This window comes from Salvelinus fontinalis, chromosome 20, assembly GCF_029448725.1.
Source record: "Salvelinus fontinalis isolate EN_2023a chromosome 20, ASM2944872v1, whole genome shotgun sequence".
NCBI classification, from domain to species: domain Eukaryota; kingdom Metazoa; phylum Chordata; class Actinopteri; order Salmoniformes; family Salmonidae; genus Salvelinus; species Salvelinus fontinalis.
Window position 1 is genome coordinate 25,369,296 of NC_074684.1, and position 288,358 is coordinate 25,657,653.

At 44.4% G+C, this 288,358-nt stretch overlaps 4 protein-coding genes across 14 annotated transcripts; 2 read left to right on the top strand and 2 right to left on the bottom strand.

Annotated features, from left to right (window-relative positions):
* Positions 1–11,917: 11,917 nt before the first annotated feature.
* LOC129817573 (transcription regulator protein BACH2-like) lies at positions 11,918–127,680 on the top strand. 2 transcript variants are annotated; one of them, XM_055872965.1, is made up of 5 exons: positions 11,918–12,206; positions 84,181–84,435; positions 103,596–105,173; positions 116,970–117,176; positions 121,471–127,680. In XM_055872965.1, the coding sequence occupies exons 2-5, from the start codon at positions 84,193–84,195 to the stop codon at positions 121,954–121,956; spliced, it is 2,514 nt and encodes an 837-aa protein (XP_055728940.1). In that variant the 5' UTR covers positions 11,918–12,206; positions 84,181–84,192; the 3' UTR covers positions 121,957–127,680. The 2 variants fall into 2 exon arrangements, with proteins under 2 accessions (XP_055728940.1, XP_055728941.1); XM_055872966.1 differs by lacking the exon at positions 11,918–12,206 and adding an exon at positions 43,145–46,817.
* Positions 127,681–127,686: 6 nt separating this feature from the next.
* Positions 127,687–156,788, bottom strand: LOC129817572 (gap junction Cx32.7 protein-like). 3 transcript variants are annotated; one of them, XM_055872962.1, is made up of 10 exons: positions 156,369–156,788; positions 155,966–156,055; positions 154,235–154,318; positions 153,985–154,088; positions 153,767–153,841; positions 152,156–152,271; positions 149,342–151,962; positions 144,196–147,295; positions 143,988–144,087; positions 132,125–133,147 (listed from the first exon to the last, which is right to left on the bottom strand). In XM_055872962.1, exons 2-10 carry the CDS (start codon positions 156,018–156,020, stop codon positions 133,085–133,087), a joined length of 6,318 nt encoding a protein of 2,105 aa, XP_055728937.1. In that variant the 5' UTR covers positions 156,021–156,055; positions 156,369–156,788; the 3' UTR covers positions 132,125–133,084. The 3 variants fall into 3 exon arrangements, with proteins under 3 accessions (XP_055728939.1, XP_055728937.1, XP_055728938.1); XM_055872963.1 differs by lacking the exon at positions 132,125–133,147 and adding an exon at positions 133,155–133,335; XM_055872964.1 differs by lacking the exons at positions 143,988–144,087; positions 144,196–147,295; positions 149,342–151,962; ... (4 more) ...; positions 155,966–156,055; positions 156,369–156,788 and adding exons at positions 127,687–129,212; positions 133,717–143,981 and having other exon boundaries at positions 129,326–133,147.
* An 86-nt stretch (positions 156,789–156,874) lies between these two features.
* On the top strand, positions 156,875–218,435 carry LOC129817571 (midasin-like). Of its 3 annotated transcripts, none has more exons than XM_055872959.1 (101): positions 156,875–157,170; positions 157,528–157,754; positions 158,047–158,271; positions 158,478–158,585; positions 158,789–158,981; positions 159,235–159,444; positions 163,025–163,156; positions 163,281–163,384; positions 163,473–163,587; positions 163,879–164,072; positions 165,494–165,575; positions 166,034–166,129; positions 166,485–166,597; positions 167,131–167,279; positions 167,760–167,820; positions 167,938–168,152; positions 170,764–170,867; positions 170,968–171,112; positions 171,309–171,405; positions 171,548–171,661; positions 171,806–171,953; positions 173,049–173,156; positions 173,294–173,445; positions 174,233–174,411; positions 174,543–174,751; positions 174,975–175,121; positions 175,215–175,356; positions 175,553–175,687; positions 178,269–178,407; positions 179,108–179,246; positions 179,711–179,841; positions 180,028–180,166; positions 180,347–180,476; positions 180,729–180,986; positions 181,194–181,391; positions 181,578–181,786; positions 183,315–183,437; positions 183,662–183,859; positions 183,988–184,095; positions 184,539–184,727; positions 184,824–184,913; positions 185,085–185,348; positions 185,502–185,769; positions 186,088–186,247; positions 186,458–186,574; positions 186,663–186,871; positions 187,037–187,185; positions 187,406–187,605; positions 187,758–187,987; positions 190,807–190,920; positions 191,066–191,195; positions 191,377–191,483; positions 191,610–191,743; positions 191,860–192,020; positions 192,283–192,403; positions 193,106–193,319; positions 193,405–193,648; positions 193,943–194,066; positions 194,979–195,146; positions 195,382–195,596; positions 197,333–197,738; positions 197,903–198,015; positions 198,171–198,840; positions 198,966–199,127; positions 199,321–199,603; positions 199,806–200,044; positions 201,259–201,354; positions 201,680–201,774; positions 202,009–202,133; positions 202,301–202,459; positions 202,984–203,167; positions 203,315–203,498; positions 203,731–203,884; positions 204,102–204,248; positions 204,371–204,497; positions 206,824–206,929; positions 207,115–207,230; positions 207,429–207,833; positions 208,384–208,610; positions 209,079–209,216; positions 209,528–209,718; positions 209,973–210,134; positions 210,346–210,480; positions 210,673–210,811; positions 211,054–211,226; positions 211,335–211,469; positions 211,656–211,794; positions 211,952–212,199; positions 213,336–213,488; positions 213,567–213,662; positions 213,807–214,005; positions 214,148–214,315; positions 214,414–214,568; positions 214,683–214,772; positions 214,909–215,024; positions 215,225–215,399; positions 215,615–215,688; positions 215,801–215,915; positions 216,092–216,158; positions 216,642–216,784; positions 217,001–218,435. In XM_055872959.1, exons 1-101 carry the CDS (start codon positions 157,075–157,077, stop codon positions 217,184–217,186), a joined length of 16,575 nt encoding a protein of 5,524 aa, XP_055728934.1. In that variant the 5' UTR covers positions 156,875–157,074; the 3' UTR covers positions 217,187–218,435. The 3 variants fall into 3 exon arrangements, with proteins under 3 accessions (XP_055728934.1, XP_055728935.1, XP_055728936.1); XM_055872960.1 differs by having other exon boundaries at positions 202,304–202,459; XM_055872961.1 differs by lacking the exons at positions 214,148–214,315; positions 214,414–214,568; positions 214,683–214,772; ... (5 more) ...; positions 216,642–216,784; positions 217,001–218,435 and having other exon boundaries at positions 213,567–213,679; positions 213,807–213,894.
* Positions 218,436–230,357: 11,922 nt separating this feature from the next.
* On the bottom strand, positions 230,358–269,581 carry LOC129817574 (ankyrin repeat domain-containing protein 6-like). Of its 6 annotated transcripts, none has more exons than XM_055872973.1 (16): positions 269,191–269,581; positions 254,190–254,541; positions 240,799–240,897; positions 239,343–239,441; positions 238,662–238,760; positions 238,051–238,149; positions 237,485–237,583; positions 236,867–236,965; positions 236,180–236,257; positions 234,888–234,992; positions 234,671–234,775; positions 234,152–234,313; positions 233,523–233,675; positions 233,025–233,138; positions 232,543–232,837; positions 230,358–232,127 (listed from the first exon to the last, which is right to left on the bottom strand). In XM_055872973.1, exons 2-16 carry the CDS (start codon positions 254,313–254,315, stop codon positions 231,481–231,483), a joined length of 2,379 nt encoding a protein of 792 aa, XP_055728948.1. In that variant the 5' UTR covers positions 254,316–254,541; positions 269,191–269,581; the 3' UTR covers positions 230,358–231,480. The 6 variants fall into 6 exon arrangements, with proteins under 6 accessions (XP_055728948.1, XP_055728946.1, XP_055728945.1 ...); XM_055872971.1 differs by having other exon boundaries at positions 232,543–232,840; XM_055872970.1 differs by lacking the exons at positions 254,190–254,541; positions 269,191–269,581 and adding an exon at positions 240,037–240,420 and having other exon boundaries at positions 232,543–232,840; positions 234,716–234,775; positions 240,799–240,887.
* Positions 269,582–288,358: the final 18,777 nt, after the last annotated feature.

The following is a 288,358-nucleotide window of genomic DNA, read 5'->3' on the forward strand; positions in this document are numbered from 1 at the left end:
TTCCCATGTAAACAGCCCATGAAAGCCAGCTGAGTCTAGACTAAACAGAGATCAGCTCTTTACTGCAATATCCAGTCACACAGTGAGTTCTTCAAAAGCAACTGGCTATAAACTCATCATCAACACAAAAATTGTGGCACTGTTATGGCTATTCCTTTTCCAGCTTATCCTGGTCAGATACTTTTTCCTGGGCGGAACTGGCAGCCACTCAGAAATTCTTGTCTCTGCTCCTCCTCCCCTCACTGGCCAGAACTCACACATCAGTGGCTCAAACTGGCAGTAAACAAAGCTCTGTTATTGTTTGACTGTTTGGGTTTTTCTACACCATGTGGGTGATTGAGGGTTATGCTTATGTGTCAAGGCATTGGTTTGGCATTGTTTTGCACCCTGCAACCCCAGCCTCACCGCCCACACACATACACACACTTGTCCACACTTGACGAACATAAAATAACAACCTGTCAGCTGTGCATATTCTGGCTTTTATCTTTCAATCTAAAAGGTAAAGGGGGAAAATGCAAACTAGTTAAACTGCCAGACAAGTATTGCATGAGGCAGGGATTGACCTGAAGTCATCACAAGTCTTCTAGTCAAACAGTAGTGTTCTGGGAAAAATATACTCAAGAAGTGTAGCTGTAATAGTTTTGGGATGTGTGTGCGTTTTTGTCTGTTTGTTATTGTCTGTGTGTGTGTTTGTTATTGTGTGTGTACTCTATAGTGTGTGTGTGTGTGTGTGTTACCTGTCCTGAAGTTAACCTGAGCCAGGGAAGTTGTTCTGTGGCAGGCTTTGTTATGAATGGCGGTTAGAACGGTCCCTGGGGTGCTGTCAGAGCCACAGTAATTGACGTAATCAAGGTATTTGGCTTTGTGTCTCATGCTGACTGCTGGCTGACAACAAGGCTGCATTTACGTCTTTGTGCCTCTGCCTGGGCTTGCCGAACTCCTTAGCTAGCAAATTCATGGATGTTTTCCGGCTCTGTGTCCTATCGCTCATACCGCAAAACGAAATGAATCACTTTTAAATGAGTCATCCCTCCGTGCTGTGACTCTTTGACCGACTTGTCTCTCTCTCAGTTTGTGCAGGGCTTTTGTTTTTACTCCCAACACTATTGCTATGTGTCACTAATTTCGGCAAATGCAAGATTATACATATGCCGGCTATACTTGCAGTGCAATGTGTTGGTGTATATACCTTAAATATACAGTGTATAAATGAAGTATACACTAAGTATAACACGTTTTAATTAATAAACATCAAAAGCCATTAGATCTGTGTAGACGGCATTTCTAGGTGAAGCTCCCTCAGTGTAGATAGAAAACTCCTGTGTGGTCTGTCTGGATTGCTATGAGGTATCTCTGTTAATCTAAATCAAATCAAAGTTTATTGGTCGCGTACACAGATTAGCAGATGTTATAGCAGGTGCAGCGAAATGCTTATGCTTCTAGCTCCTAACAATGCAGTATAATGTCAAACAAGTACACAAATAATAACCCCCCGATAAAAATGCACAAGAAATTAAGAAATGTTGGAACGAATCCAATGAACAACCCAAATAGCACTGTAACAGTAATCCAAATGAACAACCCAAATAGCACTGTAACAGTAATCCAAATGAACAACCCACATAGCACTGTAGCAGTAATCCAAATGAACAACCCAAATAGCACTGTAACAGTAATCCAAATGCAATCTATACGTACAGTTTATACCCTGGATGAATTTACACTAGATATACTGAGAATGATATGTACAGCAGTAGATATATTAGCGGTGTCAAGACTCCAGCATATAAATGCACAGTATAAACCCCATAGCAAAAATGGATAGAATAGCAGGAAATTAGCTTTCGGACCAGAGTCCAGAATATAAATATATATGTATGTGAATGGTTTGTGTGGACAGTATGGACAGTATGTGAATTGAATGCTGTGTATCTCAGTAGTTATATAGGATGAGTCATGACTAGAATACAGTATATACATATAAAATAGTTTGTAAACATTATTTGAAATCCCAGAAGAGTATTTTTCCAGACATAGCAGCATAGTATCTGGATGTACTTAACTAGCTGTAGTTTGTGGAGATTGTTTCCTTATAATGGAATGCCCTCTCTCTGCTTATTCTTTATGCAACTCAACACAAAAGAATGTTCCTCCCTATTGAGCAATCTGTGCAACTGCCTTGTCCACACAGATTTCCCTCCGCTCTGTTGGTGAGTTGAGTCAGACCTTCTTTTCTGTAGTGCCCCAATGCACTGTGCTGTACCTCCAATGTATTGACTGAATGTCAGACACTGAACATGTTGTTTGTATTAGCGCTAATCAGACTTCCTGACATAAAACCAGTGTTGGTCTGCAGTGTAGGCGGAAATCAAAGGCATCGCCATCCCCATGTAGACTCCTTACCCCCCATCTCACCCCCTCCTCTTCTTCCAAACCCACCCACCTCCTTCCGCCAACCAACCTCAGTTAGCCCTCTAGGAAAAGGCCCTAGGGAGAGGTGTGTGTGTGTGTGTGTGTGTGTGTGTGTGTGTGTGTGTGTGTGTGTGTGTGTGTGTGTGTGTGTGTGTGTGTGTGTGTGTGTGTGTGTGTGTGTGTGTGTGTGTGTGTGTGTGTGTGTGTGTGTGTGTGTGTGTGTGTGCATTCTCCTCGTGCACTTTAAGCATTCTCAGCATATGCAAGATGTTGACTTCAGGAGCACTGTCTGCTGAGACAAAAGAATGAACCATATCTGTCTCTCAGTACTAAGATATGGGACACCCTCCCTCCGGAGGCCACCAGGCGAGCTTTGGTGCTGAACCATTTGGATGGGTATTAAAAGCTTCAGATGTCCTGAAGGTTTTTGAGGATGAATATAAATATGAATTTCTTCACTAATCTGCTGGATAAGTTTGGGATTGTTAAGCGGTGTTTCTCTGGCCTCCCAAAAATCCCGGACCTCCTTGCTTTTCTCCTCACTAAATGTCTCACTTCACACTTGTCCTCTCTTTTTTTTTCTCTAACAATGTTTAGTTCATTGTTGCCCTTTGACATTAAAAGGGTAGTTCTATGTTATCCATGGCTCATCTCAAATGTAAGTTTGAACTTTTGTGTTGGTTACACATTCACTCTAAAATGTAAACAATGCATGTTGCTTTATCCGCAAGGCAGCTAAGAGAAGGATGACCAACCATGACCTGGTGCAGATGTCTCACTGCGGAACTCAAAAACACCCACTTGTCATGTCCGGAGGCAGAAAAGACTGACAGCGTTCGTCCAGGAACGAAGAGGATTGATTAAGTAAGCATGTTGCTTCATATTTAAAAGACACAGTAACAGTAAAGGGGTCATACAGAGAACAACTGCAAATACGTATCTTCCAGATGGTGCAGCGGTCTAAGGCACTGCATCTCAGCGCTAGAGGTGTCACTACAGACCCTGGTTCGATTCCAGGCTGTATCACAACCGGCTGTGATTGGGAGCACAATTGGCTCTGCGTTGTCTGGGTTAGGGTTTGGCCAGGGTAGGCCATCATTGTAAATAAGAATTGGTTCTTAACTGACTTGCTAGTTAAATAAAGGTTAAATAAAATAAATAAAACATGTATGAATCTGTCAATTGCTCAAGAAAACGCCATCCTCTGAGTCTACCATAGTGTACATGAAGTGTAGTACTTAGTCTAAACTAGTCAAAATAATTGCTCTCTATATACAGTAGGCTAACATGCCATTGCAAGTCTGGCAAGAGGCTGCTATGATCCTGTCTACTTGTAATCAATAGTCTATCCGTGGAACTGTGCTGATTGCTGAACTATCCAATAACTAACTATATGCAATCCAGTCGTTTCCAGATAAAAAAACGTTTGTTACTTTTATTTTATCAGGGAGATATCACTTGCAGGGAATGTGTTTTATTGTTTGTGATTCTGTGCAGCTGGAAGTATTGAGAAATAACCCACAGGCCCAGAACATCTATGAAAATCATCATGCATGTATTGTTCGCAGGAATGACCTTCTTGGGTAGGCCTACCACACAGTGTTGAATGGTCATATAGGCGTCTAGATGCATAGTGACATAAGATTCAGTAGAGTTGTGGAATAGAAATATGGACCTGTATATACCAAGTTATCTCAAACTCGGTCCTGCGCCCCTCTCTCCCCAGCCTCAGGACCAAGTTTGGGAAACCCTGGTATACACTATAGGCCCCACATTTCAGGTTTCAAGTCCCAGTGCAATACATCTCAAATAACACTTTTCCATTTTCATGTGTTTTCAGATTTAAAAGTCTTATGTCACTCATGATAATACCTTGTTCCCGTATTTCTCTGCTGTTGCATAAACAAATGCCTGTTGGTGACAGTGTTGTCGTGTCCCTACCGCCAGTAAGACGCCCTTCAGCCGCAGCATGGGGTGTTACAGAACTCTGAATGCCACTCTGTAAAATGTTGAGTGAGTGAACTGAATATATTGGGATGAGAAAGGAAAGCTGTCTGTGGTGGCATGATTATTTATAGTATTAGTATTTAGTAGTTTATTAGGATCCCCATTAGCTACTGTTAAAGCAGTTGCTACTCTTCCTGTGGTCCACATGAAACATAACATATTAAAGAACATTAATAGAAATCACAAGGACAGAACTACATACATTTTAAATAAGTTTAATCAGACCAGATAATCTTGTTTCTCATGGTCTGAGAGTCTTTAGGTGCCTTTTGGCAAACTCCAAGCGGGCTGTCAGCAGCTGTCTGTCCGTCTGGCCACTCTACTATAAAGGCCTGATTGAGTGCTGCAGAGATGGTTGTCCTTCTGGAATGTTCTCCCATCTCCACAGAGGAACTCTAGGGCTCTGTCAGAGTGACCACCGGGTTCTTGGTCACCTCCCTAACCTCCTCCCTGACCAAGGCCCTTCTCTCCCGATTGCTCAGTTTGGCTGGGCAGCCAGCTCTAGGAACAATCTTGGTGGTTCCAAACTTCTTCCATTTAAGAACGATGGAGGCCACTGTGTTCTTGGGGACCTCAAAAGCTACAGAAATGTTTTGGTACCCTTCCCCAGATTTGTGTATCGGAGCTCTACTGACAATAGACAGGTGTGTGCCTTTCCAAATCTTGTCCAATCAATTTAATTTACCGGTGGACTCCAATCAAGTTGTAGAAACATCTCAAGGATGATCAATGGAAACAGGATGCACCTGAGCTCAATTTGGAGTCTCATAGCAAAGGGTCTGAATACTTATGTAAATAAGGTATTTGTTATATATATGTATTTGTATGTATATATATGTGTGTATATATATATATATATATATATATAATATATATATATATGTATAGTTGAAGTCGGAAGTTTACATACACTTAGGTTGGAGTCATTAAAACTCGTTTTTCAACCACTCCACAAATTTCTTGTTAACAAACTATAGTTTTGGCAAGTCGGTTAGGACATCTACTTTGTACATGACACAAGTAATTTTTCCAACAATTTTTTACAGACATTATTTCACTTATTATTCACTGTATCACAATTCCAGTGGGTCAGAGGTTTACATACACTAAGTTTACTGTGCCTTTAAACAGCTTGGAAAATTCCAGAAAATGATGTCATGGCTTTAGAAGCTTCTGATAGGCTAATTGACATCATTTGAGCCAATTGGAGGTGTAGCTGTGGATGTATTTCAAGGCCTACCTTCAAACTCAGTGCCTCTTTGCTGGACATCATGGGAAAATCAAAAGAAATCACCAAAGACCTCAGAAAAAAAATTGTAGACCTCCACAAATCTGGTTCATCCTTGGGATAAATTTCCAAACGACGGAAGGTACCACATTCATCTGTACAAACAATAGTACGCAAGTATAAACACCATGGGACCACGCAGCCGTCATACCGCTCAGGATCGAGACGCGTTCTGTCTCCTAGAGATGAACGTACTTTGGTGCGAAAAGTGCAAATCAATCCCAGAACAACAGCAAAGGACCTTGTGAAGATGCTGGAGGAAACAGATACAAAAGTTTCTATATCCACAGTAAAACGCGTCTTATATCGGCATAACCTGGAAGGCCGCTCAGCAAGGAAGAAGCCACTGCTCCAAAACCGCCATAAAAAAACAGACTACGGTTTGCAACTGCACATGGGGACATAGATCGTACTTTTTTGAGAAATGTCCTCTGGTCTGATGAAACAAAAATAGAACTGTTTGGCCATAATGACCATCGTTATGTTTGGAGGAGAAAGGGCGACGCTTGCAAGCCAAAGAACACCATCCCAACTGTGAAGCACGGGGGTGGCAGCATCATGTTGTGGGGGTGCTTTGCTGCAGGAGGGACTGGTGCACTTCACAAAATAGATGGCATCATGAGGGAGGAAATCTATGTGTATATATTGAAGCAACATCTCAAGACATCAGACAGGAAGTTAAAGCTTGGTCGCAAATGGGTCTTCCAAATGGACAATGACCCCAAGCATACTTCCAACGTTGTGGCAAAATGGCTTCAGTACAACATAGTCAAGGTATTGGAGTGGCCATCACAACGCCCTGATCTCAATCCTATAGAAAATTTGTGGGCAGAACTGAAAAAGTGTGTGCGATCAAGGAGGCCAACAAACCTGACTCAGTTACTCCAGTTCTGTCAAGAGGAATGGGCCAAAATTCACCCAACTTATTGTGGGAAGGTTGTGGAAGGCTACCTGAAACATTTGACCCAAGTTAAATAGGGTGGCAGGGTAGCCAAGTGGTTGGAGCGTTGGACAAGTAACCGAAAGGTTGCTGGATCAAATCCCCGAGCTGACAAGTTAAAAATCTGTCGTTCTGCCCATGAACAAGGAAGTTATTAACCCACTGTTCCTAGGCTGTCATTGAAAAACTGACTTGCCTAGTTAAATATAGGTAAAAATATATATATATATTTAAAGGCAATGCTACCAAATACTAATTGAGTGTATGTAAACGTCTGACCCACTGGGAATGTGATGAATGAAATAAAAGCTGAAATAAATCATTCTCTCTACTATTATTCTGACATTTCACATTCTTAAAATAAAGTGGTGATCCTGACTGACCTAAGACAGGGAATTTTTACTAGGATTAAATATCAGGAATTGTGAAAAACTGAGTTTAAATGTATTTGGCTAAGGTGTATGTAAACTTCCGACTTCAACTGTATATATACTACCGTTCAAAAGTTTGTGGTCACTTAGAAATGTCCTTGTTTTTTAAAGAAAAGCCAATTTTTTGTGCATTAAAATAACATCAAATTGATCAGAAATACAGTGTAGACATTGTTAATGTTGTAAAGGACTATTGTACCTGGAAATGGCAGAAATGACTATCTACATAGGCGTAAAGAGGCCCATTATCAGCAACCATCACTCCTGTGTTCAAATGGCACGTTGTGTTAGCTAATCCAAGTTTATCATTTTAAAAGGCTAATTGATCATTAGAAAACCCTTTTGCAATTATGTTAGCACAGCTGAAAACGGTTGTACTGATTAAAGAAGCAATAAAACTGGCCTTCTTTAGACTAGTTGAGTGTCTGGAGCATCAGCATTTGTGGGTTCGATTACAGGCTAAAAATGGCCAGGAACAAATAACTTTCTTCTGAAACTTGTCAATCTATTCTTGTTCTGGGAAATTAAGGATATTCCATGCGAGAAATTGCCAAGAAACTGAAGATCTCATACAGCGCTGTGTACTACTCCCTTCACAGAACAGCGTAAACTGGCTCTAACCAGAATAGAAAGAGGAGTGGGAGGCCCCGGTGCACAACTGAGCAAGAGGACAAGTACATTAGAGTGTCTAGTTTGAGAAACAGATGCCTCACAAGTCCTCAACTGGCAGCTTCATTAAATAGTACCCGCAAAACACCAGACTCAACGTCAACAGTGACGAGGCGACTCCGGGATGCTGGCCTTCTAGGCAGAGTTCCTCTGTCCAGTGTCTGTGCTCTTTTGCCCATCTTAATATTTTATTTTTATTGGCCAGTCTGAGAAATGGCTTTTCTTTGCAACTCGGATCAGGCACTGGGCTGTTTTTACTTATTATTATTTTTCAATTTTAACGATTTTAACAAATACATAGTACAATGCTCCACAATGTCATATACACTTCACAATATGTCAATACTCCACAATATTGGGATTCCAATATTGGTATTGATTAGCAGTGTTATGGTGCGTTTGTAACCAAGTGGGAAGTGGGAATTTACCACATCTGGGAAAAATCCACTTGAATGGCCCTCCAACTGGTAATTACTAGTTAAATCAGCCATGAATCCCCTTGTGACAGGGGGAATGGAAGCTTGTGGCGTGCAACAGCGAGGGGCAATTGAATGCAAGATTCACACAAAAAAAAAAACTGTTCAAGATTTATTGCCTGTCTATCTATGGGTAACGGGGTTGACGTGTTACACTCGATCCACTCAGCTTTTTTCCGCAAAACATCATAAAATTGCCAAACAAAGTAGAACCAGCTCACCTGTTTTTACACTGTGATTTGACTGTTAGATGTTGAATGGTTCTTTTGAAATAAATATTTAAAAATAATAGTTACACCATATTAAAAGGAGAGTTCATGTGACAGGGTTGACCTTAAAATGAGGGACAGACATAAATTAATCCCTAATCACATTAAATAAATAATAATCTTCAGAAATTACTTTGTCAAAGCAGTGAAATAACTATGGATTTACAATGATGATGAAAACTTTGAGTATTTTTCAGGGTTAGTGGGTTAACATCTTCTGAGAAGTCCAGAGGGTGCATGAATGCTGAATTTGGCACTTTAGCAAGTCTTTATTAATATTGAATATCATATTTATTGAATGCTCCATGAGATCTATATTAAAGGGGTGTTCATTTCATATAACAGGCTTTTAAAATTCAATATTGGTGCATTATTTCTACTTAAAACCTGTACTGCTCTGGCGTTCCGCCAGCGGAACTCCTCCCACATTCCACTGAAAAGGCAGAGCGCGAAATTCAAAATATATATTTTTGAAATTTTTAACTTTCACACATTAACAAGTCCAATACAGCAAATGAAAGGTACACATCTTGTGAATCCATTCAACATGTCCGATTTTTTAAATGTTTTACAGCGAAAACAGCACGTATATTTATGTTAGCTCACCACCAAATACAAAAAAGGACAGCCATTTTTCACAGCACAGGTAGCATGCACAAAGCCAACCTAACTAACCAAGAACCAACCAAACTAACCAACAAACAACTTCATCAGATGACAGTCTTATAACATGTTATTCAATAAATCTATGTTTTGTTCGAAAAATGTGCATATTTCAGGTATAAATCATAGTTTACATTGCAGCTACAATCAGAAATTGCACCGAAAGCAGCCATAATAATTACAGACACCAACGTCAAATACCTAATTACTCATCATAAAACATTTCTGAAAAATACATAGTGTACAGCAAATGAAAGACAGGCATCTTGTGATTCCAGCCAATATTTCCGATTTATTATGTGTTTTACAGCGAAAACACAATATAGCGTTATATTAGCTTACCACAATAGCCAGAAACACAAGCCATTTCCCAGTAGCAAAAGTTAGCGATCGTAACAAACCAGCAAAGGATATATAATTTTTGACTAACCGTGATATGCTTCATCAGATGACAGTCCTATAACATCAGGTTATACATACACTTATGTTTTGTTCGAAAATGTGCATATTTAGAGCTGAAATCAGTGGTTATACATTGTGCTAACGTAGCTACTTTTTCCCACAACGTCCGGATATTTTTCTGACACTTTTTCTGACACACATATTCTGACCAAATAGCTATTCATAAACATAACTAAAAAATACATGTTGTATAGGAAATGATAGATCCATTAGTTCTTAATGAAATCGCTGTGTTAGAATTCTAAAAATAACTTCATTACGACATACAGCTTCGGTATAGCTAGAGAGTACCCAAAAGCTGGGCGCCAATGACTAGTTCACATGTACGACAGATATATGAAATAGCATCATAAAATGTTTCCTACTTTTGCTGATCTTTCATCAGAATGTTGGACAAGGGGTCCTTTGTCAAGAACAATCGTTGTTTGGATTTAGAACGGCCTTTTTCCCTCTCGATTTAGCAAGCACACTAGCCAAGTGGCACGAATCTCTCCATGTCAACAAACGGAAGAGAACGGAACACGGCAAAACTCCCGAAAAAATGTCAATAATCTGATTAAACTATATTGAAAAAACATACTTTACGATGATATGGTCACATGTATCAAATAAAATCAAAGCCGGAGATAGTAGTCGCCTATAACGACAGCTTTTCATAAGGCAATCCCCGGTTCCTTCTCGCGCCTTCCTGAAAACAGGAAATGGGTGACACGTCATTCCAAGAGGATTTATTCCACTTCAGACCAAGATAAACACCTCATTTCTTCTCTCACTGCCTCTTGACATCCAGGGGAAGGTGTATGACGTGCATGTATACTAATACGTATCATGCCCATTTATAGGCAGGACCTAGAACAGAGCCTCGATTTCAGACTTTCCACTTCCTGGTCAGGAAGTTTGTGCCAAATGAGTTCTGTTTTACTCACAGATATAATTCAAACGGTTTTAGAAACTAGAGAGTGTTTTCTATCCAATAGTAATAATAATATGCATATTGTACGAGCAAGAATTGAGTACGAGGCCGTTTAAATTGGGCACGATTTTCCCCCGAAGTGAAAACAGCGCCCTCTGTCCTCAACAGGTTTTAACATATTAAAGAGATGCAAAAGCTATTCATTTTGTGGAGCAACCCAGTACACATTAAGTTCTGCCTGTCGTATGTTGGTTGCAACGCTCTCGTCAAGTTTGTTTATTTGCCACATGAAAGACATTGAGTCACTTCATGACCGACCTTTCTTTGTGATGCTTTCAAATGGCTCCATGGTCTTTGTAGTTGAATCTGTGCTTGAAATGCAATACTTGACTGAGGGACCTTACAGATGTTGTATGTATGGGGGACAGAGGAAGAAGTAGTCATTAAAAACTCATGTCAATTATTATTTCACACAGAGTGAGTCCATATAACTTATTATGTGATTTGTTAAGTCAAATTTTATTTCTGAACTAATTTATGCTTGCCTAAACAAAGGGGGTGAATAGTTATGCAAAGACAATATTTTAGGTATTTATTTTGTATTCATTAGTAAAAATATGTTGAATTTTCTTTTCACTTTTGTGCAACTCAATGACCCCAAGAAAATGTCAAGGGGCCATAGACTTTCTATAGGCACTACATTATGTATCCTATAAAAATTGTCTAATGCATCTAGCCTATTCTTTATTCGTTAAAAGGTATAATTCTAAGTATTGTATTCAATTCAAAGGTTCAAAGGCGGGGGGGGGGGGGGGGGGGGGGGGGGGGGGTTGGTTTTAATATCATCCTTTGTTAAACAATATATATTTATTCCACAGGCCAAGACTGAGAGATGGGCTATAAAAAAGTTGCTTATACCCTATCTATGCAAACTAATCAACAAAAGTTAGTCTCCTAAATGTAGATATTGTGCTGAATTTCCCTTATGATTTCAACTTGAATGTTTCATTTTGTATGTATTGAAATATCCATGTAGGCCTATTTCAGTGTCTTTGACTATGTGGATACCAGTAAAAACGTATATATATATTAGTTGGGACAGTAACTATATGCCCATCATTGCAGCTTTGTGCATGTTCGTTAAATGCCTGGTATATTTGTTTCACTAGTCCAATGTACAACTGCCAACTGCTCGTACAGACAGGGGCTGTTGAACAAATGGATGGAGGGTCGCGCTGTGCGTACTCACCATAGCTATTCACAAACCTCAACTGAGGACATTTTTTTGAGTATGTGGCTACTGCCCGGGGCACCAACGCAATCTGCACGGCGTAATGTTGTGAATGAGGGATAGAATGACGTCAGTGGCCGAATGTCAACAATGTAGCAATTGAGAGTAGGCGGTCCATTCGAGAGTAACAAACAGCGGAGACTGAGCAGCACGCTGCGCAAGATCGTCACACACACTGACATTTGCTGAAGAAGAACAATAACCATTTTTATAACTACAAAACGTAATTTTTATAAAAATAAATAAACGCGTAGTGTCAAGCAAATGTTTTCTCCCTGCAGCCGGGGGCTTTAGGAAACTGCAAGGAAGTCATCATGTGAAAAAAATAATTGTTAAACGGACAAAAGGGCTGGATTACAAGAAAAAAAGCGAAAGTTAAAAGGTGAGCTGCATGCATATGTCAACAAATTTACTGGAATGTGTTATCGAATGTCTTAATTATTTAATTCCTGTGCAGTGCTCGAGTAGACTATAATATGTTTATAACGGCGAATGGAGTTCTTAACTTGTACGGTGAGTCGGCTGTTAATGCTTGGAGTTCGGAGCCATGAAAATGTCTCCCAATTAATACATGCGTTAATCTCTAAAGCTTGGCGGTGTGCCTCAGATGTTTCGTCTGGTTGTAGCTATTTGTTTGGAGTGTGAATACTCCCTGTTTAAGAGTGAAACGTAAGGCTACCACATCCTGTTATGATCTGAGTCAGTATAGTGTGCACTCCCTCCGATTTTAATGTTTTGTAACTGCAAAATGCATTGCTATCCCAGAGGAAGAGGAGGCGCGTCGGTGTGAGGGTCGATGTCAGGCATGGCTCTTGTTTTCTCTGAGAGAAAAGAAGCTGTCACTTGCAAAGGCCTTGACCTATTAAGGGGTCATGGCAAAGACAAAGACCGCCTGTCCGAGTTCCCCCCTTAATTCACTCCATGGCTTTGGCTTTCATCATGATTGAATTCGGACTAGATTCACATTTTTCAATGTAATTAAACTTGAAATGAGCATAACCTACACATTAAATATTACTATAATTATAATTAGGATTATAATAGCCTAATGATTATGATTAGTTGACCTAGTAAGATATTATTATGCTATCTACTAATTATATAATATATTAAGCTACCCCATGTGCTCCTGCGACGAAGCAGATTATTCTTAAAAATTCATTTTTACTCCTCTCAAACTTGAAAAATATTCTCTCACATGCTGCTTTTGAGTAATGAAAGCAATTTGTTCGATTGTGCAATTGACTGAACTGCACCCATGTAAAAACGATTAGCCATTACACTACTCAATCCCCAATTAATCCACAATAAACCTTTGCTGTGTAAGGACTGCGAACGTTATTTGGTTAAGCAACCAAGTCAATTGGCTCGATTGTGCCATTTAAAGAACCAGAGCACATATTCCCATGAAAGCGGGGGAATGTGATTCCCCTCTCCATATTTACATAGTCCGACATAACTCAAGTTAAATTGAGGTTACATGTGTCTACAATAGTCCATATCCTACAGCAATGTGTCTGGAGAAACGATAGCCTACCTGCTGTAAACAAAGGCTGCGCCTTTACGCACAGAAGTCCCCGTGCTTTGTCTTTGTTCACTTTGCATTGGCAACAATGTGGAAGGAATTATTGGCATTATAAGTGTTTCGCCTATTTCCCATAATTTCATGATTCATATTGAGTGTTTTTGTTTAAAATTTATTGACGGGTGGTGAAAAGCGTATTGGTGCAGTGACTTGGCGGCTTTGTCCTCATTTTGAAATCACCGACCGAAAGCGGCTATCATTCGTGCGTTAGGCTACTATAGGCTACACACCTGCTCTGCATAGACTGCGACCACGTTTGCTGCGCGATGCTGTAATGTACTAAGAATGTGTCATCGGAGTGTGTTCTCTCCACGCCGCGAAAGCCTATCTGGGAATGCAATGCGCCATGCTTTGGCTATTTCCAAACTTAAAAGTATGACACAATACAATAGCCTTAAGAAAAACGAAATCATCGAATGATGCTGACATTTTAATGCAGTGATACAGCAGTTTGTATATAGTGCCTAGGATACTGGAATGACAATGCGCACCTAGACATTCCTTTGTCTAGTGATCTAGAACTGCTGATGCCATGGTATCACAACGGTGGCTGAGTGTGCTATGAGTGTGCGCATCGAAGATATTTTGAAGTGATGATTCATGATTTGGACTCACGTATAGCATTCTAAAAACAAATTTTCCATGAAATGTCTCAACGCTTCACTATAACACTATTACAGCATATAGGTGTATCTAATTTAATATATCCTATTCTTGAACCAAGAAACAACAATAGAAAAATAAAACGTTTAAACTATTCCTCTTTCACATAGGTGTCATTGATGCGCATTGTATCAATCAATATAGCAATTTATAGCATGTGCGTAATCATCTGCTGCAGATATGACGCCATTGTTCTATAGGCTCCTGCCTTTATCTTCGGTAGACCTAGGCTACATGTGCATGGTTTCACTTATTTAGTCAGTGTACTGTATGCTTCACTTTCCCGATTAATCTGAATCTATAATTCGAGGCAATGTTGACAGTGAATCTCTTGGTTGGATACAGTAGCATATGATGCAATATCACACCAAAAACCTACAACATCTATAATATAACCAATTTCGATACAGCCGAAGATACATTTGATTTGGTTGGAACATTTCATTTCTGTATAAGGTTGTTTTGGTTTTTGAATCCATTGCATTATTGTATTTTTAGGACATACTTTATGCCAATATTATTTACATTTCACATTTTAGTCATTTAGCAGACGCTCTTATCCAGAGTGACCTACAGATGCAATTGGGGTTATTACATGTAATTAAAACAAACTAAGGAAACATGTTATGGTTCTCTGAGTTAAGCTAAGAGAGCCCTCCAAATTTACTGGTTGTATCCGAATACCCATACTAGCATACTAAATAGTATGCGAAAAAATAAAGTGTTATGTAACACTATGAAAATAGTACTCCGAATGCGCCAGCTAATGCGCCATTGTGTTGACTCACGCATATATCGTTCATTTTGGTACAGCGGGTCAATGTATATGATTATCAGCTGTTGTCAGACACGGAGTCGGAAAATACGAGAGAATTCTGCTAGATCAAACGACGAAATCACTATGCAGTTTAAGTATGTAGTATGCTAGTATGGGTATTCGGGCACGACCATTGATTCATGAAATCGCACTTTTGTCAGGGGGTTATGATTAAGAATAGCACTACTTTTCATGACTATTGTCGAATAATCAATACATCAAAAAACCAATGTTTTGATGTATTACGGCATATATATATTATGTAGATTCATGTACACCTGAAGGAAAGGAACTGTATGTTGGAAAATAAATAGGTCGTTTTTATGAGGTAATAATCAAATGGCAATATAATTAATCTGTCATGAGAAAGTCTTCACACATGCACCTTTGTTTTTGGCATCATTAAGGGATCGTTTGCATCCCTCCAGGCATTTGAGTTACCCTTACCAGCGAAAACTCAACATCTCTAATCACAGCCTTGAGTAGAAAAAAACATGTTCCCATAGTTCTCCCACGTCAGCACAAAGGCATGTTTGACTGGGCCCCAGCCAGTGGGAGCCATAGATGGGACTGCGCTGCTGGGAGAAATCTAAGATCATGCAACTCAGACCTAGGGCTTTTGTTTTTTTCCCTTCCTCTCCACTCTCAGTCATTCTCCCCTCTCTCTTTTCTCTCGCTCTCTTTTCTCTTTCTCTTTTCTCTCTCTCTTTTATCTATATCTCTCTCACTCTATTTTCTCTCTCTTTTATCCCTTTCTCTCTTTTCTCTCTCTCTTTTATCGCTATCTCTTTTCTCTCTCTCTTTTCTTTCTCTCTTTTATCTCTCTCTTTTATCTCTCTTGCTCTCTCTCCTGGGTGTTTCGTTCCTCCTCTCTTTTATTGCTTTCTCTCTCTTTTATCCCTCTCTCATTTATCCCTCTCTCTTTTTTCTCTCTCTCTCTTTTATCCCTCTCTCTCTTTTCTCTCTCTCTTTTACCGCTCTCTCTCTTCTCTCGCTCTCTCTTTTCTCTCTCTCTTTTATCACTCTCTTTATTTTCTCTCCCTCTCTTTTATCTCTCTTTTATCTCTCTCCTGGGTGTTTCATTCCTCCTCTCTTTTATCTCTCTCTCTCTCTCGCTCTCTTTTCTCTCTCTCTCTCTCTCTCTCTCTCTCTCTCTCTCTCTCTCTCTCTCCTGGGTGTTTTGTTCCTCCTCTCCCACTATCCAGAGCAGTGATGCTACTGCCATTATCACTCACCATGTGAAATCAGACTTCATTATCGTGCCAGACCCACCTCCGTCTGCCCTGCCTGCCTCTCACTGTGTTCCCTTCACTTCACTGTGTGAAGAGAGACAGAGTGCCAAAAAGCTATCACACACAAAACGCTACAGGCACGATACTGATTGCTCTGTTTTGGTTGGAGTTTTTATACTGCCTGCGTGAGATTATCAAGACTCCTAAATCACCCCTTGACTGCGTCATCAGACTATCTGTGATCTGCTGTAGTATGCCAGGCTGAGAGTGACTGAGAGTGACCCCACCATGTGGCCTCAGGCCTTGAGGAGGCTGGCCCACGCAGACAGTTAACTCAATGCTCATTGGGAACCCATCCTGTGGTCATTCATTACTTTTGAATTGTTCAAAACGGATTTCAACAAACTAAGTTACTCACATCTCGTCTGAATTGGGTTGAAGTTAAAACAACAGGGAAGGTGTGGGGCCGATAGGAAGTTAGTGAGTTAGTGACTATCTGGGCAGTACCATGTCACCGAAGGAAGCACTAATTGTGTAAACGAGTAGACATCGATTGAAGTGAATCATTGTAGTACAGAGGCCTTTCAGATCACATTGCAGTAATCTCTCTGTTTTACAGCTGTGTGCTTGGCTCGGCTGTGTGCTTGGAGGTGCTGTGTGCTTGGCTCGGCTGTGTGCTTGGAGGTGCTGTGTGCTTGGCTCGGCTGTGTGCTTGGAGGTGCTGTGTGCTTGGCTCGGCTGTGTGCTTGGAAGTGCTGTGTGCTTGGCTCGGCTGTGTGCTTGGAGGTGCTGTGTGCTTGGCTCGGCTGTGTGCTTGGAGGTGCTGTGTGCTTGGCTCGGCTGTGTGCTTGGAGGTGCTGTGTGCTTGGCTCGGCTGTGTGCTTGGAGGTGCTGTGTGCTTGGCTCGGCTGTGTGCTTGGAGGTGCTGTGTGCTTGGCTCGGCTGTGTGCTTGGAGGTGCTGTGTGCTTGGCTCGGCTGTGTGCTTGGATGTGTCCTCCTTATGCTGTTGGATCCTCTGGTTTCCTGTGTGAAGCGTATAGAGCGCTGCAGGACTATGAGACGCGAGCGTGGTAAAGCCAGTGCAGCTGCCGTTTGGACACGGTGAGTCCCTCACATATAATGCGCCAGCACAGGAGTGCTCTCTCTATGTGGTGAGAAAAGACGATGCCAAGGAGTGTGATTTCAGTGCTCTCAGCCTCAAGTGTCACTCTTAAGAGACTCAATGATCAGCTCTTATCTAAGGGCAAATTAATATCATGCCAAATTACTTATTTAAAGTTCCTTTCAGCTCCAACACTCAGTTGTTTTATCTTCACAATTGTTGTTGTTACAATTTATTGGTGATGGGATACCAGTGTGCTTATTAAATGGGAAGTCAATACCTCAATGTAGCATTTCCTGTCCATTTCCATTTAAATAAAACCACTTTTATAGTTCCACTTGTAGATGTGAATCATACCCTCAGACCTGTGTAGTGATAGCATTCATAACCCAGTGTCATATTTTCATCAGCCCTGCCACTGTGTGTGGTCCTCTTCTCTTAAGCATCAGAGGACTTGGGAGACGTATGTAATAAAAGTCATTTTTTTCTATAGTTGACTGGGAAAATTGCGGCATAGGAACCACATCAAAAGCCTCAGCTGTTCCTATATGTCAGACTGTCTCAACAGCAGCACATTTACAGTCCAACATGCACCAGGCAGGCAGGCAGCCGATGGCATTGATTCTTTACCAGAACCCCTACCAGCTAAGGAAGGGCCAAAAAGCAAATTACCCAGTGTGACTTGGGAGTAGTTGTAATTTAGTCAACAAACCCCTGTCTGCATTTTATTTCATTTCCTAAAAGTTCCTTAGAGTTTCTAAGATGCCTTTTCCATATTTAGAGCAAAGCAAAGCACCCAGTTCGGTTCCAGGTGTTGTGTCTACTCTCTGGGGGCCCTGCTCTCATAGTGGTGATGACATGCATGTTACACACCTTATCAAATTAGACCTGTTTTGCAGCAAATTCCAGGTGAAGAAAACTGGATTTTGTCTGGCAGGGTTTACCTGATTGAGAACTAAGTAGATAGTATAAGTAATCTCCTAGTTACAGTTACAGCCATGCCCACCCCGCCTGTCAGCGTTTTCCCTCTGCAGCTGCTGAATCACATGTGGAGAGGAACCGGAGCCCCTCTGACCAATGACCGACCACTCACATATCCAACCCAGTCAACCTCCCGTTACCAAACCCACCCACTTACTGTACTTAATCCTTACTTGACTTAATCCTTACTGTACATAATCCATACTTGACTTAATCCTTACTGTACATAATCCATACTTGATTTAATCCTTACTGTACTTTAACCTTACTTGACTTAATCCCTTCAGCTCCTAGTGGAACAAAGGGCCTCAACAGTCCCTTTTTACAGTATCTAGACATATTCTCTTAGTCACTCATCGGCCTGTCTCTAACTTACTTCATGCATCCTCATTCACTACTTGTTTTACACTGCTCCTACTTTTTTCTTAACTAGTTTGAAAGCATGAGTCTGGCAGCCTACTTACTCTATTTGTAAAGCTTACCCTCTATCTCTGTCTGATTCTGTTAGCCCACTGCCTGACACAATGTCAGACACAAGAATGCTCTTCTGTTGTCTTCCTTTCTAGTCTGACGTCATATCCTCACTCTTATGTCTGTGACAATCTCTTTTGTTCTGTTAGTCTTCAGCATTACAGGTCTTATTGTTGTGCAGCGAAATCTACAGCTTGTCGATGACGGTGTGCCAAAAAGCTCATTTGTGAGCTTTAAGCAGAGTTGAGCTCTATCTCTGCAGTGCCTACACAACCATGCGAGGGAGCGCATGGGAGTCGCATTAGTGTCACTGTGGCTTTGGTCGGCACACATGTGTCACAGGGCTTCTGCATGTCAACATCATGCTATGTCTTAATATAACCTGGATGCACTCTCTGTCTGCATCGATGATCAACACAGAGGTGGAAAACATGACATTTTGAATGGAAAAATTGGAACACAGAAAATTTGACACAGAGACAGATGAATGCTCTGATATTGGTTATTACTCTATAGTAAATGTTAAATGTTAAAAGTGTAAATGTGAAAAATATCAATTTATATATGTAAAATTTAATTTAAGTCATGCAATAAAGCGGACAAAAAAAAAATGGAAAAAAAAAAATATCATCAATATCCACAGATGTCAATATTTACATCATCTTCATTTCACCAGAGATATGGTATTAGGTGTTCAGGTATTCCTTCACTTCCTTCCCCTTGGCAACCCTTTTCATCATCCCATTCCTCACATTTCTGCCAACAACAATTCTTCTGCAAAAATTTGCATAATTTTCCTGTGCGCTTGCGCCCTCTCTCTCTCTCTTTCTCTCTGAGCCTTATTAAATTACAAAGGTTTTGACATTTTTTCGGTCATTTAAAACAATATTGGTTGAAAGCCTGAATGAACTCGAGTTCCAGGCTCGCTAGAGAACCCGACGATTCCTGCCAAGGTCATTTTGTTTTCCCTCTTTTCACATGTTTCTCCTTAGTCAATGGGAAAAAGGAGCAGCAGTCTGTCAATCACTCGAGATTGGAAGGTATTTAAAACAATCAGTGGATTGGTAAGAGGAGTGAGGTCATTGTTTTAGGGCGGGAGAGAGAGAGAGAGGGAGGGAGGAAGGAAAGAAAGAAGGGGTGACCCCTGTGGCAGGAGACGACCCTGTGGTGGGCTGTTGTTGTCTGTCTGCCAGACCCAGGCACAGGGCCAGTCAGCCAGTACCCTGAACTCTAAGGTAACACTGGCTATGGCAAAGGTCACCATTCCTGCTAGATGGATTTATTTGTACTGCTTTGCACATCAGAATTTCCCGCCAAAAACAAAACATTCCCTGTGTGTATGTGAGGGGATGTAAACACAGAGCTCCAACATCTGTATCTAATGATGAACACTGTATTAATCAAATTGAGGCCCTTTCTCCAGAGTCAGGATAAACAAGGCAGGATGTAATAATGATTATCTAGAAATCAACTTTCTGCAACTTTTCTTTATTTGTTTTCATGTGTCGGCTATTTCATTGATTTCCCCCTACAGTTATACAAGCTGCAAGGAAGAATGTACTGTAGAAACATTTCATACTTATGATCATACAGTTACTGTCAGTTATTCAAGAACAGTTTGAAATGTGTATCAATCAAACGGTCATTAATTAAAGTCACAACACAAATTCCAAGAAATTCAGAATAATATTTTCATTAAAGCCATCACTGCCGAAGTTGTGGAGTGTAGACCTACCCAAACACATTGGTAGCGTGGTTTTGGGTATAGCTGTTGATGTAGCTAGTGTTTGTGAGAGTGGGGGGTTGGGGATCTGCATCCTGTGAGACTTGCACAGGTGGTTGGGAGGAGGGAGGGAGGGGTGGAGGAAAAGGTGGGCGTGGAGGAGCAGGGGCGTAGTGCCCACTTCCTGTTGAAATACTGTAAACCAGTTGGCTCACGGCCAGCTCAACAGGATTTGTCTTGGGGTGGCTGCTCTCTCTCCACAACACAATAGGCTGCCATTGGTTGAGAGGCTTTGTGTTATGGCTTAGATCATTGTGTCTTGTACTTGATTTTTTTTAAATAAGTGTTGCAAAGAAAAACACATTCTGAACAAAACATTTAACTCTCCCATCAAGACAAAGATTAAACGACAATGTACTATTACAATTCTGCAAGTTATTACATATGAATATTTACCTCTTGAAATGGTGCATGTTTTTTCAAGAGAGAACAACATTTAATGGTCCAATGCAGCAAAAAAAAAATGTTGTTAACAATTAAGTACCTTACTGTGATTGTTTTCTATTAAAATGGTCAAAAAGAAACAAAATTTGATTCTTAGCGCAGAGCAATTTCTCAAGCAAAAATGATGCAAGGACTGTCGGGGAGTGGTCTAAGTGGGTTATTGGCAGAGAGGTTTGGAACCCTCTTTCTTATTGGTCTATTAACCAATAGATGTCCCCAGGCAGGCCAAAACGCCATCTTACCAAAACAGGCTGGAATTTCAGCTGGTCTTTTCAAACAGCTCCTACACTAAAGGGGCATTATCATTATTTTCACAATTTCACAGTATTATTCCAACCTCATAGGGTGGAAAGATACAGTGAGTGCACAAAACATTAAGAACACCTTCCCAGTGTTGCCGTGTCAATACACCCTGGGGTTCGATCCCAGGCTGTGCCATTACCGGCCGTGACCGGGATTCCCATAGGGTGGCGCACAATTGGCCCAGCATCGTCCGAGTTAGGGGAGAGTTTGGCCGGGGGGGCTTTACTTGGCTCATCGTGCTCTAGCGACTCCATGTGGCGGGCCAGTCGCCTGCAGGCTGACTTCGGTCGTCAGTCGAACGGTGTTTCCTCCAACACATTGGTGCTGCTGGCTTTCGGGTTAAGCGGGCGGGTGTTAAGAAGCGCGGTTTGGCAGGTCATGTTTTGGAGGACGCATGACTCGACCTTCGCCTCTCCCGAGGCCATATGGAGTTGCAGCGATAAGACAAGATCGTAATCACGAATTTGGGGGAAAAAGGGGGTAAAAAGTACTTAATAATAATAAACACCTTCCTAATATTGGGTTGCACCCTCCCCCCAGGGATGCTGGCTCATGTTGACTCCATTGCTTCCCACAGTTGTGTCAAGTTGGCTGGATGTCCTTTGGTGGACCATTTTTAATACACACGGGAAACTGTTGAGTGTGAAAAACCCAGCAGCGTTGCAGTTCTTGAGACAAACCGGTGCACCCAGCACCTACTACCATACCCCATTCAAAAGCACTTACTGTAAATCTTTTGTCTTGCCCATTCACCCTCTGAATGGCACACATAGACAATCCATGTCTAAATTGTCTCATGGCTTAAAAATCTTTCTTTAACCTGTCTCAAACCCTTCATACAGTTGTTTGATTTTAATTGGATTAAAAAAGTGACATTGATAAGGATCATAGATTTTACCTGGATTCACCTGGTCAGCCTATGTCATGGAAAGAATGTTTTGTGTTCTTAATGTTTTGTAAACTCAGTATATATACAAATAAAGTCTTCATTTGTTTTTTCTCCTTTTGAATTTCCTTGAAGTTGACCTTAAATCCCAAGGGGATATACAGGTAACTGCCAAAATAAAGGAAACACTTAAAACTTCTTATGGCTGAGATCCCGTCAACGGGATCGATATGACAACAGCCAGTGAAAGTGCAGGGCGCCAAATTCAAAACAACAGAAATCTCATAATTAAAATTCCTCAGACATACAGACAGTATTTTACAACATTTTAAAGATAAACTTGTTGTTAATCCCACCACAGTGTCCGATTTAAAAAAGACTTTACGACGAAAGCACACCAAACGATTATGTTAGGTCTGCACCTAGTCACAGAAAAACCCAGCCATTTTTCCAGCCAAAGAGAGGAGTCACAAAAAACAGAAATAGAGATAAAATGAATCACTAACCTTTGATGATCTTCATCAGATGACACTCATAGGACTTCATGTTACACAATACATGTATGTTTTGTTCAATAAAGTTCATATTTATATCCAAAAATCTTAGTTTACATTGGCACGTTATGTTCAGTAATGTTTTGCCTCCAAAACATCCGGTGATTTTGCAGAGAGCCACATCAATTTACAGAAATGCTCATAATAAACATTGATAAAAGATACAAGTATTACACATGGAACTTTAGATAAACTTCTCCTTAATGCAACCGCTGTGTCAGATTTCAAAAAAACTTTACGGAAAAAGCACACCATACTATAATCTGAGTACAGGGCTCAGAGCCCAAACAAGCCATAAAGATATCCGCCATGTTGTGGAGTCAACAGATGTCAGAATAGCATTATAAATATTCACTTACCTTTGATGATCTTCATCAGAATGCACTCCCAGGAATCCCAGTTCCACAATAAATGTTTGTTTTGTTCGATATAGTCCATCATTTTTGTCCAAATAACTCCATTTTGTTTGCGCTTTCAGTTCAGTAATCCAAATTCATGACGCACAGGTCAGACGAAAAGTCAAACAATTCCATTACAGTTAGTAGAAGCATGTCAAACGATGTATAGAATCAATCTTCAGGATGTTTTTAACATAAATCTTCAATAATGTTTCAACCGGAGAATTCCTTTGTCTTCAGAAATGCAATGGAAAGCAGGTCGCTCTCACATGAGCGCGCATGTTCAGCTCATGCCAGACACCTGACTCAAAGAGCTCTCCTTCCCTCATTCTTCACAGTAGAAGCATCAAACAATGTTCTAAAGACTGTTGACATCTAGTGGAAGCCGTAAGAAGTGCAATATGACCAATGTATATATACTGTATATTGGATAGGCAAACCTACAAACCTCAGATTTCCCACTTCCTGGTTGGATTTTTTCTCAGGTTTTTGCCTGCCATATGAGTTCTGTTATACTCACAGACATCATTCAAACAGTTTTAGAAACTTCAGAGTGTTTTCTATCCAAATACTAATAATATGCATATCTTAGCCTCTGAGTCTGAGTAGTAGGCAGTTTACTCTGGGCACCTTTTCATCCAAGCTACTCAATACTGCCGCCCAGCCATAAGAAGTTAAGTAAATAAGGGATACAAATTATATTGAAAGCACGTGCTTCCACACAGGTTGGTTCCTGAGTTAATTAAGCAATTAACATCCCATCATGCTTACGGTCATGTATAGAAATGCCCAGTTGCCCTTTATTTTTGGCTACCATGGCTAGAAGAAGAGATCTCAGTGACTTTTAAAGAGGGGTCTCAAAGGAGGATAGGGGGTTTAAAGTGTGTGTGTGTGTGTGTGTTAGTCACCAGATCTCAACCCAATTGAACACTTATGGGAGATTCTGGAATGGTGCCTGAGACAGCATTTTCCACAACCATCAACAAAACATCAAATGATGGAATTTCTTGTGGAAGAATGGTGTCACATCCCTCGCAATAGAGTTCCAGACACTTGTAGAATCAATGCCAAGGCACATTAAAGCTGTTCTGGCAGCTCTTGGTGGCCCAACGCCCTATTAAGACACTTTATGTTGGCATTTCCTTTTTTTGGGCAGTTACGTGTATATGTAGGTTTTATATGATAAAGGTTTTTCCTGGAAGAATGTTGAAGGATGTTACAAAGATGTTACAAAGATCAACATCTAAGCTTTGATATTTACTTTTGACCATCTTTAACTCAATTTTCATTCCGTTATCTAAAGCCATGTCTCTAGAACTTGTTGTTGAACTTGATGTTCTACACTTTGTATTCACGAAATCATGCTTTACACAAATAAATATAGTATTTTGAGTCGTTTAATAGTCACACATTTCTAATCACCTACAACTGCAGTGTGTAATAGCCGTCGCTTTCCTCATCCTCGGATGAGGTGAGGAGAGAAGGATCTTCTGACCAAAATGCGGGTTCAGGGAAATATGCCATCTTTATTGATTAACAATGATGAAGATGGTAAACACGAAACAAAACAAAAACACTTTCAAAACTACAAAATAACAAATGATCGTGAAGCTAAATAACGATGTGCACACACTGGCTACAAACGTTCTGACATAGACAATTACTCACCACCAATGAGAGCCTATGGCTACCCTAAATAAGGCTCCCAATCAGAGACAACCGAAATCAGCTGTCTCTAATTGGGAACTCATTCAGGTAACCATAGACTCTCCTAGACAACTAAACATACATAGACAACGCTAGACACATGTATTCAACACAAACCCATATACTATACCCAACAACCCCTTTACCATAAAAAACACCCAAAACCAACAAAACACAAACATTCCCCATGTCACACCCTGACCTAACTAAAATAATAAAGAAAACAAAGAATACTAAGGCCAGGGCGTGACATAACCCCCCCCTTAAGGTGCGAACTCCGGGCGCACCATTACACAGTCTAGGGGAGGGTCTGGGTGGGCTTCCATCCATGGTGGCGGCTCCGGCTCTGGTCGTGGTCCCCACGTCACCACAGTCCCTAACCGCCTCCTTAGCTTCCTCCAGATGACCCCCCTCCACATTAACCACACTGCATTAAGGGGCAGTTCCGGACTAAGGGGCAGTACCAGGGTAAGGGGCAGTACCAGGGTAAGGGGCAGCACCAGGGTAAGGGGCAGTACCAGGGTAAGGGGCAGTACCAGGGTAAGGGGCAGCACCAGGGTAAGGGGCAGCACCAGGGTAAGGGGCAGCACCAGGGTAAGGGGCAGCACCAGGGTAAGGGGCAGCTCCGGACTGAGGAATGGCAGCTCCGGACTGAGGAATGGCAGCTCCGGACTGAGGGACTGCAGCTCCGGACTGAGGGACGGCCCATGGCTGGCTGACGGATCTGGCTGCTCATGGCTGGCTGACGGATCTGGCTGCTCATGGCTAGCTGACGGATCTGGCTGCTCATGGCTAGCTGACGGATCTGGCTGCTCATGGCTAGCTGACGGATCTGGCTGCTCATGGCTGGCTGACGGATCTGGCTGCTCATGGCTGGCTGACGGATCTGGCTGCTCATGGCTGGCTGACGGATCTGGCTGCTCATGGCTGGCTGACGGATCTGGCTGCTCATGGCTAGCTGACGGATCTGGCTGCTCATGGCTAGCTGACGGATCTGGCTGCTCATGGCTAGCTGACGGATCTGGCTGCTCATGGCTAGCTGACGGATCTGGCTGCTCATGGCTAGCTGACGGATCTGGCTGCTCATGGCTAGCTGACGGATCTGGCTGCTCATGGCTAGCTGACGGATCTGGCTGCTCATGGCTAGCTGACGGATCTGGCTGCTCATGGCTAGCTGACGGATCTGGCTGCTCATGGCTGGCTGACGGATCTGGCTGCTCATGGCTAGCTGGCGACTCTGGCAGATCCTGTCTGGTTGGCGGCTCTGGCAGATCCTGTCTGGTTGGCGGCTCTGGCAGATCCTGTCTGGTTGGCGGCTCTGGCAGATCCTGTCTGGTTGGCGGCTCTGGCAGATCCTGTCTGGTTGGCGGCTCTGGCAGATCCTGTCTGGTTGGCGGCTCTGGCAGATCCTGTCTGGTTGGCGGCTCTGGCAGATCCTGTCTGGTTGGCGGCTCTGGCAGATCCTGTCTGGTTGGCGGCTCTGGCAGATCCTGTCTGGTTGGCGGCTCTGGCAGATCCTGTCTGGTTGGCGGCTCTGGCAGATCCTGTCTGGTTGGCGGCTCTGGCAGATCCTGTCTGGCTGACGGCTCTAGCGGCTCCTGTCTGGCTGACGGCTCTAGCGGCTCCTGTCTGGCGGATGGCTCTGTAGGCTCATGGCAGACGGGCGGCTTTGCAGGCTCATGGCAGACGGGCGGCTTTGCAGGCTCATGGCAGACGGATGGCTCAGATGGCGCTGGGGAGACGGATGGCTCAGATGGCGCTGGGGAGACGGATGGCTCAGATGGCGCTGGGGAGACGGATGGCTCAGATGCCGCTGGGGAGACGGATGGCTCAGATGGCGCTGGGGAGACGGATGGCTCAGATGGCGCTGGGGAGACGGATGGCTCTGGCCGGATACGGCGCACTGTAGACCTGGTGCGTGGTGCCGGAACTGGAGGCACCGGGCTAATGATAAGCACCTTCCTACTAGTGCGTGGAGCAGAGACAGGGCACACTGAACTCTCAAAGCGTACTCTATACCAGGTGCGTGGTACCGGCACTGGTGGCACCTGGCTGAGGGCACGCACCTCAGGACTAGTACGGGGAGAAGTGACAGTGTGTACAGGACTTGGGAGACGCACAGGTGGCTTAGTGCGTGGGGCCGGAACTGGAGGCACCGAACTGGATACACGCACTATAGGGAGAGTGCGTGGAGGAGGAACAGGGCTCTGGAAATGCACTGGTAGCCTAGTGCGTAGTGTAGGCACTGTAGGTACTAGGCTGGGGCGGGGAGGTGGCGCCGGAAATACCGGACCGTGCAGGCGTACTGGCTCTCTTGAGCATTGAGCCTGCCCAACCTTACCTGGTTGAATGCTCCCGGTCGCCCACCCAGTACGGGGAGGTGGAATAACCCGCACCGGGCTGTGTAGGCGAACCGGGGAAACCCTGCGTAAGGCAGGTGCCATGTATGCCGGCCCGAGGAGACGCACTGGAGACCAGACGCGTTGAGCCGGCCTCATGACACCTGGCTCAATGCCCAATCTCGCCCTACCAGTGCGGGGAGGTGGAATAACCCGCACCGGCCTATGCACACGTACAGGAGACACCGTGCGCTCTACTGCGTAACACGGTGTCTGCCCGTACTCCCGCTCTCCACGGTTAGCCTGGGAAGTGGGCGCAGGTCTCCTACCTGCCCTTGGCCCACTACCCTTTAGCCCCCCCCCAAGAAATTTTTGGGAGTTACTCACGGGCTTTTTCGGCTTCCGTGCCAGACGCGTTCCCTCATAGCTCCGGTTCCTCTCTCCGGTAGCCTCCGCTCTCCTCAGTGCCTCCAGCTGTTCCCATGGGAGGCGATCTCTACCAGCTAGGATTTCCTCCCATGTGTAGACACCTTTTCCATTCAATACATCGTCCCATGTCCATTGCTCCTTCTTCTGTCCCTTACTCCGTTTAGCATTCCCATACCGCTTGGTCTCTGTATTTTGGTGGGTGATTCTGTAATAGCCGTCGCTTTCCTCATCCTCGGATGAGGTGAGGAGAGAAGGATCTTCTGACCAAAATGCGGGTTCAGGGAAATATGCCATCTTTATTGATTAACAATGATGAAGATGGTAAACACGAAACAAAACAAAAACACTTTCAAAACTACAAAATAACAAATGATCGTGAAGCTAAATAACGATGTGCACACACTGGCTACAAACGTTCTGACATAGACAATTACTCACCACCAATGAGAGCCTATGGCTACCCTAAATAAAGCTCCCAATCAGAGACAACCGAAATCAGCTGTCTCTAATTGGGAACTCATTCAGGTAACCATAGACTCTCCTAGACAACTAAACATACATAGACAACGCTAGACACATGTATTCAACACAAACCCATATACTATACCCAACAACCCCTTTACCATAAAAAACACCCAAAACCAACAAAACACAAACATTCCCCATGTCACACCCTGACCTAACTAAAATAATAAAGAAAACAAAGAATACTAAGGCCAGGGCGTGACACAGTGCATGTCTTTTATTTAGATAGACGTTAAAAAAAACTACTGTAGCATTATTTTTCTTCTATGGTTGGATAGACAGGTGGCAATATTGCAGAAGTGTGTTGGAATGACGTGTATTTTGTTTATTGAAAAAAATTACAGACCTCTACATGCTTTGTAAGTAGGAAAACCTGTAAAATCGGCAGTGTATCAAATACTTGTTCTCCCCACTGTATGTAGAATCCATGCTTGTCTCTATCTGAGTTCTGCTATTGACTCTATGGAAGAAAGACAATGACAACCAACAAAATACAAAAAGTATTTTTTATACCACAATCATACATTGTAATTTCTAGTGAAAAAACTTAGATTACCATCAAAACAAAATAGAATAATACTGGATAAATTCACTTGATCATTTTGTAGTATGATAAATTGTAAATTGTTTGTATCTATGGCCACGTCAATAGTACTTGTATTTTTTCCTCACTCATTCTCCAGACAATAGCTCCACTTGCCGCAGCTTTTCCATCGCCAAGAGATGAAGTAGCATTTTATTGCTACTTTGACAATAACATCTAGACTATGTTGAATTTACCAGTACCAGTATTGTGCTGTATTCATAAAGTCATATTCATCAGCACATGTTTTTACTTGTTCATATTCTAAATGTGATGTTAAAAACGTACATGACCAGTTGCCTAGCTTATGGACCATATCAGAAGAAACACTGAATTAGACAGGTCTATCTAAACGTAACTCATGGATCTTTGGATCGATAGTATTTGGATCGATAGTATTTGGATCGATAGTATTTGCATGAACGGCTTTAGTAGCTGGCATTTAGATGGATTACTGTAGCGTCATATCCCTTTCATCTCTAACACAGAGACTGTCTCTGGAGGGGAGGAAGCGAATTGGTCCTCATTATGCTTAGCATGCACTTTTAGGTTAGCTTAGCGCTCTCTTATTCAATTCATACTTCTCATTGTCATCTGATTGAACAGGGTAAGTATCATAATGTGTACACTGTGCACATGCTGCACTTTTACTTTACAGGTTCTTTACGTGGGTTTATCCTGACCATAATGTCTTCTGCGTATTTGAATGTGTGCATGGACAATATGTTTTATCTAGAATACAAGTTACTTCACATGAGGATCTGTGTAGCATTGCATAGTTAGTGTGATTCATCAAGAATTTGCTATGAATCCAGTGACGTCTGAGCCCCAGCATACTATGTCATATTGCGTATAAGTTTCCAGTCTTAATCACCTAACTTGGTTCAGTGGTTTGATCATCACGCACAGTCAACAATGTTACAGTTTATAGAGGCAGTTTACACGCTGATTCAAATCTTCTTCAATTTGATTTATATTTGACATTTTGTCATTTTGCCACTTCTCTCCAGAGCGACTTAGTGCATATATTTTTCAATCTCTTTCATGCCTCGTTGGTGGACGTCAACGTTAAAACTGTTAGCAGTTCAGATCTTTTGTTGATATAACGTGATGATGGTACAGCTTTTATCAGATTTTGGTTTGAAGGGGAAATTATGGTGCAACATCACTACGTATGCACATCCGTGCTTTGTGCGTTTGAGTTTGACATGTTTTATTTCAGTTGTGATAAGATGGATGGTTAGATTGACATCATACATATTTGGTGGCAGGTTTTTGTTATTGGTCTGGGCCATACGCCAATGGGAAATTCTACTGTGAGGAACGTGTGTGTGTGTGTGTGTTTGTGAGATACATGAGAGCTTTCCTGTCATTGGGGAAGCCCACACGACAGACCCCTGAGCTGCCAATCAAATGACTGGCATAACACCTTTACATAGCGGTCCGACTGGTGTTGTAGAGAAACTGCTGCTGGTGAATGACTTGTTACTGATCACTATCACCATGGAAGGAAAACCTGTAAGTACCTGACTTGTTAATCACTCTGTGTTTACTTTTGTTGTCAAAGTACCATTTATGTTGTCAAGGAAGATGTTCTTATGTTTTACAGCAAAGCGTTTTTGTGGTCACAGTGTGTGAAGAGTACATGTTATCGATCCTTTGACGATAACGTCTACAGACTATGTTGAATTTACCAGTTATCTAATAGTATTGTGTTCAAAACGTCATATTCATCAGCACGTGTTTTTACTTGTTCATATTCTAAATGTGATGACCTAGCTTATGAACCATATCAGAAGAAACACTGAATAAATTAGACAGGTCTTTCTAAACGTAATTCATAGATCTTTGGTTTACGGTGAAGCTGGGAGGAAAGACCTTGAGCCACAAACCTCTTGTAGTCTCTAGGAATTCCTCCCAATGTTGAACTGTGTTGTGAAGTGTTAGTTGACAGAGTTCAGTGAATACACATGTAAAAGTGAAGACATATACAAAAACAATTTGCAAAGGAAATGAAGCTTGTTTTTGTGACTTTCCTCCCCTGCAGATGCTAGAATTTTGTCTGTAGCCAAATTTATATAGAAACTATTAACAGAAACAAAAATGTATTCATGTGTTTGTGTTTCTCCCCTCCATGCTAATTGTAAATCTTTCTAACGATTCTAAGCTGTTAACAGCACATGCGTCTGCTTTTATAAATCACAGCTTTTTCTACTTTAACCAATTCCCTCCATTTTAATATTTAAATCCTGATATAAGATCCCATTGAACATATGTTTTGAAAAAAGGGGAACTTATGACTTGTTAATGGCAAAGTGTGACTGCTCAATCCCTTTATGAACGGTCTTTAGTGTGCAATGTATGCATATAGAGTCAAGGCTCATATCCCCTCTTTATTATTGGACTATTAGTATACAATGGTTTCCTGTGTCTCGCTACTGTTAGTCTCAGAGTCAAGGTTTGTGGCTTAGAACTAATGCTGTAGCTAATGCCATCATAGTAGGAGTACAACTCATAAGTGTGCTTAGCCCCGGACCACGTGGAGGGCAGGCAGGATGCTATGTAACATGGCTAAGACCTGCTCAGAGTAAATGCTAGTGCCTGGCGAGGCCTGGCTTCTAAACTTGTCAGTCACAGTCTCATCCTGATGAAAAAGTTTAGAAACCGTTGACGTATGTTGTGTTCAAGGACTTAGGCCTATTCCACGATGCCTATCTTGCAAAGCAACCTCTTTTTGAGTAATTTAACCATATAATTCAAGTGCAGATGCCTGTGATTTAAAGTAACATTAGGCCGTCGCTTGGATTCCTTGAATGTCTCAGAAGTATCCATATGCACTGTACAAGCAGCAGTCTGCCTGTCTGGCTCCCATGGTGCACCTCTTCTCATCCAACATGGGGAAGGCAGTGAAAGAGGCCATTGTTCTTATCACTCTGAGGCATGTTGCATGCACTTATGAATCTGAGTGGGAGAAATTATGCCCATTATAAATCTGGAATGTCTTTGAATCAATCAATTGTAGAAGAACAAAATGCATTTCATAACAAACTTCAATTTTAGAAGGACCCATTTTTCTCTAGAAAGTACTTTAAATTAGGTTTTAGTTGTTCATAATAGGCAGGAGTACTTTTAGTTACAATATTGTGTGAAGAAATAATGTAATTTCATAATTGAGAAAAAAAACACTTTTACACAGAAGCTTGAACAGGAAAAATCTGGACATTTCTAAATAAACCCAGAGAAACAATATGGATGGAAACACTAAATTTCCTCTTTAAAACCAAGAGCGTAACAAAATCACTTTTTTCATATTTCCTTGGCGCGCAGAAGAAATGGCTCATACTATAACATGACTCAGTGCTCGTTGGTTACAGGTTGGAGAATAAACTTGAAGGTAGACTACCTTCGGAGTGTGATTCAGACGTCTGGTCTATTGAATCAACTCTTCCTCTAATGCTTTGACAAAACAAATGTCTTTCAGGGCTTCTCTCTCCTTCTGTTTCCCCTTCTTTTCAGAAGGCATTGATTGATGTGCAGTAAACCACACTTGCAAAGTCTTTATCTCTCCCTGGGATTGTTCTGGTATGATGTAATGTTTTGATGATCCTCAACATGGTAAGATGTCATGTGTAGCAGCACTGACATAAAAAAACAAAAAAACAATACCACTATCTGAAAAGACAGAATGCCATGTCTTTTCAGAGGAGTTCTCTACACCTCACAGATCATGTTAGCCCCATTTAGATTGCGGAACACTTTGTAGCAGCGAGACAAAGGTATTTGTGAGAATGTTAGGTTCTTGTTGTTCTCAATGGAAACCGAGCCTCTCATCAGACAGACAGTTTCCAGTTGTTGTTTTCAGCATCTTTTCTGGGGTGCACTCTGTGTATCAGCCGTTCTCCCTAAGCTACATCATATAGTCCCCATCACGAGGGTGTAAACTCACAGCACAGCGTGGAGGTCGTAAAAAATGCCCTTATCCACCAGGGAGAGGACTATTTTTAACATTACCGTATCGCGTATCGCCATTTTGGTCTTTTGTGGTGAGGAGGATATTTTGGGACACTCTCGGGAAGCCTGACCTGTGAGGCAAGATGAGGTGGAATCTCTCCACAACAATACATCTTGTGAGTGTGTGTGTTTATGCGTGCGTGCGTGCTCGAGGTGAAGCCGACGTCTGAGACTGACCTGTTGCAAAGTTGAAAATACAACTTGTTTCACCAGCGCACTAACAGCTGGTACTTCTACCAGCACTTTCACTATCTGTACTAAAAGGTTCCAGATAGGAACCATATAGCAGTCTGGAACAACCGTACAGACCTCATAGAAGCTAAACAAATGGTAAACAGCTACAAAATAATTTCAAGGAGCTCCATGTCGGGCCTTTCCTCATTGCATTAGCGGCACATAACAGTCTCCTGATCGGAACTAGGGCTGCCCGCTACTCCTCACACTTAAAATAGTGGTCTGATAGGCCCTGATTGGGGTGGCTTAAGTTCTCTATCAGAGCCCAGGAAAAGTCTACTGGCCTGTCTGCCGTTCTGTCTGTCTGTCTGTCTGTCTGTCTGTCTGTCTGTCTGCGTGTCTGCGTGTCTGTCTGCCTGCCTGCCTGTTTGGGTTGGATAATGATCATCCTTGTCTAGAGGCTGGCTCTGACTTTACTGCCCTGTTTTGGAGGGGGAATGTGTGTTGGAGGGGAGAGCGGGAGGGTGAGTGAAAGCACAGGAATTCCCGCTCACTTTGGCTCGTCCTGCATTCAGTCTGATCCTCGGCTGCCCCCCACTCCCCTTTCTCTCCCTCCCTCCCTCCCTCCCTCCCTCCCTCCCTCCCTCCCTCCCTCCCTCCCTCCCTCCCTCCCTCCCTCCTCTGTTGGAGAAAGGGGGATGTTTATTGTTGGAATGCGCTCATCATTTTGATCTGTGCCCGGCATTAGAACATGTTTGTTCTGAGCAGAGCGGGTCCTCCCGGAGACCCTGCATGGCGCGGGGGGAAGCTAGGCGGCCAGGCGGCCAGTTATCATGGAGGGACCACTGGGTTCATTCATCAACCTGTCATGGGCCCCGCTTTCTGTTATTTGTAGCCAAATCCATCAAGCATGACAAGCGGGTAATTTGAGCCAAGTCGAGGGCAGAGCTCCAGGTCCCTTCCACAAAGTCATTCTTCCCCTCCCTCCTGGGAAAGGCTCCGGACAGCCCGCTAAAGATCCAGAGTTTTGTTGAGTCATGTGAGAGAAACAACCACACCGACCGAGGTGGGGGGGCTGCTACGGGGAACCGGAGGGGGGGGGGGGACTAAAAGCTGCTCACAGGCTAAGGGAGACAGAGGAATGCACTGGAGCCAGCCTTGTATAAGGTAATGTCTGGTGAACATGCCGGGGTGGGACGTGTGCACAGATTTATTTTAATACACTGCTGGCAGGGCCAGAGGGGAGGGGAGAAGCGTCCAGCTCCCTGCCATCTCGTCCCGGGATCACAGTCACGCATCGGACAAGACAGGACATTGTACTAGGCTGACCACCACAGACGACCAAAACACCCAGAGGCAAGTTTCAGTTGAGAGTTTGGCCTACTAATCTGCATGATCAGATTGGGTTGCTTTATGTTCAACTGTCAGGGCTTGCATTCCTTTTCCATGGGGTTGTTGTGTGTACCTGCTCGTAGAGTGATTCCCATGTTTTGAGTTCACTGCCCTGCAGACAGATATGTTTTTGGCATGTCACTCAGGCATTTAGCGTTGCAGTGATGCATACAGTACGTACGTGTAGCAGCTATATGGTGATTTGATGTAGGGGTAGTTATGTGCCCCAAAGCTGTGTATGGTTATTATCAAAGGCATTTTTGTGTAATATTCATAGTATAACGGCAGCCTTCCTCCTCTTCGTCTGAAGACCGCACAACCTAAACCTATAGGGGAGAGTCTGGGTGGGCATCTGTCCGCGGTGGCAGCTCTGGCGCTGGACGTGGACCCCACTCCACCATTGTCTTTGTCCACCTCCTTAAGTCCTTTGAGTGGCGACCCTCGCCGCCAACCTTGGCCTAGGAACCCTAACAAAGGGCCCCACTGGACTGAGGAGCGCCTCTGGACTGAGGAAACTCTTCCGGACTGAGGGGCAGCTCATGACTGAGAGGTAGCTCATGACTGAGAGGTAGCTCATGACTGAGAAGTAGCTCATGACTGAGAGGTAGCTCATGACTGAGAAGTAGCTCATGACTGAGAGGTAGCTCATGACTGAGAGGTAGCTCATGACCGAGGGGTAGCTCAGGACCGAGGGGTAGCTCAGGACCGAGGGGTAGCTCAGGACCGAGAGGTAGCTCAGGACCGAGAGGTAGCTCAGGACTGAGAGGTAGCTCAGGACTGAGAGGTAGCTCCGGACTAAGGACAGCTCCGGACTGAATGGCAGCTCCGGACTGAATGGCAGCTCCAGACTGAATGGCAGCTCATGACTGGAGGGCAGCTCATGACTGGAGGGCAGCTCATGACTGGAGGGCAGCTCTGGCAGCTCCTGAGTGGCGGGCGGCTCTGGCAGCTCCTGACTGGCGGGCGGCTCTGGCGGCTCCTGACTGGCGGGCGGCTCTGGTGGCTCCTGACTGGCGGGCGGCTCTGGCGGCTCCTGACTGGCGGACGGCTCTGGCGGCTCCTGACTGACGGACGGCTCTAGCGGCTCAGGACAGACGGGCGGCTCAGATGGCGCTGGGCAGACGGGCAGCTCAGACGGCGCTGGGCAGACGGGCAGCGCAGGCGGCGCTGGGCAGACGGCAGACTCTGACCTGCTGAGGCGCACAGTAGGCCTGGTGCGTGGTGCCGGAACTGGTGGTACCGGGCTAAGGACACGCACCTCAAGGCTAGTGCGGGGAGCAGCAACAGGGCGTACAGAGTTCTGGAGACGCACAGGAGGCTTGGTGCATGGTGCTGGAATTGGTGGTACCGGGCTGGAGACACGCACCTCAGGGCGAGTGCGTGGAGGAGGAACAGGGCTCTGAAGACACACAGGAAGCCTGGTGCGTGGTGTTGACACTGGTGGTACTGGGTTGGGGCGAGGAGGTGGCACCGGATATACCGGACCGTGAAGGCGTACTGGAGCTCTTGAGCACCGAGCCTGGCTCCTTACCTGATAGAGCAGCCTCTCTGAACAGGGCAGGCATTGGTTGGTCTGGACTGAGCTGTCCCTCTGACCTCCGTGGACCCTGTGGCTCTGCTCAAACCCGGTCGTGTGTGTGTGTGTGTTTCAAGTTTCACGTTTTATTAGTCATATGTACAGGATCCACGTGGTATACTCTGTCAATCTAAATGCTTACTTGCAGGTTCCTCGACAATCCAACAACAGTAATAAATAAGAAAATATAAGAATAGGAACATAAAGTAAATGGCTCAGTAGAATAGAATAACGATTTTAGCATAAGTATAATACACGAAGACACAAAGTACAGTCCAATATTTACACGGGTTTTGGGGAAGAGGGGATTGTGGGTGTGTGTGGAAGTGTGTGTGTGTGTAGGTTTTTGTTGGGGGATGGGATGACATGTTCCATAAACACATTCCCTGAACAGAGTGCTGTGACCTGGACAGCTTTCTAGTCTCATTACAGTGTGTGTTGTAACACCTGGCATGGTGGCCTCTCTCTGGGTGGAGATGACAAGGTCGGTGCCATCTGCCAGCGCCGGTCAGGAAGGGACACACAGGCGATGGCCTGGGAGGGAACAGTCGGGCGCAGGATGGTTAGGTGCCACAGACACAGCAAGGCCTGGGGAGCTACTGTCCTGTGTGGCTGATTCACTTTCCCCACTGTGACATGACTGGTTGAGGTTGACTCCCAAGTGGCACCCTATTCCCTATACATTATAGTGCACTACTGCCATTCGGGACGCAGCCTGGGAGTGTAGCCTTACTCAGGCTTGCTTGGCTGCTACAGTATCGGTGCATACCATCTGAGATGAATGTACCGTAGTGAGAAGTAGGGCTGCTACTTGGTTGTGGAATCTGTTTCTGTCTCCCTTATTGGTTCCCTGTTGCTTTTATTTGTGATTTTACTGCACCACCCCTTTTTGTCTTATATTGATCGTTCCGGTATAATACTCCATTAGATACCAACACAATGTGGTGAGTGCATTGTTAATGCTCTGCTGGATGTCAATTCAAAACTGCCTGAAGGCCAAAAGATAGGATCTCTTTCTGTTGCTTATTTTATTAAAATGAGCACAGATCTGAACGTGTTGCTTCTAAACCCACAACAGTAGAACTCTTTACTTAGCCTAAAGATCTTGTACAAAAAATTTAAAAAAGAAAACATGCTAAGATTAATAAAAATAAAGTCTCCCTCCCTTTGGGGTTTAGAGTTTTTAGCTCTTGTGTTATCTTAAGGAAGCGTTCTCGTAAGCCGAAGACCTCTATTGATGCATATAAATTCCTTCTGAGTTCTGGAGACTGAGGGCTGAAAGGATACCCTTGGGAAAACATTTCTTGGAACTCTTGGGCTACCGCCACAAATCATGGGAACAGGAGTACAGTGAAAGGAATGGAAAACAGCCGACAAAGGAGGAAGCCTTTTTCTCAGCAAATTGAAATTTGCTTATCTTACGACACTAAATGAAGAACGACAAATGCATTAAAATGTCCCATAATATGGAAGTGGGTGTCACGCCCTGGCCTTAGTATTGTTTGTTTTCTTTATTATTTTAGTTAGGTCAGGGTGTGACATGGGGAATGTTTATGTTTTGTTGGTTTTGGGTGTTGTTTATGGTAAAGGGGTTGTGTATAGTATATGGGTTTGTGTGGAGTACATGTTTCTAGTGTTGTCTATGTATGTTTAGTTGTCTAGGAGAGTCTATGGTTACCTGAATGAGTTCCCAATTAGAGACAGCTGATTTCGGTTGTCTCTGATTGGGAGCCTTATTTAGGGTAGCCATAGGCTCTCATTGGTTGTGGGTAATTGTCTATGTAGAACGTTTGTAGCCTGTATGTATGTGCACAACGTTTGTAGCTTCACGGTCGTTTTGTTGTTTTTTGTTCGTTTTGTTAAAGTGTTTCGTGTCGTGTTTATTTTTCGTCATCTTAAAAAATAAAAGAAGATGGCTTATTTTCCAACTGCTGCATTTTGGTCCGTCAATCCGCCACACGATCGTGACAGAATTACCCACCATAGGACCAAGCGGCATGGAAGGCGGCAACAGGACCTACCTACACAGGATTTCTGGAGATGGGAGGACGAATTGGAAGGAAAGGGACCTTGGGCTCAACCTGGAGAATATCGCCTCCCTCGTGAAGAGCTGGAGGCAGCGAAAGCCGAGAGGAGGCGATATGAGGAGGCAGCACGGAAGCAAGGCTGGAGACCAGTGAGTAATACCCAAAAATTTCTTGGGGAGGGGCTCATGGGGAATGTGGCGAGTCCAGATGGGAGAACTGCGTCAACTTCCCGTGCTTCCCGTGCTTCCTCTAAGAGGGAACCTGAGCCAGTCGGGCTGAGATTGGAGGGGAGCAATGGGAATGATGCAGAGACTGTTAAGGATTTATTGGGGAGGTTGGAAGAGAGTGAAATGAGGGAGCTGCTGTGTTGGTGCGTGAGGCACAAGATCCACCCGACAGAGCGTGTGCGGGATGTGAGGTTACCTGAGTCAGCTCTCCATGCTCGTCCTGATGTGCGTGCTAACCGTCTGGAAAGGACAGTCCCACGAACCAGGCCTCCTGGACGCCTCCCTAGTCCTGCACCTCCTATATTAGCCCTATGTACTAACTCTCCTGTGACGGTTCCCAGCCCAGTACAACCAGTGCCTCCTCCACGCACTAGCCTTATGGTGCGTGTCTCCAGCCCTTTACCACCAGTGCCTAAATTACGCACCAAGCCTCCTGTGTGTACCCAGAGTCCTGTGCGTCCTGTTGCTGCTCCCCGCATTAGCCCTGAGATGCGTGTCCCCAGTCCGGTACCACCAGTTCCGGCCCCACGCACTAGGCCTAATGTGCGTCCCCAGGGTCCAGTATGCCCTGTTCCTGCTCCCCGCACTAGCCCTGAGATGCGTGTCCCCAGCCCGGTACCACCAGTTCCGGCACCACGCACTAGGCCTAATGTGCGCTCCCAGGGTCCAGTATGCCCTGTTCCTTCTCCCCGCACTAGCCCTGAGATGCGTGTCCCCAGCCCGGTGCCACCAGTCCCGGCAGCACGCACCAGGCCTACAGTGCGCCTCAGCCGGCAGGAGTCTGCCGTCTGCACAGCGATGACTGAACTGCCCGTCTCCCCAGCGCCATCTGAGCCATCCGTCTCCCCAGCGCCATCTGAGCCATCCGTCTCCCCAGCGCCATCTGAGCCATCCGTCTCCCCAGCGCCATCTGAGCCATCCGTCTGCCATGAGCCTGCAAAGCCGCCCGTCTGCCATGAGCCTGCAAAGCCGCCCGTCTGCCATGAGCCTACTGAGCCGTCCGCCAGACAGGAGCCGCTAGAGCCGCCAGCCAGACAGGAGCCGCTAGAGCCGTCCGTCAGACAGGATCTGCCAGAGCCGCCAACCAGACAGGATCTGCCAGAGCCGCCAACCAGACAGGATCTGCCAGAGCCGCCAACCAGACAGGATCTGCCAGAGCCGCCAACCAGACAGGAGCAGCCAGATCAGTCAGCCAGCCATGAGCAGCCAGATCCGTCAGCTAGCCATGAGCAGCCAGATCCGTCAGCTAGCCATGAGCAGCCAGATCCGTCAGCTAGCCATGAGCAGCCAGATCCGTCAGCTAGCCATGAGCAGCCAGATCCGTCAGCTAGCCATGAGCAGCCAGATCCGTCAGCCAGCCATGAGCAGCCAGATCCGTCAGCTAGCCATGAGCAGCCAGATCCGTCAGCCAGCCATGAGCAGCCAGATCCGTCAGCTAGCCATGAGCAGCCAGATCCGTCAGCTAGCCATGAGCAGCCAGATCCGTCAGCTAGCCATGAGCAGCCAGATCCGTCAGCTAGCCATGAGCAGCCAGATCCGTTAGCTAGCCATGAGCAGCCAGATCCGTCAGCCAGCCATGGGCCATCCCTCAGTCCGGAGCTGCAGTCCCTCAGTCCGGAGCTGCAGTCCCTCAGTCCGGAGCTGCCATTCTTCAGTCCGGAGCTGCCCCTTATCCTGGTGCTGCCCCTTATCCTGGTGCTGCCCCTTACCCTGGTGCTGCCCCTTACCCTGGTACTGCCCCTTACCCTGGTACTGCCCCTGACCCTGGTACTGCCCCTTACCCTGGTACTGCCCCTTACCCTGGTACTGCCCCTTACCCTGGTACTGCCCCTTAGTCCGGAGCTGCCCCTTAGTCCAGAACTGCCCCTTAATGCAATGGGGTTAATGTGGAGAGGGGTCATTTTGAAAAAATGCACATTTTCTTTTGCTGCAGGATTTGTTTTCTGCTATAGCAAACTGGCTCAAATTAAGATCCTGCATATAGTCTCAGCAGCACTCTCAGCACTTGAAATGTCTCATATAGGCAATTCAATCAAACACTCTTGAAATTATTTACATTTTAAAAGAGAGAGAGGAGAAAAAAAGCAATAATTAATTTCTGCAGGCACCCTAGATAGTGGACCGGTGATGCACACATTTATTGTGCAGGAAAACAACCTTCCTCAAAGATCTGCTAACCCATCTGGTTGAGGTGATTAGCAAAAGCTGAGGCAGATGGCGCCCTGGCCAGATTCTGCATTGCTTCAGGCAGGGTGTATTAATCTGCATAAACTACCGACTGGCTTGTCTGGCTGCCATGATTATTTTGGTGTGGTACAACATTTCTAACCGTGGCTGAATGGGAACATTTTACAAAGAGAAAAAAACACCCTATTTTCCAGTGTTGGGTTTCTGAAGGAATTGTCCACCAGCACAAGGCTCATTTACTGTGGTGAGATGAATGACTGAGGCCCTCAGGATGTTTTTGTTAGGGACAAGGCAGGCGGTAATGTGGCCTTCCTCCCCTCCTCCTCAATGTGCAGTGAACACGCTACACTGAATAAGACCACAGCCACTCCACTGGCAGTCCGTCTGGAAATATTGACACACCAGTGGAGAGCAGAGAGAGAGAGAGCAGCCCCAGAAGCTCCAGGAATCCCCCTGAGAAGAGACTTTGGGCGGGAGGGCGGGAAGGTGAGGTGGAGCATTGGAATTCACTCGAAGCAGGTCACTTCTTTACTAGCTGAACCCAGTGAACCCTGCCTGAGTCAGCGACTTCCCAACCAATCTCTCTCGCCACGGTTGGCGAAGAGTCCACCCCTCCCTCCCTCCACCCCCTCTCTTTCTCTCTCTCTTGCCTTCTCCTTGTTTATCTGTCTCCGTTCCCCACCCCCCTCATTGATCGAGACTCGAGACTGCTGCAAGCCTATTGGCTGGTCTGTTCGCCCTGCTCTCAAAAACAACCCCGTCCATCCCCCTCTCTCCCTTCACCAACACCCCCCACCTGACCCCCTTTACTCGCCCTCGAGTCCCAGTTGAGGTCAAGATGAACATATGTTAGGGATAAGTGATGGAATATCAGTATAGGAATATAGCACTACAAATATAGCACACAAAAAAAACAGTACAAACGATCAGCCACACACTGCCAATTGGAACACATGCTGTTCATCCCCTACTGATAAATGGTCTTTAGTTTGTGGGAGTGAAATTACCCCATCCCCACTATATTCCACCCCTTTTCTAAACAGGATCATCTGCTCCTTGACCTTCACAGCCCCTCATCTTAATGCATATCATAGCTAAATCCTTTGTGGATCCTTATTTGGCACCAGGCTAGAACTGTGTATAATTTGTAATTAGTATACCTCTCAACATTGTAATGTTTTTATAATTTACACTTGAGAAATGTGTCAGTAACGTGTTGGTTCCCATGTCAAATCATATTTCCATACACACACAATGATGCATGAACAAATATGTTCACACTTCAAATATTTTGCAAAAGCTATCACCCTTGATGTAACCTGGCATTCTATTCACAATCAATTGTAGATTCAATCTGATTGTGGTTTCGGTCTTTGTTTGTTTGTGTTACCGCTTTATAGATCTGAGAGAGAAAGAATGGGTGAGAGAGAGAGAAAGGGAACGAGAGAGAGAGAGAGAGAGAGAGAGAGAGAGAGAGAGAGAGAGAGATGAGAGAGAGAGAGAGAGAGAGAGAGAGAGAGAGAGAGAGAGAGAGAGAGAGAGAGAGAGAGAGAGAGAGAGAGAGAGAGAGAGAGAGAGAGAGAGAGAGAGAGGGAGAGAGAGAGAGAGAGAGAGAGAGAGAGAGAGAGAGAGAGAGAGAGAGAGAGAGAGAGAAGAGAGAGAGAGAGAGAGAGAGAATGAGAGAGAGAGAGAGAGGGAGAGAGAGGAGAGAGAATGAGAGGGAGAGAGAGAATTGGAGAGATAGATGTTGTAATTATTAATGACTGCCACCCCCTACTGATCTGATGGAAAACGCTAATCCATGACTGCTGGAATTCTTAGGGACCATTCGAAATTGATTGGGAAGGGTTGTGTGGGGAGGGTTTTCTGTTTTTTTATTGGCCACAGGGGAGGGTAGTGCGTTTTTCTCCCTGGTTTACGTTGGCTCTTTTGCCTCTGCTTGCATGCACCTCCCTACATCAAGGTGTTTTGGTTCTTCCCTTATGCTCTACGCTTTTCCGCACGTTAACTTTTATTATAAACTGGGTGGTTCCAGCCCTGAATGCTGATTGGCTGAAAGCCAACAACTACCTAATACACACACATCTAAGTAAAGGAATAGAATAAGAATATATAAATATAAGCAATTTCCAACAATTGTTTACAGACAGATTATTTCACTTATAGTTCACTGTATCACAATTCCAGTGGCTCAGAAGTTTACACTCGCGTAGCGTGCGCAAGCGTTGCAAAGTAAATGTAGAAATCTATATTATTCAATTATTGCACCCACACTGCTCGCGCACGCCAACGAGCATCTGCGTTGCCAAGGGCTAAAATAGAAGTCAGTTCTAATATTGCACACAAAGGTTTAAAAAATATAAAGGCATTTCAAGTGTTATGTTATCAGCTGTGTACAGTGTTTTAACAATGTGCAAATATTTGAAATACAAATGGTAGAGGAAGATAAATAAGTAGATAAAGGTAGGTTGTCTTTACAATGTAGTTTTTGCTCCACTGGTTGCCCTTTTCTCATGGCAATGGGTCACAAATCATGCTGCTGTGATTGCACACATTTCGCCTAACAGATAACACAAATTCTTTGTGGGTCTGTGTGATCTGTGTGAAATATGTGTCTCTAATATGGTCATACATTTGACAGTAGGTTAGGAAGTGCAGCTCAGTTTACACCTAATTTTATGGTCAGTGGCCATATATCCTGTCTTCTGCGAAGAGCCAGGTGTGCCTATGGCAGCCTCTCTCAATAGCAAGGTTATGCTCACTTACATGCTGACCAGACCGGACACGTCGCGTGCGCGAGCGTCGCAAAATAAATTTTGAAATCCATGTTATTCAATTATTGCACCCACACTGCTCGCGCGCGCCAACGAGCGTCTGCGACACCAAGTGCTAAAAATAGAAGTATTACCTATTTCTGACGCAGATCGCACTGAAAGTCCTGCCTATCCCATCTCCTCATTGGTTTATAGAAGCAGGTACCCACGTGCCATCTCCTCATTGGTTATACCCACGTGGGTGACTGAAAGACGAACAAGGTCAGTGGTGGAAATGCACCTAATTTGTGAAAGTTGCCAATTGCAATAAAAGCCTGGAAGGAGGAGAGATGACTAGAAATTATTTGGTTGACCGTTTTATGTGTGGATTAATTATCGGAGTAGAGGACCTTGTGCATTTCAGGTAAAATAACAACTCAATGTTTATATCCCAGGACAAATTAGCTAGCAACAGCAAGCTAGCTAAATAGGACAAATTAGCTAGCAAGTGCAAGATAGCAAGCTAAATTGCTATAAATGTTTAATGATTTTCGACCTGTCCCCAAATTAATGTAATTGATTCAGAGTTTGTTTTGATATTTTAGCCTGCGTGTCGTGATCGCGTTTGGTGTGGGGGGACAAAATACATTTCTGCACGATGGCACACAATGGTGAGCGCGCGCAGCCGGTTTGTGTTCCGTGTAGTTGACTGTCTTTAAACAGCTTGGGAAATTCCATAAAATGATGTCATGGCTTTAGAAACTTCTGATAGGCTAATTGACATCATTTGAGTCAATTGGAGGTGTACCTGTGGATGTATTTCAAGGCCTACCTTCAAACTCAATGCCTCTTTGTTTGACACCATTGGAAAATCAAAAGAAATCAGCCAAGACCTCAGAAAAAAATGGTAGACCTCCACAAGTCTGGTTCATCCTTGGAAGCAATTTGCAAACGCCTGAATGTACCACGCTCATCTGTACAAACAATAGTACACAAGTATAAACAGCATGGGACGACGCAGCCGTCATACTGCTCAGGAAGGAGACGCGTTCTGTCTCTTAGAGATGAACGTACTTTGGAAATGTCCTCTGGTCTGATGAAGCAAAAATAGAACTGTTTGGCCATAATGACCACCGTTATGTTTGGAGGAAAAAGGGGGAGGCTTGCAAGCCTAAGAACACCATCCCAACTGTGAAGCACGGGGGTGGCAGCATCATGTTGTAGGGGTGCTTTGCTGCAGGAGGGACTGGTGCACTTCACAAAATAGATGGCATCATGAGGAAGGAACATTCTGTGGATATATTGAAGCAACATCTCAAGACATCAGTCAGGAAGTTAAAGCTTGGTCGCAAATGGGTCTTCCAAATGGACAATGACCCCAAGCATACTTCCAAAGTTGTGCAAAATGGCTTAGGGACAACAAAGTCAAGGTATTGGAGTGGCCATCACAAAGCCCTGACCTCATCCTATAGAACATTTGTGGGCAGAACTGAAAAAGTGTGTGCGAGCAAGGAGGCCTACAAACCTGACTCAGTTACACCATCTCTGTCATGAGGAATGGACCAACATTCACTCAACTTATTGTGGGAAGCTTGTGGAAAGCTACCTGAAACGTTTGACCCAAGTTATACAATTTAAAGGCAATGCTACCAAATACTAATTGAGTGTATGTAAACTTCTGACCCACTGGGAATGTGATGAAATAAATCATTCTCTCTACTATTATTCTGACATTTCACATTCTTAAAATAAAGTGGTGATCCTAACTGACCTAAGACAGGGAATCTTTACTAGGATTAAATGTCAGGAATTGGGAAAAACTGAGTTTAAATGTATTTGGCTAAGGTGTATATAAACTTCCGACTTCAACTGTATATGGATGAGCATTGACCGAGCGGCATAGGCAAGATGCAATAGATGGCATAAAATACAGTATATACAATGAGATGAGTAATACAAGATATATAAACATTAATGAAGTGGCATTATTAAAGTGACTACTGATACATTTATTCAAGTGGCCAATTATTTCAAGTCTGTATGTAGGCAGCATCCTCTCTGTGTTAGTGATGGCTGTTTAACAGTCTGATGGCCTTGAGATTGAAGCTATTTTTAAGTCTCTCGGTCCCAGCTTTGATGCACTAAATATTCCATATAAGTCCACAACAACAAATAGGAATAGCTGATAGGCAGCGGAGAGGCCAAGTGTGTCATCACGCATGATAGAACAATGAAGACATGAGACACACGCAGCTAAAAAAGCTCCCCTATTGATCTTGTTTAAGAACAGTACAATTATCCTACCTAGACTAGCCTACAACACCACAATGCAATTAATAATTGTATTATTGTTTAACAATTGTATTATTATTGTTTTGAATGTGTCATTCTATTTGGATTAGTTGTGGGTCTACTCTCGACAGTTTATAAGGTCTAGAAAGGCACCGTAGCAGGCCAGTCTGGCTGTATTTTTACTTCTGATACTGAAGTAAATCTGCTGCAGATTCTCCCAAGTCATCCTGTAATTATGTGGCCATATACAGCACCAGTCAACAGTTTGGACACACCTACTCATGATTCCTACTCAAGGGTTTTTCTTTATTTTTTATATTTTCTACATTATAGAATAATAGTGAAGACATCGAAACTGTGAAATAACACATATGTAATCATGTAGTAACCAAAACAGTGTTAAACAAATCTAAATATATTTTATATTTGAGATTCTTCAAAGTAGCCACCGTTTGCCTTGGTGACAGCTTTGCACACTCTTGGCATTCTCTCAACCAGCTTCATGACGTAGTCACCTGGAATGCATCTCAATTAACAGTTGTGCCTTGTTAAAAGTTAATTTGTGTAATTTCTTTATTCTTAATGCGTAGGTGTGGTATACAGAAGATAGCCCTATTTGGTAAAATACCAAGTCCATATTATGTCATGAACAGCTCAAATAAGCAAAGAGAAATGACAGTCCATCATTACTTTAAGACATGAAGGTCAGTCAATCTGGAAAATGTCAAGAATTTTGAAAGTTTCTTCAAGTGTATTCGAAAAAACATCAAGAGCTATAATGAAGCTGGCTCTCATGAGGAACACTCAGAGTTACCTCTGCTGCAGATGATAAGTTAATTCGAGTTAACTGCACCTCAGATTGCAGCCCAAATTAAATGCTTCAAAGTGTTCAAGTAACCGACACATCTCAACATCATCTGTTCAGAGGAGACTGCGTGAATCAGGCCTTCCATGGTTGAATTGCTGCAAAGAAACCACTACTAAAGGACACCAATAATAAGAAGAGACTTGCTTGGGCCAAGAAACACGGGCAATAGACATTAGACCAGTGGAAATCTGTCCTTTGGTCTGATGAATCCAAATTGGAGATTTTTTGGTTCCAAACGTTACATCTTTGTGAGACGCAGAATAGGTGAACGGATGATCCCCGCACGTGTGGTTCCCACTGTGAAGCATGGAGGAGGAGGTGTGATGGTACTTTGCTGGTGACACTGTCTGTGATTTATTTAGAATTCAAGGCACACTTAACCAGCATGGCTACCAAAGCATTCTGCAGCGATATGCCATCTCATCTGGTTTGTGCTTAGTGGGACTATCATTTGTTTTTCAACAGGACAATGACCCAATACACTTCTAGGCTGTATCAGGGCTATTTGACCAAGAAGGGGAGTGATGGAGTGCTGCATCAGATGACCTGGCCTCCACAATCACCCAACCTCAACCCAATTCGGAGGGTTTTGGATGAGTTGGACCGCAGAGTGAAGGAAAAGCAGCCAACAAGTGCTCAGCATATGTGGTAACTCCTTCAATACTGTTGGAAAAGCATTCCAGGTGAGGCTGGTTGAGAGAATGCCAAGAGTTTGCAAAGCTCTCAAGGCAAATGGGTAGCTAATTTGAAGAATCTCAAATATAAAATATATTTTTATATTTTGACTATTATTCTGCAATGTAGAAAGTAGTAAAAATAAACAAAAAACCTTTGATTGAGTAGGTGTGTCCAAACTTTGACTGGTACTGTATGTTCCCAGCAGGCCCGGTTATTCAGGAAAGCCTATCACACGCTTTGCTCTGCCTCCTCTCTAATACGAGCAGCTGTTCATTGCGCAACTAGAACCTGACAAATCCTGGGTTTGATTTGATTAACGCTGCAATATAGCCTAAATATTGTCATTTAACTTTTTAAATATATTATATTTTATATGTGGCATAAACATAACCAGTCACAATGTTTTAGTCTGATTAGGCTACTTCAAAACTCTCCTGTAGTCATGAGCGTGTTCGTCCAAAATATGATTCCAGCCCATCCTCAAAATATCTTGACATTGAATCCCTAAAGACTGGCAAGTGCGCTAGTCCAGTGTCACTTTGATTATGCTGCACATCATGGTTCACCAGCAGCCCCAAACCTCTAAAAGAGAAGCTGCAGACCAGCCAAAACATGCTTGTAAGAATTGTACTTAAACTTCCCCCTCATACTCATCTGGAAGTCAAGCATTGTAAGCAGCTAGGCTGGTTATCTGTGGAAAAAAAGAGTAGTATTAATTCCACTTGGTCTGGTCCACTGAATTATCACGGACTCAGCCCCCAGATATCTGGGGGCAGATATCCAACTATTCGGTCCCGCTTCAAATGAAGTTGAGCTTATAAAGGCTTCATAAAGCATTCATAATGGCATCCTTAGCATAAATGTGACAAAGCATCTATAACCGTATTTCATGCTTTATAAAGGGTCCATAAATGTTATATAACTGTGTGATATAATTACCAATGGGACATGTGACATAACCCACTATGTCAAAAATGACATAAGCATGTGCTTTATAAAGGGTGACAGGTTGTGCTGCAGGATGACACACGCTCTAAAAAGAAGTCATGTTAGTCACATTTTACACCAGGCAACAGTTACCAGTGATGAAAGTCCCCAACAAAGGACATTTAAAGTGGCTTTCTTCTGAAACCAAGTGACATGTTCCTCAGTACACATACACTCACACAACAATATAACAAGCCATACCGTGAGGTGCTGGTCCCAGCCAGGTGTTTGACACAACAATATAACTAGCCATACCGTGAGGTGCCCAGCCAGGTGTTTGACACAACAATATAACTAGCCATACTGTGAGGTGCTGTGCCCAGCCAGGTGTTTGACACAACAATATAACTAGCCATACCGTGAGGTGCTGTGCCCAGCCAGGTGTTTGACACAACAATATAACTAGCCATACCGTGAGGTGCTGGTCCCAGGTTAAAGAAGGATTTTTAAGCCTTGAGACAATTGAGACATGGAAAAGACAAAATATTGAAGTCCCTTTGAACTGTGTATGGTAGTAGGTGCCAGGCTCACCGGTTTGTGTCAAGGACTGCAAAACTGCTGGGTTTTTCACGCTCAACAGTTTCCTGTGTGTATCAAAAAGGGTCCACCACCCAAAGGACATCCAGCCAACTTGACACAACTGTGGGAAGCATTGGAGTCAACATGGGCCAAACAGAGATTGTCAAGCGAAGCCTTCGATACTGGGTAGGCCTACGAGGTAGGGAGGGATGTATTTTCTGTTTCTCGAGATTGACATAGTCTATTTATTGTGGTGTTGAAAACACAAACCGTGATATTGAAGCGCCTGATGTCGGTATAATTTGTTTCTTGGTTGTGTGGTGCTTTGGCACAGAAACCTGTTGGTGGAACATTTGTTACATATATTTTATATAATTATTAATATAAATATGCCATCAAAATGTATAACATCTGATTTCCCCCAGCTGATCATTGTCTGCAGCTGGCTCTGATTGTAGTGTAAATGAAACAGGCAGGGAGAAGGAGCTCGTCTGTGGTGGTCGGCGATTCTTGCGTGGCATCGACTGTGCCACAAAAGCATGCTGAAGTGGCACAGTCGATATCCACGTTTATTAACACAGGGTTGCTACATGTAGCGCTAGAGTTCCGTGTAGCGCTAGAGTTCCGTGTAGCACTAGAGTTCCATGTACCGCTAGAGTTCCGTGTAGAGCTAGAGTTCCGTGTAGAGCTAGAGTTCCGTGAAGCTATAGAGTTCCGTGTAGAGCTAGAGTTCCGTGTAGCACTAGAGTTCCGTGTAGCGCTAGAGTTCCGTGTAGCACTAGAGTTCCGTGTACCGCTAGAGTTCCGTGTAGAGCTAGAGTTCCATGTAGAGCTAGAGTTCCGTGTAGAGCTAGAGTTCCGTGTAGAGCTAGAGTTCTGTGTAGAGCTAGAGTTCTGTGTAGCGCTAGAGTTCCATGTAGCGCTAGAGTTCCGTGTAGCACTAGAGTTCCACGTACCGCTAGAGTTCTGTGTAGAGCTAGAGTTCCGTGTAGCACTAGAGTTCCGTGTAGAGCTATAGTTCTGTGTAGCTCTAGAGTTCCGTGTAGCGCTAGAGTTACGTTTTGCGCTAGAGTTCCGTGTAGCACTGCACTAATCTATGGTCTAAACTTTTCTAAGAGTTATCTCTTGGTTGTGGCTGTGTTTTCCTTCGTTCCCTGTTAGACCCTGCTGGGTTGTTAACATGCTGTGTGATTTCCAGCTGTGTAATGCACACAATACAGTCCAAACAAATCAACTCAGAGCAGAGCGGAGCCCACCAGTGCAGGGGCTGATGCAGACTGGGGAGGTGACGAACAAACACTCAGGTAGACTTGGCTGTCCAGATCGTAGTCTGAAGAAGGATTCTGATACAGCAACGATAACAAATCGGTACCGGTTTGCTCTGTTATCAAATGGATTTCCCCGCTAACATTCAGAAAATGTATATGTACCTAAAATATGATGAATTGCTCTTAATGTGTCGTTGGGTCCTATGGTGTGTGAAAGACGATGCTCTGGTCTGATGAAAGTGTCTCTTCAGTAGTACTGTAGTTTATAGCAGACCCTTTGTGCGCAGCTGCAGAATGCGAGCCTGTGCATCGTGATAACTGTGGTGGGTGAGGTGTTCTATGTATAGAAAGGCAGACGATGGGGAGCAGTTGGCCTTTGAAGCTGGTGATTAGTTGGAACCCGCATGTTCAATTATCACTGTTGAACCGTTAACTCAGCCACAAAGACTTGTGTTTCTCTGTGCATAATAGAGCCTTAAAGATCAGATTGATGATTGCGGTGTTCATTGACATTGTAGAAACGGGTCCGTTTGAAAAAAGATCAAAGCAAGGATCCCCTTCACGTTTTACTCTGAGGGTGATGTTTATGTATAGCTATTTTTGTGCATTTAATAGATGGATATGATGTGATTGAGGTATTGTACTCAATTCAACCAAGTACAGAAGCACATCAGTTTTACTTCAATGGAATTCAGTGTGTGCTATCTGTGCTTGGGGAGATTCAGAGAAGTTTAGTCTAGGGCTAAACACATGACTGTTGTGCTCCAGCTCTGAACAACAACTCTTCTGACACCCTATTTCCAAAGCAAGCACAGACGGAGGGGTGAATGTGGAATGTGTGGTGTTTCACAAGATACAGACGAAAGTGTGTCACACGCTGACCTAGGTTAAGTATGAGGCAGCAGTTTGCAGGGCGGTTGGCCCCAGAGACAGAGCGAGGCCAGGCTGAGTCTGTCTCCAGGAAGCTTGTTGCAGAGGAGACGTTAAACACTGAGTTCCTGTTTGACATCTGTTTCTACCGAGCCAAGTAGACCAGGCTTTTTGCTGGCAGGTCTCTCTCTCTCTCTCTCTCTCTCTCTCTCTCTCTCTCTCTCTCTCTCTCTCTCTCTCTCTCTCTCTCTCTCTCTCTCTCTCTTCTCTCTCATCTCTCTCTTCTCTCTCTCCTGTGTATCTCTCTCCTCTCTCCTCTGTCTCTCAGTCCTCTCTCTCTCTCTCTCTCTCCTCTCTCTCGTCTCTCTCCTCTCTCTCTCTCTCTCTCTCTCCTCTCTCTCTCTCTCTCTCTCTCCTCTCATCTCTCTCTCTCTCTCTCTCTCTCTCTCTCTCTCTCTCTCTCTATATATATATATATATTATATATATATATATATATATATATATATATACAGCTGGTTCATTATTCACAAGCCTGCGGGTTGACAGTCTAGCAGGTTAGTAGCATGTGTAAGAACCTGTCTTGCCTGATTTTATCTCTCAACGTTTCGTTATTCTGGGCACCGAGTCAACCGATAGGAGCTTCATCCGAATTTCTTTGGTTTCCACAGGGGTGGGGAGGAAGGGGTCACAGAGCAGTTAAACCGCCTCCTTTTCCCTGGCAGAGAGAGCGATAGAGAGAGAAGGAACATAAAAAGCGACATACCAATTACGATCTGGCTCAAACTAACTCAAAAATATCCTTTGCATGCAAAGTAAAACCCCAAATAATACATGCAGAGCGGAATTAGGATTATATCCACTAATTATAAAAAAATCTGAAAATAACTTAAATTCTACAACCATATAAAAGGAACCAATGCCCACACATTCGACCACAAAGTCCTCACCGACAGAAACATTTACCTAGAGACGAGTCCCTTCAGCCACCTGGTTCTGGGGTTCTTTAGACAAACGCAAACAGAACCCACAGAACCCCAGGACAGCAAAACAGAGAGTACACAGTGGCAGAATACCTGACGACTGTGACTGAGCCAACATTAACAAAATCCTTCACCATGTACACACTAACACGGAACCCAAACCGGCTGCGCGCGTGCGCTATCGTGCATACATTTATTTTTCCCCCCCACACCAAACGCGATCACGACACGCAGGTTAAAATATCAAAACAAACTCTGAACCAATGACATTAATTTGGGGACAGGTCGAAAAGCATTAAACATGTATGGCAATTTAGCTAGTTAGCTTGCACTTGCTAACTAACGGTAATCTGTCCTATTTAGCTAGCTTGCTGTTGCTAGCTAATTTGTCCTGGGATATAAACATTGAGTTGTTATTTTACCTGAAATGCACAAGGACCTCTACTCCGACAATTAATCCACACATAAAATGGCGAAACGAATCGTTTCTAGTCATCTCTCCTCCTTCCATCGCATCTAAACTTTCATTGTATTACCACGACAACCGGCAACAAAGTTTGTCTTTCAATCACCCACGTGGGTATAACCAATGAGGAGATGGCACGTGGGTACCTGCTTCTATAAACCAATGAGGAGATGGGAGAGGCAGGACTTTCAGCGCGATCTGCGTCAGAAATAGGTAATACTTCTATTTTTAGCACTTGGCGTCGCAGACGCTCGTTGGCGCGCGCGAGCAGTGTGGGTGCAATAATTGAATAACATGGATTTCAACATTTATTGGGGGGGGGCTAAGAGGTAGTGGGCCGAGGGCAGGTAGGAGACCTGCGCCCACTTCCCAGGCTAACCGTGGAGAGCGGGAGTATGGGCAGACACCGTGTTACGCAGTAGAGCGCACGGTGTCTCCTGTACATGTGCATAGCCCAGTGCGGGTTATTCCACCTCCCCGCACTGGTAGGGCTAGATTGGGCATTGAGCCAAATGTCATGAAGCCGGCCCTACATATCTGGCCACCAGTACGTCTCCTTGGGCCGGATTACATGGCACCAGCCTTACGCATGGTGTCCCCGGTTCGCCTACATAGCCCGGTGCGGGTTATTCCACCTCCCCGCACTGGTCGGGCGACGGGGAGCATTCAACCAGGTAAGGTTGGGCAGGCTCGGTGCTCAAGGGAGCCAGTACGCCTGCACGGTCCGGTATTTCCGGCACTACCTCCTCGCCCCAGCCCAGTACCACCAGTTCCGGCACCACGCACTAAGCCACCTGTGCGTCTCCAGAGCCCTGTTCCTCCTCCACGCACTCTCCCGATGGTGCGTGTCTCCAGCCCAGTGCCTCCAGTTCCGGCACCACGCACTAAGCCATCTGTGCGTCTCCAGAGCCATGTACGCACTGTTCCTTCTCCCCGCACTCGCCCTGAGGTGCGTGCCCTCAGCCCGGTACCTCCAGTTCCGGTACCACGCACCAGGCCTATAGTGCACTTCGAGAGGTCAGTGTGCCCTGTCCCTGCTCCCCGCACTAGCCTTGAAGTGCGTGCCGTCATCCCGGTACCTCCAGTTCCGGCACCACGCACCAGGCCTACTGTGCGCCTCAGCAGGGCAGAGTCGGCCGTCTGCCCAACGCTTTCTGCACTGCCTGTCTGCCCAGCTCCGTCTGAGTCATCTGTCTGCCCAGCGCCGTCTGAGCCATCTGTCTGCCCAGCGCCGTCTGAGCCATCTGTCTGCCCAGCGCCTTCTGAGCCATCCGTCTGCCCAGCGCCTTCTGAGCCATCCGTCTGCCACGAGCCATTAGAGCCGCCCGTCTGTCCCGAGCCATTAGAGCCGTCCGTCAGTCAGGAGCCGCTAGAGCCGTCCGTCAGTCAGGAGCCGCTAGAGCCGTCCGTCAGTCAGGAGCTGCCAGAGCCGTCCGTCAGTCAGGAGCTGCCAGAGCCGCCAGCCAGTCAGGAGCTGCCAGAGCCGCCAGCCAGTCAGGAGCTGCCAGAGCCGCCAGCCAGTCAGGAGCTGCCAGAGCCGCCAGCCAGTCAGGAGCTGCCAGAGCCGCCAGCCAGTCAGGAGCTGCCAGAGCCACCAGCCAGTCAGGAGCTGCCAGAGCCGCCAGCCAGTCAGGAGCTGCCAGAGCCGCCAGCCAGTCAGGAGCTGCCCTACAGTCAGGAGCTGCCCTACAGTCAGGAGCTGCCCTCCAGTCAGGAGCTAACCTACAGTCATGAGCTGCCCTTCAGTCATGAGCTGCCCTTCAGTCATGAGCTGCCCTACAGTCATGAGCTGCCCTACAGTCATGAGCTGCCCTACAGTCATGAGCTGCCCTACAGTCATGAGCTGCCCTACAGTCATGAGCTGCCCTACAGTCATGAGCTGCCCTACAGTCATTGAGTTGTCCCTCTGTCCTAAGCTGTCCCTCTGTCCGGAGCTACCTCTCTGTCCTGAGCTACCTCTCTGTCCTGAGCTACCTCTCTGTCCTGAGCTGTCTCCTCTATGTTGGAGGGGCCTTAGTAAAGGTTCCTGGACCATGGTTGGGGGCGAGGGTCGCCACTCAAAGGACGCTAAGGAGGGGGACAAAGACAGTGGTGGAGTGGTGTCCTCGTCCACCGCCGGAGCCGCCACCGCGGACAGATGCCCACCCAGACCCTCCCCTTGAGTTTTAGGGGTGCGCCCGGAGTTCGCACCTTGAGGGGGGGGTTCTGTCACGTTCCTGACCTGTTTTCTGTTGTTTTGTATGTGTGTGATGGTCAGGGCGTGAGTTTTGGGTGGGCAGTCTATGTTTTCTGTTTCTATGTTGGTTTTGGGTTGCCTGGTATGGCTCTTAATTAGAGGCAGGTGTTTTGCGTTTTCCTCTAATTGAGAGTCATGTTAAGGTAGGTTGTTCTCACTGTTTGTTTGTGGGTGATTGTCGCTGTGTCTGTGTTTATTGCACCACACGGTACTGTCTCGTCTCGTCTCGTTCGTTCGGTCGTTCCTGTTCATGTGTTCTTCTTTTCATGTGAGTTCGTAGTCTAGGTCTGTCTAGTTCGTTTTGTTATTTTGTAAATTAGTCAAGTGTATTTCGTGTCTGTTCTTCGTCTTGCAATAAAGTCATTATGTATTCACAACCCGCTGCGCCTTGGTCTACTAACTCACCGAAAGACAGCCATTACAGTTAATTTCTAATTGTTTATTCCCATTTTCGTTCATATATTATTTCACTTGCCTTGGCAGTGTGAGTGAGTGAGTGAGTGAGTGAGTGAGTGAGTGAGTGAGTGAGTGAGAGAGTGAGAGAGAGAGAGAGAGAGAGAGAGAGAGAGAGAGAGAGAGAGAGAGTGAGAGAGAGAGAGAGAGAGAGAGAGAGAGAGAGAGAGAGAGAGAGAGAGAGAGAGAGAGAGAGAGAGAGAGAGAGAGAGAGAGAGAGAGAGAGAGAGAGAGAGAGAGAGAGAGAGAGAGAGAGAGAGAGAGAGAGAGAGAGAGAGAGAGAGAGAGAATACAACAGGTCTGAAAATGAACACTTCATCTAAGGTGACTGATTCTGTTGCAGGATACCAATTTAGTTATCTCAGAAAATCTCTCACTCAAGTTGAACTGACAAAAAAAGTACAACCTGAAAGTAAGTGTTAGGTACTACTTGAAGGCTGACAGATATTCTACATTGCATAAGAGAAACACAAAGGCTTATTTTTCTGTTCACCAACTCGAAGTGATCACATGAAATTTCACTTAGCGTGATGAGGAAGGAAGAGCAATGTATCGGAAGAACTCTGCTTCCTTGTTTCCACTTATCCAATAATCCACCTACTACACCTTACGTTACATGAAACCCTAGAATGGGCAAAGGAGAGGTACCCATAGAGCGGAGCCACACAGGCCCTTCAGGCACTGATGATGTCAGTGGTGGAGGCTGAAAGAGGACACTGAGGTGGAAAGGGTTACACAGCCTGGGCAGAAGGCCAGACATGCAGGTGTCGCAAATGATCCCACTTGGAATTCAAGTGTTAATAAAGAAACAGGCTGACCAGTTCTAAGAAATCCTATTCCTGTTACTTTACTTGAACTTGTTCTGCTAAATAAAGAAAGCATGAAGAAGATGTTTGTGGTAATATTTGTTTTCAGTTGGATTAGTGTTTTTCAAAATTGCATGGAAAGACTGAAACGTCTCAAAAGTTTGTCTGGGACGTCATCATTAGATCAAATTAATGATGTTGTTGCTTCCACCATTTTTAGAAGAGCTAAATATCTCTACACTAAAATAATGTTTATTATTTTATGATCATATTATAAACTGCAGATTGTTTCTTTGTGTGGAAATGCTGAGGGGTATAGGCACAACCCACATTTCCACTGATTTGTGTCTTTATTAAAAGTGACTGTTTGGTGATTCACACTTTCCACATACTGTATGAGGCAATTGGCGAACGGTGATTTCTTTGTCTGTGAGTCATTTTTTTGCTACATGGTGTGTAACACAATCTTAAATAGTTACTCTACTGTATGCTTAGCTACATCACACATGATGTACGTCGCTTTGGATTAAAGCGTCTGCTAAATGTCTTATATTATTATTAGTAATATATTACATCACACAGAGAGTTGACAACTTGGCTTCAAGGATAATCACCTGGCAGTTTAGATATAAGCGTTATTGAAAGGTAAGGCCATTGCCTCTCTCTTTAGTGGGTAGTTTAGGTTTCGAATCGATCAGATATACAGTGAAATGATACAATGACTATGAGGTTAAAGTGCGGGTTCACTGTATTTCCATTGACTGTACAGTATAGTGAAAGGGAGACATCTGAATCACCCTGCTGAATGCACCTGTCTAGAGGAACATGTTGTCCCTGAGGCAGGGAATTGTATGTGATGCTGACACATAGTCACCTTAGTCTATCCTATTTATTAATAAAACATCCTTATGTGAGGATAACCTTATTCGCTTAAGTGCACCCAGAATTAGAGAGAGATGCAGGCAGAAAAAAAACTGTACGCACACTATCTGTGTGTGTGAGAGAGAGAGAGAGAAAGAATCAGAGAGATAGAGAGAGAAAAAAGAGAGAAAGGAGACAGAGACATGAGGGAGATGCAGGCTGGTATAGCCTGGCCCTGCAGGCTGAGATCAGCCTAATCATTAGAGGAGATAATGTGGGGATGAGTAGTATGACATCAATATTAGGCACTCAGGCCCAGGAGCACCATTGTTGCCTGCCTGCCTGCCTTCCCCCTCTCCCTCTCCCTCTCCCTCTCCCCCTCCCCCCTCTCTCTCTCCCTCTCCCCCTCCTCCCCTCCACCCTGTGCTGAGTAAACAGTGGCTCCCCAGGGAGAAAGCCAGTCATTGATGGCCTGGCAGTCTACTGTGCATTGTTACAAGGCCTGAAGAGAATCCATAGTGACCTCATCCACAGACGGGAGCCCTACCTGTCCCCGGCTGCCATAGAGGGAGTACAGAGGGAGAGAAAAAACAGTGGCGAGATGTATTCAATTGCTAGTAAAATGAAGTAAAACAATGATGTTGGGCGGTTTTGATATTGATGGAGTGTCGTGTGCCTCTAGTGGCTTAGTCTTTTATTCAATCGTAAAAATAAAGCATTTCTGTTGTGTTGGGGAAAATGTAGTGTTCCTCACTGCAGGTACGGTTTCACTGAGTTCTGGTGATGAGCATATTGAGGTGATCATACTCTTTCTCTGACATCAGAGGAAAGACGTGCACATGTTCACTAGAGGATTGCATGTGTGGTATTGGCATGCTGTGTTGCCTCAGAAAATCTGTGGCAGGATTGTAAATTAATCTTTATTAGACAAAGAAGATATTCTGTGTGGGTATTAAAAGGCACAAATAAATTAGTGGTAGTTTTACAGAATTGACTGTATCTGAATAATCTCATCGGGGAAGATTACCACCACTTACTGGAATCATGATCAGTCTATGTCAGAGGTCACCAAGCTTTTTCTGAGTCAAGATCACTTTCACAGTCAAAAAGCAAGTCAAGATCTACCTCTTCGATTTAAAAAAAAACACCTGACTTAAAAATTGCAGCATTAACCTAATAAAACCAGTTCTATAGGAATGAAGTTCATGCAGTAGGCCTAATACATTATCACAGCAAATTGGTTCTTCTGAAAACTCAAGCTTTGAAAACAAAATAGATCAGTTGGTGTAGCACTTGTGAAGCACAGCTGAGCATAAATTGAAATTATTTGCTTTTTATTTATTTATTTACGGGACTGATGGTACCTGCATCTGATGGTCATTGTGCTTTCAAGATAACAGGGAACTAAAAAATAGGTGAAATCATGACGTCAGTGATCTTCAGGTCGGAAAGTCGGAGCTCTAGAAAGCGTTTCCGTCTTGGAATTCCGAGTTGGATGACCGGTCAAAACGCTTTTTCCCAGTCCGATGTCGTTTTTTGAACTGACTAAAGTCGGAAGTCAGAGATTTCAGAGTTCCTAATAATTTTTCCAGAGTTCCCAGTCTCTGGGAGGAAGAGAGCAGCAGAGGGAGAGAGCAGCAGAGGATCTGCCTCTCATGATCCCTGCTCTCTCCTTCCTTTCCTCCGGTAAGACTGACCAGAGAGAGGAGACACCGTCTTCCACCTGATGGTGAAACTCGAGTCGCACTGCATCTGCCTCATGCACAAATTCATGTTGTTCCTATGACCAGAGATAGTTAAATATTCCTCAATATTAAAATAGACATGACGAGCTGCTAATAATAATTAAAATGCATGGCTATCGATACACTTGGTGACTCATTCATTGCTGCGGGAGTGGAAGCAGGGAGAAGTGCATCTTATGTTTTGTAATAGTGTTGAATAAAACAGTGATGATCGTGTTGAATAAAAACTTGAACTCACTCATAAAAACAGCAGCTCTTTGCTTTATTCTTTGACTGTCTCTCTCTGGTCATGGTTTTAAAAGTTATGAAATCTCACGTAGGCTAGTATCAAACTGCAGTGGTCGTGGAAGTTGAAGGCAAGGGGATTTGAGCTATTCGTTGGCCAGCGCTGTAGGCTCTTTCGATTTAGCCACACATCTCCCGGTCTTTTAAGACAAGTGAAATGTGCCAAAATGGGAATACTTTGCCTACCCAGTGTGCATGACTTCTGAATCGAGTGCACCTACTGCCAACAGCGCAACACACACACACACAAAAAGAAGAAACGTAAGCCTTTATCATTAGCTTTTCTACAGAAACGTTTGGTGATCGACTAGGAATGCCTTGGAAATCGATCAGTCAATCGCGATCGACCGGTTGGTGACCACTGGTCTATGTTGATCTTACCAAGATATCAAACACTGGCACGAAAAAAAACTGAAATATGAATTACTATAGTTACCTGTATATGACACCTCAAAAAGACCTAGAAATCTGGCTGGAGTTATATTGCAAGAATGTGCTTTGTGTTTAGTCTGGATTATTCCAAGAATGTCTGCTGCTATGTCATGATGTACAGGTAACTGTCAAAATAAAGGAAACACTTGAGAAAAGGAGGGATACAAATTACACTGTATATTGAAAGCAGCTGCTTCCACACAAGTGTGGTTACTGAGTTAATTAAGCAATTAACATCCCATCATGCTTAGGGTCATGAATAGAAATGCCCAGTTGCCCTTTATTTTGGCTACCATGGCTAGAAAAAGAGATCTCAGTGACTTTGAAAAGAGGGGTCTCAAAGGAGCATAGGGGGTTTAAAGTGTGTGTGTGTGTGTGTGTGTGTGTGTGTGTGTGTGTGTGTGTGTGTGTGTGTGTGTGTGTGTGTGTGTGTGTGTGTGTGTGTGTGTGTGTGTGTGTGTGTGTGTGTGTGTGTGTGTGTGTGTGTGTGTGTGTGTGTCAGTGTCAAATCAAATTGTATTTGTCATATGCACCGAATACAACGGGTGTAGACTTTACAGTGAAAAGTTTGCTTACGAGCCCTTCCCAACGATGCAGAGTTTAAAAATAGTAATACAAGAGGAATAAAATACACAATGGAGCTATACACAGGGAGTACCAGTACCCTGTGCAGGGGTATGAGGTATTTAAGGTAGATACACTACATGGTGTACAAAAGTATGCCGTTTTACCGGTGTGCTCCGGTGGCAATAAATTAGTCAAACTAAAAGCTTACCTTGACTTGGAAGAGTTCCAGTGTTGGATAGTCATAGCCAGCTAGCTAACATAGCACCTCTTTGTTTGAGCCAGTTGTTTGAGTAGGCTGAAGTAACTACCTGCATTTGCTAGCAAAGTAAGTGAAACTGAAAAAAAATTATGAAATATAGTTAATATCTCCCTCTCTCTTGCTTCTCCTTAATTTTTGAGGAAAATTAATTTGTTAAAAACGGTTCAACTATTGTCTTTCTCTTTGAGTCAACTACTGCAGTGCTAGCTAGCTGTAGCTTTCAGTACTAGAGTCATTCTCTGGTCCTCTGTGTAGACAACATGTCAGTTCATGCTGCAAGAGCTCTGGCAGGTTAGAGTACATCCTCCAGAAGTTGTCATAATTATTGTTTAATTCTTTGGAAGGGGGTGAGAACCATGAACCTCCTAGGTTTTGTATTGAAGCCAATGTACCAAGAAGAGGATAGAAGCTAGCTCTCCTCTGGCTACACCTTGGTGCTACCCTACACAGTGCTGTTGAGGCTACTGTAGACCTTCATTGGAAAACAGTGTGTTTTAATCAATTATTTGGTTACATTAGTATATTTAGTATAGTTTTATCTAAAAAGGATAATTTTTAAATGTATCACAATTTTTTTTATAATGAAATTCACTGAGGAGGATGGTCCTCCCATTCCTTCTCTGAGGAGCCCCACTGTTCTATACATACACTACATGACCAAAAGACACCTGGTCGTCGAACATCTTATTCCAAAATCATGGGAATTAATGTTGGTCCCACCTTTGCTGCTATAACAGCCTCCAATCTTCTGGGAAGGCTTTCCACTAGATGTTGGAATGTTGCTGCGAGGACTTGCATCCGTTCAGCCACAAGAACATTAGTGAGGTCGGGCACCGATGTTGGGCGATTAGGCCTGGCTTGCAGTCGGTGTCCCAATTAATCCAAAAGGTGTTCGATGGGGTTGAGGACAGAGCTCTGTGCAGGCCAGTCAAGTTCTTCCACACCAATCTCGACAAACCATTTCTGTATGGACCTCACATTGTGCACGTGGACATTGTCATGCTAAAACAGGAAAGGGCCTTCCCCAAACTGTTGCCACAAAGTTGGAAGCACAGAATCATCTAGAAAGTCTTTGTATGCTGTAGCGTTAAGATTTCCCTTCACTGGAACTAAGGGGCCTAGCCAAACCATGAAAAACATCCCCAGACCATTATTCCTCCTCCACCAAACGTTACAGTTGGCACTATGCATTCGGGCAGGTAGCGTTCTCCTGGCATCCGCCAAACCCAGATTCGTCCGTCGGACTGCCAGATGGTGAAGCGCGATTCATCACTCCAGAGAATGTGTTTCCACTCCTCCAGAGTCCAATGGCGGCGAGCTTTACGCCACTCCAGCTGATGCTTGGCATTGCGAATGGTGATCTTAGGCTTGTGTGCAGCTGCTCGGCCATGGAAACCCATTTCATGAAGCTCCCGACGAACAGTTATTGTGCTGACGTTGTTTCCAGAGGCAGTTTGGCACTTAGAACAGACAATTCTGTGAACTTGTGTGGCCTACCACTTTTTGGCTGAGCCGTTGTTGAACCTAGACATTTCCACTTCACAATAACAGCACTTATAGTTGACAAACTGACTTGTTGGGGAGGGGTATTCCTATTGACGGTGCCACGTTGAAAGTCACTGAGCTCTTCAGTAAGGCCATGTGCTCGATTTTATACACCTGTCAGCAACCGGTGTGGCTGAAATATCCGAATCCACTCATTTGAAGAGGTGTCCACATACTTTTGTATATATGCTATAGTGCAGACATTACAAACATACATATATACATATATATATATATATATATATATATATATATATATATATATATATATAATATAAATATATAAAAATCTCAAATTTGGACTCATCAAACCAAAGAACCGATTTCCACCGGTCTAATGTCTATTGCTTGTGTTTCTTGGCCCAAGCAAGTCTCTTCTTATTATTGGTGTCCTTTAATAGTGGTTTCTTTGCAGCAATTTGACCATGAAGGCCTGATTCACGCAGTCTCCTCTGAACAGTTGATGTTGAGATGTGTCTGTTACTTGAACTCTGTGAAGCATTTATTTGGGTTGCAATTTCTGAGGCTGTTAACTCTAATGAACTTATCCTCTGCAGCAGTGGTGACTCTGGGTCTTCCTTTCCTGTGGCGGTCCTCATGAGAGCCAGTTTCATCATAGCGCTTGATGGTTTTTGCGACTGCACTTGAAGATACTTTTAAAGTTCTTTAAATGTTCCGCATTGACTGACCTTCATGTCTTAAAGTAGTGATGGACTGTTGATTCTCTTTGCTTATTTGAGCTGTTCTTGCCATAATATTGAGTTGGTCTTTTACCAAATATTGCTATCTTCTGTATACCTTGTCACAACACAACTGATTGGCTCAAATGCATTAAGAAGGATAGAAATTCCACAAATGACCTTTTAACAAGGCAAACCTGTTAATTGAAATGCTTTCCAGGTAACTACCTCATGAAGCTGGTTGAGGGAATGCCAAGAGTGTGCAAAGCTGTCATCAAGGCAAAGGGTGGTTACTTTGAAGAAACTCAAATATAAAACATGTTTGGATTTGTTTAACACTTTTTTGGTTACTGCATGATTTGATGTCTTCATTATTATTCTACACTTTAGAAAATACATATATATATATATATATATAAACTACAACAATAAAATGAAAGGTGTGACTGCCAGACTTCTGTAGGACATGCTCTGCAATAGAACCATGGGCACTGTGACTATAACTAGTTTAAGAAGCAGTGATGGTGGGATGGAGAGGTGTTTCCAGGGGTGTGTTTCTCTGTGTCTCAGAGGAGCAGCTGTCTGGAGAAGCCTGAATAAATGAGTCATTAGAGTGGACCCTTCATAGTCACGCCCTCCTAGAGCAGGGGAGACCCGCTCTAATTGGCCAAGCTGTGATGTGATGCACATTCTCTAAACTTCTCAATGCAGCACATACCACTTAACAATACACTTTTCTTTCAACTGCTAAGCCAATTCATTTGTAGCGTGGAATAAAATATCGAAGAGAAAAAGCTAATTTTGAGACTTTGTGATGGCGGTGTGTTACCATATGATATATTTGAAGCTTTGTGTGAATGTTTATTATGATGCGTAGATGGTATGGAAAGCTGTTCATATGACTGATTGTGTCGTGAGATCATTGCATATGCTGTAATATTTCATTCTTAATACAGCGAATAATAACAGAAAGAAAAGGGAGCAATTTCTTGCCTTTTTCTACTATAACTGATTCAACATGATGAAAGAGAACTAGACCCTGAGATTCTGTCACGGCATTCTGAGAATGTACTATTAGACCAGTGGAAACTTCTCTGACTCATTTCTGCCTTCCTCATTGAAATTATGACTTAGGAGGGGAGCGCAAAAAAAACGTTTTAGACATCAGAGCATTCTTGCCGTGTGTGTGTGGGGGGGGTACACATGGTTGTGTGTGTGTGTGTGTGTGTGTGTGTGTGTGTGTATGTGTGTCTGCCTGCGTGTTAAAATGTGGAAGTGAAAGTGTGTGTGATGGAGGTGTGTGTGTTTGTGTATCTGCTTATATGTAAATGTGTGTGTGACTCACCACACCTCCGCCCCTCATTACTCCCTCTCTCTCCCCACCACACCTCACCTCACCCACCTCCATCCCTTATTACTCCCTCTCTCTCTCCCCACCTCACCAAACCTCCACCCCCATTACTCCCACTCTCTCCCCACCTCACCATACCTCCACCCCTCATTACTCCCTCTCTCCCCACCTCACCTCCACCCCTCATTACTCCCTCTCTCAATTCAATTCAATTCAATTCAAGGGGCTTTATTGGCATGGGAAACATGTGTTAACATTGCCAAAGCAAGTGAGGTAGACAATACACAAAAGTGAAACAAACAATACAAATTAACAGTAAACATTACACATACAGAAGTTTCAAAACAATAAAGACATTACAAATGTCATATTATATATATACAGTGTTGTAACAATGTACAAATGGTTAAAGCACAAAAGTTAAAATAAATATGGGTTGTATTTACAATGGTGTTTGTTCTTCACTGGTTGCCCTTTTCTTGTCTCTCTCTCTCTCTCTCTCTCTCTCTCTCTCTCTCTCTCTCTCTCTCTCTCTCTCTCTCTCTCCCTCTCTCTCTCTCTCCCGACCTCATCTCACCTCCACCTCTCATTACTCCCTCTCTCTCCCCACCTCACCTCACCTCCACCTCTCATTACTCCCTCTCTCTCCCCACCTCACCTCACCTCCACCTCTCATTACTCCCTCTCTTTCCCCATCCCATCTCATCTCACCTCACCTCCACCTCTCATTACTCCCTCTCTCTCCCCACCTCACCTCACCTCCACCTCTCATTACTCCCTCTCTCTCCCCACCTCACCTCACCTCCACCTCTCATTACTCCCTCTCTTTCCCCATCCCATCTCATCTCACCTCACCTCCACCCCTCATTACTCCCTCTCTCTCTCCACCCCACCACCACCCTTTATTACTCCCCCCCTCCCTCTCCTCTCCTCTCCTCTCCTCTCCTCTCCTCTCCTCTCCTCTCCTCTCCTCTCCTCTCCTCTCCTCACCTCCACCCCTCATTACTCCCTCTTTCTCCCCATCTCATCTCACCTCACCTCCACCCCCCATTACTCCTCCTCTCCCCACCTTACCTCCGCAGCAATGGGAAAAAGTTATTATATTCTCTCAGGCAAGATGTGAAAGGAGTGGGATGAGCATTACTGAAGGAATCCTAATGGAATGCTACAGTACATTTCCCCCATGCATTTCTCCATTACACACTAGTCATCTAGGCTAACAGCACTCAGGTACTGTTCTGTTCTGAGTCTGCCTCCTTCAGCAGGACCAGGGGAGCTGGCTGGTTTACTTCAGCCAGCCATTCCCTCAGATGACCTTCACTCTGCAGAGAAAGCAGTGATAAATCCTGCCATGACTCACTGCTGGCTAACGCCTTGACAGGTGGAGTCTGGGCTTGGTTTTTTATGAGCTCTCCCAGTAAAAAGCAAGTGTTTTGGTGTGGAGGAGTAAGGTCATGGAGAGGGAGAGACTATTCTGCTTCCCAAATGGCACTGTATTCATCGGCTCTGGTCAAAAGTATTGCACTAAATAGGGAATAGGCACATGTGGGACATAGCCACAGACTCACCCTTTGACATGATAACTCCTCTATTATGTTCCCTCTGATACCAGTCGTGTCCAGGCACGTCGTTCATCAACACTGCCTCATTGTCATGAGTAGTTCACAGTGTGCTTTTTCACAAACCTCAGTCATCTACAGCAGTGTTTCTTAACTCCAGTCCTCCAGTACCCCCAACAGTACACATTTTTGTTGTAGCCCCAGACAAACTCACCTGATTAAACTTGTCAACCTATCATCACGCCCTCAATGAGTTGAAGTTGTCAACCTATCATCACGTCCTCAATGAGTTGAATCAGATTTTGTGTGGAGTGTGTGGAGTTGGGTCGTCACTAGTTACCACAGCCACAAAGTCATAAACCCTGCCTATTTCTACAATTGATCTTCTTAAGATGTGATTTTAAACCTAACCATGCCCTTAACCACACTGCTAACCTTATGCCTGTCACGTCTGCTCCCGCTCTTCCCTCCCTGGTGCTTGAGGGCGCCAGGCTACCTTGCATCACGTACTACTGCCATCTATTACGCACACCTGCCTTCCTTCGTCACGTGCATCAGAGATATTGGACTCACCTGGACTCACTCATCATCTGTTTATTACCTCCCCTATATTTGTCAGTTTCCTTGCTCTGTTCCCCGCTGCTGCATTAATCGTTTTTTCTCTGTATTATTAGTTTGCTGACGCTGTCCCTGTCTCGTTCGTTATTAAATGTTTGACTCCCCGTACCTGCTTCGTCTCTCCAGCGTCAATTCATGTTACAATGCCTAACCCTAATCTTAAATTAAGACAAAAAAGCCTATTTTTGTTTTCATGAATTTTTACAATATAGCAATTTTTGACTATGTGGCTGTGGAAACCCTGGAGTTGGGAACCCCTGATCTAAATCACTGTGTGTTACCGAAAAAGTACAAACTCTTTCAAAGTCAGACTCAGTTTCGAGTTGCAGAGAGTTCATGCAGAGCGTTCATATACTCATTTTGGCACACGTTTACATTGAGAGACTAATACATACATGTAGAGTTTGCTTCTGTTGCTTTAGCCTGGTCTCATTGAAGACCCTCACAGTACTGCACTGTATGCACAGACCTCACACTAAATGAGATTGATAGGCAAAGCCGGCCTGACTCACATGCGTATGCTGCAAGTCATGTAGCATGTTATTGAGCACAAAGGCCTAAACTGCAGGACTGGCCAATGCCTGGCTGGATATTTTGCCTTTCGAGGATATTGAAAATGTGTCTATGGGATGGATGGCTGTTCCATATGGATGGGGATAGCACAGAGGGATCAAAGAGAGGCATAGGTTTTGTGCCCTGAATGCACCCTATGCCCTTTATAGTGAACTAATTTTGACCCTGCTTAGGTCAAAAATAACACACTAGATAGGGAATAGGGTGCAATTTTAGACACAGCTATAGCCTCCCCTCAGTGAGTCAGAGGTCTTCCCTGTAGTTTTCTATGGCCAGGCTCCACAATCCTTGCTCTCACCTGGATATGGGCATTCCTTCATCTGCTCTGCTCTGCTCTCTCCCTCTCTCTCTCTCCCTATCCCTCCCTCCCTCTCACTCTCAGTCTCTCTCCCTCTCCCCCAGCCCTCCCAGGACAGGCTAAAGCTGCCTGCTGGGGTTTCCACCAGACACAGGCTGGAATGTGACCCATTCATCAAATAGAGAGCAAATAAATCACATAGCTACTATCGCTTCATCACAGAGAGCAGGCCCTTATCGGGGTGTGGCGTGTTGAGTTTAGATAGACTGCAGAGTCCAGATCCAAGGCAAATCAGATCTGATGGTTCTATTGTCTGGGACTGTGCCAGGCAGGCTCAAGAGGACAGTGGTAGAGAGTTAGTGTGTTTGTTGGGAGGGAAACGTCTGCTGCTGTGGTACAGATCCAGTTTCAGCACTACTGCATATTTGTTTGTGTTTTTACTACTACTTGTCGTTCCTGGTTGTGCGTGTGTACTGTAGCTTCCTCCCCTGTGATAATTACGCTGTGAGACAGTTTCTTATTGGATTAGACTGACTCCTTAGCAGGCGGGCAGGCTACAGCTCTAAAGGGCATTTTTTGTCCATGGTGGGCTGGTCCGTGTTTCTTTCTACTCATATTAAAGAGATTATTTGGGACTTTTGTATACTTTTTAGCCAGTAGTTCTGAAAATAGCACTCACGAGCCAAAAGTGTTCCCTGAAAATAGCTTACTACATTTGCATTTCGTAATTTGCTCTCTCTCTCTCTTTCTCTCTTAAAAAAATCATTTTTAGTCGCCAAAATAGCGGAGCATCTCTTTAAGAACCGTAATAGGGAGGCTAGAGGCTGAGACTGAGGCCAGTCGGTCAGTCCCAGAGGCCTAGTTTCATGGTGTGAGAAGATTGGATTAGAACAGTTTGTTTCTATTAAAAGCCTATGGAAGAGGGAGCGAGCGATGTCTGACTGTGTGTGGTCATTTTGATCAGGCACTTCAATACAGAGACAGCAGATTAGCAGCAGGCTGTGTACTGTACTGTATGTGTAGGAACCCTATCCCTAGTCTCCACACACCACAGGAGGTTGGTGGCACCTTGATTGGGGAGGACGGGCTCGTGTTAATGGCTGGAGCGGAATCAGTGGAATGGTATCAACTACATCAAACACGTCGTTTCCCTGTGTTTGATTCCATTCCATTCGCTCTGTTCCAGACATTATTATGAGCCGTCCTCCCCTCAGAAGCCTCCACTGCCACACATTGATGATTCATCATACCAATGGTAGTTGTCCCAGAAATGTTTTAATGTTAGATAATGTGTCTGCCACCTGGTATCTAAATAACCTGAACATTTGGTACAGAACACAGATTTCACATTCTCTACCATTTTAAACCTGGGGTATTTTAAGTATTGAGAGATCAGACAAAAAAACCCTGGTGGGTACACTTTGGCATTACTCTTTTTTTATTCATGTTTTTTCATCTGTGAAGTCTCGGCCATTATAAATCCATTGACAGATTAGACTGCTAAAAATAAGGGGGGACTTAGTGTGCAGCCTAAACCATAAACAAACAAACTGTAGTTTCTCCTCTGCCCTGTCTGCCTGGGTTTTAGGGAGTAATTTGTGGTTCGCCAGAGGTTGGCCTCAGTCAGAAAGTGGCGGCGCACCGCGGGACGAAAAAAGGACAGTTTATGTGTGAGTTAGAACAGTGGCCTTCTCGCAGGCAGGCGGGCTGAGGCCAGGCAGGCATGTCCAGTCTGTGCGTGGGTGCTCTGGCTAGCCCACAGACTAGAGCTAAAACGCTTAGGATCATGCTCAGTCAGACACAGCGCATCAATCATTACCTTCCAAGAGCTGTGCTCCCAGGTCGTCACTGGAAAAGCAAATGTCCCTCCTGTCCGCAGACCTCCTCCATTTCAGCCAGCCTCTGGCCCTCATCTGCAAATAGCAACAGCCTGCGTGCACTTTTTCTCCCCGAGATCCCGGTATCCAGAAGGAACACTGCATGGCCTGCTACATCAGTCAATGTTGTATTTTCTCTGCTCTTGACTTCCAACGTGAGTTGAAAAGGAGAGAGTGATGTTTGGGAAACACGCAGTCAGGTGTCAGGGCCAGAGTAAGACTCAGGCCAGCAAGACATCTACATATGTGAGGAGGGACTTCACTTTGAGGCCCAGTCTATTGTCGTATCTTTTTAATTGAAGGATCCAAAGGGATGGATGGCCATGGAAGGCTGCCCTATAAAACACCTCTCTAGCCCTCTATGACTTTCATTCTGACTGACTGACTGCTGGGGGAAATGCTTATTTTTAAGCTGTGATATACGTTAGCACAGTAGGTTTTTCTTTACACCCACTGTCTATCGCCTTGGTTTCATCACACATGAAATAAATCATTTGAATGTGAGTTACATTAATTCCCCTACACTTGGAATGTCCTCCTCATTCACCTCTTTGCATTGACCTACAACAGGAAATGTGTGGCCAGAAAAAGCACATATAAAAAATAGAAGTTGGATAGCTTTAGTTGCTTGAGGTTGTCTTTATACCTCAGATTAAAATAAACATAGAAAATACTCCAGGCCATGATTCTGCAGCTTTTTCTGTATGATTCTGCATCTTTTTGGCATGAAAATCAGACAGAGCTCCTGTTCTTTAACAATGGAAGTAGTTGAAAGTGGCGGTGTGTCTGTGAAGTTATAATTACACTAGGCCTGAATGGGACTTCTCTCTCATCTGTTCATTGAAAATGAGTCATTGAAAATGCCAGACTGTAATAAAATACTTTCACACTGCCATGGAATGAATAACTAGCCATATCTGGTGGAGCTCTATTAATCTGTACAGTATCTCTACAACACACTATGCTCTGAAATGTATAGAAACCATTATTCATTTGCGTTTATTTCGATATTTGTGGGCTGGATAAACCTCTTGAGATGGGACATCTTGTTCTCGAGGGCGTCTTGAGAAGAATAGTTACATCACAAACAGAATCAATATGAAAAAGGAAAAACAACAGCCTGTCGATACGGACCCTTTTGATAGAAACTCTATTGTACTCATTTCAACCAACCATTTTCAACCAGCCTCTTCTGCAATAGATATAGTTCTATAATGGTACAATCTATAATGGTTGACCCTCACAAGACCTTGGCTGCACTCACCTCTCTTTCCTCCCCTCCCTCCCTCCTTGGTCTGGTCTGGAGGACTTAAGATGCAGTGTTTTAATCAAGCAGAAATCAATAGCTCCAGAGATATATATTGATCTCTTAGGCCCAAGAGTGTAAGATTGGCCAGTGGCCCTGTAAACATTTGCCCAGTGGCCCTGTAAACAGATGATCATGTAAACAGTACCTTGGTGGTATTATACATTTTGTATTGTAGATATGTAGTGATGTAATAATGTTATATGATGTACTGTTTTGTCTTTTGTTTTATATTGTAATGTAAGTGCCTTTAATGTGTTTGGACTCCAGGAAGAGTAGCTGCTGCCTTGGGGATCCCTAATAAATACAAATACAAATAATTGAAGAAGGTATGAAGGGTAACATATGTATGTCTGGATTAAGGTGAAGTTCAGATTTGAGCACCATTGATACTAGATAGCATTTGTCACATAGCAGCAATATCTGTCCATAATAAGTAACAACATGTGGTGGAGGAGAGAAAACCACCTACCAAAACAATACTTCAACCAGTACTCATCTCAAAGAGCAATGGTGAGTATTGTTCACATACATAACATTTGCATTGCTCACATACATAACATTTCCACCTCTGGCAGTGATTGAAATGGCATTATTGTAATCACGCTGATCATCACCACAGGTACAGTCAGTGTTTCCTCCCTCAGAATATTTCCAGCGTGTCTCAAGTCTCTCACGTACAACAAGAGTGCATATGCTAATCAGTGGATTTCTCTTCTCAGTTTGAGTCACCTACAGAGTTGTCTTAACCCACACTAACCACAGTATGTGTCACATCTGTGCTTACTTTAACCATAACCTTTCAGTTCGTGCCCTCTCAATGTATTTCAGACACACATGGGTTGTCTTACGTACACCTCCTATCTCCTTCTCTGACTGATCACGTCTGGGTTTGCTCCAACTTGACTGTTCTGTGTCAGTGTTCTTCTCTCATTGACCTTATCATGACTGTCTAAGGCAGTAGTTCCCAACCTTTTTCAGTTGCTGTACCACCAGCTGAATGTTGCTCTGCCCAGAGTACCCCTGAAGTACCCCCTCATGTGCATTTTACCAGTAGACCTATGGTCTCATGAGTCTTCTCAAGTACCCCCAGAGGTCCAAGTACCCCTGATTGGGAGCCACTGGTCTAAGGTATGGGGATTCCATAGGAAGTGGTGTTACTAGTCGAGTCACCACTGTAGGAGGCAAAATCACGCAGATGTTGCATATGAAATAATACATCACTTGACTTGTGTGTACGATGAGTGGTGAGTGGTATAATTTATTATTAGAGGATTTGTTCATGATCTGTATGGCATTAATTTCACAACATTTAATCTAACCTACTATTCTGCTTGTCTTAGTGTGCACATGCAGACTCATTATCCCCAGTCACATACATTCACATGTGTTGCAGCCTCACCTCAGCTCCCAGATTAGCTCTCTTACACTCCTGTCAGTGTTTCTGCCAGCAGGTCATCTGACCTGGTATGGGCACTGGCAGACAGTCACTCTGTGTCTGTGTAATGTGAGCAAGGTCCCCTCAGCTTGGCCAGGACCAGGGTCACTGGTGTGTTGTGTTGGTATGTGTGAACATACTGCAACCCCCTCACCATAGCCAGCCACAGTACACGTCATGAACTGACAGCAGCGGGTGTGCAGGCAGGCAGTGTATCCCTAGACAACCTTAGTGACACACTGCATGACATCCATTTATGTGACCTGTCCAATTACCTTATAGCATAGTAAAGGGAGTGAGGCTATGTGTGAGAAAGTTCTATGGAAACTCTAGACAGATTATCCAGTCCAGTCTGCTGTAGTTGTCTATGGTGGATCTGTCATTCTTTACCATTCAATTAGTATATTAGTATAACCATGTTTCCTTTATTTGTCTTCTTGTCAATTTGATTTTAAGGAACACATTTTGCAGCTGTTGAGTTTAAAGAGGAAATACTGCAGGGTGAATAGCTGACCCTCCCATTCACATTTCAAAACTGAAACTGTGGTTGAAAAGCAATAACTAAAGTCTTCATTAATGAATGTATTAATAAAAAAATTATGAATGAGTGATATCCTTCACATTTTGGAGAAAGGACCATTTGTACAGTATGGCTCTCTTACTTCCTAGTGTATAATCTTGCTTCTTGTAAGAACTGGGGTTAATTGGGCATAACATGACAACTGTAAATAACCATAGAAACAGGAATTATTGTCATGCGAATTTTTTTTCACCATGGTGGAGCTTTTGTCTGTGTCTCAAATTTTACCCTATTCCCCATGTAATGTATACCATAGGGCTCTGGTCAAAAGTAGTGCACTACATGGGGAATAGGGTGCCATTTGAGATGCAATCTTTGTCTGGAGCTCTGATTTCTCAGAGAAACGTATTATTTATTGATGCTCAACGTAGATGAATTACAATCAGTCATCACCCTGAATGAAGCTTTTCATCTCTGCCTTATGGTTTAGCTTGGTAGCGTCTCTCTCTGATCTCTGCTGGGGATCTTGAACATGTCTGTGCTTTATAGTTCACACATCCATGCACACGCTACAACTGAGAGAGAGCACTTGTATCTATTCTTACAACGCTAGATAGCCAGATATCACACCTTCAAGGGTGCTGTGGTGTGTGTGAAAAGCTGCTTTTTCACTTCTATATCAACGGATGAATGCCCTCCAACGCACTCACACATACATGTTCACACCACACACACTGAACAACACCCTCAGCCTTTGAAGGCTTCCCGTGGGTGGTTCCCTGTGTCACCTCCTTCCTGTGAGAAGAGTTTCCATTCGCAGGTTGTTGTTGTTTGTTTTTTTCCATTAGTAGGTGAAGTTTTATTTAATTGCCAAATATCTCATCAACATTTTCATATTATTATTATTTTTGTATCTGGTGGATTTTGTTTTGGTGTTGTTTTGTATAAATCCATCCATCTGGCTCCTCTCCAACACTACCCATAACCCCCTAGTACCCCCCCACCCCCCATCCCCCAGCCAGACAGACCCTTCCATTGGGTCCCGTTCATTAATAATTCAGGGAATAATCCCACTTCGGAAACACTCTTCCCAGCAGCCCCATGGTCTGCCAATCACCAGGCTTAATTAGCACATGCGCCCAGCCGCCCATTCACCATTCACCACACAGCTCTGGCTCTAGTGGCAACGCTCAAATTCCTTGTGGTAACCAGATTAATCTGAAATAACCCCATGTTTTGCTTATTTTGCTTGTTTCAGGCAATGTGATGTGATAGTGAAGGTGTTTTGCTTGTTTCAGACCAAGCTGGTGTGATAGTGAGTTTTTTTTGCTTGTTTCAGACCAAGCTGGTGTGATAGTGAGGGTTTTTTGCTTGTTTCAGACCAAGCTGGTGTGATGGTGAGGGTGTTTTGCTTGTTTCAGACCAAGCTGGTGTGATAGTGAGGGTGTTTTGCTTGTTTCAGACCAAGCTGGTGTGATGGTGAGGGTGTTTTGCTTGTTTCAGACCAAGCTGGTGTGATGGTGAGGGTGTTTTGCTTGCTTCAGGCCAAGCTGGTGTGATAGTGAGGGTGTTTTGCTTGTTTCAGACCAAGCTGGTGTGATGGTGAGGGTGTTTTGCTTGCTTCAGGCCAAGCTGATGTGATAGTGAGGGTGTTTTGCTTGTTTCAGACCAAGCTGGTGTGATGGTGAGGGTATTTTGCTTGTTTCAGGTAATGTGATGTGATGGTGTGGGTGTTTTGCATGTTTCAGGCCAAGCTGATGTGATGGTGTGGGTGTTTTTCTTGTTTCAGGTAATGTGATGTGATGGTGTGGGTGTTTTGCTTGTTTCAGGCAATGTGATGTGATGGTGTGGGTGTTTTGCTTGTTTCAGGCTGATGTGATGTGTGGGTGTTTTGTTTGTTTCAGGTAATGTGATGTGTGGGTGTTTTGTTTGTTTCAGGCTGATGTGATGTGATGGTGTGGGTGTTTTGCTTGTTTCAGACCAAGCTGATGTGATGGTGAGGGTGTTTTGCTTGTTTCAGGCCAAGCTGATGTGATGGTGTGGGTGTTTTGCTTGTTTCAGGTAATGTGATGTGTGGGTGTTTTGTTTGTTTCAGGCTGATGTGATGTGATGGTGTGGGTGTTTTGCTTGTTTCAGACCAAGCTGATGTGATGGTGAGGGTGTTTTGCTTGCTTCAGACCAAGCTGGTGTGATGGTGAGGGTGTTTTGCTTGTTTCAGACCAAGCTGGTGTGATAGTGAGGGTGTTTTGCTTGTTTCAGACCAAGCTGGTGTGATAGTGAGGGTGTTTTGCTTGTTTCAGACCAAGCTGGTGTGATAGTGAGGGTTTTTTGCTTGTTTCAGACCAAGCTGGTGTGATAGTGAGGGTGTTTTGCTTGTTTCAGACCAAGCTGGTGTGATAGTGAGGGTGTTTTGCTTGTTTCAGACCAAGCTGGTGTGATAGTGAGGGTGTTTTGCTTGTTTCAGACCAAGCTGGTGTGATAGTGAGGGTGTTTTGCTTGTTTCAGACCAAGCTGGTGTGATAGTGAGGGTTTTTTGCTTGTTTCAGACCAAGCTGGTGTGATAGTGAGGGTGTTTTGCTTGTTTCAGACCAAGCTGGTGTGATAGTGAGGGTGTTTTGCTTGTTTCAGACCAAGCTGGTGTGATAGTGAGGGTGTTTTGCTTGTTTCAGACCAAGCTGATGTGATGGTAAGGGTGTTTTGCTTGTTTTAGGCAATGTGATGTGATGGAGTGGGTGTTTTGCTCACGTCAGAGTTTTCCTGTGGTTGATATGGCCCAGGTGCCTGTGGTTGTTGAGCTTCAGCAGAAAGGGTTCTGTAATGATTGAACTGATCTCAGGAGGAGGAAGGGCTTTTAAACATCGACACAATGGAGACGTGAGAGGAATTTGCTTGAGGTGCAGAAGTTAAGGTTAGTAGTTTGTGATACTCTCCGAGATTAGGCACACAAAAGAATGTACCCTGCACTTATTACATTTTTACCATGTAAATAACATCAAGTTGCTAGGCAAAATTCCGGTATCTGGATGTAGGGGATTACCGTATTCTTCTTGAAGACAGCCGTTGCCTCATCTACCTTCAAAATATATTTTTGGTTTTAAATTTCCAGCTCAGAAATAAGCAGTTAATAATAATAATAATAATAATAATGTATTACATTTCTATAGCGCTTTTCATGACAAGCTCAAAGCTTTAAAGTCTCTACTGTGTTTCTCTAGACTCTATAGCGTGATCACAGTGTCAATTTGATAGTTGACACAGAATATGATGCAACTGGGAACATTATTTACATTTGTGTCCATGCGGACCAGATAGCCCAGGTCTACAGTTAACTCAGTGTTTCTATCATATGTCACAAGTCTGTTACCATATAAGACAGTGTTATGACTCATCCTACTTTCTGACCTACAATGTGGGAAGTCATGATTCATGCAAGCTGCAGCTTAAGCAGAAAGAGTCCTAAAATACTCTGGTATGCCGTCACACACACACTCACACACACACATAGTGATACACACACAAATACACCGTACACACACACCCACACACTCACATATGCACAGATGTACTCAGTACTCAGCAACAGATAGCGAGACATAATAAAGTTACCCGAGTGAGAAGGAGAGTTACAGAATGACTGGCCCAGTTGAGAAATCCATCTGAGGTAATACGAGCACGTTTGTCTATATTGTGTTTCCAGGCATGAGCTACATAAGGTGCATTTCTGTCAGGAAGTGGTTTTCTGTGTTGTTATTTGTTGGCAAGCCACATAGTTGTTGTCTCAGCACTGTCGTAAAGTAGATTCTGCGATTAAAGCAATTTAATGCTGAGTGATCGATCCAACCTCATTACATCTTGGTCTAAATGAGAGACTGCTTCAAAACATCTTGTTAGTTGTTACTGCTTGCGTTGACATACTAATTTGACTAAAGCCCTGTGCGATGGAATTAATGAGCTCTAATTTGATTCTCCATCATCATTAGAATGAATTTGATACTCTCATGGAGAGTCCTTTTTCTCTGTAGGTAACACCATTAATTATAATCCACATAATAATTTACATTTCCTGTTGCTGCACAATTATTTTCCTGCTGTAGCAAACTGGCTCAAATTAAGATCCTACATCTGCATACAGTACGATGTATGTTTCATTTCAATCAGCAGTTAGTGATGACTGATGAGTGAGGTCTTTGTGATGTGGAGCATATGGAATAACTACTCTGCTAGATACATGTGTAAGGAGCACAACAGCCTGCATGACCACCCTCATGTTTCACAGCAATACGTCAGCATTTTAACCTACTTTAATCTGGATAACCGTTGCCATTGATAGTTTACACAGACTATACTATTGTACTTTTCACTAATTGTTTTTTCTTAGAGGGTGAATCCCTATGGTGTTCTTAGTATTGATTCACGTGCTGAAGGTTATAGCCCTCTGCCTGCCTCTATAAGACATGAACTACCTTAGTTGTTAACACGTTGGATTGTACAGATCTCTTAATGGTGTTACTAAACAAGTCCCCCAAGTCCCCTATGGCAGTGTGCAAAATCAGGAGATCTCCTCCTCCCCTCTCCTTCCTTCTTTCTTCCATCTCCCTCCTCCTCTCTCCCCTCCTTCCCTCTCTCTTCTTTCTTCCCTCCTTCACAACCACCAGAAACAGAGCGGATCCCATTCCTCTTTTCTAACATTAATATTTAAAGTGCTGGCAGCCTACTGGTCGAAAGTTAATAATTTGCTGTTTTTGCTCTTGCTCGGGATCGGAGCGTAGTGACATAATATTGATCTCTATCCGGGTGGACTTTTGTTGATCGAGTTGGGATTTAATGAACACCGGCATAGCCTGACTTGTCTCTGTGTCTGTCTGACACCTCTGCAACCCTTCTCTGTGGCCTGAGGAGACCCAGAGTTAAATACATCAATGCATTGTCTTCTCATAGCCACCCCTTCTTTACCAGTGGCGGTCGATTCCATTTAAGATGAGGGAGGACGCTCATTTTTCTTATGAGCGTTTCCTTTTTTCTATTTCAGCATATTGGATGACTGCCCTTTATATTCCATTCTCCCAGTTCAATGGACCAGCGATATGTTTAGGCTACTACATGATACTTTAATTTACCCATCATGAGGTTTGCTACAACCTAGTCTATGAATTAATGTATACAACGTAGGTGCACACAGGTCGAGAGAAAAATTTGAGGTGCCAGACAGTGACACATGGACACATGGACAGTGACACATTCAATACAGCTTTGCACACTTTTGCCTGCATCTAACTGATCTAGGTGTAATCATCAGTCCAACAGTTGCAAACATGGGTTTCTATTGGACAAATTCAGGTATGCTTATCTGTTTGCTGTTATGTTTCGTTCTGTTTGCTTCCGTTTAAGAAACGTTTTTCAACGGAATCGGCAGAATGAATACACCCCTGATCACGAGTAAACACAGTTCACTTTCATAGCAGCCACATTGTATTCCTTCTGACATCTATGCACTCTCCTACTCTCAACTTTTCCCTTTGCTAGTGGACTTCAATGCACAACACATCAGCTGTCTGTGACCAGCTGAAAAAACCTTTCCAAGCCAAACTTTATCATAACCGCTAACCGCTACACACAGCCTACATTGTTGTCACCATATTAGCGATAGTAACGTCATAGTCAGCATATCTAACAAAACTAACACGTTAGTAAACCCACTAAAATCATGCAGTACAGTGTACAGTCAGTAAGCAGTTTAGCAGTTTTATCGGCATGTTCTGGTGGCAATAAATTAGTAAAACTAAAAGCTGACCTTGACTTGGAAGAGTTCCAGTGTTGGATAGTCATACTGTAGCCAGCTAGCTAACATAGCATCTGTTTGAGCCAGTTGTTTGAGTAGGCTAAAGTAGATAGCTGCATTTGCTAGCTAAGTAAGTGAAACTGGAAACAAATTATGAAATATAGTTATCTCCCTCTCTGTTGCTTTTCCCTCTCTCTTGCTTTTTAATTTGTTAAAAACAGTTCAACTATTGTCTTTCTCTCTCTTTGAGTCAACTACTCACCACATTTTATGCACTTCAGTGCTAGCTAGCTATAGCGTTCAGTACTAGATTAATTCGCTGGTCCACTGATTGTGTAGACAACATGTCAGTTCATGCTGCAAGAGCTCTAACAGGTTGGAGTACATCCTCCAGAAGTTGTCATAATTACTGTTTAAGTCTTTGGAAGGGGGTGAGAACCATGAACCTCCTAGGTTTTGTATTGAAGCCAATGTACTAAGAGGAGGACAGAAGCTAGCTGTACTCCGTCTACACCATGGTGCTACCCTACAGAGTGCTGTTGAGGCTACTGTAGACCTTCATTGGAAAACAGTGTGTTTAATCAATGATTTGGTTACATTAATATATTTAGTATAGTTTTATCTAAAAATGATAATTTTTTTTAGGTTTCACTATTCAAAAAAATGTAATAATTCACTGAGGAGGATGGTCCTCCCATTCCTTCTCTGAGGAGCCCCCAATGTTCTATACATACACTACATGACCAAAAGACACCTGGTCGTCGAACATCTTATTCCAAAATCATGGGCATTAATATGGAGTTGGTCCCACCTTTGCTGCAATAACACCCTTCACTCTTCTGGGAAGGCTTTCCACTAGATGTTGGAATGTTGCTGCGGGAACTTGCTTCCGTTCAGCCAAAAGAACATTAGTGAGGTTGGGCACTGATGTTGGGCGAATAGGCCTGGCTTCCAGTCGGTGTCCCAATTAATCCGAAAGGTTCGATGGGGTTGAGGTCAGGGCTCTGTGCAGGCCAATCAAGTTCTACCACACCGATCTCGACATGTTATGACCTCTATTACTTAATGCATCATAGATTCAGTGTAAACTATCTTGTGTAAATTATCCTACAACATATTTTCACGAGTTAAAAATTATATTAATATTGCTGACTATCAATGACACCTATGTGCTCACTTAAACTACTGTCTGTTATTTATATATCTAATCAAATGTATTTATAAAGCCCTTTTTACATCAGCAGATGTCATAAAGTGCTTATACAGAAACATTGCCTAAAAACCCAAATAGCAAGCAGATGAATACCAATATACCTTTGTATTATTGATTTCTATATTAGGGAAACACATCTGTACAGATACTGTCACCAACTTAACAGCTCTCTGCCCGGCCCTCTCAGGTGTCTGTCTGTCTGCGCCTCTCAATGATTTGGTTTCACTAATCTACTACAATTAACTTACCTAAAGCCCCACACCAAAACCCTTAACAGGCTGAGGAAATAATGACCTTGATGGCCAAGAGAACACGTACTACATGGATTACTACGTCGTCGTTTTCATTCCAATACATGACTTTTGAAACAGTTGAACAATTACACACGGAGCCCTCCAGGTGGTTGAATAAGCAGAATTCTCTAATGTCCTGTGGGAGGGAGAGATCTGCATGAAGAGAAGCATGCAGGAGCCTGAGACCATTGAGATGAGGAAATTGCCACTTAATGGGAATAGTCATCTGGGTTGACTTTCATGTTGAAGTGAGTGGAGGGCTCTGATCCCTCATTTTAGAGAAAGTACAAAGATGAATATAGGCATTTATAGGAACATACAGCAGGCAATGGGGGCCACACATGTTTGTCTTTCCATCTGTTTATCTGTCAGTCATAGGATGGTGCTGGGCGATGTTTATGGTATATCGGCAGGGGTTATCTATTTCCCCCAGGCAGACATTTTTTCAATTAGTGGTTTTATCACCTTTAAAGCCATGTTTGACATTGACTGCCTTAGCTGCCTGTTTGACATTACCTCTCCAAGCACATTTCTTATCGCTAGCTACTTAATTTGGTAATTTACAATTAAAGTCATGCTCATCCTCGGAGTAGTTACAGACATCTGGCATCAGGCCTCCTGTCCTAATGGTACACATTACACAGTAACGCAATGTTCTCTCCCATTACTCGTAGTCTTGCTAGTATTCAATACATACTGCTCAGGAGACTTGGTGTGCGTCCCAAATGGCACCCCATGGGCCCTGGTCAAAAGTGGTCAAAAGTAGTGTACTATAAAGGGAATAGGGTGCCATTTGGGACACACTCCTAATAGTATTACAGCAGCAGACATGGCTTGTTTACTTCCAGCAAATGCCATCATAGAGAGAGAGAGAGTGATTCAGATTTTCTGATTAGAAACTATGTTACAATTAAAGTCATACACATCCTCGGAGTAGTTACAGACATCTGGCATCAGAACAGTCTCTAATTTTCCATTGTGTTGTCTGTTAAGATACCTCACATCATCCCATACTCTGTGAAAATGGCTGTAGAGAGAAAGGCGTGTATGTCTGAGGAGGAGTGCGTTGTCATGGCATCCAGGGTGTACATGTGGGAAGGGGGTTTGGTCCCTGGTAGATGATGCCCTGTTTCTGAGTTATGTGACCTTTCTGCTGTCATGAGTGTGGCGCTTTAGGCTTTGTTTTGTTCCGCATTGAGAGAGAGAGAGAGAGAGAGAGAGAGAGAGAGAGAGAGAGAGAGAGAGAGAGAGAGAGAGAGAGGAGAGTCCTCTCCCCTCTGCTCCCCCTTCTCTTCACGTCAATCCCCTCTCTGCACATGCCTAAGAGACACAGAGAGGAGAGGACACGTCACAGAGCCCATCATGATGCTCTTACTCCCCCTCTCCTACAGGGCCCCCTAAGCCGAAACGCATCATAATGCCATGTCATAGGTGACTGAAACCATCCACTGTTTTGTCTGTGTGTGTGCGTGAGTAACCCCACTAACCCCATTAACCTCACTGAGCCTGTGAGACGGGAGGTGACTGGGTTCTACTGGCTAGGCTATAACCTTTCAGCTAGTGGTCAGGAGTCAGGAGTCAGTCAGTTGAATGGACTGAGGAAAGGCTTTTACAGTCAAGGTGCAGACGGTCCACATACAGACCACGAGTCCATTCATACAGTGCATGCAGGCGACAGCTAACTGCAATCATAAAGGCGTCTGCAGAAAAGGTATTGCAAGTGGCTGGTGGATGGTGACAGTATGGGTCTTTGATGGTAGTAGTTCCTTTGTTTACTGTACAGTATAGACGCATTGTAGTCGCACATTGAACTCAAATAAGCTGTGTGTGTGTGTGTGTGTGTGTGTGTGTGTGTGTGTGTGTGTGTGTGTGTGTGTGTGTGTGTGTGTGTGTGTGTGTGTGTGTGTGTGTGTGTGTGTGTGTGTGTGTGTGTGTGTGTGTGTGTGTGTGTGTGTGCGTACTTTGTGTATGTACGCTTGTATGCATGTCTTTGTTAATATACTGTATAATATTACAGGAATCGCTGGTAAAGTGTAAAGAGCTGAGAACTGACTCCTCTCCAGCCACATTAGTGTTGGTTTTTTTGTGTTTAAAAATAAATAAATTGTACCCCCTTTTTTCTCCCCAATTTCGTGGTATCCAATTGTTAGTACTTACTATCTTGTCTCATCGCTACAACTCCCGTACGGGCTCGGGAGAGACGAAGGTCGAAAGCCTCCGAAACACAACCCAACCAGCCGCACTGCTTCTTAACACAGTCCGCATCAAAACCGGAAGCCAGCCGCACCAAAGTGTCAGAGGAAACACCATGCACCTGGAGACCTTGGTTAGCGCGCACTGCGCCCGGCCCGCCAAAGGAGTTGCTGGTGCGCGATGAGACAAGGATATCCCTACCGGCCAAACCCTCCCTAACCCGGACAACGCTAGGCCAATTGTGCGTTGCCCCATGGACCTCCCGGTCGCGGCCGGCTGCGACAGAGCCTGGGCGCAGCTAGCGCTGCAATGCAGTGCCCTAGACCACTGCCCCACCCGGGAGGCCCTACATTAGTATTAATCAGTGTCGGTGCTTCAGGAGAATAGAGCTGTGCCTAGGCCCAGAGTCAGCTCTGTTGATGGGTTTGTCGGAAACGTATCACCACACTACTGCGCTTTTGATCTGTACAGGAGTGTTAGTCACAAAGCAGGTTAGCTGCATCAGTTAGTGAAAAGAGCTGCGGTAGAAACTAAATTAACTTAAAAAAAGAGCTTTGCATCCCTCAGCAATTCTAATCAGAACGCAACCATAACCAGCTATTTTGTGGTGCGTGCGTGTGTGTTTGTGTGTATCGTCCCTGTATTTTTCCTTCCCCGCTGCAAAACAGACTTCTGAAATGGAAGCAAGGCGAACACACATTCCAGGGTTAGAAATAGCATGTTTGGATTGTTATGAACCTTGCAACCACATCTGGAGACATTATTCTTGGAAGACAGGTCATTATCCTGCCAAGCACACTGAGAAATGTATGGTGGAAATAAAAAAAACTGAACAATAATTGGGACCGACCACTCAGACAACCACTGTAAATGTCTGGACAGTGGTTACAAACCGGCCCCCGCATGGCCGCACCAGCCCTATCATACCACAGCAAAAGATATGAGGGTCTGCAATGATGGCTGGTATAGTAACAGCAGTGAGATCAAATTAGGTTTGTTTTTAAACCTGGAGAGGTAAGGGCCAGAACTCTCTCCCTCATGTAGTTGATGACTACATAGTTTGCACTGTAGTTATTGAGGTGTAAAACCTGAGCACTGTCTGATTCTCATTCCTGGTAGGAAATGGACATAGGTGATATTTCACTACCCTGGCAGAGCAGCAGAGTAGTGTTTTCCGGTCAGTCCACTTCCATTTACAAGACAGGAGTTTCCATTTTCAACAGAGACATTTCCGTTTGCAGGGGGGAAAGAAGCCTCCATTCTCACCAGTAGTGTTGTCGTCCACTGAGGCGAGGCGGTGTGTTAGAGCTATTTTACTGATGTTATATTCAGCTGTCTGAGTGAGAGCCAGGACTGCTCCAAATGTGGCACAGTGTCTGACAGTCAAGGAAAGCATGGCCTGGCCGGTCACTAGGGACTCCTCTTAATGTGACTGATGACTACATGTACACAAAGTTATCTATGTTCTACGTGTAGAACCAGGAATGAAGTAGGGGTTGACGAGTAAGCAAACCCAGGCATAAAAGAGAGTCAGTTATAGAGTGCCTCCGTATGATTTATCTGCAGAAGGATAGCTGAAAGATAGTTGAATTCCTATCTATCGCCAGTGGTTGAGCAGAGGGGAAAATTGGCCTGACACTGACTTCATGGAAATGTGCTGCCGGTTCCAAGAACAGAGCTTCTTATGTGTGTTTTGAAGGAACTATGGAGTCATGCAGCTCTGATTTACTAAGAACAGCAAGCCCTGCGGATGTGAAAACTCATTATATGATGGAAACAAGTCCGGCAGGCTCTATCTGTGTTTATTACTTGGTTTCTATAGCAATATGATCAATTAACAATATTCTTCAGTGGTTTCACGTTTACAGGGATACTTCAGGATTTTAGCAATGAAGCCTCTTATCTACTTCCCCAAAGTCAGATCAACTCGTGGAAACCATTTTTTGTGTCCCTGCCTGCAGTTTGAAAGAAGTTGCTAACTAGCATTAGTGTGATTTCTGACTTTATTGTTACACACATGCTAGTAGATAACATAGAATGCCAGTCATTGGGCAAACACTAGTTAGCATTAGCTCGCAAAACTACCTCTAACTTCCGTCCTACAGGATGCAGACACATAGAAATGGTATCCATGAGTTCATCTGACTCTGGGGAAGTAGATAAAGGGCTTCATTGCCAAAATCCCGAAGTATACCTTTAAGAGTCACTTACTCAATAAAGGCAGAACATTGGTACAAACGTGTTGTTGTCGTAGTGTTGTAAAGCAGTGTTTCCCAACTCTGGTCCTCCAGTGCCCCCAACAGTACACAGGTTTATTGTAGCCCTTGACAAACACACGTCATTCAACTCATTGAGGGCTTGATGATTAGTTAACACGTTGAATCAGGTGTGCTTGTCCAGGGTTACAATAAAAATGTGTTTTGTTGGGGGTACTGGAGGACCAGGGTTGGGAAACACTGTTGTGAAGCATCCTTTTTTGCAGAGAGAACCAGTCCTTTCAATTCTCCCTGCACTGTGTGTATGTGGAGCACTGATAAGATGAAATGCTTTTAAATATACATTATGCTTTTCTTCCTTTAGTACAGCCTAAATGACTGTGGGTGGAAGCGCTTGACTGCAAGGACCAAAGCCAAATATCAGGCTTCTGAGGGATTAAAGCAACATAAACAACTGTATAGACACTGTGTTCCTTTACACAGTTTACACAGTTCTGGCGAGGAGGCTCGAGTGGAGTTTGTATGACTGGTGTTCATTCTTCTCCTGTTTGAGAGTCTTATTATTCTGTGCTGAGTGTGCTTGAGTGGCACTCATATAGTCCCTCCCGACCTTCTTAGATTAGGAGCCTGAGGACTTTCTTCTCTGTCTGTCTCTGTGAAAGGATGACACCTTTTAGACAGGGAGTGTGTGTTCTGTTGTGCTACTGTATCAGTGTCCGTGTGCATAGGGTATGCAAGCTGTTTTTTGTTTGCGGTATGATGTGTGTGTGTGGGGGGGGGCTGTGTGGGCTGTGTACAGGAACATGAGTCTATGTGGAGGTGTGTGTATGTGGGAGGATGTGTGTTATTGCTTGTGTGTTTGCATGCAAGGGCGTGTATGAGTGGGAATGTGTTAGGTACTTGCGGTTTGAGAGTGTGTATATTTCCTGGCTATAAGGGGTGTTTGAGAGAGTAAAGCTGAGCTGAGGCGGTCTGATCTGGTCATGGTGTATGTATTCAATCATGGGGCTGACTGTGTTTGGGGCTGGTGAAGTAGGCTGGGCCGTGGGAGATGAGGAGAGGCCCACTGATGTCAGCCCTGCGGTATGCACTAGCTCACCAACAGGGCTCGCCACATTAATCTGAAAGCTGAACCCCACCCCCCTCTCACCCCATTGTGCTTCTATTTCCAGGGCGTGAGCGGAATGTCCGTGGATGAGAAGCCTGAAGCCCCCATGTACGTGTATGAGTCGACGGTTCATTGTACCAATATCCTCCTGTGCCTGAACGACCAGCGGAAGCAGGATATCCTGTGCGATGTGACTGTCCTGGTGGAGGGCAAGGAGTTCCGCGGCCACCGGGCCGTGCTGGCCGCCTGCTCAGAATACTTCTTGCAGGCTCTGGTGGGACAGGCCGAGAATGACTTGGTCCTCAGCCTACCTGAGGAGGTATGTATCTACTGTATAACAACTGAGCGTAACCTCTATAACACCTACTGTATAACAACTGAGCGTAACCTCTATAACACCTACTGTATAACAACTGAGCGTAACCTCTATAACACCTACTGTATAACAACTGAGCGTAACCTCTATAACACCTACTGTATAACAACTGAGCGTAACCTCTATAACACCTACTGTATAACAACTGAGCGTAACCTCTATAACACCTACTGTATAACAACTGAGCGTAACCTCTATAACACCTACTGTATAACAACTGAGCGTAACCTCTATAACACCTACTGTATAACAACTGAGCGTAACCTCTATAACACCTACTGTATAACAACTGAGCGTAACCTCTATAACACCTACTGTATAACAACTGAGCGTAACCTCTATAACACCTACTGTATAACACCTAGTATTAAGAACAACATCTTAGTTTCCACACCTGGTCAAACACACAGTCAGACATTCACTCCAATCTGGTTCTTTTGACTGTTTCATCATCAGCCTGTTTTTATCACTATTCACTTCATATCTTCTCAGTCCAATATCAACTGTCTCTTTGCCATGAATGGTGTTGAGATGAATGGTGTCAGGGAGGATATAAGACATCCTAACAGTGTTTTAATTTAATCTGTGAGGTCTTATAGCTGACGAGGAGAGAGGGAGATGTGCTACTGTAGCGATGGTGCTAGTGAGACCATGTAGAACCATGATTACCAATTATCACCTCTCCCTCCACTCTCAGCTCTCATCAGCTCCTCAGCTCTCTGTAGCAGGTAGCACTTAACTCTGTGACTGACGCAATCTCCCTCACGCAGCCAACACTTTTCTTCCCCTTCCCAGCACTCCTGTCATTCCAGCCTCACCCCTTCAGAACCCCCCAACCCTCACCACCCATAGATGTGTCATAGTGATAACAATTCTCCTCTGACATATTGATGTCACACACTCACACATCACATACACACACTTGGCCCGCAAAACTGGGGCACACACCACATGTGAAGGAGCTGTGTGGTTCCGAGCTGTGTGGGGTTGGAGCTAGCATGCATTAATAATGTAATGCCTGTCCAAAGACTTTTACTGTTGCCTCGATAGCTAGAAAATAAGTCACCATCCCTCCATCTCTGTGGAAATCTCCCCTGAAAGATCAATCTGTTCCTGTTTTATGTAAAATTAGCAATGTGTGTTTAGTAAGTTACTATGGGTTATTCCTGGGAATGGCTCTGTGACTATTCTCGGTTAAACCAGAACTAAAGTCTTGGGTAATTGGTCAGATGCTCGATTAAGTTCTGGGTCCATATGTGTATAGAGAAGAGATAGAACACGGATCGGAACCAGAATAAAGAGCTCCATCCTCCATCTTTGCAAGTTATAGGAAAGTCTATGGGCCAAATGTCCCCTCCCCTTACGAAATTCTAAAGACGCTAAAACCTGTGAAATTGTGATTTGTACAATTTACCGGAACTAATGCTGCTCGGTATCTCACCCATCCCGTTGTATCATGACAGATCTACGGTACCATTTATGTTTACGTAGTCTGTCCATGAGAGATTACTCTGTCACACACCAAAGCAGGATCCCTTTCATTCACTCTTTCTGCGTTATGCATAATGCATGAGAGGTTGTGTGTTTCAGGTGTGAAAGGGTCATGTTTCAGAAAGAGCCCGTTTCTTTAAAGTAACTGTCCTGTGTTTCCAGGTTTCTATGAAATATGACCTATAAGTCATTTTAGTATGAGTTAAATAGTTTTCCTTCCAACTTTTTTTATGAAGTATCTTAAAAAGCAGCTTTTCTGTGTTGGATTGGTGTGGGCCTTCCCCAACTACAGAATGGTGTGGACAAACAATATTATTTTGGTATGAGTTAACAGAATATGAACTTTTAACATGCTTGTCCCTAAATAAACATTATCTTGAGTAAGTAGGGAAATATATTACATCTACTGTATAAACTGGGTTGTAAAGTGGTTATTAAATAGCTCCGTCTAAGAGACTGGTTGATGATGGTGATGGTGAGTCTGTCCTTTGGTGAGATGATATGAGTATCCCAAATGGCATCCTATTTCCTTTATAGTGCACCCATAGGGCTCTAGTCAAAAGCAAGGGTTGGAACCAACATTTTTTCCAATCGTTTCGTTCTGAACAGAAGCGCACATTTTTTTGTTCTGTTCCACTGTTCTGGTCAGCAAAATACAGTTCTGAACCAGTTCAAACCCGAAAAATAGCGCTCCTTTCTGTTCCTTTTTTAACCTGTCAAATCAGCGTTTTTATACATTTAACTAATTAAATGACTTCACCAATCAGTGTGGATAGAGCAGACAAGCTAGTTGTTTACATGCATGATGGAAAGACAAGTGTAGCCTATGGTGCAAGATGTGACTGAAATTTTGCTGGTGGGGAGAGAGCGCGAGAGGGTTGAGGAGGAGGCTTGAAGTGCTGTGCATCTTGTTATGACATGCATTATCTGAATTAGGTCCACAGAATTATATCCAGGAGGAGTGGCTTCTATGGAGGAACTTTGAATGTCCTTTCAGCTAGCTAGCTAACAAGCTTGAGCTAGCTATCTATGAAAAGCTTATGTGCAGAACGGCAAGAGAATTGGAAACACGTCATACCTTTTTGTAGATAATAAATCCAATGTGAAACGTGATAACTAAGCCTATAGTATCCTTAACTAGCATAGAAAAAATGTATCCATTCTTCTCTAGCTAATTACAAATCTCTCTCCCTAGCTTCTGAATCATGATTGTAATATCAGTACACTAGCCTATGGTAATGTCAGTACAGTAGCCTATGGTAATGTCAGTACAGTAGCCTATGGGAATGTCAGTACAGTAGCCTATGGTAATGTCAGTACACTAGCCTATGGGAATGTCAAGACGGTAGCCTATGGTAATGTCAGTACAGTAGCCTATGGGAATGTCAGTATAGTTGCCTATGGGAATGTCAAGATGGTAGCCTATGGTAATGTCAGTACAGTAGCCTATGGTAATGTCAGTACAGTTGCCTATGGTGGTAATGTCAGTACAGTTGCCTATGGTAATGTCAGTACAGTTGCCTATGATAATGTCAGTACAGTTGCCTATGATAATGTCAGGACAGTAGTCTATGGTAATGTCAGAACAGTTGCCTATGGTAATGTCAGAACAGTTGCCTATGGTAATGTCAGTACAGTTGCCTATGGTAATGTCAGTACAGTAGTACATGGTAATGTCAGAACAGTTGCCTATGGTAATGTCAGTACAGTTGCCTATGGTAATGTCAGTACAGTAGTACATGGTAATGTCAGTACAGTTGCCTATGGTAATGTGAGTAGAGTTGCCTATGGTAATGTCAGTACAGTTACCTATGGTAATGTCAGGACAGTAGTCTATGGTAATGTCAGAACAGTTGCCTATGGTAATGTCAGTACAGTTGCCTATGGTAATGTCAGTACAGTAGTACATGGTAATGTCAGTACAGTTGCCTATGGTGGTAATGTCAGTACAGTTGCCTATGGTAATGTGAGTAGAGTTGCTTATGGTAATGTCAGTACAGTTGCCTATGGTAATGTCAGGACGGTAGCCTATGGTAATGTCAGTACAGTTGCCCATGGTAATGTCAGGGCAGCAGCCTATGGTAATGTCAGTACAGTTGCCTATGGTGGTAATGTCAGTACAGTTGCCTATGGTAATGTCAGTACAGTTGCCTATGGTAATGTCAGGGCAGCAGCCTATGGTAATGTCAGTACAGTTGCCTATGGTAATGTCAAGACAGTAGTCTATGGTAATGTCAGTACAGTAGCCTATGGAAATGTCAAAACGGTAGCCTATGGGAATATCAGTACGGTTGCCTATGGTAATGTCAGTACACTAGCCTATGGGAATGTCAGTACAGTTGCTTATGGTAATGTCAGTACAGTAGCCTATGGTAATGTTAGTACACTAGCCTGTGGGAATGTCAGGACAGTAGCCTATGGTAATGTCAGTACAGTAGCCTATGGTAATGTCAGTACAGTTGCCTATGGTAATGTCAGTACAGTTGCCTACGGGAATGTCAGTACAGTAGCCTATGGTAATGTCAGTACAGCTGCCTATGGTAATGTCAGTACAGTTGCTTATGGTAATGTCAGGACGGTTGCCTATGGTAATGTCAGTACAGTTGCTTATGGTAATGTCAGGACAGTAGCGTATGGTAATGTCAGTACACTAGCCTATGGGAATGTCAAGACGGTAGCCAATGGGAATGTCAGGACAGTAGCCTATGGTAATGTCAGTACACTAGCCTATGGTAATGTCAGTACAGTAGCCTATCAGAATGTTAGGACGGTAGCCTATAGTAATGTCAGAACTGTAGCCAATGTAATGTCAGGATGGTAGCCTATGGTAATGTCAGTACAGTAGCCTATGGTACTGTAATGTCAGTACAGTAGCATATGCTTCAGAGGGAAAGGTTGCCTAAATACGCACACACACTGGCAAAGATTTTCAGCTTGCAGGCAGACAGTGGAATATATTTCTGAGTGACAGTGAGGGCTTTGCGTAGGCGTTTTGTCACTTTTTTTTGTGGAACTAGAAAGAAATGCTAGATAAAATAGAAAAAATAACAGTTCTGTTCCAAAATACTATGAATGACTTTCATTCCCGGTTCCTTGAAAAATGTCATTATTTTCCTGTTTTTGGGCACTGTTGCCTGAACCGGGCCCAACCCCTGGTCAAAGTAGTGCACTATATAGGTAATAGGGTGCCATTTGGGACACCATCACTATTTCTCTGTCCTGTCTAAACGGGTCACTGTCCCATAATGGAGGGAAGGTAATTACATTGCTATCATCTCTTAAGATTTAATGTCCTCTGTACAGTAGGTGACTCACAGGTGCTGACACATTTTTGTCCTATTCAAGGATTTTTCTTTATTTATACTATTTTCTACATTGTAGAATAATAGTGAAGACATCAAAACTATGAAATAACACAAATGGAATCATGTAGTAACAAAAAAAGTGTGAAACAAATCAAAATATATTTTATATTTGAGATTCTTCAAAGTAGCCACCCTTTGTCTTGATGACAGCTTTGCACACTCTTGGCATTCTCTCAACCTGCTTCATGAGGAATACTTTTCCAACAGTCTTGAAGGAGTTCCCACATATGCTGAGCACTTGTTGGCTGCTTTTCCTTCACTCTGTAGTCCAACTCATTCCAAACCATCTCAATTTGGTTGAGGTCGGGCGATTGTGGAGGCCAGGACATCTGATGCAGCACTCCATCACTCCCCTTCTTGGTCAAATAGCCCTTACACAGCCTGGAGGTGTGTTTTGGGTCATTGTCCTGTTGAAAAACAAATGATAGTCCCACTAAGCGCAAACCAGATGGGATAGCGTATCGCTGCAGAATGCTTTGGTAGCCATTCTGGTTAAGTGTGCCTTGAATTCTAGATAAATCACAGACAGTGTCACCAGCAAAGCACCCCCACACCATCACCCCTCCTCCTCCGTGCTTCACGGTGAGAACCACACATGCAGAGATAATCCTTTCACCTACTCTGTGTCTCACGAAGACACAGCGTTTGGAACCAAAAATCTCAGATTTCCACCGGTCTGATGTCCATTGCTCGTGTTTCTTGGCCCAAGCAAGTCTCTTCTTCTTATTGGTGTCCTTTAGTCGTGGTTTCTTTGCAGCAATTTGACCATGAAGTCCTGATTCACAGAGTCTCCTCTTAACATTTGATGTTGAGATGTGTCTGTTACTTGAACTCTGTGAAGCATTTATTTGGGCTGCATTTACTGAGGCTGGTAACAGTAATGAACTTATCCTCTGCATCAGTGGTAACTCCGGGTCTTCCTTTCCTGTGGCAGTCCTCATGAGAGCCAGTTTCATCGTAGCTCTTGATGGTTTTTGCAACAGCACTTGAAGAAACTTGAAAAGTTCTTGAAATGTTCCGGATTGATTGACCTTCATGTCTTAAAGTAGTGATGGACTGTCGTTTCTCTTTGCTTATTTGAGCTGTTCTTGCCATAATATGGACTTTGTATTTTACCAAATAGGGCTATCTTCTGTATACCTGTTACGGCTGTCCTCGCTGACAGAAGGTGTGGACCAAAACGCAGAGTGGTTAGTGTTCATTCTTTTAATGAAAGTGAACAAAACAATACAAAATACAAAAACAACCAACGTGACAAAACCGAAACCGTCCTGTGTGGCCCAAACACTAACACAGGAAACAAACACCCACAAAACCCCAGTGAAACCCTGGCTGCCTTTGTATGACTCTCAATTAGAGACAAACAATACACACCTGTCTCTAATTGAGAATCATACCAGGCCGAACACAAAACCCCACATAGAAATACAAACATAGACAAACCCACCCAACTCACGCCCTGACCAACTAAAATGAATACAAAACAAAGGAAAACAGGTCAGGAACGTGACAGAACCCCCCCCTTAAGGTGCGAACTCCGGGCGCACCAGCACAAAGTCTAGGGGAGGGTCTGGGTGGGCGTCTGTCCACGGTGGCGGCTCTGGCGGTGGACGAGGTCCCCACCCCACCATAATCAATCCCCGCTTCTTTATCCCCCTCCCAATGACCACCCTCCCACTAACCCCACCTAAATGAAGGGGCAGCACCGGGATAAGGGGCAGCACCGGGATAAGGGGCAGCACCGGGATAAGGGGCAGCACCGGGATAAGGGGCAGCACCGGGACAAGGGGCAGCACCGGGACAAGGGGCAGCACCGGGACAAGGGGCAGCACCGGGACAAGGGGCAGCACCGGGACAAGGGGCAGCACCGGGACAAGGGGCAGCACCGGGACAAGGGGCAGCACCGGGACAAGGGGCAGCACCGGGACAAGGGGCAACACCGGGATAAGGGGCGGCAGGTCCTGGCTGAGGGACTCCGGCAGGTCCTGGCTGAGGGACTCCGGCAGGTCCGGGCTGAGTGGCAGCTCCGGACTGTAGGGCAGCTCCGGACTGTAGGGCAGCTCCGGACTGTAGGGCAGCTCCGGACTGTAGGGCAGCTCCTGACTGTAGGGCAGCTCCTGACTGGCGGGCGTCTCTGGCAGCTCCTGACTGGCGGGCGTCTCTGGCAGCTCCTGACTGGCGGGCGTCTCTGGCAGCTCCTGACTGGCGGGCGTCTCTGGCAGCTCCTGACTGGCGGGCGTCTCTGGCAGCTCCTGACTGGCGGGCGTCTCTGGCAGCTCCTGACTGGCGGGCGTCTCTGGCAGCTCCTGACTGGCGGGCGTCTCTGGCAGCTCCTGACTGGCGGGCGTCTCTGGCAGCTCCTGACTGGCGGGCGTCTCTGGCAGCTCCTGACTGACGGACGGCTCTAGCGGCTCCTGACTGACGGACGGCTCTACTGGCTCGGGACAGACGGGCGGCTCTAATGGCTCGTGGCAGACGGCTGACTCAGATGGCGCTGGGCAGACAGATGGCTCAGACGGCGCTGGGCAGACAGATGGCTCAGACGGCGCTGGGCAGACAGATGGCTCAGACGGCGCTGGGCAGACAGATGGCTCAGACGGCGCTGGGCAGACAGATGGCTCAGACGGAGCTGGGCAGACGGGCCGTTCAGGCACCGCTGGGCAGACGGCAGACTCTGGCCGGCTGAGACGCACTATAGGCCTGGTGCGTGGTACCGGAACTGGAGGTACCGGGCTGAGGGCACGCACCTCAGGGCGAGTGCGGGGAACAGGAACAGGGCACACTGGACTCTCGTGGCGCACTCTAGGCCTGGTGCGTGGTACCGGAACTGGAGGTACCGGGCTGAGGGCACGCACCTCAGGGCGAGTGCGGGGAGAAGGAACAGTGCGTCCAGGGCTCTGGAGACGCACAGGAGGCTTGGTGCGTGGTGCCGGAACTGGAGGCACCGGGCTGGAGACACGCACCATAGGGAGAGTACGTGGAAGAGGAACAGGGCTCTGGAGATGCACTGGAAGCCTGGTGCGTGGTGTAGGCACTGGTGGTACTGAGCTGGGGTGGGAAGGTGGCGCCGGATATACCGGACCGTGAAGGAGGACACGTGCTCTTGAGCACCGAGCCTCCCCAACCTTACCAGGTTGAATGGACCCCGTAGCCCTGCCAGTGCGGCGAGGTGGAATAGCCCGCACTGGGCTATGCAGGCGAACCGGGGACACCACCTGTAAGGCTGGTGCCATGTACACCGGCCCGAGGAGACGTACTGGAGACCAGATACGTTGGGCCGGCTTCATGGCACTCGGCTCGATGCCCAACCTAGCCCTCCCAGTGCGGCAAGGTGGAATAGCCCGCACTGGGCTAAGCACGCGTACTGGGGACACCGTGCGCTTTACCGCATAACACGGTGTCTGACCAGTACGACGCCCTCTTACTCCACGGCAAGCCCGGGGAGTTGGCTCAGGTATCCAACCCGGCTTCGCCACACTCCCCTTTAGCCCCCCCCCAAGAAATTTTTGGGTGAGACTCTCGGGTTTCCGTGCTAGCCGCGTACCTTCATAACGCCGGTTCCTCTCTCCGGATGCCTCTGCTCTCCTAACTGCCTCCAGCTGCTCCCATGGGAGGCGATCCCTTCCAGCCAGGATCTCCTCCCATGTGTAGCAACCCTTGCCGTCCAAAACGTCTTCCCATGTCCATTCCTCCTTCTGTCTCTGCTGCTGTCGCTGCCCTTCTCCACTCCGCTTGGTCCTCTTGTGGTGGGTGTTTCTGTTACGGCTGTCCTCGCTGACAGAAGGTGTGGACCAAAACGCAGAGTGGTTAGTGTTCATTCTTTTAATGAAAGTGAACAAAACAATACAAAATACAAAAACAACCAACGTGACAAAACCGAAACCGTCCTGTGTGGCCCAAACACTAACACAGGAAACAAACACCCACAAAACCCCAGTGAAACCCTGGCTGCCTTTGTATGACTCTCAATTAGAGACAAACAATACACACCTGTCTCTAATTGAGAATCATACCAGGCCGAACACAAAACCCCACATAGAAATACAAACATAGACAAACCCACCCAACTCACGCCCTGACCAACTAAAATGAATACAAAACAAAGGAAAACAGGTCAGGAACGTGACAATACCACCCCTACCTTGTCACATCACAACTGATTGGCTCAAATGCATTAAATCAAATGCATTAACAAGCAAAGGAATATCCACAAATTAACTTTTAACAAGGAAAACCTGTTAATTGAAATGCATTCCAGCTGACTACCTAAAAAAAAAAAAAATCATCTGAAAACAAGCTGTTATTGGCAGAGTGGTTTGAAACTATGAAAATCATATTTTTGACTGCCCTGGGCCTTAAACGAAGAAGAGGGAGGAAACAAACACTTGATCCCAGATCCAGACCATAGGAGGGAGGAGGAAGGAGGCCCCTTGCTTGACCGGTAGCCATATTTGACCTCTGGTTTACTCAGGATGCGTCGAGAATGGCAACCTATCCACTATACAGTTCACTGCGTTTGACCAGGGCTCTAGGGAATAGGGTGCCATTAAGGATGCACATGCACTGTGATTCAGCAGAGGGGCAGTTGGTTCAAACCTCAAACCACCTCCTGTTTGTCAGATCCCTCAGTCATGACTCGTCTCAGACAAAAAAATGTAACTCTCTAAGCAGCAAAGAGAGAAAATAAAATACATCCACACCACTTTGATTGCTGTGATTGGACTGTCTGTAAATATAATGTTGAGGCCTGGTGTAGTGAGTGGAGAGAGAGAGTGGCTGCCTCATGAGTCGATGCTGGTGAAACAGGGAAATGTAATGCGCCTTGAGAGGTGTAGTGTTGGTGAGTGACCCCCCCCCCCCCCCCCCCCCCCTCCATCTCCACAGACACTTGTTCAGGTCGGGACATGCAGAAAGAAGCCAGGCTAACTAATCTGAAGGACTCAGGGCAAGGTGGAAGCAGAACAGCAACAGCAGGGCTTGACACAAACAGAGAGCCTAACCAGGATACTATCACACAATTACAGCTCATTAGACAGATGGCGGGAGGCGGGCGCATATCTTCAACTGTCTTCCCCCCCACCAAAGTTGGGGGCAGGGTGCGACAAGAAGGGAGAAGAGAGGAGAGAGAGAAAGAAGATAGAAGAGCAAGTGAGCTAGCGATACCACCTAGTGTGACTGCTGTTGCTAATGCAGGGGGGTCTTCTCTCCGCCAACACAAGGGCACAGTGCTCAGCGCTAATCTGACAGTAAGGATACAGGATCTTTGTCTGCCGTTTGAGCAGGCTACTCTGAGAACCTGCGCATGTACATGTATCTCTCTCTGAGTCAACCAGCCAGCCAGCTAGGGAGACCCAGTGAGAGCCTACAGAATGTTGTCTGTGTGTTTATAGTAGCTGGATTTAACCCTCGAGACCCAAACAATTAACCACTGGCTTCCCTGTATTTTCAATGTCTCATCTCAGGTGCAGGATGTATCAACAAGTGGACAGCAGTAATGTTCTGCCAGTTTGTATAGAAACATAGCAGGATACCATACAGCATTCTGAAGAATAAAGACAGGGACAGCGTGTAAAGTCAGAGCTGAGCATCCTCGTAGTAAAGTGTTAGGGTCATGTCCTCCCCAGTGTCTTGTCATGTACAGTAAACTACTGAAATACAAGAGGATTAGGAAGTACATTATCTTGTTTACTTCACACCATCAGGGGAGGTTTACTCCCCACCGTCAGGGGAGGTTTACTCCCCAACATCAGGGGAAGTTAACTCCCCACCGTCACTCACCAACACACTCACCAACACTGTCAGGGGAGGTTTACTCCACACTGTCAGGGTAGGTTTACTCCAGACCGTCAGGGGAGATTTACTCCACACCGTCAGGGGAGATTTACTCCACACCGTCAGGGGAGATTTACTCCACACCGTCAGGGGAGATTTACTCCACACCGTCAGGGGAGATTTACTCCACACCGTCAGGGGAGATTTACTCCACACCGTCAGGGGAGATTTACTCCACACCGTCAGGGGATGTTTACTCCACACCGTCAGGGGAGGTTTACTCCACACCGTCAGGGTAGATTTACTCCACACCGTCAGGGGAGATTTACTCCACACCGTCAGGGGATGTTTACTCCACACCGTCAGGGGAGATTTACTCCACACCGTCAGGGGATGTTTACTCCACACCGTCAGGGGATGTTTACTCCACACCGTCAGGGGAGATTTACTCCACACCGTCAGGGGAGATTTACTCCACACCGTCAGGGGAGATTTACTCAACACCGTCAGGGGATGTTTACTCCACACCGTCAGGGGAGATTTACTCCACACCGTCAGGGGATGTTTACTCCACACCGTCAGGGGATGTTTACTCCACACCGTCAGGGGATGTTTACTCGCAGAAAACGTCTCATGTGTCCCAGTGTTTACTGGTGTCTTACTGTGGAAAAAACATTTTGTTCCTTTGCCATTCATACACATTAGCTGTCAAATTTACTGTAAATTACTTCTATTTCCCTCGTTTATTTATTGGCATAATTGCCTGGCTTAAAGTGAACACTTGGCTGTACTGCAGCGAGTCATTGTCCCTGTGCTTCTTCCTCCACCTCTCTTTTCTCTCCCACGAGGATAAATGACGATGGCAGCCAACCCTCCATACAGTACCTCTATCCATTAGCGCTGTGCTGTGACTCATCAACATCGAGGCTCCTCATCATGCGCCTTTCAATACAGAGTTTAATGTCAGGTTACTCAGCAGATCTGATATTAAAATGTCTAGCTTGTAGTCTCTCCAGAGGAGATCTCTCTTCTGGCTTGGCAGCGTGCCGTCCGGGGAAGCACTCAAATTAAATGTATTTATATAGCCCTTCTTACATCAGCTGATATCTCAAAGGGCTGTACAGAAACCCAGCCTAAAACCCCAAACAGCAAGCAATGCAGGTGTAGAAGCACCACTCCATTGTCATGCTATGCAATGTCCTTATTAGGATACATGACATTCAGGAATTCACTGAAGTACAGTTGCATGAATTAGCCGTCTCTACTACAGAGTGGAGCGGACAGAGGGAGGCCTCAGAGAGAGAGCTCAGTGAGGGAGACAGAGACTGGAAGACAGAGGGGGATGTCAGAGAGAGCGAGAGAGAGATAGCAATAGAGGGAGAAAGAAGGGGGTGAAAAGTTTTCCACACTGTCTGTTTATGAAAGGATATTGGGCAGACTTCCTATAAACAGGGTTCTGTGATGCACTCTTGCTATAATGTCCTGCTCTGTAATGGTACCGCCTCGTCACCAGTCCATAGAAACATAGCAGGCTTGGCCCACCCGGTCCACAAGCCCATATTAGCATAAAATGCCCCAGTTCTATCACCTTGATTAATTTGTCCCTTTGTGTTAACTCCTACAATAAGTGTTGCTAACATCCTGAAATGCTTCATACAGTATGTCAACGGCTATCCAGTAATGACCAGGAAATGTGCTTTCTATCCACCACCTTCGCTTTTTGTTCTCCCTTTCAAGTGTGGCTTTTTAGGTTGCAAGTGCAACCATCTTTCCCTCTTGCCCTTTTTTTCCTCACACCTCTCTCTCTCTCTCTGTCTCTCTCCCTCTCTTTCTCTCTCTCTCTCTCTCTCTCTTTCTTTCGCTGTCTTTCTCCGGTGTCACGTTCCTGACCTGTTTTCTGTTGTTTTGTATGTGTGTGATGGTCAGGGCGTGAGTTTTGGGTGGGCAGTCTATGTTTTCTGTTTCTATGTTGGTTTTGGGTTGCCTGGTATGGCTCTTAATTAGAGGCAGGTGTTTTGCGTTTTCCTCTAATTGAGAGTCATATTAAGGTAGGTTGTTCTCACTGTTTGTTTGTGGGTGATTGTCGCTGTGTCTGTGTGTTTTGCACCACACGGTACTGTCTCGTCTCGTTCGTTCGGTCGTTCCTGTTTATGTGTTCCTCGTTTCATGTAAGTTCATAGTTTAGGTCTGTCTAGTTCGTTTTGTTATTTTGTAAATCATTCAAGTGTATTTCGTTTCGTGTTTTTCCGTCTTGTCATTAAAACATTATGTATTCATCACCCGCTGCGCCTTGGTCAACTCACTCACCGAAAGAGAGCCTTTACAGAATCACCCACCAAACCCAGATCAAGCAGCGGGTTAACGGACAGCAACGACAGCAGCAGTGGGAAAAGGAGGATTGGACATGGGAAGAGATCCTGGACGGTAAAGGACCCTGGGCAGAGCCAGTGGAGTGTCGCCGCCCCAAAGCGGAGCTGGAGGCAGCGAAAGCGGAGAGGCGACGTTATGAGGAGGCAGCACGGAAGCAAGGCTGGAAGCCCGCAAGTACTACCCAAAAAATTCTTGGGGGGGGAGGGGGCTAAGAGGTAGTGGGCCGAGGGCAGGTAGGAGACCTGCGCCCACTTCCCAGGCTAACCGTGGAGAGCGGGAGTACGGGCAGACACCATGTTACGCAGTAGAGCGCACGGTGTCTCCTGTACGGGTGCATAGCCCAGTGCGGGTTATTCCACCTCCCCGCACTGGTAGGGCTAGATTGGGCATTGAGCCAAGTGTCATAAGGCCGGCCCTACATATCTGGCCACCAGTACGTCTCCTTGGGCCGGCTTACATGGCACCAGCCTTACGCATGGTGTCCCCGGTTCGCCAACACAGCCCAGTGCGGGTTATTCCACCTCCCCGCACTGGACGGGCTACGGGGAGCATGCAACCAGGTAAGGTTGGCCAGGCTCAGTGCTCAAGGGAGCCAGTACGCCTACACGGTCCGGTATTTCCGGCGCTACCTCCTCGCCCCAGCCCAGTACCACCAGTGCCTACACCACGCACCAGGCTTCCAGTGCGTTTTAAGAGCACTGTTCCTCCTCCACGCACTCTCCCTATGGTGCGTGTCTCCAGCCCAGTGCCTCCAGTTCCGGCACCACGCACTAAGCCATCTGTGCGTCTCCAGAGCCCTGTACGCACTGTTCCTTCTCCCCGCACTCGCCCTGAGGTGCGTGCCCTCAGCCCGGTACCTCCAGTTCCGGTACCACGCACCAGGCCTATAGTGCGCTTCGAGAGGTCAGTGTGCCCTGTCCCTGCTCCCCGCACTAGCTTTGAAGTGCGTGCCGTCATCCCGGTACCTCCAGTTCCGGCACCACGCACCAGGCCTACTGTGCGCCTCAGCAGGGCAGAGTAGGCCGTCTGCCCAACGCCTTCTGCACTGCCTGTCTGCCCAGCGCCGTCTGAGCCATCTGTCTGCCCAGCGCCGTCTGAGCCATCTGTCTGCCCAGCGCCGTCTGAGCCATCTGTCTGCCCAGCGCCGTCTGAGCCATCTGTCTGCCCAGCGCCGTCTGAGCCATCTGTCTGCCCAGCGCCTTCTGAGCCATCCGTCTGCCCAGCGCCTTCTGAGCCATCCGTCTGCCACGAGCCATTAGAGCCGCCCGTCTGTCCCGAGCCATTAGAGCCGTCCGTCAGTCAGGAGCCGCTAGAGCCGTCCGTCAGTCAGGAGCCGCTAGAGCCGTCCGTCAGTCAGGAGCTGCCAGAGCCGTCCGTCAGTCAGGAGCTGCCAGAGCCGCCAGCCAGTCAGGAGCTGCCAGAGCCGCCAGCCAGTCAGGAGCTGCCAGAGCCGCCAGCCAGTCAGGAGCTGCCAGAGCCGCCAGCCAGTCAGGAGCTGCCAGAGCCGCCAGCCAGTCAGGAGCTGCCAGAGCCGCCAGCCAGTCAGGAGCTGCCAGAGCCGCCAGCCAGTCAGGAGCTGCCAGAGCCGCCAGCCAGTCAGGAGCTGCCCTACAGTCAGGAGCTGCCCTACAGTCAGGAGCTGTCGTACAGTCATGAGCTGCCCTACAGTCATGAGCTGCCCTACAGTCATGAGCTGCCCTACAGTCATGAGCTGCCCTACAGTCATGAGCTGCCCTACAGTCATGAGCTGCCGTACAGTCATGAGCTGCCGTACAGTCATGAGCTGCCCTACAGTCATGAGCTGCCCTACAGTCATGAGCTGCCCTACAGTCATGAGCTGCCACCCAGTCCGGAGCTGCCACCCAGTCCGGAGCTGCCACCCAGTCCGGAGCTGCCAGAGCCCCTCAGCCCGGACCTGCCAGAGCCCCTCAGCCCGGACCTGCCAGAGTCCCTCAGCCCGGACCTGCCAGAGTCCCTCAGCCCGGACCTGCCAGAGTCCCTCAGCCCGGACCTGCCAGAGTCCCTCAGCCCGGACCTGCCAGAGTCCCTCAGCCCGGACCTGCCAGAGTCCCTCAGCCCGGACCTGCCAGAGTCCCTCACCCCGGACCTGCCAGAGTCCCTCACCCCGGACCTGCCAGAGTCCCTCAGCCAGGACCTGCTGCCCCTTATCCCGGTGCTGCCCCTTATCCCGGTGCTGCCCCTTATCCCGGTGCTGCCCCTTCATTTAGGTGGTTTTAGTTGGAGGGTGGTCATTGGGAGGGGGATACAGAAGCGGGGAGTGACTATGGTGGTGTGGGGACAGCGTCCGGAGCCTGAGCCACCACCGTGGTCAGATGCCCACCCAGACCCTCCCCTGGACTTTGTGCTGGTGCGCCCGGCGTTCGCACCTTGAGGGGGGGGTTCTGTCACGTTCCTGACCTGTTTTCTGTTGTTTTGTATGTGTGTGATGGTCAGGGCGTGAGTTTTGGGTGGGCAGTCTATGTTTTCTGTTTCTATGTTGGTTTTGGGTTGCCTGGTATGGCTCTTAATTAGAGGCAGGTGTTTTGCGTTTTCCTCTAATTGAGAGTCATATTAAGGTAGGTTGTTCTCACTGTTTGTTTGTGGGTGATTGTTGCTGTGTCTGTGTATTTTGCACCACACGGTATTGTCTCGTCTCGTTCGTTCGGTCGTTCCTGTTTATGTGTTCCTCGTTTCATGTAAGTTCATAGTTTAGGTCTGTCTAGTTCGTTTTGTTATTTTGTAAATCATTCAAGTGTATTTCGTTTCGTGTTTTTCCGTCTTGTCATTAAAACATTATGTATTCATCACCCGCTGCGCCTTGGTCAACTCACTCACCGAAAGAGAGCCTTTACATCCGGATCCCTCATGTTTGCCTTCATTATGCGACTGTGCTGGTTGTAACACTGGTGTAATCACATGTGGTCGAGGGCATTGGTGGAAAAACTACCCAATTGTCATACTTGAGTAAAAGTAAAGATACCTTCATAGAAAATGACTCAATTAAAAATGAAAGTTACCCAGTAAAATACTACTTGAGTAAAAGTTTTAAATATACTTAAGTATCAAAAGTAAACATCTATTCAAATTCCTTATGTTAAAAAAACCAAATGGCACTATTTTTTTAAATGTTTTTTTTACAGGTAGCCAGAGGCACACTCCAACACTCAGACATAATTTACTAACTAAGCATTTGTGTTTAGTGAGTCCACCAGATCAGAGGCAGTAGGGATGGCCAGGGATGTTCTCTTGATGCGTGTGTGAATTGGACAGTTTTCCTGTTCTGCTAAGCATTAAAAATGTAACGAGTACTTTTGGATGTCAGGGAAAATGTATGGAGTAAAAAGTACTTTATTTTCTTCAGGAATGTAGTGAAGTAAAAGTAAAAGTTGTCAAAAATATAAATAGTAAATTAAAGATTTACAAGCTGGAAATAGATCAGGGGAACAGTCTAGGGAGTAGCCTAACATTAATATATTTGTTGTGTTATCAGGCAACCACAGAATTACAAAAATACTATCCTTATAGGATTACAATTCATAAATGTTGTGTATTTAAACCACATTTAGAATAATCCCTCCAACAAAATCGACACAACACACATCCCAGTGATTTCACTCCTGCTATGAATAATTCATATTACCTAACATTTTCCCCTCTAGGCCTATATTTGCGTTTCCTCGTAAACACTGTCCGGTTGTTTTTCCAAACGGAAAAATCCACAAAGCAAATTTTTGTGGTTTGTGAGTTTGATTTCTGAGGAGGGAAAATCCTGTTTTACTAGCAGGGTGCCTGGCACCGAGCATGGGAGTGCAGAGCTGCCGACAGCCTCTACTGCTACGGTTCACAGACAGACAGAGAGAGAGAGAGAGAGAGAACCATTACATCTAGAACAGTAGTTAACCTATTATAAACAGATCTGTAGCAATGAGGTTTGTAGTATGCTATATACCCAATGCATTCACGGCATATTGGCTATTATATTTATAATTATATTTAAAAAATGAAGGTATATAATCACACTTGTAATAGATCATTTGTTGTATTAGTTTTGAGGCACAGCTGATTGAGCATAATAATTATCTTTTTATTTTATTTTACTGGACTGATGGCCTGCATCTGATGGTCAGTCTGAGGGGGGGGGGGGGGGTTTAGCAGCGGTGAGGTTGCCTCTCACCTGACTCATCACCCCTCCGCTCCTCCTCCCTCCGTTGAGAAAAGGGAACACAGTCTTCCAGCGGATGGCGAAACTCAAGTCGCACTACATTATTTCTGCCTCTTGCACCAATTCATGTTGTTAATCCGATGTCCAGATAAAGTAAAATATTCCGCGATATAAAAATAAATAATAATAACTGCTAATAATAACAACGCAAGCTTATCCAAACACTTTGCTATAGTCATTCATTACAGCTGCAGCGCTGGTTGTAGCATTTTATGGCTTATAAAAGTGTTGAACAACGTGTTGACAGTGCTGAATAACAACTTAAACATGAACTCACTCATAAAAACAGCAGCGCTTTGCTGTATTTGTTGAGTCTCTCTCTAGTCAAAATCTTACAGCATCAATTTTGCTGTGCACTTAAGGCTTATTTTGACAGTCTATGGCTTCAGGGCACAGTGCAGACACGGTGATCTGAGCTATCTGATTGGCCAGCCGTAGGCCTGTAGGTGCACCTGATTTGCTCTCTGGGCCTGCTGGGTCAGCGGAGTAATAACTTCAGACATGAAATGGTTCAAAATGGGAACACTTTGCCTTCCCTGCACGAGGGCTGCTGAATCAAGTGCACCTACCGCCAACATCACGAAACAAATAAAAAAATAGGAACGCTTCATCGTTGTTTTTTTACCTAAATGTTTGGTGATCGACTAGGAATGCCTCGCGATCGACGGGTTGGTGACCTAATGACCTAATGACCTAGAGTAATTCATCTTGTGTTGTTACTCCCACAAATGGGCAGCAAAACAACCAGTAAACACTGGGCTCTTTCTCCCTGCTCATTAAAAACACACTGTGAGAGCACGTTAAGTCTTGTACCGGGGTCTTTACATCGCTCAGGCAAAGAAAAGGTGCCGGTGGCACACACACAACAATGGCTATCCACCATTCAAAGTGGATAGCCTCGTAATTGCATTGTCAGCACACCTTGCTTTGTGTGTGGTTTGTGATGGTATTCATTGAGCAAGCATCTAACAGGGGAAATTCTTCATCAGAGACTGTTGTCAAACAGTGCTGTGTCCTACTGTTGCCTGAGCAAGGGGTGTGTCTCTCAAAAAAGAGCTTTCCTCTACACACACCAAACATAATGGTATTAAACAGCTAGCTAGCCTGGCTCCTTTCTCTTGTCTCTCACACCCTCTCTCTCTCTCACTCTCTTTCTCCCTCCCTCCCATTTTCTCTCCCTCCCTCCCTCCCTCCCTCCCATTCTCTCTCTCTCTCTCTCTCTCTCTAGCTACAGTAACAACAGTAGAAGAGGGCAGGTTTCCATAATTATCCTGCATTAAGTCTAAATTGAAGGATTCCCTCTCTCTTATCCTAGGTTACGCCACATGGTTGCAATAATGATAAGCCACAGTCTTTCAAACTGTTTGGCTTCACAGGCACTTAAAGAGGGGCTGCAGGGGACTGACACAGAAAGTGAGGCAGCAGCAGTAGCAGCAGGAGCAGCAGGAGGAGCTGCAATCCATATGGTCCTATAGTCTATATGCAGTCTGTGATGACAACAAAGGCTTCCTGTACATCAACACAACACAACACAGGGGTGGGTGGGAGCCGCCGGGGAGGGTGATAGGTCACCGTAGGGCGATAGGTCACCGCAGGGCAGACAGACTGTGGTAGCCCAGTGAAATGTCAGTATGTCAAAAGGGTTTTTGTAATGAAAACGGACTGGACACCCAAGCTGCCGCCTGCCAACCAGCCCAGCACCACTGGGTTTTATTTACTGGCTTTTTACAATGTTCGGTGCTGACCCGATAAAAGATTAACTTAGTACTTTACAGTGTTTGTTTGTGGTCATTAGAGCTGTCGGGTTGTCTCACCACACTCCAAGGGCTCAGAACAATGGCAGTGCTGATGGTAATGCTGGCAATTTCCCTGTTTTTTCGCAGGTCACTGCCAGGGGATTCGCCCCATTGTTGCAGTTTGCCTACACTGCTAAGCTGTTACTCAGCAGAGAAAACATCCAGGAGGTCATCCGCTGTGCCGAATTCCTGCGCGTGCACAACCTGGAGGACTCATGCTTTCGCTTCCTGGAGGCCCAGCTCCGCAGTGAGGAGGATGGCCTGCTGCTGTGCCACAAGGTGGCGCCGGCCGAGGGCAACCACAAGGCCGAGGACGAGAACATGCAGTCTGAGACGACAACAAAGGCAGCCTCCCCCCGGGCACGCCGGCGCTCTGAAGCCCTTTCCTCCTTGCGGCGCGCCCCGGACAAGGACCGGCTACCCGTGGCGGTGCCCAGTGACTTCAGCAACGTACGACTGGACTTCGACAGACACGGAGCATCCGACCTCCCCCGCTGCCCCAAATACAGGAAATACCAGTGGGCCTGCAACAAGCACAATAACGACACCTCCTCACACACCAGTACCTCAGGTTTACCAAGCACATTATTATTAAAGGAGACAAGCGGTGGCATCAGTTGCGGGGCGGTCCGGGGCCAGAGCATGTCGCCGGTGGCAGACATCAAAGTGGAGCCGCGGGCAGAGGAAGAGGCCATCTCGCTGTGCCTGTCAGGGGACGAGCAGGGCGGCCTGGACAAGGAGACAGGCATGGAGATGGACAGTGTCCCAGTGTTGTCCACCTCCTCCGCCAAGAGGAGCAAGTCCCCCACCTGCCTCCGCGCCTTCTTCAAAAAAGGAGCAGACCTGCCGGGTCTGCCCAATGTGTCGCAGCAGCTATTTGCCAACAGACTCGCCAGCGTCTGCCCCCAAGACAAAGGAACCACTCTGGGAGATCACAAAACAAAAGACTTCAGGCCTCTCACTGCTGGGGAGTTGGGCCTGTCTGTTACATCCCTGAAGGAGGTAGACGGCTTCCCTCTGAGGCTCTCGCCGCTGAACTCCACCTCCTGCGACGGCGACTGCAAACAGGAAGTGGAGATGGACCGCCGCAGTGTCATCTTTTCCTCCTCAGGGGCCTGTGACCGTCTGGGCTCCCCGGCGCATTCCTACCCCGGCGGGAGCTCTTTGGAGATGGAGCTCTCGGAGCACACGCCAATGGGCCTGTGGGCTGGTGCCAGCCAGTCCCTTCCCAGCTCCCAGACCTACTCCCCGAGCAGTGCCCCCTCCTTCGCCTCCGCCACCACCGAGCCCCCGCCGGTCCTCTGTCGCCCGCTGCCAAACACCAGCTGCCCAGTGCCAATCAAGGTGTGCTCGCGCTCTCCGCCCTCTGAGACCCGCACACGGACCTCCAGCTCCTGCTCCTCCTACTCCTACGCGGAGGACGGGAGCGGCGGCTCACCCTGCAGCCTGCCCCAGTTTGAGTTCTCCTCCTCGCCGTGCTCCAACGTGGCGCTCCGCCTCGCCGCCGACCAGCAGGAACAGGGCGTGATGGGGGGGGACACCCTCTTCAACCAGGTTCGCCCCAAGATCAAGTGCGAGCAATCGTACGGCACCAACTCCAGTGACGAGTCGGGATCCTTCTCCGAGGGTGACAGCGAGTCGTGCCGAGTCGATCAAGGGCGAGAGGTGAGTGACTTTGACACTATCACACTCTTCTCTCATGAGGTACACAATGCCTCGTACTCTCAGTCTCACCTTGGTGACTAATCATCATTATCTCACACTGACCTACATAGAGATCTTATTAAATTACAACCATACAGTGCATATACATTTTTCTAATTCATTATTTTACACAATATAATATAACAGCACTGGTAAACCATGGTTGACCAACTCGCTGACCAAAATTGCTGACCTTTATCCCATCATAAGAAGGTTCATCTCCATTCTAGTACTCTAATTCTATGGGGACCTAGCTCTCCAGGTCTGCATTAATAGTCATTAGATTAGATCATCATGTAATTGAAGCGGGAGTATTTTCACTAAAAGATTTACAGCACACCATGAACAGAACAGGGGCAAAGATGTGCTTTGATATTATTCATATGTTTTACACGCTGCTGGAGATCTGTGTAATGAGACTGAATAAGAGAGAGAGTCAGAATCAAGCGAACAATCTAGATCAATCTGAGCACACACACCCACACACACACTCCCGAGGAGGTGGTGGTTGTGTCGAGGGCTGTGATTGGTTGATCCTGTGGACGGGGAAGAGCTAGCGTAGTAGGGTTATATGACTGAGATGTAGATGGTCCATGGCGGAGGGGTCAGGACTCTGTCTAAGGATCTGAAGGCTTTCTCCTGGGGCTTTATCTCTGTCTCCCTAGCTGTCAGGGCAGCGCAGGCCAACTAGTTCATATTATCCATCCACAAACCTGGCATCTCTAATTAATTCCAAACAATCTGCGTATGCTAATTCCCAAGACACCTAGCTGTGCCATGACATTTATACTGCATTACCAATTAGATTTACAGGTAACTGCCAAAATAATGGAAACACTTGAGTAAATGAGGGATACAAAGTATATTGAAAGCAAATGTGTCCACACAGGTGTGGTTCCTGAGTAATTAAGCAATTAACATCCCATCATGCTTAGGGGTCATGTATAAAAATGATGGGCAGGCCATTATTTTGTCTACCATGGCTATGCCCCCATATGATAACAATGCCCCCATCCATAGGGTATGAGTGGCCACCGAATGGTTTGATGAGCATGTAAACCATATGACATGGGCATCTCAGTCACTAGATCTCAACCCAATTGAACACTTATGGGAGATTCTGGACAGGCGCATGAGACAGCATTTCCACCACCTAGGAATGGGCGGAATCCAGATTTTCATACCATCATAATGTTTCTGTACCATACCGGGGTACACGGTATAACCGGAGTGCAGCAAAGGGGCGCTATTTCAACAACAAAGAAACATTTAGGCAACAAGGATCTTGATCCAGGAGGGGATTGAATGTCTCTGCTGTAACCAAGAAGCTTGATATCTTGATATCTTGATATCTATCCACTTAGATGTTTTTTTTTTTTTTTTTTTTTTAAACATTTATTTTTTATTTATTCTTTATTTAACTTGGCAAGTCAGTTAAAAAAAAATCTTATTTACAATGATGGCTACTCCGGCCAAACCCGGACGACGCTGGGCCAATTGTGTGCCGCCCTATGGGACTCCCAATCACGGCCGGTTGTGATACAGCCTGGAAATACCCGGTATACGGTATAAATGGTATATAGCCCAAGCCTGGTGTCATTATATCACCCAAAATGGAGTTGCATCCCTCCAATGGAGTTCCAGACACTTGTAGAATCTATGCCAAGGTGCATTGAAGCTATTCTGTCTCATGTTGGCCCAATGCCCTAGTAAGACACTTTATGTTGGTGTTTCCTTTATTTTGGCACTTACCTGTACACCTAGGTGAAGGTAGCCTTTGTTGTTTATACACAAATATGGCTTATAGTGTATGTGACATTTCTAGTGTATAAACAATTAGATATACACCTACACTACTTGAAAGTGAAGGTAGGCTATGTTGTGTTATACACAGATAGAGCATAATAGTCTAAGTTTGAGCAAAAGTCTATGTTTGTGATAGTGATAGGACAATAGCAGTGTAATGAAAGAGAATGTAGCTGTTTAAGTCCTTTGGTGGAGGAAGGTCTGCTCTGTGTTGTGTCATAATAAGACTGCAGCCTGGAGCGCCGGCCGTGCTGCTGACAAGGAAGGATGGCCAATCCCCTAATCATCCCCTAATCCACCTGGCCTGACGACTGACATCCTCCAGACTGACTGCAGAACAGACTGACTGTTGTTGTTTACTTTGAGATCAATGAGGATAGATAGAATATAGACTAGCGAAGTTTATAATTATAATCAGGATGAAAACTGTTTTGTTCCATCAAAAAGAAAATGTAATATACACTACCGGTCAAAAGTTTTAGAACACCTACTCATACCTTGACACAACACAACTGATTGGCTCAAACACATTAAGAAGGAAATACATTCCACAAATTAACTTTTAAGAAGGCACACCTATTAATTGAAATGCATTCCAGGTGACTACCTCATGAAGCTGGTTGAGAGAATGCCAAGAGTGTGCAAAGCTGTAATCAAGGCAAAGGATGGCTATTTGAAGAATCTCAAAATATAAAATTAATTTTGATTTGTTTAACACTTTTTTGGTTACTACATGATTCCATATGTGTTATTTCATAGTGTTGATGTCTTCACTATTATTCTACAATGTAGAAAATAGTAAAAATAAAGAAAAACCCTTGAATAATTAGGTGTTCTAAAATGTTTGACCGGTAGTGTATATATTTTTTTTATTCATACAGAATACCTCTGATGCCTCTTCAATTTCAGCTTGAAATGATTGCATCTGTAGCATTTAGTTTTGTTGTAGGCAGACTTATTTTATCTTTACCTGAAGGAATAAGACTGTCCGCTTCTGAGGCTGACACCGTGAGAAAGAGAGAGAGAGAGAGAGAGAAAGAGAAAGAGAAAGAGAGAGAGAGAGAGAGAGAGAGAGAGAGAGAGAGAGAGAGAGAGAGAGAGAGAGAGAAAAACTGGTATGTTGCCATGGTGATCAGATTCACAGAGCCTAGTCCCCGTTTCACTGGGGTTGGAGCAATTTGGCAGGATTGAGCCTCCGACTGTGGAGGAATCCAGTCTTCTCCTGTGCACAAACAGAGAGCGGCAAGATAAACGGCCCTAGCAGTCATGTGTAATTATTACCTTAGAGGCATGGCACCCACACCCAGTGATTTATGAGCCGTTTGAAGGACTGCTTAATGCCCCGACTGTAAATTATAGACAAAAGATTTACAGCAATACAGCTGTCGAGGAAGGACAAAGCAGCCCCAAAAATTACTCTTCAAACATGTCCAGTTCCCTTTGTCATCTTGTGTGAGTCAATGTATGGATATACACTACACTCCATTGTTGATTAGTGGCTCACAATATCCACTGTCAGATCTCTATTGACCCACATGGACTCATATCTGCTAGCATTCCCCTTTACTGTCGCCTGCTGCTGATAAGATGTATTATGAATGAGACTGGCTGGCTGTGCTGGGTCTCAGATGCTGCTGCTGTGTGTGAGAACCTCTCTCTCAGTACTGTTTGGTTTATGACATGGCCTTATGGGTGGAGGCATAAAAGAGCACTTACATAATGAGCCTCAGTGTGGGGCCAAATGCGACCCTGCTCTGCTCCAGCCTTATCTGGTAACAAAAGTGCTACCTCATGCTTCCTGGGGCGCTGTTTTCTTCTTTCCCCCCAGTGAGTTGGCTGTACAAACAAACAGCTAGCTTCCAGGGAGACAGAAGGCTCTGGCTCTCCCTCTGTGTGTTGAAAGAGCAAATGGCAGCCAGGCCGGGTCCCACTCAGGGAGAGATAGCCGAGCAAGCGCCCGGCGCTGCTGCTGTTAAAAATAGCTGCAGCCCCAGCACTGGAAACAATGAATTCTGACAAGGAAGGAAGTTGTTAAACTGGAGGCTAATCTGACTGAGAGAGGCGATAGTCATTCAAGGTAGTCTGAGTCACTCAAGGTCTCCTGGCCGCTCCCACTTCAACCCGCTACTGAGGTTATGGGGTGACATATAGCAGACACCACACTACTCTGGGGTTACTTTTTAATGGCTACAATTTTACACGTTAACTGTGTTCAACTGTTTCCCATCTGGCACATATGACATATATTGAGTCAGTCAATAGGGTCAGGAGAGGGTATGCCCATATGTAAGCTGAATCAGGGCCTGTAATCATATAGTCTCAAACTAGGAGAGCTGATCATGGATCAGTTTTGCCTTTTCAGATCATAATGAATAAGATTGTGTGGACAGGGGGAGCTGATAATAGAGCAGCACCCTTTTTAAATACGGCTCAGTACTCCACCACCAGTCAATGTTTATGGCAGCAGGTAGCCTAGCGGTTAGAGCGTTGGGACAGTGACTGAAAGGTCACTGGTTCGAATACCCAAGGTGAGAAAATCTGTCCATGTGCCCTTGAGCAAGGCACTTACCTCTCATTTGCTCCAGAGGTGCCGTACTAACTGCACCTATGCGGTGTATGTGAACAATAAAACATCACTTTTTTTTTTTACTATACACCCAACAAAGGAGGAAACAGATATGGATTTCACAGTGATAAAGGAGAATTTAAGAGCTGAGACATCGCAAAACACAGAGGATCTCGGTGGAAGATCTCTGAGCTGTTTCCACAAAACATCAGTCTCTCTCTCTCCCTTGTGTAGGCGTTGAGCTCAATGACACATCGTCTAGTCACAGTACACTGCAAACATTGATCTGAGAGCGAGGTTGGAGTGATAGGGAAGTCGTGTTGATATATTGGCAGCACAATGTTTCCTATCTCACCACCAAACATTAACCCCGTGACTCACACAGGAAGTACTGTACACAGACCTAAATATCACTCCTGTTTTTTTGACAGTCAAAAAGTGCATTTCTCCACTTGAAATGATGCATGTGTGGTTAAAATATTATTTGGCATACAGTGTAAACCACAATATACTGATTTGGTGCAGCCTTTTGCCACAAGCCAACTGTATTTGAAAAAGTCATTAGTATGTTATGGATGGCTCGTTGTGAGAGGAAGGAGTGACACTTTTTATTTGTCTATTGAAGTGACTTTTATTTGTCTATTGAAGTGACTTTTATTTGTCCATTGAAGTGACTAAGCAAGCTGAAATTAGTGATACCAGCTGAGATTCCTATATAACAAAAGTATTGTAGGTTTTGTTGTTTGTCTTGTGTGCAGCAAGAGTATTGTGTCAGGCTGTTGTTGTGATGCCCATTGGGGGAAGGTCGGTTGCTGGGGCTGGCAGCTGAGATCCAACAGGCTCTATGTCAGCCTTAAGGCCACCTGGGACACTGACACGTTGCCATCTCCTGGGACCTGACATCCTGCAGTAGCAGTACACACAGCCCATCTCTTCATCACAGAGCCTCTCTAACTAACTCATCTGCCATAGGGGGTTCCGGCAATAACTCTTGTTTACGGGAGAACAAGATACTATAAGATACTAAAGGGGGCTCTGTAAGAGCATTACCTTCTCCCAGATTTCCATAGGATGCATGATGCTCTCTAATCACGTTATAAACCACATGTGATTTGTTGCAGGGTTAATCGCTGTGGATCTGGGAAAAATTTTGTATGTAAAATTTCAAAAATGTATGCACTCACTACTGGATAAGAGCGTCTGCAATTTTTCCTCTCCTTCCTCCCTCGCTCCCTCCTGGAGGCGTCATTTCACTAAAGTAGGGAATGGAGAAGTGGGGTGTATCAACGAGGTGATTCTGAGAATATTGAACCATTTTGTATCAACAAGGCTGCTCCAAGAATATTGATACTGCAACATAGTAGCCAACGAGGGGGCGGCTCGTGTAATTTTTTCCCTGAGCTAGTCTGCAACATTACTAAAATGTAAATGTAAAATGTTTATAGAGTCAACATAGAAAGACTTTAGTGTTCACATTTATGTTGATCGTACTTACCAGATAAAGTTCTCTTTTTGATGCAGAGATAGAGCCGCAGTCACAATAGCGGCACTCTAGAAATCAGGCAGGAGTAACTAATAGTAGACGGTTAGACCTTAAGAATGAATCAGAGTGGGACGGCCATTTTAGTAAATTGCTTCGACTTTCAAAGGAAATTGCTTGGAAAATTGGGAGTATTTATTTCCCCAGGGCTTGTGTCAATAGATGAGAAGGGACACAGTAGTAGGTGGCGCTGCATGCCTCTCTCCTGCACAGGACGATGTAGTGTTAAACTCCCTCCCAGGGTTCATCGTGGGTCACCAACCCTGCATGTGAACACTGGCAGTCAGGCTGCACAGAACCCACTGTCATTGTCGGGCTGCCCATGCATCTGACTCCCAGGGCTCGGCCCAGGTCTGGACCTGCAGGCAGCCAGCTGCCGAGCCTCTCTCTGTGTGTCTGAGGGGAGAGGAAAGTAGAGTAGAGCGGGACAAGACACACAGTGCTGCCCGGGTAACAGATGAGCCCTACTTTTCACCCAGGAACCATTTGGAGCATAATGACCCAGAGACAGTGAGACGGTAGGAGGGAGGTAGGAAGGAAAAGAGAAGGAAGATTGAAAAGAGGGGGGTGGGGGGTAGTGAGAATCCAGAACATGTTGGGTCTGAATTTATGACTGTCGTCGGAGCTGCACTCTGTCATCCTAGCCTTGTTACTGGACTGGTTCCCCTGGCGGAGCCACTAAATATAGCCTAGATATCCCTCCTGCGCTGCGCTGTGCGCCACTGCCAGGAAGAAAAAAGAAAATAGCCTCACAAGTTTGCTCGCTGTAGAAAGGTGGTTGGCTGTACGTCCCCTCCTCCCTTCCTCGTCACCTCCCTCCCTCCCTTCCTCTTCTAGCCTGTCTCAGTGAAAGAGCCCCCATCATTACACCAGTGTGGTCACTCCGTAGAACTCTATAACTATCGCTCATCATTGCATGGCACTCAGAGGGGTCATAATCACAGATAGAGTCATCTTCTCTTCGTTTAGATCACACGGGGCAGGCAAGATGTGTTCCATCGCCATGTAACCACTGCCATGTCCTGGCTAGTAGTGGGAGGGAGCCTGCAGGGCCCAGTGTGGCATTGATAGGCTTGGTCCATTATTTATTTATTAATGTGTTTACATGCACATGAGAAATGGTCTCAACAAGTCTCAAAGGACTGACTGAGGGCTTCTGATGAGGAAATTCAAGCTTCTCGCTCTCTCTCTCTGGGATAAATTGACATCTAGATTTGCTTTTCAGTGGAGAGTGATTTCAATGAATAGGCACCTTGCTTTGTCCTCTGAAGTGAAGCACTTACCCCAAGTGATGGGACCATCTGGTACAGAAAGAGCAGTGAGACGTTTTTCTTCTCCTTCCTCCCTCACTCCCTCCTGGAGGCGTCATTTCACTAAAGTAGGGAATGGAGAAGTGGGGTGTATCAACGAGGCGGTTCTGAGAATATTGAACCATTTTGTATCAACAAGGCTGCTCCAAGAATATTGATATTGCAACATAGTAGCCAACAAGGGGGCGGCTCGTGTCATTTTTCCCCTGGGCCTGCTTGTCTCTGTCTGATGTTATTGTGTTGCTTACATAGAAGTTGTACGTCTCGGTGCTCATTATATATATTTTTTAAACATCCCTACATCCACACTACAGATAAATAACTTAGCAATATTTAATTATGTTTTGCCAGCAAGATTGATCTGTTAGAATATCAAATTTTTATTGAAGAAGATGGAAAACAAGACTGATAGAGTGAGAGGTTGACATGCACTATACCAGAGGATGATAGGCTACAGGTAGGGGTTGGGGGTGTAGGCAGAGGATGATGATGAAGTAGGCCTACAGCAAGAGGTTCAAAAGTTAGCCCAACTAGGTAATCCTTAATGATTTGCATTATCTCAATTATAATTTTGTCACTGCATGAGAATGCACATTTGTTATAGCCTACAATTCGTATTGCCTAGAAGCCAAAATCAGGACATGGTGAAATGCTCTAAATAGCAAGTTGTTCAGTTGTGTTTTTATAACAATAGGCTACATGATACCAAATTGCACTAGCCTACTGGGCGAATTAATTAAAATATAAATTAGGCCTACAACAATCACAACATATATTTTAATAGCAATAAACAATATTTTTGTTTCGAATAAGCACCAAAAAGGAGGGCTTCCCCACCTCCCAATTCCCAATTCAATTAACCCCTGGCTATCAGATTACAACAAGGCTTATAAGGCCAAGTTCAAATGCAGATATCAAATTCAAAGCAAGCAACACACTGCCTAAGCAGCTGACCGGAAAAACAAACTGGTACTGTCTCTGCTCTCTGATTTCTAAAAGAGAGAGAAAAGGCCTTAACCTGTCTGGCTCTGGCGTTCCGCTAGCGGAACTCCTCCCACATTCCACTGAAAAGGCAGAGCGCGAAATTCAAAATATATTTTTTTGAAATATTTAACTTTCACACATTAACAAGTCCAATACAGAAAATGAAAGATACACATCTTGTGAATCCAGTCAACATGTCCGATTTTTAAAATGTTTTACAGCGAAAACACCACATATATTTATGTTAGCTCACCACCAAATACAAAAAAGGACAGACATTTTTCACAGCACAGGTAGCATGCACAAAGCCAACCTAACTAACCAAGAACCAACCAAACTAACCAAGAACCAACTTCATCAGATGACAGTCTTATAACATGTTATACAATAAATCTATGTTTTGTTCGAAAAATGTGCATATTTGAGGTATAAATCAGTTTTACATTGCAACTACAATCACAGCTACCGTCAGAAATAGAACCGAAGCAGCCAGAGTAATTACAGACACCAACGTCAAATACCTAAATACTCATCATAAAACATTTCTGAAAAATCGATGGTGTACAGCAAATTAAAGACAAACATCTTGTGAATCCAGCCAATATTTCCGTGTTTTACAGCGAAAACACAATATAGCATTATATTAGCTTACTACAATAGCCTACCACACTACCGCATTCATTCATCAAGGCACGTTAGCGATAGCAATAGGCACGTTAGCAATAGCGAATAAACCAGCAAGATATATAATTTTTGACTAACCTTGATAAACTTCATCAGATGACAGTCCTATAACATCAGGTTATACATACACTTATGTTTTGTTCGAAAATGTGCATATTTAGAGCTGAAATCAGTGGTTATACATTGTGCTAACGTAGCATCTTTTTCCCACAACGTCCGGATATTTTTCTGACACTTTTTCTGACACACATATTCTGACCAAATAACTATTCATAAACATAACTAAAAAATACATGTTGTATAGGAAATGATAGATGCCGTGTTAGAATTCTAGATGCCGTGTTAGAATTCTAAAAATAACTTAATTACGACATCCAGCTTAGGTATAGCGAGAGAGTACCCAAACGTTGGGCGCAAACGACTAGTACAACATGTTCGACAGATATATGAAATAGCATCATAAAATGGGTCCTATTTTTGATGATCTTTCATCAGAATGTTGTACAAGGGGTCCTTTGTCGGGAACAATCGTTGTTTGGATTTAGAACGGCCTTTTTCCCTCTCGATTTAGCAAGCACACTTGCCAAGTGGCGCGAATCTCTCCATCGTCAACAAACTCAGAGAACGGAACACGGCAAAACTCCCGAAAAAATGTCAATAATCTGATTAAACTATATTGAAAAAACATACTTTACGATGATATTGTCACATGTATCAAATAAAATCAAAGCCGGAGATATTAGTCATCCATAACGACAGCTTATCAGAAGGCAAATCCAGGTCCCTTCTCGCGCGCTCCAGAAAACAGGAAACTGGTGACACGTCATGCCGAGAGCTATTATTCGACACCAGATCAAGTTACACACTCCATTTCTTCTCTCACAGCCTGTCGACATCTAGTGGAAGACGTATGAAGTGCATCTAAACTTTTAAATATCAAGGACTTTAATAGGCAGGCCCTAGAAAAGTGCATCGATTTCAGATTTTCCACTTCCTGTCAGGAAGTTTGCTGCAAAAGGAGTTCTGTTTTACTCACAGATATAATTCAAACGGTTTTAGAAACTAGAGAGTGTTTTCTATCCAATAGTAATAATAATATGCATATTGTACGAGCAAGAATTGAGTACGAGGCCGTTTAAATTGGGCACGATTTTCCCCCAAAGTGAAAACAGCGCCCTCTGTCCTCAACAGGTTTTAACAGCCATTGTATTTTAATCGGGATTGGAATGCTTTTAGTCAAATTTTTGGGGGTTTACTTAAACATTTTGCTCTTGAGCTAGAGTATGGCCACTAACATACCCAGTTGACACCCCTTTTCCCTCCCGTTTGACTTTATTCCAGAGAGGCAGCCAAGAGGAGAGAGAGCAGAGCGGAGGAGAATGGCAGCTCCTCTCATCTTGCCAAGCTCTCTGGCTGTTTTACTCTGGCTCTTTGTTATTCCTCCTCTCCTATCTTCCTCTCTGCCATATCTCTTCTCCCCCAAGATACTCTGCTACAGTTCTCTGGTGCTATGAGATCTCGCTGGGGTGGATCTGTAGAATCTTAATTTGATCACTCCTTTTTTGCTATGAATTTTCCTGCATGTCCATTAATTATAAACCACATAACAATTTGCATTTCCTGTTGCTGCAGGATTATGTTCTTGCTGTAGCAAACTGGCTCAAATTAAGATCCTATATCTGTATCAAAAGGTTTGCCAGTACCTGAGAGAGCAGAAAAATCTGTCTATTGATGCTCTGTGGGAGAAAAATGATCACATCCTCCAGGATATTGTTAGCGAATCCATGCAACTAATATGGGGGGAAATTGTATTTTTATTTAGCAATTATAAGAATTTTATATTGCAAATTATTTATTTGAGGGGGGGGGGGGCTCAGTTGGGGTCTCAACCTTCTATTGAGAGTTTGAATGGTAGAATTCACAAGGTGCAATTTCGAAATTTTGTTGTGCATCAGCAGTTTTTCTCTTGATATATCAGTCACTGACAGTCACTCAATTAGCCATGTCAGCTAACAATTTTTAGATTGGCAAATTAGTTTAGCCAGCTATCTAAACTTGTAGTAAGGCCGAATACCAGCCAGGCACGCAGGAGACGGGGACCTGACCTCCAGGGGGCCCCCCATTGATTTTGTTAGTCACTTTCACTCAGATATCATTAACATGGCATAAGTGTGTAGAAATGTGTAGAATTTCAGGAAATGTACTTTCTCTTGCCATCAGGGGGGGGGGGGGGGGGGGGCAAATTATCACTTATTGCAGAAGAAAACAAAGCTGCACTCTGCCTTAACGGCCCCCTACGGGCTTGGGCCCCGGGACTTCAGCCCCTGTAAGCCCTTTCATTAATCAGGCCCTCGTTGCACTCTATGTGACTGTAGGTGTCAAAGAAAGCACAGATTTGCATGTTTCTTTTGTTCTGCAGTCCCTGTGGATTATTGCAGGTAGATAGTATAGATGTTACATATCATGCCCTCTAGATATCACCTGACACCAATATGGATGGGGTTGACAAGTCCCTGCTTGTCCCTCCTTGATCTGTCATGCTGGCACCTTTCCAAGCTAGCAGGGACAGATGGAGAGATACTAGTTTCTTAGATCACCTTGTCCCCCTCTGCCTGAGAATAGGTTTCAAGTTCAATATTTGAGGTTGAGAAAGAGAGAGAGTGTTGTAGGCTTACTAAACACGTGTTATGGAGGCACATTCTCTAGCTCTAGTCCTGACAGTGGTGCTCTTATGCCATCTCCTGGTGAAATGTGGAATTCCATGTCTAGTCACCAAACTCCTCTGTTCATTTACTCAATTAAAAAATGTAAGTCAACGCTGTATAAGGTCAGATGTGAAAAGTAATTCTCAATTTCTTTATTGGCAGGTAAAACTTCCTTTCCCTGTTAATCAAATCACAAATCTTCCACGGAACGACTTCCAAATGATGGTAAAAATGCACAAACTGACTTCAGAGCAGCTGGAGTTCATCCATGACATCAGGCGGCGGAGTAAGAACCGCATCGCAGCGCAGCGTTGTCGCAAGAGGAAGCTTGACTGCATCATGAACCTGGAGTGCGAGATCAGAAAACTGGTGAGTGTGTCTATAGATCTGCATGACATGTCATCCTCTCTCAGAGATATCCTGTAAAGGCTACAGTACATAATATATACAGTAGACCTACTGGCATTCCACATACACATATATACATGCACACACTGTCAGACAACTGCCTCCTTCTTCACACATAGGCTATTCTCATTTTCACACATTGCTTTCTTCTTTTTAAATCAACTTTTCGATCATACATTTTTTCCCCCTGTGATGGTTCAGTTCACAGGCAGGCAATAATATTGTAAACAAATAAAGAATCACACTGCTTTCTATAGATCAGGGTTGTCAAACTAATTTTGTCCCGGGGTCCGCATTCGGTCTTCAACAAGGTCCTGATGGTACATTGAGAATGGGTTATATTTCCTTGCGGTAGAAATGTGCAAGAAAATGTCCTCTGTCAATAGTTTTGGGATTTTTCTATGCTCCCTAACTGTCTAGCTTTCATTTTGGTGATTATTTTTATTTTTTTATTTTATTTTTATTTCACCTTTATTTAACCAGGTAGGCTAGTTGAGAACAAGTTCTCATTTGCAACTGCGACCTGGCCAAGATAAAGCATAGCAGTGTGAACAGACAACAACACAGAGTTACACATGGAGTAAACAATAAACAAGTCAATAACATGGTAGAAAAAAAAGAGAATCTATATACAATGTGTGCAAAAGGCATGAGGTAGGCAATAAATCGAATAATTACAATTTAGCAGATTAGCAGATTAACACTGGAGTGATATTATTAGCGAGCTGGACACAGTCAAGAAACTGTATGAATGTAGATCCATTATAATTTCTACACAGTTTCCATTTAGTTTTATTAATTTTAAAGTATATTGAGTTCGTTTCCCCAAACAAGACATTCCCAAATATATATATAGAGTACCAGTCAAAAGTTTGGACAAACCTACTCATTCAAGTTTTATTATACATTGTAGAATTATAGTGAAGACATCACAACTATGAAATAACACATATGGAATCATGTAGTAAACAAAAAAGTGTTCAACAAATCAAAATATATTTTACATTTTTGATTCTTCAAAGTAGCCACCCTTTGCTCTGAGGATAGCTTTCTCTCAACCAGCTTCACCTGGAATGGTTTTCCAACAGTCTTGAAGGAGTTCCCACATATGCTGAGCACTTGTTGGCTGCTTTTCCTTCACTCTGCAGTCCAACTCATCCCAAACCATCTTAATTGCAGCACTCCATTACTCTCCTTCTTGGTCAAATAGCCCTTACACAGCCTGGAGGTGTGTTGGGTCATTGTCCTGTTGAAAACAAATGACAGTTCCACAAAGCGCAAACCAGATGGTATGGTGTATTGCTGCAGAATGTTGTGGTAGCCATGCTGGTTAAGTGTGCCTTGAATTCTAAATAAATTACCAACAGTGTCACCAGCAAAGCACCATCACACCTCCTCCTCCATGCGGAGATCATCCGTTCACCTACTCTGTGTCTCACAAAGACATGGTGGTTGGAACCAAGAATCTCAAATTTGGACTAATGTCCATTGCTCGTGTTTCTTGGCCTAAGCAAGTCTCTTCTTCTAATTCGTGTCCTTTAGTAGTGGTTTCCTTGCAGAAATTCTACCATGAAGGCCTGATTCACACAGTCTCCTCTTAACAGTTGATGTTGAGATGTGTTTTTTACTTGAACTCTGTGAAGCATTTATTTGGGCTGCAATCTGAGGTGCAGTTAACTCTAATGAACTTATCCTCTGCAGCAGAGGTAACTCTGGGACTTCCTTTCCTTTGGCGGTCCTCATGAGAACCAGTTTCATCATAGCGCTTGATGGTCTTTGGGACTGCACTTGAAGAAACTTTCAAAATTCTTGAAATGTTCCGTATTGGCTGACATTTTCAGGTCTTAAAGTAATGATGGACTGTCATTTCTCTTCGCTTATATGAGCTGTTCTCGCCATAATATGGACTTGGTCTTTTACCAAATAGGGATATCTTCTGTATACCACCCCTACCTTGTCACAATACAACTGATAGAAATTCCACAAATTATTTTTTAACAAGGCACACCTGTTAATTGATTTTTTGGGGAGAAAAGTAGGTGTGTCCAAACTTACTACTGTACTGTATATATATTTATATTTTTATTACTCAAACCAGCCGCGGGCCAGATTGGACTCCCGCGGGCGGTATGTTTGACACCCCTGCAAAAGACCGTAGAGTAGTAAAACAATGTAGTGTCTATATACAACAGTTCTCTCCCTGAACATAACTAATGATAACATTTTTGACAGCGCAACAAACATTACCTTGGGATAGAGTGATATTAATTATATCAACACCATTGTGTCAGCACTTTCACGCCAGCTAACTGCCGTCTAGCTGCCACGCTGTCCATGTACAGTCAGGTGTGTGGAGGCTGGTGCAGGGGCCGGAAGGAGACTTCATTATAGAGTAGAGCATCCCCAGTAGAGTCCCGGCTGTATCTCTCCTATCTGTACCTCCTTGCTCCCGCGTTTCCATGGCATGGCGGTCTCTCACAGGCAGCTGCCATGCTTTTTCTGTGAGGGTGGTGGAGCTGCGGCCTCTGATGTGTATGTGTGTCAACCGTCCACACACACACACACACACACACACACACACACACACACACACACACACACACACACACACACACACACACACACACACACACACACACACACACACACACACACACACTAGTGCTATATTCTCCACAGAGGACTGACAGCCTTCCCCTTGATATCCCCCAGCAGCATCTTATATATGAGGACATCATCATCAAACCTCTTTCCACCACCTAGTTCCTTTTTACCTCAGTGCACACAGCACCCTGAAAGTGCTTGCTCATCACAAACTTAATCAACAGTATGCTCACGATTGAAACAAAAGATTTAATATATGCTTAGGGAGCAAATAATATAGGCCATGTGAATACTTTTATGTTGCTATGAAGAAATGAATACCATTCGTTATGTATCTACTGGATAGTTCATACTGCTGCTAGAGGATGTGTGGAGTGTTTACAGAACATTAGCTGCAGTCTCAAAGGGCTTAGCAGTATGTATGTGTCTCTTTGCTCATTGTCAGACCACAGCTCATGACATTAGTCCTCATCATTACAAGTCTCCTTCAGTAGCCTCCAACTGCTCTTAAATACAAGTAAAACTAAATGCATGCTCTTCAACTGATCGCTGCCTACACCTGCCAGCCCGCCCAGCATCACTACTCTGGACGGTTCTGACTTAGAATATGTGGACAACTACAAATACCTAGGTGTCTGGTTAGACTGTAAACTCTCCTTCCAGACTCACATCAAACATCTCCAATCCAAAGTTAAATCTAGAATTAGCTTCCTATTTCACAACAAAACATCCTTCACTCATGCTGCCAAACATACCCTCGTAAAACTGACCATCCTACCGATCCTCGACTTCGGTGATGTCATTTACAAAATAGCCTCCAACACCCTACTCAACAAATTGGATGCAGTCTATCACAGTGCCATCCGTTTTGTCACCAAAGCCCCATATACTACCCACCACTGCGACCTGTACGCTCTCGTTGGCTGGCCCTCGCTTCATACTCGTCGCCAAACCCACTGATTCCAGGTTATCTACAAGACCGTGCTAGGTAAAGTCCCGCCTTATCTCAGCTGGCTGGTCACCATAGCAGCACCCACCCGTAGCACACGCTCCAGCAGGTATATTTCACTGGTCACCCCCAGGGCCAATTCCTCCTTTGGCCGCCTCTCCTTCCAGTTCTCTGCTGCCAATGACTGGAACGAATTACAAAAATCTCTGAAACTGGAAACACATCTCCCTCAGTAGCTTTAATCACCAGCTGTCAGAGCAGCTCACAGATCACTGCACCTGTACATAGCCTATCTATAAATAGCCCAAACAACTACCTCATCCCCTACTGTATTTATTTATTTATTTTGCTCCCTTGCACCCCACTATTTCTACTTTGCACATTCACCTACTGCAAATATACAATTCCAGTGTTTTTAATTGCTATATTGTATTTACTTCGCCACCATTTTATTGCCTTTACCTCCCTTATCTCACCTCATTTGCTCACATTGTATATAGACTTGTTTTTGTACTGTATTATTGGCTGTATGTTTGTTTTACTCCATGTGTAACTCTGTGTTGTTGTATGTGTCGAACTGCTTTGCTTTATCTTGGCCAGGTCGCAGTTGTAAATGAGAACTTGTTCTCAACTTGCCTCCCTGGTTAAACAAATGTAAAATAAATAAATAAAATCATTAATATTAACTTTTGTGTCTATCAGGTGAACGAGAAGGACAAGCTGCTGACGGAGAGGAACCAGCTGAAGGAGTGTATGGGCGAGCTGTGGGAGAACTTCTCCTGTCTGTCCCAGGAGGTCTGCAGGGACAGACAGCTGAGTCCGGAGCAGGTCCAGTCCCTGAACCACCACTGCCCTGTCCTGAAGCCCAGCACCACCAACACCACCACCACTGCCAGCAATGCTGCCTCCAACAGCATTGACCTCATCACCCACTCCAGCTCAGCCACCCCGGAGCCCAGCTTCCTCAAGTCCTCCGGGCCCTCGGAGAGCGAGCCTGATTGGGCCATGGGAAATGGGGCTGATGGGGGGCCAGGTAGCAATGAGGCAGAGGGCCAGGAGCCACGTTTATACATGGAGTCGGGGCTCTCGTTCAATGAACAGTCCAATCAGACGGTGACGGTAGACTTCTGCCAGGAAATGACTGATAAATGTACAACTGACGAACAGCCGAGAAAGGACTGTACTTAGTAAACTGTGGTTTTAATATATGTTTTTTATTATTTAATTTCTAGTTTTTATTTTCTTCTGACAAACCCCTTCCTCTGGGTTGGTGAGATGTTCAGCCTCTACCAGTGTTCTTTAAACAACATGTTTGTTTTTATTTATGTATTTTTGTTGTCTTTTTATAGGTTGACACTACAGTTGTCTTAACAGCAATACTGTTCTCCAGGTATTCTCCTCTCTGTAACCATGACAGAGAGGAGGGACTTCCCACACAAAACTCCGCTCACAATGGTGCTCCACCATGCCCCGTCAGGAAGCAACCTCTACAGTGGACACACTGTTCTCTATCTATACAGTCTACTCACAGGGATGGGCAAAGATCACATCTTCAATTCAAACCTCAATGGACCTAACAGCAGCTCTCTTTGTCTCTTGATCTGCCTAGTTTCTATCTCTCTGTCTCTCTCTTTCTTTGTCTCTCTATTTCTCTCTCTCTCCTACTCTGTCTATTTTCCTATCACTATTTCTACATCTAACACTTCCTCTCTATTTCTCTATCTCACTATCTTTCTAATTCTCTCACTCTCTCTTGTGGCCCTTGTCACAGCAATTCAAACTCAGGAAAATATCTTCTGAATGTTCAACATGATTCATGGAAATAAGTATACAGCTTCTGTATATGAGAGGTTTCTGAAGCAGACTGTAAATGTTCATATGCAAAAATGTCTTTTGTACAGCAAAACGATGTGTACAGACAGTACCTTAACATTCCTTCTTTGCCTTCCTCAGCACTGAAACGCAAGAGAAAACGAATGATTTGGCAGGTGGTTCCCAAATAGCTATGTTCCTACACATCAGCAAAATCATTGTATTTGGATGTTGTAATGGTAACTTTCAAGTGCTTGCTTGGGCAGAACATAATAACGTATAATGCATGGCGCATGGTGACTGTCACAGTAATATTGTACAGGTAGTGGCTTAGACATTTATTTTTCACTGGGGTTATATCAAGTACCTTTTTGCTAAGGGAAAATATTTGCTTAGCTTTTTCCTGATTAAAGGAAAATTCCCCATAAGGGTGGATGTTCTTAAACTCAGGAAATCAGCTTGACACACACATTGTGTGTGTGTATATATATCACACACACACACACACACACACACACACACACACACACACACACACACACACACACACACACACACACACACACACACACACACACACACACACACACACACACACACACACACACACACACACACACACACACACACACACACACACACACAGATGTTGCTGGCGAGGACAGTGTAAAGTATGTTATTAATCCCTGGCTTGAGCAACATCCATTCAAACTTTGACACCTCTTCAAATGTGAAAAATAGTTTAGGCTTGTTGTGTTTTTAAGGAAACTTTCTTTCTTTTTATCAGTATTTAAAGATGCTTTATGTATGATGGTGAACCCTCTCCCAGACACCCATTGAATATCTTCAGTGTTATGTTTCAATGTTGTCGAGAAGTTTGATAGTAGACACCTTTTCAAGCTGAGGGACAGATATTCTGTCTGTAACAAAAAAACATACACAAAATATTTATATTTGACTATGGATACTTTCTCCAATGAATCTGGGCTCAAGATCAGGCACTTTCCTTCCAGCACCAGACACTCCATTGCAACTAGATCCTATAGCACTTCATAGAGGGTCTACGTCAGGTTCAGAACCCTGAAAACACTGATACTGAAGCACTTGAATTGGCACTTAAATTAAAACATCTTATTGATATAAATATATCTATGAAGACATTACATTCAAAAACCTAAAGCAATCAGATGTATTATCAAAAAGGAAGCCAACATAACATTTAGAGAGTGTTCACATCTTATATTTGTATTTCTTTAAGAATTGAATCATTTATTTGGGACTTGAGTTCATGTGAAAGCATGATATAGTAACATGTTTGCCCTGATTGTACATTTGTTGAAAACATAATATTCTGTGATGTGAATGCATGCTGCCTGTATATTTTACCTAGTTATTTTGTCTAGCTTATGTTTGCTTCTAACAATAGTGCTCAGCTAAATTATTTAGTCCATCTTTTGATGAACAATATTTAAGCAATAAGGCACCTCGGAGTTTTGTGATATATGGCCAATATACCAGAGCTAAGGGCTGTTCTAAGGGCTGTTCTTAGGCACCCCCGAGGTGCCTTATTGCTATTATAAACTGGTTCCCAATGTAATTAGAACAGTAAAATGAAATGTTTTGTCATAGCCATGTTATACGGACTGATATACCATGGCTGTCAGCCAATCAGCATTTAGGGCTCGAACCACCCAGTATATAATTACATTTATAACATAAATATACAGAAATAATCTTCGTATCTGTTGAACAGGGATGTGCTTGAAAATACAAAAAATGCGAAATAGAGACAGAAGCTGTCTTTACAGTGAGTGAATTCAATTGGAATAAAAAGCTTTACTCATAGCTTTAACTTCATTCAGGATGAAAAACTATACAGTGTCGGAAAGAGCGATATTATAAACTGAGTGGTTTGAGCCCTGAATGCTGCTTGGCTGACAGCCGTTGTATATCAGACCGTATACCACGCGTATGACAAAACATGTACTTTAACTGTTCTAATTACGTTGGTAACCAGTTTATAATAGCAATAAGGCACCTTGGGGCTTTGAGGTATATTGCCAATATACCACGGCTAAGGGCTGTGTCCAGGTACTCGGCGTTGCGTCGTGCATGAGCCCAGCCCTTAGCCATGATATATCGGCTATATACCCCCCCCCCCCCGTGCCTTATTGCTTAAATATACACTTTGATGACTGTCTGCAAATTCTTCTTGGCGTTACCCTGTTGCACCCTCTTGGACACAGCTGTGTAATACTCTAGTCTTGACTGATATCGAAAGCTGTTGTGATATTAGAGTGTAGCTTTGTAGAGTATGTCTGTGTTTGGCAGTGTGCTAGTCTGATTATTTGACCATTTAGATAAGTTTCCCTAAGATTTTAGTTAGATCCGTATACAGTCATACTTAGACAACTAAAACATGCACCCAAATATTAATACACACAGGATGCATGTCCAATGACGTCTGTTCCCCGGGCGCCGATGACGTGGATGACGATTAAGGCAGCCCCCCGCACCTCTTTGATTCAGAGGGGTTGGGTTAAATGCGGAAGACACATTTCAGTTGAATGATTTCAGTTGTTCACCTGACTAGGTATCCCCCCTTTCCTTATGTAAGGAAGGAGTGTAGAGCAGTTGTAATTGTTGTTTGCGAGGTTCTTCTTCCACTTTGGCTTTTCTCTGATTCATATGCTATCACTGTATTGGAACAATATACATCAGTCTCCATTATCAGGTACAAAACAGGAAACACATTTGTCAAATCATATGCAATTCCTACCCAATAAATGTACCTTTTCTTTCTCGTTTTCGACATAAAAGTGGAAAGCATAATGGTCCACCAGAAAGCACACTCTCATTAGGCTACACTTTGACAATGTGGGGGAAAATGGATTGAAATTCAAAAAGTTTCTATTGTCCTCGGCACATCAAAGCTATATCAACAGATATCTTTCAATATCTGTTGTTAGATGGCCTTATAATGCTATTATGATTAATATCGATGTTATTCTTTGGATAGCAATGAGTGCATAGCCTAATTCTGGTTTGTACTGTACGTACAATAATTCATCATTGTTTATTCTCTACCTAGAGCAACAAGATTGATATACAGTAAAGGTTGGTGGATGCAGATAGAAGCCCACTGGGCACAGACATTATTTCAACGTCTAGTTTTGATATACATTTGGTTGAGTTGTCGACTAAGGTAAATGCAATGTGTAATCAATAAAAAAGTTGACCATGTCATTGGATTTAGGTTAAAAGCTGGGTGAAAAATTTACAAAATTCACTTATGTTGATGACTTTTTGCAAATCCAATCAGTTTTCCACATTGATTCACTGTCATCACATTTAATTGTTGTGTTGTAATTACGTGTAAAGAACATTGATGCAACCAGTTTTTGCCCAGTGGGAGGTGATACAAAGTAATGAGGGGTTTTTAATGTAGCTCCTTACGCCGGTCAATTGCCAGTCCAGACCTCTTAGCTCTCTAGTTCTGAGAGAGCTACTCCATGCTTGCTATGCTGTATGGGGTGTTACTATGGTGACCAATGGTTGAAAGTAGTACATGGTCGGGTCATCTCTACAGTTACCTCAAGCATTACGGGTCAAATAAGCTTGTTGTGTGTCATCATCTCATTCACAGAGATTTGTCTGGTTGACCTAAACCAGGACTAGTCATTGGTCTTGTATATCGTCTCAGGGTGCCAAGCATTTTATTTCTCCATTTCTGAATCTGTAGCAGACTTTTGTATTTTAGCTGGTTTCTGGCTTTGTTTGAGTGTCTGAAAGTTTAGCTCACTTCTAACCTCTGGTCTTATACTCCTGAAGCTAATTTCTACAAATGCGGAATAATAAGCTTTGCACAATACAGATCAAACTCATTAAGAGCTGCAGAGAGAGTACTCAATACATTGGAGTAAACATACATATATATTTGAATTCTGTTTTGGTAGTAAATACAATATTTTGGGGGGATTTCTCTCAAGTTCCTTACCTCTGCAGATTTTTACAAGCCAAAACTCAAAAAACAGTAATGTTATTTGATTTGTTAACTGGCTATGGTAATTAGTTGGTGGATATTTGTTGTAAAGCTAGGTGCATTGAATGCATTATCTTTTTGAGAGGCTTTTGTGCTGTATTCATTTCTCGTTTTGTTTCACTGTTTTGTTTGTTTTAGTTGTTTTTGTGTGCTGCTTTGAAAGAAAAAACACTGTCTCTCCAACTCCAAAGGTTGTTCTTTTGAAAAGATGAACAAAACTTGCCTTTTTCACAAATTGCTCAACTTTATAATACAATATACTGGTATCTTGATTGAATGCACAGGCTGAGATCATTTTAGGAGTAAAAGAAAAGTTTGATATGTTTACAAAACGGTATTACATGTCATGATGTGTTTATTACATTTGCCATGTAAATAGAAATTGCTAGGTTAAAATTGGACTGAAGGTTAGTTTTCTGTTAACAAAAAACAATGTGTTTTCTCAACTTGTCTTTTCATTCAACTGGGGATGTTTCAGAGTTACATGGATACAAGTGCACCTCCAATTTTTGCCTTAGAACTTGCAGAGGCCATAGTTCACATTCAAGTGAAGTGAGTGTATGCAGGGGCCTACGCCCCCCCCATCCCTGAGTCACACCCAGTGCAGACCTTCTCACACTTATCTACCTGTGAAATCCTTCATACCTCTCATTACTGGTCAATGACTGTATCAGCAAACTTCATCAGGTGTTTTTTCTACATGCTTTTTACACAAATTATATGGATTATTGTATTAGTAGATTTTGGTTCATTCTTCTAAATGTAAAGCTCTTAAGCTTGTAGTCACAAAGTAATTTTTCTCTCGTTTTTCTAGAACAGTTTTTTGTTAATATTGTCAATTTGAAATAGCTGTTATTTGTTTATTCTCTATTAAGAGTTCTTACTTTTTTCATTTTGAAATGCTACACGACCCTAATGAATTAAAATGACTTATTAACCATTTTAAACACGGTATTGTGCAAACCCCATTTTCATTCATTTCAAATGCTAGTGTTATATAAATGACATTTTTGTCTAGACACCATTTCTGTTTATGAAATAAAGAAACATATCATGTACATTATTTGGTCATTTTTTATATCTGCAAATCCAAAGACATTTTGTTTCCTTCATCATATATATAAAACTGTAAAACAGTATGTCATTCAATTTTATACAATCATACTCTTACTGTACACTGAGTGCACAAAACATTAAGAAAACCTTCCTAATATTGAGTTGGCTGGATGTCCTTGGGGTGGTGGACCATTCTTGATACACACGGGAAACTGTTGAGCGTGAAAAACCCAGCAACGATATCAAGAAAGATGACAAGTGTTGAAGATAATGTATTTTTGAGAAAAAACATCCATATAATGGTTCATTAATAAATTCACATTTTGTTGATTTTGAAAAATGTTTGCACAGCATATTCAACTAGTAATCTCTCTTCCTGCTGAACCAGTTGTCACAAATCAGTGATTAAGCATGGAGATATCTAGGGCACATAGTAATGTCATATTTTCTCCATGATCTTTTTTCCAATCATTAAAGCACATTATTCATTTGATTCAACATTTTACTGATAGTCATTGTCAATAAATTGAATAATACAATGATTAATTAATGACAATTAAAAGCAGCAACTTGTTAAAAATAAGACACCTATCTCCAACTTTATCATCATTCTGTACAGTAAACGATATCAAAGTGCTTTCAAAAATGTTGTATAGTGGAGGTTATCATATCCCACAGTGTTTTAAGTGTATTAGCGATCACAAGCCATGAGTCTTTTAAAAATGTAAGAATTTCCTTAGAAGGCCAATGTCTCATCATATGAACATGCTCACTTTAAGCCAAATGTCATTTTAATGTGCAAAATGTCATTAAAAGTAGCTTTCACTCATAAATTCCACAAAAATTATATTAAATATGATACCGCAAAGATAGCATGTGACAAATATTTTTTCTTAAATTAGAACTACCCATGCCAACATAATTGTACTAAAGCATTTACTTCTCGTCCACAATAAAGAGAAATAGTAATGGCGTCTTTTTGTAGGAACTAACTCCGACATGGCTCGTTGGCCAAAGCCTTTTGGAAAATGTATGTGTTTTTTTTGTTGAGGCATTTTGGATAAATGCCTGAAAATAAGGTCTGTATTAAACACAAGCTTAGTAGGTCTAAAACATTTTGTTCTATGAGATCATCTTCAACAGCTGTAACTTTTTGTGAATTTCGAAGCATTTATGTAATCAAAACAAGCACATAAAGGGTTCATAATTCAAAAAGGTCATGTTAACTGACTGATATTATCTCATAGAACAAAAACGTAGAAGAGCTACGAAGACCTTATTTTCGGTGTTCATCCTAAAGCCCCATTCTTTCCCTATTCATTTCCCCCATAGGAATGGCTGAACGAAACAGTGGTAACTAATTTTCCAGTTTTTAGGATTACAAACTTGCGAGCTCTATACATATGTTATTATGAATACAATTAGGCAATTAGAAGGAAGTGTCGCTTTGCGATCAGGGTCCCCACCCAGATCCTTCTGGTCCCTCAGCCAGTTCTCACTTTTTCATGATTGAAGACAGTTCCAGAATCATGCTCTGAAAGAGTGAAAACATGCAGTTATTTCATCTGAATCTTTAGAAATACATGATGAGAATCATACAATACATCCTCAATTTTGAAAAGCATGTTGCGTAATGGCTGTAGTTACCATTGACATTCTTCGCCCACTGGCTGGAGGCGGGGTCATAGGTGGGCTCTCTCCTTGGGCGATACGCTTGGCCTCTGTGTCCGCCCCACTCCCGGAGTTAGGGCTATCAGGAGGACTGGCCAGGTTGGTCTGAGAGAGTCCCCGGGACATGAAACTAGCCTTCCTCGCCGTGGGATAGTGGTCACTGTCAGGTGAATCACTCATGTCACTGTAGTCCTGCAGAGCGCTGACCCGGCTCTGTTTGCGCAGCTGGTTCTGCAGGGCTGCTGGTATCTCCATATGGCTGGCCATGAGTGAAGGCGGTGGCTGTGCTCCGTCGTGCCTAGTTTGGCCTGAGCCTTTAGGCCCGTTGGAGTCATCACTGCTGCATGAGTGGTCCCTCTGGTCCAGGGTGTAGCAGCGCTCCACGGCCCCCAGCTGTCTAGGGTACTGCTCTGAACCGTTGGTGCCACCACCATCGTTGTGAGGAGCTACTGAAGGCATGTACAAAGGGACAGCATCCATTGTGCAAGCTGTCTGAGTGAACTGCATCATCTTTTGGGGAGATGAGTTTGTAAGGACACACACCTGCTGGACCATGGAGTTTTTCTTGGACCTGTATACTATGCTGTCATCATCTGCACCTTTATTTCCATACAGACTTTGTTTGACTTTCTTCACTCCCAGGTGGAATATCTCGAGGAGATTCAAGAACAAAGAAACCCCAGCGATGACGAGCATGAAGATCATGAAAATGTTCTTCTCAGTTGGTCTGGACACAAAGCAATCCACACTGTTTGGGCAAGGCAATCTCTCACATTTGTACAAAGGATCCAGCCCAATGCCATAGAGTACATATTGTCCCACTATGAAGCCAACCTCCACCACCGACCTCGTCAAGATATGGAAAACATATGTGCGAAGCAAGGAGCCCCTGAGTGGAGCTTTCCTTACTCTCTTCTGTTCCTCCAGCTTCCTCAGCTCCCTCTCTATCATCCTCTGTCTGTCTTCATGAATGGGCTCAGCGCCCTCTAGCTCTGCTTTCAGGAAAGCTTTTTTTTTGTGTCTCTCTTTTTCAAGGGCTCTTAAACGGTACAGTGCATGTCCCATGTACACCAGAGAGGGAGAGGACACGAAAATGATTTGTAACACCCAGTATCGGATAAGAGAAATGGGGAATGCATCGTCGTAGCACACATTCTTACACCCAGGCTGGTCCGTGTTGCACACAAACTCACTCTGCTCATCGTCCCAAACATCCTCTGCTGCCACGCCAAGTACGAGCATCCGGAATATGAAAAGGATGGTTAGCCAGATTTTTCCCACAATGGTTGAATGAATATGTACCTCTTCTAAGATACTCCCCAACAAGTTCCAATCCCCCATCTTCTGTTTCACATATCCTTATGCTGTAAAAAAAATTACTAAATAACGATTTAACTTCCACTGGGCCATAGTATAACATAAATATCTTACAGTATAAGCAATTATTTCATAAAGGTTTACTGTGTATATTTTTCATGATTGCAAAACAATTGCTTTTTACTAAATTGATTGATCCAATAAGGCAAAATAAAATAAAACATCAAAGGATTTAAGAGTTAGAATTAACTTACATTTCAACTAGGTTGTGTGTTCCACTTGCTTCAGAAAGAACGGATTATTTGGTAGAATTAAACGTTTGTTTCCACCGATTGAAGAGATAGGCAACCCATCTCTGAGCATAGCTACAGTGAGTGTCTCTCCAATCTGTTGCAAGCAGGACTCATAAAATGCGAGGATCGATCCACCAAGCGACTGGACAATGGCCTGGGGCTAGTTTTACCACACAATTGTTGACAGCAGGACACCACACAGACACAGTAGGACATGTTACCAATACTGCCAACCATCTCATGGCCAAGCTCTGGACATCAATACATGTCAAATGCATGCTATTTAAACTTTTCAAATATTTGTACTATAGGTTGTGATTATGTTTGGATATGATATAAATCTGCATGTGTAGTACAACTAATTGTATTCAACTGACCAAGTCAAAGGGACCAATCAATTGGGCCAGACAGAATGATCAATGAGTCATGTCCCAAGTTAACTATTTCAGGTATTGGACTAGTCTCGCCAAGCCTGCTGACCAAGTTCTGTTAATGTAATGAATTCCATGCTTAACAGATGACACAATTTGAACAAATTCACATTGTTGCCATTGATATTTAGGAGGCCATTTAGATTCCTGAAAATTAGTTAACCATTTAATAATTTTCAGTTATTTGAAACAGGAAAATAAATCCTTAGGGAATGTATGAAACACTTCATTTTACATTGCATGGTACTGTGTGGTTGCAATAGCCACCATTAACAATACACCCAAATGGGATTCTAACCTCATGATCCCATTCCATTACCCTGATTTATCATTAAATAGAATGTGTCCTTACAATCACTCTGAAATAAAGTTGAATGAAGTTCGAGGTTATAGCAGTGGTGAGCTAAGGCAAGTAAACCCTTAGGCAGTGACTTCAATTCCCATAATAGTTTCTGGATATGTATATTAGAGCATGTACTACTTTGAAACATTGCCCCCCAGAAGGATTCATTATTAATGACCTCTCCCATGACAGCTAGAACTGTGAGAATAGGTGTGTTGAACTATGACCATTAAGCGTTTCGTTTTAGCCGGAAGATATGCTGCTCTTTTCTATAAAACCTCAGCAGCAGTTGAGAATGTGCCTAAAATATGCTGTATTCATTTGGGTGGTAAGTTAAAGTGAAGTTATTGAATTTATGTGAAATTGAACATTTTCATGAATCAAAACCATGTTAAATAAATAAACTTTATTTCAAAAACAAAATATGTACAATATAGGCTACACAACGTATATTTCTTAACCATGTTGTCACTTATTCACAACCATCCAAAACCAAAATCAACCAACCAAAAATCTAAGCAGTCAAGAAATGTGTACTTGGTAAAATTCTTAATTTCTATAAACGTAAGACCTTGAATCATACCTAAAATGGAACATCTGTGGCTTATTTTTTCATTTAACTGACCATCTTGAAGTCAATGCCATATATAATACAGTAAAATGCACTTTCTGCCACGTGACAGAGTAAAGGTCACTTCAATTGTAGTTCCAATCTTTATTTCCAAACACTCCCAGATTATGTTGAAGTAGAAAAGCATACATAACTTTAGTACAAATTTTGTACAAGCAGCACAATGCTCGATAAAAGCATTAGGTTATTCACCATTCTGTTATTTACAGCTAAAATTGGTTAATTACTTGATTAAATATATGATTGCAGAAGTGTTTAACTCCTCATATGGTATAACCTTGCTAGGGCATATTAAGAGTTGTGAAGTTGAGATGGGATATTGCTCAGGATCAATATGGTAGATTAGATTCAACACAAAAATGGAAGAAAAATAAATCCAGTGCATTGAAATCTGCTAAATCAACAGACGTATCAAAACAGTTTATACAAGTTGTATTCATTTTGGCTGTGGGGCGATAATACATTGTATATTTAAGCCTGTGTGGATTTTACCGCATGGATATTCAGATCCTTATTGACCACAGCACAAAAACACATTTCAGTTGGAGTTCTAGTTGACTGTGTTCATTAGTTCCAAGTCCATTAATTACAGGCATCACATTCAGATTGGCTTCCACTCATTCATCAAAAATGGGCCATTCAAGTCTTGACCTTGAAAAGTCTGAGAGTATAAGGAGCCTAGTAAGTGAAATCTTCATCGAAAAAAAAAAAAATCAGAAGTCAGTTTGCCATCTTCTCCTTCTTCTTAAAAAGCTTCATCAGTTGGGAAAATCGCTTTGCAATCTAAAGATTAAAAATAAACAGAACTGACATCAATGCGCAGCATTAACTACTAGTACCTTATATCAAATACATAAAATGCCATTATCAAAAAGAAACTCCAGTGGCATAATGGCCACGGCCTCCGGTGCACATGTACTGCTGCAGCATGTGTTCGAATCCAGCCCACTGCTATTTCAGCACACTCTTCTCTATCAAATAAACATGCAAAGAGACTTTCAAAATATATTTTTTTAAATAAACTTCAAACACTGTAAAGACAAAAAATGCTCTATGAATATAAAGAATTGGGTTACAATTCAAAAGGGTTCATATAAAAGCTTTTGTAATTACATTAACAGTTATTTAATATTTATAAATGCATTATAAACCATTAATAAATGGGTTATAACAAATTGGTCAAAATAGTGCCATAGCCTATCCGTGTTTGCCAAGTAGTGAGACAATTTACCTAGAGGTATTAACCATTTATAAATGCACTTACAAACGCAGAAAAATATTGAACCCTTATGCATCATCATGCAACCTTATTCTCAAATGGATGCACAGTTAAACAATAGTTATTTTCTCACTTTTTGGTGTGATACATTGTTGTTCTGTCCCAGGAACAGAAATGTTTGGTTTTCACACCAATGGTCAACTCCCATGATGTGTCTTGCCCCACATTTGAAACCATGATGATGCATTGGTACACTTATCTATTCCAGGAATGAAGGCCTCGTCTGAACATCTCAAGCCATATTATTGGTTCGCTGGTTTCGGAGAACTGCCCGATTTTGTGAGATCTGCCCGTCTGTGAAGCACACTTGAAATAAAGACAATCTGGAACATGCCCAGAATGTGTTGATACTGACGTTACAGTGCGTCGTGAAGAATCAGGATAGATGTGGCTATGAGACGTGTGCCCAGACGGAAAAGATTGCGCGAAATAAAACTGTTCACAAGATAAAAATGACGACACAGAGGATAAATTCTCTATGCAATTTGTTTCACTTTTGGATACAGAAGTTCAGCTGCTCAGCTAGCAAAGTAGCTAGCTATCGTGCTAGCTAACTAGGAAATGTTAGCTAGTTAGCATTAGGTAAAACTTTATGCAAGACGATTTAGCACAAGATATTTGGCATAATATAGTTAGCTAGCTAAGTAAGTCACGCTTGCTGGAAAGTTAGCTTCGCTATAGCAGGCAAACTAGCTGCTACCTAGCTAACATCAACAGGGCAGAATTTCCCTGGAATTAGTTTAGCTAGCGTTATTGGATTAACACGGTAGTTAGCGAGTTGTCTCTAGCTAGGTAGATGGTAAATTAGCTAGCTTGCATCCTTTGTCAGCACACGTGACTCTGAATTTTTTGGGAGATTTGGGCGACCCAGGCTGGTCCGTGTTACAAACTCACTCTGCTCATTGTCCCAAACATCCTCTGCTGCCACACCAAGTACGCGCATTCGGAATATGAAAAGGATGGTTAGCCAAAAATACTCCCGAAAAGTTCCAATCCACCATTGAAAGCAGGTCTAAGAGGCAGTAGAGCTGTTTTATGTGAGGTCATTTTATGCTTCCTGTTCTTAAAATTTCATTTTCGCGTCTTTTACTTTCGGTTTTGTACACCAACTTCAAAACAGCTGAAAATATATTTCACAGCGGTTTAGATGGTACAATGATTCTCTACACTATACATACACTGCATGTTTTGTCACAAACTGATATTAGGCAAACTATTAAAATTTGAGCAACTAGGAAATGGCGTTGTGATTTCTGCATATTGCACTTAAGACTAATTTACTATTAGCTAGTGTATTAGCAAAATTTTTGATAACCCCTTTAATCTGGTAGTTAGATATTAGTGTTAGCAAGTAATATTAAACACTAGCTAGCTATTATTATAATAAAAAAAATATATATATACAAATCAGGGGGTAGATCAGCTTTAAAATTACAGATAGATTGTGGCTTCCATCAATATAATAGTGTGCATCATTTCCAATCCCCCATATATGTTTTTGGTAAACATTATTATTACATATTTTTTTAATAGATGTTCCTTTATTATTTTCCCCTAACGCTACCACCCCACCCTTAACTGGAGTAAACTAATGGAAAACACATAGGCTTCTACTTCCAGCTTATATATACATTTCACAAACACAGTTTATTTTACAATAGTTATATTTTGTTTGTTTTTAGTCCCATCCTTCAGCTCCACTGAACCCCTTCCATCGATCAATGAACACCATCCAGTTTTAATTTCTAGTTTCCATATATTTTTTAATTGTGCTGTTTCACAAAAGTTCTGAACCTTTCTATTCTCATAGATTCTACATACTAAAGTATTATTAAATTAATTGACTATGACTTTTTAAAATCACCCAGCAGTGCTATTTGCAGAGTTAATTCCAGGTAGAAGTTGCAATTCTTCAGCGGTTCCTGAAACCACAACCAAAAACAAGATGGCGCCGACAGAGATGATCGCTTCCGAGTCCCTAGGAAACTATGCAGTATTTTGTTATGTATTATTTCTTACATTGTTACCCCAGGAAATCTTAAGTCTTATTACATACAGCCGGGAAGAACTATTGGATATAAGAGCGACGTCAACTTACCAACATTACGAGGAATACGACTTTCTCGAAGCGGATCCTGTGTTTGCACCACCACCCAGGATAATGGATCTAATCCCAGAAGCCGACCCAAAACAATGGCAACGCAGAAGGGGCAGTCTCCTGGTCAGGCTCCGTAGACGTGCACGTCGCTCACCGCTGCCGAGTATACTACTCGCCAATCTCCAGTCTCTTGACAACAAGGTAGATGAAATTCGAGCAAGGGTTGCCTTCCAGAGAGACAGAGATTGTAACATTCTCTGTTTCACAGAAACATGGCTCTCTCAGGATATGTTGTCGAAATTGGTTCAGCCACCGGGCTTCTCCATGCATCGTGCCAACAGAGATAAACTCCTCTCTGGGAGGAGGAAGGGCAGGAGTGTATGCTTCATGATTAATGGCCCATGGTGTAATCATAAAAACATACAGGAACTCAAGTCCTTCTACTCACCCGACCTAGAATTCCTTACATATTACCTCCCAAAGAGAATGCTCATCAGTTATCGTCACAGCTGTGTACATTCCCCCTCAGACACCAAGACGGCCTTTCCTGGAACTTCACTGGACTCTATGTAAACTGGAAACCATATATCCTGAGGCTGCATTTATTGTAGCTGTGGATTTTAACAAAGCAAATTTGAGAACAAGGATACCTAAATTCTATAAGCATATTGATTGCACTACGCGCGGGTGTAATACACTCGATCACTGATACTTTAACTTCCTCAATGCATACAAAGCCCTCCCCCTCCCACCCTCCGGCAAATCCGACCACGACGCTATCTTGCTCCTATAGGCAGAAACTCAAACAGGATGTACCAGTGACTAGAACCATTCAACGCTGGTCTGACCAATCGGAATCCACGCTTCAAGATTGTTTTGACCACGCGGACTGGGATATGTTCCGGTCAGCCTCAGATAACAACATCGATCTATCCGCTGACTCATTGAGTGAGTTTACAAAGAAGTGCATTTGAGATGTTGTACCCACTGACTATTAAAACCTATCCTAACCAGAAACTGTGGATTGATGACGGCATTCGCGCAAAACTGAAAGCGCAAACCACCGCATTTAACCTTGGAAAGAGGTCTGGGAATATGGATGAATATTAACAGTGTAGTTATTCCCTCCGCAAGGCAATCAAACAAGAGAAATGCCAGTACAGGGACAAAGTGGAGTCGGAATTCAACGGCTCAGACACGAGACGAATGTGGCATAGTCTACAGGAAATCACAGACTAAATCAAAAACAGCCACGTCACGGACAACGACGTCACGCTTCCAGACAAACTAAACACCTTCTTTGCCCGCATTGAGGATAATACAGCGCCCCCATCACGCCTCAAACTCAATCTTCAAGTTTGCAAACGACCCAACAGTAGTGGGCATGATTACCAACAACGACGAGACAGCCTACAGGGAGGATGGGAGGACACTCGGAGTGTGGTGTCAGGAAAACAACCTCACTCAACATCAACAAAACAAAGGAAATGATCGAGGACTTCAGGAAACAGAAGAGGGAGCACCCCCCTATCCACATCGAAGGGACAGCAGTGGAGAAGGTGGAAAGCTTTAAATTCCTTGGCGTACACATCACAGACAAAACTGAAATGGTCCACCCACACAGACAGTGTGGTGAAGATGGCGCAACAGCGTCTCTTCAACCTCAGGGGGCTGAAGAAATTGGGCTTGTCACCCAAAACCCTGACAAACTTTTACAGATGCACAATCGAGAGTATACTGTCGGGCTGTATTACAGCCTGGTACCGCAACTGCACCGCCATCAACCGCAAGGCTCTCCAGAAGGTGGTACGGTCTGCACAACACATCACCGGGGGCAAACTACCTGCCCTCCATGACACCTACAGCACTCAATGTCACAGGAAGGCCAACAAGATCATCAAGATCAGACGGCGAGGTTAGTACAGGTGCATCAAAGCTGGGACCTTAGAGACTGAAAAACAGCTTCTCTCTCAAGGCCATCAGACTACTAAACAGCAATCACTAAATCAGAGAGGCTGCTGTCTACATTGAGACCCAATCACCGGCCACTATAATAAATAGATCACTAGTCACTTTAAACAATGCCACTTAAATGTTTACATATCTTCCATTATTCATATCATATGTACAGTTGAAGTCGGAAGTTTACATACACCTTAGCCACATTTAAACTCAGTTTTTCACAATTCCTGACATTTAATACAAGTAAAAATTCCCTGTCTTAGGTCAGTTAGGATCACCACTTTATTTTAAGAATGTGAAATGTCAGAATAATAGTGGAGAGAATTATTTATTTCAGCTTTTATTTCTTTTATCACACTCTCAGTGGGTCGGAAGTTTACATACACTCAATTAGTATTTGGTAGCATTGCCTTTAAATTATTTAACTAGGGTCAAACGTTTTGGGTAGCCTTCCACAAGCTTCCCACAATAAGTTGGGTGAATGTTGGGCCATTCCTCCTGACAGAGCTGGTGTAAGGTTTGTAGGCCACCTTGCTCACAAACACCTTTTTCAGTTCTGCCCACAAATGTTCCATAGGATTGAGGTCAGGGCTTTGTGATGGCCACTCCAATTCCTTGACTTTGCTGTCCTTAAGCAATTTTGCCACAACTTTGGAAGTATGCTTGGGGTCATTGTCCATTTGGAAGACCCATTTGCGACCAAGCTTTAACTTCCTGACTGATGTCTTGAGATGTTGCTTCAATATATCCACATAATTCCCGTTCCTCATGATGCCATCTATTTTGTGAAGTGCACCAGTCCCTTCTGCAGCAAAGCACCCCCACAACATGATGCTGCCATCCCCGTGCTTCACGGTTGGGATGGTGTTCTTCGGCTTGCAAGCCTCCCCCTTTTTCCTTCAAACATAACGATGGTCATAATGGCCAAACAGTTCTATTTTTGTTTCATCAGACCAAAGGACATTTCTCCAAAAAGTACAATCTTTGTCCCCATGTGCAGTTGCAAACCGTAGTCGTAGTTATGGCGGTTTTGGAGCAGTGGCTTCTTCCTTGCTGAGCTGCCTTTCAGGTTATGTTGATATAGGACTTGTTTTACTGTGGATAATAGATACTTTTGTACCTGTTTCCTCCAGCATCTTCACTAGGTCCTTTGCTGTTGTTCTGGGATTGATTTGCACTTTTCGCACCAGAGTACGTTCATCTCTAGGAAACAGAACGCGTCTCCTTCCTGGGCGGTATGACGGCTGCGTGGTCCCATGGTGTTTATACTTGTGTACTATTGTTTGTAGAGATGAACGTGGTACCTTCAGGCATTTGGAAATTGTCCCCAAGGATGAACCAGACTTGGAGGTGGAGATCTACAATTATTTTTCTGAGGTCTTGAGTGATTGCTTTTGATTTTTCCATGATGTCAAGCAAAGTGGCACTGAGTTTGAAGGTAGGCCTTGAAATACATCCACAGGTACACCTCCAATTGACTCAAATTATGTCAATTAGCCTATGAGAAGCTACTAGAACCATGACATCATTTTTGGAATTTTACAAGCCGTTTTAAAGGCACATTTAACTTAGTGTATGGAAACTTCTGACCCACTGGAATTTTGATACAGTGAATTATAAGTGAAATAATCTGTCTTTATACAATTGTTTGAAAAATTACTTGTGTCGTGCACAAAGTAGATGTCCTAACCGACTTGACCAAACTATAGTTTGTTAACGTGAAATTTAGTAGTTAAAAAACGAGTTCATGACTCCAACCTAAGTTTATGTAAACTTCTGATTTCAACTGTATTTTATACCATCTATTACACCTTGCCTATGCCGCTCGACCATCACTCATCCATATATTTATATGTACATATTCTCATTCACCCCTTTAGATGTGTGTATAAGGTAGTTGTTGGGAAATTGTTAGATTACTTGTTAGATATTACTGCACTGTCGGAACTAGAAGCACAAGCATTTCGCTTCACTCGCATTAACATCTGCTAACCATGTGTATGTGACCAATAAAATTTGATTTGAAGCTACATATGGACAGTACCAAAACAAAATGATTTAATGAGTGTCTCTTTGCAACAAAATCTGCAGAGCTGGGATGGTTGTATCCCCCATATAACATTATATTGGTTGTAAGAATTTTGTATAATAATTTAAATAGAAAAACAAAGTTCTGAATCCAGTGTCGTTTTGTGTATTAGTTCATCGAATCAGTACATCGAAAATCTCTTCCCAAATACTTTGCAATCTATATGGCACAGCTGTCAATTTCTTGGTCCTTTCATGAAACTGGTATACTTTATATTCATCACAATTTTCTTTAACCAATTGTGGTCGTTAATGTAGGGCCGACAGACAAGTTCCTTACGTTCTCCCCCTTCCACCTACTTCTTCCATTTTTGCAGTAATTAAACAGACATAAAAATAGCAATATTCTGGAGATGTCATTTTCAAATAACCGAAGTGCGAGGTTGTAATCTGAATAAAGGGAAAAAGGCCATTCTTGAACATGTGGTGAGGCATTCTTACTAATCTGCTAGAGAACCAGTTTGGATTTAAGTATAACATTTGAAGCCTTTAGTGAGAGGTCTAATGCTTTAATATTTAATCATTTCTGCCCTCCGAGTCCGTATTCATTACATAACTAGGTCTGTTTAAATTTTGTCTGGCTTGCCTTTCCAAATAAAATTGAATATTTTTTGCTCAGATAGTAAAAAACAACAAATTGCTAGGTGTAGGCAAGGCCATAAGCAAATAGGTAAACACAAATAGACAGGTATTTTCATTTCCACAGTAGCAAGATCATATCTATTTTTGCTAACTTTAAATTAAAAGGTATGGGAGTGAGATCATTGAATACTGAGTACGCCCACATATTTTCATACTATGTTATACATTTTTTTTACCACCTGTTTCAGGAAGTTACATATATATGACCTTCCACCCCCACCTGGGATATGGAAGCCTGATGAAACGTGAATAAATATCATCTGGAAGCAGGAGCAACAGTGTGCGGCATTTTGCTTTCTATTTTCCATGAGTTTGCCTACAACTCCAGCACCTGTGGAAAGTACCTGGATGTGCCCATGTTCTTCAGCTTTTGTACACTTCACCGTCAGACCATTTTATTGGTAAACTACCCGGTAATGTAAAAGTTGTATTCTTTCGTAATCCAATATGTAATATAGTACATTTATAATCCAGAGAGGTTAGAAAAAGTATCTAGATCCTCTATGAGGCTGTGGAGAGATCCAACTTGTGGATTTAAACGAAAACATGAATCATCAGGGTACAATGACACCTTTGTTTTTAGACCCTTGATATTCTTGTTGGATCTGACTTTAATAGCTAACATTTCGATGGCCATAATAAATAGATATGGCGATAGTGGACAACCTTTATTTAATCCTATTGACAGTTTAATACTTTCTGAGAAGTAGACATTATTTACTATTTTACACCTAGGGTTACCATCCATCCATCCATACACAACCGTTCAAAAGTTTGGGGTCTTTGTTTTTGAAAGAAAAGCAAATTATTTTTCCCATTAAAATAACATAAAATTGATCAAAAAAACAGTGTAGACATTGTTAATGTTGTAAATGACTATTGTAGCTGGAAACGGCAGATTGTTTATGGAATATTTACATAGGCCCATTATCAGCAACCATCACTCCTGTGTTCCAATGGCACGTTGTGTTAGCTAGTCCAAGTTTATAATTATAAAAGGCTAATTGATCATTAGAAATCCCTTTTGCAATTATATTAGCACAGCTGAAAACTGTTGTTCTGATTAAAGAAGCAATAACAAAAACTGTCCTTCTTTAGACTTGTTGAGCATCTGGAGCATCAGCATGTGTGAGTTCGATTACAGGCTCAAAATGGCCAGAAACAAAGACATTTCTTCTGAAACTCATCAATCTATTCTTGTTCTGAGAAATGAAGGCCATTCCATGCGAGAAATTGCCAAGAAACTGAAGATCTCGTACAACGCTGTGTACTACTCCCTTCACACACACACACACACATACCTTTAACCCATTGTAGAAGAGACTCTCCAAAATGTAAATATTCCAGGCATTTATATATAAATGCCAACCGTACTTTTTCAAAAGCCTTTTCAAAGTCAGCTTTGAATTCCAGGCCTGGTCTCCCATATTTTTCATTGTGTTCTATTTTTTCCAGTACTTGTCTTATATTATCTCCAATGTATCGTCCATGTAAAAAAAAACTGTCTGATTAGGATGAAAAATATTCGACAATAGCTTTTTAGTTCTATGTGCTATACATTTTGTTAGAATTTGTGTGTAAGAGGCCTCCAATTTGTTTAATGGACTGGATCTTTATATTTACCACTTGGGTCCTGATTCAGTAATAATGAAATAAGAACCTGTTGAGTATCTGATAATCTACTATTTTTATAGGAATGGTTAAAACATTCTAATAACGGTCATCTGAGTCCATCAAAAAAGGTATGGTATAACTCAACTGGTATGTCATCCAGCCCTGGAGTTTTCCCAGACTTAAAGGCTTTAATTGCATCAAGAAGTTCCTCCTCTGTAATTTGGCCTTCACATGAGTATTTCTGTACAGCTGTTAATTTTACATTATTAATAGGGGAAAAAATCCTTACAATTAACTTCGGTTAGTGGAGATGGAGGAGACAAATGAAAATATATGGTTAAGCTACTTTTCTTCCTCTTTCAAAATATTGTTTGGTGAATCATGGGTGACTCCGTAATTTGTAGCAAGTTTCAGTACATTTCTATGTAGATAATCACAAAATTATTTGGGGCATTTTCCCCCATATGCCATACAGTTCTCTTTATTTGTATAATATATTACACATGATCTTCTTGAATAAGTTCCTCAATTTCTTTTGGTTTTCTTCTATGGTACAGATTTTATTGCCATCTGTACTGTTAGTCCCTCTAGTTCCTTTGTTAATATGAATTATTTTGACCTAAATTGCTTTTGTTTTAAAGCTGAGTATTGAATTGCATGGCCTCTATTATTATTTTCAGCTAGCAGTGGATAACATAACTAGCTAAGCCTAAATGGTATAAATCATGATAATGATAGAGTTGTGTAGCTAGAGTACTAAAATGTCAAAATTCCTCCTCTCCAACACAAATGAACAGATGAAGACACAGAAGGGGACCATGAGACCCTAGGTTGTATTTTAAATAGTTAACTGTTATCAATTTCTATTCTGACTTGTAGTGTTAAAAAGGGGAGAAAAAAAGATATCACCTTTTAATCCGAATTAGCTAGGCTACTCACTATACCAACGATAGGCTACCACCGTCTTGAGTCACTGCAATAATAATTGTTTTCCTCATGTCTCCTTCCATTAAATTACATTTTGTTCTTACTATACTGAACAAGAATATAACATGCAACAATTTCAAAGATTTTGCTGAGTTACAGTTCATATAAGGAAATCAGTCAACTTAAATAAATGTATTAGGCCTTAATCATTTATAGGTGATTTGAGAGTTCACTCAGAACTTAGCCATACTTACAGGCAGTATTGGGTACTCATCACTACATACACGAGAAGATTCAACACTTTGTTAAACATGTTCAGTCAATGAATGGTGGGTATGAAGGCCAAAACACTCAACATTGTGAGGATACCTCCTCCAATGTTCCACAAACCAAAGGTATTACGGTTACCATTTCACACCAGAGCGTTCAACATACTTGGACTATCACAGAGAAGTGGTAAGTGTGTTGATATCATCTGTTAAATGGCAATATGTTAGAAATTATGATTGAATAATGTCCTGGATGTAAATTTGACATGGGCATCTGGGTTTCAAAGGTGGGTCAAGACAATTCATGAAAACCAACCTCTTCTGTTCCTGAGACAGAGCACCAATGCATCACACTCAAAAGTGAGGAAATAACTATTGTTCAACTATGCAACTATTGAAAATAACGTTGCATGATGATGCATAAGGTTTAATCTTATAAGTATTTGTAAGCGCATTTATAAATGGTTAATAGCTGGAGGTAAATATTTGTTCACTAATTGGCAAACACTGACCAGTTAGTTATTGCACTATTTTGACCAATGTGATACTGTTTATTAACTGCTTATAATGCATTTACAAATTATTCAATAATTGTTAATAGCGTGATTATAACCCCTTTACAAAAGGGTTCCATTTGTAAAGGGTTACCCAGAATTGACATCAATGCTCAGCATTAACTACTAGTATACTATATCAAAAACATAGAATGCCATTACTATCTAAAGTAAATTAGTAAAGACATACCTGAGCGGGTGTCTTGTTCAATTTCTCTGAAAGGGCAGAGAAAGTATCTGGAGAGGAACCTTTCATCTTCAGTGTGAGGAGAATATCTCGATCTTCATCCCTTCAAGAAAAACTATTCTTTTAGTGGCAATCATGACACAGAGACTCTCCAACAGCTAACATACAAATGGCACATAACAAAAAGGCATGCATTTAAAGACCAACTCACCTTGTCCACGTCACCATCACTTCACCCTTTTTTACGATGATATTCTTGGCAGACAGGCTGTTGGGTGAAGGGGTAGATTGGGGTGGAGTAATGACTTCACTTCTCTCTCTCTTGGAGCTTCCAGTCCCCTTTCCTTTGGGACTTTTTGAGGACTTCTTTTTATGCATGCTCCTCTCTGGGATCACCTCCTTTTTAACCCGCTTTGCTTTAGTTTCCACATGGTGCTTTGTGCGCTTTTTCCCGGTCTTACCCTTGCTGTGGTCTCTCTCTGGTGTGTCTTCTATGATGGTGAGGCATGGCGAAGATAGCGCAGATGTTGTTTCGGTGATTGTGGAAAGGCTGGAAAGATAGAAAGGAGGACTCGCCTCTGAAAAAGGGGATTTTGAAGGAGTTTTTTCTGGGGGCTGATCTTCGTCTTTTCCATGTTTTTCTTCTCCTGGTGGTGTTTGAGGGCTCTCAGCACCCCCAGGATTGATGTCTGCACTTGTGGGGCTGATGCCTGGGTTGGTAGAAATTACTTCTGGGCTTGTGAAGTTGACACATGGGTAGGCACAGTTATTTTCTGGGTTGGTGGCATTATTTCCTGGGTAGGTAGAGTTGACACTGCCTGGGCTTGAAGAGTTTACTCCTTGGCTTGAGTTGATTCCTAGGTTGGTGGAGTTGACCACTGGGTTGGTGGAGTTGATGTCTGGGCTTAAAGAATTCACTACTAGGCTTGATGAATTAATTCCTAAGCTTGTGGAGTTGACACTGCCTGGGCTTGAGGAGTTATTTCCTTGGTAGGTAGAGTTGACACTGCCTGGGCTTGAGGAGTTATTTCCTTGGTAGGTAGAGTTGGCACTGCCTGGGCTTGAGGAGTTATTTCCTTGGTAGGTAGAGTTGACACTGCCTGGGCTTGAGTGGTTGACCCCCGAGTTGGTGGAGTTGACCCCAGAGTTGGTGGAGTTGACCCCAGAGTTGGTGGAGTTGACCCCAGAGTTGGTGGAGTTGACCCCAGAGTTGGTGGAGTTGACCCCAGAGTTGGTGGAGTTGACCCCAGAGTTGGTGGAGTTGACCCCAGAGTTGGTGGAGTTTGTGTTTGCATGCCGTATCCTCACAATGAAATGATCATTTGACTTCTCCATCACTACTGCCTGCATGGGCAAGTGAGGCTTGAAGTGAAACAAGGGGTTAACAGGAGCCTCCCTGGTCCTGCCACCACCGCTTGATGCACCGCTGGAGTTGTCCGTGTCCAGGGCAAGGTGAATGTCCTGCTCTGTAGCGTCTTCCCCATCCATAAGAGCATCCTCACTGAAGTGTGCACTGATGACACTGTCTGGAGCAGACATGGGCTCCCCGCTGGCTGGGTGCAAAAAGCTGAGGTGATTGTCAGACTTGAGAGGTGAGGGAATTGTGAGAGACTCAGACAGATCTTCTGCCAAGATGGAATATGATCTATGCGAGAACACACTGGACTGTGGTGTCATTCTGCTTTCTGGTAGGCCGGAGGGCACCTCTAACATGCAACTCTCATCCAACAAAGATGGATTTAATGGAATTTGTACTTTTGAATTTGGAGAGGAAAACTTGATAGGTGAAATAGCTGACCATGTGGCAATGAGTTTAGAGGGAGTACCAACTTTACTTGGGGTACCAACGCCTAGGAAACGCTCTCTTTCTTTCAGAGGAGTACCAAGGGACCAGCCATGATTGTCCCCAGCTGAGACACTCGTTTCTAGCAGATCAGACCCTTGTAAGAGACACTTGAAGATCTCTCCCATCTGAGAGTCCGTTACCAGGTTGAACGTTAGGCTGGAGGCTTGCTGTTCTGTGAGGATTTCAAAGTCAGGCTTGTCATGGAGTGAGCCATTTTGAGACAGCCGGCGAACATAGGTTGCTGTTTTCTCAGCAGATGAAGAGCTGTTTGATGGTAAGATCTCTACCACGTGTTGCAAAGGAGGTTGGATAACAGGAGGATCTGAGGTTTGAGGCACCGATTCCATATCCTCTTCGAAGGACATTTTAATATTTTTGCCTCTCCCAAGACCTGTTTTGCAAGGGGGGACAGTCCGAGACCTGGTTCTTTTCATGCTGGTTTCAACACACTCAGTGAATTCCTTTTGCAGTCTTTTTGGTGCAGAAGATCTGGTTATGGTCACTCCCTGCTGCATTTTAAGTTCAGCAGCCACAGATGGCTTGGGGGACTTCACTGGCAGCTTGGGGGACTTCACTGGCAGCTTGGGGGACTTCACTGGCAGCTTGGGTACCCCATTTCCAGAGAGACTCCTGTCTCTTTTTTCTGCTCCTGCCGACTGACTTCCGTTTGAGGATTTGCAAACACTTCTCAGTGCAGTCTGAATCTCCTTGAATAAGAAGTCTAACTGCACATCCACGAATTCCCACAGTTTCAACTTCATATTAAGTGGTTCTTGGTCAAAGATGCGGTTGACAATGCCATTATTTGATAACTTACTCAAAACAGAAATGATGATGTTCTTCAGTTTAACTTTGAGGTAATCTTCTTGGCTGCATAGTTTAGTAAAGCTTACACTATCAACAAAGTCTGTAAAAGAGGGAAAAAAGGACATGTCCATAACACCGCAGAAGGTTTTCTTAGGGAATGTTGAATGAAGCTTCATGTACTTTTTTCTGCACTCATAGCGAATCTTTGCAAGCATGGCCATAACCTCCTCCACGGTAGACAAGGCAGCTTTGGGTAACGGAGGTTGAACAGTTTTGTAGCGGGTTTTGTTTGATGTGGTGCTTCCAAATGGTGAAGTCAAGGTTTTACTTCTGAGTTTAAAATTCTGTTGTGAAACGAAACTATTTTCTTTGGCCGGCTTCTTTGAAAGTCTAGGGGGTGACTTGAGAGTTGGTTGATTTTTATTAGTTCTTGTGGGCTTAACCGTCATGGCTGGAGAACTTGGCATGACTGGAGTTTCTTCCTCTTCACTTTCACTAACAATTTCACCTTCTTCCAGTTCCTCAAGGCTGGAAGGATGGACAGATGTCTCATCCACATCTCGTTGTGCAGCACGTGTGACGGAGCAGCCAGGATTGTTGTTCTCCTGATTCACTTCCAACTTCTTTGAATTGGAATCTCCAGTAGCACTGGGAAACTCTGGTCAAATACAATACATTGATTAGCTAATTAAAAGCATACCATGCCTACACAGTACAGTCAGTTTCATCGAGTTAAAGCAGTTGATTAGCATGTGTATACCTCTTAAACCCACTCAAATCTAAGTTTAGACATGTTTAACATGTACTGCCCTAATTGTTATAAGTGGATATAAAATGAAAGATTAATCTCTCATGTGAAGTTGTGAAGTTCAATCGTATCCACATAGATCAAATGTGGACTTAGGCTTTTGCTCTTGCCAACCAGTACACATCTGATTTAACTAATCATAGACTTCAAATCATGATGTTAAATCAGGTGTGTTATTGCTTGGTTAAAACACAACCCTGCACGGACACCAGCCCTCTGTTAAGAAGCCTCGCAACGAAGACCACAACACACACAATTCAATTAATTATCTGAAAGCCGATTCACATTTGCTGTACTGCTATTCTTGTTAATTAGTTGGACTTGTCTTCCTAAAGCCTATCTGAAGACATTTGAAATGTCCATCTACTGTGTATTAAATAAGGTCCAGGTGGTGGACCAACAAACAGAATTACCTGGATGAATGAATGACAACAATATGACAATACCCCCACCTAAAAGTGCATGAGTAGTCATCTTCTTGTCCCTCATTTGTTTGCATTTTTGTCCACCACTTGTAGGCGTTATCTCTCTGATATCACTCAACCCTGATCTTGTTCTTCTCTCCCTGCATCAACAACTACCTGTCCACTCCAAACATCGTGGAGTATAAAGGTCTCTAATTGTTTGTAATCTTGGTAAAGGCAACATGGTGAACCCATAATATGCATAACTGTAGTTTGTGTGTTTTAATTAACTTAAATCAATCCCCCAAAAATTATAAGAAAATTACTTAAAGTCTTAAAGTAATGATATATACACTGCTCAAAAAAATAAAGGGAACACTTAAACACCACAATGTAACTCCAAGTCAATCACACTTCTGTGAAATCAAACTGTCCACTTAGGAAGCAACACTGATTGACAATAAATTTCACATGCTGTTGTGCAAATGGAATAGACAAAAGGTGGAAATTATAGGCAATTAGCAAGACACCCCCAAAAAAGGAGTGATTCTGCAGGTGGTGATCACAGACCACATCTCAGTTCCTATGCTTCCTGGCTGATGTTTTGGTCACTTTTGAATGCTGTCGGTGCTCTCACTCTAGTGGTAGCATGAGACGGAGTCTACAACCCACACAAGTGGCTCAGGTAGTGCAGCTCATCCAGGATGGCACATCAATGCGAGCTGTGGCAAGAAGGTTTGCTGTGTCTGTCAGCGTAGTGTCCAGAGCATGGAGGCGCTACCAGGAGACAGGCCAGTACATCAGGAGATGTGGAGGAGGCTCTTTTAGGAAGAAATCACTCCCACATTTCTGACTACAAATTAGCTAAAAATGCACTAATAACTCACTGTATAGCAAAGAATATGAACAAATGGGCACACGTGGCCACATGCAGCTGTCGCATGGATCTCAAAATAAGCGCACAATAATTGCGCCCGCTCATGCTGTAAAATAGTCCAGTTCAAAGTGAATCGCACAACACCATATATGGCAATGGTTTATTTGCATATAGGCCTACTGGAGCTCTGATTGGTTATGGAGCAGCGGTCTGTGTAGACTAGAGTATGGGCCTGAGTCGTGCAATAGAATCCTACTCCGATGTGCTCTGCCTAAAACAAAATCTCTTGCATAGTTAGTTTTGCATACTAAGTCTTGCATAGTTTCTGTTTCGGTATGTTGCATTGAAAGTGGCTAATACTGCGCTGATTAGGTCACAATTCCCACAGTAAAAAGAAACATTGATAGTGTTACCTAACGGGGAAAACTCAATAAAAGTTGAGGGAAGTTCAATCTCGTGCTTCTCTGCACGGGCTGATATTTCTTCTGCTCTGCAGTCCCGGGGGAGCTGTGCAGCTTTGAGGGAACATTGCTAACAACGACATACTTTTGCATCTTCTTAACATTTAGTCTAGAACAGAAATTGTTCAACTAAACCAAACCAAGTGATGCTTACCTTTGCAAAGACTCTTGACGTAAGCAGGTTTGCTGTGACATGGCAGCTGCTGGCTATTCGTCTTCAGGCGGACTGGGCTTGTGAGTGGGCTTATGGCATGTGGAATGACTTTTAGATTACTCAGTGTGAGCATCATCGAGTCCTCATCATGGGCCATCGGAATGGAGCTAGAGGGCTCAACATTCTCCTCTTCATTCTCTGTGTAGCTTGGCTCAGAATTGAGGTACTTCTTCGGTGTCCCTGCCAAACCACTGTTGTGCTGTTCAGATGGTGCAACCTCTCCTGTGGTGCTGCTCACCTTAGACACCCCAATACTGCTCAACGGGGAACTTTGTTCCACAAGAGTTCTCTCCTTCTCACACTCCACAGGTATCTCCGTGACATCCGTAATGACCTCAGACATGATGCAGATATCTACCTCCATGCTAATCGTACTGGACACAGCATCCTTGGAAACATCTTGCCCCTCTGTCACATCTTTCTCCAGACTAGAATTAGAAATAATGGAAGCAGGAAGTTGTTGAAGGCCCTCAGGTTGGACAAGGGGTGATAATTGCAGAGATTCTGATTGTTTTCCTGGACTACCTTCAAAAGCAGGATGTCCCACACAGACAGCAGTAGGTGGATCTTGTGTCACAGTTTCAACAGCTTGGCTTTTACAGACCAAAGCACTGGGAGTTTCACTGTTGGACTTGTCAGTAATAATAACCAGTGAATCTCCAGTTGAATGTTCAGGGGGAAGTCCATTAGCAGATAGGCCAGTGTCGGTATTTGAATTGTTTCCACAATTCTCAGTGACAGTAGTAGTAGTCGCAGAGACAGCAGCAGCAGTCAAATCCTTAGATGTGCCAGTTTTGCTTTCTGAGGCACATTTTTCAATTCTGCTCTTCAGTGGAGTTTTCAAAACAATGTCACAGTCTGGAGCTGAAACACAATCCTTCATGAGAGGTTCTGGTGTGGTGGGTTTAGTCCTCTGACCCTCTATGGCCACGGGCAGCTCAGGCCTTCCTTCGGAGCCATCTTGGACAGTACTGTCTTCTACTTCTAACTGGCACTTATGTCGCTCTTTGGCTACTGTGGCTTCAGACAGAGGCTTTTCAGCATCCGGACAAGATTCTCTCTCTGTATGTCTCCTCTCCATACTTTCAGGTTCTGGAGGCGTTGAGATTTCTGAAGAGGGCTGTATAACTGGGTTCTCAAAGACCTCATGGGTGTCTACTACACTACTGTTGATTTTGTCTAATAAAAACAATTCTCCAAGATCAGGTTGTCCACCGTCTTCTGCTGACTGGTCTTCAGGAACCTCATCAGGTGGTGTGCCCTCCTCCTGTTCCTTGACTTCAGCAGACTGTCTTGGTGTTTTAACTGGTGACAGGGTGAGGTTCAGAGTTTCCATGAAACTTAACTTTCTGTTGGGACCTTTTTCCTCTATAGAGCTTTTCTCAGCCACTTTGGCCTCAGGCAGAAGCACTTCCGATTCCCCATGTGTCTTTGGCTCCCTGACTTTACCGTTGAACATGTTCTTGTCCTTACTGACGTCCGCACTGCATCGGTTACGTTCCTTTGTTCTTTTTTCCTCACGCTCCTTTCCTCTCTCTGTACAACTGCTTTTTCTTTCTCCTGACTTGTTTTTTTCTTTTCTAATCTCATCCTCTCTATTTCTCTCTTTTTTCCTTCGATGGTCCCTTGGAGGACTTGTCCCTCCCTTGCGATTAAAATATTCACTGGATCGTTTAGTGAGACTGGCTTGATTTGAATAGGCATGCCTTCTGTTTTTAGAGGAAATGTCTTTAATACTTCTACGCTTATCGTCATCCTTATCAAAGCTAAGCACCTTATCATGCCGACTAGACCCTGTTGATAGAATGTCTGCACTGTCTTTAGACAATCCTTTAGACGTACGGTAAGAGGAAGCAGTGCAATGCAAAATGTCTGAGTGTGGGCTTTTAGACTTATCTGATCTCCTGTGTACCTCAACATCTGAGGGATGAGGGTATCTGCTTCGGTTTGACTTAGAATCATATTTTCCCATATCTTTTTGTGCTCTGTGTGACCGGTTCCTCTCATCTGAATGAGATTCCTTATTTACATCTGGACTGTTTTTATGTCGCTGCTCCTTTGACTCAGACAGCCTGGGATTTTCAACTCTGCCTTCTCTGTGCTTGGTTTGTTTCGGCTCGTCTGACAGGCCTAGTTCACGTGTATGGTGTCTATTCACGGAGTCCTTACTGGAACTACTAACAGAAGAATATGTGCCTTTCACTGGAGCTTCTGAATCGCCTCTAGAGGTGACAGGAAGAGGTGGTCTGAAAACTCTTGCGTCAGATGGGGGTTGGGGGAGGACCACATCTCTGTCTTGACAGAGCAGCTGATGAAGATCCTTTACAACACAACCCTTAGATCCTGGTAGTTGAGTTGGTGGAGGTGGACACGTATGATTCAGTCTGGTTGGAACTTCTGGTTGGCTTGGTTGATAAGGCCCCGTAGGATTCAGTCTCGTTGGAACTTCTTGTTGGCTTGGTTGATAAGGCCCCGTACGATTCAGTCTGGTTGGAACTTGATTTTTCAAGCAGTTCATCTGAGATTGATGGTGAGCAGCAGGACCTCTCTCTGGCCTGAAACTAAAACTTTCAACATAAATTACTCACATGCCTAGATTCACAGAGACCACAGAAATGATCCAATTGACCCCATCTAATGGATACATAGAAAACATGATTAGACCCCTAAATAACTGTTTATTTGATGTACCCTGCCAACTACGAATTACCACTTCGCAGGTGTATATGAAATATGAAGGGTCAAGACACTTACCTTTGGCTCAACCTATTTATCTCCTCGTCCTTCCGCACAACCTCCATTTTAGCTGTTTTGATGAGCGCAGAGATGTTCTTCTTCAGGCGGCTGTTCTCAGTGTTCAACGTTGTATTCTTCAAAATGACAACAACATCTCAACCACATACAGTAAGTGGTTATACTAACTGCAAGTCGCTCTGGATAAGAGCATCTGCTAAAATCACCAAAATGTAAATAAGAAACAGAGATAACCAATGCAATCATTTGTCAATGTAGCCTTTCCATCACCCACTAGTGCTGAACAATTAGTGCTTTTTGAGGTCGGTTAGGTTTTGGTTCGATTATTAAAAAATTTAATCACGGTTTTCAATTTCCATAATTTTTTTCATGCATTGTGGGTTGAATGCTGTAACACAGAATAAAACAATTAATAAAAGTCCAATGATGGTAGTGACTGCCCATTACTGCTTATTAACCATAATTTATTCACATTACTTTGATAAAATATTTCAGTTGTGTATATTACATTTGTTTTAGTTGATGACTTTATTATTTAATTCCAAGTCACCATCTCTATAGAGCTGCTGCCTATGCTGTCTGACAAAATCCCTATTTTAGTAGTTCTTCAAAGTAAATAAGGCATACTTTTATGACTCCTGAATACCAACTATCAATCACTTAGATCAGGGGTGTCAAACATACAGCTGGGGGGGTGGGGGGGGGGGGGGGTTGAGGGGGTCCAATCCTGCCTGAGGGTGGTTTGATTAAAAGAAAAACTCAATATACTTTAAAATGACTAAACCTGAATCGAAACGGTATAAAAATGATAGACTTCTATTCATACAGAAGTCTATCATTTTCATCTATTCATCACTAGACAGTCAGGGAGCTTCGAAAATTCAAATAAAGATGGATAAAGGGACTATTTTTTGCCAAATTTGAGGCAAGGAAATAACATTTTCAGTGTGGCCCTCCGGATCTCGTTGAAGACCGAATGCGGCCCCCGGGGCAAAATTAGTTTGACACCTCTGACTTAGATAACAGAATTTCAGGTAGAGAGCAAATGCTCTCTATCCTGCATTCTTCTGTCTCTTCTCTCTCTCGCTCAGTGTCTGCCCCACACTAACCTAATGTAGCAGGTGGAAAAGAAACACAGAGACTGGACAAGAAGGCACTCAATGGATTATGGTCATTGTAGTTAATACTGACATTTTCTGCGCTAAACTACGTAGAATAATGGCCTGTTGGAAACTACAACATCACACAGTTCGGTCTTGATCCGTTTTATCTCTAGAAAAACAATGTGAGCATTGAGCTCACAAACAAACAAAAAAACAACGAAATGGAATTCAAATAATTGAACCATGGTCTGGTCAATTAGTTGTTTATAAACCTTAAAACTACTAACATTTTGGTTAATCGCTCAGCACTATCACCCACAGAGAATAACAAAGGATTTTCAGAAGGAAATACATGTTTTTTTTTAATTTTTTAATCTAATGTTCAAATTCAAGAAAATGTTAATTGATTTATCCTAAATATTTTTTACAAAAATAGATTAAGTACTTTTATGCTCCTTGTATTTCAAGGCGTACTACTAATACATGATTGACACTTTCTATTACAAACCTTTGTTTCAATCTGCTGCAACCGCCTAAGTAACTCTTCAATTTGGCTTTGTGCAGCATTGTATCTTGTCCTCAACTGTAATGAGACATAGGTACTGATGGTTAGTTATTCAGTTCTAACAGGATCTGTCTAGCAGTGATGAACAGCATTCCATTTTAGACAAAGCAAAGAGAAAAAGAAAATGCACACATGAATTGGATAAGGATTACAGTACAAACCTCATTGTAGGAAGAGTCTTTATTCTGTTGTTCCTCTGTTATGATTTCTTCATATAAATCCATAGAGCTCAGATTCTGTGGTGTGAGGAGTGTGCAGTTTCTTTCTGTAATAAGATTACACAATTATGAAGCAGGCCATATTATCAGTTATATTCTCATAGAACATGGATATCTTTTCTACTTCTAAAAATATATATCTGACTCAGACCATCTTGTGAAGAACCAATGTGTATGTTTGAGTGATATTTACCTGCATTTGGATAAATCCTCGGACTTGGACTTTCCAAACCAGAATAAATATCTACAGAATCATCATCGAAAGCTGCCACCGTATCTGTGAGGTAGAAGTTTTGCAAAGATACACAGCTGTAATTGCATCACATGGAATGACATTACTGTAGAAATGCCTTCTATTATTGGATACAGTATGTCAGTGTAATAAGGGATCAACATAACACAGGTGTGTATATTTCTTTGAGTGCATAAATCAGGACTATTGCAGTGCCATTCGCGAGAAATAACAGTGCTTTGTGACAGGACAGCAGTACAAGAAGAATACCAAATGATTCATGGCAGAAACTATTTTAGGAAAGTTGTTGCATGTCTTTCAGGACCCACTATCTATGGACGGCAAACACTCTTCACACCACTTTGATACCGAAGTGACTTTTTCGTAGCAGGTTAAGATAATTTACGTGGCAGATTAGGATAATTAACATAGAAGGGTAGGAGACTGAGGTTAAGGTTAGGAAAAGAGTTAGGGTTAGCAAAAATGCTCTCCTAACCTGCTACGAAAATCACCTCCTATCAAAGTGGTGTGAAAAGCATGTGTCCCATCTATGGCCAGTGTTAAAGGGAAATATACAGTACCAGAAAAAAGTTTGGACACACCTACTCATTCAACGTTTTTTCTTTATTGTTACTATTTTATACATTGTAGAATAATAGTGAAGACATCAAAACTATGAAATAACACATGGAATCATGCAGTAACCAAAAAAGTGTATATTTTATATTCTTCAAAGTAGCCACCCTTTGCCTTGATGACAGGTTTGGCACACTCTTGGCATTCTCTCGACCAGCTTCATGAGGTAGTCAGCTGGAATGCATTTCAATTAACAGGTGTAAAAAGTTGATTTGTGGTATTTCTTTCCTTCTTAATGTGTTTGAGCCAATCAGTTGTGTTGAGACACGGTAGGGGTGGTATACAGAAGATAGCCCTATTTGACCTTCATCTCTTAAAGTAATAATGGACTGTTGTTTCTCTTTGAAACGTTTCTTGGCCCAAGCAAGCAATGTTTCTTGGCCTGTCTTTGTGAGACTAAGAGCAGGTGAACGGATGATCTCTGCATGTGTGGCTCCCACCGTGAAGCATGAAGGAGGAGGTGTGAATGTCCTTTGCTGGTGACACAGTCACAGATTTATTTAGAATTCAAGGCACACTTAACCAGTATGGCTCCCACAGCATTCTGCAGCGATACGCCATCCCATCTGGTTTGCGCTTAGTGGGACTATCATTTGTTTTCAACAGGACAATGATCCAAAACACACCTCCAGGCTGTGTAAGGGCTATTTGACCAGGGAGAGTGATGGAGTGCTGATGGAGTGCTGCATCAGATGACCTGCCCTCCACAATCACCTGACCTTAACCCAACAGATGGTTTGGGATGAGTTGGACCGCAGAGTGAAGGAAAAGCAGCCAACAAGTGCTCAGCATATGTGGGAACTCCTTCAAGAATGTTGGAAAAGCATTCCAGGTAAAGCTGTTTGAGAGAATGCCAAGTGTGCAAAGCTGTCATCAAGGCAAAGGGTGGCTACTTTGTAGGATCTAAAATATATTTTGATTTTTTAAACACTTTTTTGATTACTACCTGATTACATGTGTTATTTAATAGTTTTGATGTCTTCACTCTACGATGTAGAAAATAGTAAAAATTTAACTTTTGACTGGTAATGTATATATGTATAGCATTGTACTCACTACAGTTGTCTTGGCTGAGATCACCATACACTTCGTCCATCAAATCCCCCTCCATTCTCCCGATGTTCAAGCAATGGCTCAGAGATGTACCTGGAAGACACCATGCATAATTAGCTAGTATGTTTGTGTGTGTGTGTGGCTAGCTAGTTCATTGCGCAAGCTAAATTAGCTATGTCGACTCCTTGTACATGCACCATGGGATATAATGGAAAACAGCCCCAGGCATCAGCACATTTTAGCTAGGTAACAGAAACAAGCCAGTTAGTTTATTTAGCTAGCTAACGTTCGTCTGAAACCTACAAACCTAACTAGCTAGCTACAATCTCCAATCTCAAGACATGGAGGAACATTGAGTCTGAAAATATATTGGAATGTGAATTAAAAAATAAATTAATCCACTCACCATATGAAAATATATTCGAAGAATGTTGTTTAGAATTTTATTATTATCATCTGTTTACAATCACTGTCGCGCCAACCCAACGACAACCTTTTTCAGCGAGCAGGAAATAACGACATTTTCCCGCGGTCTGTAAAACAGATGCCAGTGGCTCTTCCGGGACTTTCAGACATTCAAAGTAATAATTATCACATCAAATGAAGCAGCCTGTGATTTAGGCCAAAATCATACGAAGCCAAATTAGCTAGATTATTTCAGATAAAACACTTTCTTATCTAAGGAAACCACAGCTTCTGACTTCAAAACGTTTGCAATTTATCTAGCAAGCTGTCTGGTCTAAACTAGTTCGGGACCCGAGGCGTTTCACTCCGTAAATATTGTGCTGTATGAAAAAAAAAAAAAAAAACGTGTCATAGGTTATATTTGACTTCAAAAGCATCAGCTAACGTATGACTGTCGCTTCCAATCGCGTCATGTAAGCGACATAATTTGGACATTCGACCCGGAAGTGTTTCTGATTTACTCACATGTGGACTGGATTTTAACAGTGACGGGAACGTGCTTACTGTGTTGTGATACAATCTAGACAGACAAGCAAGTGATGCACCTCACAATTTGGTCAACGAAGAATATAACAACATATTACAGTCTTAATCGATTATCACAAATTTCGCTGTGGATCTCTCTTGCCTAAAAGACAAATGGTACGATGGAAAATTTAGAATTGAGCCTGTCATCACTGGGTACCATATCCAGACATATTGACAAAAGTCACAACGAACTCAGCAAGTATTTAGCAAAACAGGTAAGATACATTTCTCCTTGACGTGTTATAAACACAATAGTGTGTAATATGTCTGTTTTGACCTATTGATAAGTGATGCACCCTATATGTGCACGTGCATATTCCACCCTCTTAAATATCCATTTGTCTATTTACAATCCAAACAATTGCACTACGCCTACACCCCATCTTAATAAATGCAAATGTGACCTAATTACAATTGTCTTTGCTCAGGACGCTATTTGCATGACATTGATGGATGTCCCTTGAGATTGGAGCGTGTAGACATAGCCCACCCATGCCTATAGTTGCCTGGCATGTCCTAATGAATTCAAATGTCAGTCTTGACTTACCCCTGATATGTCTTTCTGTCTGTAGATATGGAGCCAGCAGGACAGACACTGCATTCTGGCTTGTTTGGCTCAGCTTCTGTTGGAGAAGGACTATACGCTGCTGCTCGCCCGCCACCTCCGGCCCCTGATTCTTGACCTGCTGGAGAGGAACGCAGAGAGGATCAAAACAGATGGCAGGATCAACCATGATCTCCACGAGCGCCTGTGTGTGGCGCTTAGCAAACTCCTCGGTGTCAGTCCTGATGCACAGGCGTAAGTAGTGAACCCTGCATGATCACTGATCATTAGAGATGATGGAAAAACACTTCATAAACACTAGCTATTTTTTCCATTCTCTTCTAAGGGCTTGAAGTGGCATGAAAAAGCTGCCAATACTCACTTTATATTTTACTGTATCAGGGTTTGTATTTTCAAGGATTATTATTAGTATTCTATGAGAAAGGCCAGTTTTCAAGCAGTAGAAAATAATCTGTACTACCGATCAGCACTGACCCACATCAACCACTACTTCTAACAACCTCTGTTGCACTTTCCTCATTATTAGGTTTGCTGCGAGGTACTTCAACGATGCCCCTCCAGTGTTCCAGAGGCTCTTCTTCACCAGTGAAGAGTCCTCGTCTGTCCAGTACGGCCCCAGGAGGATGAAACTGCGGGACTTGATGGGCGCTACTCTCCGCTTCCTCCAGAGTGACTGTACCAAGTTCCGAGTCCTCTGGGACTGGAGTGCCTGCGTGTCTCAGCTACTCACCAGCGACGTCATGGTTCGAGGGTATGTATTTACCTTGTCTACCATTCCCTCAGTATCTATTCTCTCTCAGGCCCTACGACAGACGAGCGTCCTGTCCAGGAGTGTACTTATACATCAAACTGCCTCACGCTACAGAAACAGGCTGGATGCTTTGCTTGATGCTTTTACAACTGTCTGTATTCATGTGAAGTCAAGCTTAGTGATCTTCTGGATTCTTTCCCGTTTAGTTACACTGCCCAGTGTCTGGCTCTGGTGTCTCACATGACTGATAATCAGAAATCCATCTTCTTGAGAAAGGTGCTGTCGAGTGACGAGATTCTGCACATGAAGATAAAGTATGTACATTTCTATTGGACTGATTTTGAACACTGTTGACGATTGGTGGACGTTGATTGAGATGGATGAATAAAGGTTTTTTGCATGTTATTATAATGCACACATTGTGAACTCAAATGTAGACTTGCATGTCTTCACAGATTGCAGATATGAATACAATGTTCAGTTTATAACCTTTGCTTTTATCTGCTTATAAACACAGGTCACTGGAGGAGACTCAGCAGTTGGAGGTAGAGAAGGCCCTGGTGCTGGCTAACCAGGGCACTGTGATGTGGCACCAGGAGAAGGTGAACAAGTTCACCCGGGGCCAGGTGGTGTCAGAGGACCTGTCCCAGACCGTGGTGGCTGTCTGTGGGGTGGTGTTACCTAGGATCGCCCCAAAACAGACAGAGCAGGTAAGACTTCCTATCCTGGTCCCAGATTTGTTTGTGCTTTTGCCTACTCTATTGTTATTGGCAAGCTATTTGGCATGACAATTCCATTAGGAGTTGGCAGGAGAGCAGAAACAGACTGGCAGCCAGGCTAACAACTTCCTGCTTAGATTTAGAGATTGGTCCTTTGTGAAAGACTATGGAATATATGGTTCAAACTACATCAGTGGTGTTGATTTGATAGGTGGCATTATATTTGTTCTCTTACTAACTTTAGGGTAACCTTAAACATCTGGTGCTAGTGGACTCAACCTGCCGCAACCTGCGGAGACTGGCCATGGCCGTGGCATCCCAGAAGGCTGTTCTTTTGGAAGGGCCCATTGGATGTGGTAAAACAGCCCTGGTGGAATTCTTGGCTACAGTGACCGGACATACCAAAACACCAGAGATTCTCAAAGTTCAACTTGGGGATCAAACTGACAGCAAAGTAGGTGCAGTGATCCAATGTAGCAATCTATAAAATATAGAGTACCGGTCAAAAGTTTAGACATTCAGTTGAAGTCGGAAGGTTACATACACTTAGGTTGGAGTCATTAAAACTCGTTGATAAACCACTCCACATATTTCTTGTTAATAAACAATAGTTTTGGCAAATCGGTTAGGACATCTACTTTGTGCATGACACAAGTCATTTTTCCAACCATAGTTTACAGACAGACCATTTCACTTATAATTCACTGTATCACAATTCCAGTGGGTCAGAAGTTTACATACACTAAGTTGACTGTGCCTTTAAAACGCTTGGAAAATTCCAGAAAATGATGTTATGGCTTTAGAAGCTTCTGATAGGCCAATTGACATAATTTGAGTCAATTGGAGGTGTACCTGTAGATGTATTTCAAGGCCTACCTTCAAACTCAGTGCCTCTTTGCGTGACATCATGGGAAAATCTAAATAAATCAGTTAAAACCTCAGATTTTTTTTTATAAACCTCCACAAGTCTGGTTCATCCTTGGACGCAATGTCCAAATGCCTGTAGGTACCACGTTCATCTCTACAAACAATAGTACGCAAGTATAAACACCATGGGACCACACAGCCGTCATACCGCTCCGGAAGGAGACGCGTTCTGTCTCCTAGAGATGAACGTACTTTGGTGCGAAAAGTGCAAATCAATCCCAGAACAACAGCAAAGGACCTTGTGAAGATGCTGGCGGAAACAGGTACAAAAGTATCTATATCCACAGTAAAACGAGTCCTATATCGATATAACCTGAAAGGGCGCTCAGCAAGGAAGAAGCCACTGCTTCAAAACCGCCATAAAAAAGCTAGACTACAGTTTGCAACTACATATAGGGACAAATATTGTACTTTTTGGAGAAATGTCCTCTGGTCTGATGAAACAAAAATGGAACTGTTTGGCTGTAATGACCATAGTTATGTTTGGAGGAAAAAGGGGGAGGCTTGCATGTCGAAGAACACCATCCCAAACTTTAAGCACGGGGGTGGCAGCATCATGTTGTGGGGGTGCTTTGCTGCAGGAGGGACTGGTGCACTTCACAAAATAGATGGCATCATGAGGGAGGAAAATTATGTGGATATATTGAAGCAACACCTCAAGATATCAGTCAGGAAGTTAAAGCTTGGTTGCAAATGGGTCTTCCAAATGGTCAATGACCCCAAGCATACTTCAAAAGTTGTGGCAAAATGGCTTAAGGACAACAAAGTCAAGGTATTGGAGTAGCCATAACAAAGCCCTGACCTCAATTCTATTAAATTTGTGGGCAAAACTGAAAAAGTGTGTGCGAGCAAGGAGGCCTACAACCCTGACATAGTTACACCATCTCTGTCAGGGGAAATGGGCCAAAATTCACCCAACTTATTGTGGGAAGCTTGTGGAAGGCTACCTGAAACGTTTGACCCAAGTTAAACAATTTAAAGGCAATGCTACCAAATACTAATTGAGTGTATGTAAACTTATGACCCACTGGGAATGTGATGAAATAATTAAAAGCTGAAATAAATAATTCTCTACTATTATTCTGACATTTCACATTCTTAAAATGAAGTGGTGATCCTAATTGACCTAAGACAGGGAATTTTTACTAGGATTAAATGTCAGGAATTGTGAAAAATTAGTTTAAATGTATTTGGCTAAGGTGTATGTAAACTTCTGACTTCAACTGTACCTACTCATTCAATTGTTTTTCTTTATTTTTACTGTTTTCTACATTGTAGAATAGTAGTGAAGTCATTAAAACTATGAAATAACACGTGAAATCATAAAAAATAAAAATAAATGTACCTTTATTTATCTAGGCAAATCAGTTAAGATCAAATTCTTATTTCAATGACGGCCTAGGAACAGTGGGTGAACTGCCTTGTTCAGGGGCAGAACAACAGATTTTTACCTTGTCTGCTCGGGGATATGATCTAGCAACCTTTCGGTTACTGGCCCAGTGCTCTAACCACTAGGCTACCTGCCGCCCCATATCAATCATGTAGTAACCAAAATAGTATTTTATATTTGAGTTTCTTCAAAGTAGCCACCCTTTGCCTTGATGACAGCTTTGGGTAAACCAAATTGTTTTTATATGTAGGTCTCAGTATTTTGTCTCCCCCATACCCCAACTTCTTATCTTGCCAATTTTTTAAGGAGTTTTGTTTACACACCTCCTTGACGGTATATACGCTATACACACTCTTGGCATTCTCTCAACTAGCTTCATGAGGTGCATTCCAATTAACATGTGTGCCTTTTTAAAATAATAGATTTTCTGCTTAATGCGTTTGAGCCAATCAGTTGTTGTGGCAAGGTAGGGGTGCTATACAGAAGATATCCCTATTTAGTAAAAGACCATGTCCAAATTATGGCAAGAGCAGCTCAAATAAACAAAGTAAAATAACAGTCCATCATTACTTTAAGACATGAAGGTCAGTCAATCCGGAACATTTCAAGAACTTTTCAAGTTTCTTCAAGTGCAGTTGCAAAAACCATCAAGCGCTATGATGAAACTGGCTCTCATGAGGACCGCCACAGGAATGGAAGACCCAGAGTTACCTCGGCTGCAGAGGATAAGTTCATTTCCGTTACCAGCCTCAGTAAATGCAGCCCGAATAAATGCTTCACAAAGTTCAAGTAACAGACACATCTCAACATCAACTGTTTGGAGGAGACTGTGTGAATCAGGACTTCATGGTCGAATTGCTGCAAAGAAACCACGACTAAAGGACACCAATAGGAAGAAGAGACTTGCTTGGGCCAAGAAACACGAGCAATGGACATTACACCAGTGGAAATCTGTCCTTTGGTCTGATGAGTCCAAATTTGAGATTTTTGGTTCCAACCACTGTGTCTTTGTGAGACGCAGAGTAGGTGAATGGATGATCTCTGCATGTGTGGTTCCCACCGTGAAGCATGGAGGAGGTGGTGTGGGGGTGCTTTGCTGGTGACACTCAGGGATTTATTTAGAATTGAAGGCACACTTAACCAGCGTGGCTACCACAGCATTCTGCAGCGATATGCCATACCATCTGGTTTGCGCTTAGGGCTATTTGACCAAGAAGGAGAGTGATGGAGTGCTGCATCAGATGACCTGGCCTCCACAATCACCCGACCTCAACCCAATTGAGATGGGTTGGACCGCAGAGTGAAGGAAAAGCAGCCAACCAAGTGCTCAGCGTATGTGGGAACTCCGTCAAGACTTTTGGAAAAGCATTCCAGGTGAAGCTGGTTGAGAGAATGCCAAGAGTGTGTAAAGCTGTCATCAAGGCAAAGGTTGGCTGCTTTGAAGAATCTCATACAATATATTTTGATTTGTTTAACACTTTATTGGTTACTAGATGATTCCATATGTATTATTTCATAGTTTTGATGTCTTCACTATTATTCTACAATGTAGAAAATAGTAGAAAATAAAGAAAAACCCTTGAATGAGTCGGTGTGTCTAAATTTTTGACTGGTACTTTATATTTTTCCTGGAACTCTAGCTTCGTCCTCTGGGCGCATTCTACTGTTTTTGAACGGTTTATATGAATGATCTAATCTATTTGCTGCTTTATTGCAGATGTTGCTTGGGATGTATCGCTGTACTGATATCCCAGGGAAGTTTGTGTGGCAGCCAGGTTCCCTGACACAGGCTGTCTCTAAAGGACATTGGATCCTGTTGGAGGACATTGACCATGCTCCTCTGGATGTGGTGGGGTTTTGCACAGCTGAATCACGCATGGAATTACATGAAGTGACCTGTTAATATAGTTATTACTGTAGTAGTAGGTTCAAGGCTACAAGGTATTTTATCATATGAGTTGTATGCCTTGCAGATATCTGTACTCCTTCCCTTGATGGAGAGTAAACAGCTGATGATCCCAGGACGGGAGGACTGCATTGAAGTGGCTCCAGGCTTCCAATTCTTTGCTACGAGAAGGTAAGAATGTCATGTGTCTCACGTGTGACCCTACAAATATCATCCTCCTTTTACACAGAAAATAACTGATGTCTGTGTGTATCTGTAGAATGTTCCACAGTGCCGGAGGCTGGTACAGGCCACAGAATACCCACGCAGCTCTCTTGGACAAGTACTGGACTAAACTACAGATTGGAAACATGGCACGAGAGGAACTGAAGAAGGTGAGCTGACTGAGGACATGATCCAATGGGGTCCACATCAATTTCCTGTGGTCTATAATATGACCAGTGTATCCTCTGTTTCAAGTGTATTTCTTTCTAGCATAATGTACTACAGAATCCAAATTGCACTGTACTTTATAACCAGTTTTATCTTACTAATGAAGTTCCTGAAGCTAACAGTCATGTTGTTCTTTGCCTGTGGAAACTTGGATATAATTTGCAATTGAAGCATTGTTTTAATTCTCTTTTAAATCTCTCTTTAACTTTAACTGTTGTTCTTTGCCTGTGCAGGTGCTGGTGAACCGGTACCCTAAACTAACGGTTGTGGTGGAGCGCCTCCTGGACATCTACTGCCAGCTGACTGGAGAGAGGCACCCTGACCCGGTGGCACTGGGCCACACAGACAGTCTTCATGCCCCAGAGGTGTCTCATCACAGGCTGGAGGACAAGACCACGTCCCTGGAAGGGAGGGGACTGTCACTGAGGTAATGGCATGCTATGGCTGCTACCATGTTGTTATTTTGTGTTGCTACCATGCTGTGTTATGTGTTGCTGCATTGCTATGTTGTTGTCTTAGGTCTCTCTTTATGTAGTGTTGTGTTGTCTCTCTTGTTGTGATGTGTGTTTTGTCCTGTATTTATATTGTGTTCATTTTTAATCCCAGGCCCCCGTCCTCGCAGGAGGCCTTTTGCCTTTTGGTAGACCGTCATTGTAAATAAGAATTTGTTCTTAACTGACTTGCCTAGTTCAATACAATAAAAAATATATGCTCTTATTTTCAGCTCCCCCCTTTTTTTTTTTTTTTTTTTACTTTTAGCTTTTCTGTCTCATGTTGTTGCAATGAGCAATTTATTCATGTTCAGTTCTCTCATGGTTTATCTGATTCCCACCACAGGTGTCTATACACAATATTTTTTCCGCTGCATTGAAAGATGACACTGTCTCTCTGCCAGTATGAACTGGTGATGAACTCATTGTCATGATTCCCTAGCTGCTCAGATCTACAGTAATTGTCAAGCCCCAGATACAGGTAAACCCAGCGGCCCCATCCATCCCACCACATGCGTCCCAGAGCAGAGGTGGGTTGTGGGGTTTACATTAGGATCTGCACTGGCCCACTGGGAGATGAAATGACCAGGCAGCTAGCCCTCAGGACTTTAATTAGCTTTCCACTGGGTGCTGCTGCCTGCGCTCGATGGCCCATCGATTGGACCGTTCTTTTCTATAGAGCTGGATCCACAGATGCTAGACGTTACACCAGGACAGCCCTTATCATTAGGTAACCAGTTCAGACCTGACCCTCTCATTTGTGGAGGCCACTCATTTTTCACCCATTTGTAATGGTTCATACTGGGAATACCTGTGTATACGTGTTGGGCTCAGGGCTTTTCCCTTGGTGTAAAATCAAAATGTGAGCATGTTTTTCCATACGCCGCTGTGGGCCACTTGGATTATTATTATTTTGGAGCTGCATGCATCTCTGCAGTTAATGTACATACTGAATGTTGTTTTCATTTGAGTTTGCAACCTGGCCTGCTAAGCTCTTATGTAGGTCAGGACAGAATGGTTGGCCCTATTGGATCAACTGTTTCTCAGCTGAATCTTTTCTCCATTCATTGATGGAAAACTTAACCTGGTCCTAAATCTGTATGTCCTTAAGCCAACTCCTCTGTTTATCATTGCCATATTTATGTAACCCAGGGCTCTCCAACCCTGTTCCTGGAGAGCAACCGTCCTGTAGGTTTTCACTCCAACCCTAATCTAGCGCACCTGATTCTAATAATATAGTAGTTGATAAAGTGGATCAGGTTAGTTACAACTGTGGTTGGAGTGAACCTACAGGAGGGTAGTTCTCCAGGAACAGAGTTGGAGAGCCCTTATGTAACCTCTACTCTATATTTTACAGAGACCTGCTGAAATGGTGTGAGAGGATCAGCAGTAACTTTGACAGCACCTCATCTGCCTCCGCTCAACATGTCTTCTTGGAGGTGAGCCTCGAGTCACAGCAGCACAGGCTGCCATTGCAATGTTATCACCCTCCTGCCATTGTTTACTATGCTAATGAAGCTTTCCGGCTTGAACTGTTGTTGTTCACCACAGATAATTCTGAACTAATTCTGGCTATGTAGAACTGGCAAGGTTAGACTCTGGTAAGGTTATTACCTAATCTATGTTAGGATGGAAAATCCTTTAGCCGTAATAGTTTTCAACACTTTTTTCATAGCTCTTTAGGGTTAGCCTCCTGAACCAGAACTGACTGCGGATCAGGTTGGTTGAACAAAGCTAGTTTAGTATGACTGAGAATAGATTCATTGAGTTGGCACAATCCATATTTGAATGGAAAATCAATGTAGCTGTAACAGTTTCAGAAACTTTTAACAATTTGCCACCCAAAAAAAGAATGCTCTTGTTAACTGTACTGTTTTGCGTCTTTCCCCCCTTTTAGGCCCTAGACTGCTTTACAGCTATGCTATCCCAACCAGAGAGGAGGCTGTGCATGGCTGAGGTCATCGGGAGCAAGCTCAACATCTCCAAAGAGAAGGTAAGTCCAGCATCACTGGAAATGATAGGCCTCTGCTGACAGCGTATCAAAACAAGTTCAGTACAGATGTACAAGTTTGTTGTATTTTAGGACATGATGTATGATCTACAGTCTCCTGACATAGAGCAAGTCCCAAATGGCACTCTTCCCTATATAATGCACTACTTTTGACCAGAGCCCTTTGAGTGCCATTTGCCAAGGGTGCCGTATTGGACAGACATGGTGATGGTTGTTGACTGTTGACATGATGGTTGTGTGCATAGAAATAAGAATACATGAATTAATTCTTATTTCTAAGGCTAGAACTTCCAAGCCATTCTATTAATTCTTATTTCTATGGTCGTGTGCCTCTCAGGCTGCACATTTCTGCCAGATGTACCAGCCTGGCATCTCTGTCACAGAGCTGGAGGCCTTGGTGGGCAGAGTGACCCTGGAACGGAAGCAGAACGAAGTGGTCCGCATCTGCAAGTAAGTCAGCAAAATGTGTGACCCTAAATTGAATGAGTTGCCATCTGATGCACCGCAATTTGTTAAAGTCAATTAAGTACCCGGCCACATAAGGGTTAGTAGTCCGATATTTGCCTGACAGCTGTCGCTTATGGAACACTCTGTGTCAACTGCCAGCCCTGCCAGTCTGTGCCCATAACCTGTCTGTTTAGACAATATAGATGTTACTGTCGCTTTGCCAGGCCCAACACTTACCCAGCCAAATAGACTCCCGCTGGTTGATTGAATAAACATTGAATTGATCACTAACTACACACTTTGATGAACCAGAAAATATTCCAGTCCTCAGCGTATGACTAAAAACAAAAACCCTACAGCAGAAAGGCACCTTTGGAAATCTACAATTGGGGGGAACAAAAAAGTATATTTGATGAATGTATTATTAATATATATTTTGACCTGGTTTCAAGTATATGCTTGTTTAAATTGTTGTAGGTAAAATTTGAGATTGAGTAAAAGTGTAACCTAACCTATGTGTATCTCAATGTGCACAGTGAGAAGCAGACATTTGCTGCCACGCGGCCCTCTGCAGTGCTTTTGGAACAGCTAGCGGTGTGTGTTACCCAGGGCGAGCCCATTCTGTTGGTCGGAGAGACGGGCACGGGCAAGACATCCACTGTGCAGTACCTGGCTGGAATCACTGGTGAGACGCAACACTCTGCCAGAAAGCTTCTCTCAGACAACATGGTACAGTGGGAACCCACTAACCAACACCTCTGTTCCCCTTCTCTCCAGTGGGAACCCACTAACCAACACCTCTGTTCCCCTTCTCTCCAGTGGGAACCCACTAACCAACACCTCTGTTCCCCTTCTCTCCAGTGGGAACCCACTAACCAACACCTCTGTTCCCCTTCTCTCCAGTGGGAACCCACTAACCAACACCTCTGTTCCCCTTCTCTCCAGTGGGAACCCACTAACCAACACCTCTGTTCCCCTTCTCTCCAGTGGGAACCCACTAACCAACACCTCTGTTGCCCTTCTCTCCCGTGGGAACCCACTAACCAACACCTCTGTTCCCCTTCTCTCCAGTGGGAACCCACTAACCAACACCTCTGTTCCCCTTCTCTCCAGTGGGAACCCACTAACTAACACCTCTGTTCCCCTTCTCTCTCTCCCTCTCCAGGACACAGGTTACGGGTGGTGAATATGAACCAGCAGAGTGATACAGCTGACCTGCTAGGAGGGTAAGGGAATTAGTAATTTTCTTGCATGAACTTACACCTATACCAGCATATTCAGACAGGGATATTACACTGGCCTGCATTGGTACTGAGTAGGCATATTCTCTTCCCTGATCTAAGGTATAAACCAGTGGACCACAAGCTGATCCTGCTGCCCCTGCGTGAGGCCTTCGAGGATGTGTTCTCCCAGACTTACTCCCGCAAGCAGAACCTAACCTTCCTGGGCCATGTGCAGACCTGCTTCAGGGGCAAGCGCTGGCAGGACCTCCTTAAGCTCATGGACCACGTTTGCAAGTCGGCCCTCAGCAAGTCGGAGCTGCAGGAAAAAAACAATGGTACCACCACACTCTTTAGATGTTGTTTGCATCCCAAAATGACACCCTATTCCTTAATGGCTTCAGAAAGTTTTCATACCCCTTGACTTATTCCACATTTGTGGTGCCTGAATTCAAAATTGATTACATTTTTAAAATAATGTCTTTATCTGCATAAAATACACCATAGTGACAGTGAAAACATGTTTTTAGAAATGTTAGCACATTTTTTAAAATTAAATACGGATGTCTTATTCACAAATATTCACACCCCTGAGTCTATTGTAGAAGCACCTTTGGCAGTGATTACAGTTGTGAATCTTTCTGGGTAAGTCTCAAAGAATTTTACACAACTGGATTGTACAACATTTTCCCATTTTTATTATTTTTAAAGTTAATCAAGCTTTGTCAAATTGGTTGTTGATGATTGCTTGACAACCATTTTCAGTTCTTGAGTATTTTTTTCTCTCTAGATTTTCAGGTACAGTTGAAGTCGGAAGTTTACGTTCACTTAGGTTGGAGTCATTAAAACTCGTTTTTCAACCACTCCACAAATTTCTTGTTAACGAACTATAGTTTTGGCAGGTCGGATAGGACCTCTACTTTGTGCATGACACAAGTCATTTTTCCAACAATTGTTTACAGACAGATTATTTCACTCATAATTCACTGTATCACAATTCCATTGGGTCAGAAGTTTACATACACTAAATTGACTGTGCCTTTAAACAGCTTGGAAAATTCCAGAAAATGATGTCATGGCTTTAGAAGCTTCTGATAGGCTAATTGACATCATTTGAGCCAATTGGAGGTGTACCTGTGGATGTCTTTCAAGGCCTACCTTCAAACTCAGTGCCTCTTTGCTTGACATCATGGGAAAATCAAAAGCAATCAGCCAAGACCTCAGAAACAAAATTGTAGATCTCCACAAGTCTGGTTCATCCTTGGGAGCAATTTCCAAATGCCTGAAGGTACCACGTGCATCTGTACAAACAATAGTTTGCAAGTATAAACAGCATATGGGACCACGCAGCCGTCATACCGCTCAGGAAGGAGACGTGTTCTGTCTACTGGAGATGAACATACTTTGGTGCGAAAAGTGCAAATCAATCCCAGAACAACATCAAAGGACCTTGTGAAGATGCTGGAGGAAACAGGTACAAAAGTATCTATATCCACAGTAAAACAAGACCTATATCGACATAACCTGATAAGCCGCTCAGCAAGGAAGATGCCACTGCTCCAAAACCGCCATAAAAAAGCCAGACTACGGTTTGCAACTGCACATGGGGACAAAGAGAGTACTTTTTGGAGGAATGTCTTCTGGTCTGATGAAACAAAATAGAACTGTTTGGCCATAATGACCATCGTTATGTTTGGAGGAGAGAGGGGGAGGCTTGCAAGCCGAAGAAAACCTGATTGGGAATGTGATGAAAGAAATAAAAGCTGAAATAAATCATTTTCTACTATTCTGACATTTCACATTCTTAAAATAAAGTGGTGATCTTAACTGACGTAAGACAGGGAGTTTGTACTTGGATTAAATGTCAGGAATTGTGAAAAACTGAGTTTAAATGTATTTGGCTAAGGTGTATGTAAACCTCCGACTTCAACTGTATATTTTAAGTCAAAACTGTAAGTCGGCCACTGAGGAACGTTCACTGTCTCCTTGGTAAGCAACTCCAGTGTAGATTTGGCCTTGTTTTTTAGGTTATTGTCCTTATTTAGTGCCTTGTTGCAAACAGTATTCATGTTTTGGAATATTTTTATTCTGTACAGGCTTCCTTCTTTTCACTCTGTTAATTAGGTTAGAATTGTGGAGTAACTACAATGTTGTTGATCCATCCTCAGTTTTCTCCTATCACTGCCATTTAAATTCTGTATTTGGCCTCACGGTGAAATCCCTGAGCGGTTTCCTTCCTCTCCGGCAACTGAGCTAGGAAGGACAGCTGTATCTTTGTAGTGACACCAAAGTGTAATAACTTCACCAAGCTCAAAGGGGTATTCATTGCCTGCGTTTTTAAAAACAGTTGCCCTTCTTTAAAACCTCCATGGTCTTTGTGGTTGAATCTGTACTTGAAATTCACTGCTTGACAGAGGGACCTTACAGATAATTAAATATGTGAGGTACAAAGATGAGGTAGTCATTCAAAAATCATGTTAAACACTATTGCATACAGAGTCCATGAACTTATTATGTGACTTGTTAAGCACATTTTTACTCCTGAACGTATTCAAAGGTGTTGAATACTTATTTACTTAAGACATTTCAGCTTTTATTTTTTCTACTAATTTCTAAAGAAAAAAAGTAATATTGTAAAACATAGTTCCACTTTGACATTATGGGGGTATTGTGTGTAGGCCAGTGCCCCAAAAAAATCTAAATTTTAATTAATTTTAAATCCAGGCTGTAACATAACTGAATGTGGGAAAAATCAAGGGGTGTGAATACTTTTGGAAGGCACTGTAGTGCATCATATAGATAATATTGTTGCCATTTCGAAAACAACCAAAATAAGTACCTTCATTCCCTCTTGTCTTGAATAGCTTACTTCTATTCTCACTGTGACAGAAATGTGAGTGTTGCCTTAGGCTGTTCTCAGTCTGTGTTTTTGTGTACTGGTTTCCCCAGCTGCCTTGCTGCAGGAGCAGTGGGAAACCCTGGCCGTGAGGCTGGCTCAGACACAGCAGCAGATCAGAGCCTGTGAGACCGCACTGGTCTTTGCCTTTGTGGAGGTAAAGGTTTACCTAAAGCGTCTCACTCTCTCACACACACACTACATATCCCTGTTGCTCACCAACCTGCTGTGATCGTAAACCGTGTGTGTCTCTACAGGGGACTCTGGCCCAGGCGGTGAAGAAGGGAAAGTGGATCCTGCTGGATGAGATTAACCTGGCTGCAGCAGAGACTCTGGAGTGTCTGAGTGGCCTGCTGGAGGGCACCGCCGGCTCTCTGGTGCTGCTGGACCGTGGAGACACTGGTGAGGCTCCCACTGCTCTCCATTGCATGTTATGACATGTTATAACACTTTATATCACTATTGCATTACATGTAAATAATTGCATATTATTATTGTCATGGCTTTGGTCATAAAGGTATTAACTGATTATGACCTTGGAAATATGATCACTTTGATGCTGCTACTGGAATTACATGTAATTCTTTTTTTTGTACAGAGCCCCTGGTTCGCCATCCAGACTTCCGTCTCTTTGCCTGCATGAACCCAGCGACTGACGTGGGGAAGAGGAACCTGCCCCTGGGCATACGGAACAGGTTAGAACATGGGCTGAGCTGGCCTGGTGTTTGAGTGAAATGTCTTTAACTTATGAGCATACTGGCAAACCTACTAGGTTCTGGCGGGATCTGGCGGCCCAAACTAGCTGTGGTTTGACATGCTGCTTTCTTTCTTTCCCAGGTTCACTGAGCTGTATGTGGAGGAGCTGGAGAATGAGGGAGACCTGCGTATCCTGGTGTCTGACTACTTGAAAGGCCTGAACCCCAATAAGAACGTCATCAACGGGATTATAAGGTCAGGGGTCAGATTACATACTGTCCTCTGTCATATGCATCACGTGGCTCATCAGGTCCCACAAAGTCATGTTGAATGTCATGTCATATTGACTGCTGATTTGATTGATAGATTTTAATTAAAAATATGTATTTGCTGCTGCAGCTTTTACCTGACGGTGCGTAAGGAGGCTACCTCCAAACTGGTGGACGGAACTGGACATCATCCCCACTACAGCCTGCGTACCCTCTGCAGGGCGCTGAAGTATGTGGCAGCCAACCCCTGCTACAGCGTCCAGCGCTCTCTCTACGAGGTAGGAGGCCAAAGCTCTCCCAGCATTGATTTCGACATCCTTTATATTGATTAATTAAGCATACAGTGCATTCGGAAATTATTCAGACCCCTTGACTTTTTCCACATTTTGTTACGTTACAGCTTTATTCTGAAATAGATTTTTTTTTAACATCTCATCAATCTACACACAATACCCATAATGACAAAACAAAAACGCATTTGTATTTATTTTTGCTAATTTATAAAATAAAAAAAAACAACAGAAGTACCTTATTTACATAAGTATTCAGACCCTTTGCCATGAGACTCTTAAATTGAGCTCAGGTGCATCCTGTTTCCATTGATCATCCTTCAGATGTTTCTACAAGCGTGGTGGTGGCAGCTTTATGTTGTGGGGAGGTTTTTCAGCGGCAGGGACTGGGAGACTAGTCAGGATCGAGGGAAAGATGAACAGAGCAAAGTACAAAGAGATCCTTGATGAAGTCCTGAGCTCTCTGGAGCAGGTTCTCAGACTGGGGCGAAGGTTCACCTTCCAACAGGACAAAGACCCTAGGCACACAGCCAGGACAACGCAGGAGTGGCTTCTGGACAAGTCTCTGAATGTCCTTGAGCTGTCCAGCCAGAGCCCGGACTTGAACCAAATCGAACATTTCTTGAGAGACCTGAAAATAGCTGTGCTGCTCATCCAACCTGACAGAGCTTGAGAGGATCTGCAGGGAAGAATGGGAGAAACTCCCCAAATGCAGGTGTGCCAAGCTAGTAGCGTCATACCAAAGACGATTCAAGGCTGTAATCCCTTCCAAAGGTGCTTCAACAAAGTACTGAGTAAAGGGTCTGAATACTTATGTATGTTGATATTTCAATTTTTTTATGTATTTGCAAAAAATTGTAAACCAGTTTTTGGTTTGTCTATATAGCGTATTGTGTGTAGATTGATGAGGGGGGACTATTTAATCCATTTTAGAATAAGGCTGTCATGTTAAAAAAAACATGTGGAAAAAGTCAGGGTCTGAATAGGTTCCTGAATGCACTGTATATTGATATCCTTAGTAACTTAATTGATTGGACCATAGGTTCAGATGTGACCAGATTCTCCATCGGTCTCTTTTCCCAGGGCTTCTGTTTGAGTTTCCTTACCCAGCTGGACCGCAGCTCCCATCCAATGGTCCAGAAACTGGTGTGTCAACACATCATGGGGGGAAACATCAAGTTTCTGAAGCAGGTAATACTGCAGGCCTGTAATATGACTTTATTGGTTCCATATTTGTATTAATTGAGATGGATAATTAAGAAGAAGCTTAATAATTCCTCAATATGAGATTCCTCAGTAGCCATGGTTCTCCCTGTGTTTCCCCACAGCCCATCCCGGAGCCCACGGGGCGGCCCTGTATTCAGATGGAGGGCTACTGGGTATCCCAGGGGGAGATGGAGCCGGCTCTGGACCCCAGCTACATCCTCACCACCTCCGTCAAGCTTAACCTGCGTGACCTGGCCAGGGTGGTGTCCGCTGGGTAGGAAAACTGACCTCCCCCTTCTGCTGTCCCCCTGGATCAATCAATCAGTCAACCTAGTCAATACCTGTGGTATAGTCCTAGTAGCCACTCACTGACTGTTGTATCGTCAACCTGTTGCTGGCACAGTGAGCGTCACTTGAGTTGTATTGGCTAATATCGGTTGTGTCATCACTGCTGCCATAAAGATGACATGACTTTCCCACGTTGCTGCTGCTGCTGTTGTCATGATGGAGGGTTGTTGCCATGACCTCACCACAGGTCAATCGTTCCCAGTGCTCGATTTTTTTCTCTCCCCTTCATTACGAGGTTCATTTAGTCTTATCTGGACACATGGGCTGCGTCCCAAATGGCACCCTATTCCCTACATAGTGCACTAATCCCTGGGCTCTGGTCAGAATTTGTGCACTAGGGAATAGGGTGCCATTAGGGATGCATACATGACCTCCACACTTCAGTCCAAGGAAAATCAATTGCACAATTGAAACACACTAAAAACAGACACTACCCAATTCTACACGACCTCACCACAGGTCAATTCTACACGACCTCACCACAGGTCAGTCGTCCCCACTAAGTACTTGATTGTTTCTCTGCCCTTGTCTGGACACAGTAGGCGTCCCAAATGGCACCCTAGTAGTGCACTATGGAAAGGGTGCCATTAGGGACAAATCCATGACCTCTACACTTGAGGTCAGCCAATTCATCTTCCACTAAGTGCACATTGAAACAGACACTAACCGGATCTACTAGAAATATTCTGTTTCTATATTTGTTTGTTCTTCAGGAGCCACCCCGTCCTGATCCAAGGAGAGACCTCGGTGGGAAAGACCAGCCTGGTCAGGTGGATAGCAGCGGCCACGGGGAACCAGTGTGTCAGGATCAACAACCATGAGCACACAGACATCCAGGAGTACATGGGCTGCTACTCCTCTGACGGCAAGGGCAAGCTGGTCTTCAAAGAGGGTACGGCCAGTTCTACACTGTAGCCCTGCAGTCAGTGTCTCACACAGACTGTTCTGTTCATGATCACGGTGTAATGTCTTCGTTTTGTGTGTGTGCTTCTGCGTGTGTGTCTCTGTATGCTTCCCCTGTAGGCGTTCTGATTGACGCCATTAGGAAAGGATACTGGATTATTCTGGATGAGTTGAACTTGGCCCCTACTGACGTCCTGGAGGCCCTCAACAGACTGCTGGATGACAACAGGGAGCTGTTTGTCGCAGAGACACAGGAAGTGATCAAAGCGCACCCCCGATTCATGCTGTTTGCTACCCAGAATCCTCCTGGTCTCTACGGAGGCAGAAAGGTACGTGTGACTCGGGCCATAGTGGGTTATTAGGATTCAATTGGGATAGTGTAGTTTGGTTATTTCACAGCCATAAATAGTGCAAGACAAGCAAGCACACATTTTATACACTCATTGAGTACTATGGGTTCTGTTCCTTCAGGCACAGGAATTAGGATGGTGATGAAAGTGTAGTTTTGTAGACCAGGTCTCAGCGAGTGCAATATAATTTCTCTCCCCTCAGGTGCTGTCCAGGGCCTTCAGGAATCGTTTTGTGGAGCTTCACTTTGACGAGTTGCCTAGTGATGAGCTAGAGACCATCCTCTGCCAGAGATGTAGTCTTCCTCCATCCTACTGCTCCAAGCTGGTCAAAGTCATGCAGGATCTCCAGGTGACTGTCTCATATTTCATCTCCTTTCATATGCTAACTCATTGGCAATAAGGTAATGTTGTGCTATAATTTTATAACTCACTGTGTGTGTAGTCTCTTCGCAGGGGATCTACAGTGTTTGCTGGGAAACATGGCTTCATCACCCTGAGAGATCTCTTCCGCTGGGCCGACCGCTATCGGCTGGAGGAGCAGACAGATGCCTCCCGCGATTGGCTGCAGCATTTGGCTGATGACGGTAAGCCCCAATAGGATCACAGCAGCAATTTCGTCCCATCTTATACGACAAACTATCATCCGCATTTGTCTCTATTGCTTTCTCTATCTATTGTTTTTCAGTGTGATTTATGTGTGAAATCATGTTCCATTTCACTTCAATGGTAATGTCTTTTCACCTAAGTATTTAGGATTGTTGAAGTGTGTGTGTGTCTCAGGGTTCATGCTGCTGGCTGGGCGGGTCAGGAAGCCAGAGGAGGCCTCCACTATCCAGTCCATCCTGGAGAAACACTTCAAGAGGACGGTGAACTCTGACACCCTGTTCTCAGAGCAACAACTCACCACACAGTTTAGTAAGTAGAGCCTGGTTCTCTCACACACACACACACACACACACACACACACACACACACACACACACCAACATGCCCTTTTGCCCCCGACCCAACTGTGTGCATGACCCTGCTCATTCACAAACAGTTCATATTGGGGAGTGTGTCAACAACACAGGAAAGCACTACTGTGACTACAACTGTTCTGTCAAAATACAGAATGTGGAATGATGAATGTGTATGGAGAATGTTCAAGATGAATGATGAATGTGTATGGAGAATGTTCAAGATGAATGTGGAATGATGAATGTGGTATGGAGAATGTTCAATATGAATGATGAATGTGGTATGGAGAATGTTCAATATGAATGTGGAATGATGAATGTGTATGGAGAATGTTCAAGATGAATGTGGTATGGAGAATGTTCAATATGAATGTGGAATGATGAATGTGTATGGAGAATGTTCAATATGAATGTGGAATGATGAATGTGGTATGGAGAATGTTCAAGATGAATGTGGAATGATGAATGTGTATGGAGAATGTTCAATATGAATGTGGAATGATGAATGTGTATGGAGAATGTTCAAGATGAATGATGAATGTGTATGGAGAATGTTCAAGATGAATGTGGAATGATGAATGTGGTATGGAGAATGTTCAATATGAATGTGTATGGAGAATGTTCAAGATTAATGTGGAATGATGAATGTGTATGGAGAATGTTCAATATGAATGTGGAATGATGAATGTGTATGGAGAATGTTCAATATGAATGTGGAATGATGAATGTGTATGGAGAATGTTCAATATGAATGTGGAATGATGAATGTGTATGAAGAATATTCAATATGAATGTGGAATGATGAATGTGTATGGAGAATGTTCATGATGAATGTGGTATGGAGAATGTTCAAGATTAATGTGGAATGATGAATGTGTTTGGAGAATGTTCAAGATGAATGTGGAATGATGAATGTGGTATGGAGAATGTTCAATATGAATGATGAATGTGTATGGAGAATGTTCAATATGAATGTTGAATGTGTATGGAGAATGTTCAAGATGAATGTGGTATGGAGAATGTTCAAGATGAATGTGGTATGGAGAATGTTCAATATGAATGTGGAATGATGAATGTGTATGGAGAATGTTCAAGATGAATGTGGAATGATGAATGTGTATGGAGAATATTCAATATGAATGTGGAATGATGAATGTGTTATGGAGAATGTTCAAGATGAATGTGGAATGATGAATGTTTATGGAGAATGTTCAAGATGAATGTGGTATGGAGAATGTTCAATATGAATGTGGAATGATGAATGTGTATCGAGAATGTTCAAGATGAATGTGAAATGATGAATGTGGTATGGAGAATGTTCAATATGAATGATGAATGTGTATGGAGAATGTTCAATATGAATGTGGAATGATGAATGTGTATGGAGAATGTTCAAGATGAATGTGGAATGATGAATGTGTATGGAGAATATTCAATATGAATGTGGAATGATGAATGTGTTATGGAGAATGTTCAAGATGAATGTGGAATGATGAATGTGTATGGAGAATGTTCAAGATGAATGTGGAATGATGAATGTGGTATGGAGAATGTTCAATATGAATGTGGAATGATGAATGTGTATCGAGAATGTTCAAGATGAATGTGAAATGATGAATGTGGTATGGAGAATGTTCAATATGAATGATGAATGTGTATGGAGAATGTTCAAGATGAATGTGGAATGATGAATGTGTATGGAGAATGTTCAAGATGAATGTGGTATGGAGAATGTTCAAGATGAATGTGGTATGGAGAATGTTCAATATGAATGTGGTATGGAGAATGTTCAATATGAATGTGGAATGATGAATGTGTATGGAGAATGTTCAATATGAATGTGGAATGATGAATGTGGTATGGAGAATGTTCAAGATGAATGTGGTATGGAGAATGTTCAAGATGAATGTGGTATGGAGAATGTTCAAGATGAATGTGGAATGATGGATGTGGTATGGAGAATGTTCAAGATGAATGTGGTATGGAGAATGTTCAATATGAATGTGGTATGGAGAATGTTCAATATGAATGTGTAATGATGAATGTGGTATGGAGAATGTTCAATATGAATGTGGAATGATGAATGTGTATGGAGAATGTTCAATATGAATGTGGAATGATGAATGTGTATGGAGAATGTTCAAGATGAATGTGGTATGGAGAATGTTTAATATGAATGTGGAATGGAGAATGATGAATGTGGTATGAAGAATGTTCAGTGTGAATATGGTGTCTTCTAAGGGCCTATAGGGAATGAGAGAAACCTCACAACTCTTGGCTACACATACATAAATATGTACTTTCAATGTTGAGACAACAAGGTACAGTGTATCACTATTCCCCATTATGTGGGTCAATGGAGTGTGAACATAAATATTGAGTGTGAAGTGGATGGATTGTCCATCATGTGGTGTTGTCCTGGAATGATACCACCTCCCTTTGTAACATACTTATCTGCTAATGATTTTGATAAAGTTTATTAGGCTATTTGTATTGGCCAGTGTGTCAGAGTTAATCTGGTTTATTGCGAATGGCAGGTCCGTTCGTGGACAGCATCGCGGGCGTGCCTGAGGAGTTCCGTCACGTGGTGTGGACGCGGGGGATGAGGAGACTGGCCGTGCTGGTGGGACGGGCCCTGCATTTCGGGGAGTCTGTTCTATTGGTGGGAGACACTGGGTAGGATTCATCCTAAGTTCCTGATTGTGGAAATCTCTCCAATTGTCAATTAAATCTGTAAAGCGAGCAGTAGGTGAAGTGAATGGGTTAGTACGTACTACAGAAAGACAAAGCTCTCCTAACTGTGTCCACTTCTCCTGAAGCCAATACAGTAATGTAGTGGTTCCCAAACTGTGGGGCGCGCCCCCTGGGGGGAACTCAGTCTGGCTTTCAACCTACTCTTGAAAGTTGTAATAGTAGAATGCACAAGGGGTGATTTCGAAATTGAGTAGTGCATCATCAGTTTTCCTATTGTCATGTCAGTCATTGCAGACCTTAGAGAGCTATTTAGCTATAGTCAGAAATGTATTGATCAGTGTGTCAGCTAACTTTTTATAGCTAGGTTGTTTAGCCCGTAGATTTTGTAGATGTTCGAGTCACTCAAATCAAATTAGACATGACAAAATGTATGGAATTGCAGGAAATAAGCTGTAAACCTGCAAAATGTTATCTCCGCCAACAAGAGGGGTGTGAACAGTTTGTGTCATGAACAGTGCTTGTGCCCATGGAAATAGATGTGCGCACGGAGTGGGGCGTGGGATTTTCCCCAATGCTGGAAGAGGAGGCCTGAGTAAAAAAGTTTGGGAACCCCTGCAGTAACGTACTAGCCTAAACCTCCAGAAAGACAGATCAGTTAGAACACAGGTTCTCCTCCCCCCAGGTGCGGTAAGACCACCATCTGCCAGCTGTTTGCTGCGCTGGCCGGACAGAAGTTCTTCTCCCTCAACTGTCACCTGAACATGGAGACGTCTGACTTCCTGGGGGGCCTGCGTCCTGTCAGACATACTGGGACACACCAGGTAGATACTACACCGTTAATGGTCACAATTGAAATGAACTGTAAGTTATGAACCCTCTTTTGTGTGTGTGTGTGTGTGTGTGTGTGTGTGTGTGTATGTATATATATATATATTTTTTTTTTTACCTTTTATTTAACTAGGCAAGTCGGTTAAGAACATATTCTTATTTTCAATGACGGCCTAGAAACAGTGGGTTAACTGCCTTGTTCAGGGGCAGAACGACAGATTTTTACCTTGTCAGCTCGGGGATTCGATCTTGCAACCTTTCGGTTACTAGTCCAACGCTCTAACCACTGGGATACCTGCCGCCCCTAAACCCTCATAAACCCTTTATAAGGCATTAAGGTACTTCATCATAGTATAACTCAGTAATTAAGTAAAATAAAAAAATGCTTAAAGTAAAATGCTATTTTAGTACATGATACAGATGGCCAGTCCCACTGAGTCGTTGTGTGTTGGTACAGGCGGATGCTGAGGACGGCAAGTTGTTTGAGTGGCACGACGGGCCCCTTGTCCTGGCCATGAGGGAGGGGGGGGTGTTCCTCATGGATGAGATCTCCCTGGCTGACGACTCTGTGCTGGAGAGACTCAACAGGTACACACACCCTGACTGTTCCAATATCCGCACTAGTGTACTGATTAGAATCCCTGCCCAATACATCACTTCATTCTGAATGGTATACTAGTGTGGATATGGTAATAAAGCCGCTTTCTCACAATAGTTAGCGTATAACACTTCATTAGATATCGTTGACCTGTGACCCTGCTCTGATTGGTTCAGTGTCCTAGAGACGGAGAAGTCTCTGGTGTTGGCAGAGAAAGGAAGTGGAGATGACGATGACGTGGAGCTGATCATAGCAGAGCAGAACTTCCGCCTGGTTGCCACCATGAACCCTGGAGGAGACTTCGGCAAGAAAGAGGTAAACCATTACAACAGATGAACCAGCAGGGCCAGAGTCTAAACCGGCCCCTAAAATTACATCCTATTCTATTTCTGCCTCTGGAGGGGACATACAGGGCCACAACCACTTCTGTTTGTTATGTAGATGATCAGTCCAACTTGTTGACATTTCTCTGTGTGTGTGTGTGTGTGTGTCCAGCTCTCTCCTGCGCTGAGGAACAGGTTCACAGAGATCTGGTGCCCTCAGAGTAACAGCCGCAGTGACCTGGTGCAGATCATCCAGCACAACCTGAGGACCAGCCTCTCATTGGATGACAACGACCACCAAGGTACTCCTCTCCTCCACACACCACAGACAGAATACATCTCCTCATCTAGGAGTAGCATTTGATAGGCTCGAATAGTCTCCGTACCTGTACGTATCTCATTTGAGTGTATAATCTCTTCAGTTTTTGTTGTTCTTAGTCTCAAATGTGTTCATAGGTACACACCGTACCCCACTGTATTATTAAGTTCATCTGTTTCTATTTTACATCCTTGTTGTAGCTATCTCTCACTATGACCTTTGACCCCCAACCCAGGGGGAGACATCGCCGAGCTCATGCTGGACTTTATTGACTGGCTGACCAACCAGGACTTTGGGCGGCGCTGCGTTGTCAGCGTGAGGGACATCCTGTCCTGGGTCAACTTCCTCAACCTGGTGTGTGAACGTGACGCCGACGGCTTCATGACCATGGGGGACGAGGGCGAGGAGGAGGCTGAGTGGGACCTCCGGCTGGACACGGTCACTGCCTTCATCCACGCCGCGTGCCTGGTCTACGTGGACGCCATCGGCTCAGGTCAGACACCAGGACACTAGGTCACAGTACACTACTTGTTGTTGTTGTTGGTAGTGATGTGGAAATACACAGCAGATGTTCTGGTGCTTTCGTAAGGACACCAAACTCCTAAGTTGTGCATGTGTAGGATGCTTCATGATGCTTAGTAGGCCTCAGTGCTACAATCACATGATCTCACGTCTTTCTCTCCTTCTTGGGATGTCACAGGGACAACAGTATCTGCTGCGGAGAACGCCCTTGTGGCGCGCAGGGCCTGTCTGAGCTTCCTGCATACCAAGCTGGGTGGGATCACCAAGCTGGACCAGGAGATGCTAGACGCACTGAGGGTCTACGACACCAGCCTGCTCAGGGAGCCCCAGTGGGGGGACGACTTTTTTGGCATCGACCCCTTCTACATCTCCTCAGGTGGGGACACTTTGATCCTAGATTAGAGCATGAAGCATCCCAAATGGCCATTGGACCCTGGTCAAAGATAGTGCACTATATAAGGAATAGGGTGCCATTAAGAACCCAACCCTAGACTAGAGCATGTTGTTTATAATGGATCTGTTTTTGTAAAAATGGTACTGAATGTTTCCTGTGTTCTGCCAGGACCAGAGAGTGAGAGCAGGAGCCTGACTGACTATGCCCTAGCAGCAGGCACCACGGCAGTTAACGCCCAGAGGCTCCTGAGGGCCCTGAAGCTGCAGAGACCGGTGCTGCTGGAGGGTTCCCCTGGCGTGGGCAAGACCAGCCTGGTGGCCGCCCTGGCAAAGGCTTCAGGGAACCACCTCGTCAGGATCAACCTCTCAGAGCAGACTGTAAGAAACTGTTCACAAACTTTCACTGGGGCTCTTTATTATGATAATGCACATTTTTTTATGTTATTGTCTGGATTACTATTTATTTACATGTGCACACCTCAGGAGGTTGGTGGCATCTTAATTGGGGAGGACGGGCTTGTGGTAATGGCTGAAGCAAGATAGGGGGAATTATATCAAGCACATGGTTTTAACCACTTTATTTACTCCGTTCCAGCCATTATTATGAGCCGTCCTCCCCTCAGCAACCTCCACTGGTGAATATTATGTTGTATTGTTACATAATGTCTGAACTTTTTAAACTATACTGAGCCAAAATATAAATGCAACATGTAGAGTGTTGTTTCATGACCAGAAGTAAAAGATCTCAGAAAATGTTCCATACAAACAAACCATTTATTTCTCTCAGATTTTGTGCACACATTTGTTTACATTCCTGTTAGTGAGCATTTCTCTTTTGCCAAGATAATCTGACAGGTGTGGCATATCAAGAAGCTGATTAAATGGCATGATCATTACACAGGTGCACCTTGTGCTGGGGACAATAAAAGGCCACTAAAATGTGCAATTTTGTCACACAACACAATGCTACAGATGTCTTAAGTTTTGAGAGAGCATGCAATTGGCATGCTGACTGCAGGAATGTCCACCAGTGCTGTTGCCAGAGAATTTAATGTTAATTTCTCTACCATAAGCCACCTCCAACGCCGTTTTTAGAGAATCTAACACGGCCTCACAACCACAGACCACATGTATGGCGTTGTGTGGGCGAGCAGTTTGCTGATGTCAACTTTGTGAACAGAGTGCCCCGTGGTGGGGTTATGGTATGGGCTGGCATAAGCTTCGGACAATGAACACAGTTGCATTTTATCGATGGCAATTTGAATGCACAGAGATACCATGACGAGATCCTGAGGCCTATTGTTGTGCCTTTCATCCGCCGCCATCACCTCATGTTTCAGCATGATAATGCACGGCCCCATGTCGCAAGGATCTGTACACAATTCCTGGAAGCTGGAAATGTCCCAGTTCTTCTATGGCCTGCATACTCACCAGACATGTCATCCATTAAACACGTTTAGGATGCTTTGGATCAATGTGTACAACAGCATGTTCCAGTTCCCGCCAATATTCAGGAACTATGCACAGTCATTGAAGATGAGTGGGACAACATTCCACAGGCCACAATCAACAGCCTGATCAACTTTTTATTTAAAGGTATCTGTGATCAAAGGATGCAGATCTGTGTTCCCAGTCATGTGAAATCCATAGATATTAGGGCCTAATGAATTGATTTCAATTGACCAATTTCCTTATATGAACTGTAACTCAGTAAAATCTTTGAACTTGTTGAATGTTGCGTTTTATATTTTTGTTCAGTATAGATTTTATAGATGCATGTTATTGCCATATTGTACTGTTATTGTTTTAAATGCATAATATTGTGAAATGCACCATAAGGGAGGAATTAAAAACACCAGTGATGGCACTCTAAACCTATGTATGATGTCATTTCCTTTCCTGACAGGATGTGACAGACCTGTTTGGGACCGACCTGCCTGTGGAAGGAGGGAAAGGGGGAGAGTTTGCATGGCGTGATGGCCCTCTCCTGGCTGGACTGAAGGCTGGACACTGGATTGTCCTGGATGAGGTATGGAATCATGTTTTTTTATTTTTTTTATTAACTCACCAGTTAATAGACATGTCAACTTGAGAGGGAATTTGCATTGTTTCAGGTTACATCAATTCTTGAGTGGGACTCCAGAATAGAATAAAGCTTTAGGAGAAAGTAAAATATTGTAGGGAGAAGAATACAATTTTGTATGACACAATTCTTGGATAATCACGCATCTATTTTTCTCTACTCCTGTGTAGTTGAACCTGGCCTCTCAGTCCGTGCTGGAGGGGTTAAACGCCTGCTTTGACCACCGTGCTGAGATCTACATCCCAGAGCTGGGCATGAGCTTCCAGGTACAACACGAGAAGACAAAGATCTTTGGCTGCCAGAACCCCTTCACTCAAGGAGGGGGGCGCAAGGGCCTGCCCAAATCCTTCCTCAACAGATTCACTCAGGTAAGATATAAAGAGCTAGCTAATTATTTTAGATATATTATGTATTGATATGTTGAATAAATAGTATGGTTGAACATATATTTTAGTCTTTTTGTGAAATTGTAATGGAATTTCAACTGTTTTCTCAGGTGTTTGTGGATCAGCTGACCAGTGAGGACATGGAATTTATAGGAGACTCCATCTTCCCGAACATTGACAATCAGATCATCTCTAAAATGGTGCAGTTCAACAACCGGGTAGGTAGAGAAGTCCTTTTACATTGGCTTCCATTTTATCTCTTTCAAAACAACTGGTTGTAAAAAAGACTTGATAGGCTTTTTTGCTCTGTGACCATTGACTATTGGGAAGATTACATGTGTCCAATTTGACCCTGCTGTTCCAGCCAAGGACACTGGACACCAGCCTGTAGAGCAGCAGCCGATGTTCTTCACATTTATAACCATTAGTGGGAGGGGGTTTACCACAGTCACTCTGGTTTATTTTGGGGACTTTTAGGTTTTAGGACCCCCCCAATTTCAGTGTTGGCCACCATATTTAGTCAACTAGTCATTTTTTGCTGTCTTAAACACCATTTTGCCCAGCCACTAACATTGCTTACCACTGTTCCCCTGAAAAGACAGTAAAAAGAACAATTCAGTTTCGATGGACAATAAAGTTGTATTCTATTTGATTTTGTCAGCTGGTCCTTGATGTATCTGTGGAGAGGAAGTGGGGTCAAAAAGGAGGCCCCTGGGAGTTCAATCTGCGCGACATGTTCCGCTGGTGTCAGCTGATGCAGACCGACCAATCACCAGGGTTCTTCAACCCGGGTCAGCACGTGGGGTTGGTGTACGCTGACAGGATGAGGACCGAGGCAGACAAGACCCAGGTATGTAGACTACAACTCCTGTACATATGCACTATCTTTACTCAGTGGGTTTGTGTTCAAACTTCCTGTTTATCTCATCACATGTTTTGTCTTCAGGTGCTATCTGTGTTCAGGAAAGTGTTTGGGGAGGACTTTGAGCCTTACACCGGATCAAGACAATTCCACATCACTCCACTCAATCTGCAGGTCAGTCATGTTGCAAACTCCATCCAGTTTTGGGTTAAAAGATATTATCAAGTAATCTTTTGAATTAATCATATGTACTGGCTGTACATGGTGTCATATCATTTCATTCAGGGCTAGCTATCCACATAGTGAATGAACCCTTGTCTTCGTCCTCCTCTCCCTGTCATCCAGGTGGGATTCTCTGTCCTCCAGCGTAGCGGTGGATCCCCTGTGGCCCTAGACCCCCTTCTGTCTATCACCCACCAGGCACTGCGACCCCTGGAGTCCCTGATGAAGTGTGTGGAGATGGGCTGGATGGCGGTGCTGGTGGGTCCCACGGCCAGCGGGAAGTCCAGCCTGGTGCGCCTCCTGGCCCTGCTCACCGGACACCGCCTCCGGGTCATGGCCATGAACAGTGCCATGGACACCACCGAGCTGCTGGGAGGGTTTGAACAGGTAACTAGTCCAGTCTAGTCACAGAGTCTCAAAGAGAGACCAAGCTGGGAACTAAATATAGTAGTAATCAATGTAAATCCTTTGGGATTATTAACACTCTTGATATCTTAATATAGAGGGTTGTATTACAAGCTGGTTGGGCCTGTTTTCTAGGTTGACATTGTGCGGCCATGGCAGCAGGTGCTGGAGAACGTGGACTACATCGTTGCCATGGTAACACGGCGAGGTCTGATGTCATTGGACGGGGCAGGGGTCCAGGACACAGAGTTCCTGCTGAAGACCTGGAGCCTGTTCTGTCGCTGGCTGAAGGAGGAGGGCCTGGAGAGGACCGGCGGGACAGTGACCTCCGAAGCTCTCAACAAACTGGAGGTCATCATCCTCCTGTTGCAGAAGCTCAACACCAAACTCAAGGTGTTCACAGGTAATGTCAGGAACAGGCAGCAACCTGAGGGTGTAGCTCTCTCTGGAACAGACTAACACTAGAATCATAGTGATGGTGTATGAGTAGGTGATTTATGGAATGTTTGAAGTTAAGAATCACAAACGTTTTGGTGCTAATGGGTCATTCTACGCTAGGTCATTCTACACAGGCGCTGTGAGCACACTAACCATAACATTTTGCTCACAGCACGTGTCATTGCGAGAGGAAAATGTTTCCCTATATCTTCATATGATAAACTCTGTATGAGTAGTATAAACACCATGTACTGTGTCCCTCACCCTCCCTCCCTTCCTCCAGACATGTCCAAGCTGCAGATGGATTTCACCCTGTTGAAGGAGCGTCTGGCCCAGCTGCAGGACGGCTGGAGTAACGGAGGCTTTGAGTGGCTGGATGGCATGCTGGTCCAGGCCCTTCAAGCTGGGGATTGGCTGCTCATGGACAATGTCAACTTCTGCAGGTGAGGAAAGCAGCCAATAGCAGGACCTGCATCTTAAATGATCACAATTTAGCTAATTATACCACTAAATGTGTCACTGAAGGTAGTTGACGATCTTGGTACAGTGTGAGTTAACAGGTCTTCTCACTTGTGTGAGGCTGGATGGCACCAGAGTGTGTTGCAGATGGTACATGTAAGGTTAATGGGTGTTGTGTTTCTGTTTGTGTTAAGCCCCTCTGTGTTAGACCGTCTGAATGCCCTGCTGGAGCCCGGTGGGTGTCTGACCATCAACGAGCGTGGGGTCATCGATGGAACCACTCCTTCCATCACCCCACACCCCAACTTCAGGTACAATACAAAGGTTTGTGCACACACACACACACACCAATTCTGTTTGGACAGCCTAGTCTCAACTCTTCATCTCGCCTGACTCTAGGCTTTTCCTGACTATGGACCCAGTGCACGGAGAGATCTCCAGAGCCATGCGGAACCGAGGGGTGGAGATCTACATCCCAGGGGAACACGAGGGGGTCTGTTGGGGCGCTCTGGACCTGAAGACTGTTCTCCACACCGCTGGTGTGACTGGAGACTGTGTGTGTGACCTGCTGATTGAAATACACACTGACATCAAAGCTACCATTTGGGGTGAGCTCTGAGGGAAACCTCTCCAAAATATGTAGGATTTCAGTTGGACACCAGCTATGTTTTGCATGTCCCTTGTTTCTTCAGATAAAACAAAGGTATCCATAGATGGTATCCATAGCATGACTCCTCCGGTATGAATCTCTTCCTTTCTCTCTGTCTATCCAGATTCCCCTTCATCATGTGTCTCCTCCCTGCTCCATGCTGCAGCCCTGCTGTCCTGCCAGCTGCAGAGAGGGGTGGACCTGCCCAGTGCCCTGCAACACGCCTGTGGGGAGGCCTACTCCCTCTGCCAGCGCACCACTGCCATCCAACGGGTACCAACCAACACCACCTTGTCTATTATAGAACATCCTCTATTCCCACTGCTATAACCTCAACCAGCCTGTCTCTGTGATGTAATATACACTGACGACCAGCCTATATCTATACAGTGATATCTCAGTCCAAGACCGTAGTTATGTTGATATTATATTTTGTTCCTAGTAGATTAATTGAAGTCAGTAATAAAGAATGGAGTTTTACACGTGGTTGCAGCAAGCCCAGGAGGTGATTGAGCGCCACCTGTCCATCCTGGATACAGAGGACTGGGGCAGCGGGCTGCTGTGTGCCGGGGTGTGGCCCGACGGCTTCCCCTCAGCCCTGCTCTCCACTGAAGACTCCTGCTTCTCCTCGGTCCTCCGCGACGGACAGGTCCTCTCCTTCTGCCTCAACACACTCAGCATGCAGGGGAAGAGGTGAGACTCATAGATCACAGGTCGGACATAGGTGTTTTTCCTGATCATGTGACCAGACCTGGAAAAACGGGTTAAAACTAGGCCCCAGAGTTGTACCCGGTCTTATTGTAGCTGTAATGCTAACGTTTAGCTTGACCTGTGTGTGTGACCAGGAGCCGTCCTCTGAGCCTGAGTGACCTCCAGAGGGCTCTGCAGAGCGGGACAGCGCTGCACGAGGGCCTGGTTTTCTCTGGCGGCGTGGTGGACCTGGAGGAGGACGGTGACACCCTGCGCTTGCTGCCTACCGCTGTCAGGCTACTCACCGAGAGGGCCTCGCACTCAGACTGGATGCTTCGCTCCGCCTGGCTCTCCAGCCTGGCCAAGAGCTACAAACACGCTCCTGGTACGGAGCACATTCACTGCCCTTCCTTCAGCTCTTTATCTTTTTGGAGCTTTGTTGCGCCCTGCCAAATTGTATTTGTCACATGCGCCGAATAAAACAGGTGTAAACCTTACCGCGATCTTACTTATAAGCCTTTAACCAACAAGGCAGTTCAAGAAATAGAGTTAAGAAAATATTTACAAACTAAAGTAATAAAAAGTAACACAATAGAATTATATAACAATAACGAGGATATATACAGGGGGTACCGGTGCCGAGTCAATGTGAGGGGGTACAGGTTAGTTGAGGTCATTTGTACATGTAGGTAGGGGTAAAGTGACTCTGCATAGATCATAAACAGTGAGTAGCAGCAGTGTACAAAACAATGGGGGGGAGTCAATGTAAATATGCCGGGTGGCCATTTGATTAGTTGTTCAGCAGTCTTAAGGCTTGGGGGTAGAAGCTGTTAAGGAGCCTTTTGGACCTAGACTTGGCGGTAGCAGACTTTGCGGTACTGTGCGGTAGCAGAGAGTTGGGTGACTGGAGTCTTTGACAATTTTTTGGGCCTTCCTCTGGCACTGCCTATTATATAGGTCCTGGGTGGCAGGAAGCTTGGCCCCAGTGATGTACTGAGCCGTACGCACTACCCTCTGTAGCGCCTTACGGTCAGATGCCGAGCAGTTGCCATACCAGGCGGTGATGCAACCGGTCAGGATGCTCTCGATGGTGCAGCTGTAGAACTTTTTGAGGATCTGGGGACCCATGCCAAATCTTTTCAGTCTCCTGAGGGGGAAAAGGTGTAGTCGTGCCCTCTTCACGACTGTCTTGGTGCGTTTGGACCATGATAGTTTGTTGGTGATGTGGACGCCAAGGAACTTGAAGCTCTCGACCCGCTCCACTACTCGATGTGAATGGGGGGCGCGTTCCGCCCTCCTTTTCCTGTAGTCCACGATCATCTCCTTTGTCTTGTTCACATTTAGGGAGAGGTTGTTGTCCTGGCACCACACTGCCAGGTCTCTGACTTCCTCCCTATAGGCTGTCTCATCGTTGTCGGTGATCAGGCCTACCACTGTTGTGTCATCAGCAAACTTAATGATGGTGTTGGCGTCGTGCTTGGCCACACAGTCATGGGTGAACAGGGAGTACAGGAGGAGACTAAGCGCGCGCCACTGAAGTGCCCCGGTGTTGAGGATCTACCCTTACCACCTGGGGGCGGCCTGTCAGGAAGTCCAGGATCCAGTTGCAGAGGGAAGTGTTTAGTTCCAGGGTCCTTAGCTTAGTGATGAGCTTTGTGGGCACTATGGTGTTGAATGCTGAGCTGTAGTCAATGAACAGCTTTCTCACATAGGTGTTCCTTTTGTCCAGGTGGGAAAGGGCAGTGTGATGTTCAATTGAGTGTGTCATCTATGGATCTGTTGGGGCGGTATGATAATTGGAGTGGGTTTAGGGTTTCCGGGATGATGGTGTTGATGTGAGCCATAACCAGCCTTTCAAAGCACTTCATGGATACTGACATGAGTGCTACGGGCGGTAGTCATTTTGGCAGGTTACCTTTGCATTCTTGGGCACAGGGAGTATGGTGGTCTGTTTGAAACATGTAGGTATTACAGACTCGGTCAGGGAAAGGTTGAAAATGTCAGTGAAGACACTTGCCAGTTGGTCCGCGCATGCTCGGGAGTACACATCATGGTAATCTGTCTGGCCCCGCGGCCTTGTGAACATTGACCTGTTTAAAGGTCTTGCTCACATTGGCTATGGAGAGCGTGATCACACAGTCGTCCGGAACAGCTGGTGCTCTCATGCATGCTTCAGTGTTGCTTGCTTCGACACGAGCATAAAAAGCATTTAGCTCGTCTGGTAGGCTCTCGTCACTAGGCAGCTCGCGCCTGGGTTTCCCTTTTGTAGTCCATAATAGTATGCAAACCCTGCCACATCCAACGAGTGTCAGAGCCGATGTAGATTCAATCTTAGTCATGTATTGATGCTTTGCCTGTTTGATGGTTCGTCTGATTCAATATTAGTCCTGTATTGACGCTTTGCCTGTTTGATGGTTTGTCTGAGGGCATGGATTTCTTGTACGCGTCTGGATTAGTGTCCCGCTCCTTGAAAGTGGCAGTTCTAGCCTTTAGCTCGCTGCGGATGGTGCCTGTAATCCATGGCTTCTGGTTTGGATATGTACGTACTGTCACTGTGGGGACAACTTCGTCGATGCACTTATTGATGAAGCTGGTGACTGAGGAGGTGTACTCCTCAATGCCATTGGATGACTCCCGGGAACATATTCCAGTCTGTCCATCCGCGTCATCTGACCACTTCCCCTTGGTGAGATAGTCTTGACCGTAGATCATCCAGTTAGTTTTCCAGTGATTGAACGTTGGCCAATAGAAGGGTATTGGCGGTTTACTCACTCGCCTATGAATTCTCACAAGGCACCGCGACCTTCGCCCCCTGTATCTCCGTCTTTTCTTCACGTGAATGATGAGGTTTTGGGCGAGGTGTCCGGGAAGCAGTATATCCTTCGCGTCGGACTCATTAAATAAAAAAGGTGTGTAATCACTGTTCTGATGTTTAGAAGCTCTTTTCGGTCATAAGAGACAGTAGCAGCAACTTTATGTACAAAATAAGTTACAAACAATGCGAAAAAACAAACAAGTTTCTTATGAGCCCGTAAAACGGCAGCCAACCCCTCCGGCACCATTATTCAACCAGGGCCATGTATATGGTGTATGTTACTGTTTATGTCAAGGGACTGCTCTGTGGTCAGTGGAGCTTTGTTGCTGTCTGTGAATTTGGTGCGTGTTACTCTTAAGGACTGCTCTGAAATCCGCTTGTTGTTACAGAGGTGGCACTGGTGCAGCTGGAGGCAGGGAACAGAGCTCTGAAGGCCATGTTCAGCAGCAAGCTGACTGTGAAGGGAAAGTGCCTCACTGAGCTGCTGCAACCACACAGCACAGGTAGGCTAAACTAACCGCTGTCACTAAACTATTTTCTAGCACTCTCTCCAGCTCTTTTACACAAATATTACATATCATAACTCCCGTCAAAACAATCACTTTTCATAAGTTAAAAAATTGACATTAATGTTCATGTCGGTATTAGATGACTACAGGATTCTGGTGGACATGCGTTGGAACAAGCAGTACCTGGACATTCTGGCCAACACGTGTAACTTTGAAGACGAGGAGAGGTACATGGAGTTCATGGAGGCTCTCAATGCAGTGGCCAACAGGTATGTGTCTGGCTGTGTCCCATATGGTGCCCTATTCTCTGTATAGTGCACTTATTTTGACCAGGGCCTATAGGGAACCATTTGGGATATATCCTCTGTCCGGTAGTCTGGCTGTTTAGTAACTGGGGTTACATTGTGGCTGTGGTGTTGAGTAACCTGGGTGTGATGTGTGTCTTTACAGGATCATCCTGTTGATGGACAGAGAGGAGAGGGCTGGAGTGGGGAGCTGTGCTATCAAGACATCAGCACACAACAGTGCGCTGAGGCTGGCCACTGCTTTCTCCAAAGGTACATGCTGTCGCTGTGCTGCTTCCGTACAGCTCGACTTGGTGACTGTGTGCTTGCTGAAATGTAAAGGTTAATGCTAATATTGCTTGTGTTATAATGTTGCATATGTTTTTTTGACCATTAAAGGGACGGTGGACATTGGTCATCTGCCCCACCCAGTGCTGATGCACCTGCGCTCCTTCTTTGACCTGTGGGACACCTTCACACTGCAGGCCGTGCAGACTGGACAGCCCTACATATCTGACCATCTCATGTTCGAGGTTAATACTGTAGTAGTCATTGTAATTCCATTTTAGTTGATGTCTCTCATTCAGTAACCGTCATCAACCTGGGCTTAAATTCTGTTTGTAATAAATAGTATCTATGGTGTCCACAGATCCTGCAGCTGCTGCAGTGGAGAGACCGGTTCTGGCAGGTGTGTAACTCGCTGCCTGCCGACTCCCAGGGAGTGTCGGTCCTCTCGCTACACTGGCAGTGGGTGCAGAAACACCTCATCCTCCGGCTTCCACAGCTACTACTGGGAGATGGCACCCATGAGTGAGTAACACCTTCCTTCCTTACCCAGAAAGTAGTATTAGAATCCTCCCTTAGACATTCTGGACAGTAGAATCAATGAAATTGACTTTATTGTAAAAGTGGCTTTGGTTGTGTCCCAAATGGCACCCAATTCCCTACATAGAGCCATATGGGCCATGGTCAAAAGTATTGCACTATATAAGGAAAAGGGTTCCATTTGGGACTTTGTGTTTTCTACCTGGAAATGTAATGATAGCAACCCTTTGTTATTGTACTGTTCCAGTGGCCAGCAGGAGCTCCAGACAGTGTCAGCTGCCATCCAGACTGTCCTGTCCACCTCTGTCACTGTGGCTACTGCCCTGAAGGGCATCCAGAAAATATTGGGAAAACCCCTTCCATTCAAGGTAGTGTGAGCGGACCAAGTAATTGGGCGTCACTCTAAAGCGGGAAGGTGGAACAAACGAGTCAGGAGTAGGTTTTCTTGATTGAACAAAGTTCTATATTGAGGGCATTTGGACAACACAAACACTCCAACAGAATCAATGAAACTCTCCAAAGGAAACAAAACATATCTTCTTCTCCAGAGCAAAACAGGAACACAATACGATTGTCTTTAAATTACCACAAAAAGTCACGACATTGTCACCGTTTTAATGGTTCTTCCTAGACAGCTCCTCTGTCTCGGTGGCCATCTTCCAGAGCTAGTTCCCCTCCTTGCTGGTTCCATACTCTCTCTTATAGGGGAAGGAGAATATCTCATTAGTTGTGTCAGCTGTGCTTAATTGCCTCTGGTTCACCTGTCTCCCATGCCTTGTTGGGCTACCATCCGTGAGCCCAGCCTGCCCTCTGGTGGTCCTTCCACAGTAGAGAGAAAGAGACAGAGAGCGAGAGAGAACATTTAAACCACTGTCTCAAACACCCACCTTACTCGGAGAGAGAGCATTCAACACACTATCCGAAACAAGCACCTATACTGTAAACTCTCCTATCAGTTATTGATTGGCATAACCAAGCCTTGATTTCCAGGCTTCCTCATGTTTAAGACTTGAGAGTATGGTAATACAATACTAATATTAACCCGTCTGACTCATCGCTATCTCCCATAGCTGGAGTCTGTAGCCGAGTGTGCATCCCGGCTGAGGGTCCTGAGCAGGGCCCTGGACGTGGGCGACCTGAGGCTGGACAACACGGCCTCCCTGTGGAGACAGGAGCTGGTCCGCCTGCAGGGAGCCGCTCTGGGCCTGGACACCAAGGAAAGCCTGCTAGAAGCCTGGGGCCTGGTCCTGCTGGCCAACAACCAGCTAGAACCCCAGAACTCAGGTAACCTGGTGCTACATACTAAAGTTGTGTCAGTGTCTGTCATCCCTCTCTAACTATTCATTATTCAATTATATCCTGATCCCAGGTGTCCTAGAGAGGCTGGTGTCGTGCGTGCAGCAGCAGCAGGGTCACATGACCTCGTGCGGCCTACTGGAGGTGCGCTCCTCTATGCATGACGAGGGGGAGCAGGGAGACAGCGCCGCTCCCTGTAGGGAGGTGTTACAGCAGCTCAGCCGCAGGGCCCAACTCTGGCCTCTCATGGAGGAGCTGGCCGTACTCAACCAGCTCAGGCTCAGCACCGACCTGCTGCAGCTGGCTCTCACACAGGGGTAAGAGATGGCCACAGTGGGTCAATGGAGGAAATACATGAAGGATGGAGGATTATCTTGCTTTATTGAATTCGATTTTGAATCTAATTGCTTTAATTAGTACTTCAAATGTATCAAATTCAAAAAGCTTAATTGTCTATCTAATTTACTTTAAACAGAAAAGTATCTTTGGCACATTAAAAACATCACACAAAAGCACCAATAATTACATAAAACGTTTAACAATACCACGTGTTTTTATGTTGTATCATGTAGTTGTATGGATAACTAACTACTGTGGACTTTTCTCCACAGTGACAGAGAGTCCGAGGACAGCCTGCGTCGCGAGGTCTCCCAACACCTGCGCTTCTGTCTCCAGTCCACCCCCATGAACGTCAGCCAGCTCCAGCCTCTCTGGTTCCTCCTCAGCAGTGACCGGGTAGGTGGTTCAACCAGTTTACCCTCAGTATAATTGATTGATTGATTTTATTTTGTCCTTCAAGAGGACAATCCTGTATCTGTGCCTCAAACATAAAGCAGAAGATCTGGTTTTGTGTCATGTAGGCCAGGGGTTCTGGCCTGCGGCACACCTAAAATGTCCCTATGAATTTATTTAGTGGCAATGACCTGGATCTCATCAGATCCATACTGCAAATTATATATTTTCAGTGACAACAGATTAAATGGGGTGTATTTGAACTATTTTCATAGTATCTTACTCATGATGATTAATTTAAGAGATTCCCGCAAATCCGCGCTATAAATATTTAGGTAAAATAGTTCTGAAAGATTTGGCTAAAGACCGTGGGTTTCTGCATTGTAAAGGAGTGACCATGCTCAGTTTGTTTCTATGTTAGAGGATGTGGTACAGCTAAAAGTAATCAGACTTTCCCGTGCTGTTGGATCTCACAGACCAAGTGAAATTATACACATGAATTTGCTCGTGATGCGCACCCATTAAATGATACAAATGTAACAACAACAGCCTGAGCGCACCCAACTTGAAACGATAGATGTAACCATGTGCCATTCAATGTATTATATGACCGGACCTGGTGCTCGCAAGTCAGAAGTCCATGTGCATTCCACAGGTCACAGGTTTATAAGTGAGTGTTGCAAAAAATAATAGAGATTAGGAGATGTTTCACGGCCCACCTGAGAGTTCCTCAAGGCACCCCAGTGTGCTGACGTGATGTAGTCTGCTTTTTTTCACTAATTGGTCTTTTGACCAATCAGATCAGCTCTGAAAAAGATCTGGTGTGATTGGTTATAAGGCCAATATCAGAATTGGGCTGCCTGTGTACACGCAACTGTATTGACTTAACTGTAGTGCCTGCATTTCTCCTCCCAGCCTGCGGAGGAGCTGCAGTTTGTGTGGTGTGATCTGCTATCAGAGGCCCTGGCGGCCCTGTGGAGCAGCAGTGTGACCTCTGACCCAGAGCGCTGGCTGAAGTGGGACCCCCTGTGTTCCGAGGGACAGGTGACATCATCCAAGACACCTCTGTCACCTGAAAACATGGTAGGTTAGGTAGCTACTGTAACATCTATGTGACGTGAGAGGCTCACAGCTTGCCAACAAGCTCAATGTATGTTGTCTATGGAGATATGCATCAGGATTTTGGCTCAATTCACATCACTGAAATTAATTTCCTGCTATTCCGTTTTCAATCAGTTATTTTTTTATTTGAATTTAAGTGTTCCAACTAAGTCATTCTAACTGAGGAGTTCACTCACTCTTCCTGTGTCTCCTCCAGGGTCCTGGCATGCTGAGCAAAGCAGTGTGGTCAAGGTGCATGTTGGGGGTTCTTAGCAGCAGCGAGATGGGGGTTCGGTGGGACCCCACGGGGACGTCCCTCCTCTCCTCATCCCGGGTCACCCTGGGGGAGTGGAGGGAGCGGACCCAACAGCTCCAAGACGTCACCGCCGTGCTGTGGGACAACATGGCTGTCCCTGCCCTGGCTGAGTTCAGGTACGCTCACTGGAGATGTTACCTCAAGCTTACGGAGAGGAATCACCATACACAACATACAGAACGCTGGCACTATAATTAGGGAAATAGCCCTTGCCCTACCTTTATCAAATGGCAGAATGATGCACATAATATATGATTTGGGGGCTTGCACTGTACAGTACCAGACAAGTTTGGACACACCTACTCATTCCAGGAGTTTTTCTTTATTTTGACTATTTTCTACATTGTAGAATAATAGTGAAGACATCAAAACTATGAAATAACACAGATGAAATCATGTAGTAACCAAAAAAGTGTTATACAAATTAAAATATATTTGAGATTCTTCAAAGTAGCCACCCTTTGCCTTGATGACAGCTTTGCGCACTCTTGGCATTCTCTCAACCAGCTTCACCTGGAATGCTTTTCCAACAGTCTTGAAGAAGTTCCCACATATGCTGAGCACTTGTTGACTGCTTTTCCTTCACTCTGCGGTCCAACTCATCCCAAACCATCTCAATTGGGTTGAGGTCGGGTGATTGTGGAGGCCAGGTCATCTGATGCAGCACTCCATCACTCTCCTTCTTGGTCAAATAGCCCTTACACAGCCTGGAGGTGTGTTGGGTCATTGTCCTGTTGAAAACAAATGAAAGTCCCACTAAGCGCAAACTAGATGGTATGGCATATCGCTGCAGAATGCTGTGGTAGCCATACTGGTTAAGTGTGCCTTCAATTCTAAATAAATCCCTGACGGTGTCACCAGCAAAGCACCCCCACACCACCTCCTCCATGATTCACGGTGGGAACCACACATGCAGAGATCATCCATTCACCAACTCTGCGTCTCACAAAGACAGTGTTTGGAACCAAAAATCTCAAAGTAGGACTCATCAGACCAAAGGACAGATTTCCACTGGTGTAATGTCCATTGCTCGTGTTTCTTGGCCCAAGCAAGTCTCTTCTTCTTATTGGTGTCCTTTAGTCGTGGTTTCTTTGCAGCAATTCGACCATGAAGGCCTGATTCACGCAGTCTCCTCCAAACAGTTGATGTTGAGATGTGTCTGTTACTTGAACTTTGTGAAGCATTTATTCGGGCTGCATTTACTGAGGCTGGTAACTGAAATGAACTTATCCTCTACAGCCGAGGTAACTCTGGGTCTTCCATTCCTGTGGCAGTCCTCATGAGAGCCAGTTTCATCATAGCGCTAGATGGTTTTTGCAACAGCACTTGAAGAAACTTTCAAAGTTCTTGAAATGTTCCGGATTGACTGACCTTCATGTTTTAAAGTAATGATGGACTGTCGTTTCTCTTCGCTTATTTGAGCTGCTCTTGCCATAATATGGACTTGGTATTTTACCAAATAGGGATATCTTCTGTATACCACCCCTACCTTGTCACAACAGAACTTATTTGAAATGCATTCCAGGTGACTACCTCATGAAGCTGGTTGTGAGGGAATGCGAAGAGTGTGCAAAGGGTGGCTTCTTTGAAGAATCTCAAATATAAAATATATTTTGATTTGTTAACACTTTTCTTTGGTTGTGTTATTTCATAGTTTTGATGTCTTCACTATTATTCTACAATGTAGAAAATGGTACAAATAAAGAAAAACCCTTGAATGAGTAGGTGTGTCCAAACTTTTGACGTGTACTGTATATAGGGCAGCTATTCATATCTATTTGATATGACTATTTTCACTTTATAGCTTCAGTACTCAGTCTCCCACTCTCGCGCTCTCTCTCGGTCCTCTCAGGGGTACTGACCTGCGGCTGCAGGGCGTGGTGCTGCGCCGGCAGCTACAGTCCATATCAGAGCTGCTGCCTCCAGGGCTGCAGGAGAGCTATACAGAAACCTGTGAGAGCCTGGTGGAGGACCAGGACCCTCTGGTGGCCGCCCAGGAGGTCCAGACCACCCTCACAGACTTCCTGCCCCCCAACCACCTCCCCGAAGGCCTGCTGGACGCCCTACTCACCTGCCTTCAGCAGTTTGTCCAGAACAGGGTCCAGGGCTCCATCCGCGTCCAAGGCTTCAGCCAGCTGGTCCGATCTGGGGTCTTCTGGGTCAACATGGGCCTGCTGCAGATCAAGACCTGGACCCCACAGACCATCTTCGACCCGGCCGTGAAGAGGGCCTACAAGCTGGACTACGCCCAGGAGGAGGTGGGCCACTGTCAATGCTACTGTCTCTTTTATCTTGTTAACACTGTATGGTAGTAGGGGAGATGGGAGATATCAACAGTCTCTTCTCTTTTTAACATTGGAGTAGAGTGTCATTCTCTTCCCCTATATGTGAAGTTGAGGGTGCCTCTGCCTCTCTTTTCCAGCTGGCTTTGCTGCAGGAGGAGTGGAGAGGACGCAGTCTGTCCTCTCAGCTGCTGACTGGAGCTGAGCTGGAGGAGAGCAGCACCACCGATGGCTTCCAGCATCCTCGCATCAGGTGAAAAACATACACAATAACAGAAGAACTCACTGTGTCTGACGTAAAACACATGTACTATGTATTGGCTACAGTTGTTGATCAGATAGTTCTGGTTGACTGTTTTTTGCCAGATAGGGTCTTTCTAAACGTCATTGTCTCTGATGTTTCTACAGGTACTTGTGGATCCGTATGCAGCAGGTGAAGGAGCAGATAGCAGAGCTCTCCAGAAAGCAGGCCTGCAGGCCCAACGATCCCCAGTACGGAAGGCTGTTCCAGGAGCTGCAGCACTACCTCTGCAGCATCGGCCAGCCGGCCTCCATAGAGGATCTGCTCTCCCACCTGCTCAAGGCCCTCCAGGGGAGCGGCACCAAATCCAGGTCAGGGACTCAGGGCCTGCTGAAGGAGGAGGCCGTGTGGCAGGCCTCACAGCACCGCTTCGCCCAGAGGCTGGCGGAGGAGTACCCGCTGTACCCTGACGTAGTGGGGCCCCTGAGGACTGCCATCCTCCAGCTGAGGCATGGTATGAGACTGGTGGCATCCGAGGTGGCCTCTTCCCTTACCCCGATTCCAGGCCTGCCCAAGCTGGTGTCCTGCCTGCTGGCCTTCCCCTCTGTGTCCCCCAGCATGCCTTCCTACCTAGCCAGGGCAGACTACCTGTGCTCCAGGGGCTGCATGGATGTTCTGAGGGGCCTAGGGAAGCTCTTACCCCAGCAGGACCTGGATCACGTGGTCCCAGAGCCAGGGACGTTACTCCTGAACGCTCTGTTGTACCTGCAGTGCCACGCCCTCTCCACTGGTCAGCTCAGCCAGGACACACTCAAACTCTTCAGACACATCTGTCAGGTGAGTGTTACACGTTTTGATTGGATAACATGGGATGTCAACTTTTTGATTGGTGTTTGTGGTCTGATCTTATTGATTGACTGGTGGCCCAACCAGTGTTCATGTTTGTCGTGTGATATGTCCAGGCTCTGGTGAACGAGTGGGACGAGCAGGAGAGGCGTGCACGGGAGAAAGAGCAGCTAGAAGCCAGTCTGTATCGCCACCGCAGCAGACTCCACGGAACAGGTCTGAGTGAGGACGAGCAAGAGGAGAGAGACTTCAGACGCTGCTTCCCCCAGTTCAACAAGGTACACTACAATACAGTCTTTTCAGGGCTAGCCAATGTAATCTCGCTTTGGTTTATCACATTTTCCTATCACCTGGTCAACTTTGCAACCATAACTCACCTGCCTCTGTCTTTCTCTCTCTCTCTTCTCTTCTCTCTCCTTCTCTTCTCTTCCTCTCTCTCTTTCCCTCTTTCTCTCTGCTCTCTCTACTTAGGACTTTGCTGACATCACCACCCAGCCCAGTCTGGAGGGACCAGCAGACCGAGGAGAGCCAGACGAGGAGGAAGTGACAGAGGATCCCAACGAGGCTGGCTTCCTGTCTCCAGCCTGTATGAACACTGTAGTACAGGTCCATCAGTGCCTCTGTCTGGGCTACACCCAATCACTGTGGTACCAGACCAGCGCTCCAGCCAATCACAGCAAAGATCACATCCGAGCTCTGGTCTCCTCCTATCAGACCACAGCCCCGGTGATGTCACGCTTCTACCATCTCATGGGTGGGTAGTACACTTAGTCATGCCATGTTTGTATTCATTTCTATAAAATTACACAACCTACAACCTACAGCCCTACCTACAGAATGATATCATGTAACTTAATCCATCCTTTGTCTTTAGGATATTTCCATAACTCTACTGTTGGCTGTGTTAAGACATTATGACTTTGACTAAAACCATCTGTCCCCCTTGTGACCCTCAGACTCTGAGATGGACCAGCAGCTGACAGGCACCCAGCTGCTTCTCAGCACCCTGCTCCAGAACACAGTCCAGGGGACTCCAGGCCCCGAGAGCCTGACCCTCCAACCAGACGGGCCCTATGACTTCTACCAGCAGCCCAACATGAGTGAGGCCCGCCTGTGTCTGCCTGTCCTGGAGCAGCTGGCCCTGGCCGTCGGACAGAGGCTGGAGGAGTGGCCCGAGCACCCCGCCCTAGTCCAGGTGAGAACCATGTAGAGTGGACGCTTCCACCAGTGCCAAATCAAATTTCATTTGTCACATGCCGAGAATGCAACATGTCTAGACCTTACCGTGAAATGCTTACTTACAAGCCCTTAACCGACAATGTCGTTTTAAGAAAAATAAGAGTTAAGAAAATATTTACTAAATAAACTAAAGAAAGAAAGTAACAATAAAATTACAATAACAAGGCTATATATACAGGGGGTACCGAGTTGAGGTATTTGAGGTAATTTGTACATGTGGGTTAGGGTAAAGTGACTATGCATAGATAATAGACAGCGAGTAGCAGCAGCATAAAAAAGTGGGGGGGGTCAATGCAAATAGTCAGGGTAGCCATTTGGTTAGCTGTTCAGGAGTCTTATGGCTTGGGGGTAGAAGCTGTTAAGAAACCTTTTGTACCTGGACTTGGCTCTCCAGTACCGCTTGCCGTGCGGTAGCAGAGAGAACAGTATAATAGGGTGGCTGGAGTCTTTGGCCATTTTTAGGGCCTTCCTCTGACACCACCTGGTATAGAGGACCTGGATGGCCTGGTATAGAGGACCTGCTTGGCACCAGTGATGTACTGAGCCGTACGCACTACCCTCTGTAGCGCTTTGCGGTCGGATGCCAAGCAGTTCCCATACCTGGCGGTGATGCAACCAGACAGGGTGCTCTCTGGTGCAGCTGTAGAACTTTTTAAGGATCTGGGAACCCATGGCAAATCTTTTCAGTCTCCTAAGGAGGAATAGGCGTTGTCGTGCCCTCTTCATGACTGTCTTGGTGTGTTTGGACCATGATAGTTTGTTGGTGATGTGGACACCAAGGAATTTGAAGCTCTCAACCTGCTCCTCTACAGCCCCGTTGATGAGAAAGCGGGCATATTCGGCCCTCCATTTCCTGTAGTCCACGATCATCTCCTTTGTCTTGATCACGTTGAGGGAGAGGTTGTCGTCATGGCACCATACTGCCAGGTCTCATTGTCAGTGATCAGGCCTACCACCGTTGTGTTGTCAGCAAACTTAAGGATGCTGTTGGAGTCATGCTTGGCCACGCAGTCGTGGGTGAACAGGGAGTACAGGAGGGGACAAGCACGCACTCCTGAGGGACTCTCGTGTTAAGGATCAGCGTGGCAAATGTGTTGTTGCCTACCCTTACCACCTGGGGGTGCATTCAGGTGTTTAGTGTTGATGAATATGCCTATCTCTCTGTTCCAGTTGACGGTGGTGATGGAAAGGATCATGACCTTCAGTCTAGCCAGCCCACTGGCCAAGTTCCTCAACGGGCTGGAGATCCTGCTCAGCAAAGCCCAGGTGAGTCCTGCTGCTGCTCTCCCTTTCCAAGCCTGGTCCTAAAATAGTTGGTGCTGTTGTGACAATGACCAAAGGAGTTGACAAGACAGTACAAACTGATCTGGGACCAGGCTAGCTATCCTAGGGAAGGCTCCATGCACACTCCCTTGGGATACGTCCCAAATGGCACCCGTCCCAAATGGCACCCTATTTCCTCTATAGTGCACTAGTTTTGACCTGGGTCCTGGTCAAAAAGTAGTAGGCTATGAAGGCAATGTGGTGCCATTTGGGACACAAGCCCATGTTTTCCATCCCTGTGTAACCTAACCCCCTTTACCTTCCTCAGGACTGGGAGAACAACGCCAGCCGCAAGGTCTCTCTGAGGAGGGAGCTGGAGCCTGTCACTAACCTCATCATCCAGTGGCGCAAACTGGAGCTCAAGTAAATAACAGAAACCGCAGGCAGGGTTATAATCCTGGTTATGATACTATTGTTTATTTCAATGCAATATACCTTTTTATAATGTAATATAATTTCAGATTATAGTTATTGGAGTGTAGACAATTGGTGACCAACTAGCATGCATTTTGAGTGACACTAGGGGATAAAATGGGTCTGGTTTCATACGACCCACTAGAGTTGGTTAACCTTTTCTTTCTTCCTTGGCGTCAATAGCTGCTGGTCCAGCAGTCTGGACAATGCCTTGAAGCGGCACACAGAGAGATCCACCAAGCACTGGTTCTCCCTCTACCAGCTGGTTGAGAGGTACCAGGAGGAGCAGAGGATGGGCACCAGCGCAGGTAACTATTGCACATTGCTGATGACCCTAGGTTGTCTTTGTTAGGCATCAAACACACCTTTTCGTTCGTTGAAAAACGTTTTAAATCGTTTTCCATTACATGCCCTAATGAACACAATACACAGGGTTCACCATGCTCCATTTCTATGTCCTGTTTGTTCTGTCCAGTAGAGGGCGATGGTGTGGGGAGTCTGTCCCTGTCCACGGTCTCCTCCACGCTGCAGGCCTTCATGGAGGGCTCCACACTGGGAGAGTACCACACCAGGCTAGTCATGCTGCTCAGCTTCCACTGCCACCTTCTCCTGGCCCCCAGCCAGCATGGACAAGGTGGGACGCACCGCAACGCCTTCTCACATAGTCATACTTATATATATTACAAGACAGTCGACTGTCTAAGTGCAGACTACACATGTACTGTATGTCTGACTATGTACGTGCCTCCATATGTGTGTGTGTGTAAATCTGACTGCATGTGTGTGTGTGTGTATATGTGTATATATATATATATATATATATGTATATATATGTATATGTATATATATATGTATATGTATATATATATATATATATATGTATATATATATATATATATACATATACATATACATATATATATATATATATATATATATATACATATACATATATATATATATATACACATATACACACACACACACATGCAGTCAGATTTACACACACACACATATGGAGGCACGTACATAGTCAGACATACAGTACATGTGTAGTCTGCACTTAGACAGTCGACTGTCTTGTAATACAGTGCTTGGTGTTGACCTTTCAAACATGCGGATGTAGTTCTGAACAGGAAATCCTTCCTGCTTTCACAGAACCTCTCTGCCGTCTCCTATGGAATCTGCACAAGTACTACACACAGTTCTCAGAATGCATCCAGACCAAAGTCACTCAGCTCCGCCAGCCCATCGAGAAGGAACTCAAGGACTTTGTGAAGATCTCCAAGTGGAATGACGTCAGTTTCTGGTCCATTAAACAGTCAGTGGATAAGACCCACCGGTAAGGCTACCTGCCAAAACATATCAACATTTTATTGTAAAAACAAAATGAAGTTATACCAAACCTTTTTCTTGAACTCAATACAGTAAGCACAATGTCTCCAACTACAACAAGTTCATTACAATATCTACCACTCTTCTTTTCCAGAACCCTGTTTAAGTTTGTGAAGAAGTTTGAGGCGGCGCTGAGCGGGCCGGTTGCTCCTGCGCTGATAGAGCAGGGCAGCAGTGCCAGCCTGGACAGTGTGGATGTCAACGAAGAGAACACCCCACTCCACAGGGTTCACCATGCCCTGAAGAACACCCTCCCTGGCAGGACCAGAGACCTAAAGGTACAGTACAGCCCTCTGTAGACACAATCACTTTCATCAGTGTCAATAATGCACAATGTTAATATGGCATTTATACCATGGTATCAATGTTCTGTTCCGACACAAAAACGTTCATGTTCTGGCTCATAAAATGACATTTTGGACCAGTATTTCTATCCACAAAGTACAGTACATTCTCATGAAATTGGCAATGACTGTGCTTGACATACTATATCTGTGATGTGTGTTCCAGAGTGAGTGCCCAGAGGAGGGACCGGCGGGTGTGGAGCCCTCGTCTCTGCAGGGCCGCCTGCCCCTCCTCACCAGGAAGATGAGGAAGATGTGTGTGACACTGGTGAAGAAGAACCCTCTGCCAGAGCTCTCTGAGGACCTGGACGTCTTCACCGGTAAGGGTTGGAGAAAACCTGGTGTTTTAGATGAAGAACGTCTGCTTGTGCTGCCTCATTGAGAATCCATCATGAATGACGATGAGAAAAACAAAGCCATTAAAGGTTTTGGATGAGAAATGTTTTCTTAAGATGTACTACCTCAGATTAGATTGTGGGGGGAAAAGGCCCCTCTATGATTATAGTTTTGACTGTAAGATATTTGTCTTTATTTCAGGGGAAATCATCAGCAACCTGCGTGACCTCCAGAGCCTCACGATCGACCTGAAAGCCGAGAAGGAGAAGCAGAAGTCAGAGGTCAAACACATCCTCCAGCAGAAGCAGAGAGCCCTGTCTGACCTCTTCAAGATGCTGGCTGAGATCGGTGAGTCTCTAAAGAGAACTGTTTAGCCCAAGTATAGCCAATGTCATTGTGGTAGCACTGTCAATCTACACTGATATTGTGCAGTATTTTAGTTTACTGACAGTGCTGCTGTCTTTGTGCAGGTCTGTCCTACCGTAAGGGCCTGAACTGGAGCAGGACAGCGGACCCAGAGGAGACCCTGTGTATGCAGCCTCTGGAGCTGCAGACCGCCCTGGCTGCAGTCAGGACCCAGGAGCAGGCAGAGAAAACGTAAGACAAGACGCACCCACATGGCTGCTACAGACACCACACCTGGAATATTAGACAATACACTTTGAGATGCTGTTTAGTATGTCATTAAATAGCTGTGCAGTAGGTCATTAAATAGCTGTGCAGTAGGTCATTAAATAGCTGTGCAGTATGTCATTAAATAGCTGTGCAGTAGGTCATTAAATAGCTGTGCAGTAGGTCATTAAATAGCTGTGCAGTAGGTCATTAAAATAGCTGTGCAGTAGGTCATTAAAATAGCTGTGCAGTAGGTCATTAAAATAGCTGTGCAGTAGGTCATTAAATAGCTGTGCAGTAGGTCATTAAAATAGCTGTGCAGTAGGTCATTAAAATAGCTGTGCAGTAGGTCATTAAAATAGCTGTGCAGTAGGTCATTAAAATAGCTGTGCAGTAGGTCATTAAAATAGCTGTGCAGTAGGTCATTAAAATAGCTGTGCAGTAGGTCATTAAAATAGCTGTGCAGTAGGTCATTAAATAGCTGTGCAGTAGGTCATTAAAATAGCTGTGCAGTAGGTCATTAAAATAGCTGTGCAGTAGGTCATTGAATAGCTGTGCAGTAGGTCATTGAATAGCTGTGCAGTAGGTCATTGAATAGCTGTGCAGTAGGTCATTGAATAGCTGTGCAGTAGGTCATTAAAATAGCTGTGCAGTAGGTCATTGAATAGCTAGCTGTGCAGTAGGTCATTAAATAGCTGTGCAGTAGGTCATTGAATAGCTGTGCAGTAGGTCATTAAATAGCTGTGCAGTAGGTCATTAAAATAGCTGTGCAGTAGGTCATTAAAATAGCTGTGCAGTAGGTCATTAAAATAGCTGTGCAGTAGGTCATTAAATAGCTGTGCAGTAGGTCATTAAAATAGCTGTGCAGTAGGTCATTAAAATAGCTGTGCAGTAGGTCATTGAATAGCTGTGCAGTAGGTCATTGAATAGCTGTGCAGTAGGTCATTGAATAGCTGTGCAGTAGGTCATTGAATAGCTGTGCAGTAGGTCATTAAAATAGCTGTGCAGTAGGTCATTGAATAGCTAGCTGTGCAGTAGGTCATTAAATAGCTGTGCAGTAGGTCATTGAATAGCTGTGCAGTAGGTCATTAAATAGCTGTGCAGTAGGTCATTAAAATAGCTGTGCAGTAGGTCATTAAAATAGCTGTGCAGTAGGTCATTGAATAGCTGTGCAGTAGGTCATTGAATAGCTGTGCAGTAGGTCATTGAATAGCTGTGCAGTAGGTCATTAAAATAGCTGTGCAGTAGGTCATTGAATAGCTAGCTGTGCAGTAGGTCATTAAATAGCTGTGCAGTAGGTCATTGAATAGCTGTGCAGTAGGTCATTAAATAGCTGTGCAGTAGGTCATTAAAATAGCTGTGCAGTAGGTCATTAAAATAGCTGTGCAGTAGGTCATTAAAATAGCTGTGCAGTAGGTCATTAAAATAGCTGTGCAGTAGGTCATTAAATAGCTGTGCAGTAGGTCATTAAAATAGCTGTGCAGTAGGTCATTAAAATAGCTGTGCAGTAGGTCATTAAAATAGCTGTGCAGTAGGTCATTAAAATAGCTGTGCAGTAGGTCATTAAAATAGCTGTGCAGTAGGTCATTGAATAGCTGTGCAGTAGGTCATTAAAATAGCTGTGCAGTAGGTCATTAAAATAGCTGTGCAGTAGGTCATTAAAATAGCTGTGCAGTAGGTCATTAAAATAGCTGTGCAGTAGGTCATTAAAATAGCTGTGCAGTAGGTCATTAAATAGCTGTGCAGTAGGTCATTAAAATAGCTGTGCAGTAGGTCATTAAAATAGCTGTGCAGTAGGTCATTAAAATAGCTGTGCAGTAGGTCATTAAAATAGCTGTGCAGTAGGTCATTGAATAGCTGTGCAGTAGGTCATTAAAATAGCTGTGCAGTAGGTCATTAAAATAGCTGTGCAGTAGGTCATTAAAATAGCTGTGCAGTAGGTCATTAAAATAGCTGTGCAGTAGGTCATTAAAATAGCTGTGCAGTAGGTCATTAAAATAGCTGTGCAGTAGGTCATTGAATAGCTGTGCAGTAGGTCATTAAATAGCTGTGCAGTAGGTCATTAAAATAGCTGTGCAGTAGGTCATTAAAATAGCTGTGCAGTAGGTCATTAAAATAGCTGTGCAGTAGGTCATTAAAATAGCTGTGCAGTAGGTCATTGAATAGCTGTGCAGTAGGTCATTAAAATAGCTGTGCAGTAGGTCATTAAATAGCTGTGCAGTAGGTCATTAAATAGCTGTGCAGTAGGTCATTGAATAGCTGTGCAGTAGGTCGTAGGCGGTTGACTGTGGCATGGAACTGTCTGTTTCAGTTTGTTTACTGAGATGAGCGCTGCGTGGGACGGCTGTCAGAAGTACTTCTACCGCTCGTGGGCCCGCAGAACAGCCATGATGACTGCCCTCCAGAGCGCTGCGAAGGTGAGAGACTGAAAGGAAATGACCAATTGCAATTGAGAAATGTTATTGTGTTTCTAAATGGGGTCTAAACCGTATAATTACGTGCCATTATCATAGAATCTCCACGGTGTCTGGCGCAGTAAATATAACTGTGCTGCAATTGGAAATTGTTGTATGACATTTTGAAGTGTTTGTTTGTTTTTCAGGAGCTGGGGATTGGGAACATTGATCGTTGCCGAGGCTTCTCCTCCCACCTGTTCAAGCTGCTGCTCAGACAAAGGCGACGCCTGGCCAAGCTCACAGAGCAGTGGGTCCACCTCAGGTGAACCTTAACCTCTAACCTATGACCTTTAAGCTTACACCTCAGAACTTACCATCTGGATAGAGTATCTCTGAATATAGCTGCATCTGACATGGCACTCTGTTCCCTACAACGCCTTATAATATTTATAAGTATCTTGAACTGTAGTTGTCTTTCTCACACTCGTTTTGGCTTCTATCCTCTCTCAAACACATACAGGAGGCTAACAGCCAGCGTGCAGGGCATCCAGGCTCACCTCCAGTCCCACAGTGAGAATGCGGGTGGCCTTCCCCCCCAGGCTTCCCTCCAGGGCTGGGTGATTAAGGCCCAGGGCCTGGCAGGGCAGTGTGCCACCCTCCTCCAGCAGCTATCCTGGGTGCTGCAGTGCTGCCCCGATGGCCCCCAGCAGATGGAGGGGGTAGACGGGCAGAGGGAGCCCACCCTGAGTTGCCCGTCCCCCATGGCGGCTCAGAGGCAGCCCCCTGGGTGTCTGCTGAGGAGAGGAGACCCGGCCTGGAGCCAGCTGAGTCGGCGTGTGGTTGACATGTTGGGTCAAACCCAGATCCTGAAAGAGGAGCTGGATGCAGTGGCACTGCAGTCCACACAGGGGGCGCTGCACTCCTGGTAAAGGCCTAGGAGCACAAGATAGCATTACACAGGAATACTGATAGTATTACACAGAAAAGATCATTGAGCTTTTGTCTTCATTACTTTTCTTTTAAGATATCCTCTATATTGAAATCAGTAGTTCATTTTATCTTGTTTGATTTTTTTACAATTTAAAGATGCACTATGCACCGCCATTTCCTGCTTGTAAAATTAGAATAGTTTGCCTAATTTCAGTTTGTGACGAAACATTGTACCATCTAAATCGCTGTGAAATATATTTTCCATAACACAAAATATTGTACTTTCAGTTGTTTTAAGCTGGTGTACAAAACCGAAAGTAAAAGATGCAAAAAAGAAACTTAAGAACAGGACGCATAGAAGTAGCGCACATAGAACAGTTATACCGCTTCTTTGACTTGCTTTCGATGAGAATGAAAGATCTATAACACACATTTCTATGTGAATTTGGTTAGGTCGCCCCAAAAGTTACATATTGCAGCTTTAAGCATAGCCTTGCTGTTGATGCTCTTAATTTGCTAACCCTTCCTTCTCTTCACCTCCTCAGGAGCCACTTCTCTGTGTGTTGCTCTGGCTATGACCGGCTGGGTGCCGTGGCGGCACAGATGCCCATGGTGGAGCAGCTCTTCACCCCCAACGCCCCAGAGGGCACGGCTGACACCCAGCCTGGTCTGACCCGTGGCTTGCAGTACGTCAGGGGAGAGCTGGAGTCTAGCCTGACTGAGTTCACCACCTGGAAGACACAGCTACTCTCCCTGGGCTACGGACACACAGGTGAGAACAGACAGACCATGCTTTATGAATCAGTCAAATGTATTTTATAAAGACCTTTTTACATCAGCAGGTGTCACAAAATGCTTTAAAGCAGTGGTGGAAAAGGTACTCAATTGTCATGCTCAAGTAAAAGTGAAAGTCACCCAGCAAAATACTACTTGAGTAAAAGTATTTGGTTTTAAATATACTTAAGTATCAAAAGTAAATGTAATTGCTAAAATATACTTAACTATCAAAGGTAAATGTAATTGCTAAAATATGTTATGAGTAAAAGTATAAATAAGTTCTTATTCCTTATCAAACCAACCAGACAGCACACTAACCCTAACCCATCATAGAAACATTTGTATTCCAATGGTATTACACTGTTACAATTCTATTATACTTCCATTCCAATGGTATTACACTGTTACAATGTTATTACAGTGTTATTACATTGGCAAAATAATTTTCCCTCTCTTTCTGCAGGTTACCAGCAAACATTCCATTCCGAGTTCTCTGCTGAGCTGGAGAAGGCCATCAACACTGTGCTGGTTGCCGTGCAGACCCTGGTGAAGAGAAAGGATGGGGAGCAGTTGAGAGAACAGCAGACAGACACCAAGAGAGGTGAGGAGTCACCCCTGCTGTCTGCCTCCAATAACACACCTGGGTCGTATTCACTAGGCACCAAATGGAAGAAAACAGACTGAAACTGGGAGGGACATTCTGAACTTGTCCATAAAGAAACGCTTTTTTAATGCCTTGTATGCTTGTGTGGTTATTGTTGGAGAACTGTCGAAGAACAAGCTGTCAAAAAGAGCTATCCCAAGAATGCCAGAGTACGACTGGGCCAAGATGCGTTAACATGATAAATCCTAGTGTTCTGCGAGTCGCGACCTTTGATGGAGAATGATGTAATTTCCTGTTGTATCTGCCAGTTCCAGAAGGTGAGGAGGAGGAGGAGCCCCAGGAGGACCTGCTGAAGCCTGGTCACCTGAGCCGTCTGCTGGAAGAGGAGTTGGGAGCAGAGGTGGCGTCTCTCTCCCTGGGGGAGGTCAGCGACACGCTGGTACAGCTACTGGAGAGACTCCGAGTCCACCGAGACTCCTGTCCACCTCAGCAGCTTCAGGTACAGTAGTCACACAGCATACACTGTAGCCTATACCACCCTCTAGTGGAATGGAGATGCACAACCACCACTGAAACGCCTTGCAACTCTACGATTTTGTGGGTAATGCCAAGGAGTTCATCATTCTTTCTCCTGAGTTTTTCTGAATGATGATGTCCTGCTGTTTCAGATTGCTTTATCATGATCTCATGATATTCAGAATATATCACCAGTGACCCTCTGTCTTCCTTCTTTGTCCTGCGTGTTGTGTTTAGGAGCTGAGTGAGGCTTGCAGGCTGCTGGTGCGTCTAGACCCCATGCTGGGGCTGTACTCGGAGCTGGTATGCTACTACCTGGCTGTGTCACTGGGAGCCCACAGGAGCACTGGGAAACTGCTCTCTGTCCTGGCCGGCATCTTCACTGAGTTAGCCCAGAAGGTACTGTATGCAACCCCTGTACTTGGATCTGTTTTCGAACACGAGCACAAATACATGTTGAAAAAACGTTAGCAGTGAAAGGTCTTAGAACAACCTGTAGTTTCAGTAGCTCTTTATTTCTACTGTTTGGGTAAGTCACCTAAGCTGCAATGGTGCTACTGTACAGCCACTGTTTTTCTATGCTGATTTGCCTTATTGTCTTGTCCTGCAGGGTTTCTGCCTCCCCCAGGAGTTGGAGGGAGGGGATGGAGAGGGGGCCACAGAGTTCCACGACTACGAGGGCGGTGGCATCGGCGAGGGAGAGGGCACCAAAGACGTCAGCGACAAGATCGAGAACGAAGAACAGGTGATGCTTCCTACAAGAATTGCAATACAGTGCAGACACTAAGATCTATGTTATTTGAGTAGCATTGCTCATGAAGGGGTGAATCCTAACTTCCACTTAAGTTGAATTTTCACTTGGTCTCCTACTGACATCAATGCATTACTCAGTAAAAATGTATAAAGTTTTGCAAAAATGTTACGTTTTCTGTCGTAGGTGGAGGACACTTTCCAGGAAGGCCAGGAGAAGAAAGAGGAGGAACCTGACAAGAAGAACATTGACGAGGAGGATAACGCTATCGAGATGTCCGAGGACTTTGACGGTCAGATGCATGATGGAGACCAGCAAGAGCCAGGTGGGTGGACAGAACTCTTAACACACAGCATCATGGGAGTCTGATCACGCTCCCGGGTTATGTTCATTAGGCACCAAATGGAAGAAAATAGACACAGGGAGGGCCTACCTGGAATTTGTCCAATAAGAAACACTCATTTTCATTATCTGTTGCAAAACATTTCAAACCGTTTTCCATTGCATGCCCTAATGAACCCGACCCTGGTCTCGCATCTCAAAGCTCTCTTCGTTGTGCCTTTTCAGGTGAGGATGACGTGGAGGAGTCTGACAAAGAGGAGGATGACGATCTGGATAAGAAGATGGGCGACCTGGGCGAGGGCCAAACGGACACGCTGGATGAGAGGATGTGGGGTGATGATGAGGAAGAGGAGGAGGGCAGTGACAAGGAGGAAGAGTCAGGCCAAGGAATGGACCAGGTACGGAGAGGAAGGATCAGAAAAGAGGGTTCAAATGTGAGAAAGGGCAGTATCTGCTGCTTCTAGTAGGACCATTTCACTAATTATGCTCTTTTGTGGTTTCTTCAGGGGGAATCAGAGCTGGTAGCCAAGGATGACAACCTGGATGCAGCGGACCCCAATAAAGACAACAAGAACAAAGACGACAAAGACGAACAGTTGGACGAGGAGGAAAAGGAGAAGATCCATGAACAAGGGGACGAGGTAAGCTTTCACTGAAAATATATGCATATATACTTTACTGAGCGTATCAATGTTGCGTCACACAGATAATCCCTGGCATTGCAAGGGGCTTTTTTCTGCACTTTACTCAACACATCTCAGGCTGTAATTGGGTGTGTTTTAGCAGGAGTGCTAGATTAGCGTCTGATTTGAGTATCTGTGTTCCAGCGAGAGTTTGATGAGAACGAGGTGGACCCGTATCATGGGAAGCAGGAGAAGAAGCCTGACCCGGAGGCCATGGACCTGCCTGATGAACTCAATCTGGACCAGGAGGAGGACCAGGCCGGGGACGAGGGAGAGGGAGACGGTGAGGCCTCAGGGGTCAATTGTATATCTGGAAGAGGAAACTTTTTTTGTCCTGATATCTTGTCACTAAATAAAATAATTAAAGAATAAGGGAGTAGAGGAACCGGTGGAGACACCAGAGCATCAGTGTGTGACAATTTAGTTTCTTTCTCCTCCAGAGGAAAACCCGTTTGACATTGACAAGACGCCAATGGAGCTGGAGGAGGATCAGACAGACAAACAAGGAGAGGAAGAAGGCCAGGAACCCAAGACTGAGGAGGAAGAGGGAGGAGGAAAACAAACAGAGGAGGAAGAGGGAGGAGGAGAACAAACAGAGGAGGCAGAGGATGAGGAGAAGGACAAAGGACAAGAGGCAGGGAAAGAGGAGGATGTGGCCATCCCTACAAACGAAGGCCAGAAACCAAAGGTAGTTTGACTTCTCTTTCCTTGCATCATAATGATGGTGTGGCCGGTGACACTTTGCTTCTTGAAAGTCCAATATCTTGAGAACTTGACTGCTGACAAATAATTTTGGGCCTGTGTCAACAGTGTACTATTGAAAAGAATATACCAAAATATAGTTTTTGAGTGGAGCTTCACTTTAAAGCTCAGACACACTGGTAGGATTGTCAAACATTTGCCTGCCGACGGTACTTAGACTGTCAACACTCTGTTCAGAGGTGCTATCTTTTTTGTGTTCATACAGCAAAGACCTTGGATGTCGTCAGCTACTCAGCCTTGTTAAAATACTCCAAACCAGAAGGTGGCAGTAGCGTTGTTTGGCAATGCATATCCTTGCGTGTTGCTTATGGTCTAAATTTCAAGCTCTCTGCGCTAATGTTGTTATTTTGTGGAAAACCCTTGTTGGTACTAGCCAGATGGCCACAGCTAGATGACTCCTTACGAAGATGACAAAAAACTATTTAATTCACTCTCCATAATCCCAGTGCCAGCCCATAGCCAAATGTTTAGCTAGCTAGCTAACGTTAGCATATTCGCTAGCTAGTGTAACATAGCTAGCTAGCTAAGGACACTGCACTAACTCGGCAGCTAACACAGGCAGCTGTTTCATGGAACGTAGCTAATCCATTGGGATCTAATTATAATATCAATACTAGCTATGGTGGTTAGCTAGCTTGGAGGAAGTATTTAGTGTTGTGTGCATTGCGTCTGTGCACTTAGCTAGCTACCGTCCCATAACCTAATTTGCATATGACGTGTGACTGGCTCATCCATGGATGTAGGAGAAAATGCCATATTTTTTTCCTTTTTTTGTGTTGTGTCCCCCACGTGGGTTTTGTGCTCTCTGATTGGCTCGAAGTCAAGTTGTTGGCCACTGACAAGCATTGCGATTCTACACGTAGAATCGGTAGGTTCGTTGCTACTGGTTCAGCATGCAGCAGGTACCGCTTTTGTTCTAGCAAGAGAAGGAACTGCCTCCCACTGTGAAAAGTGAGATTATCAGCGTGTTTAATGCTTTAAGCACCTTGTAGCCCAGGTGTACCTAGAACAGAATGCTTTGCTAGTTGAGTGTTTAACGCCTTTTTTCTTCATTGCCCACAGGAGGAGGAAGGGGAGGGTGAGGATGAGGAGCAGCCAGAATCGGCAGAGAGGAAGGAGCACAACACAGCCGGTCAGACAGGAGAGAAGAACGTCCAGAGTGAGACCGCTGTGGAGCTGGCAGGGGACGCATCCCAGAGAGACCAAGCTAAAGAAGTAGAAACCCATACCCATTTACAGCCGATGTAAATTTGTTATTTGGCAGGCACACATTGACCCTCTTGTGTTGTCCAGGAGCGTGGTAGTGGAGCGGCTGATGCCAGCCAGTCGGAGGGACACGAGTCCAAACTCATGGCAAGGATGTCTTCTCAGAAAGCGAGCAAGACACAGGTCTAAAAATCTCTACCGTGTGTTTTTGAGATAATGTTTTCTAGTGAATCTGAAACATTTTAAACCGTGATCAAATTCTGTTTTGTGTTTTAAGATGAGCTATATATTTCTAAATTTGTTCTTATGCTGACCTGGCTGTTCCAGAGCTTCAAAAGGAAGCCGGGGCAGGCTGATAACGAGCGTTCGACGGGCGACTACAACGAGCGAATCAACAAGCGTCTACGCACGGTGGAAAGCACTACGGAGAAGATGTTGGAGAACAAACAGACTCAGGCCCAGCAGGAGTCAGACCTGTACGAGCATATTAAACAGGGAGAGATGGCCTACGACACACAGACATACGGTCAGGCACCAATCACACCACAGAGCAGATATGCCATACCAGTTCATCTCCCTAAGAAGATGATAGTACAAGATAAGAAGCCTTTGCTTCTAAGCTATTATAAGAGCCCTTTCACTGAGCCTCTTGTCTCTGCTGTTGACAGATGTTGCCAGTGCAGACCAGCAGAAACCAGACGGAGCCCCACAAGATGAGGACCAAGAGGACGACGACATTGCAATGGATACAGAGGAGCAGGAAGAGGACCTGCGGGCTGTTGATGCACAGGAGTTGAAGCCAGAGCAGCTGGACTCGACCAGAGCGTCACAGAAAGGTGCTCTATCCATCTCCTCTCACTGTCTACACCTGTGTGTGGGTGCTTGTGTGTTTGCCTGTTGTTTGTGTGTCTTACTGTGTAATTTCCCCCATCAGGTCTGGACAGTGGAGAGCTGGAGGCTCTGAGGCAGCATGAGGAAGACGAGGAGAGGCCAAAGGACACACAGGGTCACAGTGACGAGGAGCGCCCAGAGAGGAGCACAGAGTCTACCATCCACACTGTCCCAGAGCTGCTAATGAACACTCTGCAGGTACCAGAGATCTGATCAGAGATCTGCTTAGGGCTCTAGTAATAAAGAAAAAACCCAGTCAGAAAGCACTGGAGCACTCTGTATAAGATTAGCTGAATGTGTGTGTCCGTCCAGAACCCAGTCCGCGACCCAGAGGAGCTGAGGAGGGAGATGGAGCTGCAGCTGGAGGCCTGGATGAAACAGGCCCCTGGAGACCGGGAGGAGGTACCAACACTTTGGATGTTCTGCTAATACATAAATATTACCGGATACTATTTACCCTGTTATGCGTTATTCCCATGACCTACCTGCAGAAGTTCAGATCTCTGTGTGTTGCTCCTGCTAATATCTTTCCCTATAGGAGAGTGCAGCGGCAGCCATGTGGCACCAGTACCAAACGTTGACCTCGGCCCTGTCCCAGCAGCTGTGTGAGCAGCTCCGCCTCATCCTAGAGCCCACGCAGGCGGCCAAGCTCAAGTGAGTACCTACCGCAACCCCTAGAAGATCATTCATGGAGCATGGCCACTGATCAGCCATCAGACAAAACGCAGACCGGAGCAGGAACAGGCTTCTGTAACCTTTCCTATGAATTCATTTATTTTTCATTTGAAAGATCCTCCTTTTTAATTTCCAACAAATATTAGCTCATCTCTTATTCTGTTTTCTCTCTGCCACAGAGGAGACTTCCGCACAGGAAAGCGTCTGAACATGCGGAAGGTGATCCCCTACATCGCCAGTCAGTTCCGTAAAGACAAGATCTGGCTGAGGAGAACCAAGCCCAGCAAGAGAGAGTATCAGATCTGTCTGGCCGTGGACGACTCCTCCAGCATGGTGGACAACCACTCAAAACAGGTAGGTCGCTTCACAGAGGGATGAGTGGAGACAACCTTGCAATCAGTGTTGCAGGAACTATGTGTGAGTTCTAAATGGCACGCTATTCCCTTTAGAGTGCACTAGTTTAGACTGTGGCTCAAAAGTCTCTGGTCAAAAGTAGTGCACTATATAGGGAATAGGGTGCCACATGGGGAAAAACACAATGTCTCACCTCTGTCTCCTGTGCCTCACAGCTGGCCTTTGAATCCCTGTCTGTGATCGTCAACGCTCTCACTCTCCTGGAGGTTGGGCAGGTGTCTGTGTGCAGGTGAGAGGAGCAGTCACTGAAAATACATTAATATGGATGTCCAGGTGTTTCTCTTCCCCTGACAGTGAGATAACATGATGATGTGTGGAATGTTTTGGTTTGCCCCCCTCAGCTTTGGAGAGACAGTGCAGCTTCTCCACCCGTTCCAACAACCGTTCAACGATCAGTCAGGTGCTAGGATACTGAGGCTCTGTCAGTTCCAGCAGAAAAAGACCAGGATAGCCCAGGTGGGAATTCCTTTCCTTCTTCCTTCATTTTTACACTCTTTAGTTTTGATTTGAACCACTTTCAGGCCTGTTCTTTACTGTAATATTGTTCAACAGATCTCCCCCCAAAATACTCTTTGAGACAGATTTTTTTCCGTCTGAGACTGACTCCCACATTGTGCTCTAATATCCTTTAGTTCCTGGAGACCTCAGCCAACATGTTTGTAGCAGCCAAGCAGCACAGCCTTGGATCCATGAACACAGGTACTCTACTGGGTGGAAGGTTTAGTATGATTACTATAAGCGAGAATGGCTTCCCCTAGTCCCCTAGATCCCACTATTCCTTACAGTAATGGGTTGAGACATATGCAAGAATGTCAGCTGATTACATTGTCCTCTGAGGCTTTGGGGTCCATGCCCTGGTAGTATCTGATGTCCAACAAACAAGCCCTGAGTGGAGCAGTGTGTTGGTAGGGAGCAGAGCCCCAGTACTGTTAGTCAAAGGCAGAGTATTGTTCCTGCTACAGTGCCCCTGGTGAAGCTAACATGTCCTCTGTGGAGCCGCGCTGAGGATCACAGTGCAGAGCTGGTATCAGGGCTCTCACTGCTCTCCCTCTGCGGCCCAGAGGACTGGAACCTGTAAGCAGACACCCAGGGCCATTGTGGTGCCAGTGTAAACTGACCGCCTCCCCCTCATCCTGTGCTCTTTTTTTCCCTCCCATCTCTCTCCCTCCCTCCCCTCAACAGAGACGGCCCAGCTGCTGCTCATCGTGTCGGACGGCAGGGGGCTCTTCCTGGAGGGGAAGGACAGGGTGACGGCTGCCGTGCAGGCGGCTCGCAGCGCCAAAGTCTTTGTCATCTTCGTGGTGCTTGACAACCCCAACTCCAGGGTAAAGGACTTTGTTGGTTTAGATGGAATCCATGTTATGTAGCAAGGACTGTGGATAGTAAATGCAAGGTTTTACTGTAATTTACATGATACAGCCCAATAGAAGTTGCATGTGTTTATGTGAATGGTCAAGTCACTGAGATATGATATTCATATTGAAATATCCTGGAAATATTCCACAATATTCCTTTTGACATTTCCTGTCATTTTTCTACAGGACTCCATTCTGGACATCAAGGTGCCCGTCTTCAAAGGTCCAGGAGAGATGCCTGAGATCCGCTCCTACATGGAGGAGTTCCCCTTCCCCTTCTACGTGATATTGAGGGACGTCAACGCCTTGCCAGAGACCCTGAGCGACGCACTGAGGCAGTGGTTTGAACTCGTCACGGCAACCGACCAGTAGGCCAATGAGAAGAAACCATCTGAGAGTGCAGCAACCAACCGCACAACGCCACTCTGCTGCTAGCCTCTCGACAACACACAGACTCAAAAACAGGACTCACAAAGGAAGACGGACTTGCCACTGTATATGTGCCTTTTTTCTTATTTTTACTCTAATTTTAGTAGACTGTAGAGTTTGATAGCAACCTCCGCTGGTTAGTCCTTGTCATCAGGCCGGGGGGATTCTGGAAGTTCTTTCGTAATGTAATTAGCATTGCTTTATCTTGCACGTCTATAAAAACTGTTAGAAAACAAACAAAATGTGATTCCCTTCCGTTTGAACAAGATACCTCTTTTCCCTGTGTACTATAACCCCCTTCATGTTGTATTGATGTTTTCAGTCTAACATGCTCATCAAGACATTCTGCTTTCATGTAAACACATCAAATGGCCATGTATCGAGCTGACAGTGTTGTGATGTTAATGCACTGTTTGTCAAATAAAAAATAACAAGAAAAAAAGAACCCCCTTAATTATATCATGGCAAAAGAAAAGCATGCTGATATGGGCTTGATCCATTTAAAAAGTAATCCCAAAATTGTGCCTTGAAAAAATGTTTCTGCATCTCATTTTACACTATGTGCTTTAAAACATGCATCCATTGTTTACTTGGAAATTATAATTCTGCCCAAAATAATGTGGTGTTATTATAAAGCTTCTCTCTCTTTTTCCCTTTCTCTCTTTATTTCTATAAAGGTCAATGTTTTTGGAAAATGTGGTTCTTATGCACTTTGAAGCACAAGGACTGCTAATAACAATTTTGATAAATGCTCCAATTGGTTCCAGTTCTCTGGTCTCAGGCTATGTTTAGACAGGTAGCCAAATTCTGATCTTTTGACGAATCAGATCAGTTCTGAAAAATATCTGATGTCAAAAGATATGTGATTGGTCAAAATACCAATTTGGAAGTTGTGCTACCTGTCTAAATGCAGCCTAAGCGACATCACAACTACATCTGTTTTGCACCTCGACTGTACTGTAGGTAAGGTTCATTCACTGACACGTCATTAGAAAATACCATTGCTGTGACATTAGGAAAACAGTGGTTGATGATTGTGCATTGAAATGTTTATTGCCAAGGTGATTTGTAATGTGGAAATAACTAAGCAAACAAATGATATTCATGGTAGTTGTTCATACCATCGATCAATCACATATGACACGATACATTGTATGATGTTAGGGTTAATAAACTTTTTAAAATGTTTTGAGCACATGTTTTATAATGTATGGTAGTAGCCTACAGTATAATTATTTTATAAGTCTCTCACTGTTGACGCCTGCTACCGACCCCCCTCAGCTCCCAGCTGTGCCCTGGACACCATCTGTGAATTGATCGCTCCCCATCTAGCTTCAGAGTTTGTTCTGTTAGGTGACCTAAACTGGGATATGCTTAACACCCCGGCAGTCCTACAATCTAAGCTTGATGCCCTCAATCTCACACAAATCATCAAGGAACCCACCAGGTACAACCCTAAATCCGTAAACATGGGCACCCTAATAGACATTATCCTGACCAACTTGCCCTCCAAATACACCTCTGCTGTCTTCAATCAAGATCTCAGCGATCACTGCCTCATTGCCTGTATCCGCCACGGGTCCGCGGTCAAACGACCACCCCTCACCACTGTCAAACGCTCCCTAAAACACTTCTGCGAGCAGGCCTTTCTAATCGACCTGGCCCGGGTACCCTGGAAGGATATTGACCTCATCCCGTCAGTTGAGGATGCCTGGTCATTCTTTAAAAGTTACTTCCTCACCATATTAAACAAGCATGCTCCGTTCAAAAAATGCAGAACCAAGAACAGATATAGCCCTTGGTTCACTCCAGACCTGACTGCCCTCGACCAGCACAAAAACATCCTGTGGCGAACTGCAATAGCATCGAAGAGCCCCCGCGATATGCAACTGTTCAGGGAAGTCAGGAACCAATACACACAGTCAGTCAGGAAAGCAAAGGCCAGCTTTTTCAAGCAGAAATTTGCATCCTGTAGCTCTAACTCCAAAAAGTTCTGGGATACTGTAAAGTCCATGGAAAACAAGAGCACCTCCTCCCAGCTGCCCACTGCACTGAGGCTAGGTAACACGGTCACCACTGATAAGTCCGTGATAATCGATAACTTCAACAAACATTTCTCAATGGCTGGCCATGCCTTCCTCCTGGCGACTCCAACCTTGGCCAACAGCCCCCCCCCCCCCCCCCCCCCCCCGCTGCTACTCGCCCAAGCCTCCCCAGCTTCTCCTTTACCCATATCCAGATAGCAGATGTTCTGAAAGAGCTGAAAAACCTGGACCCATACAAATCAACTGGGTTTGACAATCTGGACCCCCTATTTCTGAAACTGTCCGCCGCCATTGTCGCACCCCCTATTACCAGCCTGTTCAACCTCTCCTTCGTATCATCTGAGATCCCCAAGGATTGGAAAGCTGCCGCGGTCATCCCCCTCTTCAAAGGGGGAGACACCCTGGACCCAAACTGTTACAGACCTATATCCATCCTGCCCTGCCTATCTAAGGTCTTTGAAAGCCAAGTCAACAAACAGATCACTGACCATCTCGAATCCCACCGTACCTTCTCCGCTGTGCAATCCGGTTTCCGAGCCGGTCACGGGTGCACCTCAGCCACGCTCAAGGTACTAAACGATGTCATAACCGCCATCGGTAAAAGACATTACTGTGCAGCCGTCTTCATCGACCTGGCCAAGGCTTTCGACTCTGTCAATCACCATATTCTTATCGGCAGACTCAGTAGCCTCGGTTTATCTAATGACTGCCTTGCCTGGTTCACCAACTACTTTGCAGACAGAGTTCAGTGTGTCAAATCGGAGGGCATGTTGTCCGGTCCTCTGGCAGTCTCTATGGGGGTACCACAGGGTTCAATTCTCGGGCCGACTCTTTTCTCTGTATACATCAATGATGTTGCTCTTGCTGCGGGCGATTCCCTGATCCACCTCTACGCAGACGACACCATTCTGTATACTTCCGGCCCTTCCTTGGACACTGTGCTATCTAACCTCCAAACGAGCTTCAATGCCATACAACACTCCTTCCGTGGCCTCCAACTGCTCTTAAACGCTAGTAAAACCAAATGCATGCTTTTCAACCGTTCGCTGCCTGCACCCGCACGCCCGACTAGCATCACCACCCTGGACGGTTCCGACCTAGAATATGTGGACATCTATAAGTACCTAGGTGTCTGGCTAGACTGCAAACTCTCCTTCCAGACTCATATCAAACATCTCCAATCCAAAATCAAATCTAGAGTCGGCTTTCTATTCCGCAACAAAGCCTCCTTCACTCACGCCGCCAAACTTACCCTAGTAAAACTGACTATCCTACCGATCCTCGACTTCGGCGATGTCATCTACAAAATAGCTTCCAATGCTCTACTCAGCAAACTGGATGCAGTTTATCACAGTGCCATCCGTTTTGTTACTAAAGCACCTTATACGACCCACCACTGCGACCTGTATGCCCTAGTCGGCTGGCCCTCGCTCCATGTTCGTCGTCAGACCCACTGGCTCCAGGTCATCTACAAGGCTATGCTAGGTAAAGTGCCGCCTTATCTCAGTTCACTGGTCACGATGGCTACACCCACCCGTAGCACGCGCTCCAGCAGGTGTATCTCACTGATCATCCCTAAAGCCAAAACCTTATTTGGACGCCTTTCCTTCCAGTTCTCTGCTGCCTGCGACTGGAACGAATTGCAAAAATCTCTGAAGTTGGAGACTTTTATCTCCCTCAACAACTTTTTTTTTTTTTTTAACAGTATTTTTATTGGAATTTCACAATTTTCACCCATATTAAAGAGATACAACAACAGAGACGAGGCAAAAAAAAACAACAAAGAAAAACAGCACCCGCCTACACATACCTGCGCATACATATATATATACACATATACATATACATACACACACATACGCACACCATCCTCCTCCCCCCGCTTCTCCCACCCTATCCCCATCATTGCGTCTCTCAATACACACATTTTAAACAAACTTACAAACAGAAATTAAACAAAAAAAGCTCGGTTTAAACTAAGAAGTTAGGTTCCACACATGGAACATAGTGTAATTCTGAATACATAGATCACCACCATTCTAAGAGAATCCTTGCAGCATAATAGCTGATACCTCAGGTTCTAGGTAATTTAGATAGGGTTCCCACACTTTGTAGAACTGATCTGTTTTAGAATGCAATGTACATGTCAGATATTCCAGAGGCACCCATTCAGAAAGTATCTTATGCCAATCTTTAATAGAAGGAACCTTATCACTAATCCACCGTAAAAGGATGTTTTTCCTTGCAGCAAAGGTAAGGATGTTGTAAAGCCTCCTCTTACTCACAGAAGTAACATGCCTACTAGGGAGACCTAACAGTAACGAAACTGGGTCCAATTCTAGATCAACCCCTAGGATCTTTTCAATTTCTTGCAGAACACCAGACCAGTATCGTTGTATTTTGGTACATGACCATAAACAATGTGTTAGGGTGCCTGTATCAGTTTTGCATTTAAGACACTGAGGAGAAGAGGAAGAGGGGCTAAAGGCATGTCTGCGATTTGGGGATATATGCAATCTGTGTATTATTCTTAATTGGATTGCTTTAGTACGATTACATATAGATATTGTTTTTGCATATCTCCAAATGTCCTCCCACATCTCTTCGTCAATAGTCACAGACAATTCTTTCTCCCACACTTGTTTCACCCTCTGTGTGTCGACAGCAGGAAAGGACCTTAAAGCATCATAAAACAGACTTACAAACATTTTCCTTTGTGGAAAAAAAAGCATTCTCTCAATGACAGACATATCAGGGTTACCAATTAAGGTGGTGCTCTTCACAATATAATGTCTTACTTGTAGGAAGCGGAAAAAGTCCTGCTTTGGGAGTCGATATTTCTCCACCATCTGCTCAAATGACAATAGAATCTTATCAGCAAATAAATCATTCAGTCTGCGTATGCCCTTATTAAGCCAAAAGTTAAAGCCAGCATCCAGCAATCCTGGACCAAAATCTGGGTTGTTAAGAATTGGTGTAAGAGCAGAGGTTAGTTTGGACCTTCCCAGGAAGCGCTGAACTGACCTCCAAACCTTGAGTGTGTTAAGTGTAATAGGATTATTGCAGTGATCTTCTGCAGACTTGAAACTTCTGAAAAATAAAAGATCCTGTAAGGGGTATTTTGAAAGAGAAGTCTCAATGTCTAACCAAATAGAGGAGTCATCGTTTGTGATCCAATCAGAAATATAACATAGGTGTGCACACCACTGATAGAACCTGATATTGGGCAGATCCAAGCCCCCCATAGAACTTGGCAGCTGCAATATTGCCATCTTAAGCCTTGGCTTGCGTTTACTCCATATGAAGGAACTTAGCCATCCATTTACATCCTTTATTATCTTATTGGAGAGTAATACTGGGATCATTTGGATTGGGTAAAGTAGTCTAGGTAAAATGTTCATTTTCAAGAGGGATATTCTACCCAACCAAGAAATCGGGAGAGAGTTCCAGCGCTCCAGATCATGTCTTATTGTATCAAACAAGGGAACAAAATTGGCTTTGTACATTTGCTGGAATTTAGGAGTTACAAATATACCCAGATACGTAAAGCCTGAGGGAGACCATTTAAAAGGGAAGGGGGGAGAAGTATTAGGTACAGAGTGAAGGCTACCAAGTGGCATAGCCTCTGATTTAGTTAAGTTAATCTTGTAGCCTGAGAATTCGCTGAATAATTGAATAATATTAATAAGAGATGTAGTTGAGGTCTCGGGATTAGAGATGAATATCAGGACATCATCAGCATACAAGCTTATTTTATGGTGAACATCACCAATGAGCAGCCCCTGTATAGCAGGCGTTACCCTGATGGCCTCGGCCAGTGGTTCCATAGCGAGTGCAAATAGGAGGGGGGACAAAGGGCAGCCCTGTCTGGTACCTCTGTATATAGAGAAGCTATTTGACCTTAGCCCATTAGTAAGGACAGCAGCCTGAGGATCATCATATAAAACTTTCACCCATTTTATAAAGTTGTCCCCTAGACCAAATTTATTTAGAGCAAAGAGTAGGTAAGACCACTCCACACGATCAAATGCTTTCTCAGCATCTAGGGAGAGCACAAGACCATCCCTAGCACTTTGTCGGTAGGCTTGAATTACATTAAGAAGCCGCCTGACATTGTTGCACGACTTACGGCCCTTAATAAAGCCAGTTTGGTCTCCTTTCACAATTAGTGGCAGTGAGTCCTCTAATCTTGTGGCTAGAATTTTAGAAAGTAATTTTCTATCCACATTCAGAAGGGAAATTGGTCTGTACGAGGAACAAGACTCTGGACATTTTCCCTTTTTAAGAATAAGTGATATGTTGGCTTCCCTCAACGTTTGAGGGAGCTGGTCATTTGAAAATGAGTGGTTAAACATATCACGCAATGGCTCAAGGATCAGGCCATGAAACTCTTTATAGAATTCACTACCAAACCCGTCTGGTCCTGGAGCCTTACCGTTTTGCAGATTCTTAATTGCGAACATTATCTCTTCCTCGGTGATAGGGGCATTAAGGAGAGACCTCTGTTCTTCGGAGATAGTAGGGAGCTCAATCTTAGAAAATAAATTCTCCATTAATTTGGGTGCGTCATTTGGCAGTTCTGAGGCATAAAGATTTGCATAAAATGTCTTAAATGAGTCATTTATCAATTTATTTTCATATAAATGATTGCCATCCGAATCGGTAATAGTAGCAATTGACTGTGAGTCAGCTCTCTTTTTAGCTAGGTACGCCAAGTACTTTCCTGGCTTATCGCCATGTTCATATAGCTTTTGCCTGACAAATCCCATTTTCTTTTCAGCGTCCTGTGTTAGGAGAGATTCCAACGTTGATCTAAGAACTGATATTTCCTTTAATAGGGCAGGCGTGGGAGTTTTAATGTAGTCCTTCTCTTTAGTTCCCAATTCACCCTCTAACCTTTTTTGCTTTTCACGCTTTTTCCGCCTCTTAGTGGCTGTGTATGACATAATCAGACCCCTGGCGTACGCTTTACAGGTTTCCCAAAGGAGCGAGGGATTATCTGTTGATTGAGAGTTAATAGAGAAAAATGCTTTAAACTCTGTAATAAAATATGATGTGAACGTATGGTCTTTAAGGATGGTTGTATTCAACCTCCAATGTCTTGACAGATTGAATGCCCCGTTGAGTTTTATGTCCAGGATCACCTCCGCATGATCAGATATGACTATACTTCCTATCCTAGCGGATAAAACAGACTGCAAAGACGTCCTGGGCATAAAAAAGTAATCTATTCTAGTCTGACATCCATGAGGTGCAGAGAAAAAAGTGAACTCTCTGTTGGAGGGGTGAAAAGTTCTCCAAACATCCGCATACCCCAGATCATCACAAATAGCTTTAAGTGACTTAGCTCGAGGAGAGAGTGAAGCTATACCGCTGGGAAACTTATCAATAAGGGGGTTCAACAAACAATTAAAATCTCCTCCAACCACTGCAGTGTCTGAGTTTAATTCTGAAAAGTCTAGAAATACCTTAGTGAGGAAATCAGGGGGGTGGGCAGGGGGAAAGTAAATATTCATTATGGAGATTTTCTGCCCTTGTAAAGTACCATTAATTATAACAAAGCGACCAAATTTATCTTTCACACAATTCAAGACCTTAAGTGGTAAGTTATTTTTCACAAGAATTGCTACACCTCTACTTCTGGATGTAAATGATGAGAAAAACACTTGACCAAACCCCCCTTGTTATAATTTCAGATGCTCCTTATCATCCAAATGAGTTTCTTGCAACAGGGCAATATCAATATTTTATTTTTTCAAAAACGACAGTACCTTCTTCCTTTTAATGGGATTATGGCTCCCTCTAATGTTCCATGTACATACCCGCAGTGTGTTACCTGCCATTGCACTTTGACCGTTTCATATTCAGACTGAATCCCACCGTAAAAATGGGGTGGTACCTTTTTCCATGTGTTGAACTCTCTTCAATCTCACCGAGCATAAACAAACGATATGAACCCTGAACTCTAACTATATTAAACCCAAAAATTAAACATGTAAAGATCCAAAAGGGGGTTTTCCCACTAGCTAACATGCAGGGGATTTCAACATTCCAATGTAGACTCTTAAGTCTGCATTGCCACTCAATAGCCTCGTCCTTTATACATAAGAAAATGAAAATTAATATATGAAGATTGAGGCTCTTCCACCTAAAACCAAGCCTGGGCAACAATATAGATTCACCCATATCTCAGCCTGAGCTATAGCGGCAGTTACTTTAGCAAGAAAAATAATAAAAATACGAATATTACTGAACCGGAGCATGTGAGAACTCACACCACTGTTTCATGATCAGATTCAAAGAAGATAATAAAGTTATCCAATGCTGCGGCGGCGCAGCTTAAAGTTATTTACCCGAGAGAGTCAATAAACGCAGCAGCCTCTGCAGGTGTGGAGAGTTTCTTAGGCGATCCGTTGACCATAATCTTCAATGTGGCCGGGTACAACAGTGCGTAGTCCATCTTCATTCTCCTGAGTCGAGCCTTCGCCTCATCAAACCCTTTGCGTCTTCGTACAACCGCTGCGGAGTAATCATTGAAGAATGAGACCTTTGGACCTTTACGTTGACTACCGTCAGAGCCGATGTTTCTAGCCGCATCCATAACGCGCTGCTTGTCGGTGAAGTTGTGGAACTTTATAACCACTGGCCGTGGGCGCTGGTTGGGACCGGGTATTGGTGCTTGAGAGCGATGGGCTCTGTCCAGCTTCACACGACCAGCCTTAGTGTCCATTTGTAAGTAGTCAGGGATCCATTCCTCAAAATAATTTACTGAACGTGTTCCTTCAGAATTTCCCGGGAGTCCCACAAAACGAATATTGTATCTGCGTCCTCGATTATCCAAGTCGTCAATGTGCTCCGCCATTTCGCGCACCTGTTTTTCAAGTGCTTTCATCTTAGTGTCCATAGATGTAGTTGAAGCTTCCACTGTAGCAATTCTTCCTTCCGCCTCATCGACACGTTTGACCACCCTCTGTAATTCAGCTGAATGGCCTGCTATTGCTTCCAAGACCGTTCTTATCTTAACATCGATCCCTTTAGTAATGTTGTCCGTCATCTTTTGAATCACCAGGTCCATTGTGCCTGGATCCGCAACGGTGTTAGCTTCTCTAACGTAAGCTAGCTCCTCCTGCACCTCTACAGGGATGGTGGTTTTGGTCGAGTTCTTAGTAGCTCTGCTGGGCATGTTGTCGGAGATTTTTGAGAAATAACCGTCAAGACTCATTGCAGGATAACTTATTTAGCCAATTCTACCACTTTTTCAAGCTAGGAGATTAATGAAAGAATATAAATTTACGAATGCCACGGGAGCTCGCTGAAACACAGTGTTCTCTCTACGGCGCCATTTTGTCCCCCCCCCCTCAACAACTTTAAAAATCTGCTATCCGAGCAGCTAACCGATCGCTGCAGCTGTACATAGGCCATCTGTAAACTACCCACCCAATTTACCTACCTCACCCCCATACTGCTTTTATTTATTTACTTTTCTGCTCTTTTGCACACCAGTATCTCTTCTTGCACATGATCATCTGATGATTTATCACTCCAGTGTTAATCTGCTAAATTGTAATTATTCGATTTATTGCCTACCTCATGCCTTTTGCACACATTGTATATAGATTCTCTTTTTTTTCTACCATGTTATTGACTTATTTATTGTTTACTCCATGTGTAACTCTGTGTTGTTGTCTGTTCACACTGCTATGCTTTATCTTGACCAGGTCGCAGTTGCAAATGAGAACTTGTTCTCAACTAGCCTACCTGGTTAAATAAAGGTGAAATAAAAATAAAATAAATAAATAAATATGGCCCCTAAAGAAATGTTGATTTTCAATAAGTACTCCACCCCACAAGAGGGCGACATTGATCTTGTTAATCATCGATGTTGAACCAAGACAGACCAGCCAAAGACAGTGGATCAGCTGTAGAGCTGCCACTACAACCATGTTTGCTACTGTCCACATCGTGGCTAGCTCAAGGTTACCCATGGCAGCACTTACATTAAAACAGGTCATACAAATATATGTTGGTAACATTAACATTAAACCATGGGGTTAGTGTAGTGCCAACGAGGTAGTGTTCTCTGACATCATGCTTGCCTTGGGAAATAGCCATGGCAACATGAGCTAGCTAGCTAACATTAAAGGTCACGAACAGTAAAAATCATGTTTTTCATGTAAAGGTTGTGATCTGTTAAAATCAGGTTTTTCATGAAATTGGATGATATTTAGATTAAATCCCAGATCAAAGAATGAAAAATGACTGTTGCTTTTACATAAAGTTTTATCAAACAGTTATTGGTCCCGGCTCGATATCAAACACTTGGATACATCTGAGTTATTAAGGCATCACCCTAACTCAATTTAATTCACCAATGGTATATGTGATAATCTCTTACCTAATTTAAATAAGTACTGTCTTGTAACCTGCATTGGAGAAGGCAATGTTGTGTTTGCAGAGTGGCATGGTTTATATATACTGAACAAAAATTTAAACGCAGCATGCTACAATTTCAAAGATTTTACTGAGTTACAGTTCATGGAAGGAAATCAGTCAATTGAAATTAATTCATTAGGCCATAATCTATGGATTTCACATGATCAAGGCCCAGCCAATCTGAATTAGTTTTTCCCCACAAAGAGCTGTATTATGGACAGAAATACTCCTCAGCACCGCTCCTCAGACGATCCCGCAGGTGAAGAAGAGGTCCTGGGCTGGTGTGGTTACACGTGGTCTGTAGTTGTGAGGCTGGTTAGATGTACTGCCAAATTCTCAAAAATTATGTTGGAGGTGGCTTATGGTAGAGAAATGTACATTCAATTCTATGGCAACAGCTCTGTTGGACATTGCTGTACTCAGCATGCCAATTGCACGCTCCCTCAAAACTTGAGACATCTGTGGCATTGTGTTGTGTGACAAAACTACACATTTTAGAGTGGCCTTTTATTGTCCCCAGCTCAAGGTGCACCTGTGTAATGATCATGCTGTTTAATCAGCTTCTTTATATACTACACCTGTCAGGTGGAGGGATTATCTTAGCAAAGGAGAAATTTTCACTAACAGGGATGTAAACAAATTTGTGCAAAACATTTGAGAGAAATAAGCATTTTGTGCTGATGGATCATTTCTTGAATCTTTTATTTCAGCTCATGAAAAATGGGACCAACACTTTACATGTTGCGTTTATATTTTTGTTCAGTAGGGCTAGCTAGATAGCTACTATACTGGTGCCAAATTTTGATTGTAGGGTGTTTGTCAGCAAATATAATTAAAAGTTTACACTATTCATCTATGGCAAAGATACTTATATGTTTCCCCTTTCATCTGTGTCTGGTGTTAGCTAGTCAGCACATCCGTCAATGCTGCTGTGAACCACATCACAAGAGACATGCAAAACTGGAGAGAGACCAAAACATTGACATCATTGATACAATTTCAATGTCGTTTGAGTTGCTTTGTGCATCACCAAGTTTGCTTGAGATGATTTTACTGCAACACTGCTCACTGCATCCAAGTTTCTTGACATAGGAGTTTCAAAGAGCTGTCAATCAATGCGAGCTCATGAATATAAGCTCCGCGCCCACGCCTGTCTTTTCAAACTTCCTGTTAGCCATGAGAGAAAAAAATTATAATAGCATTTCTGTCCCCCAAAATATTATGGGAGATAGTTTAGTCCCTCAAAAGGCTATTTTACATGGGAATCACAATGACTATTCGGGACCTTTAACATTTAAGCAGTGATCAGTGTTATTTCCTGATAGTTATTTTCTGCCAATAACAGCTAGTTCTCAGTTATCCCCTCCCCACTCAGACCATTCCCAGAGTTCTAACAAAATTTGTGCTTGAGAAAAAAAAAAATGCTAAAAAGCTATTTTTGCCCATTTGAATGGGAATCTATTACAGTAAGGTACTTATTAATTGTTTACCTCAGCATATTGCTCTGCTAATACCATATGATTGTTTATAAATTAGCCAGATAGCCAGGTAACTTGCTAGCTAGATTGCTTGTTTGCTTCCACTGCTCTAGCCGTACGGCGACCTCTACTGTAACTTGTGTTTGAGTGCTTATTCTCTTTCCACAGTTTTTACAGAGACAGAAAGTTTTGGGCCTGTACAGAAACATGATGTGGACCATAAGACAAGTGCCAGACGAAGGAGACCGAAAATACTTATTGGGCGAGTGATGAGTGAAGGTATTGGGCGAGTGATGAGTTCAAGAGAAATAAAAATGCCACAAATCAGGTGAGAAATGGCAAAGCCAATGTCTGAAATTGTGTTTCATATTTTATGTTGTATCCCTTTTCTAACCATTGTCTCTCCATATCCCTAGAGCGCCATCTGAATGATGATCACACATACAAATATGCACCACGATGAGCTGCAGTCATCCCTTGCATTGGCTAACATTAAGAAAGGTCTTAGGCCTACATAGAGCCATTAGTATTGCTGCGTCAATTCAAAATAGACTAAAACCTGTCTGGAACTGTGGGACTGAGGTAATCCACCCGTTCATGCTGGAAGTGAATGCCAGCAACTTTGCTATTCTGCCTCAAATGTAGCTAAGGTATAACTGCCGGAGTTAGATACCTCAAATGGACTGTGTATGTGCAGCATCAAAGCCATAGGAATCAGGACCTTGTCACACTTACCATGGAAGAAATCTTAGCTGTACCAGCTCCTCTACTTTCTTCTCGTGAATCCCTGACACTGCTAGTGTCTGATACAGAATGTTGTTTGGCGTGAGCACAACCATATGAGATATGTCATGGGGAGTCCCCTATCAGTTTGGTTGCTATTAGAATGTCCATGTCTAGCAGTGGTGACGCTTTCCCAGATCGCTGAGTCTAGTTCACTTTTGAGCAAAGCTGTGAGAATCATGTATGATGTGCCATTTGCAATAATGTGAAATAGCACCATCTGTAATGGTTTCTGGGTTATAACTAGTATTCCAGGGCTCATGTTGGTCTGCTCTTGTGTAGCTCTTTACGTCTACCTCTTGAATATAAAACAGACGTGCCATTTTTGTAGTTTCTCTTTCGTTTTTTTACAAAATACACTTCACACCATCTGACTTCATTAGACAGAATGTATGTTCATATCAGCAGAGACATCAATGTACAACGACCTCACATGAACAGAACAAGTGTCACCTATGAGCACGGTAACACATTTACAGTAGTCTATTTTACTTTTCATCATGCCAACGTGGTCTTCCTAACAGTAACTCATTTTATTGCTGAGGATAAACATTAGGGTGTTATGGAGTTTTTACCATCAAAGAAATAGTGGGCTGGAGCAGAAGTGGATGAGTACTAAAGTTTTGAAAGCACAACTTCTCTTCAGTTAAGACACTTTCAGTTTGGCTGTATTCTCATGAGTTCTGTTGCACTTGTAAGTCACATATGAAAGCTTGCAGTAGTTTATTCTACTGATATGTTAAGCATCCTGGCCAACTCAAAACTATTCCTGAAGCTGTCTGCTCTCGTTTTCCTCTACTCTCTCATTGAATTTTGTTTTTTACAATGTCACTAAAAATGACCCACATTTTCCACAAACCCCCAGAATAATTCTCATAAAAGGCTTTCGCGTCACAGGATAAAAAGCACTGGAGTATTGGCATGTTGAGGTCAAGCTATCAATGTGCCAATATGTGTGGGTGTTCCAGTTCAATAATGGCACTGTGACAGATCCATTGTAACTAGCAGTACATTTACTTGGGGTTTTACAAAGCACAACACACAGGAGCTGCCCAGGTGTATACAACAAAACACATGATTAACAAGACAACATTATACTGAATTGTCTGGCATGCCATAACATTTCTCATTAATAAGTTACCATTACAAATTGATTATTTTCTACTGTTGCATGACATTATTAGATATATGTATGACATTCTGTAGAGAAGGTGCATGGTCAATGACAAATGTATGGCCAATTTATGGTCAAGTCTACTAGTGGGTCCACTAGATCCAGGTTGCCATCTGTAATGACCTCAGATGGTTTTTGCCGTTCTGAATGTGTAACTCTAAACCACAGGAGGTTGGTGACACCTTAATTGTGGAGGATGGGCTTGTGGTAATGGAGTGGAATAAGTATACCATTCCATTCGCTCTATTCCAGCCATTATTATGAGCCGTCCTTCCTCCCCTCAGCAGCCTCTACTGATTTAAACTCTGCAGTGGTATGTCTGTGTTAGCTGTCGTCGTGCCTGTTAGTCCTGAGCATGCGTAGCTCGTCCTCCAGGTAGGTGATCCTCTCCAGCAGGGCAGCCCTGTCTGCCTGGGCCCTCTGGTCCGCCTGCCACCTGGCCTCCTGGATCTTCCTCTCATACCAGTGTTCCATCTGGGTCGACACCGCCTCAAAGAAGTACTGTGTCACCTCCAGGGCGTGCATGTTCTCCCTTTCCTGGGCAAAGGAGCTCTCCCCTCCGCCTCTCTCCACGGCTCTTTCCTCAAACACCTCCAGAGTCTGAGTCCCCTCGGCCTGCCCCACCGTGGCAACCTTGGCCTTAGTCCTGCCCTGGGAGTGCCTCTTGTGGTGCTTGCCCTTGTCCCTGCCCCGCTCCCGTTCTCTATCTCTTTCCCTGTCGAGGTCCTTGTCCTGTCTGCTGCTACAGTGGCGCTCTGTCGCTGGGGACAGACTGCTGGCCCGGTTGTTGTTGCTTCTGCTGCTCGGTCCCAACTCCAGCAGCGCCACGTCCTGCAGTTCCTGATATGGCCTCCGGTGTTCAGTAGCACCTAGCAAGCGCTCCTTGGGTCGCACTACTTGGGGAGACTGTGACAGGAACTTGGCAGTAGGTGGGGAGGAGATCTCCGCTTGCTTGGGATGTTTATCACTGTCTGGAAGATTTCCAAGAAGCAATTATGGAATGAATTAGAATTAAAAAGTCAACCTTAGAGCATGGCACACAAATAATTGATGATTATTCAAATTAGTTCCAGTGAGATTGCCAATCTTCAAATGCAGTCTGATAGTTTGGGATGATATTTTAATTAGCCTGCCATTGGCAACAATAATTTTTTAATTTCTGTGAAAATGTTATATTTGGGCCACATTCAATCTTTATTGACTTTTTTTTTTTAAAGGTATGACCTAATAATAATAAACGTAATAAACTTAGATTACGTAACGCTTACACAAGCCTGTATCTGCTTGAAATTATTTCCCACTCTTTGTGTATGTGCGTTCGTGCATGTGCATACGCGTAGTAATTCAGAGCGCTGGCTATTTCACAGAGTTCTGTTTGAACTGTACCTGGAGAGCTGTCCACCTGAACAGCAAAGCAGTGGTTGGCTGAGGGGTCCTCTGTCGCGGCGGTGTTGCGGTCTCCCTCGGTGACATCAGTGATGTGGGGGGCCAGACACTGGGCGCTGTCCCCAGGCCCCCCAGCAGGCAGCACGGTGAGTCCCCCTGGGTCCACCTCACACAGGCCCTCAGACATGGACGAGGACCGGCGCAGCTTGGTGTTGCAGGGGTCTCCTGCGAAGCGCACCTCGATGTTCTGGAGCTTGGCCATGCACCAGTTCTTCAGCTCGTTCACCACTGATGCCTGCTTGAAGGGCAGGCCAAGACATGAAGGGTTTAATGACAGAGGAAACATTAGCGTAAAATAGTATTCATCGTAAGTGTAAATGCATTGTTGAAATATCTGAGCTAAACCTCGAATGAAAAAGCGATATGGCATAGACCACCCTCTCCTGCTGTGTTGAGTGAGTTGACACTGCTGTTCGTATTACCTGTCTCTTTTCCCCCTCCTGTCTCTCCTGCATGGCTCTCTGGTTGATCCTGTGTTGGCACTCTGTCCTCTCCGCTGACACCCTCTCTACTGTCATCTTATCCAGAGCACGGATCTAGAACCACACAATCACAAACCAGAGTTAAATGCCTGAACCTGACAGAGCTGTCATGATTAATGCAAGACGCCGGTTGTGACAAAAGCTCAGAGCTGTTTTTGACTTTAGCAACATTACACTTCATTTCATTAATAGGCTATGCAAAATCAGCACAAATTATACATGCATGGATTTCCTGCCCCACATCCACCAGCACTGCTGTGACTTGAGAGACTGGTGTGGTGTAGGTAGTGTTCATTAGGCACCAAACGGTAGGGAATGGACTGAAACTGGGACTGATCTACCTGGACTGGTTCAATAAGAAATATTCCTTTTAGCTTTTTGGTGCAAAACATTTTACGTTGCCTTCCCTAATGAACACCACCCTGGTCTAGTCCGTACCTGATGTTTGTTCTTGCGGTCCAGCTGTCCCATCTTGTTGTTCATCAGGTCCTGCACCGTGTGGATCTCCGTCTTCATCTCCTCCTTGGTGGCCTCCAGCTGGTTCTCCAGCTTGTTGATCAGAGGCTCACAGCGACAGCCGTTGATAGGGGCCTGGGACACAGACAATAACCATGAGCACTGAGCCACTTGACAGTGGAGACTAACAGAACGAAACATGTTTTTGAAGCATGATGTACAAGTAAACCGAGGGGCCAACTTTCACTGGGGACGGGTGAAAGTCCCTCCAGTTTTATAATTGGAATGTGATACAAAACAAGGCAACAGTGTGCATTAGGACTATGCAGATGCCTCCGAGCTGTCGGGTTGGCTGTTTGGAGTGAGTAAACCCCCTGTCGCAGGGCAATACTCACACTGAAATATATGTTTCTAAATACCAGAATATAGTAGCAAAGCCTCTTACAAGGTTTCAACATTACAGAAAATATACGATAGTAGCTCCATTCACAGTGCTTTAAAGCTACATTAAAAGTGAATTTGGTAAGCGTAATAAATCATAGCATCACATGAAAATGTTCAAACAAAATAAGTCATTGTAGAGACAGTGTGCATGTACTTTTTCTATCTACCTGCATGACCTTGCCATCCTTGCCTCGGTACAGAGTGTACAGCTGATAGGCCTTGTAGTTGTGTGGGGGGAGTGGGGGCTGGGGGGAGGAGCCTCGCAGTTTGCCCCGCCTCTTCTCTCCATGTTTGTTCCCTCTACGACGGAGGGGTTCTGAGAGCGATGGCTGCAATGGCACGACAGCACAGCTCATCACATGTTCCACGTGTTTAATATTAATAACATATTTCACCTGGGTAAACATGTTTCGTTGTTAGAAGGTTACGGTAAAAGCGGACCTTCTCATGTGTTGTTGATAGAAGGTTACGGTAATAGTTGACCTTCTCGAGTTGTTGTTAGAAGTTTACGGTAATAGCTGAATTTCTCATTTGTTGTTGTTAGAAGTTTACGGTAATAGCTGACATTCTCGTGTTGTTGTTAGAAGGTTACGGTAATAGCTGACCTCATGTGTTGTTGTTAGAAGTTTACAGTAATAGCTGACCTTCTCATGTGTTGTTGTTACAAGGTTATGGTAATAGCTAACCTTCTCTCTGAGCTCCCTGTCTGTGCTCTTGCTCGCCTCAATCACCTCATGTTTGCGGGCGACACGGTCGCTGCTGGGGGTGTCGTCAGCAGCAGATGCACTGTCCTGTGAGAAACGACAGAAAATGTGTCTTTCAGGCGACCATCTGAGCATCTATCGTATTCTGACACACACAGAGACAGTAGGAGTAAGATGAGGAGCTGTACTGTAACTGTACCTTCCTGGGCAGCATGTCATCCCTGGGGACAGACTGTGCTCGGCGATCAGCCTTCAGCTTGTCCCTCCTCTTCCTCACACTCCTACCTCGGGTAAACCTCTGGACCTGAACATACAGAGGGAGAACAGGTTACCAACTAAAGGCCAGTGTATTATTTACTGAGGCTTCAAGTTTACTGATTGGTTGGTTAGCAGTCCTGAATTTAATTGACTTTAGCCTATATTTATTTTATTATTTATTTTATTTCACCTTTATTTAACCAGGTAGTTCTCATTTACAACTGCGACCTGGTCAAGATAAAGCAAAGTGTGCGACAAAAACAGCAACACAGAGTTACACATAAACAAACGTACAGTCAATAGCACAATAGAAAAAGCTATGTACAGTGTGTGCAAATGTAGAAGAGTAGGGAGGTAGGCAATAAATAGGCCATAGAGGCAAAATAATTACAATTTAGCAATTGTAAAGTAATAATATGGTTGGCTGTGTACAGGCACAGTGATCTGTGAGCTGCTCTGACAGCTGATGCTTAAAGTTAGAGAGGGAGATATAAGACTCCAGCTTCAGTGATTTTTACAATTTGTTCCAGTCATTGGCAGCAGAGAACTGGAAGGAAAGGCGGCCAAAGGAAGTGTTGGCTTTGGGGATGACCAGTGAAATATACCAGCTGAAGCTCGTGCTAAGGGTGGGTGTTGCTATGTTGACCAGTGAGCTCAGATAAGGCGGGGCTTAACCTAGCAAAGACTTATAGATGACCTGGAGCCAGTGCGTTTGACGACGAATATGTAGTGAGGGCCAGCCAACAAGAGCATACAGGTCGCAGTGATGGGTAGTATATGGGGCTTTGGTGACAAAACGGATGGCACTGTGATAGACTACATCCAGTTTTCTGAGTAGAGTGTTGGGGGCTATTTTGTAAATGATATCGCCGAAGTCAAGGATCGGTAGGATAGTCAGTTTTACGACTTTCCTAGCTAATTACACTGGATCAAATTCAAATCAGTGATGGTTGAATCAGTAAGTATTTATTGTTAATCAGTGATGGTTGGTATCTATGTTAGTCTCCCAAGGACTCTGCCCATACTTGCACTTGATGCAGGAACACCTTTACTGCCAACCCACAGGAATGAAGTCAGATAAACACCTGAAGTATCGTAACTCAAGTCCAAACACAGTTGGCAGCATGATTATATTTCTATATAAATATATAGCGAGATAAGGCAGGCGTGTGAGGTGGTGATAAACACTGCTTGGCTGCCCCTGCTTGTCAGACTAGGTGAACCTGTACTCACCTGAGGCGCTTTGGTCAGGAGAAGGGCTACGTCTGGGTTGTTGTGTTCTCTGGCCTGATCCAGTGCAGTCTGGCCTGCCTGCACACACACAGACAAGAGGCCAATCAACACCTAGACTGTGTCCCAAATGGAACTCTTTTCCCTTTATAGTGCACTACTTTTGACCAGGGCTCTGGTCAAAAGTAGTGCACTATATAGAGCAGGGGTATTCAACTCTTTCCCTATGAGGCCTGGAGCTTGCTGGTTTTCTGTTCTACCTGATAATTAATTGCACACAACTGGTGTCACAGGTCTAAATAAGTCCCTGACTAGATGGGAACAATGAAAAAATGCAGTGGAACTGGCTTGGCGGTCCAGAGGTGAGTTTGAGGGATATAGAGAATAGGCTGTCATTTGGGACGCAGACCTAGTTAGGGATGAAGGATTCAACTGTATATGGCACTGAGTTGAGGACGAATATACAAATGTATTTCCAAGTAGCTATTTCAGTTGTCAGTGTGCCAAAACGTTTCTTGAACAGTATACTATTACTCATCAAAGTCTACGTGGCTTTAACTGAGTGAAAAACTACACCGCTGGCTCGAGAGCGGTGACATTAGTCGAGATGAAGAGGGCCTTTAGAAGTGCCTGACTGCTCTAGAGCATAGTGAACACAGTAGGGCCGGGCCCCGGAGGCACTTTACTCACGTTGTTGCGGATGCTGCTGTCTGTTCCTGCCTCCAGCAGAAGCCGCACTGTTTTCTTATGATTCAGTGCAGCTGCAACATGCAGTGGTGTGTCCCCAGCCTTGCCCAGAGAAGAGAGAGAGAGAGGGCGAGAGAGAGAGAGAGGAAAGAGAGAGAGAGAGAGGAAAGAGAGAGAGACTTAGCATACTGAATGTTCCGTTGGATTTTTACGCATCAACAAACAAATACAGAACAATGTTATACGGTAAGTCCCTGCTCTGTGCTATTAAAACCTAAATACAGCTATATATTTTATATATCCAGTAGGTTTACTGCACAATGCTAAGACTAAGTTAGGATAAATCAAGGGAAGGACCTTTGACAAAGATATGGTTCACATGACAATTATATTTGACATTAAATTAATAAAAGCTACTAAAGACGTACATTCACATAGTAGTTGTACATGCAGCACAATAGCATTTTACCAAAAAATGATAAAGCCATTTAAAAGACATTCTCAGAAAGCAGAGAGTGTTACAGCAGGGTCTCGAGCTGGATTCACAACCCCTACAAATATCCCAAAAACAAGGTAAAGGCCTCTGTGTGAAAGTAGTGTCAGTCACATGCTCAGACTAACCTGGTTCTTCTCTGCCACGGAGCAGAAGGCTCCCAGGAGGGTGCGGAGCATGGACACATGGTTGTAGCGGGCCGCTACATGCAGACACGTGTCACCTACCTGGAACACAATGAAGAGAGACCACCACCACCACACACAGCTCCAGTTTCCATTCACACAGATGTTGGGAAAGCAATCAAAGACAGAAGCGTTTTTAATGGCACAGGGAAGTGACTCGAGGACAAATGAACGGTACTGAGAGCTACTTCCTCTGTTCTTGTTGACTGAGAGCAGTTCACCCATGAGGGGAGATTAGGTTTGAAGTGCAGAGTAGAGCACAGAGACGTACGTAGTTTCATAATTAAGTGACTACTTAAGCATGCAAACTGCTCTGCGGTGGTAGTTAACTGTAGAAAGGCTTCTGTGTCAGCATGGATTTCCTACGCAGTGGTTCAGAGATACCATGGGAAGACTACTATGGGGTAACTAGCAACATTTTGTGCCACGGAATTAATCTTTCACACAAAATACAGCGGGTTACAAACGGCGCCCCATAGACTAGCCAACCATAGAGGAAGAGGACTTACATGGTTCTTGCTGTCAGGCCTGGACCCACCCAGCAGCAGGACCTTGGAGCTCTGAGCGTGGCCATTCTGACAAGCAAGGTGGAGGGCTGTGTTCCCTGCCTACATGGACAGACAGACAAACAGACACCAGGGGTTGTGTTTAATAGTGAGATAACGTTTTGGAACATATTTCCATTTGCAGCTGTATTCACAGGAGGTTGATGGCCGGAATAGAATGAAACACATGGTTTCCATGTGTTTGATGCCATTCCTGTTTCCATGTGTTTGATGCCATTCCATTCACTCCATTCCGGCCATTATTATTTTATTTAACTAGGCAAGTCAGTTAACAACAAATTCTTATTTACAATGACGGCCTACCGGAGAACAGTGGGTTAACTGCTTTGTTCAGGGGCAGAACGACGGATTTTTACCTTGTCAGCTCGGGGATTCAATCCAGCAACCTTTCTGTTACTGGCCCAACGCTCTAACCATTAGGCTACCTGGTGTGCCCTATTGAACACTAAAAGCTCTCCAGTCATATAATAGTCTGCTATCACAGCACAGGACCTACTGTAACACCATGCCTGTTTCATAACCAATCACATCTACAGTATTTGCAGTAGACTTACCTTGTTTTTTGCGTGAACGTTGGCTCCGGCCTTAACCAGCAGTTTGACAGACTGGCTGAAGCCGTGCCACGAGACCTCATGCAGAGCAGTGTTACCGTCCTGCAATAACGAACACAGTCAAGAGCTTTACATATCTACCACCTGACCTCTGGATTATCATACTAGACAACCCTGTTATTGGTTTTCATTCAGTCAAAATAGCTGACATAGCAGGATAGGTAGGAGGTAGTGAGGTAATGTAAGAGGTTATCTGTCGAGGCCCACAGGGTCTGGTTTCCTTTAGAGGGTCAGTGTGGCTTTGCTTTCGATCTACCAGGTGTGGCAGCTGGAGAGTGGCTGTTACCTCTGTAGCAATATACACTCTTTCTATCTGCATGGACTTCCACGGGGCTGGGGCTGGCGCTACATCCCAAATGGCACCCTATTCCCTTTTTAGTGCACTATTTTTAACCATGGCCCATAGGGAATAGGGTGCCATTTGGGACGGATCCTATTTCCTTCTCTGGGAATGAATGAGGTTTAAGCCAATTACAGGCAGTATTTTCTCTACAGATAGTCAAATAGTGTTAGTGCTGTCTGACAGTTTGTTGGGGTTTAAAATCCCTCTACGCCAGTGAGTGAGTGCATTGGGGCTCTGCTTTCAGTCCTGTGTGAGCGCTGTTGTGTGTGTGTGATATGTACCTTGTCCTGTCTGTCCAGAGCACACCCTTCCTGGATGAGGGCAGAGATAACGTCACTGTTTCCCACCACGGCTGCCCGATGTAAGGCTGTCTGCTCACCCTGCATGCACACACACACACACACAGCTCAGTTATGGGTTATTTTCCCATCCACACATCAACAATTAGTTCAGAGGTCAATGATGAATACAATATCAAAAGGCAGTAGTTAATTCCTTCTGACCTCAATATGATGGGTCAATGTTTTAGTAGGCTCTCTCACAATGAGTACATCATCCATCCAACAAAGTGTCAGGTTGTTATTAACACAAGGAATAACAAGGATGTTACAACAATCATCCAACACTGTAGTATGACATCAGATAAGCCTTCATACTATCACAGTATACTACAGTGGGCATCCTCCATACAAAGCAGTGAACACAACTACAGAAGCAGCAGGCAAAAGCACTCAGTTCAGCCCAGCTCTCATTTATGTTCTACCATAAATGGAATTCCTGCAAACATAGAGAACCCTTCTCACAGCAGCTCAACAGAGTGATGTTTAGCAGGCCAGGTTTGACATATCATGAGAAGGGTGGAAGAGAGCAATCAAAAAGAAGCGCTGCTTCCTGTGACCGGAGGAGGATGTGGGGTTTAGTTTGGTCATTCCAAGCGAGATAACTAAGAGGCGTGCTGAAGAGCTTTTCTCTAACCTCCTTCTTCACTCTCCCTGATCTCCCAGACCCAGTCCCAGCAGCTTTCCTCCACTGCCGTCTCTCTCTCCCCTCCTCCTTCTCGGGGCCACTCACCCCATTGGTGGCTGGGGACACGCTGCGGCCCATTCGGGATCGGGAGCTCATTGACCAGATGGAGAAAATTTGGGAGCGCCAGAGGTTTGGGCTGTTATCTGTGGGTGTGGGACTGGGGAGGGCTAGGGGGGACGACCTCCACCCAGGGGGTGAGCCCCGTGGAGGGCTGCTGTATCCCTCAAGATGGCAGTCCAAATAATCCCACTCTAGGTCACTGGAGGTCATTACAATACTACTGTGACAGTCTTAGAGAAATAGAAAAGGTGTCCGCACGCAGGAGAAACCACACTGCAACCAAACAGACCAGCAACCAGACTCAGAACCTTCATACAATTGTGTCATGTGTGTGTTTAAAAGGTGACCTTGCACACATTTAAATGAGTTAAACAAAAGTTAAACATTCTGGAGTTTGTTTGCGTGATTGTATAAATATTACATGGTGTAATATTGTTAGAAATATTACATGGTGTAATATTGGTATAAATATTACATGGTGTAATATGGGTGTGATGTTCATTTGGGAAGATTCTGAGCGACACTAATGCAACGCCAGAGAACACAAAGCAATGGTCCACACACACATTAATTTTCACAGTCATGACTGCAGTGCAAGCTGGAAACATGGAAAGAGCAAATGAATGGCAGCATATAAACAGACAGTCTTACATCGTCCTGGATGTCAAGATCGCAGCCGGCCTTCAGCAGAATGCGCAGAACCTCGATGTGGCCCTTGTAGGAAGCCAGGTGCAGGGGACTTCTGCCGTACTGCGGACACAGAACACACACTCTCACACACACACACAGAAAAGAGGGGCACAGCAACTGAAGAGAGATACAGCACGTGAAGCCAACCAGACTGTATATCAGTGTCCCCAACTGAAGCCAACGAGACTACATCAGTGTCCCCAACTGAAGCCAACCAGACTGTATATCAGTGTCCCCAACTGAAGCCAACCAGACTGTATATCAGTGTCCCCAACTGAAGCCAACGAGACTACATCAGTGTCCCCAACTGAAGCCAACCAGATTGTATATCAGTGTCCCCAACTGAAGCCAACCAGACTGTATATCAGTGTCCCTAACTGAAGCCAACGAGACTATATCAGTGTCCCCAACTGAAGCCAACTAGACTGTATATCAGTGTCCCCAACTGAAGTCAACCAGACTGTATATCAGTGTCCCCAACTGAAGTCAACCAGACTGTATATCAGTGTCCCCAACTGAAGTCAACCAGACTGTATATCAGTGTCCCTAACTGAAGTCAACCAGACTGTATATCAGTGTACCTAACTGAAGTCAACCAGACTGTATATCAGTGTCCCCAACTGAAGTCAACCAGACTGTATATCAGTGTACCTAACTGAAGCCAACCAGACTGTATATCAGTGTCCCTAACTGAAGTCAACCAGACTGTATATCAGTGTACCTAACTGAAGCCAACCAGACTGTATATCAGTGTACCTAACTGAAGTCAACCAGACTGTATATCAGTGTACCTAACTGAAGTCAACCAGACTGTATATCAGTGTCCCCAACTGAAGCCAACCAGACTGTATATCAGTGTACCTAACTGAAGCCAACCAGACTGTATATCAGTGTACCTAACTGAAGTCAACCAGACTGTATATCAGTGTACCTAACTGAAGCCAACCAGACTGTATATCAGTGTCCCTAACTGAAGTCAACCAGACTGTATATCAGTGTACCTAACTGAAGCCAACCAGACTGTATATCAGTGTACCTAACTGAAGTCAACCAGACTGTATATCAGTGTACCTAACTGAAGTCAACCAGACTGTATATCAGTGTCCCCAACTGAAGCCAACCAGACTGTATATCAGTGTACCTAACTGAAGCCAACCAGACTGTATATCAGTGTACCTAACTGAAGTCAACCAGACTGTATATCAGTGTACCTAACTGAAGCCAACCAGACTGTATATCAGTGTACCTAACTGAAGCCAACCAGACTGTATATCAGTGTACCTAACTGAAGCCAACCACCCTGTATATCAGTGTCCCCAACTGAAGCCAACCAGACTGTATGTCATGTTTTGTCATTGATTATCATGTTTTGTCCCTGTGCTTCCCTTCTATTCGTTTCCCTCTGCTGGTCTTATTAGGTTCTTTCCCTCTTTCTATCCCTCTCTCTCCCCCTCCCTCTCTCCCTCTCTCGCTCTCTCTCTCTATCGTTCCGTTCCTGCTCCCAGCTGTTCCTCATTCTCCTAACTACCTCATTTACTCTTTCACACCTGTCCCCTATTTTGCCCTCTGATTAGAGTCCCTATTTCTCCCTCTGTTTTCCGCTTCTTTCCTTGTCGGATCCTTGTTTGATGTTTGCTGTTCTGTGTCCTTGTTCCGCCCTGTCGTGTTTTTGCCTTCTTCAGATGCTGCGTGTGAGCAGGTGTCTATGTCAGCTACGACCTGTGCCTTCCCGAAGCGACCTGCAGTCAGTGGTCGCGTCTCCAGTCGTTCCTCTCTACTGACGAGAGGATTTCAGTTTTCCTGTTTTGTATTTACCTAAGATAGATCCAGGAGTATCGTTTTTGTTTAAGACTGGAATAAAGACTCTGTTTCTGTTAAGTCGCTTTTGGGTCCTCATTCACCAGCATAACAGAAGGATCCGACCAGTAATGGACCCAGCGACTACGGATTCTCGCAACACTGCCATCGAGATCCAGGGAGCAATGCTCGGCAGACACGAGCAGGAATTGTCTACTGCTCGTCATGCCGTTGAGACCCTGGCCGCTCAGGTTTCCAACCTCTCAGGACAGTTTCAGAGTCTTCGTCTCGTGCCACCTGCTACTTCCTGGTCTTCCGAGTCTCCGGAACCTAGGGTTAATAACCCACCATGTTACTCTGGGCAACCCACTGAGTGCCGCTCCTTTCTCACCCAGTGTGATATTGTGTTCTCTCTCCAGCCCAACACATACTCAAGAGAGAGAGCTCGGATCGCCTACGTCATATCACTCCTTACTGGTCGGGCTCGGGAGTGGGGCACAGCTATCTGGGAGGCAAGGGCTGAGTGTACTAACGATTATCAGAACTTTAAAGAGGAGATGATACGGGTTTTTGATCGTTCAGTTTTTGGGAAGGAGGCTTCCAGGGCCCTGGCTTCCCTATGTCAAGGTGATCGATCCATAACGGATTACTCTATAGAGTTTCGCACTCTTGCTGCCTCCAGTGACTGGAACGAGCCGGCGTTGCTCGCTCGTTTTCTGGAGGGACTCCACGCTGAGGTTAAAGATGAGATTCTCTCCCGGGAGGTTCCTTCCAGCGTGGACTCTTTGATTGCACTCGCCATCCGCATAGAACGACGGGTAGATCTTCGTCACCGAGCTCGTGGAGGAGAGCTCGCGTTAACGGTGTTCCCCCTCTCCGCATCTCAACCATCTCTTCCCACCGGCTCAGAGACTGAGCCCATGCAGCTGGGAGGTATTCGCATCTCGACTAAGGAGAGGGAACGGAGAATCACCAACCGCCTTTGCCTCTATTGCGGTTCTGCTGGACATTTTGTTATTTCATGTCCAGTAAAAGCCAGAGCTCATCAGTAAGCGGAGGGCTACTGGTGAGCGCTACTACTCAGGTCTCTCCATCAAGATCCTGTACTACCTTGTTGGTCCATCTACGCTGGTCTGGTTCGGCTGCTTCCTGCAGTGCCTTGATAGACTCTGGGGCTGAGGGTTGTTTTATGGACGAAGCATGGGCTCGGAAGCATGACATTCCTCTCAGACAGTTAGGGAAGCCCACGCCCATGTTCGCCTTAGATGGTAGTCATCTTCCCAGTATCAGATGTGAGACACTACCTTTAACCCTCACAGTATCTGGTAACCACAGTGAGACCATTTCCTTTTTGATTTTTCGTTCACCTTTTACACCTGTTGTTTTGGGTCATCCCTGGCTAGTATGTCATAATCCTTCTATTAATTGGTCTAGTAATTCTATCCTATCCTGGAACGTTTCTTGTCATGTGAAGTGTTTAATGTCTGCTATCCCTCCTGTTTCTTCTGTCCCCTCTTCTCAGGAGGAACCTGGTGATTTGACAGGAGTGCCGGAGGAATATCATGATCTGCGCACGGTCTTCAGTCGGACCAGAGCCAACTCCCTTCCTCCTCACCGGTCGTATGATTGTTGTATTGATCTCCTTCCGGGAACCACTCCCCCTCGGGGTAGACTATACTCTCTGTCGGCTCCCGAACGTAAGGCTCTCGAGGATTATCTGTCTGTTTCTCTCGACGCCGGTACCGTGGTGCCTTCTTCCTCTCCCGCCGGAGCGGGGTTTTTTTTTGTTAAGAAGAAGGACGGTACTCTGCGCCCCTGCGTGGATTATCGAGGGCTGAATGACATAACGGTTAAGAATCGTTATCCGCTTCCCCTTATGTCGTCAGCCTTCGAGATTCTGCAGGGAGCCAGGTTCTTTACTAAGTTGGACCTTCGTAACGCTTACCATCTCGTGCGCATCAGAGAGGGGGACGAGTGGAAAACGGCGTTTAACACTCCGTTAGGGCATTTTGAATACCGGGTTCTGCCGTTCGGTCTCGCTAATGCTCCAGCTGTCTTTCAGGCATTAGTTAATGATGTACTGAGAGACATGCTGAACATCTTTGTTTTCGTTTACCTTGACGATATCCTGATTTTTTCACCGTCACTCGAGATTCATGTTCAGCACGTTCGGCGTGTACTCCAGCGCCTTTTAGAGAATTGTCTCTACGTGAAGGCTGAGAAGTGCGCCTTTCATGTCTCCTCTGTCACATTTCTCGGTTCTGTTATTTCCGCTGAAGGCATTCAGATGGATCCCGCTAAGGTCCAGGCTGTCAGCGATTGGCCCGTTCCTAAGTCACGTGTCGAGTTGCAGCGCTTTCTCGGTTTCGCTAATTTCTATCGGCGTTTCATTCGTAATTTCGGTCAAGTGGCTGCTCCTCTCACAGCTCTGACTTCTGTCAAGACGTGCTTTAAGTGGTCCGGTTCCGCCCAGGGAGCTTTTGATCTCCTCAAGAAGCGTTTTACATCCGCTCCTATCCTTGTTACTCCTGACGTCACTAAACAATTTATTGTCGAGGTTGACGCTTCAGAGGTGGGCGTGGGAGCCATTCTGTCCCAGCGCTTCCATTCTGACGATAAGGTCCATCCTTGCGCTTATTTTTCTCATTGCCTGTCGCCATCGGAACGCAACTATGATGTGGGTAACCGCGAACTGCTCGCCATCCGCTTAGCCCTAGGCGAATGGCGACAGTGGTTGGAGGGGGCGACCGTCCCTTTTGTCGTTTGGACTGACCATAAGAACCTTGAGTACATCCGTTCTGCCAAACGACTTAATGCACGTCAAGCTCGTTGGGCGTTGTTTTTCGCTCGTTTCGAGTTCGTGATTTCTTATCGTCCGGGAAATAAGAACACCAAGCCTGATGCCTTATCCCGTCTATTTGGTTCTTCTGTGGCTTCTATCGACCCCGAGGGGATTCTCCCTGAGGGGCGTGTTGTTGGGTTGACTGTCTGGGGAATTGAGAGACAGGTAAAGCAAGCACTCACTCACACTGCGTCGCCGCGCGCTTGTCCTAGTAACCTTCTGTTCGTTCCTGTCTCTACTCGTCTGGCTGTTCTTCAGTGGGCTCACTCTGCCAAGTTAGCTGGCCACCCCGGCGTTCGGGGTACGCTTGCTTCTATTCGCCAGCGGTTTTGGTGGCCTACTCAGGAGCGTGACACGCGCCGTTTCGTGGCTGCTTGTTCGGACTGCGCGCAGACTAAGTCAGGTAACTCTCCTCCTGCCGGTCGTCTCAGACCGCTTCCCATTCCTTCTCGACCATGGTCTCACATCGCCTTAGACTTTATTACCGGTCTGCCTTCGTCTGCGGGGAAGACTGTGATTCTTACGGTTGTCGATAGGTTCTCTAAGGCGGCACATTTCATTCCCCTCGCTAAGCTTCCTTCCGCTAAGGAGACGGCACAAATCATCATTGAGAATGTGTTCAGAATTCATGGCCTCCCGTTAGACGCCGTTTCAGACAGAGGTCCGCAATTCACGTCACAGTTTTGGAGGGAGTTCTGTCGTTTGATTGGTGCTTCCGTCAGTCTTTCTTCCGGGTTTCATCCCCAGTCTAACGGTCAAGCAGAAAGGGCCAATCAGACGATTGGTCGCATATTACGCAGCCTTTCTTTTCGTAACCCTGCGTCTTGGGCAGAACAGCTCCCCTGGGCAGAATACGCTCACAACTCGCTTCCTTCGTCTGCTACCGGGCTATCTCCGTTTCAGAGTAGTCTTGGGTACCAGCCTCCTCTGTTCTCGTCCCAGCTCGCCGAGTCCAGCGTTCCCTCCGCTCAGGTTTTTGTCCAACGTTGTGAGCGCACCTGGAGGAGGGTCAGGTCTGCACTTTGCCGTTACAGGGCGCAGACTGTGAGAGCCGCCAATAAACGTAGGATTAAGAGTCCTAGGTATTGTCGCGGTCAGAGAGTGTGGCTTTCCACTCGTAACCTTCCCCTTACGACAGCTTCTCGCAAGTTGACTCCGCGGTTCATTGGTCCGTTCCGTGTCTCTCAGGTCGTCAATCCTGTCGCTGTGCGACTGCTTCTTCCGCGACATCTTCGTCGCGTCCACCCTGTCTTCCATGTCTCCTGTGTCAAGCCTTTTCTTCGCGCTCCCGTTCGTTTTCCCTCCCCCCCCCCGTCCTTGTCGAGGGCGCACCTATTTACAAGGTACGGAAGATCATGGACATGCGTTCTCGGGGACGTGGTCACCAGTACTTAGTGGATTGGGAGGGTTACGGTCCTGAGGAGAGGAGTTGGGTTCCATCTCGGGACGTGCTGGACCGTTCGTTGATTGATGATTTCCTCCGTTGCCGCCAGGGTTCCTCCTCGAGTGCGCCAGGAGGCGCTCGGTGAGTGGGGGGGTACTGTCATGTTTTGTCATTGATTATCATGTTTTGTCCCTGTGCTTCCCTTCTATTCGTTTCCCTCTGCTGGTCTTATTAGGTTCTTTCCCTCTTTCTATCCCTCTCTCTCCTCCTCCCTCTCTCCCTCTCTCGCTCTCTCTCTCTATCGTTCCGTTCCTGCTCCCAGCTGTTCCTCATTCTCCTAACTACCTCATTTACTCTTTCACACCTGTCCCCTATTTTGCCCTCTGATTAGAGTCCCTATTTCTCCCTCTGTTTTCCGCTTCTGTCCTTGTCGGATCCTTGTTTGATGTTTGCTGTTCTGTGTCCTTGTTCCGCCCTGTCGTGTTTTTGCCTTCTTCAGATGCTGCGTGTGAGCAGGTGTCTATGTCAGCTACGACCTGTGCCTTCCCGAAGCGACCTGCAGTCAGTGGTCGCGTCTCCAGTCGTTCCTCTCTACTGACGAGAGGATTTCAGTTTTCCTGTTTTGTATTTACCTAAGATAGATCCAGGAGTATCGTTTTTGTTTAAGACTGGAATAAAGACTCTGTTTCTGTTAAGTCGCTTTTGGGTCCTCATTCACCAGCATAACACTGTATATCAGTGTACCTAACTGAAGCCAACCAGACTGTATATCAGTGTACCTAACTGAAGCCAACCAGACTGTATATCAGTGTACCTAACTGAAGTCAACCAGACTGTATTTCAGTGTCCCCAACTGAAGCCAACCAGATTGTATATCAGTGTACCTAACTGAAGCCAACCACCCTGTATATCAGTGTCCCTAACTGAAGCCAACCAGACTGTATATCAGTGTACCTAACTGAAGTCAACCAGACTGTATATCAGTGTACCTAACTGAAGTCAACCAGACTGTATATCAGTGTACCTAACTGAAGTCAACCAGACTGTATATCAGTGTCCCTAACTGAAGCCAACCAGACTGTATATCAGTGTACCTAACTGAAGCCAACCAGACTGTATATCAGTGTACCTAACTGAAGCCAACCAGACTGTATATCAGTGTACCTAACTGAAGTCAACCAGACTATATATCAGTGTACCTAACTGAAGTCAACCAGACTGTATATCAGTGTACCTAACTGAAGCCAACCAGACTGTATATCAGTGTCCCTAACTGAAGCCAACCAGACTGTATATCAGTGTCCCTAACTGAAGCCAACCAGACTGTATATCAGTGTCCCTAACTGAAGCCAACCAGACTGTATATCAGTGTCCCCAACTGAAGCCAACCAGACTGTATATCAGTGTCCCCAACTGAAGCCAACCAGACTGTATATCAGACACAGAGAGACTGACAATGTGTATACATGTCAATCGTATTCATTAACACATGGCTCTGTCATCATGGCACAGCAGTTAGCTGCACGCAATCTGTACCATTTGAATAATGAGTCGCCAGTAAACAAACAAATGTTTAATCCACAGATGGTTTAAAAGAAGCTAGGATGGAGAGAGAACCTCTACAGCTGCTTATGGATTAGCTGCCCACATCCTCCGGCTCTAAGGCCAACACTTATGGACCTGCAGCCTGCTATGGAGCAAATGTGTCTTTACAGTTTTTGGAGGTTTATCTTTATCTTTCTATAGTAATAATGGATTGTTTGCCAGGCTAAAACAGTGATGCTACTCGACACCACGATCATATGCTGTCCTGGATTAGGTAAGGTTAGACATGGCAGATACTCTTCATGAAATGTGCCTTTTCTTATAACAACTGAAAAGGAATATAAAGTGGACTTAAGAGATATCTGGAGTCAAGTTAATGTAAACAAATGATCTCAGTAAATCCTAAAGCCTTATACCAAGATACATAACCCTATCTCTCCACATAGGCTACAGTAAAGCACAGTAACAATCTGGAAGTGAGAAAATCAAATGCAACTGTGTGCTAACCAGCAGCGATGCGTGGGTAAAATCACTAGGGAACCTATGTGTTGTAATAATTGTGTTGTTTGCTCTATAACCTGTTAGTTCATATGCCTTGCGACCATGATATATACTATAGGCCTAAAGTCCGAGACAATAAGAAAACACAGAGGCAGAATAAATTCAACCACACCTTTGTTTCATCTCAAAACCGGAGAGCAGCTTCTGTCCGGTAAAGTCCACAAAACATATTGCATGTAACAAACAGTTACTGTGCATGACCTACGGCATGGTCAAGCAAGTTAATGTTTCCAACATTTTGGGACCACTAAACAACTATTGATTTAGAACCACGGAGAGTTACTGCAAGTCGTAAAGATAACAGGGGCTGCCTCCACTTTTCCAGCACAATTTCAACTTCAACATTTCAACATCATCAAATCACCTATGCTTAGTCTAATACAGTGACAACTAAAAGATACCAAAAACTATTTAGTCCAATCAACGTAAGCTAAATATGATGTGGCTGGCCATGTTTCTGATTTTTGTGCGTGTGCATTCGTGCAAGTAGAAAAAACATGTTGACTCCCCCTACTTGTGGAAAAACGCCAATATCATCCTCCTCTCTTTCATGTTGACAAAATGCTCTATCACGCTGTCATACAGTACACGCTTTTATTTTTTGTTGTCTTAGGCTACCTGGCTAAAATGCTTGCTCGCTAGCCTAACTTCCATTCATGGGCAACGTTAGCTAGTCAACATTAGCTTTCTATATTTAGCTACATAATTGAACTTCCATCCTCTCAGGCCAGGGGCACAATGTATGAATTAATGGTTGGCTCAGAATCACCATTATAGTCATTGGCGAGTATGGAGAATGAAGTAAAACCACAAGTCCAAATCCCTATCTCCATCCATTGTTAATTTAGGAAATTGTCAATTTTAACTAGCTAGGTAGCCACCGGAGGACAACAACACAACCACAACAAGATGCAACAATTCAAGTTGTTTCTATTAATGACGTATGCTCTCGATGCGATTTGATAGGAGTGAAGCCAAATCCCAACAGGCTTCCCTTGACACTTTTTGTTGGGTGCGCCAGGACCATTCATAGTTGAGCACACTCAATTTAGCTCAATGCTGATTGGCTATTATTTTATACTGTTTTTTATCAAGGGGAGGCCAAATACTTGCTGGCTTCTCTTGCATTCAATGCTATGGGCGGCAACAATGTCATACTCTTTTGGACCAGACTGCCCTCACCCACCTAGATAAGATGAATACTTATGTGAGAATGCTGTTCATTGACTACAGCTCAAAACCATTGTCCCCTCCAAGCTCGTCTTAGGACTCTGGGACTCTTAGGACTCTGGGTCTGAACACCTCCCTCTGCAACTGGATCCTGGACTTCCTGACGGGCCGCCCCTAGGTGGTGAGGGTAGGCAGCATCACCTCCGCCATGCTGACCCTTAACACAGGGGTGTATGCTTAGTTCCCTCTTGTACACGACTGTGTGACCACGCACGACTCCAACACCATTATCAAGTTCGCTGACGACACGATAGTGGTAGGCCTGATCACAGGCGACAATGAGTCAGCCTACAGGTCAGTGACCTGGCAGTGTGGTACTGGAGTAACAACCTCTCCCTCAACATCAGCAAGACCAAGGAGCTGATCGTGGACTACAGGAAACGGAGGGGAGAGCACGCCCCCGTCCACATCGAAGTGGCGGCAGTGGAGCAGGTAGACAGCATCAAGTTCTTCGGTGACCAAATCACTAAAGACTTAAAATGGTCCACACACACACAGTCGTGAAGAAGGCGCGACAGAAAATGTTGAAAATGTTTGGCATGGGCCCTCAAATCCTGAAAAGGTTCTACAGCTGTACCATTGAGAGCAAATTGACTGGCTGCATCAACGCTTGGTATGGCAATAGCACCGCCTTCGATCGCATGGGGCCGAGCTCCCTGCCATCCAGGACCTCTATATCAGGCGGTGTGAAAAGAAGGCCCGGAAAAGTGTCAAAGACTCCAACCACCCAAGCCATAGTCTATTTTCTCTGCTGCCGCACGGCAAGAGGTACCGGTGCATCAAGTCTGACACCAACAGTCTCTTGAACAGATTCTATCCCCAAGCAATACGACTGATAAATAGCTAACAAAATAGCTACACGGACTATCTGAGTTTACCTTGTATCTTTATCTACCTTTTTTTTCAATATTTGCACGAAGCACACTCTCTGAGCACACTCACAGGTCCCTACACACTCACAGGTCCCTACACACTCAGTCAGTCCAACACACACACAGACCCTCACTCCATCATCTGCTCACTTACACATAATATGCACATACATTTATACTGACTCTACACACACGCACACCCACTCACATACTAGCTGTTGTTACTCTGTTTATCTTACATCCTGTTACCTAGTCCCCTTACCCCTATACATATCTACCTTCATCACTCCAGTATCCCTACACATTGTAAATATGGCATTGGAACTGACTTTAAAAAAAAAATCCTCTATATAGTATGCTTATTTGCTTACTTACTTTATTGTGTATTTCATATTTCCTATTCTTATTTTTTGTGTCTTTTCTTCAAGTAATACATTGTTATTGATTATTGCATCGTTGGGTTTTGAGTTTGCAAGAGAGGCATTTCACTGTATTTTGTGCATGTGACATTAAAACTTGAACCAGACAGCATCAGATAGATGGCCTATACATACAGAGACAGGGGGGCGCCGTTACGCCTGCTTTGATGCTTTTTCCTGTGAGATACATTCGAGCCTCTTCAGTATGGAAGGAAAATTATGAAATAAAGAGAGACGAAAGATCAATTCTTTTAGATTGATGTAGCTGGCAGCCATTTTGAATTATCTGCCTGAGTTAATACAATGTAATTAGAGGTCAGGTGTGCATTGACAGACTGCAATCACAAAGAACTACATCAACGCAACCCCCCCATTAACACCTCACCCTCACAGCGCTCCATTAAACAGAGAGACAGGAGAAGCCACAGTTCTTTCAGCAGGGGAAGCTGGTGTGCTACATGGGTGCGGCTTGACTAGGGCCAGGCAGGGGTTGAATTTCACTGGGCCAGGCTTGGAGGGCTGCCATGGAATTGTCTCAGGGCTGCCCAGGGTGAGGTCTGTTCTGTTATCCCAGAAGACTGTAGCTGGACATGGACTGAGCCTGCTCTCTATTCCGTGGCCTGATGTGACCTCAGAGAGACTCACGACTGGTTATTTATTTTTATTTCACCTTTATTTAATTAGTCAAGTCAGTTACGAACAAATTCTTATTTTCAATGACGCCCTAGGAACCGTGGGTTAACTGCCTTGTTCAGGGGCAGAACGACAGACTTTTACCTTGTCAGCTCAGGGATTCGATCTTGCAACCTTCTAGTTACTAGTCCAACGCTCTAACCACTGGGCTACCTGCCGCCCCGTTATATTCTAACTCCTCTCTTTCTCATTCTCAAAACAGTTTTTATCTTCCTGAGGAACTAAACCATCCATCCAGCATTTGACACTTTACCTCACACTCCCCACTACTCCTCCCTTCCCCTGAAGCAGAGGCATTTCCAACTGAAAGGTAATCCTCATGTTCCTGGGCTTAGTTTTTATTAGGGCTCACTGCCAAAAAATAAAAATAGAGCCAGTCACAATATTATCAAAGAGACAGAGAGGCCTAGCAAATGTAGCCATGTAAGATAACTGATCATATTTATTCAGTCATTTATTCACATTTCACTCACGCAACTCTTAAGTGCGCATTTAACAATGGTCTCCCTATAAAGAATTATGAATTCATTTCCTGAAACAAAATGTGCAGCAGCTTGATACATTTAAGAGGAATGAAAGCAGAGAAGAAAAGCTTCTGCCAAGAGACGTGTCCTGTTATTGAGGAAGTAAATGTATTAGGCTCAAGAAAAAATGCCCCTGCCTGCCTTATTGACCAGTATCACATTGCAGTCTATAAAGATAAAGACTGGAGATCTGAGGAAGATCTCCCTCAACACCTCAGGTCTGTACCAGAGCTGCTCTGACAGAGACACAAAGGAAGACCATTCCCTTCACAGACAGAACTGCTACTGTAGCGCATGACTTCAATCAATCACGTCTGGCTGTGACTCTCTCAGCAAACACCCCAAAACTGACAGCTCAAGATAGATTCACTGTCAAATTGACAGCACACATTCTGTAAAGCCAAGTCATGCAATAACGATACATTATTGTCATATTGCGGTAACACTGTCGGTTCAAGCTGAACATACTGAATTTCATCGGTGTCACGTTCCTGGCCTGTTTTCTTTTGTCTTGTATTTATTTAGTTGGTCAGGGCGTGAGTTGGGTGGGTTTGTCTATGTGTGATTTTCTATGTTGGGATGTTTGTGTTCGGCCGGGTATGATTCTCAATCAGAGGCAGCTGTCAATCGTTGTCCCTGATTGAGAATCATACTAAGGCAGCCTGGGTTTCACGTGTGTGTTGTGGGTGTTTGTTTCCATGTTTGTATTCGTGCCACACGGGACTGTTGTCGGTTGTTTCATTTTGTTATTTTGTTTCATGTTAGTGTTCAGTTTCGATTTAATAAATTATCATGAGCACTACCCACTCTGCGTGTTGGTCCGATCCATGCTCCTCCTCGTCTGAGGAGGAGAACGACTATGACGACCGTTACAATCGGTCTATATTAAATGTGTCAATCTCTTGCATTTGTACTGCACTCCTCCTCTGGTCTCTGGTCCTTTAAGTGCACAAGCTTGTGGCTACATGGAATGTGCATGACGTGACACACACACAGTTAAGGTCAGCCTCAGACAGAGACCCTCACGGACCTGTTCATTTGTCATCAACACTAATGCATTCCTATTCCTTTCCAAATACTCCAAACTCCAACATCTCCTTCCTGTAAAATAGACCTACTGACATTCTGTGGTGAAACATCGTAGTTTTACACACCGACCAGTATAACAGTATATGTGTATACAGTATATGCCTATTAGTGTATCCAAGAAACAGTTAGGATTATAATATGGTCATATGCTCCTCCAGTCCCACTAACCATTTGACATTGTGCTGTAGAGGGGATCTAATCAGAGCATGAAATACAGATACAACCATACAATACACATAAATCTGCCCACTGGTGGCCCAATGAGGCTGCAGTTGAGTGATACACAGTACCCACACATCTGACGGGAAAAAGGATGGCGACTACTACTTACATACACATTAAAAAGACAAACGTGTAATAAACACACAAGAAGACAACCTCCTCTGCTCCACTCACCTTGGTGACAGCGACCTTGGCGCCCTTGTTGATGAGCTGGACCACATTGTCAGCCTGGCCCTTGTGGGAGGCTACGAGGAGGCGCTCGGACAGTGCGAGGACTGCAGCCTCATCCTGCTGGCTCATGTAAGCAGGGTAAGTGAAGCACTGTCTCCGAGACACGGTGCACAAGGAGAGGGTGGGGTGGGGGGTGGGGTGGGGGGGGGGGTGGGGGGGCTGACACCCACACCCACACTAACTCATCACCGACACACACAGGGGTAGTGGGCAGAAAGAGAGGAGAAGAGGAGAGAAGAGAGGGCTTGGACCTCTGGACACTCCCAGGTTGGCTCCCTCATGTCATCCTCAGTGCCTGCAAGAGAACAGGAAACACATGTGGTGGTAACAAGCTAGCACATGTCACATGGTAGTGTAGAAGACTGGCAAACAGGAAGCCAGGAGGGAATGGGGGGGAATAGATTGAGATTTCAATGGTGATTGCATCATTGCTACTGGCTACCTAGCCCACTATATCCAGCTGTGGAAACTGGGAAAACAGACCATTTCCTGTTGGGGAGACAGCAGCTGTAGAATAGCTATGTCTTTTAAATTAGTTTATACAGGTTGAAAAGGAGTGATCAACAACAACAGAGGAGAGCACCATCCATACAAACACTTTGGTTTTCACTTTTTATGTCATACCATCAGACACAACGCCATAAAAAAGCTAATAAAAACAGCCATAACCAACCACAGGAGTCAGACTTATGCGGTTAGCTGAGTGAGAGTTGGTGCGACCGCAGGCAGAGTGACTCACTGGAAAAAAGGCTGTCTTTCCAGGAGTTCCTACCATCATTACAACCCATCAACGTGTTGAGCTGTCAAATCTGTCAATGTTTCTACCTGACTCAGATGAACTAGCTCACGATTAACCACGCCAGCAACTGGTGAAACGCAGTATAATGTACTCAATGTAGCTTATTAGCTAAATTATAAGACTGAGCATCCTCCAGGCTGTATTCAGTCATGCTTGTTGAAACCGAGTAAACTGCAGAGGAAATGGTACATTGTCATTTTAGACTAAGTATGTGTGCCTGTTGAAGTTACTAATGGTGCTCTGACAGCTTGTTATGCGTTTGTTCCATCATTATGACAGGTGATGAGGTCACCTAGCTATCTTCTCAAGTGTCAGAGGACACAGCCACATTAAGCAATATGACAAAGAATGATTTCTTCCATTCAGCCCCATAGACATTATATGTGTTTGTAAAGATATACCAGAGAAGGCTGTACCAAGACAAAAGGATGTGGGCATAATATAGCATATCAATGCATACTTTCAATGCAGGACTATTGTTTTTTTCCCCCAGTCTTTTACCAGGATCACCTCTAAGGCATTTCATAGATGAGTGGTTAGGAAGCAGTACTTATTTACATGTCTTAACATGGTTCACTATCTGGTTACAGTGCTTCAAATGTATTAGTCGTATGTACAGGATACACATGTCATACACTATCCAATGAAATGCTTACTTGCAGGTTCCTCGACAATCCAACAACAGTAATAAATAAGAAAATATAAGAATAGGAACATAAAGTAAATGGCTCAGTAGAATAGAATAATGATTTTAGCATAAGTATAATACACGAAGACACAAAGTATAGTCCAATATTTACACGTGTATAATTGCTTCCGTTTCATTCTATTTGTGCTATAAATGGAGGCAATTATTAGAGGATATTGTGTTCCCACTTTCAACATGCATCATATACAGCAGGTGAATGAAATGCAATGATCCAAGAAGTTAAGTTAATGGGCTGGTAAATCTAAAACTTTACATTCCAGGGACAGCTGAATATATATACCAAGGAGAAACAGCATTACATTATGAAATAGCCCACCATGTAATCCTGTAAAGTACAGGTCCTAATTATGTAACACTAAGGAATCTCAGTCTACCGCTTGGACCAGCACACCTACTATAAGGTTTCGGTCACACCTATTTCACAGGCACCAACTATAGCTAAGAGAGAACAGAGGGGGACAAAATAACCAAACAGGTCATGCTTTGTCTTACTGATAGTTTGGTCTGTCTCATTTAGCCCCACCTCCTATCAACTTAAACAGAGAGTCTAGATAAATCTCTTTGAAGGGCTAAATAACTTTGACAAGCAGGCTATACTGCAGCCATAGATCATAAGTCTGTTGAAACACTTCAAAACATCTGTTTCATCAGGGATATACGCTAGATACCTATCTAATCCCCATATGGTTGTTCTGGGTTCTGCTGGCTGGAAGCAAGGGTTTCATCTCTTCTCAGTGGAGGCTTCTGAGGGCTCAGAGACCTTTTATCCTGGCCCCTTGGTGCAGAGTGAGAGAAAAGGAGCTGGCCTGCTCCTCTACCAGTGTGGCTTCAATGGAGTTTCTCACAGTCCCTCACACCTCCAATGCCTGGACCTAATTAACTGGATTTATGTTGGTGAGTATGATACAGCGCTCCGATTAAAGATCCCTTTCAGGTGCCTCTAATCCGGGGCCCATCTGATCCGCTCGCTGTAAAGCATCAAGGTGGGTGCATCCTGACACAGCTAACGGCACCCAGCTCGGTGTAATCTCTGACTTCTGTCAACCATTACGGAAGGAAGGGAGGGGCCAGGGCACAACTTCACCTATTAACTGTCAGTTCCTCTCTAAGTTAACTTCAAATGTCACTGTCATAAAGAACTGTTGTTTGGGGAATAAAATTGAAAATCTAAGTGGGAATAATGGTATCAGACAGGGTTGTTCCATCTCGTCTCATGAGATTCTCTTGTTCCGAAGGCACCTTACAAGTCAAAGGATACGACTTTGAAACATGAGACCAACCTGAGCTCATTATTAGCTCAATTAGCCCTCTTTCTAGAGGAAGTGAGAGATTCCGAACAAACAGTCATAACTATTTTCCTGTGAACACTCATTGTTCAGCTCTGATCTGAAGAGGAAGAGGCATGTCCCATCAGATCCCCTGATTCTCATCTAATCTACTTTGACAATAGTTGTGTAAAGTAATTAAGTAAAAATACTTTAAGGTACTACTTAAGTTGTTTTTGGGGGTATCAGTACTTACTTTATATCTTTTTTTTACCCCCTTTTTCTCCCCAATTTCATGGTATCCAATTGTTAGTAGTTACTGTCTTGTCTCATCGCTGCAACTCCCGTACGGACTCAGGAGAGGCAAAGGTCGAGAGCCATGGGTTCTCTGTAACACAACCCAACCAAGCCGCACTGATTCTTAACACAGCGCGCATCTAACCCGGAAGCCAGCCGCACCAATTTGTCAGAGGAAACACCGTACACCTAGCGACCTGGTCAGCGTGCACTGCGCCCGGCCCACCACAGGAGTCGCTAGTGTGCGATGAGACAAAGATATCCCTGCCGGCCAAACTCTCCCTAACCCGGACGACGCTAGGCCAATTGTGCGCCACCCCATGGGCCTCCCAGTCGCAGCCGGCTGCGACAGAGCCTGGGCTCGAACCCAGAGTCTCTGGTGGCACAGCTACCTTAGACCACTATGCCACCTGGGAGGCCACTATTTATATTTTTGATTACTTTTACTTCTACTTCACTACATTCCTAAAGAAAATAATGTACTTTTTACTCCATACATTTTTCCTGACACCCAAAAGTAATCGCTACATTTTGAATACTTAGCAGGACCGCAAAATGGTCAAATTCTCATCTTATCAAGAAAACATCCCTGGTCATCCCTACTGCATCTGGCGGACTCACTAAACACACGTTTGTAAATCTCTGAATGTTAGAGTGTGCCCCTGGCTATACGTAACTTAAATAAACAAGAAAATGTTGCCATCTGGTTTGCTTAATATAAGGAATTTGAAATGATTTATACTTTTACATTTGATACTTAAGTATATTTTTTAAATTACATTTACTTTAGATGTTTAAGTATATTTAAAACCAAATACTTTTAGACTTTTACTCAAGTAGTATTTTACTGGGTAACTTTCACTTTTACTTGAGTCATTTTCTATTAAGGTATCTTTACTTTTACTCAAGTATGATGATTGGGTACTTTTTCCACCACTGTTTGACAACTACTCTAATGGCTGTAGTGTGGTGAAATAATTTCTCTGCAAATAAAGTATCTCACACAAACATGCATGCACAAGCACGCATGCGCACACACACACAAATACAGTTTTGCATGTGTGATGTACACTGTACACCATAATAACAGGGACGAGTTGGTTCACTGGAACAGTCATTTCAGAGTAATGCATTGCTACAGGCCAACATCGTTAAATCTATGAAAATATAAAAATATATCTATCTAGAAATTAAACTCTCTACTCTGGTTTGAATGACCCATTGCACAGTGAATGCATTGCAATGCTATTCATTTTATATTCTTTGTAAAGATATTCCTGGATGTACCAGAGTTGTCAGGTTAAAATAATAGAAAATTGAAGTCAGGTCCTTTCTATTGAACACCAGGGTGACCTCATTGAAGATAGTTAGTTACCACACGTAGGCTATAATTCTGATCAAACAGTACAGTAGCCGTCATGTGGAACTATGCTTGTCAGGCCAAGGGTGATCACGCTAGGATAAGCGTTAACAAGTCTAACAAGCATAGCAGACCCCAAACTGCTGCGGTGTTTAGAAAACACTGTGCCTTTTCTATAACCCTTCATTATCTATTATGCACAACTAGCCCATCTTGCTGTCCTCTAATCTTCTGTCACTTTAAAACAGAAGAATAAAAAATATTTTCGATTCCCAAATATGCCATGTTTCAATTTCAAATCTGAACAGGGGAATATCCTCCAGACAAGCATTCGACCTTAAATCCATTAGAATCAGATAGAGCTCTGCTTTCATGAAGCCAATATTTAAAAGTCTGACTGGAGAGTCCAAGGGCAGATTTTATTGCGATACTAACCAACACCTCATTCCACACACAGCTATAAAACTGTCAATGATTTCATCACACTGAAGCTTCTGAAGGAGGAAGCCAACTCCTCTGTCTGGGTCTTACAGGTAAAGACATTCCAGACCGCTTTATCTATAGAGAGTCAAAATGAAAGGTCCTGGGGGGGGGGGGTTAGTCAGTGTTGTATGCACCCCATCCAGGGGGGAAAAAGCTATGTATTACACCCTTTGAATCTACAGAATGTCATGCATGGATACTTCAACACACAACTGAAGATGGATTGAAATGTTTTTCATTGACAAGGGACACTTTAACTTAGATATTTCAAATGTGAATAGGTGAAAAGGTCGTATTCAAAAGAAAACGTATGCCTATGCCCAAATTACTATTCTATGTATCAGGATGGAATGTGCTAGAGATAGTCAAAGAAGAGTTCTCTGCATACTTTTGAGAGACCATTTCTTTGAGTTTAAAATGGTTGCTAAATGCACTATGGTAACATTTGAATGACTCCCTCCTGCCAGCTGAGAAATGAATAAAATTAAGCAGGGAGAAAGTCTCTCCCCCTCTGCATTCTTGTGGGTCTCCATAAGAGGTCTGTTCAGCCAGATAGCCACACAAAAAGGCTGGCAGAGCAGGGCTACTCACATGCAGCTAGGCAACTGGGCTTTTGTGCGAACCTTTCAGGAACTCAGGACTCGGTTCAAAACAACAAAAAAAATGCCAAGCTCCCTTTGTTTTTCAAACCCGTTTTGAGAGCGAGGAGGCCCTGGGGACATGTTTTTTTCTCCAAAATCAGACGAACTGAAAAACAACTTCTTTTCATACAGGCATGTTTTACGACTGCTAGATTTAACCCTCTCCTCCCTCAGTGTAGTATGATCTATTCCTGGATTGGCAGCGAGGCATCTAGTGAATCTGAGGGAAAGTCAGGTCTCCAGAAGGTCTCCATCCACACCAATGGGAAGATGGGTGGGCTTGTCTTGGACACTGAGGTGATACAAGGGTCAAACCTATTAAAGGAGGCTGGTCATCACCAAACTAGCTTGAACACGTTGGAATGTCTAAGAATGCAGTTTATTCCTTAAACTCTCAAATAGCAACAACAAGAGGTAAGCCAAAATAGTCCCAGGCATAACTCTCTAAACCGTGGACCACTGCCATGCATTAGCCTACGCTGTAGTTCTGACATCAGACATGTTTCAAGACTTTAGGCTACATTTGTTTAGAGATAGAAGGAAACCTTGTGAAAGCGAAGAGCTGGGTGGCTGAAATTGTCCATACTTTGGGGATTTTGACCCACAGAAATGAACAAATGTCACATCTGATTAAACTATTGACCAAGTTCATGTCTACACCAACTGTATTACTATGTTATTACACAATGAAAGGAATCCTTCTTGAACTGATTTAAATTATATTAAAAATAGTGCAATATGGGATGGTGAAGATACTACAGTGCCTTCAGAAAGTATTCATACCCACTGACTTATTCCACATTTAGTTTTGTTACAGCTGGATTTTAAAATGGATTCAATAGATGTTGTTTTCTCACCGATCTATAAACAATACCCCATAATGACGAAGTCAGAACATGTTTTTAGAAACGTTTGAAAATGTATTGAAAATGAAATACCTAACTTCCTAAGTATTCACACGCCTGAGTCAATAAATACATGTTAGAATCCCCTACTGTATGTAGCAGCCTACAGACCCAAATATACTACATAGTGAAAGAGTCTCACATTTTAAAACCAATAGCTATATATTTTCCTGCTCTTAATCATCAATGTAACTTTGTCAGAATTAAAGGGTCAGTTGTCAGCTGCAAAGAAGTGTCACGCCCTGGCCCAGTCCCTCAGTCCGGAACTGCCCCTTAATGCAATGGGGTTAATGTGGAGGGGGGTCATTTGGAGGAAGCCTAGGAGGTGGTTAGGGACTGTGGTGACGTGGGGACCACAACCTGAGCCGGAGCCGCCACCGTGGATGGAAGCCCACCCAGACCCTCCCCTAGACTGTGTAATGGTGCGCCCGGAGTTCGCACCTTAAGGGGGGGGTTATGTCACGCCCTGGCCTTAGTATTCTTTGTTTTCTTTATTATTTTAGTTAGGTCAGGGTGTGACATGGGGAATGTTTATGTTTTGTTGGTTTTGGGTGTTTCTATGGTAAAGGGGTTATGGGGTGTAGTATATGGGTTTGTGTTGAGTTCAGATGTCTAGCGTTGTCTATGTATGTTTAGTTATCTAGGAGAGTCTATGGTTACCTGAATGAGTTCCCAATTAGAGACAGCTGATTTCATTTGTCTCTGATTGGGAGCCTTATTTAGGGTAGCCATAGGCTCTCATTGGTTGTGAGTAATTGTCTATGTGATACGTTTGTAGCCAGTGTGTGCACATCGTTGTTTTAGCTTCACGATCGTTTTCTTGTTTTGTTTAAGTGTTTAAGTGTTTAAGTGTTTTTGTTTCGTGTGCCTTCTTCGTCAATAAAAAGGAGATGGCTTATTTTCCTAAAGCTGCGTTTTGGTCCATCAATCCGCCACACGATCGTGACAGAATTACTCACCAATACAGGACCAAGCGGCATGGAAAGCGGCAACAGGACCCACCTACACAGGATTCGTGGACATGGGAGGAGATACTGGATGGTAAGGGGCCGTGGGCACAACCGGGAGAATATCGCCTTCCTCGTGAAGAGCTGGAGGCAGCTAAAGCCGAGAGGAGGCGATATGAGGAGGCAGCACGGAGACAAGGCTGGAAGCCCGTGAGTACAACCCAAAAATTTCTTGGGGGGGGCCTTAAAGGGAGTGTGGCGAAGTCAGGTAGGAAACCTGCGCCTACTCCCTGTACTTACCGTGGAGAGCGAGAGTACGGGCAGACACCGTGTTACGCAGTAGAGCGCACGGTGTCTCCTGTACGCGTGCATAGCCCGGTTCGGTACATTTCAGCTCCACGTATCGGCCGGGCTAGACTGAGCGTTGAGCCGTATGTCATGAAACCGGCCCAACGCATCTGGTCACCAGTGCGTCTCCTCGGGCCGGCGTACATGGCACCAGCCTTACGCATGGTGTCCCCGGTTCGCCTACATAGGCCGGTGCGGGTTATTCCACCTCCCCGCACTGGTCAGGCGACGGGGAGCATACAACCAGGTAAGGTTGGGCAGGCTCGGCGTTCAAGGGAGCCAGTACGCCTGCACGGTCCGGTATTTCCGGCGCCACCTCCCCGCCCCAACCCAGTACCACCAGTGCCTCCTCCACGCACTAGCTATATGGTGCGTGTCTCCAGCCCTTTACCACCAGTGTCTAAACCACGCACCAAGCCTCCTGTGTGTCCCCAGAGTCCTGTGCGTCCTGTTGCTGCTCCCCGCACTAGCCCTGAGATGCGTGTCACCAGCCCGGTGCTACCAGTCCCGGCACCACGCACCAGGCCTACAGTGCGCCTCAGCCGGCAGGAGTCTGCCGTCTGCACAGCGATGACTGAACTGCCCGTCTCCCCAGCGCCATCTGAGCCATCCGTCTCCCCAGCGCCATCTGAGCCATCCGTCTCCCCAGCGCCATCTGAGCCATCCGTCTGCAATGAGCCTGCAAAGCCGCCCGTCTGCCATGAGCCCACTGAGCCGTCCGCCAGACAGGAGCCGCTAGAGCCGTCCGTCAGACAGGATCTGCCAGAGCCGCCAACCAGACAGGATCTGCCAGAGCCGCCAACCAGACAGGAGCAGCCAGATCAGTCAGCCAGCCATGAGCAGCCAGATCCGTCAGCCAGCCATGAGCAGCCAGATCCGTCAGCCAGCCATGAGCAGCCAGATCCGTCAGCCAGCCATGAGCAGCCAGATCCGTCAGCTAGCCATGAGCAGCCAGATCCGTCAGCTAGCCATGAGCAGCCAGATCCGTCAGCTAGCCATGAGCAGCCAGATCCGTCAGCTAGCCATGAGCAGCCAGATCCGTCAGCTAGCCATGAGCAGCCAGATCCGTCAGCTAGCCATGAGCAGCCAGATCCGTCAGCTAGCCATGAGCAGCCAGATCCGTCAGCTAGCCATGAGCAGCCAGATCCGTCAGCTAGCCATGAGCAGCCAGATCCGTCAGCTAGCCATGAGCAGCCAGATCCGTCAGCCAGCCATGAGCAGCCAGATCAGTCAGCCAGCCATGAGCAGCCAGATCCGTCAGCCAGCCATGAGCAGCCAGATCAGTCAGCCAGCCATGAGCAGCCAGATCCGTTAGCCAGCCATGAGCAGCCAGATCTGTCAGCCAGCCATGGGCCGTCCCTCAGTCCGGAGCTGCAGTCCCTCAGTCCGGAGCTGCAGTCCCTCAGTCCGGAACTGCCCCTTAATGCAATGGGGTTAATGTGGAGGGGGGTCATTTGGAGGAAGCCTAGGAGGTGGTTAGGGACTGTGGTGACGTGGGGACCACAACCTGAGCCGGAGCCGCCACCGTGGATGGAAGCCCACCCAGACCCTCCCCTAGACTGTGTAATGGTGCGCCCGGAGTTCGCACCTTAAGGGGGGGGTTATGTCACGCCCTGGCCTTAGTATTCTTTGTTTTCTTTATTATTTTAGTTAGGTCAGGGTGTGACATGGGGAATGTTTATGTTTTGTTGGTTTTGGGTGTTTCTATGGTAAAGGGGTTATGGGGTGTAGTATATGGGTTTGTGTTGAGTTCAGATGTCTAGCGTTGTCTATGTATGTTTAGTTATCTAGGAGAGTCTATAGTTACCTGAATGAGTTCCCAATTAGAGACAGCTGATTTCATTTGTCTCTGATTGGGAGCCTTATTTAGGGTAGCCATAGGCTCTCATTGGTTGTGAGTAATTGTCTATGTGATACGTTTGTAGCCAGTGTGTGCACATCGTTGTTTTAGCTTCACGATCGTTTTCTTGTTTTGTTTAAGTGTTTAAGTGTTTTTGTTTCGTGTGCCTTCTTCGTCAATAAAAAGGAGATGGCTTATTTTCCTAAAGCTGCGTTTTGGTCCATCAATCCGCCACACGATCGTGACAAGAAGTGAGAACTACACACCTGAGTAAGTGCACAGTACTTGATATTCATGAAGCATGTCAGGAATTCTGCTACTCAAAGGTTTTCTCAGTTCTTGACTCCACTGAAGTTGTTGGTAAGTGTGAGGATTTCAGGACTGTTGTATGACAAAATAAGACAATTGTTGGAGGTTTTAAGAATATCGAACAAAAATGTAGGATCAATATATCTGCGAGCAGTAAGGAAACAGGGCTTATGAACAGGCTGAAAGAGACAGTTGCAAGGAAGCAACTCTCTATCGCTGCCAACACCCCTAATATTGGTGTAACTATGGAAGAAGTGTATTTTTTACCCATGTTCAAAATAGCTAACATGAACAAGATAAGTGAAACTAGTGTTGCTATGGCATCACAACACCCAACTTCTACCACTATTACATTACACGGTGTGCTTTTAAACGTCACAAACTCCACAAACACTATTCTTGTTGACAGAAACAAAGGATCTCCCAGGGGGGGGCAATATTTTCAGACACCTGGCAACAGAAACAGTATGGGGAGCCAGCCAACGCTGCAGGGCCTTCATTTACTGGAGAGTGAGTCAGAGTGATGCTCACCTCCACCTGAGACATGCACATAGCAGAGCACAGGATGGAGCCGTTCCAAACAACAACATTACATCCACACAATGTGACATAGAACCAACATGCTAGATTGAACATTCCATTGTGCTCTTTGAATTCTAAGCCGCCGGTGGTTGTCTAACATTCCCATTAGTGAGGGAATTTTCTCCCTTCATTTGTTTAAGCTCACATCCATCACCTCATCACAACAAGAGTATGTATTTCTTTAGCACGCTCTGGGGCATAGCCTAGCCTCACACAGGGAGTTAACCTTTCGTGTTCTGGACCAGCTGTACCTCTACTGTACCAGAGATGATCTCTCTCTACTCTTACATAAACCTTCCAGAGCTAGCGCCTGTGGGGACACAGGGGGTTACATAAGAAGCCATACAGCCACAGAAAGATGAGATGAGTCTCTGGATTGGAAGAGAAGACCATGCTTGTCTGTGTCAGGGCATCTGCTAGAGCTGTTTCACTAACTCAGCGAGCTGCCGGGCCGGCCAGGCCCCCTTTGGGTCAAGCAGCTTTGTTGTCTGTAATGAAGTTAGCAGAGACAAGAGTCTGACCCCAAAGAATAGTGATCTATCGAATTATCTGGCATGCTGGAGGGGTGTTCCCCAGTGGGTTTTGGAACAGGGATCAGTGACGTGATTGGATGATGACTGAGACGAGTGTTCAGTGCAGAGCGGGATTGGCTCCGCAGCCCTGGATTTAGTCAAACTCAGCCATCTGTCTTTCCCCACACCACCTCCAGCAGAGAGCGAGAGAGAGCGAGAAGAAAGAGAAGAGAGGAGAAAGAGAGAGAGAGAGCAAAAACCAGATTAAATCAAAACTTTGACCCGTTCGCTAATCCCCAAATCTATTTCAGGGCCTTTAGCCCGGTCCTTCCAGGGTTGGCGCCTCGGGAACCGTTGACATAGTTCAAGGAGTTAATTTCTGAGGGGAGAATCTTTTGATTGTTGTCATGGTGTCACTCAAAGTTGTATGGTAACAATCATGTTAAAAAAATCTAAATAATCACTCCAAGATCATATAACTATCAAATACTATCAAAGGAACAATTCTGAATGTATATTTTGGGCAACTTGTGAGTGTAGCCTAAAAGGCGCTGCACGGCAAATCCGACGTCTGCATTGGCTGTGCAGGATTTACGGTGATATGTCCTTTACAGAAGTCAGGGCATTCATACTTCTCGCGCCCCACAATGTTACAAAATTTGAGAGGTGCACGTCGATGCGGTACGAAGAGCAATTTGGCCTCTGCGTGCGTCTGAAGGCCCTGCAATTGCATCATACCATCCATACGGCTCCTCCAACCACATTTTCGGATAAAGCATAAATAAAGCAGGCCCTCAGATAAACCCCCCCCCCCCCCCAAAATCAGTCGGTCTCAACGTACTGTTGCGATTTAGAATACACCAAGTGCACTTTCTAAATGGTGTTGTGCATCAGCAGTTGTTATCTGGTTATGTCAGTCACTGACAGTCAGTCAATTAGCCCATGTCAGCCTGCGAGCAACTGCAGTCCCTCATGATGAGTTCAGATTTTTGTGGTCCCGACCCCCATCAAAGGTGCCCATCCCTGCCTTGAGGCAAGAACATGCTCAAGACTAGCTAGTGTGCTGTTGTTACTCTGAGGCTGTTGGACAGTGATAATGAGGCTGTTCTGTGTGTGATTGATGGCTGCCAGATGTGAGATTGGAGATAATGCTGGGGTCATGGTGTATGCCTCCTGAGTGGCGCAGCAGTCTAAGGCACTGCATCTCAGTGCTTGAGATGTCACTACAGACACCCTGGTTCAATTCCAGGCTGTATCACAACCGGCCGTGATTGGGAGTCCCATAGGGTGGCGCACAATTGGCCCAGCGTCATCCGGGTTTGGCTGTGTAGCCGTCATTGTAAATAAGAATTTGTTCTTAACTGACTTGCCTAGTTAAATAAAGGATACACATGGCAGTAAAGCTATTTACCTCTACAATACAACATGCCCCTTTAATACCCATAAGATAACGATGCTATCTTGATAGAAAGGGTTCTAGGCTGACAGTTGGTCCTAATCCAAATAAAAGACCAATGACTGAACTCCTAGTTACCTTCTAGTCTTGGGAAATATGACTACAAAATATTTCCTTCCAGATATAAGGTCATAAGAAAACCTCTTTATCTTGGTCATCATATAGCACTTAGAATCTCAACATCAAAGGTATTACCAGCAGACACTGACAATGAATAAGTGAGGTTTAGGATGTTGTCGTTACAAGACCAGCACTGCCACAGTAATACACACACACTTCCAGCTGTGGGAAGCTACTGTACTGACCAAAGAGTCTAGACTGGCCAATCAAGTCATCATAATCATCTGATTTGGATTCATTGTCCTGGACCACTGAACAGAAAAGGCCCCCTGTGTCAGTCAGATGGAGGCTTTCCTTTTAGTGCTTTAGTCTACAAAGATGTTCTTCACCCATGAGTTACATTAAATACACTCTCTCTCTCTCTCTCTCACACCACACACACACACACATACAAACACACACACACACATACACACACACACACATACACACACACACACAGTCAGTCAGTCAGTCAGTCAGTCAAACACACAGCTCTCTCTTTCGGTCTCCTCACATACAGACACAAAGGCACAGACACACACAATAACAAGTGCACAGCAAGGGGGACTGCCAGCCTTGCCACCCAGTCTCCAGCTGGAGAGGACTAATGAATGTTAATGTGTGAGCTGAGGGGCAGCCCACCCTGCTCCCCAGAAGAGAACACTCACTCCCCCTGCTACCACTGCTTTGTTAACAGCTTCTCTGTTCAGCCTGCCTCTGAAAGGAAGGACCAAAAATCAATATTTTCTCTATTCTTCAGTTATCTGCACTAAAACACTTAATGATAGCAGATTTGACTGTGCTGAAAGAGCAAGGAGCTGTGGGTAATGACAAGCATTTATTGTTTCAAGAAACAAATAGAGGTTTAGATCCCCTGCTAGGCAAAAGACTGAAGAAATGTTTCTTTATTGTGCCACCAGGCTATTCACTTGCTCCTTCAATGGCCCACTAGGCAGCTTGAGCTCCTATTAAATCCCAATTTACAAAATGATTTATGTCTAAAAGTGCACTTCTGTTTTACAATCTCCCCATTAGACTTGCATTCCCTAAAATGTCAATTAAAAAGACAAAACATCAAGCAGTAGTTGGATAGTAGCCCATCATAAAATGTCTCCTTCCTTAGCACTTATCTTGTGCGCTGATAATAGGCATTGTCTCAACAGCTGGGAAGAAAAACCGTAATCAATGTAAAAGTAATCTCTGGTTTCCTGATCTCATATGAGTTTAATGGGCCCCCTTCCATTATGAGTAATAATTTCCCCATTACACACCTGGTGCCCCACTGACCTCTAAATCACACTGGCCCCGCTAATCAGCTCCCCAGGGAACCCAGCAGAAGGCCAGGCGAGGGAGACATCTAGGCAACTCCTACACACACAGACTACATGCATGAACGCTTTCATGATAAGCACAAGACTGAATAGTGAAGTCAAGACACTAGGCCTATTCAGCACCCTCAGACAAACATAATTCAAATCACTCATTCTGTATTAACATTGATTGGGATATTATTTACAGCTAGATGAAAACCATATTATATCCTCTGATATGAAATCCAGAAGAAAGTTATGATCCCTCTATGATGGTTAATGTCAGAAGTTTAAGATGGTTGAGGGAAATTCTGAGTAGCCTTCTTACAGAGTGAGCAAAACTGCTCGTAGTAGTCATCGTGCAGAGAGTTATATGGTTTGTTTAAGTTTCAATCAGAGTTTTTTTGTTTGACACACATACAGTGTCACTCTGTTACAGTGGAATGTCCCCTTTACATTTATATAAACGTTCTATTAAAGTGAGTTTTGTGCAGCCTAGAGGGATTTCTGCTCATTATTTCCTTGTAACAGTAATTACCTTCGACCTCCATGTATAATGATAAGGCCCTTACTTACAAGCTCCTCTAACACTGATATGCAAAATTAGGCCATCTCTGCATTTTCCTTTGATATACCTCCTAGCTTCTTCAACTATCCACTCTATCTGGAACTTTCTCCCTCTCTCTCCACCCAATGTAAGATAGGGCATTCAAGTTCTGAAATAGAAAAAATATTTTATTAATTTGGATTTATATGACATAGTGGCAGGTAGGCTACCCATAGGCACGTGGAATTCTACTAGGGAGGCTACCCATCTAGGAGCCAGACAAGGGTGGTCCCCTTCTGCATAAAACTGTTGAAAAGGCATCAATTTCTGTCTCAAATTGTCAGTAATTCAAATGGCAAAAAAATCTAATTTGATCAAAACAGCCTAGGCTACACAGGTCTCAGATTGAACATGATTAAAAAAGAAACCAAATATTATATTTATTAATGAATTTAGAGAATAGAGAATACGCTAGAAAAACCCATCATCAGCCTACACAAAACTGAAAAAGTAGCAGATATTAAGCTCATACCAAAATGTTCCGCGCGTAATTCCCCAGACGAACTCTCGGTCCGATTACAAATCCTTTGGAGATAAACCCAATTCCAAGCACGAGACGCGGTGTGGGGTATGTGCGGTGTATTTAAAGGTAACAAGAAACTTGAGGCGACGTCGATGGCTCCGTTTATCCAGGCAGAGAGTAAAAACATAGGGTCCGCAGCGAGTCCCAAGTAAACTCCGTCCGAGTACGTCTTGACACTACCGTCCGTTCAGTCCAATTTGCATATAAATAGCTCGTGGCAGCCTCTGCTAATGAGGTGAAATGAAGGAGCGCTGATAAGATTCAACTGTTTGGAAAGAGACACAGTCCAGTCCGCGTCAACCAGCCTGTGGACAGAAACCGTGTCACTGGCCAGTCACTTTATTTCCTACTAGAAAGTGAATGGCAATCCCTGTCATTTCAGTTGTTTGCTCAACAGGCTCCTCATGCTATGAAATTCCTTACTGTCTACACTCTGGAACCCTAGTTCTTTATTAACCAGCCATTAACAACTGTTTCTCTGGGTCTGAAAGAGGTTTTTCATTAATAACTAACAATCAGTTTTGCAAAATCCTACTGAACAAGCACCTAAATTAGGTAATTGGGGCATGCAAGATTATCCAAATCTGGATCATAATGTTTACTTGAACTACAAACTGAGGTAGCAGATTGTTACATGGGTAGCTTTTCAGCACATTTTACATTATCCTACACAAACACTAAATTATAGCCTATGTATTTAAATGTCTCTATACTGTATGTATCTTATATCATATGATATCCAATTTCATAAATAAGTTGTTTACTAAACTCCCTACTCAGATGTGTGTATAGTAGGTTACTTCAGGAGCTCAGCGATGATCTCTGTCAGGGGTCAGTGAGGGGTTACAGCAGTAACAGGGCTTGGTCGACCTCTGGGGAATGTTTACATGTTGCCACACTGTCATCATGGCTTAGGAATTCTCTCATTCTAGGTTCTATCTCTCCCAGTCCCAGTTCAGAATTCCCTGAATAATACGTCTTAATTAATCCAGTTTTTATTTGAGGGTTTGTAAAGCGGTCTTGGGACTTAGCAGTTGTTATTGGGTTAAAAACACTAGGAGGGACTGTCAGATAAGAGTATAGATTCGGTGTGGTATTTTTTACTAATAGGCTACTGCAGGGATTATAGAATATTCAAAGTCTAAATGCATACAACATTCTGAAACTAAGCAATTAAATTTATTAACACACAAGTCTGTGTGGAAAAAGTGGTAGCCTACAACATGAACGAGAGGGAACTGTACCAAAACCAACAATAATTTGTATTTTATTTTATTAGTGTCCTTCACATCTCTGTTACAATCTGAGTTCCCTTGGAACCCTCTAAGATGTATATTTTGCCTAAATTATTTAGCGTGGTGAAGTTATTACACTTTGGATGGTTTATCAATACAAAGATACAGGTGTTTATCCTAACTAAGTTGCCAGAGAGGAAGGAAATCGCTCAGGGATTTCACCATGAAGCTAAGTGTGACTTTAAAACACTTATTTCATGAGCTGAAATAAAAGATTGTAACGGCAGTCTAGCTCTTCCTCCTCCTCAGACGAGGAGAGGCGAGAAGGATCTGAGGACCAATGTGCAGCGTGGTAATTTTCCATGATGAATTTAATAGACAAGACGAAACACGAAGAACACTTGAACAATTTACAAAACAACGTTAAACAGACCTGAACATGAGAACTACAACAGACCTGAACATGAGAACTACAATAACGAAGAACGCACGAACAGGAAAAACAAATGAGACAGTACCGTGTGGTGCAACAAAACACAGACACAGCAACAATCACCCACAAACAAACAGTGAGAACAGCCTACCTTAATATGGTTCTCAATCAGAGGAAACGTCTAACACCTGCCTCTAATTGAGAACCATATCAGGCAACACATTTAACCCAACATAGAAACACATAACATAGAATGCCCACCCCAACTCACGCCCTGACCAACTAAACACATACAAAAACAACAGAAAACAGGTCAGGAACATGACAAAGATGCTCAAAATTCTTCATATGTACAAAAAGCTTATTTCTCTCAAATGATGTGCACAAATGTGTTTACATCCCTGTTAGTGAGCATTTCTCATTTGCCAAGATAATCTATCCACCTGACAGGTGTAGCATATCAAGACACTAATTGCTTAGACAATCCTAATACTTTGAAGATCATAATACTTCCTTTCCTTAGCTCTTGTCCTTTACCCTCATTGCCTGTTAGTTGTTGCCTATTGTGTAATTTAGATCAGTGAGAATGAGGGATTGTTAACAAGGTGAGAACGTATTGAAATCTACCACAGTTCATTTTCACAAGTGTAGAAAGGAGTAGGCAGGACGCAGTCACAGGTTTAGAACTACTGAGTTTATTAAAGCACTATATAAAAGCGGGACGAAACCAAAAGTGCAAAATAAAGTACTCAGGAAATAGTAGGAGAGATTCCTCTCAGGAAAACAAGCAACATTTACAATGCCCGACAAAGACAAATGACAGAGGGAGTATATATACAGTGATAGAGTGGGGATTGGAACCAGGTGTGTGTAATGATGACGAGACAAGCCCGGGTTTGATGAGTGAAGGGCGTTTGCCAGCAGCAGGTTCGGCAGCAGCTAGAAGGCCAGCAACGCCGAATGCCTGAGCTGCAGGAGGGGGAGCCAAAGCGAAGGCTGGTGTGACACTGAGTTTAGAGAGAGGGCGGTGTTCCCTTAGCTGCTTCAGAGATGAGATATTAGGGATTCATTAATACACTAAACAAAAACATAAACGCAACATGTAAAGTGTTGGTCCCATGTTTCATGAGCTGAAATAAAAGGTCCCAGAAATGTTCCATACGCACAAAAAGCATATTTCTCACAAATGTTTTGCACAAATGTGTTTACATCCCTGTTAATGAGCATTTCTCCTTCGCCAAGATAATCCATCCACCTGACAGGTGTGGTTTATCAAGAAGCTGGTTAAACAGCATAATCATTACACAGGTGCACCTTGTGCTGGGGACAATAAAAGGCCACTCTAAAAAATGTGCCGTTTTGTCACACAACACAATGCCACAGATGTCTCAAGTTTTGAGGGAGTGTGCAATTGGCATGCTATCTGCAGGAATGTCCACTAGAGCTGTTGCCAGATAATTGAATGCTAATTTCTCTACCATAAGCCGTTTTAGAGAATTTGGCAGTAAGTCCAACCAGCCTCACAACCGCAGACCACATTTAAAACCAAGCCAGCCCAGGACCTTCACATCCGGCTTCTTCACGAGGGGGAACATCTGAGACCAGCCACCCGGACAGCTGATGAAACTTTGGGTTTGCACAACCGAAGAAATTCTGCACAAACTGTCAGAAACCGTCTCAGGGAAGCTCATCTGCATGCTCATCATGTGGGCAAATGCTCACCTTCGATGGCCACTGGCACGCTGGAGAAGTGTGCTCTTCAAGGATGAATCCTGGTTTCAACTGTACAGATGCCAGACAGGTGTATGGCATCGTGTGGGCGAGCAGTTTGCTGATGTCAACGTTACCCTATGGCGGCTGTGGGGTTATGGTATGGGCAGGCATATAGTAAGCTACAGACAATGAACACAATTGCATTTTATCGATGGCAATTGGAATGCACAGAGATACCATAACTAAACGCTAGGTTCATTGTCATGCCATTCATCCGCCGCCATCACCGCCCCCACCGCCCCCACCGCCACAAGGATCTGTACACAATTCTTGGACGCTGACAATGTTCCAGTTCTTACATGGTCTGCATACTCACCAGAACTTTCACCCATTGAGAATGTTTTGGATGCTCTGGATCGACGTGTACGACAACGTGTTCTAGTTCCCACCAATATCCACCAACTTCGCATAGCCATTGATGAGGAGTGGGACAACAGTCCACAGGCCACAATCAACAGCCTGATGAACTCTATGTGAAGGAGATGTGTCGTGCTGCATGTGGCAAATAGAGGTCACACTATATATTGACTGGTTTTCCGAACCACACACCTACCTTTTTTTAAGGTACAGTGAGTGAAAAAAGTATTTGATCCCCTGCTGATTTTGTACGTTTGCCCACTGACAAAGAAATGATCCGTCTATAATTTTAATGCTAGGTTTATTTGAACAGTGAGAGACAGAATAACAAACAAAAATCCAGAAAAACGCATGTCAAAAATGTTATTAAATGATTTGCATTTTAATGAGGGAAATACATATTTGACCCCCTCTCAATCAGAAAGATTTCTGGCTCCCAGGTGTCTTTTATGCAGGTAACGAGCTGAGATTAGGAGCACACTCTTAAAGGGAGTGCTCCTAATCTCAGTTTGTTACCTGTATAAAAGACACCTGTCCACAGAAGCAATCAATCAATCAGATTCCAAACTCTCCACCATGGCCAAGACCAAAGAGCTCTCCAAGGATGTCAGGGACAAGATTGTAGACCTACACAAGGCTGGAATGGGCTACAAGACCATCGACAAGCAGCTTGGTGATAAGGTGACAACAGTTGGTACAATTATTCGCAAATGAAAAAAACACAAACTAACTGTCAATCTCCCTCGGCCTGGGGCTCCATGCAAGATCTCAACTTGTGGAGTTACAATGATCATGAGAACAGTGAGGAATCAGCCCAGAACTACACGGGAGGATCTTGTCAATGATCTCAAGGCAGCTGGGACCATAGTCACCAAGAAACCAATTGTTAACACACTACGCCGTGAAGGACTGAAATCCTGCAGCACCCGCAAGGTCCCCATGCTCAAGAAAGCACATATACATGCCCGTCTGAAGTTTGCCAATGAACATCTGAATGATTCAGAGGACAACTGGATGAAAGTGTTGTGGTCAGATGAGACCAAAATGGAGCTCTTTGGCATCAACTCAACTCGCCGTGTTTGGAAGAAGAGGAATGCTGCCTATGACCCCAAGAACACCATCCCCACCATCAAACATGGAGGTGGTAACATTATGCTTTGGGGGTGTTTTTCTGCTATGGGGACAGGACAACTTCACCGCATCAAAGGGACGATGGACGGGGCCATGTACTGTCAAATCTTGGGTGAGAACCTCCTTCCCTCAGCCAGGGCATTGAAAATGGGCCGTGGATGGGTATTCCAGCATGACAATGACCCAAAACACACGGCCAAGGCAACAAAGGAGTGGCTCAAGAAGAAGCACATTAAGGTCCTGGAGTGGCCTAGCCAGTCTCCAGACCTTAATCCCATTGAAAATCTGTGGAGGGAGCTGAAGGTTCGAGTTGCCAAACGTCAGCCTTGAAACCTGAATGACTTGGAGAAGATCTGCAAAGAGGAGTGGTACAAAATCCCTCCTGAGATGTGTGCAAACCTGGTGGCCAACTACAAGAAACGTCTGACCTCTGTGATTGCCAACAAGGGTTTTGCAACCAAGTACTAAGTCATGTTTTGCAGAGTGGTCAAATACTTATTTCCCTCATTAAAATGCAAATCAATTTATAATATTTTTGACATACTTTTTCTGGATTTTTTTGTTGTTATTCTGTCTCTCACTGTTCACATAAACCTACCATTAAAATTATAGACTGATCATTTCTTTGTCAGTGGGCAAACGTACAAAATCAGCAGAGGATCAAAAACGTTTTTCCCTCATCTTTGAAATTGTTGCATGTATATTTTTGTTCAGTGTAAATCCATTTGAATCCCACTTTGTAACAACAAAATCCAGGGATGTGAATACTTTCTGAAGGCACTGTATGTAATGATTTATGTGAGTGATGTGTTATCACGCTTGCTAAATAAATACCAGAGGAACGTGGAAAGCGCGTCTTGAGCTTTGTGCCCGGCCCACGTGACCTGCTATTCCGTGAATCTGATTGATCAAGACATGCAAAGCGCTTGCAGCAGCACTCCGATGTAAAGGACAGTGAAATAGTAAGCGAGTTGACAAATGAGGCAAATTTATCTAAAAAACAGCACTTTGTCCCTCTTTAACGCCTTGCGTCAGTATATTTTATTAAACTAGTTCAAAAGTGGTGTGGCGCTGCAACACCTGATTGAAAAGTGCTGTGGCAAATGCTGCCTCCACATGATTTCCGGCGGCCCTGGATATGTGTCTGAAAACCGGGATGTCTCAATTCCTCCATGCTTTGTGTTATGTCTTTATATACTGGAAGATTAAGACAATGGCTTCCTTGAGAACGCGATTTGATATTGAAGGAAATCCTTACTTTGATCAAGAAAAGAAAGCACACTTTACTGTAATCACATATTTCTACAGACAAATTTCTACAGACAAATTTCTATATTTCTACAGACAAATTTCTTTATATTTCTACTGTTATAATCCCATGAAATTGTTCAATAACATGATAATTTTGCCTTCTAAATAATGCTTGATCAAAAATTACTGCAAAGTCCTCAAAAGTAGCCAAACACTTACATTAGACCTCACCACATGAGTGAGAAGAATCTGGACCTCTTTGTCCTGCTGCTGTGTGGCCCAAAGGGCTTCATCTGATCTAACCACAAAGACATGAGCCACAACCAAACCTGATAAATGGGTCTGTCAAACTAGTTATTTTACTTCTCTCTGGAACTAAAGTATGTGTAGATTTTCACAAGGTAAAAATAGACCAATAAGAGGTTGAGAAAGTATCATTGAGGGAAACAATTTAACTTGAAAATCACCTGGAGATGTTTTGTACTGTTGGTGTTTCAATTACTGGAGAGTGAGACCAAATCATGGACACTGGACAGAGTGGATTTCAGTTGTAGCAAAATGGCAGGTTTATTAAGTCAAAGATATCTTGTCCTGCAGTTTAGCGTGCACGGACCTAGTCATATGACTCAGTATGGAGTCAGCTGAAAGAGGCTGCCTAAACAGAGATCTGCAGCAGATTAAATACATGGAACAATGTAGGTAGAGTCTCGTCGTGTTGGTCTTCTGACTGGTCCTGAAGAGTTGGAGGCGGGCCTGCTCTAGCCAGAGCAGGAGCCCCATTGGTGCACAGCAGAGTCCTCTGCTCTTGGCACCCGACCAGTTAGAGAGGGGAGTGAGGTGTGTGTGTTCGTGCGATGAAATGTATGTGTGTCAAGGAGTCGTGAGATAAGGGGAACTGTAACTGGCAGTTACTGTCTGGGGCTAGGGGGTTTCCTGATTAGGGGGTGCAAAGCAATGACTTAAGTCAGGCGGTTTAGTTTGGCGCTCTATAACTGTTTTGTGCGGTTAGTGTCCTTGTGACAAATGGGGAACCATGTGTTGTGCAACAACAGTCTTGTGTCTTAGCAATGGGGTGTGTTGTGCAAGCTTTAATCCTATGGTCACAAGCAGGCTCTAAATCAGCCGGAGGGCCCTATGATGCTTAATATATGTGCTTGATTTATGAGCTATGTATATGAATATATGTATATATGGCAGTACCAATTAACTTCAAATTTACCTGGAGATGTCTTATAAAAGAAAATCATAATTACACTATTAATCAATTCACTGGTATTTCATTTCTGTTTTTTTGTCAGACAAAATAGGTCTTCCTTACATTTAAAAATAAAGTTAATTTCAATCAAATTCAATCAAAGCACTGAGGCATTGAAGCAGAGAACATTAAAATAATAATTTAAAATAATTTGGGAATCATCCAAAGTGATACGCTACCTACACAAAGTCTTCCCAGAACCACCAATCCAAAGCTTTAAGAGATGTCCAACTCTAAATGACAAATTAGTCCACAGCTATCTTCCTGGTGACTCTCAAAAAACTTGACTAGAGCACAAACCCAGGGGCTCTTTTAAATGCAACCAGGGCAACCATTACAGAAATATTGCACAGAAAAAGTATTTTGTTGACACAGCTTCTAAAATGGAGTACCAAGTCAAGAATTTATTTAACTGCAAAACCACTCATGTCATCTACAGATTGTAATATCCACAGTGCAAGGTGCTCTACATTAGAAGAACAAAGAGACGCCTTCAAGACCGCTTAGCAGAACACAAGTATGCAATACGGGTAGGCAATGAAGACTACCCCATGGCAAGGCACTACAAGTCCTTATACCATGCCTTATACCCTGCCTCCATACAAGCTATGGGTGTTAGAGCCGATTTGGACATATTTGTATAAAAGTCAGAACATACAGAGCTCCATGTACATTTGTGTAAATATATTAAATATTAATGTATATGATGAAATATTAGGTACGCACCTTTATGATTTATATTTACCTGATTGAAACTTATTAATTTGTTGTTAGTGTAACTTAGTTTTTGGCCCCCCCTCTTGCCCATTCATTGTACTGTGGTAAGTGTGTTAGGATAAAAGCAGGAAGTTGGGCCTTCGGGAGGGGGGAGTCCTAGCTAGACTCGGGAGCAGTATAGTTTTTTGACCATACAGACATACAAACAGGCCATATTATGTATTTTCCATGTCAAGTAATCTATGCTTTAAGTTGATTGGAGAATAATTTTTTTGCTAGATATTAGAAGAATAAACCTTTTTGTTGCACCATATCCCTGGATCTCATTGAATGTTTTGGCCGTTTGGAAACCTTGAGTGTGAACTGTATGCATACGAAACAACCCCGCTTCAGGCTAGGGCAGTGGCTAAGGTAAAGAGGAAAGGAAGCCACTACAATGGGTATTGATCATGTTCCGGCCTCAATTAGAAAATGGGGCCATCTTAAACAGCTAAACCAAAGGGAAAGTTTTGGGATTTACAAACTACAGGCCACTAAGTACCTTGGTTTAAATTAAGATATGGATTTCTCACATTTCCTGTAGGGTCGTGAGAGGTCCCTTTGTGAGAGGTCCCTTTGTTGTCATCTAGTGGACCCTCATCTAGTGGTTATGTTTAGACTGTTATGGTCCATGTTTGCTGTGTTCCAGTGTACTATAAAATAGATGACTCTCCTATTCTTACCACCTTGCACAGTCATAATCAACATTAGAACTACCTTTCTAGGGGTTCTAATACTTCTAGCCTTGCTTAGCATTTAATAAAATATCTACAGTACTTCTAATTTTAAATGGGTATATTATTGCTTACTAGGTGCTGTCCAATGAATTCTGTAACCCCTCCCTCTTCAGATCAGGGTTGATTGGAAAAAGCTGTTCAAAAGAGGACATTGTATTATCATATCTTTGTACTTCCTGACGAAGGTCATGCAGCCGAAATGCGTCAGAGTATTTAAGCCAGTCGCTGTCTGATGTGGTGCCATGCCTTTTCAACCTTGAGGCACACTTGCAGTCAACTACCGTTGCAAAACAGTTGGCGCAGGTCCTCCTGAAGTCACTGTGTGAGCGCTTCGGCATACGGAATCCTCTGGCTGCTAACTTTGTTCCAACCCCTGCAGCAGCTTGCCTGATGGACCCAAGTGCATCTCTGGCACTTCACTCAACAGAGATGGAGCCACTGATTAGGGAAGCACTTCTGTACTTCAGCAAATCAGAGAGTACTGCCCTGGCGTAGCGGGACCCCAGGAAGATGCCAGCACGATGAATCCAGCAATCATTTTGACCACAGTGCTTCAGAATTATAGCTTCCTCGCATCAAAGATTTTGTTTGAGGTCACTGTCCAGACGTAGGGTCAACCTGGCAGGGCATTAAGTACCTGTGTGAGCTGCAGAAATATCTGGAAGAGGTAAAGTGGGGCATGTTTACAGAGTCACCTCTCCACTTCTGGCAGGCAAATATTGGCTGTTTATCCAAAGCTGTGCTCTATGGCACTGGATCTGGTTTCTGATTCTCTGTCTGTGGACAACTGTCATTAAGCTTCTTGAAGATAAATCGTGTTCGGTTGAACAGAAACACACACACAAGCTGCCTGGCTATGAACTGATAGATTTGTGAAAAGTGTTGAATTGCTTATGTTTTTGCTCTTGTTGCAGCTATTTTTATTAACCGTATTTGAAGGGGTTAGTCAGTGATTGTTATGAGAATTTCGTTATCAATGTTCATAAACTTCAATTAATCTACTCAGTCTGCAACCCAGAGTTTGTAAGATTCTGGTTGAATGAAACAGACGAGAGTCCCAGCTTACAATAGTCAAAAATGTTTATTCACAAGAGTACTCCAGTCCATTATACAAAAACATCCCTACGCACATACTTTCACACCAACAGTAGATATCCTACGCACATACATACACACAAACAGTAGGTGAGTTTTATCCTTCTCCATAGTTCTCACCACTGTGTATCACTGTCACACCCTGACCTTAGAGATCCTTTCTATGTCTCTATTTTGGTTGGTCGGGGCGTGAGTTTGGGTGGGCATTCTATGTCTGGTGTTCTATGTTGTTCTATGTTTTGTATTTCTATGTGTTTGGCCTGGTATGGTTCCCAATCAGAGGCAGCTGTCTATCGTTGTCTCTGATTGAGAACCATACTTAGGTATCCTCATCCCACCTGTGTTTTGTGGGTTGTTGTTTTCTGTCTTTGTGTCTGCACCAGACAGAACTGTTTCGGTTTCGTTCGTCTTTTTATTTATTTTTGTTATTTAGTGTTCTGAGTTAAATAAATTTAACATGGACACTTACCACGCTGCGTTTTGGTCCGATCTTGACTACTCTTCATCAGACGAAGAGGAATATCGTTACAATCACTAACCAGACGACAGTTCCATTCCCCCGAGATTAGGGAAACCTTGAGAAGTACTCCCTGTCCTATCATAAGTTTCTCAGAGTTCTAGGCAGGTTGGTTCAAACACAGTTGAATTGTTCTCTGTACTTTCCTAGACACACATATTTATCTCCCTCCCAGTGCAACCTAGTTGGACTTATGTTTAATACTATTATTATTCCTTATACATGCTACATAACTATTATCCCTAATGGTTAAGTTTCAGGGTAGAATTATTTAATCATTATCTCTAAACACATCAATTATTTTATCAGTGATACATAAACATAACATGTCAAATGTGCCATGACTTCATTTGTTGTTTTTTCCTTACTCTTTCTGTTAAAGGTATTTGATTATTCTTACATCTACTACTAAAGTTAAAAAAGCTTTGTGATTGGTTAAAACATGGGCAAGACAGTTTCCGTCCTCCATATTTCTTCAAATAAAATTGTATTTGTTACATGAGTCAAACACAACTGGTGTAGACTTTACCGTGAAATGCTTGCTTCGGAGCCCTTCCCAACAATGCAGAGTTAAAAAATAATTATAGAAAATGATAACATCAGAAGGATCAAATGAAATACACAAGAATGGAGCTATATACAGGGAGTACCAGTACCAGATCAATGTGCAGAGGTACTAGGTATTTGAGGTAGATGAAGGCAGGGTAAAGTGACTTGGCATCAGGATACATAAGAGTAAAATAAAGAACAGAGTAGCAGCAGCAAATGATGAGTGTAAAAGTGTGTGTGTGTGCACGTGTGTGCGTGTTATATGTATATACAGTATGTGCGTGTTGTGTCGGTATGTGTGAGTGTGTTATTTGTGTGCTTTTGTAGTGTATGTGAATGTGTGGGGGTTTTGTGTGGGAGTGTCAATGTAATGTGTGTGAGCGCTGACAGAGAGGGCTTCCTCGCTTCTAGTCCTTAGGAAACTTTGCAATATTTTGTTGTTTATGCATTATTTCTTACATTGTTAGCCCAGAAAATCTTAAGTGTTATTACATAAAGCCGGGAAGAACTAATTGATATCAGAGCGGCGTCAACTTACCAGCACTACGACCAGGAATATGACTTTCCCGAAGCGGTTCCTTTATCCGAACCACCCAGGGCATTTGAACTGATTCCAGAGGCTGACTCAAAACAACGTTGCCAGAGAAGAGGTAGACAGAGCAGTCTTCTGGTCGGACTTCGGAGGCGCGCACACCACCCACCGCTTCCGAGTATGTTACTCGCTAATATCCAGTCTCTAGATAACAAGGTAGACAATATTAGGGCAGGGGTTGCTTTCCAGAGAAACATCAGGGATTGTAACATACTCTGTTTCAAGGAAACATGGCTCTCTCGGGATATGCTGTCAGAGTCAGTACAGCCACCTGGATTCTTTGTACATCGCGCCGACAGGAATAAACATTTCTCCGGGAAGAAGAATGGCAGAGATCTAAGTTTCATGCTTAACGACTCATGGTGTAATTGTAACAACATACAGGGACGCAAGTCCTTTTCTTCAACTGACCTAGAATTTCTCACAATCAAATGCCGACCGTATTATCTCCCAAGACAATTCTCCTCGGTTACTGTCACAGCCGTGTATATCCCCCCTCAAGCTGATACCACGACAGCCCTCAAGGAACTTCACTGGACTTTATGCAAACTGGAAACCATATATCCTGAGGCTGCATTTATTGTAGCTGGGGATTTTAACAAAGCTAATTTGAGAACAAGACTACCTAAATTCTATCAGCATATTGACTGTAGCACTCGCGCTGGAAAAACACTGGATCACTGCTACTCTAACTTCCGCGATGCATACAAGGCCCTCCCCCGCCCTCCTTTCGGCAAATCTAAACACGACTCCATTTTGCTCCTCTCGTCCTATAGGCAAAAACTCAAACAGGATGTACCCGTGCTAAGGACTATTCAACACTGTTCTGACCAATTGGAAACCACGCTTCAAGATTGTTTTGATCACGCAGACTGGGACATGTTCTGAGTAGTCTCAGAGAATAATATTGACGTATACACTGATTCAGTGAGTGAGTTTATAAGGAAGTGTTGTTGTACCCACTGTGACTATTAAAACGTACCCTAACCAGAAACCGTGGATAGATGGTTGCATTCGCGCAAAACTGACAGCGCGAACCACTGCATTTGACCATGAAATTTGACTGGGAATATGGCCAAATACAAACAGTGTAGTTTTTCCCTCCGCAAGGCAATCAAACAAGTCAAATGGCAGTACAAAGTGGAGTCGCAATTCAATGGCTCAGACACAAGATGTACGTGGCAGGGTCTACAGACAATCACGGACCATAAAAGGAAAACCAACCACGTTACAGACACCGACGTCTTGCTTCCAGACAAACTAAACACCTTCTTTGAGGATAATACAGTGCCACCAACGCGGCCTGCTACCAAGGACTGTGGGCTCTCCTTCTCCGTGGCCAACGTGAGAAAGACATTTAAACGTGCTAACCCTCGCAAGGCTGCTGGCCCAGACGGCATCCCTAGCGGCATCCTCAGAGCATGCGCAGACCAGCTGGATGGTGTGTTTACGGACATATTCAATCTCTCCGTATCCCAGTCTGCTGTCCCCACATGCTTCCAGATGGCCACCATTGTTCCTGTACCCAAGAAGGCAAGGATAACTGAACTAAATGACTAGCAGAAAATCGCCTCATAGCACTCACCTCTGTCATCATGAAGTGCTTTGAGAGACTAGTCAAGGATCATATCACCTCCACCTTACCTGTCAACCTAGACCCACTTCAATTTGCTTATCGCCCAAATATGTCCACAGATGATGCAATCGCCATCACACTGCACACTGCCCTATCCCATCTGGACAAGAGGAATACCTATGTAAGAATGCTGTTCATTGACTATAGCTCAGCATTCAAAACCATAGTGCCCTCCAAGCTCATCAATAAGCTTGAGGCCCTGAGTCTCAACCCCGCCCTGTGCAATTGGGTCCTGGACTTCCTGACAGGCCGACCCCAGGTGGTGAAGGTAGGAAACAACATCTCCACTTCGCTGATCCTCAACACTGGGACCCCAAAAGGGTGCATGCTCAGCTCCCTCCTGTACTCCCTGTTCACCCATGATTGCGTGGCCATGCACGCCTCCAACTCAATCATCAAGTTTGCAGATGACACAACAGTAGTAGGCTTGATTACCAACAACGACAAGAAAGCCTACAGGGAGGAGGTGAGGGCACTCAGAGTGTGGTGTCAAGAAAACAACCTCTCACTCAACATCAACAAAACAAAGGAGACCCCACATCGACAGGGATAGCAGTGGAGAAGGTGGAAGGTTAAGTTCCTCGGCATACACATCACGGGCAAACTGAAATGGTCCATTCACACAGACAGTGTGGTGAAGAAAGCGCAACAGGGCCTCTTCAATCTCAGGAGGCTGAAGAAATGTGGCTTGTCACCTAAAACCTTTACAGATGCACAATTGAGAGCATCCTGTCGGGCTGTATCACTGCCTGGTACGGCAACTGCACCTCCCACAACCGCAAGGCTCTCCAGAGAATGGTGCGGTCTGCACAACTCATAATAAGGGGCAAACTACCTGCCCTCCAGGACACCTACAGCACCCGATGTCACAGGACAGCCAAAAATATCATCAAGGACCACAACCACCCGAGCCACTGCCTGTTCACCCCGCTACCATCCAGAAGGCGAGGTCAGTACAGATGCATCAAAGCTGGGACCGAGAGACTGAAAAACAGCTTCTATCTCAAGGCCATCAGACTGTTAAACAGCCATCACTAACACAGAGAGGCTGTTGCCTACATACAGACTTGAAATCATTGGCCACTTTAATAAATGGATCACTAGTCACTTTAATAATGCCACATTGATAATGTTTACATAGCTTGCATTACTCATCTCATATGTAAATACTGTATTTTATACCATCTATTGCGTCTTGTGTTATGCTGGTGAATGAGGACCCAAAAGCGACTTAACAGAAACAGAATCTTTATTCCAGTCTTAAACAAAAACGATACTCCTGGATATATCTTAGGTAACACGCAGCATCTGAAGAAGGCAAAAACACGACAGGGCGGAACAAGGACACAGAACAGCAAACAAGGATCCGACAAGGACAGAAGCGGAAAACAGAGGGAGAAATAGGGACTCTAATCAGAGGGCAAAATAGGGGACAGGTGTGAAAGAGTAAATGAGGTAGTTAGGAGAATGAGGAACAGCTGGGAGCAGGAACGGAACGATAGAGAGAGAGAGCGAGAGAGGGAGAGAGGGAGGGGGAGAGAGAGGGATAGAAAAAGGGAAAGAACCAAATAAGACCAGCAGAGGGAAACGAATAGAAGGAAAGCACAGGGACAAGACATGATAATCAATGACAAAACATGACAGTACCCCCCCACTCACCGAGCGCCTCCTGGCGCACTCGAGGAGGAACCCTGGCGGCAACGGAGGAAATCATCAATCAACGAACGGTCCAGCACGTCCCGAGATGGAACCCAACTCCTCTCCTCAGGACCGTAACCCTCCCAATCCACTAAGTACTGGTGACCACGTCCCTGAGAACGCATGTCCATGATCTTCCGTACCCTGTAAATAGGTGCGCCCTCGACAAGGACGGGGGGGGGGGGAGGGAAGACGAACGGGGGCGCGAAGAAAAGGCTTGACACAGGAGACATGGAAGACAGGGTGGACGCGACGAAGATGTCGCGGAAGAAGCAGTCGCACAGCGACAGGATTGACGACCTGAGAGACACGGAACGGACCAATGAACCGCGGAGTCAACTTGCGAGAAGCTGTCGTAAGGGGAAGGTTACGAGTGGAAAGCCACACTCTCTGACCGCGACAATACCTAGGACTCTTAATCCTACGTTTATTGGCGGCTCTCACAGTCTGCGCCCTGTAACGGCAAAGTGCAGACCTGACCCTCCTCCAGGTGCGCTCACAACGTTGGACAAAAACCTGAGCGGAGGGAACGCTGGACTCGGCGAGCTGGGACGAGAACAGAGGAGGCTGGTACCCAAGACTACTCTGAAACGGAGATAGCCCGGTAGCAGACGAAGGAAGCGAGTTGTGAGCGTATTCTGCCCAGGGGAGCTGTTCTGCCCAAGACGCAGGGTTACGAAAAGAAAGGCTGCGTAATATGCGACCAATCGTCTGATTGGCCCTTTCTGCTTGACCGTTAGACTGGGGATGAAACCCGGAAGAGAGACTGACGGAAGCACCAATCAAACGACAGAACTCCCTCCAAAACTGTGACGTGAATTGCGGACCTCTGTCTGAAACGGCGTCTAACGGGAGGCCATGAATTCTAAACACATTCTCAATGATGATTTGTGCCGTCTCCTTAGCGGAAGGAAGCTTAGCGAGGGAATGAAATGTGCCGCCTTAGAGAACCTATCGACAACCGTAAGAATCACAGTCTTCCCCGCAGACGAAGGCAGACCGGTAATAAAGTCTAAGGCGATGTGAGACCATGGTCGAGAAGAAATGGGAAGCGGTCTGAGACGACCGGCAGGAGGAGAGTTACCTGACTTAGTCTGCGCGCAGTCCGAACAAGCAGCCACGAAACGGCGCGTGTCACGCTCCTGAGTAGGCCACCAAAACCGCTGGCGAATAGAAGCAAGCGTACCCCGAACGCCGGGGTGGCCAGCTAACTTGGCAGAGTGAGCCCACTGAAGAACAGCCAGACGAGTAGAGACAGGAACGAACAGAAGGTTACTAGGACAAGCGCGCGGCGACTCAGTGTGAGTGAGCGCTTGCTTTACCTGTCTCTCAATTCCCCAGACAGTCAACCCAACAACACGCCCCTCAGGGAGAATCCCCTCGGGGTCGGTAGAAGCCACAGAAGAACCAAAGAGACGGGATAAGGCATCAGGCTTGGTGTTCTTATTTCCCGGGCGATAAGAAATCACGAACTCGAAACGAGCGAAAAACAACGCCCAACGAGCTTGACGTGCATTAAGTCGTTTGGCAGAACGGATGTACTCAAGGTTCTTATGGTCAGTCCAAACGACAAAAGGGACGGTCGCCCCCTCCAACCACTGTCGCCATTCGCCTAGGGCTAAGCGGATGGCGAGCAGTTCGCGGTTACCCACATCATAGTTGCGTTCCGATGGCGACAGGCGATGAGAAAAATAAGCGCAAGGATGGACCTTGTCGTCAGAGTGGAAGCGCTGGGACAGAATGGCTCCCACGCCCACCTCTGAAGCGTCAACCTCGACAATAAATTGTTTAGTGACGTCAGGAGTAACAAGGATAGGAGCGGATGTAAAACGCTTCTTGAGGAGATCAAAAGCTCCCTGGGCGGAACCGGACCACTTAAAGCACGTCTTGACAGAAGTCAGAGCTGTGAGAGGAGCAGCCACTTGACCGAAATTACGAATGAAACGCCGATAGAAATTAGCGAAACCGAGAAAGTGCTGCAACTCGACACGTGACTTAGGAACGGGCCAATCGCTGACAGCCTGGACCTTAGCGGGATCCATCTGAATGCCTTCAGCGGAAATAACAGAACCGAGAAATGTGACAGAGGAGACATGAAAGGCGCACTTCTCAGCCTTCACGTAGAGACAATTCTCTAAAAGGCGCTGGAGTACACGTCGAACGTGCTGAACATGAATCTCGAGTGACGGTGAAAAAAATCAGGATATCGTCAAGGTAAACGAAAACAAAGATGTTCAGCATGTCTCTCAGTACATCATTAACTAATGCCTGAAAGACAGCTGGAGCATTAGCGAGACCGAACGGCAGAACCCGGTATTCAAAATGCCCTAACGGAGTGTTAAACGCCGTTTTCCACTCGTCCCCCTCTCTGATGCGCACGAGATGGTAAGCGTTACGAAGGTCCAACTTAGTAAAGAACCTGGCTCCCTGCAGAATCTCGAAGGCTGACGACATAAGGGGAAGCGGATAACGATTCTTAACCGTTCTGTCATTCAGCCCTCGATAATCCACGCAGGGACGCAGAGTACCGTCCTTCTTCTTAACAAAAAAAAACCCCGCTCCGGCGGGAGAGGAAGAAGGCACCACGGTACCGGCGTCGAGAGAAACAGACAGATAATCCTCGAGAGCCTTACGTTCGGGAGCCGACAGAGAGTATAGTCTACCCCGAGGAGGAGTGGTTCCCGGAAGGAGATCAATACAACAATCATACGACCGGTGAGGAGGAAGGGAGTTGGCTCTGGACCGACTGAAGACCGTGCGCAGATCATGATATTCCTCCGGCACTCCTGTCAAATCACCAGGTTCCTCCTGAGAAGAGGGGACAGAAGAAACAGGGGGGATAGCAGACATTAAACACTTCACATGACAAGAAACGTTCCAGGATAGGATAGAATTACTAGACCAATTTATAGAAGGATTATGACATACTAGCCAGGGATGACCCAAAACAACAGGTGTAAAAGGTGAACGAAAAATCAAAAAGGAAATGGTCTCACTGTGGTTACCAGATACTGTGAGGGTTAAAGGTAGTGTCTCACATCTGATACTGGGGAGAAGACTACCATCTAAGGCGAACATTGGCGTGGGCTTCCCTAACTGTCTGAGAGGAATGTCATGCTTCCGAGCCCATGCTTCGTCCATAAAACAACCCTCAGCCCCAGAGTCTATCAAGGCACTGCAGGAAGCAGCCGAACCAGACCAGCGTAGATGGACCAACAAGGTAGTACAGGATCTTGATGGAGAGACCTGAGTAGTAGCGCTCACCAGTAGCCCTCCGCTTACTGATGAGCTCTGTCTTTTACTGGACATGAAATAACAAAATGTCCAGCAGAACCGCAATAGAGGCAAAGGCGGTTGGTGATTCTCCGTTCCCTCTCCTTAGTCGAGATGCGAATACCTCCCAGCTGCATGGACTCAGTCTCTGAGCCGGTGGGAGGAGATGGTTGAGATGCGGAGAGGGGGAACACCGTTAACGCGAGCTCTCCTCCACGAGCTCGGTGACGAAGATCTACCCGTCGTTCTATGCGGATGGCGAGTGCAATCAAAGAGTCCACGCTGGAAGGAACCTCCCGAGAGAGAATCTCATCTTTAACCTCAGCGTGGAGTCCCTACAGAAAACGAGCGAGCAACGCCGGCTCGTTCCAGTCACTGGAGGCAGCAAGAGTGCGAAACTCTATAGAGTAATCCGTTATGGATCGATCACCTTGACATAGGGAAGCCAGGGCCCTGGAAGCCTCCTTCCCAAAAACTGAACGATCAAAAACCCGTATCATCTCCTCTTTAAAGTTCTGATAATCGTTAGTACACTCAGCCCTTGCCTCCCAGATAGCTGTGCCCCACTCCCGAGCCCGACCAGTAAGGAGTGATATGACGTAGGCGATCCGAGCTCTCTCTCTTGAGTATGTGTTGGGCTGGAGAGAAAACACAATATCACACTGGGTGAGAAAGGAGCGGCACTCATTGGGTTGCCCAGAGTAACATGGTGGGTTATTAACCCTAGGTTCCGAAGACTCGGAAGACCAGGAAGTAGCAGGTGGCACGAGACAAAGACTCTGAAACTGTCCTGAGAGGTTGGAGACCTGAGCGGCCAGGGTCTCAACGG

Bases quoted from the DNA above. Each gene is read 5' to 3' on its own strand.
- LOC129817574 (XM_055872968.1), bottom strand. From the start codon at position 240,357: ATGACCTCCAGTGACCTAGAGTGGGATTATTTGGACTGCCATCTTGAG. The intron at 239,442-240,036 runs GTTAGAGAAAAG...GTGTGCATGCAG, and splicing joins CAGGGAGAGTGAAGAAGGAG to GGTGAGCAGACAGCCTTACA. The intron at 233,139-233,522 runs GTACGGACTAGA...GTGTGGTTCTAG, and splicing joins ACCGCAAGAACAAACATCAG to ATCCGTGCTCTGGATAAGAT.
- LOC129817572 (XM_055872962.1), bottom strand. From the start codon at position 156,020: ATGGAGGGGGATTTGATGGACGAAGTGTATGGTGATCTCAGCCAAGAC. The intron at 152,272-153,766 runs GTTTGTAATAGA...GTCATTTTGAAG, and splicing joins TGCAGCAGATTGAAACAAAG to AATACAACGTTGAACACTGA. The intron at 144,088-144,195 runs GTGAGTTGGTCT...TTTTTCTTGAAG, and splicing joins GTGATGGTGACGTGGACAAG to GGATGAAGATCGAGATATTC.
- LOC129817571 (XM_055872959.1), top strand. From the start codon at position 157,075: ATGGAAAATTTAGAATTGAGCCTGTCATCACTGGGTACCATATCCAGA. The intron at 180,167-180,346 runs GTAAACCATTAC...GTGTGTGTCCAG, and splicing joins GAGACTTCGGCAAGAAAGAG to CTCTCTCCTGCGCTGAGGAA. The intron at 210,481-210,672 runs GTGATGCTTCCT...TTTCTGTCGTAG, and splicing joins AGATCGAGAACGAAGAACAG to GTGGAGGACACTTTCCAGGA.
- LOC129817573 (XM_055872965.1), top strand. From the start codon at position 84,193: ATGTCCGTGGATGAGAAGCCTGAAGCCCCCATGTACGTGTATGAGTCG. The intron at 84,436-103,595 runs GTATGTATCTAC...GTTTTTTCGCAG, and splicing joins TCCTCAGCCTACCTGAGGAG to GTCACTGCCAGGGGATTCGC. The intron at 117,177-121,470 runs GTGAGTGTGTCT...TGTGTCTATCAG, and splicing joins AGTGCGAGATCAGAAAACTG to GTGAACGAGAAGGACAAGCT.